Consider the following 258,142-nt stretch of genomic DNA (forward strand, 5'->3'; position numbering starts at 1 on the left):
TAAAACAGTCCCTCTTCCAGCCTACTCTCTCAGAGAAAAAGTCATGTTTTAGCAGAACACCAGTTAAATATTGCTCTTTTGATGAAAAAGCAGTGCAGCCCCTGACACACTTTTCCTGGCATTAGGTATACAGTTTCTCTGGAAGCTGAACTACCTCCACAAAAGTTCTGACTCCCACATGGACAGGATACACTAATACAGAAAGATGTGCCATCACAGAGAAGGAAATTTGTCAAACACAGTCTCCCAGAGACATTCCAGATATGTAAATCAATACCTGAAACAAGAATTTCACATCAAGTAAGTGACTCATTTAATGAGTTGGCAAAAGTCCAGGTAGCCGAGGGACATGTGCAGTATTTTATAGGAGGAGCTTCTCCAGGGCTTTATCCTCATATTCACTTGCAACACAATCACAAGGGTAACAAAGGCCACATCTTGATCAAACAGGACAGACCTGGCACCGCTATGGATGGAGAGGCAGCACTGCAGGGAATACCACACAAAGCTTAGCATTAGTTCCCTCCCTGGAAGTGTTCAAGGCTAGCTTGGATGGGGCTCTGAGAAACGTGGTTGAGTGGCGGGGGGTTTGGAATGAGCTGGTCTTTAAGGTCCCTTCCACCCCAAACCATTCTGTGAACTCTATCAAATGTGCAGTTGCGAAGTACTCACCAACAATGGACTAAAATGCTACCACTTGCAGAGCACCTTTAGCCAGGGCAGATTGCAGTCAAGATTTTCATTTTGCAGACCAATTTCTTTTAACAAACAAACAATTAAAAAAAAAAAGTTACACCAGGTTTGACCATCTCCTGCTCACATAAAGCAGTTCAAACACTCCCATTATTCCACAATGTATATACTATAACTGTGCCAGGTCTGTAGGGTAAGAGCTGCCTGGACCCCATGGGTACACTAGAGAACACTTCCCCTATGGGGGACAGAAACACTCCCTCTTGCTTCTCCTGTCTCATATTCAGAAACCAGTAACTAAATGCCATTAATTAAACACATTCTGTTACCACTAACTACCTTATGACACCCCATTATAAATATTCCCTTCAACGTTTCTAAATTTTCTGAGTATCCTCAAAAAATCTCCCATTTTTATCACTGCACAGCCACTGTTGGTGTGTCAGGAGTGTAGCCACTTGGTGGGTCAGCTCCAGGGGCCACTCAGGCCCACATCCCATCCCATGGGTGGTGGCTGTCATGGAATAGGCCTTAGGGTTAGGGCTGCTCTTATCGGGAAGGGTGCAAAGCCAGAGACCACAGTCAGCCCTCAGCCACCCTGAGGAGTAAAGATACCAGGAGTAAATACTGCAGTAAATTATTACAGTAAATGTTGCAGTAAATATTGGAGGAACAAACATAGCAGGTAAACTATGCACTAGCTTTCCTTCAATTTCCCTGCAGTGTAGGTTATTAATAGTGTATTTTGGATTAGTCAAAACCAAAGGTACTATATTTTGCAGGAGATGAGAAAAGATCCACCAAAAGACTTGTGGATTGTACAGAATGTTTTTGTTGTCCAAAAATTAAGCATTTTATTCATTACTGGGTTTTTTGGGTTTTTTTTAACCAGATAAAATATGTTTTAACCAGATAAAATACGTTTTAGAGAAATAAACGTTTTCACTAAAAAAAGAATGTGAGCATGTTGAAAAACATTAACCAAAAGTTAATTTTTTTTAACTAAAAGTAAATTTCTTTTTCCTCTGAGCGTGACACGGATTCAGGAAATACTTGGCTGGGGTCAGTGACGAATTTAGCCAAAGGAATCTTTAGCGGGGGAGGGGGTCATCCCATTGAGCCTTGTGCTCAGAGCGGGGCTGCCATCAAAGTCAGGCTGAGCTGCTCAGGGCCTCATCCTGCCCAGCACCTTTACACGGGTGGAGATCGCGCCAGCCTCACGGTATCCCGGTATTCCGCCGCCCCCGCCGCCCCCGCCGCCCGTTACCTGCCGGTCCCGCCGCCCCGCGTTCAAACCGCGGCCCCGCCCCGGCGGGCGGTCCCGGGGCGGAGCGCGGCGGGGCCGGGCTGGGCGGGCCGGGGAGGGAAGGGAAGGGAAGAAAGTGTTGGAGTGGCGTGGACGGTCGGCGGCTCCGGGAGCAGTGATGGTGTCGCTGGGGGACCAGTGCCCTCCGTCGGGCAGGGCCGGGGACCTGGCGGCGCTCTCGGAGCTGGACGAGGCGGCGCTGCTGTCCGGGCTGCGGGAGCGCTTCCTCAGCCAGCACATCTACGTGAGTGCCGCGCTGCGGGGCGGGGGGCGGCGGCGGGCTCCCGGCTGACCGGCTCTCCTCCCCTCCCACAGACCGACGTCGGGGACATCCTCGTCGCCGTGAACCCCTTCCAGCCGCTGCCGCTGTACGGCAGAGAGGTGAGTGCCGCGCCCCCCGCCGCGCCCCGCCGCCCCCCGGCCGCTCACGCCTCTCCGCCGCCGCTTCCCCGCAGGTCTCCGAGCGGTACCAGGGGCTCCAGACCGACTCGCTGCCGCCCCACATCTTCGCCGTGGCCGGCCGCGCCTACCACGCCATGCTGGGCCGGCGGGGCGGCGGGCCCCGCAACCAGTGCATCCTCGTCAGGTGAGGGGCGGCCGGGGGTCCCCGGGGGCGGGCAGCGGTGGGAGGCCGGGTGGCGACCCCCGGGCTCTCGCTGGGATCTGTCCGCCGAAGTTTCAGGTGAAGCTCATCTCCAGTGCTGTTGGTGAGTCAAAATCTGTCTGCGCTGGCAGCGCATCCCTCATCGCGACCGCTTTCCGAGTCGCGGCAGAGGTGTGTGACAAACAAAGCTGGCTTTCCTGGAGCAGCTCGGCCAGCGATGCTGGGCACGACGCTGAATATGTCAGGTTTGCTTCTGGAGGGACCTGCCTTTGGGAAGATTTACCCAGCTCCGGGTCAAGTCACAGAGTGCTCTCCTCTTGCAACGCAACTTGCTCAGTAAATGCTGTATAAAGGTTATACGTAGTGGAAGGAACCTGTTTTCACAGAGTGGAGCTTCCCATATATCATCAAAGAGCAGGAGGAATTAAATATGCTTTTTTGCTCCCTGACTGTTGGGGAGAATCCTATTGTCATGGGCAGTTCCATGTGCTAGAAGTGAGGGGGAAAAAAGTTTTAACCAAAGAGTGTTTCAGTATCATGAACATTTCACTCCATGATGTCACATGTTCTGCTGAAACTCTGCAGGGCAGCAGCTAGCAGAGAAAGTCCCAAACAGCGAACAGAAAGGCTCAAAGCACAAACTGTCTCTCCTAGGTGTTGTAGAGAACACGACATCTGAGTTAAAATGTTAATTGTGTGTTTGATTTAATATTCCCTTTTTTTTATACGGGCCTTCTGAACATTTTGTTAGTACTTTCAGTCTACATAGTGTGGAAATTAATTGCTGAATCACTACTGAGTGTTTGGATGGGACTGGGAGCTGACCTTGAGTATCACTTGAGCCTCCCTCATTTCTGTAGCCTGCAGGGCATCAGTGCCTTTGCTTGATATGAATTGCTCTCAGGAAGTGGTGGCTGTGGAGTCAGCATGTGCAAGAGGCACTGCTGGTAGGGCTCTTGGGGATGAAGAACAGTCATCATATTTGCCTTGGGATGTGCAAGATGAGAACCTGTGAGCATTTGCCAAGAGGTTGTTGCTCTGATTGTTTTATGCCAGCAGTTTGTGGTCTTAGAGATGAGTCTGATGTATTCTTGTGCATCTTGCAACCCTGTCAAATGGTGTGTGTGTTGCTGTCATAGGAAGTTCATGGTTTTGCTATCAGTGGTGAAACACTCGTTAATCAGATTACCTGACCTGAGCAAAGTTGGGGCAGAGGTGAAGGAGGAGGAGGAGGTCACTCCTCCTAGACCACAGTTCATCAAAACAGCACAAGGACACACCAGGCTCTACTGTTCTTTGTAGTCTCTTTAGGGTCTCCAGCTTAGTATGGGAGGTCTGCATGGCATGTTTCAGAGTTTGATGTTAGACAAAGCAGCTGCCCCCACATGACAAGTATTCATAGCTACCATGTTGTCCTGATCTGGAAATTCTACTGGCTCCTCTTGCCTTCCCAATCCCAATGGACATTAGTCATAGCCTCAGCATGCTGTAGTACACCGCTTGGGTCACCTGAAGATGACTTTGCTTTTCTTCACAGCCTGGAGCAGTTGCACACCTGCAGCTTAATAGTGCTTGCAGGCCCTGCTGAAGCTGCTGTGCTTGTTGGACAGTCCACGGACAAGCTTGAACCTTGGGAGTGCTGACTGATAGTTCTCTTGTGGAGGAAGTTACTGAAAACAAAAATAAATCTGGCATACTGAGCAGAGGCATTGTCTGGATGGCATGTTCTCAACTGGCAAAATGGCCTTACTTTGTGCTTATTGGATGGTACTGGTCTGATCTGTGCTTGAGATCAAACATGTACTGTAGTATTTGAGGTTTTCAGCCTACCTGTGACACGTACTTGATCCCAAGCACAGATCCACTGGGAGTTACAAAGCAGTAAAGCCATGCCACAAGCTCAAAGGTCGGCCGTGGAGATGGAGACCTGCCCTCAAGGATACCTCCAGCATTTCCTGCATTCATTTCTTTTCACCATGCATATGCTGAAGTTCTCAGCTGGTGTGTTGTTATCAGTCAGGGACACGTTGTCTCACTGATCATATATTCCCCATCTCAGGACAGGGCAAACTGCTCTTTCCAAGTGCTGATTGTTTGACTTGGAGGCGGAGGCACCGTGGATGTGTGTCAGCAGGGTGACGTTGCAGGGTGACGTGCAGTGCTGTGCTGTGGGGGTACAGGCAGCTCTGTGCCTGTCTGCCTGTGTTGTCAGCCAGCTGAGTCACGTGGATGTGTGAAGCAGCTGAGATTGGAGACTGCCACAGTATCTCAAGATCAGTATTCAGTTGTGGATGTGATACGGATAGGGCAAATAACTTTGAAGAAAGAGGAAGCTGTTGACTTCATCTCAGGTGAGGGAGTTGATGTATCAGATGACTTTTGAAGGAAGTTGTTTTCCAGAAGATAAATTCAGCTTTCTTAAGAAGCAGAGCAAATGGTCTGTTTCGTGTATCCCATCCAGAAATGACAACAAGGGGTATATCTGTACTCCCTTGCAGATGCAGGAAAATTCCCCTGGGGAGAAGGAATCAGGACCTCGTGGACACCCTGTGTAAAGCTGCGGGGTGTGGGTTGTACTCACACTTGCAGTTTTGCTGAAAAAGTTTGAAACTTTTGGAGAGTGCTCTCTGCTACAGAGACGCAGTAGCACTGAGGACACTTAGGCCATAAGGGGCAGAACAACTATACTTTCCAGCTGCTGGAATTTCTTCTACTTTCTCTTGGCAGTGGAGAGAGTGGTGCAGGGAAGACAGAGAGTGCAAAGCTATTGTTGCAGCAGATAATGAACCTGTGCAAAGGCAACTCGCAGCTGGAGCAGCAGATCCTTCAGGTAGGTCATTACAGGAATGTGCTTGAACATGGAGAAGCAGCACTGCTGCAAGACAACTTAGGAAGGCTTAGGAAGCCTGCTGATTAATCATCGCGGGAAATCAGGGAACGATACACAAGACACATAAGAAAATAGTACATAAAAATGGTGAAATAGCTGATGACAAATTGGAAAGGTCAGTAATTCTGTTTGCTGGTGATGTTTCTTAAATTATAGACAACTATTGCAATAATTTATCATGCTTTCTCTTATAAGGGATTAGTAACATTTTTCAAAATAATTTCCTGTTTGAGGTAGAACAAGGAATTTCATTGGAAAAATGGTACACAGGGATGGAGAATCCACACAGCCTTCAGTAACCTCTCCTTGGCTACTTATACTGTCAGGCCTATACCTGCTAACTGGCTAACTGCCATCTTTACTCTTTTTATATACCTTTGCTAATTCTTTTTGAAACATATTTGTCTCTTTGGTCTGACGAATTGAACTGAATTTCTCCAGCAGCGCAGGCAGACAGGGAATGGGGGTTGTGCTCTGTATCTGTGCTACTGTCTTCCTCTGCATGCTCATCCCCTGCTCCAACATGGGGTTCCTCCTACGAACAACAGTCTTTCAGGAACAGGCTGTTCTAGCACAGGTCCCCCACAGGGTCACAAGTCCTACCAGCAAAGCTGCCCCAGTGTGAGCTCCTCTCTCTACAGGCCACAGGTCCTGGCTGGAGTCTGCTCTAGCATGGGCTTCCCATGGGGTCACAGCCTCCTTCAGATATCCATCTACTCTGGTGTGGGGTCCTCCATGGGCTGTAGGTGGATCTCTGCTCCCCCCTGGACCTCCACGAGCTGCAGGGACACAGCTGCCTCACCATGCTCTGCACCATGGGCTGTGGGGGAATCTCTGCTCCAGCACCCAGAGCATCTCTTCCTTCTTCTCTTTCACTGACCTTGGTGCCTGCAGAGCTGTTCCTCTCATATATTCTCACTCCTCTCTTCCAGTTGTAGTTTTTATCTCTGAGGTGCTACCACTATTGCTGGTGGGCTCAGCCTTGGCCAGTGGCAGGTCTGTCTTGGAGCCAGCTGGTATTGGCTCTCTTGGATGTGGGCAAACTGTCTAGCATCTTCTCACAGAAGCCACCCTTTAGCCCCTCCTGCTACCAAAATATTGACATGTAAACCCAGTACCTCATGCCATGCTTTGGGCTCTGGAATGGCATATTAATTTCAGCGCAGCATCATCCATGGTGGATCCAAGGTGAATGCTTGTGCTCTTTTGTGAGAATGTGACATTGATACACCTGCTGTCTCTGATTAGAGCTGGCTTGAGCCACACTGCCAGGCTGCTCCTGACCTGAGCAGGTTCCAGAAGCAGGATAGCTGTGTTTGCTCAGCATAGGGCCTGGAGCCAGCCTGCAATTCCTCCATTGGAAATACTCCCTTCAGCCCAAATGAGCTGCCCTTGGAAAGCCTGGAGGGGATGATGAAGAAATAATATGCATCTTACTTGGTTCCTGTAGATACATCCAAGGACTAAGTTAGCCCTTTGGGATGTCATGTCTTAAGGCTGTGTTCAACAGGCTGCCCAGCATGTACCCTGAGGCATCATTCTTGCAGCTGATAGGCATTCTTTGCTCAAATACAGAAAAATTATCATTTCACCTTCTTTGCATACAGTTCAGCAAGCTGGTCTGGTTGTTCTCTTATTTTCTTTATAATTCATTGTCCTTGTATCTAAAAGTTTCATTAGCTAAGCTGTCACACTTACATTAACTGAGTGCCACATTGACCTTTTCTACTGTGCAGTGTAGCAGTCAAATTATCTAGTGCTACTATGTCAGATACTGTGTAGAAATTTGTTAGACCAACCTTATCTTTTAACAAGACCCAGTCAGTTTGATTGTGCTTATTTTTGTTAATTTCATGCTGCTTAATCTCTGTTATATTTGCCGCTTTAAATTCCTTTATCCAGGCTGTGATAAAATAGGTGCTCTTCCATATTAATGAAATAGTTCCTTTTCCAGCTAAGTGCTGAATAGCAAATGCTAAAGTTAAACTTTTCTAAGCAAGTTAGATTGGATTGCTTAATTTGATCGCTTAATTTGTTCTGCTTCCTTGCTTGTTTTAGGTGAATCCATTGCTGGAAGCTTTTGGCAATGCCCAGACTGTGATGAATGACAACAGCAGCCGCTTTGGAAAATACATACAGCTGCGTTTCCAGAAAAATACAGGTAAAATCAGGGGCAGTTACTGGTTTGGGGAGTGGTTAGGAACTGGAGGGAGTGGACTGAGTAGCGAAAGCTTGTGGAGGGTAAAATTTTGGCACCTGACTCACTCTGGGAAGGGTATGCAATTAAGTAAAATCTTACAGCAACCCCTCTTGGATAGGACCTGGGTAGGATAAGGCCTGGGTTTGGACAGAGTTGGAGTACAGGAAGGATAAAGGGGTGACAGTGCAGGCTAAGTATCAGTAATACTTTATGGTGTCAGAAGCCTTTGTTGCTGCTAAAGGAGGTAGCAGAACCTCTAAGATCACAGGAAGTGTGGAGAAGTCCCTTTCCAGTGTGCTGGGCACCAGAACCCTAACTCTTCTCACCAAAGAAGAGATGTGGGACAGCTCAAGCAGCTTCATGTCCCCCGGTTCACCACCCTGTCACCTTTTTGTGTGCAGTGCGAGGTGCAAAGCTGAGTGAGTACCTGTTAGAGAAGTCACGGGTGGTGCATCAAGATGCTGGGGAGAGGAATTTCCATATCTTCTACTACATGTTTGCTGGACTGTCTTCAGAGGAGAAGGAGATGTATGGGTTACTGGATCCTTCACTCTACAGGTACTTCAAAGGCAGACCGCAGTTTAGTCTTTATGATGTGTGGTGAAGGGGAACATAGCATAATAGAGACTGTGCCTCTGCCCTGGGGCTTTGTCTGTGAATGAATGGTAGCTGGAGTGGGATCTAAATGGAGCTACGTGAAGACATCTTATGGGTCATAATGGAAGTTGGGAGGTCTGGGGTCTCTGCTGTATTACCTTGGAAAAGTTTCTTTCCCCTTTGAGTTTCCCCTGCTGCTGATGTGCTGTATTCCCCTGGGGTAGGACTGACTCACAGTACTGACTGGGTGACAGTTTTGTGTGGGATATGCGCTTTCTCAGGTACGTAAGTGGACAGTTTGGTACTCAGGATGTAGCTCAGCGCTGGAAGGACAAATACCAAGAGGTGTGCAATGCCCTTGACATGGTGGGATTCCAAGAACAGGTCAGTTCTGGAGTTGTTCATTTTCCATCTGTGCTTCCTGCAGGCATAGGGTTTCTTTCTAGCTGTTCTTCTGAAGCTCAGTCCTGTTTCTTTCCTCTAGATTTTCCATGTTACTTCCAGACCACCCGAGTCTTCTAGTCCTTGTGTAGAGCCTTTATCCACAGGTCGTCTGTGCCTCTTCCCTTAACCTCTTCAACTTCTGGGGCCTCCATGTTGTACATGTTACCTGTTGGTAGGTTTTCAGTCACCTTTCTTTTGTGTTTTAGGAGCAAGTGGACATGCAGGCTATCCTGGCTGGTGTGTTGTCTCTGGGCAATGTGACTTTTGATCCTGAGGAGAGCAATGGGCCTGTAAAAGTCAGTGAAGCCTCCCAGGGATGGCTGAAAGCTGCAGCGGTGAGTCACAAGAAGAGTTGACAAAAACCTTATGGATGTGATTCTGCTCCCACTGGCAGTGTGACTGCAGGAGCTACTCCTGCCAGAAATGGCAGAGGGTGTTTCTGCCATTAAAGAACAAGGAATTTTTTCCCAGAAGTGCAAAGTATGACCCCATGACTGCGTTTGTGTTCACTGCTGTTCATTGCCAAAGAGTTGCTTTCCAGCTTCTGGTTCTTGTGTGCCTAGAACCAGTGTCTTACATAGTCAGCATGTGCCTTGTTGGCTTCATACAGTACAAGCTTTCTAAAACTAAATGTTATGTGTTACTAAGTGTGATGATGCCTCAGAGAAATGCAGGTGTGCAGTATCTCTACATGAGTTCTGTGTTTTCATTGGATCTTGTCCAAGGATACCACATTGACTGCTATAATTTTTTATTGGTTATCCATAATCAAACTTTCTATTACTTCACATCGTATTATCACAGATTAAGAAGTATGTATTTCCCAGGACCATCCCATTTTTATTGTATGGGATGAATACATTATCCTGCTCTGTTAACACAGAACAGTAAAATGTAACATATTTCTCCCACTTCTATGTCTTTTCATTTTGACCTATTTATATATCCCTGCACTCTTGGTCTTTGGTTTCACTCGCATCTCCTTGCCTGTTTCCCTCCTACACCATACCTGAAACAACCACCTGTGTCTTTTCAGCAGCCAACTTCTTTTTATCTTACTTCTGAAATTCTGCTCCTGGTTTTTTGCCCACAGGAGGGGAATTCCTGTTAAATCACTGAGGGGTTCAGTGTGTCTGAGTTCCCTTTGTTTCCTGCCTCTCGTGGGTTCATGTGACTCTGAGCTGAAGCTCAGATGCTTCAGCACCTGCACAGTCACCTGCATGTGGTGCTGTTCAATAGGTCATTAAACCCCTCAGCAGGCACTGACATGGCTCCCAATGAAGGTGAAAGGTGGTGGCGTTGGGAGAGCAACACAAAAGTGTTTCAGAGAGTGGGGGTGAGCTTGGTCACTGCAGGGATAACGCAGATCTCGGAGCCCACATCTGACCCTGGTGCTGTGAGATGCCAACAGTAACACTTACCTTACGGTGGGGCTGAGCCTGAATCATGATCCCATCAACACACAGACAAATACAAACCCCACAAATTCAGTAAGGGTTTACAATCGACTCTCCTCATCTATTTCCTCTTTCCCAGGGCCAGTTTGGAGTCCAGGAAGATGAACTGTTAAAATGCCTTATTTGTACGATGTCAGTGACCCGAGGGGAGCAGATCCAGCGTTTTCACACCCAGCAGCAGGCAGAAGGTAGGAAACATAACGAATTGCAGATGTGCTGGATAGAAGGACTGACCCGTACTTTTTGGAAGGGCATCCCCACACATGTGCAACTTGTTGGGAACAAAGATGTCCTTCTGTGCCCTTTCATTCCTCTCGCACAGAGGCAAGTGTATTGATGTTTGTACGTTTAGTCCCTTGCTCACACGTAAGACCATGAATGCTGCTTTTGTTTGATCTCCAGGAGGCTGCAGAGGTTAAATGAGAAACTAAGGAATTAGCTTTGCTTTCTTCCTCAGTCCAGACTAGAAGGGAACTCTAGGTATTTGTACAAGAGAGGGGAAGGTTCCTGTTGCAGAGTGCTGTCAGTGTGCAGAACTCTAAGCAGTAGATGGACAAACAACCTTGAGAATCAATGAGATATGACAGTATCAGGAACAGAGTGAGAAGACAACAGAGTATGGTGAAGTAAGCAAGCACAAGGTGTTCTTTTCCCCTTCAATAAAACAAGAAAATAATCCAAGATAATCTGGACCAAAATGTTCAGATAAAATAAAATATTTTAAAAATTAAGTAAAAAAGCAGGAAGTCCCAGAACTTCTAGATTACTGCTAAAAACACATGAAAGATAAAAATGAAAATGGGGAATTAGTTAGTTCTGTTTTCCAAATTTTCTCTAGGCAATAAAATGCACATCTCCATCATGAAATAGATCACATTGATTTGGTCTCCTTCTTAGAATGTCAGCAAGTTTTCCATCATTTGTATCCCCCTGTTTCCCACAGCATTTAAACACTTGACAACTGTGAGCTAGAAGGAAGAGGACCATTCAGTTTGCCAAGTATAATTTGGAGCTTCTTCCTTGGTTTAGGAGTGAGGGACTCCATCCTTAGTAGATCTTCAGAGGGGAAAGCAAGTATTTGCATATTCTGGAAAGTGGCATGAGTCTTTTGGAAAGGAAATTTTCCATTTTAGATGATCTCACAAATGCCTTAATATGCCACATCTGATCTTGTAAAAAGATTGTGAAGATTTTGGAATTAAAGAGCTCTTTTTGTGCTTACAGAAGGCAGGGGCAATCAGACAGATATCATTTGTTTATCTGGTTATTAAAATAGCTTCGTAAGCTACTAGACATTGTTGCTAGAGGTGGATGCACTTAGCCAGTTTGTGTGCTGTGTTCCCTGCTCTCCTGTGAGCCCTTTGGTGAGCTGCTGTTGTTCTCCCTGTGCAGATGCCCGGGACTCCATTGCTAAGATGGTGTACGGCCGAGTGTTTGGCTGGATCGTTGGCAAGATCAATGAGCTGCTGGCTGAGAACGTGGATCCTGAGGTGGAGCTGAGGGAGATAGGTGAGTTCTACCTGCCCTGCTCCTGTTCTGTTCTCAAATGTGCCTGCCTCAGCCACAGTGAAGGACGGGCACAGCATGAGGTTTCACAGAGATTGTGTACAGGGATCCATTATCAAAAGCATGATCCTGGAGAGATGTGTGTCGGCAGCACGAAGTTTTGAGCAGGCAGTTGATCTGAAGCAACTGTGAGGCTGTAGTTCTGGGGCACTCTGGCTTAGCAGAGAAGCTGAGGGCTGGAGTGGATCTCCTGCTAAGTGACTTTTCAAGGGGAGTTACGGAAGACTGTTTCTTTTGGCTGGGTCTTCCCTCTGCCACAAGAGCTGGATGATGTGAGATTTAGTCATGTGTTGGTGTACACAGCAATCTGCAAGAACAGTCTGCAGGCTCCATTATGTGTTCTTCCCCCTTTTAGGCATCTTGGATATCTTTGGGTTTGAAAACTTTGCAGTGAACCGTTTTGAACAGCTTTGCATAAACTTGGCCAATGAGCAGCTGCAGCACTTCTTCAACCACGTAAGTCTCCCCGAGGGTGATCTCACCTTGGGTAGCAGAGAAAGCAGAGCACTGCTCTCCCTAGAACACGAAGGAGAGCTTGGGGAAAAACAGACCTATTGCTTGCCAGGACAGAAATAGCCATCAGTGAAGCAGGATAGAGATCAGCAACCTTCTCTGCTGTGGCAGGGGAACCACTAGGATAGGGAAGGAAGAAGTAGAAGGATCAAGCAGTGACCAAAGTTGTTCTGAGAAGTGTTTTTGCTTTATGCAGCAGCACCAGTGAGTGATAGGCTTATTGAGGCCCACACAGAAGAGCAGTTTCACCTTGAACCTCTCATGCCATGGGTCAGAGCACCATGCCTCTGTGCTCTGTTCAGGGCAGGAAGGAAGATGTTCAGGGCTGTCTAGCCAAGTTTGATGGGTCATCCAACCTCTTTTTATTTTATTTCAGCACATTTTCCATATTGAGCAGGCTGCCTATAAGGAAGAAGGGCTGCCTTGGGAGACTATCACATTCAGCAATAATGAACCTGTTCTGGTGAGTGAGAGGACTGACAGAATACAATTGCTCTGTCCAGCCAAGAGAGAAGTCTTGCATCATGGGGAGGAGATGCACCTGGGAAGGACCTCTTCAAAGGGTGGTGAGGGTGAGAGTGGATGCCCTGTACTGCTTTAGGTATGTGTCATGTGTCTCCTTTCCTGCAGAATCTGTTCCTGGCCAAGCCACTTGGGCTTCTGTCTCTTCTGGATGAGCAGAGTGCATTCCCTCAGGTATGCGTGGATAGGAGGAAGAGAAAATATCGTGGGGGGATGTAGCAATGAATATCCAAGCTGCAGAGAGAGCTCTTAGGTTGGAGTGCACTTTAAAGAGCAAAATGAACAGACGTGTCCCTGTGTGTGACTGATGAGACAGGACGTCGAGACTGGGGACAGTCTAATGGTATTGGCATCCCTGTGAGGAATCAGAAGGTACATCAGAAGACTGTTACACAGCCAAGGACACTTCCAGCACTTTGTTTTGCTTCTCTGTGGCCTGATGAGATCTCTGTTGCAGCCTGATTCTTTGATTATGAAATCTGCTCTCTTGCAGGCAACTGATAAGACCTTTGTGGATAAACTAAACAGCAGCTTCAAAAGCAATGTACACTTCCAGGCAGCCCGAGGCCATGTTTTGGGCTTCAGCATCACTCACTATGCTGGGAAAGTATGTACTGTTTGCAAGAAGAATGCTGTTGTAGTGTATGTTGGAGGGGAAGAAAGTGTTGCCTGACAAAAAAGGTTTTGATGTTGAGGAGTGTATGGTCTGACAATGATAATAACAGAAGTGATGAGTTCCCACGACTTGCCTCCTACATTCCATGGGATTTCCGTAGGAAGAGAGGACCCCTGAGGAAAGTGGGGCGACCTCTAGGAAGTGTAGGGTGTTAGAAATCATTCTGCTAGAACTCTAGTCCTAAAACAGTACTTTATAAAGTACTTTATAGATGCACAGTCTAGTGTGCACTTCTAAAGGACAGGATAAAGGCCGTTCCTTTACTTATTGGTTTCCACAGCATAGCACTGACTATTTTATTGCAAACACTTAGGAACGCTGTGCAAACACCGAGGTAATTAATGTTTTGAAAGTGGAGGCAGTTATTTATACATTCAATGGTATCTAAGCAGCTTGGGATTTAGTACTATTGCATGTAACTTTACTGCCACCAATTTTGAAAGCTTTGGTCCAAGTAAGTTGTTTTGATTGGAGATAATTTTTGGAACAGGAGCAGATATGACAATTCAGGTAATTGCAATATGTAGTTTAGTAATCTAATCTCACCACTGTTGACTAAGCTATTGTTTGTGATGTTCATTATTACAAAAATTAACATTTAACATGGAAAGGAGAGAGTGGCACGCTAGAGATGAGAAAGGGAGGGAGCAATGTAAAGAACGGGATGCATGAAAACAGGGTGGAAGTCTATTCAAAGGGAAGAAGGGGAGAGCAAGAAGAGTGAAGCGAACCCAAAAGTAAACGAAACTTTATAATCAAGGAAAGGAGAGCAGGCAAAGGTAGATGTCTCAGTGTTATGCTGCACTCCTGTGGTTCTGACGCCTCTGCCATCTGCAGGGATTTGTTCCTCAGGATTGGCATCTGGATGGGGTGCATATGTGTTTACAGAGTTCGTGTGCAAAACAGAGTACATTCAGTTCAATGCTTGCTCCTGGCGAGCTGTAGGAGTGGCTTTCACTGCTTTCTTTAGTGATTTGGTGCCCTTTCCTCAGGTACAATATGCTGCCAGGGGCTTTCTAGAGAAGAACAGAGACACCTTGCCAGCCAACGTTCGTGGGCTCTTCATCAGCAGCGTCACCCCCTTGCTCAGTGTGCTGTTCACAGGCAAGTCCCTCTGCACACCCATCATGAACCAAGGCCCACCTTGGCAAGAGTTCAGTGTGGGGATGAGGCTCATGTGCTAAGAGTGTGTTTCACAGCTGGCAGCCCTTGGGAGACCCTGGGAATGCTGCAGCTTGGAGTGGGCTGTGGGCATATACTGAGCTATTGGAGTTGTTTATTCCCCCTGCATGGAAAGCAGGGCAGGTTGTATCCTCTTCCAGAGAATTAGTCACTGCTAAGATGCCTTCCTGTCTTCTCCAGGGCCTGTGCAGAACTGTCACCACTGGCCTTTTCCATTGGCTTTGTTCTTGTCTAGAAATGAAGCTGGTCAAGGTCATAGCTTGTGCCTGTTCACACTGAAAATGGAGTCTTGTAAAACCCCAGGCAATGAGTGTAAAGATTATTCCTTTCAAATACATTTTCTTTTTCAGGTACAAATTGTTAAAAAACTCTGAAGTAGTGTGCTATTTTTCTCCTACCACTACACTCCCTTTTTTCAGTTATCAATAAGCCCTCAGATTTCCACGGCTTCTATGAAAATTTAAAAAAAGGTCAGGTGGATGCTTCCTTGGAAGTTGGTTGACTAAACACAAATTTTGTAATTTTTTCCTCGCATTCAGTCCATGTCAATTCCTGGGATTTACAAGAAACTGATGAATTTCATTTCTATTCTCCACTGTGTTTTTAAGCTTTTCTGCTCCAGACTGTCTTTCTTCTTTTGCGCTGTTACTGAAGCTACTTAGCCTAGTCCCAGCTCTTTCAAAGTTCATAAACATCAGAAATAACCTCAGATTGATTGTCCAGTCCTGGGCAATGGCTCTAGGTGGCCCTGCTCAACAAAGGAGTCTGCTCAGGTGAGCTCCAGAGGACCCTTTCAGCCTCAACTGTTCTGTGTTTTTATGATTCATGTGAAATCATTGCATCAAGGGTGTGCAAGACTGTTATTAGATCCCTTAGTAAATTCAACTTCCCTGCATTTTTCATCTGACTTTAAATAACCTGACTGCCATAAGTAAGCTTCCCATTTGCTCTCTGTACTGTTTTTTTCTGCATTGCTAGATGTCTGCTGATGGTATTTCTTTTGAAAGTCATTCAGGTTTGTTTAATAACCTGATTTCCTTGTCTCCTCGGTGGCAGAAGATAATATTGCCTGCATTGTAGGCTTCATACATTTGCATTTTCTTCTTCCTTTTTCTCATTCTTTCCTTGCATTTCTACATGGTGAAATCTAATGCCTTGTCTGTGATTCAGTATTTGTAAGGAGGCTTGTGTTTGAAGTGGGGTTTGAATGTTTAGATATGGTTGATTGCAAGCCAAGATACAAAATTAACTATTGTCTCTCTTCTTCCAGCCACTGTTTCCAGGACAGGGACGCTGATGCCTCATGTGAAAGCCAAGGTATTGCTCTTCAGATCTATGTGGCAATTGGTGAATGGTGGCATAGTTACTGCAGTCATATTGTTTGAGAAACTGGCTGAAAAAGAGCAGACAGAAATGGGTTTAAAATAAAAGCAGAACTGCAATCAGCTTGCAGCAATTTCTCCTTTTGTTTTTTACTGTGTTTTCTGTTTGCTTCTGCTGTTCAACTTGTCTTCCCTCGCCAGAGATCCATCCTCTCTCCTTTTTGCCATCTGCCTTCCATCAGAGCTCTTTGTCCATCAGTCAAGCACTTTTTCCAAGGGGGTGATCTTTTCTTTTGGTCTGGTTTCAGGTCATACCAGGAGCAGACGACAGGTTCAACAGCACACGGAAACAATCTGTTGGAGCCCAGTTCCGGGTACGGTATTGCTGCCCTGCAGTGCCCCGTGAGATGAGTGCAGTGATGTTTTCATTGGAGCTTCCAGACTGCTATGCATAGTTGAAGCATCACTGGTGTAGACAGGGGTTTTCCTGGGTGCCAAGCACGGCTGATTGTGGTGGGACTGACCAGGTTGTTGTCAGAGCCCGGGAGGTTGCTGTGGGGGGAGAAAACAGTTCCCACTGCAGGCTATTGCATGTCAGGCTCTGGCAGTGTTTTGACTTGATGGACTGTTGATCCTGTGCCCTTGACAGCATTCCCTGATGGTGCTCATGGAGAGGTTGTATTCTGCCAACCCACACTTTGTGCGCTGCATAAAGCCCAACAGCCAGAAGGAGCCAGGTGTGGTAGACAACGAGATGGTGCTGCTACAGGTGAGGATAAGCAGTGTTTGTCCTTTACAGGTACCTCTGCCATGGCTCAGTGGGAGGGCAGACCCCAGCAGAAGGCTGTGGAAGCTGACTCATCTGAGTCTCCCCTTGCAGAGAAAGAGTGGCCACACTTTATATACATGTGGATGTTCTAAGCACTTGCTTGTTTTTATGGCACAGACTGCTAGGTCCAGATTTTGCACTCTTAGTTCTCTCCCATTTCTTTTTCATTAATCCAATTGAGATCTGCTTTTTGGGCACTAGGATTCATCTTTGCATCTCCTCCTGGATGGGGACTGGTACAGACAGTACTCCAGAAAAAAATGCTTTCCAGAGGAGACTGTTCTCACCCATCAGCCAGGCCAACTCTGAATAGGAGCCAAGATGGGATTGCTTTGATAGGAGTTGAAGTGCACTGATATGACTGTATTTGGATATTGTGTCAGGCCTGAGGTCTAGATGCTTTAAAGAAAACTGAAAATGATTAGAAGAGTTCAGAAAGCTCAGTGGCCTGTTTAATGTATATAAGAAAGGAAAGGATTAAGAGGAAGTTCATCCATGCCTCAGAGTACTTCTGTGCCTAGATTTGGAAATAAAAAGCTGTCCTCTAAGGGACAGAGGCAAAGCAGTACCCATGGCTGGAAGGTGAAGTTATTTCAGTAGTTGGTTTTTATGGTTTCCAACTTCTAACTCAGAGTGGTTAATCATCAGAGTTACAGGATGTGGTAAATTCAGTCTCTAACCAAGGAAACATTTTCAGAAAAAAACTTTTTCGTTTTGAACTGGAGAAGTTTAAGACTGAATGAAGTAACTTCTGACTGCAAAGGAACAAACTGATGTCCTAATGGCCTGCTTCTCTTTGTTTCTGGGATCCTCTTTGTGGTGCCGCTTCAGCTCCGGTACAATGGACTGCTGGAGACAATCCGTATCCGAAGAGATGGTTTCTCCTGGAGACCCTTCTTTGAGGAATTTGCTGAGAGGTTTGTTAAAACCTCTGAGTGTTCCTTCTTAGGTATTATTAGGGAATCAACCTTGCTAACCAGATATGGGCAAGGAGTAAAACACCCTCTTTAAAGTTCATGTTGTCTGAGATCATGGGATTGTTTGCTGTGGGAGGCTGAGTGAGAAAGACAGTGATGTATTGTTGTTTGCTGTCAGGGTGACATGGGTCAGCTCAGCACATCAAGGATGTGGCCTTTATGTGTCTGTATGGGTTTGTTTTCCACAGATATGCAATTCTTCTAGTTAAACCTGATGTCTCCCTCACAAAAGAAAGGTAGGAACACTTCCTTTGTTGTGTGCAGTCTGATTTGTTCTTCAGAGGCTCTTACTCTCAGAGTAGCATAGCAAACTAAGTAAAAGGGGCAAAAAGAAGATGGGGTTTTTTGGTGGTGGGGAACAAAGATCCCAGGCAAGGATATTTAATGTTTAAAAAGCATTTGGTGCAATGATGAGTGAAATCTTTCTTGAATTGTTATGTAGCAATTCAGTTGAATTACCATATAGCCTTGCTATTCTGTGGAATGAAAACTGGCCAAGATACTTTATTTAGGGGCTGACAGTAGTGGTCAAGGCTGTTCACTGAACTCAGTGTGGCAGGGCCTCTCCAGATTTTTCCTGATGGCTTCATGGGAGAAGAAAATAAAGACAATGCTGAACAAGCACCCATCACTGAATGTGTCCCGGGGTAGAGAGGATGTGTCTAGTCCAAGTATTTCGTATATGCGCAGGCGAAACATACCCTCAGCACTTTCAGAACATGACCGTTCCTTACGTGTGTAAATGTCCTTCCATCTCTGCAGAGGGACAGAGTCTTACCCTGTCAGCTTTTTCCTTTCTGCATCTAGGGCAGCAGTTCCCCACCTCCTCTTCTCCACTTTCCCAGTCCCTTCTTCCTGCCTGTGTCAATTGTGATTGATAGTGCGAATGAAACATGTAAGGCAGCCAGCTGAGGAGGGGTTTTTTTAGTCATTTAAGAAAAGGATTTGAATGATCTCCTGGAACAGCTCTCTCCTGGCAGTAGCTCCTCCAGCCTTCACAGTGCTTCCTTGAACTTCCTGATGGTTCTGAATAATAAGAATTGCAAACCCAAGTGAGGTCACAAGAGAATCTCCTAGATGGGAGAAAAGTGATTGTAAACAGGCAGCATGGTGTGTTTTCAGAGGCAAAAAACAGCGGATGCATTTGAGATAAAAATTCCTGTGGATTTGGATTGTGGCACTGTAGAAGTTGGCTGAGATAGAAGTAAAACCACTTCTGCTTTGCTGTGTGAGATATTAGCAAAAAGTGTCACTATGATTTCACAGCTTGGATTTGCAGGCAGAGGGAGGAAGCTGTCTGTGTGTTGCAACTAGAGTAGTGCTTTCAGTTCCAAGTGTTAGGGAATCTTTCCGAGTGACCCACATTTTGTCAGTGAAGTCTTCAAAACGAAACTGGAATTGGAAAACAGACTTTCTCCCGGAAGTCTTGCTGTGCCGACCTTGCAACTTTTGTCCTTCAAAGGGCTTGAAAACGAAATGAGGAAGAACAGTTCTAAGAATAAAATAGGCTCTGCAGAGTTGCCTCCCAGGGAGTTGAAGGAAATCTGCCTCTGGGAAGCCCTTTGCTGATGTTCTCAAATGTGATACTAGCTGTACCCCAAGGTAGACAGACTGACAACAGTTACTGACTGTTGAGATTGCTGAGGCATTTTTCCTCCTCCTTATGCACCTAAAAACACTGGCTACATTGTGTTCACTTCAGGGGAAAATTATTTATTTTACCATTTTCCTCTTTTTCAGCTGCTTGGAGATACTGCAAAGTACAGAGCTGAAAGGCTGGATATGTGGGTAGGTGTGGATCATTGTTGCTGGGAGTGGGGAGCCTAAACTGCAGAGACTTTATGCATGTAGTCTGTTACCTGGTTCTCTGCAGGGAGAACTTCATGACTGTAGGAAAGGCTTGTCCGAAGGATGGCGTATGCAAGTTTATGTAAACGGTGTTTCTCCCTGCGTCTTTCTCTTCCCAACTTCACAGAAAGTCACGACTTTTCTTTAAGTATTGGCATCAGGAACAGCTGGCAAAGTGTGTGGAGCGACTGGAAAGAGCAGCAGTTGTCATACAGAAAGGTGAGCACTGGAAAAGGAGAGTCCCTCAATGCTGATCTCAGACCAGAGGAAGGAGAACCTTTTCTGCAGTCCCTCCTCTTCCTTTGCACCTTTGCAGATGACAGAAGGCTAGGGCAGGCACCATCTCCATGTCAAGGCCCCGTGAAGTCAAAGTACTCATTGCAAATGCTCACAGTGCTCATCCTCAGTCAGGAAAAGCCCTCAGACAGTGTGAGCCTTGGAAAGGGAAAACGTGTGCTCTGGAGAGCTGAGCTGAGCAGGGCAGGCATGTGATTTGGCATCCTGAAATCTGGCTAACTGTCCTCTGGAGTAACGGCTTGTTTGTGAGTTGTGTTGAACTGAGCAGAGGGAAATGAGTGAAGCAGATCTCATTCCTGCTTTTAGAGAGGACGAGGTTTTGGTCTGCCTTGGTTTTTTTTCTTTCCTTTCCACGTAGCATCTGCTCTGGCAGCCTGTTTCTCCAGAGTGGCTGTGGGCAGTTTGGTACTTCACTTTGCACAGGGTCCATGGGGAATGTGCAACCAGGAGAAGGAGGAGGCTGTCACCATGCCTAGTCCCTCTCTGTTGCTGTTCTCTTCTGTATGGGTTGCTGCACTGCTGAAGCATCTGAGCAGCTTCCAGCTGTGCACCGTACAGTGTGACAAACGTCAGACTGTCACATGCTGTGCATTGTTCTGATCCACAGGGAAGATGTGTGGGTAGTAGGAAATGAGAGAGTGCAACCTTCAGTTCATGTGCCTTAATACCTGGTAGAGTAGGAGGGATCATGCAGTGTCTGTAATGCTCCTGATGAACCCTGTGATAGCTGCCTGTGGTAAAGATTATCCTGGGGACTGACACTGAGGAAATCCCATCTCCATAGGGTCTGAAGGATACCAGGGAGATACCAGAGGGTTAATGGACCCTTCTGTGAGCCTGTTTTTCAAGTGTTTGGTGCCTTGGCATTAGAGATGAGATCTGTAGTTGGATTTCTATAAATCTGTGATCTAGCAACTTAGAGAGTAGAAGACAGTTCTCACATGGTTTTGACCGCTTGCTCACAGTAGAGTTTTCATTGCTGTTTATTAACATGATTCAAGTGTCGAGGACTTTGCCCTGGATGAAAGAATATTATCTGGTGTTCTTCCCTAAGAGAGTGACAAGGGCATGAACAGCTCTTTCTTTTTTTTTTCTAACCACAGTTTTTCTCTGAACAGTTTATAGGGGATTCAGATGCAAGAAGAGTTACGTAAAATTGGTGGCTGAGCTGAGAGCTCAAGCACAGCATCTGCAGAAGTTGGCAGAGAGAGAAAGAAGACAGCAGCTGGCCCTGGAAGCAGAGGCCCAGAGTGAGTTGCTCCCACTCCCAGTGCCCCTGTGCATGGCCACTGGTGTGACGATCACCTCAAAGAGCTGTAAGCTCCAGGGGATGGTGGCCTGCCCTCAGCTCTCCATCAGTGTGGTGGGCAGGGAGGTGCTGACACTTTTGCTCTTTCAAAGTGTAGCTTCGTCTATGGGGAGCAGAAGCAGCATCATGAGGGTTGTTTGCCTGGCTCTGCTGGAAGGAGTGCCCAGGCTGTGTCTTTCCCACATACTTGGTGCAGCAGAGACTGTCCCTGTCCTGGGTACATGGAGGGTGGATATTGGATGCTAGATTTCACCTACTTATTTCCTCTTGTTGCAGAAAGGAGCCACTTTCCAGTTCCCATGCCACGGAAGAGGCACTCTCAGCCTAATCCCAATCCTTCTGATAAGTCACAACAGCCACCAGTGCCACGGCCACGCAGCAAACTAAAAGAGGTAGTTTTGGGGCCCCTTAGCCAGATGTGCTGGTTCCCTGCCCCATCTACCTTCTGCATGCACATGTTCTCCTGCATGTGATCCCAGGAGAATGTTGTCATTTTTATTATGAGAAGTGTGAGTCCTTTCCTACTGTTGTTAGTTAAAAAGCATGGTCAGGACCTTTGAGGAACTGAGAGCAGTGTTCAATAGTTTGCAACTGATCTTGTCTTAAGGGACTCAGGAATGGGATCGCCTACCAAAGTGATGCCTTCAGAGACCCCCTGCCTTTGATCTTGCTTTCATGCCAACTTTCCATCTGTCCCCACTTTCAGTCCACTCCTTTTGATAACTTCTTGGACCCTTCTGTACCTCACCCTGTTCTGCGAACAGAGGAGCACACTGGAGAAGAAGCAGAAATGAGGAAAATAAAGAGAGGAGCAACTCTCCGCTGGTTCAGAGAGACACAGGCCGAGAAGGTCGTGCAGGATGATGGGGCCTTTCCAAGCTGGCTGCATGGGATGATCAGCAGGAGGTGAGTACACTGGACACAGTGGCTGCAGCTTGGGCTATGACAGGCAGGCAGAAGCCACCGTGTCCTTAGGAGGACTGCATAGGTTGAATTTGACAGGCTTTACTTCCCTAAGGAATAGGAGTGACCCACATAACCTTTCTCCCTTTTAATCTGTGAGTGTCAAACCCCTTGGAGGAAGCTTGTCACAGGATGCAAATGCTGAAATTTTGCATAGGTCCAGAGAACAACCATGAAACTCATAGGAAATAAACACACTCTGGGTTCCTCAATACAGATCCTGTGCGGGGAAGGGAGGCTTGTAAAGTAACGGGAAAGGAAATACACACATGCATTTTACCCTGCTGAGGACCATTTGCAGAGGCAGGAAGATGGACTTTTGGGCTGACTTATTATGACTGGTTTTGTATCTCAGTCTAGGTCAGGAGGAAACCTCAGTTTACAGCAGGAGAATACAGATTTGTATTAATATTTTTTATTAAATGTTATTTATTTATTAAATTTTATTTTTTATTTTTATTTAGTGAGAACCCCATAGCAAAATTCCTCCGAAGCCCCCTGACAGAGGAAAAGGAAGGGTTTTTGTTGATATCTCTGCCTATCCAAGTAGGGTGCACCATAGGTGGAATTTACTTCTCCTTAAGCTGGCAGAGACATCCACAATGCCTATCTTTCTTACAGAGTTGATTACAAGACTGTGAACTCTAAAGCTTTTTTGCAAAAACCTTTATTTAAATGCTTGAAGTTTTGCTACTGGGTCTGCCTCACACTTCACTCTCTTGGCTGAGCCAGGCTCTACTTTTCAAGCACTGTGATAATCAGAAATGCTGGTGAACTGGATGGCAGTATAGTCTCACCTGTATGCAAATTAATCTATGGTTCTCCATGCTTGCCTAACTGCCAGTATCCCAGAATTGGTAGGATTTCTGTGTCAGTGTTGCTGTTCAAGTTGTCACTTGAACACCCTCATCATCTTGTTCCAATTTCTAACTTTTTTTTCTGTTAAAACTGCAACTCTATTTCAGTCTTATTAGATCACAGGTGCCTGGATTTTGTCAGATTATCGGTGTGAATCTTTACTCACAGACGATTACACAGCATATTAGCTTAGCAAAGAACAATACAGTAGCTGACAACTCCCTGGTAGCTGCATTTCTTTTCTCCTTTTTTAAGATAATTATTGGTGCCTTAACGTACATTAATGCTTTTGTCCACAGATGGAAGAATGCAGGAGAGGAACTGGTGTCTGGAAGACAAAACTGTCTAAATTCAAATATAGGCTAGCTATGAGCACTTCACAATGAAGGGCCAAAGACACTGATGCTTAAGTGGAGATTAAAGTCTCCATACAGCAGTGTAAGCTCAGCCTCATGAAACGGAGCAGACAGAGGAATCCCGAATTGCACTGGTGATTTGCAGTCACCTTTAGCCTGGAGCAAGGCACATGACAAGCACAAAGCAGAGCTTTGTCTTTTGGGCAGAGAGGGGGAAGACCTCCTTCCAGCAGGAAGTTAGAGAGCCAGGGTGGTGTAATCCAAGTTGGTGTTTTTCCAAGGCACTGGGCTTACCCCCTATCCCACTGCATCCTGACTTCTTCAGCCCTGGTGTGTAGGAAATGGACATGGGCACAGACCCCTCATCTCAGCAGTGCTTTGTCACATGCTCTGTGCTGGAAGGCAGCTGTTGCTATTGCACTTGTCAAACTGCTGGAGCAGGTTTGGAGCAGCCCTGCTTGGAGAGGCTATTGCTGAGAGTATCGTGCCTCCTCACCCTCCTAATGCCTCCCACACCACCAAGCCTGAGTCAGGAAACCAAGCTAGGAACACACTGGGCAGATGCTGGCTGCTTCCTTGGAGTGGGAGCACTATGCTGGTAGCACATGAGATAGGATGGGAATCCCTGCTATGTGACAAGGTATGTGCTCACTTTCCTCTGAAAAACTCTTTCCTAATTCCAGGGAAGCTGAAAACTTGCTGCGTGACAAGCCTTTGGGTTGCTTCCTTGTTCGGATTAGCCAGAGCCAACCAGGCTACATCTTGACATACAGGTAGGTAACAAGCCTTGCAGAGAGGGCTCAGGGAAGACCTTCTTGCTGTCTGCAGCTACCTGAAAGGAGGTTGTAGCAAGGTGGGGGTCAGCCTTTCCTCTCAGGCAATTGGCAAAAGGGCAAGAAGACATAGCTTCAAGCTGTGCTAGGGTAGGTTCAGCTTGGACATCAGGAGGGATTTCTTCATGTAAAGGGCTGTCAAGCACTAGAAGAGGGTGCAAAGGGCAGGGTGGAGTCATCATCTCTGGTGGTATTTAAAAGATACATACATGTGACACTTGGGGACATGGTTTAGTGGTGGACTTGGCAGTGCTGGGTTAATGGTTGGACTCAAGAATCTTAAAGGTCTTTTCCAATCTAAATGATTTTGTGGTTCTATGAAACTGAGCACTGCATGAAATTCTATGATCCTGGAATTCTACAATCATAGAATTCTAGAATTCTGTGATTCTGCCTGACTGGAGGAGATGACTTGCTCCACAGAGGAGTCCAGTGAGGAGGCTCAGCCTCTCCTGTCGTGGATGCTTCAGACAGTTTGTAGTAGCAGACAGGACACTGCAGAGTTTGTCTCTTGCCAAAAAATAGACCTGGTTTTGGGTGTGGTACTGTGCTCCAAGGGTAGAGATCCTGTACTATATGGCTGAGTGCACAAATCAGGTTGGAAGGAGCACTGAGGTTGTTGCTCCTCCAGCACCTACAGGCACAGTGTGTTAGTGCACAGCACATCTCCTGCCCCTCTTTGGTATTTTTTGCCGTGGACACTGGTCACATCTGGCCTCTTGAGACCACAGGTGGAGAAAGCAGGAACCAGGTGCTGGAGAGACGGTGCAGCCCTGTGCCATGACTGTTCCTGTCTGTGCATGTCCCCAGGGGCCAAGACCGCTGCAGACATTACATGATCCAGGTGCAGCCCAACGCACGCTACATCATCCTGAGAGAGGACCGGGCTCACGCCTCGCTCACCGCTCTAGTTCGGTACCACCAGACCGTGGGCATCCAGCCCTTCATGGAGATACTGACCGTTCCCTGTGCGCAGGTGAATGCCAAGGATCTGCAGTGGGAACAGGGGGCGGGGACTGTGCCGTGCGTGGATAGGGTCACAGCAGCAGCATCTCACTTCTGTTTTCCTGTTGGGGGGTGTCCCATTCTGGCCAAGCAGCTTGGCTGCTTCTGCATGCACCGGGAAATGCTGTTAGCTGGGAGTCCTGTGGTGGGGGAGAGGCACTATCAGGTGGATGACACCCCTCCCGACCCCTGAATGTCAGCAGTGGACACAGCTGTGTGTTCCTCTTTGTTGTGCTGTTTGTGTTTGGAGGGTCTGCAAACCACTGCTGACTCCACTCTTCCTTTCCTCAGAAAAGTAGTAATGACCTGGATTATGAAAATCTGGAGTACCCCACGCTGAGTTCACCCGAAGGCAAAGTAGCGACCCCTTCACAGAAGGAGCCCCGTCCCTCCATGCCTTCCATCAGCAAACCTGTTCTGCCATGGTTCAGAAAGAGCAAGAATTTCCAAAACCAACAGACCCTGGACAAGAGTAGGACAAATCCAAGCTCTAGAGAGAGCAGACAGCAAGCCTTCCCTCGCCTCCGCTCTTCCATACGACTGGCGATGCAGGAAATCCAGCAGGTGAGCTGGGGCATATCTTCTACCAAGCCATGGCTCCTCTGGGACAGAAGGAGCTGCCCTGCCCAGGGGCAGGAGAGAGGAGGCTTCCCCAAGTAGCACTTGGTTTCTTAGCTCCTGGGTCACAGGTTTGGTTTGGTGTCTTGGGATCAAGACTGTATTCTTTGGAAGTGCCAGACTGGGGGAAGACCCCGAGAGGGGCTCATTGAGATGCCCAAAGAAAAGTCTACGGCAGAAGGGCTGTGATGTGACCAGTGTCCCAGGAACTGCTTCCCTAATGCTGTCCCTCTGCTTCTCACTGCAGTTCAATTCCTATTCCGTGAATGTCCCTGAACAGGGGCAATCGAGCCGTCACCGCTGAGGATGTGTAGCCCAAATGACTCGGTAAGGAGGAGGCACGAGGGCAAAAAGCAATTGCAGCTCCCCGGGAAATGGAGGAGTAGAGGGGCTCTTCCCTTCATGCTCCACCTGGAGCACCTCTTGGCCGCAAGCTACATAGAAATAGAGTAGGAAAAACAGAGGGCAGCAGCCAGCTTCCGTCCCAGGACTGCAAAGAGACCGGGAGAACTGGGAAGAATCAGCTGAGGTTTGGGTTCCCAGCAGCTGTGGTGCAGAGTGCCTGCAGTACAATGGCAAGGCTGCTGGAGGGAGCTCACAGTTTGTTGGAGGCCTGGGGCTGGAAGGACTAGGACTATTAAAATGCCTGTCTGCAGTGGCTTAGTGTGGTAGAGGGAGGTGCTGTGGGTAGCAGGGGCAGTGAGCTGAAAGGAAGGCTTAAAACATTGGATAAGGCAGCAACTTTTATTGCTCTGAAGAGGACTTTAAACAAGAAGGCTTTAACAAGGTCTCAGCAGCTGGAAGCACAGCTGGTTAATGAGACTGTGGTCCATTGGGTGGGTTATAGGAGTCTATGGAGTGGGCCAGGAGGGGCCTTTTGGCAGACCTTGCATTGTCTGAAGAATCTAGTGGATGTGCAGCTCCCACTCAGTTGCTGAAGGCAGGTGGAAACTGTAGTGGTGCCGCTGTACACCTCTGGAAAAATATCAGGATATATGTGAACTGGGAGTGGAGAAGGATCAAAAGACCATGTTTTTGGCTGCTGACCCACCACAGGGCTTCCAGCCTTGCACCAGGATTGCCGAGCTTCCTGCACAGTTCCACTCCCACCTGGAATTCATGCTGTAGCAAAACTTTTTAGCTGGGGCCTGTCTTGTCTTTTTCTTGATGGCTGAGAAAATCCTCTCCCTGAAGTATTTGACTCAATTGCTTGATTTCTCTACATACCATTCATTGATGTACCCAGGGGATACTCCCTATGTCTGAGGTTAGGCAGAGGAAAGACAAACTGCATAGACAACTTCAAGCTTGTTGCACTGGGATAGCTGAATGAAAGCCTCATTTTATGTCCTCCAATGAGTTATGTTTCTTGACTTTCTTGCAGGTCCAAGTGGCTCAGCCCTATTCTCTTCCAGTGCTGCTGGGCCTTGCCTAGTAGTGAATGTATTCAGACATAGAGTTGCCTTTTTCCTTTTCTCTCTCTCTCTTTTTTTTTTTTTTTTTTTTCTCTGCACCCACCTGGCTCTGTGCCTTTAGGCAGGACTGATGCAGAAATTAACTCAGTCATTCTCAGTGGCTGCAACTGCAGTATCTGGACAAGTCTGACCCTGGCAGAGGGAGAGGATGGGAGCAGTAACACTCTGCACAGACCCACAGTACCTGACAATCTGCGTGTCAACACTTCAGTGTTCCCAGAGACTCCTCACTTAGCACTCTGAATAGCCACAAACTGCGTATCTCCCAAGAACCTGTTCTGTCACAAATACCTGTTCTGATTGCCTACCTCTTTCTCCTCAAGTCGTCTCTCTCTGTTTTGGTCCTGTGTATCTGCTGCTCTGGAAGCTAAGGGGGATATAAATAAGACTGATCTGTCGTTTTTGTTGAGTGCAGGAGCACTTGAACAGAAGCTGAGAAGGGTCAAGAAGATCCTTCTTGCAGAGGGGATTTCCTGCCCTTGCATCAGCAGCATGCTGCTCCCCAGTCCTTGACCAGAGCTCAAGTCAGGGAATCACTGGTGAAACATTCATCCTGGCTGAAATCATTACAAGTCTGGGCTGGACAACATGCTGCTTTACACTGAGTGTAGAGGGTTTGGAATATAAGGGACCAAACTACTTGTACTGTTCTTAATACCTTTTCAAGTAAATCTCTTTTTATTCTATAAGGAGGAATTTGGTGTTTTCTTTGTTGCTGTTACCTGCACTCAGCTTGGTCATGGATTGCAAATGAAAGGCTAACACCTCTGAGGGTGGACACGGGATCACATTAAGTGTCTCAGTGGAGAAGCTGAAGGCTCATGGGCCACTAACCCTGGTTACAGCTACCAACTCTCAACAGTCGCTCTGGTACTTACTTACTCCTTAAATGCTCCTGGAGTACTCCTTACTCCACCTGTAATGCTCTTGTCCTGCACCAGCCTCATCTCCCTGTGTATACCGTGGATGAGATATCCCCTCTGCAGCCTGTGCTGAGCTCCCTCTGCCTCTGGTCCCCTGGAAGATTCCTCTACTCTGAAGGACAGCCATGCCGCCCACCCCACTTCCCTCCTCCCTCAGAGGCACAAGCACAGCTGAGTCCAGGCTGGTGCTGTTACTAATGAGACACAGGGTGCAAGCGGCTGTTCCTCCTCCCGCCCTGTGCTGAGCTGCACTGGACCTCAAGGCATGCTGCTGGCACCAGACAGGGAAGTGGTGGCTGTTCCAGCCCACTGTGCTGGCTCTCTCTGGCACTGCCTTGCAGCATTAACACACCTTTTCTCTTCCTCATGTTGGATTTTGGCAGCTGCTTTGAAGGTGTTCAGGACAGAACCAGTCCAGGCAGTCAAAGGCTGCTTTAGGCAAAGTCTTGCTGGCTGAACCCAGGAGTGTTTTACTGGGCAGCTTTGGCTGCCAGTGTTCTCCTTGGCTTCCTTCACTGCTGGGCAGCTGGGAAGCCTGCCTCTTGGGTAGCACACAGAACCACTTTGCAGCCAAAACATTTCTAAGAACTCATGCACGGAGCTGAGATACGTACGAGAAATGCATATCAGTAATGAAGTCGCTCGGTAACTCTTTCCTGCTTCCAGTGCCAAAGAGCATGGTGCAAGTCCAGGGCTAAGATCCAGCTGCAGAACACTGTTGGCTCCTGTAGCCTGGCAGTGGTAATGTTGAACCCACATGAGTGGTGAAGAGCTCTTCCCCAGCAGCTGCCATGAGTAGCTCCTGAGTGCTACTGCAGGCACAGCTCACAAGTGGTACTAGAGGGAATGACATGAGGGCAGGGTCAGGTTAATTCCCTAGTGGGTCAGCTTGGCACATCTCCTGGCAATCTTCCCAAAAACAGAGCCAATCACTCACAGATGTCTTTTGCCCCTGTTGCAGTGGGTGGTAAGTAGAATCACAAGTTGGCCAGCCGGGAGCCTGGCACAGACACAGGCAGCACACCTGCACTGGCAGGTCAAGCTTCTTGCACATGTATTATTTCTGCTTTTTCTGTGACAAGGCAGGAGGAAACCAAGGGAAGAGAGGGTGAGAAGCTGCTAGTCAGAGGAGGTTATGCAACGCTGGAGGCATTGGCATGTTTTCTGCAAGGCACTGGTTTGCAGAGTCATTAGCAAACACTCAGTGCCCTGCCTACATGCAAGGTCTAGTCAAGCTTCTGGAGAGCAGTGGGGGTAGTGCTGGGCTGTCAGGGAGAAAAATGTGTGCCAGCAGCTGGGAAAAACTGAGGGAAGAGCTGGGAATACAATAGGCTGCTGAAGAATAAAATGGAGATTTGACAACTCTAGTGTGGTCTTTGCCTGAATGTTTCTAGTTCATGGCCAAAGTCAGCACTGGATCTTCAGCTCTATGTGAGAGCTAAGAATTTCTTTCATCTTCTCCATGAAGACAACTTGTCCTTTGAAGACAGACTGAGAGAGTTGGGGTTTTTCAGCCTGGAGAAGAGAAGGGTCTGGGGAGATCTTATGGCACCTTCCAATATCTAAAGGGTCTACCAGAGAGCTGAAAAGGAATTTTTCACAAGGGCCTGGAGTGCCAGGACAAGGGGAAATGGCTTTAAACTGTCAGAGCACAGGTTTAGATTAGATACGAGGAAGAAATTATTTACTGTGAGGGTGGTTGAGGCACTTGAACAGGTTTTCTGGAGAGGCTGTGGATGCCCTTGAAAGTGTTCAAGGCCAGGCTGGTGGCAACCTGGTCTAGTGGAAGGTGTCCAGCCCATGGCAGGGAGTTGGAATGAGATGACGTTTAAGGTCCCTTTCAGCCCAAGCCTTGTTAAGATTCTGTGGTGCAGTTATCCACTGAAGAAGAACAGCTAGATGAGAAGGCATACCTTTTTTCCTACAGCAGAAACTTGCCTCATGGCACTTGGAAAGTCATGTCTCAGAAAAAAGCAAAGGACAAATTGTGTGAGCCAGAGCGGGAAGGCATTTTGTGTTATATCATGTTATAGTTCAGCTGGCATACGATGAACTAGATAGGATGTACTCCCAAAAAAAACTGCAAATACCAGGCTATGTTGGGCTGTGTGAGCAGGGGCAGCAACCAGAAGATGGACAGGCAGCCTATGGAACCCCTGGGCACTGCATTTAATGCCCCAGGGGACTCGAGCTAAACTCTGAGAGAAAGGCTAGGAATAGAAACACAGGCATGGGGAACTGGGCAGAGCCAGCACACAGGAAGGTGGGAAGAGCAGCAAGAAGGATTTGCAATCCACAGGAGTGAGAACTAGAAGTGCTCCTTTGGGCCTGAAGGCTTGGGAGGAATTATATTTCATAATCTGGGCCTTCCAAGTCATGCCCCCACACTCCACCCCTACAACTAGTGATTCATAGCATCCTTTAAAGAGCTTCCTTAACTTGCCTCCTTGTTTTTGTAAAAGGATTTTGTGCCCTTTTCTTAACTGCCTCTGTGCTTTACATCTGAATGATATTGGCAACAAACATTTTAGCTAATCACCTCTGGACAAAGATCCAGATCAGTCCTGTTCTGTCCAAACTAAAGCTCTGTCTTGCCTTTGGTCCTTGAGATATCTGGTCAGCAATTCCTCATTAAGCTGGCCGAAACAGAAATTTTCTCTCTTCTTCCATTCAATCCTGCTTGTTCTCCTTTTTCACAGGGCTGCTTTTTCCTCTCCTCTCCTCAGTCTGGCCATCATCTCTGATGCACACTTGAGTTTTAGAAATGTGAACCTGTAATCCAGGGACCAGTATGGCTCTTAAACTCTTTTCACAGAACTGGCAGCCTTCAAGTTGTTTGCTTTCTTCCTGGGCGATGTTGTAGTGTATGTTGACATGTTTCCTTCCCCAAATGCATCTCTAAGACCTATTTGGCCCTCAGCCCAGACAAGGCTCTCCATGCCACTCTGTGCCTCACTCCAGCCTGTGTCAAGTGACTGTGGAGTGTTATGACAGCATTTCTGAGCTATGGCCTTTCCTATCTTCTAGTTAAAGTCCACACCAAATGCTTGCATGATGTTACACTGCTTTGCAGCAACATCTAGCACAGGCTACTTGACCAGAGCTTTGCCTATCAGCTTGCTCCTCCTGGCGCTGCACAAGAGCATAGAAACTACTGTGTGAGATGTAGGGGTCAAAGCAGCATCAGATCCTGGCTGTGAAGGTGGCCATGGGGATGCTTGGAGCAGATGGAAGAGCCATAAAGCCATGCTTCCTCTACCATGTGTTCCCAACAATGCTCAGTTTAATCTTAATTCTGACCAAAGTACCCTTCTGTCTAGCAGTTCCTTGCTGGGATTGCTCTTCCATAAGAGCACCTGATTGCTTTTGATACATTCTGGATCATTTTGTATCCTAGAAATCCTAGTTAATTAATTCCCCAGACCTAGAGAACCACAGAAACACAGAATGGGTAAGGTTGGAAAGGACCACATCTGGTTCCTGCTCAAGCAGGGTCATCCTAGAGCACCTGGCATGGGATTGCACCCAGGTGGTTCTTGAGTATCTCCAGTGAGTGAGACGCCACAAGGCATAGTGAAAAAGTACTTAAATTTGCTTGGGTTTTAACCTATGTCATTACTTCATCAATACGCTCTTGTTTCTATACTATAAAACATAACAAGTAATCATTTCTAAATTACCTCGGTCACTGCACATGATTTTAAATACATTTTGATTTTCCCTTTCCCTTTTTCTGCTTCTTCTTATTTCCATTATGCCTTCTCTGAGAGGAAAGAGAGCAAACCCGGAGCTGACTCCCAGGCCGCTTTCTGGAATGAGGACAACTGGTCTGAACTCTTTCTTTGTGCAGGAAGAGTTTCTCCTTGTAAATTACATCTACCAACGATTATTTTATCCGTCATTTTGTCACCCAGCTGCTCATTCTGAGATCTTTCTTGAACACTGCAGTGAGTACTCTACACTGCACTCTTCAGCCTCACCAGCAAACTCTGCCCCATCAGTGCCCACACCCAGACCATTTATGGATACAGCAAAAATCACAAGCCCTAGCACACACTGGTGGTACACACTGGTGTGTCCTCCATTTTAAACACTGACCATTTTTCATTCATTATCTTCTGCCTTGCTATTACCATAGGAATAAACATCTTGCGGAAGAGAGCAATTAAGGACATTTGGTGTGAGCTGAAAGTGTTTTGGGCATCCAAGTACATCCATCTGTCCAGACACATCCATGAAACTGGATTCCTCACTCTTTCAAGGAGTAAGACGTGATTCTTTTCTACTAGAATGGGGTTGTTCCTGTCCCTTTAATCCCACAGACACTATTCCTAATTCCCTGTGTGGAACTCAGATTCACTCAGGTCCCCAGATTTAGCCAAATATCTTATATAAACAGAAGCCCAACCCTGGCATCTATTTGCCTCCTGTCATTCCTCTAGCTTCAAGCTGAATTAAGCAACAGGTTGTGTGTCCCATAGCATCTGGTGTTGAAGTTCCTCCAGAGCTCTTGCATAAATGCCATTTATATAATTTACTGTTTGTGTTGTAAATTTGTTTTTAAACTTATCTTGCTGAATGCTTTCACTTGAAGCAGTTTGCCTCATCCATCCCTGCAAAAGGAGGTTGCAAGATAGGAATTTCCCTTTGTACCTTGCTGGTGTGGATCACTCACTATGTTTTCTGCTGGGTTTCTACGTTCTCTGAATTGTCTTTCACAGCTCTGATATATTATTTATGGCAAGCTTCCAGGGTGAAAATGTGGGGGTTTTTTGTTTTGGAGTTTTTCTTTGGTTGGTTGGTTTTTGTTGGTTTTGTTTTTTGGTTTTTGTTTTGGGGTGGTTTGGTGGTTTATTTGTTTGGTTTGGTTTTCTTTTTTAGTTTTTCAGCTTATTTAGTTTGTTGTGGTTATTACTCTTCAGAGAGTTACTGGAGATGTTAAAATATTCTCAGAAGGGTGTGTTGTCTCTTTTGTTTATGGCTCATTTAACCTGTTGCACATTAATTTCCTCTTTCAGAATTTAGAGTTTCCTGGAAACCCCTTAGAAAATCACATCCTACCATCCATTTTTCTACCTCCTGCAGCCAGCTTTAAACAGGATGTTACACACCAGACTTCAGCAGTTTCACCTTGAGCTCTTTTAGAGCCACTTTGGAGGAGGATGGAACATGAAGGACTTTTCAAAAGGGCACGCAGTGATAGGACAGGGGAAAATGGCCTTCAGAGGAAAGAGTATACATTTAGAAGAAATATTTGGAAGAAGTTCTTTACTGTGAGGGTGCTGAGGCACTGAAACAGGTCGCCCAGAGAAGTTGTGGGTGCCACATCCTTGGGAGTGTTCAAGGCCAGGCTGGATGGGGCTTTGAGCAACCTGGTCTAGAGGAAGGGGCAGAGGGTTGGAACAAGATCATCTCTGACATCCCTTCCAACCCAAACCATTCTGTGATTCTGTGAAGCACACAAAGAAGGTGTAGAATTAATCCCCCAGGCAGCACCATGGACCTGAGTCCAGAAGTCCTTAACCTCTCCTGTGGGGAGCCTGCATGAGGCTTTGTGTAGTTACCGGCCCTGGTCTTTTCACATTTTGGGAATGCTGCGTGTTTGCAGAAGGATCCCCGGAGGAAGCACAGTGTTTCTGAGGCTCACAGCTGCTCTGGACAGGGCAGCCCGGGCTGGAAGGTTTTCAGCTTGCGTTTTGTACTGTGCAACGAGCTTGCTTATTGTGTCTAGTGTCAGGTCTTCTCATCACAGATCCTGGCAGTTAACAGCCACGGGAACCCCCTGTGCATCACAGATTTTGTTCCCAAAGCTGTGCTTGGCCTCCAGTCAAACAAAAACATTTGGCAAATTAGGATGTTGGGAAATCAACCAAGTAAGAAAAGCCACTTTGCAGTGTCAGGAGACCTGGGAGAGAGTTTCAAAAGGTTTCTCCTGCTGCTTTTGTGCTTTGGAGGTGTCTGCCAGCAAATGAGCCCTGCTGTGGCTAGTCTACTGGGCATCAGCTTAGCTGCTCAGTCTCTGCCAGAGGCAAGGTCTCACCAAATATTGGCTGGAATGACAGCAACAGCACAAGAGCCTGCTGAGCTGAGACTATGCCAGCCTCACCACACTGCATGCACTGTGCTAGGCGGAGAGCAGTGGGACAGTGACAGGTACTTCAGGAACTCTGCACAGTCCAGGGACAGCATGATGGCTCCCCTGGAGGAAATGAGGCCATGGCAGCGTGCAGATCCTAGCTAGGAATAGGGAGCTATCACCCTGTCTTAAAGCTGCAGGAGACAACTTGCGTATTTGTACGCCTACAAATTTGCTGTTGTCCTGGATGAACGTTGAGGGGGAATGGACTGCAATTCCATTGAATTAAGTAACGGAAAGTATTTGCCAGTGTAAAACACAGAAATGTTTCTGTAGAAGCTAGCCTGGATCCAGCATCATCCTTGATATGGGACTAAATATGCCTGACACAACCCGTTTCCCACAGAACTGGTTTAATGTGTCCTCTGTGCTCTCAATGCCAAAGCTGGGGGCTTGAGGGGGTGGGGGGGAGGGAGGTGTGTGATGTTAGCACTGGTGCTGCTCCAGCTCCAAGCCAGCTCTGCACCACACTGTTCACATCAGCCAGGAGCGTGGGGCACCACACAGCCTCCAACACAGCTGCACGGTGTCATGTTGCACAAGCTGGAATCACACAGGTACTTGCTTCAGCTCGTGTGAAAAAGCAGCTGAGCTTTTTCTGCCTTGGAAAGGAAACTATAAATATGTTTACTATGTCTTGGCTACGGATGGAGCTACCTCTGTGTCTTCACAACCCCAACATGGTTAATTTACAAACTGTCTTCAAACAAGGGGGAGTTGGAGTTTTGGAGGGGACTTTGTATTTGAGATAGTGCTGGAAAACACTACCCTGTGCCACAGCCAGCAACGTTCAGCATTTGCCTTTAGCTTGCAATTGCAGTGCTGTTCTGGTTTCATCCAAATTGAGGTGCTTCTGTTCTGGTTCTCAGTAGCTGAATGCAGGACTTCCACCTCTAGTTCCACTTCTCCCTAACTAAATTTTTCATTCCTCTGTAACCTGTCTTAGAGAAAGAAGAAAGGAAGCTTATCTGGAATCATGATTTCTCTGAGGAAGCACCATAGTGCATGGGGCGTGGCATGTCTGTGCTAAGAGCTCCAGGAAGAGTTGCCATTTTTCCTCAAGGCCAGCGCAATCAGCCCATCTCCTGCACACGTGCTCTAGCTCTGCTGCAAACACAGGCCATGCCTCCAGTTCTGGGGTTAAGGAAACTTGGCCCCTTTTCAGCCAGATGGCTAACGGCTGGGGCAGGGGACAGCCGTGCTAACACTGCATCAAAGGCTTAATGAATTCCAAAATCATGTGCTCCACGTGACAGCACTAATGCTTCCCTTCAGCGGCTCATTTGGGATTTGGTTAAAAACACATTTGTCTGACAAGTTCCCAGAGCTCGTTACTGCTCTTTTGATCCTGTTATCCCCTCGTGGTTCTGCTGCAGCTGAGCGAGAGGCAGGGGCAGGGTCTCTGCAGGGCTGGGCGCTCCATGGGCCCCACAGCTGTCCCCGGGAATTAGCCTTGGGATGAGCAGCAGAGCAAGGACAGCAACACCACCGAGGCTGCCGACTACCAGCTCACAGGGGACACAGGACTCTGGGCTCTGCAGTGGGGGTTCCTTGTTGTTTAGCTGGGGTTTGCTAACTCCAGTTTTTCTCAGATTTTTGTCATCTGTAGAAGATACAGTTTGAGAAAGAGGCTGGTTTGCAGTTTAATAATAAATGGCCCAGGTTTCCCTGCAGAGCGTGCAGATGACTTTGCAGTTGTCCAGGTTTTGTACTGTAACACCTGGTGCCTTCTGCCCAGGCTGGCCAACCTCAGCATGCCGTGTTTTATAGAGCTTTTCTACTTCCTCTTCTCAAATATACACACATATGTATATATTTAAAAGTCACATAGTTCTGTGTTGTTTCAAAGTTTTGATGATTAACATCTTTGTTCATTGTTATCTTCCCATTAAGTTCACTTCATGCTGCTTGGGTATACTCTCTGCATGAGCAATTTGCACTTGAATGATCCCTCCCTGTCTCTCCCAGTCCAAAATAGCAGAGTTGGTTGCTCTTCTTTTGCCTCCTTTGTGTAAACTGTATCCTTTACTGTAGGGGCTGCTGCCGAAGGAGGTGGTTGATCCAGCTGGATTTGAGTAGGAGAGAGTTTGCAGAGGGTTTTTCTTTGGGAGCCGGGGACTGTCTTTAGGCTTGAATTTGTAGCATGAACTTTGACTTGGCAGTCCTATCTATGTCATCCTCATAGGATATGAAAGTCTGGAGCGTCTTCTTTGAAGGAGCAATGTCAGTCCAGATCAAATGCAAAGGATCTTCATTGCTCTTGGATTCTGGGTACATATAATGTCCGTCAGCAACAAGAGCGAATATAGCACTGAGAAGCTCTTCTGCAGGACCAGATAAATTGGGGAATTAAGTCACAGCTCTGTGATTGCCTGACTTAATGACACTTAATTAGTTATTTCTAAGTGTTTTGCTGACTTTTTTCCTCCTCTAAGAAAATGGGATCCAATGTGTCAGGCAAATAAAATGCTGGAAGACTGACTGTGGGATGAGGAAATTACCAGCATCTGATGGAACTAAAACTGTACTCTCTGCATTCCTGATGTAATTATACCTATTAAAGAAGAGTCTCTATGTAACAAGAAGGTCTAATTAAATTGCCACCAGGAGAGAACTTCTCAGTTCATGGTGTATTAAGCCCCTAAGAGATCATGGGATCACCTGGCTAGAAGTCTCTGATGGCTCAGGGGAAGACTTCTTTGCAGTCCTCACATCATGCAAGGCCTTCTCCCAGGAGGACTCAGGATGCTGTTGACTTTGCTGCTCACAATTGGCTTATCCCACCTCATCTTCTGCCTCGGACTGATCACTTGAGACTTGGGTGGTGCAGCATCCCATGCCAAGTGCCCTGAGCCACCTGCCCACCCAGGGGCAATCTCCTGCCCTGAAGGCTCTGTCTTGTCCTGGCATCACTTAAGCAACAGTGAGAACTGGCTGCTCCTACCTGCACTGTGCAGAGCATCTGCCCTACTCCAGCCCCAGTGGGCAGCCAGGTTCCCACCAGCAGTGGCTGCCTGCTGATACCACCCAGGCATCTCTCTCCTGGGAGCACGTTGGTACCTGGGCCTGCACAGACTTGTGGTCTGATTGTTTTGGCCTTTTCCACCTTCCTGACAGGTCAGGGCAGATGGACACTGATGTCATGCTGAGCTATGGGTTTTCTTACGCCGTCTGATTCCTTCCATCTTGCATTCCTGCCTGGGGCAGCAGCATTCGTTACACTTGCCATAGTGTGTTGCAGCGTGCTCTGAGCCCAACCCACACCTCCATAGGAGCTCACAGAATCATAGGATGGTTTAAATTGGAAAAAGACCTCTTCAAAGCCATCTAGTCAACCCTCCCTGCCATGGACAGGGCCACCTTCCACTAGACCAAGTTGCTCAAAGCCCCATCCAACCTGGCTTTGAACACCTCCAGGGATGCAGCACCTACAGCTCCTCTAGGCAACCTGTTCCAGTGGCTCACCACCCTCCTTATTAAAAACTCCTTCCACACATCCAGTCTAAATCAACTCTTCTTCAGCTTAAAACCATTGCCCTCTGTCCTGCTGCAACAGGCCCAGCTAAAAGGTTTGTCCCTATCTGATGCAGTCCCTTCAGCAGTGACAAATGAATCCCAGGGGGAGCCTGGTGCCTTCTGTTAGCTTCCAAGGCAAGGGATGCCTGGTCTGGAGCACGTCGGCAGAAAAAGTGATGCTAAAAAAAGCCACGAGAGGTTATGAAGAGTTTCAGGTGGGAAAGTACTGGGAGAATACTGTGCAGAAAGCTGTTTTGGGTCAGGTCCCCAGCTGCTACATGAATATCTTGGGAGCACTCCGGCTGCATTTTACCGTGTGCATCGCCTTCCTCAGGCATCACATGTGCCAGGACTCAACGTGACTGAAAAGGAGATTTAGGCACAATTGGGTCGGAGACCTGCAAGGGCCAACAGGGTTGGTAACACTGCTTTGGTGCGCTATAGAGGCTCTAGAGGCTCTCTTTCTGCAGGAGGCAAAAATTACAGCTGGACTCTAACACTAGGGTGGGCTATAGGTAGGTGTCCCCAAACTGACCTGCTTGGCCCTGAGACACCTCAAAGCCCTTGTGCTTCCTGCATCTCAGGGTCAGCAGTGCTAAATAACATCCCTTCTGCCTTGAGCTATTGCCAACCAAAAGGCATGGATTAGGGTAGCAAAGGAACCTGCTACACGTGACACCAAGGTCCTGCCAAGAAACCTGGGAAACGAAATGATTTTGCCAGTGCACCTTGTTCAGGCAATGTTCCCATCGTATGCCAGAACTAAATGCAGAGCTTAAGCCCAGGAATGTCAGAAGAGCACGCACGGAGAGGCAGAACCAGCTTGGGAAAAACAGCAGTTAACTAACAGATGTTGTGGTGAATTGAGACATCCTCGCCTCCTCTTCCCAGTGTTCTCCCAGGAGTCATCAGTGCCAGCACTGCCGCATGGCTGTGAGTAGGACTGACATAAGGCTCACACATGTCCCTCTTGCCTTGCACCCATGTCCTGCTCAGCTCTCCCCCAAATTCTGGGCAGCAGGTTGGCCCCTCCACCCATTTTGAGGAAGGAGCTCTTCAGAGGTTGTGCAAGGACCCAGGACCTGCCAGCAGCACAGTTCTATAGGCTTTCCCCACTTTCTTTGCTGCCTCAACTCAGACTGTGCTGCCTATCACGTCCACCCCAACACCCCGCTGGCAGAGCTATCTGTGGGTTTTATCGCCCAACAATGCGTGCAATGTTATTGTGCTAGAGAGAAAACAAAGCCTAATCCATTTTAAATTAAAACAGTGCCCCAGCGACGTGCAACTGATGCAGACATGGTCTGGCAGTGCAGTCCTGCTGGCTCCACAAGGGCTTCACCCCAGAGGTGCCGGGCTGTCCACTCTGCTCCCAGCAGACGTCAGCCACAGCCTTCAGGCTCAGGGGCTGCTTGCCCAGGCCCCTCTGGTCCAAAGCCTCTGGGCTCTCCTGTCTCCTAAAATGCTGTGTCACTCTGGGTGAGAGGTGGAGCATTGCTACGTGCCAGAAGTTAGCAGCAAACAGAAAGCAGGGAAGACAGAAACATCTGGGACCTTCCAGTGGAAGGAAGGGTTGATAGAACAAGAGGAAACAGCTTCAAGTTGCACCAAGGAAGGTTTAGATAGGCTTTTAGGAAAACTTTCTTCTTTGAAAGGGTCGTCAAGCATTGGAAAAGACTTCCTATGGTAATGGGGGAATCACTGTCCCTGGAAGCATACAAAAAACAAGTAGGTGTTGGCACTTAGGGACATGGTTTAGTGGTGGATCTGTCAGTGTTAGGTTAATTGCTGGACTTAATGATCTTAGATGTCTTTTCCAGCCTAAATTATTCTATGATTCTATGGTGGTCTAAAGCTACAACAGAGCCTTTGCCAGATCTGGCTTGGGGTTTATAAATCTCAAACAGACTGAAGAGGAGGAGAGCATGGGTATGGTCTTTGCAAAGCAGGGCACGGGTTCTTTCAGCCCTAAAGACCATTTTTTGGGCTATACTATTGTGTTCTAAGAAATCAGTTTCTATGATGACCCCTCACAGCTGCATTTGTCACACAACAGCATTAGAGAGTCCACTCAGGAGGCAAGGCTGGCCCTGGGGCTGCTGGCTAGCCAGAGCTCTTTCCCAGCCTTTTTCCAGGGTAATTTTGTTTCCAGCTGATGTGTGCATGGACACTGGCCACAAATGTGCAGAGCAGACTTGTGGTGGCCACACTGGGTTGCGTGGTAGAAAGCAATGCTTTGTGGTTGGGATAAGCAGGCTCACCTCCACCTTCACTTCATCCCTGAGTCTGGCAAGATGAACAAAGTTTCATCCCATTATGATGAGGGACATGCTGTGCCCCACTGTGCTGGGCAGAGCTGTTTGGCTTGTTTGATATATGGGTCTTTTATGTTTGCACTATTGTGCAGCAGTCACGGGTGTGAGCCTCGCTCAGCTGCCATCACGTGGCAGCGAGTCTTGCCAGTGGGAGCTGTGGCTGCACGTTCCTTCTGAGATCCCTGCCTGTCTCTCCTCTGCTGCTTTGCCACTGCATGCAGGAGGGCCTGGTGCCTGGGAATGGGCTGTGGAAGATCAAGTCTAGCACGTGCTGATGAGACTTAAGACCTGTTAGTTTTTTGGAAGCCTGATTCGGGCAATCGAGCCAAGTGGCCACAAGTAAAACCTCTTTTGTTTGTGTGATGCATCTCTATGCATCTGACCAGTGTCCTTCTGTGAAAGATGCAGCCCCTGTCCTGTGGCTGTGCGTGTGCTGCTGGCACTGAGGCACGGAGAGGATGGGTGCTGGCAGGCTGGATCCGAGCACTCCAGGGTACGAGCTGTGCTGTGCTGGGGTGTGCTGCCTCGGGGGGAGAGTGTGCAGCATATGTTAGAGCCTCATGATTTCTGTGTGGCTTTCTGGCTCTCCTCTCCTCTGTCACAACCCTGCAAGCGTCATTTCTGAATCTGACTTCCTTTTCTTCAGCCTGTTCGCCAGCTCATCTCTGAAAGAAGATGATGCTTAAGAACAGAGGTGAAAGAGTTCACTGGCCTGCTACGTGTCAAAGAGATCTCCTGTTTTCTGGGGGCTTCCATACAAGAGGCACCAGAGATGCTCAGGCCATCTGAGCTCCACGGCTCGGCTTCTGGGGATGTTTGACAGCCGAGCAGTTCCTTCCCCTTGAGAAAAACCCTGCTGGGATGACTGTAAGGAGCTCTGCAGAAATTTGCTCTGATTTGGAGGTTAATACAAGGGCCCTCTGGCAAAATCCCAGCAGTGCTCAAAGGCTGGTAAAGGGAGGATTTTCTATGAGGCCTGGGTCACCTGCATCCCTTTGAAAATGTGGCACACAAAAGCAAAGCACATGGCCAGAGAGCAGGATAGGATTAGGAAATAACTTTTTTTCCCTTGGAAATCCAGATGTTAGAAAACAGTATTGAGTGTTGAAGCAGAATGGTATGAATTCCTACTGGGATACTGTGCCAGAAGGAGCTAATGCTTTTCCAGACAAGGATGAATCAGAACGAGTTACAGAAGGATTTGGGTTGGAAGGGATCTTAAAGATCATCTCGTTCCAATATCCCTGCCAAGGGCAGGGACACCTACTAGACCAGGTGTCTCAAAGCCCCATCCAACCTGAATCTTGGACCAATAAGTGGGAACAGGGAAGAGATGCCTCCTCCATAAGCAGTTTTGATGAGTCTGCAAATTATGTAAAGGGCCCTTTTCTGGTGTCTGCAGCCTTGAAACAACTTTTTGATGGAAAATTGGAGAAGCCACGGGAAAAAACTACAGTCTGCTTAAAGGCTGGAAAAGTGTCCTCTAGAGATAAATTAAAAGGGCTTAGTTTCATTAATTTATCAAGATAGCTACTAAGAGGGTCTTTGATAAGGATATGGGGGATACACAGGGACTGTTCAGAACCCTGGACTCGCAGCAGCACAGTGTTACGGTCAGACTACTGAAAAACAAACACAAAGCCTGTTGTTTCAACATCCACTGGAGGAGAATTCTAAGGGAAATCCTAAGTGCCTGTAAGGTTTTTGAGCTCTGTTGTTTGAAGGTTTCTGATCAAACCATGTGTTTCCCAGAGCCGAATGTGGAATCATGTGCAAGCTGCCAGGCTCAGTGCTAGGGCAATTGGGTATGGTGATGATGGGTAGAATGGTTTAATGAGTCTTTTTTTTTGCAGCTATAAGTCTCTAAGCTGCCACAGGGCTATCCTGCCTTCCATCCCAGATACCTTCTATTTTGTTTTAGCTGCTTTAGATCAATAAGACACCATTACAAGTATTCAGAGTGGTTATTTTTAACTTGCTGTTCCACAAATTCCCCTTTCTTTAGGTATTTGGCTTGTAGTCTTATGGCCCCAACAGAGGCTTTGCTGCTCCATTCCCCTCTTTGAAGAAGCTCTTAAAGAAGAAAAAGTCACCACAGAGTATTTGACACAGTCACTCCTGATGTCATTTGTCTGAGTAGGTCTGACCACCACCAGTATCTTCTAAGCAGTGAAACGTGTTTGGTCTCCAGGGATATAAAGTTTGCAGTGCTGGGGAAATTTCACCAGAATGCATTTCACAACTTACTGTGAATTACAGGCAAGATCCTCAACTCTGGTCATTTCTTATTCATTGAAACATTGTTTCTCCTTCCCTAATGCCAGTCCACAATAGGGGTGTAGCTTGGTAGTTTCCTGTGACTATAACACAACTCAGAGTTTGCTCTAAACCCACTTGCACCAGTCAGTGCTTGCTTAATTTAAACACCCAGGGAACTAGCCTAAGCTGATGGTCATTAATATTGTTTCTTAGATGTGGGGAAATGATTGTATACAGGCTGGTTATGGAAAATAACCTTATGTTGAGTGGTAAAAGTTTAATTGTACAAAGTGGAAGGTTAAAAATATTTGCAGTCATGATCCTTAATTTCAAGGACCTGAAGTTAGAGAAATAAACTGCAGGAACTAGTTAATGAAGTCACCTGGACTAAGAAGCACGAGGACTTGGCATAGAACAAAGAGTGCCATGGAATTTTTAGTTCACTCAGTGCAAAACCATCTGGAACTTGTGTCCTGAATAATGTGTAAATATTTTAGAAGGTAACTCCAGACCTCAGTAGTTATATACCTGTGTCGAATGATATTGAGAATGCAAGAAAAGTCTGCTCTCAAGAGTAAAAATGGTCGATCAACAAGGACTTGGAGGTCAAGGTGCTCATGGAAAACATAGGAATTGTGCCCCACTGTGATCCTGCAAAGGAAACTCTTAACAAAAGGTTCTTTAGTAGTACTTGAAGGAGACTGGGACAACTGCAGAGAGGAGATGGCTCTGTGTAAATATTAAAAATGAAGTGTTAAATGTGACTCCACAACTGGACAAGTATCTACCTCCACCTTTCCAGACACCGCAACAGAAGCAGAGGACAAAACGAAAAGCAAGTGTAAGGACAGACCACCCCATCCACAATAAAGTCTGGAGATTAATGTATTCCAGTGGCCTGGAAATTGCAACCTGAGAGCTGAGAGAAGGAATAGATGGCCTGAAGGTCTGCTGTCCAATTGGAGATGGTGCCACAGGGGAGACTAGTAAAGGTACCTCACTTTCAGTGGGGAAAAAAGGGATTTTGGTGTCTTTGGAAGAAGTTACGTAATAAGCAGGAAAAAGGATAAAAAGGGATAAGTATTTGCTACTATGATTTTGTAGCATGCTAGTCTAGATTCTCTCTAGACAAAGGAAATGTTCTGGGTTCCTTTACGAGAATTTCAAGAAGTTTTTTGAGTAATTTCAAATGTCAGTATCAATTTAAGCCAAGTTGATAAGGACTGTAAAGATACAATAAAAAGGGGGAAAATAATGGGTCATCTTAAGAAAAGAGGCCCTGCACAGTAAAGAAGGTATTACTGCAACACACTGAAGTGTGGTTTAGGACCCCCGCTCATAAATTCTGTCATTAAGGGGCCTTCACAAGGGGGAAGAACGTGCCAATGCCGTGAAGCTGGGAAATACTGCTGTGCAGCTGAAAATCAAGGTAATTGCAGCAGGGATGTGAAGGCTGCTTTTAGAATCATGGGAACTCATATTCCTGAGTGCTGACGAGCTGCAAACGAGAATTCCTGGTATAAACTACTGTAGCAAAACAAACAAACAAAACACACACAAAAACCCAACAAAAAATAGAAGGGCAGGCAAGCCACCTGATTGTGTGCTTACTGTGAGCACATTCACATGTGTCAAGAGGAGTATTTTCAGTATGGGTTAAATGTGTAGCTTAGGATGTGTACATTCACTAAAGATGAATTAAAACTTGAAGAGGCGCAGAGGGTTAATGAGAACCGGAATATAAAGGTCGTTTATTTTCTGACAAGCTAAACTCTTTTAGGCTTCTGTCTAAACTTTCAAAACACAGTTTGAGAAGGGATAGAGTTGCTCCCTATAAATATATCAGGGAATAAATGCTACCAAAAGGACAGCCTTCATATAGGAACAAATAAATACATTTTAAAGGAAAATTCAAAGAAGATTAAAAAGCTAAGGTTTTACACTAAGCCCAAGAAAACACATGGCAGGAGAAGGACCACTGCTCTCCACACGTAACTTGATCAGGTCATGAGGGAGGCCACGTAGCTCCTTTTTAACAAAGGGGGATCAGACTCAGTGCCCAGGCAAGTGCTGTCAGTCCTGATTTGCACATAGCTATAGGTAAACTCTTGTTCTGTTTACTGCAATTAAAAAGATTGACGTATTCACTGCTTAAGAGAGATCTTGGTGCAGCTCAGTCCTCTTGGAAGTGCTTGCCAGCTCCGAATTTCCACATTTTTGTCCTGCTGAGACAACGCTATAGCTGGTACGTTCCAGCAGCTGATGGGGAGGTTGCTTTGCTGCCTGGAACGGGCTGACTCAGGGATCCACAGGCTCCTATGCAGACCTTGCCTGAAGTCAGACTTCCTAGTTCACAGAAGTTTTGATATTTTGAAACTCAGGTTTGGAAGCAATTCTCCTAAAGTGCAAACAAAATTGAGTATCCCATCGTTCAGGTTGTTTTTACCAATCGGCAACAATGGATGTGTAAATATTATACGTCATAATTGCACATAGAAACACAAAAATGTGTGTTTTAAACCCACCTCTATTAGAGCTGCTAGAATTCATAGCTCCAAAGCAGCTGCCACACCTCAGGGGTGGCCCTGGTCCAGGAGCTCCCAGGCCTACTGGCTCCTTTGGCTACTTCTTCCTACAGTGTGGTTTCAGAGCAGAGCAGGATCTGGCCAGACTGGGCCTGGAGCCTCATAGCACAAGTGCTGGGTTACTCTGAAATTAGGAACTATTATCCTAGAAAATCAAGGGACAGCAGCGAGCTAATTAACACTCTTGCCTCAAAATATTCCTTGCCATCCTACCCTCAGGCACTGAAAGTTGGTTATTTGTTGGACACAAGCTGTGCACTGTGGTGGTGGAGGGATTGGGTGGCCAATGGTACCAGCACAATGAATGTATGGATGTGGAGATGAAAATAAAAATAACTGTGAGGAGACATTTTATGCAAACTACTGCAATTGCAAAGCAATCTAATATCACCTCAAAGGGAAGATTATTGTTTAGGGAATTCTAACCAAATCTCAGTAGTGAAATACAAACTGCAGGTGCCAGTATCTGGGATTCACCACACTGAATGGCACGGATCAGCCTGGTTTTATTTGGAAGTCATCCAGGGAACTTAACTCTAAATTGTGAATAGGCACAACAGCAGCACTGATAAACTAGTGCCTACTGTTGTTACATTAAAAGTAACAGACAATAAGCCCTCAATAAGCTCAGGAATTCATTAGTATATCCCGTGGGAAAGGATTACTGGTAGAAATTTGAATCAGTCCCAGAGTGCCAAGATTCTTCTAGACATCCAAGCCTTTCCTTAGCATGAGTTAATTTTCCTGGGAATGACAACTTTTTCCTGAGAATAAACCCTTTTACAAGTATTCAGAGGTCGTCCCTCCCCACAGCACTGGAGCTAAAACAAGACCAGCCAGTGTTTCCAGAAGTACACCCACACTATCTCAGCCCGGTGCATCTTGTGCTGCGCAGGATTGGAGACGTTCCCTGGTGTGCCAGTGTTTTGTGCCTCGGGCTGGATCTGTGCTGAGCTGAGCAGAGGTTTGGTGCTGTGCATTTCAAGATACGTCACAGCAAAGAAGAGCACAGGGCTGGGCTGAACCCATCTGATCAGATCTCCTCTGACATAAGTCCACCAGAGAATCCCAGGGGGAGAGCTTTTGGTGAGGATGTAGCAGTGGTATGAAACTTGTAGAAGAGAACAAACTCTGCATGCTCTTCTACCTGGCCTGCAAGGGTCATGGGATGGAGCTGTCGTCCACAGTCCAGAAGGCACATCCAGACAAAATGCCCTGATCATGGAGTCACTTTTTATTCTAACAGTACATTATAGTTTAGCTAAATGAAAAGGATTTCGTTTAGCCAAGTTGAAGGAGATTTCATTTAGCTGAACTATAACACAGTGTCCTCATCTGCCAGGTATCATCTCTACAAAAAAGCTGATGAAGTTATACTTTGTATCGATGGAAAGAAGACACGTGTGATTACAGCTGCTGTGATATGATACGCTCATCCTCGCAGAGCAATGGAGAGGGAGGACAATGAAACCTAAGAAAGTCAGGGCAGTAAAGGTGACAGCTCCACGAGTACTCCATTTGTGCAGAGTCAACACAGGGCAGCGTCTCTGGAGAAACAAGCGGAATGGATAGACAGGTGTGAGGTGGGAGCTGCATGCGGCTTGTTCGGAAAAAGGAACAGATGGAGCCTGTCATTCCTCTGCCGTATACACCTGCCTTGTTCATTTCCCTTCAAGATAAAGACCATTAATAAGATAAACAACAGGAACACGAGCAGGAGAGAGCATTGGAATTGTGGTTTATCGTATGTTTTCCCTCCACAGTCCTGTTTCCTTGAGCCCTGATGAATGAATATCTTCTTATCTTCTTATCTGATGTTTCAGTTTATCTGTTGTTGGAAGGAACACGATAAAGTCTGAGTTTGGGAGTGCACTGAGACCACCTGCAGATCACCACTGAAGGCAGGGTTCTCCAGAGAGGCCAGGAGCAAGGTAGCATCTCTGGCACAGCTCATGGCAGAAGCCCATGGTGCCAGGCTGCCAATGGTTGTGTTCCCAGCTGTCAGCTTTTTGAGAGAGGTTCCTTCTATTCAACACAACATCCGGCCCCAGCCGGATCTTCTGTACTGCTTGAGGGATGTTGAACCCTCTTGCAGCAGATGTGGATGTATTCACATGGCTACACTGGGTGCACTCACAAAGGAAGGTGCTGGGATGACCAGTGGGCTGGGAAACAGCTGGGCAAAATGGGTTTAGCAGAGGCTTGGAGCCCATGGGGCACGGCACAGAGCTGGCACTTTGGCAGTGCAAGGCACAATATCCCATTAACTTGTCCGACACCTTTTTGTGCATGCACAAAGTGCATGTTGAGGAATAAGATTTCCCCCCATTCCTTTCTGCACCACGTGGAAAGATATTTTTCTGGTGGGACTCAAACTTCCTGCCTGATGATTTTGGTTGACTGTGCTGTAAATCAAGCTATCCTGAGAAATAAGTGCTCATGCCCTGCTCTCCAATACTAGGAGCATGGAGCTCATTCCACCAGGCTGGGCAGTTATACTGCCTTGCTCCTTCCTTATGTGGGAACCACCCTTGCCCCCAAAGAGGCCTGGGGCCCTCGAGCTTGCTGTTTCTGTTCCTGACCCTTTTGTGATGGGAGAAACAGAACTGTGGGCAATAACTGAGAAGAGGTTTCACGCAAGATTTATACAACAGCAGGATGGGGTGGTTTTTGTTTTGTTTTGGTTTGGTTTTTTGTTTCTTTCTTGATAATCTGACACTTACTTCACTTTTTTCTTGGCAAGCGGTGAGCTGACATCACCATGACTCTCTGGTCTCTTCTAGGAGTTCCATTAGCTGATTAAAGTCCACCCTCGTGCCATGCATCCTTGATTACATCAAATGTGCATCCCTTTGCATCTACCAACCCAGACTGCAATCTGTTGTAGACGTGACCCGTCACTTTTGGTGCAGGATGTTGTTCCCAGCTTTTTGGTACCCAGGTACACTGTATACATACACTGACAGCACCCACATGCTTCCCCTTACCTCTAAGGAGCAGCAGAAAGACTTCTGCCCAAAGCAGAGCTGTGTCATCCTCTAGCCTCCATAGAAATAAATGCTTTTCTTAACTGTTCTTCAGTAAGAAGAGGGGACATCCGCTGCTGAGGAGTCCCTCAGCCACCCACTGAGGAGAAGAGACAGCCATGGCTGAGAGATCTCACTGAGAAGATGGGACAGTCATGGTTGAGGGGTGCCAGCCCAGATGCTAAGAAGAGGAGACACCCACTGCCAAGGAGATTGGACATCCATGGCTGAATGATCCCAACCCCATCACTGAGCAGAGGGGACACCCACCCCTAAGAGACCCTTCACTCACCACTGTGAAGACGGGACACCCGTGGCTGAGGCGTCCTTCACCCACTGCTGGGGAAGAGGGACACCCACCACTGAGTGAGGCCAACCGCACCTCTGAGGAGAGGGGACACCCTGGTTGAGGGCTCCTGAACTTCCTCACCCCAGGGTTCACCGCGTGTCCCGGCGGCGGCCTGGGGTGAGGTAGGGGCACCTCCGGGCGAAATCGTGGGTTCGAGTCCCGCACTGGACGGCTCACCTGGCCGGACCGTGCGGCTGCAGACTTTGCCTCCAGCCCCTATAAAAGGTAACGGAGGCGTGAGTCAGAGCCGCCGCCTCCTCCCCGCCCGCTCTCACTTACGTGCGGCCGGGCGGGCGGGCAGGCACGGAGCCGCCGTCCCGCACCCGCGCACTTGCCGGAGATGAGCCGCGCCGCGCTGCGGGTCTCGCTGCTGCTCCCTCTCCTGCTCCTGCCCGCCCTGGGCCGCGCCAGCTCCGAGAGCAACAACGACCAGGAGCACGGTGGCGAGGAGTCCCCGCACTCCCCGGGGAAAGGTGAGCGGGGGTCCCCCCGCGCGAGGGGCACCGCGAGGCGTGGGGCACCCCGCGGCTGCGTTTGGGGTCCCCGTGCACGGTACGGGGACCAAGCCTCGGAGCTTGGTTTGGGCTCCCCGGTCCCTGGGCATCCTGATGCGTGGAGCACCCCAACACTGAGTTTGGGGTCCCTGACCCATGGGGTGCCCTGATGCAAGGGGTTCCCCCACCCTCCTTGCTGGGTTGGGGATCCTTGATGGCGTGGGGCGTCCCAGTGCAAGGGGTGCTGGATTTGGGATGTCTGATGCTTTGGGGGGTGCGAGGGTGCTGTCCCCAATGCTGGGGAGCTCTCCCCTTGCTTGGTTTGGGGGAGGGAGGGGGTAGATGTTGTACCCCTGCTGCACCTTTGTTAGGGCTCCAGGTGCTCCCCAGTGTGAGGTGCCCCTGTGGAGCTGTGTCCCTCCAGCATCTCCCAGCTGCGGGCGCTGCCCCCCCTCCCAGCACGTCCCTGCCTTTGTCCCTGCTCCCGCCAACTCCTGGACGGCCCGACCAGCCCGACCCCTGCCCAGGGGCTGGGCCCTCGCTTTGTGGGCAGCCTTTTTCCCTCCCTAAGTCCCTTTTGCATCAGCCTAGGGGGCTCACGACTTTCTGGGACGGGGGTCCCAGAGCTGTGCACCAAGCAGTCCCTGCTTGCTCCGGGGGATCACCGGGAGGTTCCAACCCCGCACCACGGCGTGGTGAACGCCGGCCGGTCCCCTTTATCCCGCAGCATGTCTGCTGGGCTGCCTTGCATCCACCTTGTCCCCCTGCAGCCCAACGAGGACGGGGTCTGGCGCTGCTGGAGGGGGCTGCCCGATGGCTGGCGATGGGAAACTGGGACGTGCCTAAACTCAGGGCTGCGGGGTGGTGCCCCTCCTCCTCCCTGGCTGGCGATATGGGGGCTTTCAGGGTCAGGGGAAACGTCCTGGGTGTTTGGTCTTGGTGCCTTTTCTGACTGGAGACCGTGGCCCTTTGCAGGGATTTTGGGCGAGTGCTGTGGATTTGCTCGCGTGGGGCTGAGCGCTGTAATGGGACATTGCTGTCCATGCCTATGCTTCTTGACCCTCTGTTGCCCGCAGGTTTGTTTCCCGGGCTCAGCCTCATAGCTGAGTCTTTGGTTTTGCCTCTGGTAAGGAGTTGTCCTGACCTGTGCCGGGACAGCAGCCCTGTGGTAAGGACCGGGAATTGTCTGGTGCCAGGAGCTGCTTTTGTTATTGCAGTGAATCACTTTTCTTACCCGAGCTGCTCTTGCAGGGCTGAGCGCAGGACAGAGATGGGGATGCAGATGGTCCCTGCCACAGACATGAAGTAACCCCGGCCACAGGGTGGGAGGGTGTTTGCGTTCAGCATACTGGTGTGCTGCGCTGGCAGCAAGCTGCTGGACACTGCATGGGGTTTGGGATCCGTGGTTGGGATCACTTTGCTTGGGATAGAGATGGGGAAAGGCAGCGGCATGGAGGTAGGTACAGAACAGACAACTTGGCCTGTGCAGTGTTAGAGGCTGAAGGTCTGGATGGAGCCCAGAAGGTTGTGGCTGGAACCCTCCAAGGCTCCTGCCAGGTGCCAGGAGACGCGTGTTTCGGCACCTCTGTCGGGCAATGAGCTGGTTCCCACTTTCTTGAGGCTTGTGCATGAGGTAGGGCTGATGTCCCCCCAGCCCTGGGCACTCAGCACATATCTGGGGGTTGGCACTGAAGCTTTGCCATGAGGTTGCTTCCTGAGGAGCCTCTGGCTTGCCCAGAGACCTGAGTCCCATGTTACGTGTGTCTTTCGGAAACTGTAACTCCCTTTCTGACTGCAGCCTGTTTCCTCTCCCTCCTATTCAGATGTGTCTTGCTCTGTGTCCTCTTCTTGCTCATTCTCTGATATGATACTTTTTGTTCGTTCCTTTTCCTCCAGCTGAGCCCATTTTTCTTGCTTAACACTCCTTATTCATCTCTTTCCCCAGTTCCAAGCACTGATCTGTCCTCTGGGATTTCCCCATTTTTATCCCTTTTGTTGGAATGGCCCTTTCTCTGCAGTACTCTGTAATTTTTTCCTCTTTCCCCCAGCACTTGCTGGGGCAGCTGGGTTCAGAGTGAGCAGGAACATGCCCTGGAGTAAAGCCTGCCTTATGCCTTCCTCCACACAAACCCATGCCCCTCTCAGGGCAAGCTGGCGTAGTCCTGGGCCCCACAGCCCCAGCAGTCCTCCCCCAGGAGAACAAAGAACAATCCCTGTGGCGACCTGTGCTACCAGTGGCAGATTAAAGGCTGATCCCAAAGGCTTGCAGTGGGTCAGAGTTTATAAACACAAAGGGGCTTTAATGCAGGCAGGCTTGGGAGGGATCAGTGTCCCCATGGGCAGCACATGGGGTGGTGTACTGGAAGGATATGGGTGCTGCATGGGGTGTGTGTCTGGACGGAGAAACCAGGGCAGATGTAGGGCTGGGATGGCACAGCCCTCCCACAAAGAGACTTCTCGTGGGGCTTGGCAGAAGGGTGTTCAAGTTATGCACCCACCCTGCCGAGACCCTGCCCAGACCAGACCATGCCTGTGCCATGCTTGCCCCAGGCTGATCTGAGAGCTGGTCGTGGGCAGCGAGAACACAGTGGCACAGCCCAGGTACCTGGTCAGGTTATTGCTCTCAAGGGAGGTGGTGCTTGGATGTCTTTGGTAGGCTGGGACCTGGATGCTGTGGCTGGACCCTACTTTGGGACCTGCGCTCAGTGCATCTCTTTGTGTCCTCATACCTCTCACCTTATTTATTGAACATCAGGAATAACCTTACCCTCTTTTCTGGAGCATGAGCTACACTAGTCCCTTCACAGCCTGGGACTGATCTGTAGACAGGGCACAGTGAGGTGGTCCTGACCTGGCATCTGCAAACTGAACTCATCCCATAGGGCTTTGCCCCAGGTATGGCTGAGGGTTGGGTCAAAGGGGACAGGAAGCTCTGGCAGGATCCCCGTGTGCCCTGTGGCTGAGCACAGCTGATAAGAGAGGTAGAAGTGAGCCCGCTGCCCTGCCTGCCACACACAAGCCATTGGAATTCTAGAGTTCAAGGTGAGCAGGCAGCACCAATGGCTGTGTTGCTGTCATGCAGCATCCACGCTGTGAACAGCACACGTGTTCGTTTCAGTGTTATCAGGTGCCCTGCAGCAGCCTCAAGCTGTGTATCTGCTAAAATGTGAAAGACTGAGGATAGGGAGTGCAGAAGGATAGGGCAAACCCTCTGGTCTCCTTCCTTATTGTTTGGCTCTGCCGACAGTTCCCTCTGGGTCTGTGCAAACGATCCCGAGTCCTTCAGGTGCACAGTCCTTCCCTGTGTGCCTCTGGTGAGATCTGCTTGCTGCACTGGTGCCTTTCCCATGTGGGATTTGTTGCAGTCAGTGGTTGTGCTGGCTCCTCACCCTGCCAAAAGCTGCTCCTACCCCTCCTCCCGGGCTGCAGGACATGCGGAGCAGCACGCTGGTAATGGCAGCGTCTGCCTGAACTCGGCAGGAAAGTGTTGTTGGACGGTGTTGGATGTCAAGGAGGGAAGGGAGCTGGCACTTGCAGCACTGCCTGTATCCTAGAATGGGAGGGCTCGAGTGGGAGCGAGCAACAGCAGGAGAAAGCACAAAGGGAGGGAGTGAAGGGGGGAAATTCGTGGGAAGCTTGGCTGGATCAAGGGCTGCTGGGGAAAGGGGGTGGTGGTTAATAGGTGAACTGGAGAGGCTGAGCATGGAGATGTTCTTGCCTGCAAGGGAAGGCAGCTCCTGTGTTTTCCTGCTGGGACCTCTGCAAGCAGTCCTCCTCTTGCATGTTATCTCCCAGTGTGCATATCACATCACCAAAGTTGTTTCCCCCCTTTTTTTTGGGAGTGCTTTGCAGTCCCTGCCGGGGCTGTGAGTGCTCAGAGTTAGGGCTGGGCATGCAAAGACCCACTGCCGAGGTGCAGCCACGTCTGTTGTGGTGAGTGGCAGCAGTTCAGTAGAAAGGAGACCTGGCACCATGCAGTTTTTCGAGGGAGAAGACGTGCTCTGGCGGGGAGTGTGGGAGGCAGATGAAATCATGCAAATCAGCACTTGGGTAGGGCAGTGGGTTAATGTTCATGGCAAAAGGCTGCGAGATTGCAAATGCCCCCACGTGGAAGGGATTGGAGTAGTGCAGGGCTCCTCTGAGCTGTGCCAGGGCCGGGGCAGATGCTGAAAGCCTGACCTGGCTCCAGAGCTGGGCTCGTCTTGGTGCTCTCCTGCAGCACTCTGTGAGCGTGCCAAGGGGACCAAACGCTGCACAGCTGGGCTTGAGAGATGCCTCCCTGAGGGAGTGGCCTGGCTTCACCATCACTGCACCCAGATCCCATGGAATGGGGAAACACACTCAGGTAGTTTCAGGATAAGGACTCGTAGGTCCTTTTGTTTTTGATGCCAAGACACCCCTGGGAAAGTCTGTTGCATTGGGATGGATCGAGCTGACTCCTGGGTGCAGCTGCAGCCTTTGGGGTGTTTAAAACTGCGGAACGGAGCTGGTGGGAGGCTGTGAGGAGGGTCTGGATCCCCCATGGCTGTGGGAACAGGCGGGTGCTGGGGAATGTGGGAACCTGGGGTGGGTGGCACAGTGCTGACACAGCAGGGCAGGTGTCAGCACGGTGGTGTTGCTCAATCTATGATAGGATGTTCGAGTTGCTTTCTGTCAAGGCAGAGTCCCCGGAGGCAAGCAGAAAGTGGGGTGTAGGGGCGGGCTGTGCCAGTTGAGGCACGTGCAGTGAGCCATGTGCCAGCCCTGGAGTTCTGGGCCTTACCTGTGCCAGGACTGTCCCAATGTGAGTGCTTCTTGGGGTGACTCCCCGTGCTGACAGGGACCCTTGTGCTGCAGGAGGGGAATCCTGCCTAGGAATCAGCAAGTGTGGCTCTTGTGTGCAAACCATGTCCACTTTGTGCAGGTAGTGCCAGAAGGGGCATAAGAGTAGGCGCAGGGTGGGAGAAGGTATAGGGTGTTTCCAGAGGAGGGTCCCTTTTCTCTGGATTTTGGTGCATAATCGGTGTCTGTGGAGCAGGATAGCTTTGTGTGAGGAAGGAGGGCAGGATGAATGGATCTCAGCTTGCTATAGCATAGCTGGGTCCCAGGGCAGTGGCATGACAGGGAGGCATGGAGAAGGCACTGTAGCCTGTCCTGGGTTTCTGCCTGGTGCAGGCAGCTGTGGCTTGCCCAATCCTCTTCTTGCTGCTCCTTCTTCCTATGCCTTTGGGAATACCAGTGCCTGGGCAAGTGATTCCTAAGAGTCAGAAATGCTGCAGAGGTGAGTCACCAGTGAAGCTGGAGGAAGCCTCAAGATCTGTTCCCATCCCTGCCCCTAAACAACCTCCAGAACTTTCCAGCCCAGTTTGGCTGTGGCCACCACTTTCCAGCAGATGCACCAAACACCCCCAGGAGTACCCATGCCTGGATCCTTGCTGTGAGGAGGGCAGGGTCCTGCTGGGCTTGGGGCCTTGCATGGACATCTGGGCCTGGGAAAACTTATCTCTTCCTTTCTCACCCCTGAGCTGGAATCCACTCCTATTAATAGCAAGTGGCTGTCGATAGCTGTTGTCAGCGGCAGGGATGGGGACCAAACCGATGCCTGCTGAGCCCCTTCTGTGTCCCAGCCAGCCTGGCAGGCAGCTGGCCCCACCAAGGGACAGAGGTGGTATTGGTGCTGGACTGTACCTGTTAAATGCTCCTCCAGGCCTTGCTGCTGTATGAATGCCCCCCTTTGCCCCAGACCTGTCCCAGCCTGGCACCCTCTGCTCCTGCCCTTGTGGGCTGGGATGTGCCAACAGCCTGTCTGCAGTGAGGAGCGTGCTGGTAAGGACAAGTCAGAGGAGGAGCCCATGAATTACCTGTTGTGCCAGTCAGAGCAGGTGCATAATCTTTTTGGGCCATGTTTCCCTGTTAGTGGCAAATCTGAGCCCCACATCCCTTTGCCTGGAGGTGTTTGCCTAAAAGGGCTGGTGATAGCCGAGATGTTTGGTCAGGGCATCTGAGAAAAGGCTGTTGTGCACTTCTAAGGCCAGCTCCAGTGACATGCTGGAAATTCAGCTTTGCTGGTAGCTCTGGAGGAAAGTGATGGTGCAAGGGCCAGCCTGTTGGGTATTGTTGTACCCTCAGGACCTGCCCAGGAGGGCTTTGCCACCTCTAGATCTGTGCACAGCAGGCACATCACCAGGTGGGAAGCTCAGGGCACATCCTGCCCTGCTGTGCCCCATGGGTGACACAGGACATGCGGAGGTCTTGGCACAGACTCCTCCCGTCCTCCCTCCTCCTTTTCCGAGGGAAATGTTTTGCACGGTAGGACCCTTATGCAGCTCTGTGTGGGCATTTGGGTGGTTGAGTGAGTTACAGGAGGGTGTTGCTGTGGCAGGAGCTGAGCATTTGTCCTGGCACATTTTTTGGTGGCACTTTGTACCCATAGTAGAAGCACTCACTGGTGTAAGGACAAGGTTTTGGTGCTCATTTTTAACTCTGCTGTGAGTCCCAGGGCTTCTTTCCCCAGTGGGAGGAGAGTGTCTGCATGGTGCAGTGCATCTTGCTGCCCAAACTCCTCGTGATGTGGGACCTGCACTTGTGAAACGCTTTGTCTGGGGACAATGGGAGGTTTTGGCTGCTCCAGAGTAGCTGCCAGGGCATTGGTACAGCTGCCTGGTGACGGAAGCCAGTATTGCTGATTTTTCCTTTATAAGAATGATGACAAAATGTCAAGCCCTGGAGTTTCCCCTCTGACTGACAACTGGGGGGGACCTGACCCTGCCCTGATGAGGCAGTACCCTTTAGGAGCATCCCCTTTGCCAGGGCAGAGGAAGGAGTGGGAAAGCGAAGGCAGGGAGAAGTATTGAAGGTAGTGGGATCCCAGCGACCTTCTGCTGTGGCTGGGAGCGCTGCCTGGCAGAGCTGTGTTTGCTGACAACCTTTCCCTTCCATTTATGTGGTTTTTTCTTTTCTTTTTTTTCAAGGCCACAGTCACTGGAGCTATGAAGGTAAATACCCTACAGTTACTCCTGCTTTCTCGTACCACCCGGCAGATCCTGGGCCTGAGCCAGCCGTGGTTAATGATTAGAGGACTCCACGACTCACCCTTCACTCCTGCTTGACCCTGACACAGTGCCCGAACCCAGGCACCGATGGGCTGAAGAGCCAGGGGTTGCTGGGATTCCAACAGGAAGCAGCAGCTCCAAGGAGGGTTTCCCCAGCCCCTTGGGTGTGGAGGGATGCCCCTCGGGGCAGGGCTCCTCCCTGCATGGGAGCTCCCCTGATCCTGTGCCAAGCAGGGAAACAGGTTGTGCTCTCCAGGCTGGACTTGCAGTCCCTGCTGGGACTTTGACCTGCCCAGGGATTAGTTTGCCTTCACTTCTGTCCTTTGTCACCCTGCCTTCCCATCCTGCCTGCCCCTTCCTTCCCATCATGGCTTGGGAGGCTTCTCCACAGCACCCATGATGGGCATCACCGCAGTGCTATCACAAATGCACCCCTTATTTCTGCAACACCACACTGGGGTTTGTCTTGGACCTGCTAATGCCCAGCTCCATCTTTACAGGGAGTCCTGCAAGTACCTGGCCTGGGGACAAGCCTGGGTTTGCTTTGGCCCATGATACACTAGCAGCAGCCCTCTGCAGTGCAAAGGGGGTTTTCTGGGCATCAGCCGTGCTTATCCCAGGTGTGACACTGGGGAGAGGTGGCTGTTTGTCAGCCACCCCAGCCACGTGAGCTAGCCCTTTGCCACGGAGCCCAGCAGCACAGTGGTACCTTGCTCAAGTGGCAGGGTGGGCGATTCCTGCCAGAGGCCAGGCTGTGCAAGACAGCAAGTGTATGATGAGCTGCAGGGCACTGGCTCCACGGCTTGCCAAGTCCACTTGTAAATGATCTTCGTGCGTTCTTCCTAAACACCCCTAAAATAGACTTTCCTGGCAGCTCACCATGCTCCAAGACCTTTCCTGATACAGCTGCATGCAGTCACATGGTAGCGCGGATCTGCTCCCAGGCTAACTTCATGGAAGCTAAACTTTCATGCATGGATAATCCCCTGGCCAGTGACTGTCCCCTTCCCCACCACCCCCCAAACCTTCTTTCTGGTGGTCTCCTTACACAGGCGATCTCACTGACACTCCCTCCCTTCCCTCTTGCACCAGACCGGGAGCACTGGGATTCAGATTACCCAGACTGTGGGGGCACCAAGCAGTCACCCATCAATGTTGACACAGCTCGGACCATCTTCAGCCCTGACCTGCGGCCCATCCAGCTCTCTGGATACAGCCTGCCCGCCAACGAGAAGCTCGTGCTGAAGAACAACGGGCACACAGGTGGGTGAAAAGGCAGGGGCACAAGCAGAAACACAAGCAGAGGCTGCCCAGGCTCTCCCAGCAGGACCAGGCTTCTCTGCTGCCCTTCCCCTGGGCTCTGGGAAGAAGATAGTCTTGCAGGCTGCAGTCATGTTGCCTTCAAAGCCAGAAGGGAAGCACTGAGCCTTTCCTGGATGAGGGGAGAAACCTGGAGATGTCCAGGAGCTAGCCTTTGGGAACTAGCTCTAGAAATTTGTTAAACTCCACATTTCCTTTAAAAATGTGTCCCTGGTATTTCTGACACAGGTTTGCAGCCACTGGTTCCTCCCCTGCATTTCAATTTCAAACGACTCATCAGTCTCTGGATGTGACTTGGCTTTTGAGTTACCTTCACCTGTCTCTTAGGACTCAACTTTGAGAAACTTCTTCAAGTCTGTGCTTAAGGATGCTATCTCAAGATCTTTAGAAGTTTTTATCCGTCTTTTGTTTCCTTTCTCTAGTTTTAGAACAGTTTTTAGAAAGCCTGGACACAACTTATGTTACTTTAGTATCAGCTATGTTATACCAGAGGGGTGGTCAGAGGAGGTTTCCCAGAAGGGGAACCACATCTTTCCATTGATCTCCCCACAGCTGGGGATGGTTAGACCTGGTTGCTACCAGCTTTTTCTGGGAGCAGGCAGAGTGTTCTGTGCATGCTGGTGTCTGCCAGTCCCTAAAGCTAAGAAAAGGTTGTGGAGAAAGGGACTTAGGAACCTGCTGATGGTGAGATAAGTCACCTCCTTGTCCTGGTAGCAAGGGAGATGGAGCTGACCTGAACTTGTCAAGCTGAACTTGACAGGTCAGACTCGCTGTGCATGGTCCGATCAGCTGCGTGGTGCATGCACAGAGCTCTTATTGTGGCCTCCTGCCCTAACGTGCCTGTGGAGTTAAACTAGTTGAGCTCAGTAGTTGCTATTTTAGACACTCTGGCATTTGGTGTTGCTTGGTGTTTAGAAAAGCAGTCAGAGCATTTTCACTGGGGAGGGGGGCAGTACTTTCTCCCGTGCTTATAAAATGCCTTTATTTATTGTGGCAATGACTGGCCTGCTTTATGAAAAGCCATAAATACATAAAAAGTTGCAAGTCCAGTAAGATATTTGAACAATTACTCATTTTGTTAACATAAAGTGTATATGCTGCATAAGCTTTTTAAAGGGCCTGAAAATGACTCAGGTAGCTAGAAGAAGGAATGCAATGATGCAGCCATACAAAAGAAATGTAAAAGCAGATAAATTCACAGGGAGGGAGCAGTCTCCCACTTCCCGTGTTTGAGTTTTCTATCTCTGAACCCGATGGCAAGGAACTCGAGATGGCAAATGAGTCATCACAGCCCTGTTACATGGTTAATCCTGAATCTGTGCCCTAGCTTGGTGATGTGACTAAGGGGCATTTCACCTATAAAGGAGAAAGGAAAAGAACTGACATTGAAAATGAGGAAAATGTGCTTAGAAGGATAAGACAGCCTTTCACAGGGTCCAGGGATGCTCCTGATATTTTGGCCTCACATCCAGGTAACTCAGCTTTAGATTTGGCATGCTGAAACATGAGTCCAAAATAGCTGGATAAACCACACTGAAGTAAAGGCAAAACAAAACATGAATTTACAGTATCCAAAGAAGCAAAAATTTTAGCTCCAAGTGTTTCCAAAATATTTAGTGCTTCCATGCCACCAGTTCCAGCGCTGTCAGACACTTGCAGGCTACCTTATTTGAAAGGTCCCAGCTTGCCAAGCACCACAGCTCTCTGTCCAGCTGCCCTGCTCTCATAGGTATTCACCACTCTGCCAATATCTTTCTCCACGAATTTTGTCCATGGTCTCTTCATATTATTCTCACTTACTGAATAAATTGTTGGATAACATTTGGCTTGGAGCTGGCCCCAGGAGTCTTTGCAGAGGAGCTCTTCACTTTCCAGCATTTTCACAGCAGCTGTTTTTGAAGCTGACGTATTTACTGCAGTGTCCTACAATCTGAAGTCAAAAGCTGAACCCTGCCACATTGGCAGGCTTGCCCGTAGCTCCGCAAAAGATGGAAAGCAAGTTTTCTTGTTATGATCAATTTCCACAAGCTCAGGGTGACTGTTTCCCTTGAGGCATTTCCTCTGTGTTCCTGTGGGTGGACCGGGCTTTATGTTTTACTGACTGACGTCTTCCTTCTGCCTGTGCAGTTGTCCTGGAGCTGCCTGAGTCGCTGGCCATCAGTGGTGGCTATGCCCAGCAGTACCGAGCTGTGCAGCTGCACCTGCACTGGGGATCCCCGTTGTCACTTGGCTCCGAGCACACCGTCGATGGGCGACGCTTTGGTGCGGAGGTGAGGAGCCCTCGCGGTGGTGCGTGAGTCCCTTCCCTCACAGTGCTGGGCTGTCATGCTCCATGCCCGTGGCTGTGGTTGTCACGGGACGGAGGCTGTAACCCCTGGGTAGGATCCCAGGCAGCCCAGCAGCAATGGAGTTCAGTGTAGGAGGCCACGCTCTGGTGCTGGGCCAGACTCCCGCTGAAGCCTGGTCCTGGGCTGATGGAGCAGGAGCTGTGGCTGTCCCCAGCTGGGGAAGCCAGCTCCCCTGGAGGCTGTGAGTGGCCTGCTTTGGGAGCTGCAGGGACTGTTTACTCTGTACACACTGTCCTCTTGCTCTGCCAGCTCCCATCTGGTTTTATCCCTCCTTCTCTAGCTGCTGTCCTCGAACTGAGCCCGGCTCTGCAGTATGAGCCCCTGGTATGCAGGACATTGCTGTACCTGGCTGGGGAAGTTCCTGCAGGCAGACCTTTGTGCTGGCTGCTTTGCAGCATCACATTTTCTTGGTCTCACCAGCATTTTCCCTTCCCAGGAGGGGTGCTTCTCACATGTGCATGTCTCTCCCAGCCCTTGCTTCAGAAGGCTGGAGCCCTGTGACGGTGAGCATCTCCCATCAGTGCCCATGCTGCATTGGGATTGCATGTTTTCCCTTCCAGATCCATGTGGTCCACTACAACACCAAGTATGACAGCTTTAACGAGGCAATGGTTCGCCCAGACGGCCTGGCTGTACTGGGAGCCTTTCTGGAGGTGAGTCTCTTAGGGGTAGGGCTGGGGTGGGCAGAGCTGGGCACAGTTTTGGGGACTGTCAAAAATGCATCTTGGAAGAAGGGGAGAGAGAGGGCAAGCAGTGCTGATAGAAAGAAGGGGTTGTGGGGATAGAGTGCATTTCCCAGGGAGTGATACCTCATTGCTGGCACTGCCATCACTGGGTGGTCTCCCTTCAGCCCCTGTCCTTGCCATAACTGTGGGGTCTCTGTGTTGCAGGTTGGGCCAAGTGAGAACCCGTACTATCAGGAGATACTTGAGCATCTGTACGAAATCGAAGGAGTAGGTAAGGCCCTGCCCCATGTAGTGCTTGTCTCAGGGGCTGCCACTCTGCAGAGAAACCCACTGCCTGGCAGAGGGAGGCTGCAGCAGGTGTTTTCCATGTGTACGTGAGAAGGGGAGCATTGCACCACTCCTATGGAAGCAGCGCTCCAAGGTGCCCTCTGTTCCCACATGCCTGCAGGGCAAACTCACTGCTCTTTCTCCAGTGGCTGTGGTGGCACACACAGTGCCAGGCTGCCCATGATCTCCATGCTGTTGTCCACCAAGGGATTGCAGGACACTCCCATGGTGTTTCTTCTCCCAGGGCAGCAAGTCTTGGTGCCCGGATTCAACATTGCAGGTCTGCTGCCTGACAACCTGAAACTCTACTTCCACTACAACGGCTCTCTGACCACCCCTCCCTGCTACCAGACGGTGAAGTGGACAATCTTCAACCAGACCATGAAGCTCTCTCGTGACCAGGTCTGTCAGGCAATGGGTGGTCTTGCAAATGTCAGGCACACTAGGTCTTGCCCAGCCTCTCCCTGCAAGCGTGCACCATCTGTGCCTGTGCCCTGCACCCCATCTGGCTCCCAAAGTGGGGATGGATGCTGCTCTGCTCACACTGTTCTCCTTCCAGATGTTAGTGCTGGTGAGGAGCCTGAGGACCGATGACAGCGATCTCCTGCAGAACAATTACCGGCCAGTGCAGGACCTGCATGGGCGACGGGTGCTGGCGAGTTTCCAGACCACCCTGCCATCAGAGAAGCACACTCCTGGTAAGGAGTGTGTGAGCGTGCTCAGGCTATGCCCAGCTGCAGGGGTGCAGAGATGGGGCCAGGAGCAGGAGTCAGTGCTTTGTGTCTCTCACCAGTTCCTGCACTTCTTTCACCCTACCTGGGAAAGATTGTTTCTAGGAACTTATTTTATCCTTAGTCTTGCAGACATAACAATAGGAGGACCAGGGGATATATGTTCAAGAGCAAACAGCCAGGTCCCAGCATCCCAGCTAGCTCCTTCAGTCTCAAATGCAATAGATAAATTCAGTAGGAGCTGCCAGTGGTACAAACTTGCAGCAAGGACCCCTCATCCAAACCGTGCAGGAAGGGCAGTGCTGGGCACCCCTCCTGAAGGTCACAATCTGCCAGTGGGGCCACACAGACATCCTGACCAGGAACACAGTCCCCTGCCTGAGGCAGCCCTGTCTGCCTGTCCTCAGTTTGTCCTTGAGGGCTTTTCTGGCATTGGTGGTTTCCAGGAATGAGTAGGAATGGCTGTTAATGCTCAGGTGTGACTATCGCACTGCATCAATGAATTTTTGCCTGTTGTTACTCCCTGAGGTCACAGGGGTTTTTCTGTTTGACATCCTGTTCTTTTCTGTTTTGATGGCATTTCCTGCACCTTGTGTCAAGCTGACTAATAAGAACAGCACACAGGCTTTGTCCCAGGCCTCAGTAACCACAAGTGCAAGGCACTTCCCTCACCATTCCACCTGCAGCCAGCTTGCTAATGGCTGTAGGCTTTTAATCACTGTGGTCTTCAGCCTGGCTAGCAGTTTCCCATGTGGCACTGCATCAAATGCTTCACTGAAGCCAGGAGAGATAAAATCTACCGCATTTTCTTTGTCTAGAATATCGCTTATCAAAGAAGGATATCGGGTTAGGCTGGCATGCTCTATCTTTGGTAAACCTGTTAGATACTTTATCATATTTTCCATTTACCTCCAAGCCTTTCTTTTACCACTTTCTTGCAGAATCTGTTCCAAAGCCTCCATCTGCCCACGCTGGGGCAAGGGGGGAGTTGCCCAGCTCTACCTTTTAATTTTTTCTTTTCCTTATTTGCTATTCCTGTCCAAAAATCCCCATTACAACAAAGTCACAAAGCCCTTGTTCCTGAACTACCAGGACAATGTCCCAGTACTCCTGGATGAGGTCACTGATCCCCTGCCTTGAGTGCACAGGATGGCTGGGGATTTCTCCCCACATCCGTGCTAACTGCCTGCTTTACCCCTGGGGCCAGTGAGCGCTGAGGTGGCGTGCTGGGGGGTCAAGTCTCATTTTGCTTGCAGCTGCACCTTCTGTACCCACGCTTGTTGTCATTCCCAGTTCAGGATAACCACTCCTGGCCCTGGGAACTGGGTGAAGGTGGCGGCTCTCCCGCAGCTAGATACAGCCTGCAGATAGTGCCACTCTGCACGCTATACCCAAGTCGTGTACAGATGATAGTGCAGCTCTTTAAAAGCTGTGCTCTTAAGCTGGGTAAATATTTGCCCAGTACAGCTCCCTCCCAGCATGTAGGGCCACTATACCATCCCCATGCCGGGTGCCCTGCCTGGAATGGGTGGCTGCCTCTTCCCAGGAGCCACTGACCATCCAGACACAGGCAACTGTCCCCATGGTCACCACCTGGTGGGCTCACCCCATGTCTCTCTCCAGGGTCTTCTGTGGGGTTTGGTACAGTCACAGGGTGCTCTAGTGCTCAGCACCCTGCCTGTGTTTCCTGGGTGGTGGCAACAGCGATGGGGGGGCGAGGTTTCTGGCTGTGCTCATCGAGGCTTCTGTGTGGGCTGTGGTTCAGGGATCCTTTTTTCTACCCTTCCCTTGATGCTTCTGTGCCAGGGTGTCAGGGCTGGGATTCCTGCAGCAAGATGCTGCAAGCTGCTGGGGATGCTGCAGGCAGCTCTCCCCAGCCTGCTCATGGGTGATGGGGAGTCTTGCGGGCAGCCCTGCTTTGGCAGGGGGGCCCAAAGGCCTGCAGGCTTGACACTTCCCTCCCTGAACACCTGGGGAACACCTCCTGACTTCGCTGTCTCTTTTACAGGTAGTGACGGTTCAGCAGCAACAGCAGGTAGGTGAGGGGCTGGTACAAGGGAGAAGGTGGACGGGAGCGTACCTGCTTGGGAATTGGGATCCTGGAAGCCATGTTCTGTGCTGGGGGGGCAAACAGCCACAGTGGGTTTGCAAGACATCTGTGCCGCTGGTTCTCACCCTCTGGTCTTGTCTCCTTTGCAGAAGGACATTCCAGCTCATTTCATGCAGGTAAGCGTGCTGAGTCGAGACTGCTCCTTTGTGCCCTCTCTGCCTTTGGGCCCCCAGCCTGCTCCCTGCCTTGTCTCACTCAGCCAGTAGCTGCAGGGGACCACCCCCAGTGTAACACAGCTCTGCTTGGCTTGTAGGGGACGTGCTGGCCGTGCTCTTCGGGGTGCTCTTTGCTGTCACAGCACTGGCCTTCCTGCTGTACATCTACAAGCACCGCAGCCAGAATGCACGGTGAGCCATGGGGACATGCAGGAGGGGGCCTGGGTCCAGGGCATGAGAAGAGGACTGGTGGTCTCAGGCAGCAAGACCTTCTGCCTGGTCTAACATTCTCCCCTTTTTTCTTCCCCCACCAGGCTGGACTCGCCAACCAAATCCAAAGTCATCTACACAGCAGCCAGCACCGAGAACACTGCATAAAGTCCACTCCTCTGTGGTAGTCCCAGCCCCACCGGTTCAGCTGCCACCCCACCTCCCCTCACTCCCACCCCGGGCCAAGGATGAGCCAGTGCTCCAGCATCCCTTGGCTGCACAGGCTGCCCACACAGACTGTTTGCCTGGGGCAGCATTTGACCCCAACAGATATTTTTGTTATAAAAAAGGTAAAAACTATTAAAAAAAATAAAAAAAAAACCACAAAGTAAAAGCCACCCATGGTACCACACCTCTCTGCTGTTCTTGTGAGAAGCTGTGGGGCAGAAAAGAGCACCCTGGTGCAGCTGGATCCCTATTGGAGAAGGGTATGCAGGGACCCCTTCCCAACCAGCAGAGACAGCATCAGCCCCTGTACACTGGGCAGAGCTCCAGAGTAAGCAGCACAAGGCTTCTTGTACAGCCCAGCCCTGCCCTCCATCACTCTGGGACTTCTTCCTCCTCTTATTTGTGCAAAGCATTGGAAAAACATAGCTACAGCTTGGTAGGACTGGAGAAAGGCAGAGCTGCAGGTGGCAGAGCCACCGCTTGCTTGTTGGCCAGCCCCCACCCAGATCACTTACAGCTCTATCAGAGCTAGATTAGCCCTAGATGCAGGGCTACCTCCCACCTTCCATGGTGGCTCCAGTGGAACTGGAGCCAAACCCCTGGGAGCTTTACAGCCAGGGCAAAACGAAGAGAAGTTATCCAGACTCAGGAGAGGAGAGGAACCTGTAGACTCCAGCCCTCAGCAGCTTCCACCTCAAAGTTGTAAAACTAGAGCCTAACCCCTGCTAGGATGAACAGAGCAGGAGCAAGCCCTCCAGGCAAATGGGGCCAGCAACTGCCAGACCATGCTCCCCAAGTCACACCAGCACAAGACACTGCCACCACTGCCTGTACCCTCCCCACAGGGGCAGTGCCGATGGCCACACACAGCACCCACTTCTCTGTGGTACTTAATTTTATTGGTATAAAAGCCCACTATGGATAAAACTGCCTTCTCAGCCCGATGGCAGTTTCTCCCTCCCAGCCCTGTGGCACAGAATCAGGGCTGGTACCCGCCTGAAAATCCCCAAGAACAGGAGAGGGCAATGATCCATTGGAATGGTCCCTTGAACCCTCTCCCAAATCTGTGCCGGCAACAGCTGTGGCATTGCATCTCCTCCCAATCCCTCCGCCACCCTCCGTGTCCACTGCGCCCTTTGGATACTGCCTTCTCCCTCTTTCTCCTCCCACCCTGCAAGCTCTCAGTACCCCTGGGTCTCCCAGCACCATCCTGCTGTACCAAGGTGACAGCTCACGGCGCTACCGCAGGTGAGCGCCTGGGCCGTGGCTCCTGTGGCAGCAAGACTGGGCAAAGAGGTGGAGAAAGGAGCCTCACAAGGGTCTGCTGTGAGCCAGAGCACAGCAGCACTTTGCAAAGCCCCTTCCTCCACCCTGCAGCGAGGAGGCAATGCGGGCACCCCACCCTTGCACGGTGGGGGCAACGCCTGTGACGGCGGGGGGAGAAGCGATGGGTTTCTTTGGGCTCAAGACTCCAGCAGTCCAAGGTAGCATCCTTCACAGGCAAGCTATCTGGGGCTGAGCTCACGGCAGGGCCAGTGGAGTCAGGCCCCTCAACACTGAGCTGTTCTATGGGGGCTCCCAAAGGGGCATTGGAGTCCCAGCCACACTGGTTGGTTGGTAGGTTGGCTGCCACAGCCGGACCCCAGCACCTGCCCCGCCGGGGCTGGCCAGGGTCCCCGAGTCCAGGAGAAAAGATATTGCAGAGAAGGTGATGGCCAATCCTGCCACCAGGATAGGAGAGGGGAGGGCAGGGGTGGCTGGGGACAGGAACATCCTGCAGGGCCTCAGGATCCTGGCTGGGGGCTGGATCCACTCCGTAAACCTGCAGGAACCGAGAGGAGAAGGGGTCAGTTTTCACCAAACTCTTTTACCCCACCTCCCCCAGGAGAGGCAACAACCTGACCGCTGGCACCAAAAACCATTTGCTCCTCTTTGTCTGGAAGACAAGGAGATTGATGTCCTTGTTCCAGCCACAGGGACAGCCTCTTGCCATCCCAGCATGAGTCCTGGTACCCAGCAGGACCCACGGTGTCCCCTTTACGGAGCAGGACTTACAGAGCAGGAAGCGCCGCAGGTTCTGCGCAGATCCCCCCGACAGTAGGTAAGCCCAGGCAGCGGCAGCAGCCATCAGAATGTAGGAGGGCACCAGGCTGCCCACGTACAGGGGGTTGCAAAACGACTGGGGAGAGAGGCAGGAGAAGCGAAGGGTGAGCAGGCAGGAGAGGAACAGGGACAGGATGTGTGGCAGTGTCGCCACCTCAACGAGTGGAGTGGGACAGGGGACACCAACTCCAGGATTTGGTTTGTGAAGGGCCAGCTGCTTTGCTAGTGCCAAAGACTGTTTCCCCCCAGGACAGGGACCAGTACCCCAAATACAGGTCCTGGTGCAGAGCTCTGCTCCCAGTTACTCACCGACCCCGAAACAGCGAGGTGCATGACAACGACCGCCGCGATCTCCCACCAGCGCCGATGCTCACAGCCATGGAAGAAGAGGATCCCCCAAAAGGTGTGAAGGAAAATCAGCACCATGGTCATAAAAGCTGCAGGGAGAAGCAGAGAGGTGTCATAAGGGAATCACCCACCCTGACCTGGCCTGCAGGCTTGGGGAAGGGATGGGGAAGTAGAGACACTGATGGGCGGGACTGGGAGGAGCTGGAGAATCTCTCCCACGCTTGGGGAGAGATGGGAGAGAAGAGCAGGGAGGGTCACAGGGGACAGAAAGAAGGGTTTGGCACAGAGAGATGTGACAGGGGCTCAGGTGGGTGAGGGTGTAGCATGGAGAGGACAGCATGGAGGGAAAATTCCATCCCCCCTGGCTCTGCTGCCTCTGTAGTGGGGCAGAAGCATGAGCAAAGGGTGCTAGTCACTCACCTGAGGTCAGGAAGTACAGCTGCGAATCCCCATGGATGCCCACAGTGCCAGGCCCTAACGCATCAGCCAGCAGGTTGATCATGGAGAAGGCGCCGCTCATGAGACCAAAGCCCACGCCAGCCACTGCCAGGACAGGGACACTGTCAAGCCCTGAGCCTCTCAGGGGCCACCCCAGGCACCTCCCAGCCAGCTCTGGCATGAGAAATCTCCCTTTGCTCCCAGCACCACGCCCAGCCCTGCGGTCAGGGTGCCCTGCTCTGCACGGCACTCACCATATGCCATTTGCTGGATGGAAATGGGGGAGCAGCCGTCCTCACTGAGAGCCACCAGCCCCTCGATGGCCTTCCTGTGGGGTGAGAGCACAGTGGAGCCCAGCACAGCTCAGCCATCTCCTGAGGCATGGTGCAGCACTCAGTCTGCACTGTGTCATCCTCCTGGTAACCTCCCCACTCCGAGCTGCAACACCCACCACGGAGAACACCCGTGTGACTTGTACCACCAGGCAAACCAGACATGTGAAAACCACGTGAAGCCACACAGAAAGATTTTCCGCGGAGGAATGCGGGTGCCAGCCAGCCGAGCAGAGCAGGGCTGGGGTGAGCAGGACATGGGGTGTAAGGCAAGCAGCAGCACCCCCGCATGGAAAGCAGCTCCAGTGCAGGAGAGGGAGGCTGTACCTGATCTCTGCGTTTATACTCTAAGAAAGATGTTGACAAACAAGGAAGGAGCTGGAAAAATTCTCTGGAGAGAGAAACTGGGAGAGGAAAGGCTTCATAATTTTTATCAGCTAGAGGTGTGGCAGGTGAGCACACCAGACAGCTCCTCGGCCCGGAGAGGGCAGCAGAGCTTGGATCCGGGGATCGGCGAGCGAAATGCAGTGGTTTGTGTCAGAGGCTGGTTTGTGTCAGAGGCTGCTCCGTGGAGCTCTGCCACCCTCTGCCTGCCCGCCTCCGACAGTGCCCTGCCACAGGGAGCACTGCAAGTCTGCAGCCCTGGCTCCCCTGGCCTGCTCCAGCTTCCACAGAGGAAAGCTGGGGGCTATGAGGGAATGCCAACTGTAGCACTACACCTGCCTGTGCCTGCCTGCACAGCCCCAGAACAGCGTCTGTCTGTCTGTCCACACATAGGACAGGGTGCAGTGTGCGCTCACCCGGCAGCACAAACCCCGCGCTCCAAGCAAGTGGCACCATGGAGGCAGGAGCTGCTAACGCTGCACCGAGACCGTGTGCTGGGCTGGGCTGGGCAGCAGGCCCTCCAGACCTTAGAGTTGCTCTGCTCCACCACCCGAGACCCACTGAGGCCAACACGCCAGAACAGGTGCCACCCATGCGCTCCCAGTGAGCACCGAGGCGGCTTCGTGCCACACGTGACATCCCCCCCAGCCCAAGTGCCACACGTGACATCCCCCCCAGCCCAGGAGCTCCCAGACGAAACGTGACAGCCCCCACAACTGGGACCACTATCTGCAGCAGCACTGGCACAGCAGGGGGGACGCCATTACCTGAGGAGCTTGTAGTAAAGGAAGCGGAAGGCCTCCTGCAGCAGCACAGAGAACATCACCCCAAATATCAGGAGCCCCTTCTGCAGCCGCTCGTCCCGCGGGTCGCTGGCTTTCACCGCAATAAACCAGATGAGGGACGAGAGCAGCAGCGACACCAGCCAGAAGAAAGCCCTGCAAGAGACAGAGCCTGCTGGCACTGGGGCTGGTCCATCAGGACCACCCTGCACCCCTGTGGCAGCTGTGCCCTGGCCTGGCCCGCTCTCCCACCAGCACCAGCACTGCTCTGGTCCCAGTGCAGGGCAGGTGGTGCCTGTACTGGTCCCGATGCTGTGCTGTGCCTGCACTCCTTTTTCACCACTTGCCAGAACTGGCACCAGTGCCCCTGTTGTGCTCAAAGCAGTACCAGCACCTGTGCCAGGATCATATCCACGTCAGCACCAGTACCATGCCCTATTGGTCCCAGAGATATTGGTGCCAGTGCCCCAGCTGCACACACACAACAGCACCACTCCCAACCCTCCCCTGGCACTGGTAAGGTAGGTACTGGTGTCCATGATGTGCTAATGGCTGTGACAGTAAGAGAAACAATGATGGTTTGCCATGCAAGGAACAGCACCACTATGAGTACTGGTGACCCCACTGAAGCCACACCAGCACAGGTACTGGTCCCATGAGGGTGCCTGGGTGCCTCAGCCAGTACCAGTCACATGCCTGTCACACCTCTGATGCTATCAGCACCCATCACATCCATACTGGTACCAGCACCAGCACTGGTCCCAGCACCCCATCACACCCACACTGGTACCACTACCAGCAGTGGTACCAGTGCCCCTCTCACACTCATATTGTTACCAGCATTGTGACAGTGCCCCATCATGACCATACTGGTCATGCACAGGCACTGGGACCATCACCGTGTCACACCCATACTGGTACCAGTACCCCTGTCACACCCATACTGGTACCAGTGCCCCTGTCACACCCATACTGGTACCAGTACCTCTGTCACACCCACACTGGTACCAGTACCCCTGTCACACCCACACTGGTACCAGCGCCCCTGTCACACCCGTACTGGTACCAGTATCCCTGTCACACCCGTACTGGTACCAGTATCCCTGTCACACCCGTACTGGTATCAGCGCCCCTGTCACACCCATACTGGTACCAGCGCCCCTGTCACACCCATACTGGTACCAGTACCTCTGTCACACCCACACTGGTACCAGCACTGGTCCTTGCGCCCCGTCACCCCCACACCGCTCCCGGCACCGATCGTGGCCCCACACCAGCCCTCCACAGTAGCGCCAGCGCCCCCGCCACGGGACTGACCCGGCGATGAGGATGATGATGCGGAGCGGATCGCGGGCGATGGTGAAGAGGAACAGGCCGAAGGCGGGCCCGAAGGCGATGAAGGTGCAGCCGAAGAAGACGGCGAGCGTCATGTCGGCGGGACAGGCGGGACGCGGGGCCGGGACAGGCGGGACGGGCGCTCGCTCCGGACGGGCCCCGCGGCCCTTCCCCCTCCGCCGCCCTTCCGGGGCCACTGACGTCACGGCTGCGCGCGCCGCCGCCGGCGGAAGCGGCCACCGGGGCCGCGCCGGGAGGGGCGTGGCCCGACCGCGGTGGGCGGGGCGGGGCCGGTCGGTGACGTCACCGGAGCAGGGGCGGGAAAGTGGGATATGGGAAAAAGGGGCGGGAATGTGGGATAGGGGAAAAGGGGGCGGGAATGTGGGATAGGGGAAAAGGGGGCGGGAATGTGGGATAGGGGAAAAGGGGGCGGGAATGTGGGATATGTGAAAAGGTGACTCGCGGGAGCGGGGCCCGGCACTGGAACGGGCTCCGCAGGGAAGAGTCCGTGTTCCCTCCACTTTTACGTCCAACCCAAACCAGACCTGTCAAAGAAAGGGACCCCGGGGCTGCTCCCACGTACGGACACCCACACCGCACCCTCTCTGCGCCCAGAAGGCGCCGTACAATTGCACTGGATGCCGAGTTCTGCAGGAGCGCGGTCCCCGTGCCTGTCTCGGCACACCTGCAGCCAGGCTCGAAGCTGCTGAGGGGTCTGGGTCTCCAGGCATCCGCTCATGGAATAGGGCCCTGCTCCTGGGAGACACAATCCGCAGCAGAGCCCTCCAGTGTGGCACACAGAGGGCTCTTCTTAAGCAGGGAAACCCCAGGGCCCTGGCATTGCCCTTCCAGCCCATTCCCTGACCCTTGCAGCCAGCAAGCTGCAGGCTGGAACTTTGCTCCGGGGACACTGCTGGCTTTTGGCGTGATCACTGGGGTTTGCAGGGCCAAGTCAGGCCCTGGCAAAAGGCATCCCACAGGAGGAAATGGGGCACAAGTTTGCCTAAGGTTTAATAGTTTCGTTGCAAAACAGGTCAGATTCAGACCAGTTGGCCCAGAGGGAATCACCTGTGAAGTTCACCAAGATGGTGATCTAGCCCAGTCCGCAAGGACAATAAGCATCAATATAGGGAAGACATCCTGCAAGAAAGGCATCACATTACAGAACCCTGAGAACAAGCGCTTCTTATTTATTTTCTATTGCTCTGAAAGCCAATTAATCAACATTGAGGCCAGCAACTACTAAACCAATATAACGAATGCTCCCCATGGATCCCTTGCTGCCTGTCACCCTGCCATAGGCTTGTCTTGCTGCAGAGGTGCTCCAGTGCTGGTCCCAACCCCCCTGAGCATGTGGAGCAAGGGCCACACATCCCCCTTCATTGCACACTCCCTCACAGGCAGCACAGCCCCGCTGTGTAGTGCAGTACCGAGCACTGCACATGGGGCATTCATAACTCATATGGAAATGAGACAGCACCACATGGTTTTGGTTTCCCTTGTCCTCTGCTGGTGTTGACAAGTCTGTCATATCGATTTGGAGACAGGGCGATTTGTGTGACACTTGGCTTCAGGCTGCTTGACCTGTTTTGAAAACCCCCAGAGCCCTGCAACAAACCCCACACAGCTTGACAACGTGGCTCTTCTGGCCCTCACCCCCATCTCTCAAACTTTAAATGCAGGGAGGGACTGAGGGGTGACAGTGGTCTGTGCCTGGCTCAGCACAGCTCAACATGTCTCATCAAGATCTCTCTTTGTGTGGTCCTCCCCCTCCAGTGTGTAGTTCAAGAGTATCGAACAGGAAGGATTTGGAGATGAAGTAAGGCACCAGAGAGGCCCAGAAAACTCAGGGCAGAGGGCAGAGGTGAAAGGCTGCCAGAGGTTAATGGGGTGGTTTATCAGTGGGGTGGCAGCCCATGGCAGGGCTGAAAGCTCTTTGGGGAGATCTTCAGTCTGTCAGGCCAAGAGAAACAAATCCAAAGGTTGCAATTCAATGGGAGAAGGGCAGGGAGAGGAAGGGAGGAGGGGACAGGCACTTAGGCCCTCAGCGTGGGCTTGTGACGCGTGGGGGACATGCCTCTAGGTCAAGCTCCCATGCCAGTTGCTCCACAGTGCCCCTCCCAGGGCTTTCCCTGGCCGCCTCACCTCTCTGCAGGGCCACGTGGGGAAGAAGATGGGTGGGGGAATGGAGGAAATGCAAAGCTTTGCTGAACCATGAAATGCCTCATGTCTTTCCCAGGCAGAGCATCACTTGGGAACAGGTATCAGGATATTATTGCCAAACCACAGACAGTTCAAAGGAATGAAAAAACCCTTGCAGAGGGGTGTAAACGGTTAAGTCAGATGGACTGGTACAAACCAGGAGGCAGCAACAGCTAATGGGGAAAAAACAGTGGGTGTGAAAAGGCTCTTTGTCCCAGCAGGAAGGCGACAGAGGCTGGGCACCAGGACGCACCCTGACTGGAGTGCAGGGCAGGCATGTTTGCAGTGCAGGGTGCAGGCTTCCAGTGAAAAGGTGCTTTTACACTCTGGTTCTTTTCGGAGCCAGACAATCCCCTGTCTGGAAGGTGCTTTGACCAAACAACAGAATGGCTCAGCTGATGCACTGCAAGAAAACAAGGCAGACCCAAGGAGGAGCTCCAGCCCTTGCAGAGGGACAGCTCAGCAGTCCAAGATGGCATGTACTGTCCTCCCTCTACTCCTGCTCGTCCAGGTCCAGGGTGGGGGGCTGCAGCTCACGACAGGCCTTGCACCCTGTAACAGGTGAGCTCGAAAGGATGCCGAGATTGAAAACCAAGACACTGCTGAGAGGTCAGCAATAAGCCCAGTATTTATTACAAAAAGTGGCCAAGTAAACGGGAACCTGAGAGGCAGGAAAGGAGAGGAGTAAAGTAAGCCCTCAGTGAAACCCCCACTCACGCAGGTGTGTTTTACGAGGTTGCCTTACTGACCCCAGGATAACTAGAATTCCCCATAGCTGAGGCTGCATCCTTGGAGGCTCACAGAGATAACCGGATGTCCCCACAGAAGGCAAGGTTGTCCTTCATATGAAACTTGATGTCGTGTTTTTGCCCACCAGCCAGCCCCTGGGGCTGAGGATGGTTTTGTCCAGATAAATTTCCAGAGAAAAAGCCAGTCAAATCTTTCAGTAATACCTTTGCTAATGACATATTTAACAAAAACGGAAGAGAAGGTGGTTGTGCAGTTGAAATTAGTAGCAGTTGAAATTAGGTAGCCATGTAGGAGCAGCGGCAGGCCCCAAGTGGGGGCCAGGCCCCCTCCTCCCCAGCCCTGGGCCGGGGGTAGGTGTGGCACTGAAGCCCCCCTTTTCTCCTATAACAGAGCAGAGAAAAAAAAAACTTTAGAGAAGAGCCTGGACAAGAATGCTGCAGCAAGAATTCTGGCAGAGAGATAACAAAGTGTTCTAGACCAAAGCTGCAGCAGGAGAGAGAAGTTCGAAGTGGGGCCTGCTTCTCCCCCCTCTCTTGCTCTCTCTCTCTCTCTCTCTCCCTTTAGCAGGGAAAAGACTGAAAAAATAAAGTCATGCCACCTATGAAAGTTTGTTGGGGTGAGGAGACCCCCATGCTGCTTGTGGAAGAGCCTACACTGGAATAAGTTGATGCATGAGGAGGCCGAGACTTTATGAGAGACCTGAGGTGAGGCAGGGACCTGTTGAAGATTTTGTGACCCTGAGGGAAACTTACGCTGAGCGAGCGTAAGTATGAAACTTAAGCGAGACAGCCCAGGTGGGATACTGGGATCTGTTTGTGGGATCCATGCTGCTGCTGATGATTTGTGACCCTGAGAAAGAGACTTACACCAGAGCGAGAACGGCTCGGGTAAGCTTGGGATCCAAGTGAGGGATCCATGATAGACCTATATCAGAGAGGCCTATCAAGGACTGTTCTCCCATGGGGAGGGACCTCACAGGAAACAGAGGTGGACTCAAAAGCCATTATTCCCTGTGACCCTGTGGTGAAGATCCATGGTAGGCAAGTGTCCCCTTGTAGTCCATGGAAGACCCTACAGGGCCTGCGTAACCCCCAGCCTCCGGTCTTAGCCCAGGAGCGGGGTAGGCCCAACCCTGGAGTCCGACACAGAAAAGAGAGAGAAAGAAAAAGAGTTCCAGCTGCGACAAAAAGGAGTTGTCGTCCTGAGATAACAGAAGAAGAGCTTTAGAGTGCTGCAGAGTTATTGAAAAGACCTGGAACTCCGAGAATGGAGAAAGAGACTGCTTCTCCTCCTTGGACTAATAAAAAAGGGGGGAGAGGTATTTCTGTAAATACATAATACTTTTTACCTAAATAGAATTATTTTAGATGTAGTTCTTTAGTTTTATTTTGCTAGTAATAAATGTTAATATTATTTTTCCCCAATCAGGTTTCTTTTGTCTGCATAAACCTTCTCTCAACTTACAGTAATTGTGGGGGGGGGTGTTTAAGAGCAAATTGACCCAGAGCAAAACCACAACACTTGAGAGCCCTGAGCATGAGCCACCTGCATTTTTATCCAATTAGCCAGTGATGTCTACCTGGGCCAATGTGGCAGCACAGCCCAGCCAGAGGCCTTCGGTCCCTCCCCCGTTATGTGAGTGTACCCCCTCAGCACATGCGTGAGAACTTTGGGTTTCCCCTCACACTTGTGCTGTTTCACTCAAGGGGTCTTATCTATTTGGGTTTGGGGGCTTTACTTCATCCTCTCCAGGCAATCACAGAACACCAATTAAAAGAAACTGTCCCTCCAAGGACGAAGCTCCAGTTTATCAGTGAACTTGGCAGACAAAGAACAAAACTTTTGCAGGTGGCTGGACTAAACACAGACCAAAAAATATCAACAGTCCCTGATACACACACTTGGGAGGACAAACAGAAAATGAGTACCCAGTAAGTATCTGTGGGAGAAGGATTTGGAACCACAAAACAAAACTGCTGGGCCAGGGAGAGGGCAGGAGGCCAGCAGCACCTGGGCAGGAAAGAGATGCAATCTCACCACCCTCCTTTCCTGAGCTGAGAGACTCAGCAAATAAAGGAAAGCAGATAACAAAAGCTATCCCTGCCGGTCGCTCGCTGGGGCGATGGCCTGGCTCGACAAGGGGTCAGCATGAATTGTGTTTCCTGTCAGTATGTGGCTGTGCTTTTAGAGGGATATCCGCTGGGTGCCGTGGGACAACAGGGCTCAGTGCACATTATGGAGGGGCCCAAAATGAAGGGCAGGACTAGATCATGACTTTATGCATCCCCAGGAAATCCAGCCTGTTTCGGTGACAGTGATGAGGCACATCTGGCTTCTCTTCAATTTGTGTTGGAGAAAATACAGCAAGCCAGGAGGAAACTTCCTGAACACTTTGAGAAATGGTTGTCTGCTGCATTGATGTTTGCTAGCTTATACAGCTATTCCTCAGTCAATGGTAATAGAAAATGCAACTACTACACAGGGTGATCAGTTAATCCCAGACATGGAGAAGACCCTAATAACTAATAACGTGCATGCATGGTCATGTGTGTGTGTTTCCTCAGTGTCATACACATGAACCCTGAAGCAGACTCCATGGAGAGGTCAAAGACCTTCCCCAGGTGCCAAGCAGTAGCATGCAGACTGTGGAAGGGGATATGCCAGTGACATAATCTATCACTCCGTACTTGAAGAGGATGGTGAGCTTAGACTGAGCTTGAGACGTAGAGGTTTCCTCTGCATCCCAAGGAAGTGATGGAAATGAGGAAACACAGCCATGTTATCATTCTTAGCCCCCTAAAGCCACAGAGAACACCCATAATGCTGGCCACGGACTTGGGTCCCTGCAGAGCCTCCTTGCACAAAATGGGCAGGGAGACTCCCACCTCACCTGTCCGTGCCTGTGCCCGCCCACAAGGACCAAACACAGCCATCCATCTTGTCAAACTGCTTTAATATTTGGACACGAAGACAGGACAGAGCCGGTCAGGCTGTGCACAGACAAGATGCCGCTGAAGCCCTGTTGTAAGGCTGCAGGGCTTCCCTTCTCAATAGATGTGTGGATTTGGCCAAGATGCAGTTCAGCTGATGATGTCCTGAGCATGCCAGTGAGGTGCACGTGTTGGGTAGGGAAGAGGGATGGGGGATCTCCAGGGCAGCTCAGAGGTTGTTCAGCTCCAACAAGGTCTGGTCCAGGACCTGGTGGATGCCCACGTTCTCCTCTTTGGCACTGGCCAGGCTCTCTGTGAATGCAAGGGACACCCAGCCACACACACACACAGACACAACCCAAGGGTACCCAGGTGCAGCCGAACCCACACACACCACGCCAAGCACAGACACACGCACACAGACACACATTTCAGTACAGCAATGGCCTCCAGCTGAATGGGGCATTCCCGGTGGAGCAGAGTCCACACAAACCGCCCCATCTCCAGCAGGGAGTAGTCCAGCCACTCTGGGACCTGCCAGGGCAGCCAGGCCAGTCAGGGCTGGTCACTGGGGCAGGCAGTTACTGCTCTTCAGCATTTCCATCTTCCCATGGTGCCCCGTTGCCCAGGCTGGGCCCTCCGCAGTGCAGCTGCTGCCAGTGAGGACCGTTACTTGGCCAGCCCTCGAGGCATCAGCACTGGCTGGCTGTGGGCACATGCACAAACCCTTTGCCAGCGAAAGCAGAGAGCCAGTGCCTGCTGCGTGACCCAGCAGTGCTCCGTGAAGAAAAGGAGACAACAACCCCGGAACAGCCTGGGAGGGCAGGCAGAGAGGATAACAGAGAGATAAGGAGCAGAGCTGACAAGGCTACAGGGATGAGCTCTGCCAGGCAGCCTGCTGCCAAAGCAGCCTCCTCCAGTGTTCACTTCCAAATGGCATCATCCTTTCCCCGAGATAGGGATGGAACAAGAGCCCTGCCTACTCAGCCCCATCTCCCAGTGCGCCCTGCTGGGCTCTTCCCTGTCCTCTGCCCCAAGTTTGGGTCAGTGGGTGCTGCTGGGTCCCCATCTCCTATCCCAGTGATCCCGGCACCCTGCAGGGACCCTTTTCTGAGAGGATCCTCCCTGCACAGTTTAGGGTGACCAGAGTGAGGAGGAAGAGGCTGCCCACCGACTCCTGGGACAAGGGGAGGAAAGCAGTGACACAAACCACCACCTCCCTCCCTGGCAGAGCCAGGCTGATGCCAGAGGACAGCCATCACCACGTGGTCACCCCAGGACATCACAAAACCCCTTATTCCTCTCTCACAAAAAACCGATCAGGCTCCGGAGGGGTTCCCTGTCCGTCCCCACGCAGGGTAGTTACCCCTGTGAGGATAAGCCAAGGTTTCACACCTCGCCTCGTACCAGTGGGGAGCAGGTAGGGGCTCCCAGCCCTGAGCCAGCCTGGCCAAAACAGGGCAGGGAGGCTGGGCCGGGGCCAGGAGCTCTGGGCAGCTCAGTTGTTAAGTTCAGTAAGGATGACCCGCAGCTCGTTAGTGAGAACACGGTTTTTCTCGGCCTCCTGCTGAGAGCGCTCTAGAGAAAATGGAGACGTCAACGCAGCACAGGAAAGAGAGAGAAAAAAGTGAGTTAGTGAAAAGAGACAGCATTTCCCAAAGCCCTCAGTGGAAACACCACAGCTGCCCAGTCAGCAGCAGGGACCAGCTGGACTGGCAGGAGGAGGCAAACCAGTCCTGGCACAGGGACAGGTCTGTAGGTCCATCAGTTTGAGAACTGGATTCTGGGGCACGGTAGGGTGGTGAGGAAAGAGGAGGGGTACCAAGGATAAATTTAGGGATCATGAGGTCACTGCTGAAGGGTAGCACGAGCTCTTTCACCAAGGGAAAGTGATGCAGGACACATGACAGGGCTGAGATTGCTGCTTGCAGGAAATGTCTGGAAGTGGAGACAGCGAATGGACAGGACCAGGTCTAACCCTTGTATCTCAGGTCAAAAGAGTCATAGAGAAGATGGTATGAGATGAGGAAAGCTGTGTATGAGAGCCAGAGGGTGACTGGGGTCAGCACAAAGGGCCCTGTCCTGCTCAACCTGGCAATGCAGGAGCCTCTCAGGTCTCAGCCATGGTTACCCCAGGGGGCCCACGAGCTGCCTGCAACCACCTCCTACCACGCCACTGACAGGACCCATGTGAGACAGGCAGGAGATGAGGGATAGAGTGGCATGAAGAAAACAAAGGAGAAACCAATGTTGAAACTTTATTGAAACCAACTCATTAAACCAAAGGGACAGAACATTAAAGAAAAGTCATGAGATGCAAACTGAAGAGCAATGTGCAAAGGACAGAAGGCAGGGTGAGGGAGGAGCGGGGGGTTGCCTGTCTGCCAAGGAAGGAGGTGTCTGCACAGTCGGGCCCAACCCTCTATCCCCCAGGCCTGAGCTTTGGCAGTGGAGGTGCCGCTTCCCCAATGCAGGTCATCCCCATCCTGGGGCCAGCAAGCAGCACCGGGGGGCTTTGCTGGGAGTATGTGGGGGGGCGGGGGAGAGGGCCCCCCATCCCCGGAGCTGCAGGGTCCCCAGTGCTTCTGCTGCTGGGGAGCCAAAGAGGGAGGTGCTGGAGTAAAAGGCTTCCAGGCACAGCCCTGATCCCTGTCGGGCAATACCATGACATAACCTACTGCACAGGCACTATTCAGCCAGCACGTGGATGCCATGGAGCTGCTGTCCTGCCCTGACCCAATGGCTCTAAGCACCTACATCTTGTCTCCCCAAAGAGGGGTAAAGCGAGAACACCCCAGGCCGGCTCCTGTCCCAAAGGAGCCGACGGACAGGCACAGGCTAGGAAGGACAGAGGAGGACAGAGAGGGTAGGGAGGAGGTGGGATGGCCAGGCAGGCAAGCAGCCGAGCTGGGGAGGGGAGAGGCGGGTGGGGAGGGCGCGCAGTGCTGGTGCCCAGCAGGGGGCTCAGAGGGAGGTGATGTCGTTAAGTGCATTGTCCAGCTCCTCGCTGATGGCTTTGTACTTCATCTTCTGCGCATACACTTCATCTGCAGGTGGGAGCAGGCAGGGGGCAGATGGTGGAGCACAGTGAGGGGCACAAGGTGGAGAGAGAGAGTGGCTGTGAGCGGCGGGCTGAGGGCAGCAGGAGCATGCAGGCACAGGCGGCATGGATGTGACCCCATTCCCCACCCAAGGGCAGAGCCCACACCCCAGCTCTGCACTCCTGCACCAGACACCACAGCATCCAGCCTCCCACCTCCCTGAACCCCTACCCACCCCCTCACCTCGGCCAAACCCTGTCCAGCCCCACCAAGGGCACAGTGTGGCCAAGCACCGCCCTGGGAAAGAGGAACACAGGGCAGGCGGGGACATTTTACCTTCTAGGTCATCAATGGTTTTCTCCAGCTTCGCCACAGACCTCTCTGCAAATTCTGCCCGGGTCTCAGCCTGTGGGAAGCACAGTGGGGAGAGGGTGAGCTGCAGGGCACAACAGGGGCGGTGCAGGCTGCACTGCACTCCAGATCTGCCCCCTTTGCATCTCTGGTACCCTTCTCCCCAGGCACTCCCCTGGTAAAAGCAATGAACAAGAAAGGTCAAGGGCCCCATGGACCCTCACACTCCAAACCAGAACAGACTTAGAGAGGGGCATCCCAGACCCAGGCACCTCCTATGCTGCAGGGCTGCAGTTTGGGAAACCGTGAGAGGACATTGGCATAACAGTCAAAATCCACTCAGGATGGCAAAATCATACCTGCACTGATGCAGTGGCAGCCCTACACTCCTTACCTCCTTCAGTTTTTCTCCTAGAAGCTTGATTTCCTCCTCATACTTGTCCTCCTTGGTAGAGTACTGCAGAGACAGAGACAGGCACCTGTGAGCCCCAGGGGGAACCTTCAGCTGTCCTTCACCCCAACCGGAGACCACAGGACCCCCAGACCCCATGCAGTCTGCCCAGCCCCAACAGCCTCACTGGGTCCTACCTTGTCAGCCTGGGCCTCCAGGGACTTCAAGTTGTTGGTGACAATTTTCAGCTCCTCCTCTAGGTCACCACATTTACTACATCCCAAGCAGGGCCGGCAGGAGGGGGGGAGCAGGGCCAGAGGGCAGGAGAGAGGCGGGAGCAGAAAGAACGGGCACAGGGTAGCAGGAAAGAAAGAGAGAAAACAAGTTGAGAGAGGAGAAGACTCAGTGCAAGTGGACAAGGAGCAGAGCCGCTGCGAGCGGGAGCTGCCGGGACGCATCTGTTCATCCGTTCCTTGTGCTTCCTTGCACGGACACTTCGTGCATTGCCACCAGCCGGGCTCTCACCGGCCCTGCCAAGGGAAGCAGGGATGGAGGGATGGAGGAGCGTGCCCAGCCTGCACCTGCTGGAGAGGGAGGTGAGGAGAGGCCAGTGGTGGAGGCAGTGGTGCAGAAGAGAGAGGTGGCTCGCATGGTTCGAGAGACAGCGACAGAGAGAAGGGGGCTGCTGCACATTGCCCCGCACCCCTGCCCCAGTACCTCTTCCTCTGAGGCAATGAGGGATTTGAGAGACTGGTCCATGGTCCGCAGCTCTTCTTCCAACTGTCTCATTCGGCTGGGGTGAAAGAGGGGCACCCCGGGGTGGGGGGACAGCAGAGAACAGGGTCAAGGATGTGATGTCGATGGGTTGGCAGCCCCCTGCCCCCAGCCTGCGACCCCAAGGACCACCCCAATGACAGGCCCCACCTCTCCCAAGGAGGGTCTTCCCTATCCCCATGCTGCCAGGGATTTGGGGCAAAGGCTGTGTGGGACCCCTGCACACTGCCTGCTGGGAGCCCTGCTCACCTCTCAGCCACCTCTGCCCTCTCCTCTGAGCGCTCCAGCTCTCCCTCAAGGACCACCAGCTTGCGGGCGACCTGTTGATGGGAGAAAGAGGCATATATTGGCCCTGTGCTTGCCCCAGCTGGGGGCACAGGGCTGTGAGGAGGTCGCTCTGGGTGTTGCCAGGGAGTCAAGACTGGGGAAGGGGGTATGCACCTCCTCATATTTGCGGTCAGCCTCCTCCGCTATGTGCTTTGCCTCCTTCAGCTGCATTTCCTGGAGCTCCATCTTCTCCTCATCCTTCATGGCCCTGTTTTCGATGACCTTCATGCCTCTGAGGGGAGACCAAGCCAAAAGATGTTACTGCCATGGCATCTGCACATCTTGCCAGTCCACTGTACCCTAACCCCACCATCCTCCAAAGACACGGGACATTGCTTGGGGATGATGGCACTTGCTGGCCACCCCACACAGTAGGGTCACACTAGCAGTACCCTAAAAATGCTCCTGTACACAATTACAGTGGAGCTGACCCCAGGGCTATGCTCCAGAGTGAGGAGATGTGGCTGTGGTGGCCTTCAGTCAGGCAGGTCCTGAACCCATCTTTAGGGGGGACAAAGTGTGCAGCTGAAGATGAGCCAGCCACAACCCCCACAAAAACAGCCTGACAGGTCAGCAGCCTTTAGGAAATGCTAGAGAACATCCTGTGGCAAAGACTTTCTCATTCTGGGTGATGCTCACAAACCCCTGTGAACCCCCACAGAAGGGACTCCTGCAGACTCTTCTCCTCTCACTCAGATGCTGTGGTCTTTGCCAATGGAGGGAAGAGCTCACGTCACTGTCTGGAAGGCTGTGACATGTCCAGGCACTCCCATACAACCTGAGTGCCCTTGCCTGCAGAGCTTCTGTCCCGGAAACCTGCTTGCCATGAGGATGGGGCAACACATGCTTTGTAGCACTGCTTTTGAATTAGGCTGTTTTGTTGTCAAATCTGAACTTAGTTCCCAGGCACAGATGTTGCCTCCTGGACTGTTGTTGAGACCCTGAGCATAGGAGGCTGCTCTGGGGAAGAAAATCTGCTCCTAGCTTTCTCTGGGTTCAGGTACAGCCTGGTGTTTTCATAAATACCAGATAAATTTTCTCAGGGTTTTATGCTCTAGAAATTTCATTCTTTTTAGGAATGCCTGTGCCTGGAGGACTTCTTTGCATTGTGGCTTTGCTCTCTCCCTTTGGAGTCTGCAGGAAAACCAATGCAAATCCCATAAGATCACTTCAGGGGGATCCCCAAACCCCACTGCAAAACCAAGGGAGCTGCCTGCAATCAAGGGTGACTCGAGACCACCCTCACTGTCCCTCTCTGTCACACCTCTCGCTCTCATCAGCTGCCTTCTCAGCCTCCTCCAGCTTCTGCAGGGCGGTGGCCAGGCGCTCCTGGGCTCGATCCAGCTCCTCTTCTACCAGCTGGATGCGGCGGTTGAGGGAAGCCACTTCAGCCTCAGCCTGGGGGAGCAGAAACCCCTCAGTCATTCCATGTCACACACACACACACATATATATGTATTTTAAAAAGCATTTTCAGTGGTTACTTCTGCATTTACAGTCCAGAACACCCCTTTGGCATTGTGCAACAAGCCAGTGCTCACTGGAAGGGGATGCCTGAGCATGCATCCCCTTGCCTTTCCATAGGGACAACAGGGTTATCCCCGTCTTGTAGTGCATATTCGATGCTGACTTCTCCCAGCCTTGCAACCCCAGCCTAGCACATGCAGCCCCTCCACCAGGTCCTCGCACCTCTGGCTCCCGCCCTGGGGAGAGACAGGCCACGTTCCCCGGGGTAGGGTGGCTGTGGCAGCATTGCCGTCACAGGGATGGTATTTGGGGTTTGCAGAAAAGTGAGTAAAGGGGGAGGAATGCCCTGTGCTGCTTCTCTCCCGAAAAGGAGATCGGGAGCCACTTGTGGATTTCCTGTTTACAGAGGCGGCAGAGCGAGCTGGGAGCTTCTCCTGCAGGAACCCCCATGGGCCTGTGCAACAGGACAGCCTGAATCCAGCACGGAGCCCCCTCAGCTGATGCACGGCAGAGCGCCGGGGGCAGTGGAGCGAGTCGCCCTCGGCAGGCTGGCACCCCGCCAAGATGCGGCTGGCAGGACCCACTGGACCAGAGCCCTCCCTTTCCCAGGCTCCCCACGCACAGGGCTGGGAGCTGGGGCTGGCCAGGAGCAGTGGCCCTGGCCCTCCGCCAGCCCCTTGACGCCTGGCCTCGCACTCTTTCCAGTTGGTAAAGGCCTCCAGCTCCATTGCCACAGTCGGGAAACGCTGCCTCAGCAGCTCTCAGCTCCGCTTCCCACCGAGTGGGGGGGTAGTGCAAGGAAGACCTCACCCGGATACAAAGGGATGGGTGGAGATGAGACCTCACCATGGGGAGCAGTCCCATGCACCAACACAGGAGATAATGTCTCCTGCTCATATACAGGCTGGAGCAGGACTGGCCGGCTGCAGTGCCCAACTCCATCCAGCCTCATGCTCCAGCGCTGGGGATGCCCTGGGGGACATTAACCAAGCAGACCATGAGAGCAGCGAGGGGTTGTCATCCTGCACGGCCCCACTGGGCACCCTTGATCCCCTGAGAGGAAGCAGCAGGGTGGGGACAGGCGCAGCCAGCACCTCTCTGAGCGGGCGACCAGCTCCACAGCTGGCACGACAGTCACCTCCACCCCACGAACTCTCTTTTTTCTGGACTCTCTGAGAGCTTGTCCCTTGCCAGACTGCCCAGTAGGGAACTGGGGCTGGCCTCTGCACGGCGATGCTCTGCCTGCAGCATCACCCTCCCCTCGTCGGGAGCCTTTATTTCCCAGGGAATCACCCCCAAAGTGGGTCAAGAGCTGCCCGGATGGACACTGGGGAACATGAGCTCTCCGGCAGCTCCCAGACCGGGGAACCCGATCTGTGGCTGCAGGAAGGGGCCATTTCCTCCGCACACAGCCCGAGTGACAACAACCTGGGTACCGCACCCAGCTCTGCCGTTCCTGATATGGTGAGAATGTAGAATGAGTGGGCATAGGAAACAAAATGAAAGGAAGAAAACAGAAAGCCCCAACAACTAAAAAGCCAAAGCAGGAACAAGCTGCCGCTTGGAAATGCCATCCCGTTGCCAGAGTGGCCGTGTGAAGGGGTGGCTTGTCCCCACGAAGGGACAGGCTAGAGAGATAAAGGCTGTCCGACTACCGCGGCCCGGACCGCAAAGCTCGCTGGAAGCCAGACAAGATCCTGGGCATGGGATTCTGAGCTGTGCACGAGAGCCTGCGAGGGAGAGGATCCTTTCCCAGGATGCGCCCGACCCCAGGAAGAGCCAAGGCAGGGCTTGCCGCTGCCGCTCCCAGCGCCCAGCCAGCCGGGAAGCCCCGGGGAGCCCCGCACGCAGCATCTCTCTGGCGCAAGACCCACGGAGGAGGGAGGCGGCTGGAGGAGGCTGCCCCAAGTCCCCTGCCCCGGGGGCTCTCGCCAGCTGGGTGGCAGCTCCCCCCGGCTCCCCTGAAAGCTCCTGGCGCCGCGCTCCGCTCCGCCCCGGGGGCAGCCAGCCCGGCTACCGGGGCGAGGGGCGCGGGGGGCCGGGGTCGGCCCGCCGGGAGGGATGCTGGCAGCGGGGCCGGAGCCAGTGGGGCATCCCGGGGAGCCGCCGGAGCGCCCCCCGCTCCGCCGCGCCCCCTTTTCATCCCGGCGGCCCTTACCCGCTCCCGGGCCTGCCGCTCGATATGGTAGTCCCGCTGCAGGTGCTCGGCGCGTTCTTCCGCCTCGTCAGCCACCTGCTGCAGGCTCTGGATCTTCTTTTTGACGGCGTCGATGGAGCTGGCGCTGGCCATGGCGGGGGCTGCCGGCGGGGAGGCCACACCGCCGAGCCCTTTGTGGGATCCGCCCTTCTCGGGCAGGAAGCGCTCAGGCAGCGGCCGCTCCCGCCGCCCGCCCTGCCTCCATCCCTTCCTGCTCCTCCTCCTCCTCCTCCTCCTCGTCCTCCTGCTGCTGTCTCCGACAGACCTGCGGTGCCGCTCCCCTGGGCAGGGCACCGGTGCCCACCCCCGGCAGGGAACAGTTCCCACAACGGGATGGGTGCGCAGTGCCCCTCATCCCAAACAGGACATAGGGAGGACCCCCTGGCAGGACGCGTGGTCCTCCCCAGGCAGGAGTCACTGTCTTTACACCCCTCGCCGAGGCAAGATGCACAGCGGCTTCTAGACAGGGCACAGTGTCCCCTCAGCCGGGGGCAGCACACATCCTCCCGGGCAGATGCACAGTTCCCACTGGCAGGACACACGGTACACCCAGCCAGGACACGCAGTCCTGGCTGTATGGTGTCCAGGTTGTATGGTGCCCAGGGTGTATGGTGCCCCCCTGCCAGGGATGTACAGTCCCGCTGAAATCCTCCAGAGCGATGAAGAGGACCCCAGGAAAATGGACTCAAATGTTTCCAGAAGTCCTGAGAGTCTGTGAGTGCTGGAGTCTGACCCCTGAGCCCCCACAGCCACAGGAGCAGTGTATCCATGGGTGCTCCCTCTGCACTCCTTGCTGCAGAGCTGAGGAGGGTCATGGACTTTTCCATACAGGAAGTCAGTAAGAGCAGCACCTGCTCCAGGTTGTCCTCCAGCAGTACCTGGGGCTGCAGCCAGGTCCCCAACATCCATCCTGTTCAGTCCCTTGGCATCTGCTTCGTCAAGTGAGGACCTGGCTGGCAGCCCTACAGAGTTCCATGGGTCACATGGAGGCCCCTGCACATCCCAGCTGCCCTGGGGGCTATGTCCTCCAGGGCAGGCCAGTCCCCCAGCTCCTGGCATTCCATCCCAGCTGGGGCACACACATGTCTTGATCCATCAGGAGAAGCCTAGCTGGCACTCAATCCTCCCTTAAGAAGCTCTGACAGCTCCCAGGCAGCCCTGACTGCACTTCACACCTGCCTCCAGGGATGTCCAGGGATGCCAGTTCCCAGGATGACCCCACCATCTGCCATCAGCTCCAGGGCCAGGGGTCCTGGGGGTGACCCAGCCACACTGCTATCTGTGCCCCGCAGCTCTGTGTCCCCTTGCCAAGCAGCACTGGAAGAGGCAATACTGTCCCCTAGGAGCACATGGCCTTGGGCTTGGCCATGGGTTTGGCCTTGGTCCCAGCTGATCCTGCCCTGTTCCCAGTCTGATGCCTGGGTGCCAAGAGTGCTCCCAAGCTGGGGCACAGGGCCCAGAGCAGAAACAAGGATTCCTGGCAACAGTGGGGTAGAGATGAGCTGGCTGCAGGCATGTGGGGGACAGACTGGGGGGCAGCCACCCTGGTCCCGCAGTGGCCAGGCTAGGTGCCTCCCGCTGTGGCCCCACCCCGAGATGCAGAGTCACTTCCCAGCAGAGTCCCGTTCCCTCCCACCAGCTCGGGGAATCACCAAATAAGAGCAAAGTCTTGGCCAGGGAGAGCAGCTGGGGCGGGAACATGGGTGAAGCTTTCGGGATCATGGCCTGGGAATGGTGGAGTTTCCCTAGGCTCCTCTGGGGTGGCTGGGGACAGGCCACTGCTGAGAATGAGGGGGGATGGAGGGAGCTGTTCTGGCTAAACCCACTGTCTCAGCTGCACTGTGTCCAGCAGCCCTTGCCTGCATCTTGACCTGGGCACCACAGGCTGTCCCTCTGGGGGACAAGAGGCGATGGGACCACAGTGGCCTCGCAGAGCTGCTGGACGGGGGCTGTCAGCACTGTGGAGCTGCTGATCAGGAGTCAGGAACTCCCTGCTCTGTGCCACCATCTGACCCCTCTTGAAGTGCCTGGGGCATCATATTTGCACTCCTTAGTGCAATCCCCATGGCCTTCATACACTGCCATCCAGTGCCAGTGTCAGGACAGTGCTGGAGCGGGGCAGGTGTTTATTCTTTTAAGGTATTGACCTTTTAGCAAAGGTCAGGAGGCTGCCTGGATCACTGGTGTGGGCCCTGACCTAGGTGCACTGATAGGTACACAGGCAAATACTGCCCTAGCAGCCAGGGGGAGACTGATGGGTGAGCTCCAGGGATCTGCCTGGTGCTTCCTCTGCTGGAGCCAGGAGCCATTCTGCGCCTCACACCAGGGAGATGACACCAGCCCTGGCACTTAGAGCTGTCAGCACATTCAGGTCCCTGGCTCAGGGACCTGGTGACTCTCAGAGCCCCACACATGGTGCAACCTATCTAGGCTTTGGCATGGACCTGGGGTGGCTGTGCTGGTGATAGAGCCCCAGTCCTGCTGCAGCCAGCCTGCAGCCTGACACTCCTTCTTCACCATGTCTCCTGCTCTGGCCCTTCCCTGGAGTGGTTGGTGGCTTCTGTCCACTGTATCTGCTGGTATGGGATTCTCCATGTCGAAGCCCACAGACTTGCCCAGCCACTGTGGACCAAGAGTAGGGAAACACACCTTCCCCACCCAGGATGGCATTGTCAGCAGGAAATCACTCTGCACCCCACAGCTGACACTGTTTGACCCTTCCTCGGAGCCGCATACTGAAAACATCCCATCCACTCTCAGCCACACTGAGTTTTCCCTGTCCCACATCAGCACAGATCCAATCAGTCCAGTGTGAACCCTACTGCACACAGCAGCCACCCTGCCCAGCTTGACATGCCTGCCCCATTCCAGGATAAATGTGCCCTTTCAGAAGATTTTTGATGTTTTGACTACGTTGTTTAGTATCTAACCAGGGCAGCTCTGCTGGATCAGTAAACAAGTCTGGGGAGCACCCAGGGCCTCTGGGCTGCCACAGGGATTTGTGTTGCCACTGCTTGTCCTTATCTGGCCACCCCTGTCCTTGGTGACCACCTCAGAGATTTGACACATCTCCCCCACTTAGCTCCATAAACCAGCTGGGAATGAATTTTTTTGTTCTCAATCCTAAAAAGCCTGGCCATGTCCTGCTGGCTGTGCTCCAGATGGCTCTCCTTTAGCTTCTCCTTCAGTTTCCAGGGTTGGTTTTCATCAAAGAAGGGCTGGCTATCAAAAGGAGGATTTATTTATAGGGTGTCAAATACCCTGTGTGGCACCACAGGTCGTTATACCCCATTCCTGAGCGGCCCCGTGGCTGCACACAGCTGTTCCACCCTTCATCCTGGCCAGGCACAAGCCAATTTCAACACCTTCCTAACATCTCCCCAAAGGGATCTATTTCCCAGGAGAAACATCAGTCATGGCACTAAATAAAACTCTTCCTGGCCTTGCCCTTCTCAGGGTACAAGGTGGCACGCTGGACCCCAAATCCACGCACCCACATCCCACCCAAAGTCCCCTTCCCTGCACCCCAAGCATTCTTCCTTGCAGCCAGCACTCAGCAGCTAAGCATAGCAAGAGATTTTTCCATTTCCCTGCTCTGCCACTGTTTGTTAAGCCCCCCCAGTTTTCCTAAGAGCATTGTGGAGGTGCGTGCCTGGCGACCTGTGACAGGTCCGGACACTTGTCCCTGTTAGCTTTAGGGGGCCAGGCTGTCGGCTGCCCATAAAGCTCCAGACAAAATCAACCACTCCAGCACTGCCCACCACAGCTGGCCTGGCCCCTACACCCCCCACAGGACCCATCAGTCCGGTTCAGTGTCAGCATCGCAGGAATGGGATCCTGACAGTCTTCCCTCGGACGCTTTCCATATAAGGGCCCCCTCTTCCTTTAACCGCCGCCCCCCCCCTCCCGCCGAGGTCCAGCGCCCAGGGGGAGGAGTTGCTGGCGTGCCTACTTACATCTGTAGCTTTCTTCTCTGCCTGCTCTAACTTCTCCTGGGCCTCCTTGACAGACTCAGAATACTTCTCCACCTCATCCTCAGTGCCCTTCAGTTTCTTCTGCAGGCCCTGCTGTTCCTCCTCCAGCTGGGGAAAGGATAAAGGATAAGGGTCAGGGTGGACAGCGGTGTCTGCAAGGCTGGAAGGGGATGGCCACCCTCCTCCTGGGGACACCCATCCTCCTCCTGGGGACACCCAGGGTGGGGGGGCACAGCAGGAGCACATGAACATGCTCCCTCTGCCCGCTTTAGATCTACAAGTCCTCCGAATGCTCTTGGAGTAGAGCGGCCCCCACCACGCCTGAGCCTGACGGGTGTAAGGGGGTGGTGGTCTCCCTCCCTGTATAGGGGGCTGGAGAGCTCCTGACTTGGGGACAGAGCTCTGAGGGACACCAATCTGTGCCCCCATGTCTGTGTCATTCGAGTGGGAGTCTGCAGTCCCCAGGTTTCTCCCTGGCACAGGGATAGAGAGGTGGCACTGGGATGTCCTACTGAGATAAGGTGTGTATGGGGGGACCAGTGTGAGGGCTCAGGGAAAATGGATTGAAGTGCTCCTCCCTGGGGACAGGCTGACAGGGGGTGAGGCCCCTGGGGATGGGGTCCCCGTGAAGTGAGGTCTTTAGGCTGGCAATCCCAAGAGCTGGGATCCACAAGCAGGACACCCAGTGGGGCAAGGTGCTTGGGGCAGGACTTCCTTAGGACAGGGGACTCCAGGCTGGACAACCATTGTGGGGAAGTCTCTGGGGCTGGTTGGAGGATCTGTAGGCTGGACAGTCAGAGGGATGGGGTCCCCAGGGCTGGGCATCCAGCAGGACAGGGTCTCCAGGGCTGGACACCCTTAGGGCAGAGGGGCTCTGGGCTTGACACCCAGCAGAATGGGGTCCCCTGGGCTGGCCACCCCTAGAGCGAAGGGTCCCGAGGCAATGCCAGAGAAGCTCGTGGGACACCCACCTGCTTGCAGCGGTCCTCCGCCTGCTTCTTGTCAGCCTCCGCTTGCTCGGCGCGGTCGATGGCGTTCTCCTTGTCCAGTTTCAGCATCTGCATCTTCTTCTTGATGGCCTCCATGGTGGCGGTGGGTCGGCGGCGGGGCGCGGGACGGCAGCGGGACGCGGAGCACCGAGAGCGGCGGGAGCACCGGGAGCGACGGGACCACCGGCACTGCTCTCCCCGCCCCGTCGCGCCCTCTAAAAGCTGGGGAGGGGCCGAGCTGGGCAGGGTCGGCCCCGGCGCCTCCCCCGCCGCCCGCCAGCACCTTTTAGGGACAGGCTCGCCACTGGCCCTTGCACCGAGCGGAACGGGGGGGCAACACCCCCGGAGGGCATCGCCGCGGCCCCGGCCCCGGGCACCCCCGGTCACCGTGCTGTGGGTACCCCGGTGGCACTGGGCGGTCACACACCGGGGCGATGCCCTAGGGATACCCCAGTGATACTGGCTGAGGGACACTCCGTAGCGCTGTGCCACGGGAACCCCAGTGGCACCGAGCAAGGGACACCCTCGGGCACCGAGCTAGGGGTACCCCCGTGGCACTGACTCCAGTCAAAGCTGTCCCCACGCTAGGGGACATCACAAGGCTGACACTGTCACAGGTACACCACATGCCCAGTCACTGCCATATGGGGCCTGAGGGACCTTGCTTGCTGGCACTGGTTTGGGGGCACCTCAAGGGCTGGCAAGGCACTTGGGAATATCAGGCACTGAAGTCCTGGGGACACACTTAGGTTGTTACTGCACTCAGGGGCAATCACGGGCTATGATTGCACTGAGGGACACAGTGGACAGGCATTACCCACATGGGGAAAATCCCCCAGGAGAGAACTGAGTGGAACCCCTGACATCCCCATCCAGCTGCTGGTGGGGCAAGAGGGCCCCAGCTCTGTGTAGACTTCTCAGCACCCACCTCCCTGCTGCCTTGCACTTTGGTGCCACCGTCCCTGGCACTCTCAGGGACACCTGGCACACACACAGCCTATAGGGTAACATTTCAGGGTGGCACAGGGCATGTGGGCAGCTCGCTGCCCCTCTTCATCTTTCTGCTCTAAATAAACTGTATTCCACAGGCAAAAAAATGCAAACCGTTCAAATCCCAGCTCCTCCAAAAATAACCTGTGCTTTAATAACGATCATAAATGCTTCTGGCACATTCCCAGCTGCAGGATAGGCTCTGGGTCGGGGGGGTTGGAAGGAGCTGGCGGAGGGGCCACGAGAGCTGTGTGGCACGTGGGCAGGCTCGGATGGGATGGGGACATGAGGGGTGCACAGGCTCCCCCAGCCCATTGCCCCTGGGCCACAGCCAACCCTTGGCTGATGCAACTTTTCGGCACCAGTGCTCCAAGCAGAGAGGAGCAGAAATTTTTGGAGCTGGAGAAAGTGGCTTTCTAGGAGCCCTCAGGCCCAGATGGTGGGGGTAGGTTGGAGGGATGGGAGCAGCCAAGGACCAAGGGGCTGCTGGTTCCATGGGGAAAGGAGAAGAGCCACTGCTGGACTCTGGAGAACAGCTATCAGTACTGATGAATTAGGCACATATTTGGACAAGGAGAATCTGTAACTGCCAGCATGCAGCTTCTAAGGGGAGGGGAAAGATCCGTCTCCCATCATTCCCGGGAGAGAATAGTTGCTTTTCTGTGAGATGTTTCAGTCTGGAGGAACTTCGTGGGCTCAGCCCATGGGGGAAAGACAATGATAGACATGGTGCAAGCAGCTAGGAAATTGCCCTGGAACCAGGCCAGCCCTCAGGTGTGCCCCTAAAGGATGCTGTTTTCCCTTGCTGCCCCCTTCCCTTGGCTCCAGGTGTCATAGTCATGTCTGACGATGCAGCTGGAACCACCCAGGTGCAGAGGCCCACAGGTCTGGCTTTAAGCCCATCCTCGGGGGTAACCTCTGGGTCAAGGGGGTGCAGAGGGTGTGTGTGCACATCCCTCACATTGCTGCCCCATGCCCAGGCTTGTCCTGGGCTAAGGTCTCCAAGGATGGTGATTACCTCTATGCTTCACTCTAGAGTCTGACCTTACTCCCAGGGAAAGGCTTATCCTGACAACTCATGGGACCTTCCCAGGTGCAATCCATGCTGCAGCCTCTCACCCCATCCCTGGACTCCCCAAGAAGTTGGGAGATGGCTTCCCCATTCACCTTCAACTTAGCTGGATTTGGGTTCCTGCAGAGGCTCTGGCACTTCCTGACTGTGTCATCCCAGCTCCAAATCTCTGCACGTCCTTGCCTTAACCTGCCTACCAAAATAACCCCTTGATTGATGCGTGGGATTTAGAGGATGGGGGGTTAATCACACCCCATGTCCCTCCCCTGGTGTTTGTGTCACCACCCCTTGCTTGCACCCAAACTGGAGAACATGGCAGGGGATGTCCTTGCAGTGCTGTGCCAGTGGTGCTGGAGCTCCCTTGACCCCAGGATGCCAGGATGAGGCTGGGGCTGCTGTCGCGCTCTGCCCCCTCAGTGTCCTTGCTGGCTGCTCAGAAGGGCCCCATGCTCAGCCAGTACCTGGGTGAGAGCCTGGTGCCGGGTCAGGCCAGCACAGATTGTCAGGGGACAGCTGGGAGGACTGGGATGCCTGAGAGAGCCACAAATCCACCCTGGAGCCTGGCCAGGGGTGAGTGTCTCAGCGGGAACAGCCCCTCCACACCCCCAAGGACATGCCCACAAGGAGACAGGGGTCACTGGCTGGGACACTGTGGGATGCTGCCCTTGCCACTGATGATGCCTGTGGCTCACACTGCTAGGAGCAGGTCCCAGAGGCAGGGGACATGTGCCACCCTGCCCACGTCCCCGCTGCACCCCACAGCATCCCTGCCTGCCCTGCCACTGCGCGGGCCCCCCGAATCTCTGCTGAGTGATGGGGTGGGAACAGGTGGGGACACGCTGGGGCAGCTGCTGCCCGCACAGGTTGGCCCCAGGGGGCTATTTTGGGGCGTGAGCTCACTGCCGGCAGCCGGGAGGGCTCCAGCCACATTCCCAGACCCACACCATGCCAAAGACTGCTGCCTCCCCAGTGGAGGTCCATGGGCCACCAGTGACTGGGGATTGGGGGTCCCCCACCTGCACCCCTATAACCCTACTCAAGGGTATATTCAGCTGGCAGCAGGAATGGGGCCAGAAGCCCAGCTCTACTCACACACACCTCCTCCACCCCCCTGCCTTCCCTGAAGCCCAAATCCCCCAGAAACAAAATCCCCAGGGCCCCCTCCTGTGGTGGTGGCCCCCCGGCAGCACCTGCGAGGCCGGCACATGGCTGGCAGCGGGGGTCCAGCCTGCCGGGTGCCTGGGGCTGGACGTGCCTCAAATATTTTCCATGCTGTATAAGCACCCGTGGTACACTCCCCCCTGCCTTTGCTGTGAGGGCAGGCGTCTATGGCCCCCCTGCTCTCCCCGTCTTCTGGGGGGTCTCGTTCGTACCCAACTGGCAGTAATGCAGGAAAACCAGATTTTATTGATGAATGCATCTTTCCGAGGAGACACTGGCAACCCCCACCCCACCCCGGAGGCTTGGGGGGGTGCTGGTTTCCTTCAGTGTTTAATATGGGATGCTTAAAGTATCAAAATAGTGAGAGAAGACTCAGCAAGTGCAAAGGGGAAGGGACGGGGGTCCCGGAGCCGAGGAGGGGTGGGATACTGGGCTACGGGACCCCGGCGAGAGCTGGGTGTTAGTGGGCAGGGCACAAGCTGGCAGGGAAATATATGAACTTTGAAAGCTGCAGGCTCAATACTAAAGAAATGGAAAAGTTACAAAAATACTGTAGATCTTGGAAAACAATGCAGGCACTTGGGAAGAAGAAGGAAGGCAGAGCTGGCTGGGGCCATGGGCGGGGAGAAGCTCCACGGGAAGGCAGAGAACAGCTCTAGGGGTGAACTCATCTCATCACCCCCCATCCTGAGCAGAGGCACTGTGGCTTCCAGCCCTGCTGCTCCCCAGAGGGGCTCGGGCTGAAGAGGATGCTCGTGGGGGAGCCTCCGTGCCTCCCAGGGAAACTGAAGAGGAAGGTTCAGCCAGCAATAAGGCATTGGAGGTGAAAGGCAGCTCTGCGCCGGAGCTCAGCGACAGACCATGCTGCTCCCTGCACACCATCGCACAGGAGAGGGCTGGCCGCCCGCTGCTCCCCATCCCGCACGGAAGAGAGAGAGAGGAAAGGGGCACAAATGGGAATGAGGAAGGCACAAGTAAATATCCCCTTGCAGTGGAGAGCTCTGTGGGCCCAAACCCCGGGGCTGGCAGGTGAGCCCTGAGCCAGTGCAGCCCCGGCTCCCACCCCGAGTCCCTCCGAGCGCTCTGATTGTGCCTTGGGTGTGCGTGGGAAGGTGGGCTGGGCAGCAAAGCGGAGTTGCTGGTGCGGCACCGGCTTGGAGGGGCAGCTGGGTTAGTCCCGTTGCCGTGGGTGCGGGCAGAGCTCTGGTCTAGCCCAGGCAGCCCTTCGCTTGAGGCGGTTCGTCTTAAATAGGAGCGGGCAGGCGGGCGGGCAGCAGTCTGTGCGGTGGGCGGGAGGGTGTGCGGCTCAGTTCTGCTCCTCGTCCCGCAGCTCCGAGGGCAGGAACTTGTACTGCTGCTGCCGGATCATCGCCAGCTTCTTCCGTGCCTCCTCCAGCTCCCGCTCCTTGCGCAGCATCTCCTCCTGGGCGGCAATGATCTGACGGGAGAGAGCCCGGGGGTCACAGCTGCCCTTCCACAGGGATGGCCGGAGCTTCTGCCCCAGCCATGCCAATCCCCGAGCCAGGTTCTTTGGCTGCTGCTTCCCTCCCATCACAGCCACAGCCTCCTTGGGCACGAGGGCTGTTGTCCCTTGGGTGGAAGCATGGTACTCCAGAGGGCACTCCAGAACAGCACAGCTTTCAGGGCTCAGCCCCCTGTGCCCTGTAGAGGATCTCAGCTGCACAGAGGCAGCACTGGGACCTCTGGCACCCAATAGCAGGCAGGTCTCATCCCTTACTCAATGCTCTGCCTTTCACATGTGTCACAGACACTGGGGTAGTGTGAGTGCTGCACCAGGGAGAAGCCATAGCATTACACTCCAGGGAGTGTGCACCATCACCCTCTGCTACTCGTGTCAGGACAAGGTGAAGCCACATTGTTTGACTGGTGCTGGGTGGGAGGCGTGCATCCACAGCATTTTTGTGAGGCTCTCTGGAGACATGACCCACGGTGATGGGTGGTAGGACATGCTCCTGAGACAGGCACACACAGCTTGTGATGACACCCAGAGCTGCTCCTGTCCTACTGGAGCAGCCCTGCTCCTCACCTGTGCAATTCCACCGACCATCTTCTCCTTCACCACCACCGTTTCATCGTGGTCCTGGAAGGCAGCTGCCTTCTGCGCTGCCTTCACCAGATTGTCCGACGCTCTCTTGACAGCATTGCCGGCAGCCTGCACAGCAAAGTGGGGAGTGCCAGCATCAGTCACAGCCCCAGGGTATGACTGCTGCCAGGGGGTGTGAAAGAACTCCTGCCCCGGGCTGGGCCAGCAGGCAGGACGGGAAGCCAGGAGTGCTGGGAGCTGCAGGCAAGGATTCCTTTACATGGCTCGCTGCCTTGTCACCCGCTCATGACCATTTCAGGCTCTGCTGCTCCCAGCCAGGCTCTGGCTCTTGTCTGAGCAATGGGGCAGGGATTTGGAGGCAGCCCTGCTGACTCTCCCCAGCCTTTGGCTCCAGAGGTGCTGAGACCCCACGTTAACCCCTAAATGCACAGGCATTAACCTCTTGTGAGCCAGGGCCTCTGACAGTTAAGAGTGCTACAAAACATTACCCCCAAACATTAACCTCTCAAATGCCAGTGATGCAGGGCACCCACTTCAGGCATTCCTGTGCCAGTTGATCATCCCTGAATGCTGCCAGGCTGAGCAGCCCAGCATCACTCACACATCTGGCATGCAGCCAGCAGTCAAGTCCAAGCAACCTGGAGCCTATGAACCCACTGTTGATGGCACACAGGGAGGGAACATGAGCCCTGGAGAGCACCCACACTCCACTCCCATCCTCAAGCAACTGGGAGGAGGCAGGTGGGGCTGGAGGGGCAGCCTGGGACTCACCTGGAGCCGCTTCATGGCCTCTGAGTCATGGTCAGCCTTCACCTTGCAGGCCACCAGGAGCTGGGCTGTGGAGGCAGCCACCTGCTTGGCGGATGAGATGAGCTTCTCCTCGCTGGCATGGCCCTGCACCGCCGCATTGGCAGCCTCGCACAGGTTGTTGGTGGCAGCAGCCACCATGCGTGCCTGTGGGGAGAGAGGCTGTCAGAGGGGGTGCAGGAGCCCTGAGCGGCCTCAAGGAGGTTGTGCCTCATGGGATGGCAAGAAGCAGCCTCCACGCCATGTCTCAGCAGGTGGGAGAGGGAGCAAGAAGCACAGCTGCCTCTCCCACAGAGGAAAAGCACAAGGGCAGAGCATCCTCATCTTTGCAGCAGGAGCCAAGAGGAAGGTCCCCCTCAACTCCTGAGCATGACCTTGATACTCACAGCTGAAATGAGACCCTGGGACCACTGTCCATCATCCACTGCGTTGGCTGGGATGGCACCCACCTGTAAGGAAGGAGAGGATTGAAGCTCAGCACTCTGTGCACCTCTTGTCATGGGGCATGAGGGTTACAGGCAGCCCCAGGAGGAGGGAGAACCCACCACAGCCATACATTTTGTCATTTCTTCCCCTCTTATGGCCTTACTTTTCCTTGGGCCACTAATTCCCGCTGGGCTGCTGAGGCTGCCTTCACCAGGGCGCTTGTGGCTGCAGCAATGGACTTGGCAGCTTCCAGGATCTGCTCCTCGAAGTTCAGGCTCTCGTCCGCTTGCTGTAGGCAAAAGCAGAGTGTGAGTCCTAGGCAGGGGTGCTGGGACAGACGGAGCAGAGCAGGATGACGGCTGCAGGGGGCTGAGTGGGCACATACAAAGCTGGATTAAGGCCTGTGGGGTGCAGCAGGGCGTGGGCTGCCTGAGGACGGTCCAGCTGGGGATGTGGGAGGCAGTGGGAGTACAGGAAGAGAGACCAGCCGTCAGATGGGGCTTCAAACCTGGCTGAAGCACAGGCAGGAGAGCCCCAGCCCACCCCAAGCTGAGCAGGGTCAGACAAGGCTCAGCACTGTTACCTTGGGCTTGGCTCTTGGCTTCAGCTGCTCCAGCTTCTTGGCTGCAGCCTCAATGGCAGCTGCTGCCCCCAGCAACTCATTCTCAGCGATGACAGTGGGGTCTTCTGGGTCAACCCACTCTGTCCCTAGGAACACCGGGAAGCAAGGCAGGTTACACCTGTGTGCAGCCCCATTTCTGACTCACCTACCTCCTTTGTCAGCTGCTGAGCCTTCCACCCTAATCCCAGCCCTCGGTCCTGCCCCTTTGAGCAGGATCTTTCCTTACCTTTCATGGCCTCGGCTGCCTGGATGAGCTCGGTGACGGAGCTAGCCACACGCTTGGAGTAGCCTGCCAGCTGCTGCTTCAGCTCGTGAGTCGGCTTCTGCAGGATCTGTGGGGAAGGAGCAGATGTAAGCACCTGGAAAAAGGGGACTTCATAGGGCTGTTTGGGGTGCACTCCCCAGGGAAGGAGGGTGGGATCCCCCAGCCCCCTCCCACATCTGTACACATCAGGCACTGTCTGAGATGCTTGGTTGAGTGACCCTGGCTATTGTCTTGCTGCTCCAGGATGGAATGAGCTTCGCCATGGCCTTTCTGCATCCTCAGTTTTTGGGACATCTCGCAGACACAAGACCCTCAGCACGAGCCTTCCTGCATTCAGCAGTTACCCACTCCAAGACTTCTCTCCTGCAAATCACTTCAAGCTCCAGAAGCACTTCCCCCCACCCCTCCATTTTTGAGATTTGTCTGCAAACACAAGCTGGGTAAAGGGGGATACCCTGGAGCCACGTCCCAGCCCCAGAGGGATGGCCCCATTGGGACAAGGTGGCAGACAGTGCCGTAAGGGTCCTTCACTCGGCTCATGGGGACACATGCACACACCACAGCACATGTGTGCATACACATGGGGTCTGTACAAACAAGCAGAGCTCACTGCTGGCCCGACTAGCACCCCACAGGCATCAGCTGCCCATCAGCTAGAGCAGGTGTGAGTACACACACACAAACACATGGACACGGGGTCCCTGTGGACACACGCCAAGTGCCACCCCAGCACTGGGCTGGGCACACAGACAAGCCGTGAGCAAGGCTCATGCTGAGGTTAGAGACCAGCAGGCACCCCAACGCTGCCTTACTCACCGGCTGATAAAGGAGGGAGGGAGAAGAGAGAAAAGAAAGCAGTGAATGCCCCAGCCAGGACACGCGGGCGCTTGGGGCTGTGGCATGGGGAGGGCAGGGGAAAGTGGGTGCTCTTCAGTGAGGGGTGAAGGGCAGCCAAAAGGAGAGGTAGGAACGAAGGATCAGAGATCCTGGGTGGGGAGCTGTGCTGCCATCATCAGCTCATACTTCAGCCTTACAGGGATAGGCAAGGTGGGGCACCTGGATGAGGCTCCCATGGCTGGAGGAGCCACCTACACTCAGAGGTCTCCTCCTCACCCCCTTTACATCTCATTTCTCCCCACTCTGAGTTGCTTCACTGCAGTTTTCAGCCACTGGATCTCTGCTTTCGGGGGGAGAGACCTATTGTTACCAAATACCAAGTCCCCATGGAGGTTCAAATTCCTTCCCCTCCCCAGTGAAATATGCAGGCTTTCCCACTCCTCTGCCGGGAGCCATGTTTCCCAGTCCGAGCCAAATAACCCTCATTCTTGAACCCTGACCATGCTTATTCATGCTCCATGGAAGACACTGGGTGCCTTGGGGACACAGCAATGAACTTGCTGCTGCTGGGGAATGAGGCAGCACCACATCTGCCATTTCCCCTCCCACTCCCCTAGATCCTTCCTGCTTGTGGCTTTCCAGGAGCCTGCTGTCCTCTGATAAACAGGACCCATGAGCTCCATTCCTGCCTTCGCAGACCAGGGTGCTCTGGAGGCTGGGGGAGTCATGGCTTTATCCTGGACTTGCATGGGGCCATTCCAGTAAAGTCTTCACAGCTGCATGTGGCTCGGAGTACCCAAGCAGATGACACAGTTTGCCCTCATAAGCATATCCAGACTAAATGACAGATTATTAAGTCTGCTGTCTGCTCTGACAACATGTTTAAAACTGCTAAATGGTCTCTGTCTGGAGCTGAAGGCACCCCAGAGGCTACGAGCTGACTAAGATGCACGTCCAGTGAACTTTTTGAGGGATGTACGAATGTATGATACTCAAAACATTGCATGGCAGCAGGACGGTAACACCCAAAATACAGGGAAAATGGCATGTTCCTGCAAGCAGACTGACCTTGGGCACTGCCACACTAAGTCATTAGCCTAATCATCTGTTAACAACAGGTCAGCCAGAGAATTTCTGCTCAGCACTCCAGCCTTGGCTGCCATGATTCACATGTGCCTGAAGCATCTTCCAGAAAGACATCTGATCTAGATGCAGGGGACGGAAAACTCACTGCTCCCCTTGAAACTGTACCCCAGTGGTTACCTCCCTTGAATAAAACCACCCTTTGACTTCTCTGCTCAGCTTCCATTTCTAGCCATCGATTCCTGCCCAGCTCCTCCTTCTGCTGCCAGAGCTGGTTATCCTCATCCGAAAGGGGCTTTCCCTGCAGGAAACCACAGTTTGGGCTCCATCACCTTGCATCTGGTGAACCTGGACTCTCACTAACCAGCTTAGTGAAACCTTGACATGGAGCTGACTCGCCCTCCCTCTTTGTCCTGACCCCGGACAAAGGGAGGGATGTGACAGCTCCATGGGCTGGGTATGCGCAACCCCACAGTGCCCAACTCCACTTCTGTGATCTTGCCAAGAATGCAAACTGCTGGAAGGATCTCACTGGATCTTCTCTACCTTTCTTTTCTGCTAGAGTCTTAATTTGCTTCTTGTAAACTAATGTTGCAGCTGAAGTCCTTGGGAGGAATCAGTCAGAGGACGACTGGATCAACAGTGTGCTTGTAGTCGTAATAGCTGCCACTGCAGGCACTGCCTGTGTCCCACACATGCCCATCTCCCACACATGCCCGTCTCCTACACTGCTGTGAACTAACAAGCTTTATTTTCCCACTGCCTGAAATCTTTTACTCCCACCACTTTTACTGGAAGCTGCACTTTTACAGGATTTTGCTACCATGTTGGTGAATTTTCAGCCTCCATCTGTTTACAGCCAGTTAATCTCCATCTGTTGTTAGACAAATACCTTTCTTCAGAGCCTGTTGAGCTCTCTGACATCTGCTTCCATGGCAGGGGCTCAGCCACATGCTGTGCCAGCACAGGCAGTAAAGAAGGAGGCTGTGCAAAGATGTCAGGGGGAGGAGGTGAAGAGCCCAGAGGACCTTGGGGATTTGGGGAACACACAGTCAGCCTCTGCCCACCGTGGGAACTGGGACGGGGACACTTACCACCAGCACGTGCTCCAGCAGCTCCAGGTAGCCGTCAGCACACTCCTTGCCAAAGCGCAGCGCCCGCTGCCGCACGTCCCCGCTCACCTCCGGGTGGTAGGCTGCTTCCTGAAACCCAGAGACAGGGACACATCCAGCACCATGCCTGCTGGCACCCACAAACCCACACTAGACCCACACCCCCTGCCCGCCCCACCTTGCAGGCGCGCAGCATGTCCGCGATGGCGCGGCGGCTCAGGTTGGCCGTGGCGATGACATCCTCCTGCCGACAGGAGTTGCCAGCGGCCACTGCTTTGGCCGTGGCCATCGTGATGCCTTTTGTCATGCGGATGAAGTCCTCTGGGGTGGAGACCTTGGCAGGAGGCACCGGGGAGGAGAACACCTTGGAGGGGAGAGGTGGCAGTGAGACACAGGGCAGCGGCACAGCAGGGTGGCAGCCACAGCGCGTGCCTGTTACTCGTGGCCAGCTCTGGCTATTAGTCACTGCCAGTTCTGGCTGTCACTTATGGCCAGTTCTGGCTGTTACTCACTGCCAGCTCCTGGCGTATGTGCTCTATCGTGGCCTCCAGCGCCCGTGTCCCCTTTGTGGCCTCGTCCTCCACAGCCTTTACTGTCTTCAGCAAGGAAGTGACATTTGTCACCATAACCTGTGGAAGAAAAAAAGAGAACTGGGTGAATCCCCACTCTGGCCTGCTGCTGGCACCTGTCCCTTTCTTGTGATTTGGTCCAAAATGGCCCTGTCCCCACACTCCACTCACACTGCCTCATCTTGTTTTCCCACCAATGTCTGCTCCACATGCTGTATCCCACCTTTTATGTGCCCCTTCCTCCTCTTTTGTCCTGACTGCACCCAAGTTGTGCTCCTGCCACCAGACAGGCAGAAAATTCTCCTGCTCTTTCTCCAGCCCCACTCCCTCATCCCCTTCCTCCCGTCAAGCCCAGCACAGACCTTGGCAGAGTTCTTCAGCTGGTAGACAGCAGGGTCATCCCCAGCTTTGCCAGCAGCTGCCTTGGTGGCACCGATCAGGTCCCCAAGTGCCTTGGCCACATCCTTCACAGCATTGATCAGGACCACCTGGGGAGAGCAAGACCAGGGGAATGGCTTAGCTACAGTCACACTCAGGTGGCTCAGCAGGGAGAGATTTGGGCACCACAGCGCACAGAGGGAGTCCAGCTCAGCCAGCACCAGCCAAAGTCCAGCCCACCCTCTCCACAACACAACGGGATCCAGCCCAGAGCACCACATGACACCTGCAACCCTCAACAACTCCAAGCAAGCTAACAGCTCAGCCCACACACTCCATCCCACCTGAGTTTCTGGGTCTTCAGATCCCAGGCTAGCAGCACCCAGCTTCACCACCTCTGCCAGGCGGGTGATGGTGGTCACAGAGGACTGGGCAGCCTGGGCTAGCTTCTCCTGGCTGGCTGTGGCATTCTGCACCAACACCTTGGTGTCCTCCACAAGCGCCTTGGCTGTCTTCAAGATGCCCTCCCTGGGGAGAAGCAGCGAGTCAGGGAGGACAACTGCACAAATGGTCCTTGGGGTACAGAGAGACTGTGGACCCTATTTTTGTAGGTCCAAACTGGAGGGGAAACAGAGCTAGTGTGACCTGAGCTTGGAGCTCTCCTTGGGGCTGGTCCATAACTCAGAAAGACAGGAGACTGTATGACAGAGCCTGACGGGGGGGGTCTCTGGCTGAGCAGAGGCTGAACAAGGTGCCCAGGTACCTGTGGTCAGCAAAGGTCTCCGAGTTCTCCCGGTTGAGGGTTCCTGCTGTAGCAAACATGATGGTGGTGTCGAGGTCAGCAATGATGCCAGAGACAGCACTGGCCGCTGTGATGCAGGCTTGTGTGCCACGGTTCCCAGCCTGAAGAGCTGCCAGCACATGAGAAACCTGTGGGGTACAAGTACGAGTGACTAGGGGAGCAGAGCAGGTTCAGGGAACCCTCATCTCCAACACCTCCCAGGACGGAACCACTCCAAACCAAGGAGAGGAACTGGGAATGTTTCATCTGGATACCCCTTCTTAGCTTCCAGTTATTTATTTTTACCTTGCACCTATCATGTTTGCTGGTCTAGGAGACACTGAACTCTCACAGTTTTCAAATGAGTAAGATTTGCATAATGGGCATCAGAACATCACAACTTGTTCTTTCTTTAGCTGTTAAACTCATTTTCTGTTCTTGGGCAATCACTCACAGGAGAACAAGCTTCCTAATAGAAAGCAATCATGGAAATGAAGGACCTGTAGGAGGTCCTGAGCACGCAGGCATATGCCAGGCACGACAGACAAGTGTTTGTTTTGCATTCATGATTTTGCTTATAAGCGCTGCTGCTCTACTTTATCAACTAGAGCAACAGTTTTCATCTGTTATTCAGAAGAGTGCTCTTTAGATTGACTGATGGACATAATGCACGAGCTGCAAGCTTGGCTGGAGACACAGCAAACGCTTTGTCCAACACTGATTTGGAGAGCCCTGGGCTGTCACCAGTGTGTAGATCAGACCCTCCTGGCAGGCCGCCATCAGCATGTCAGCAGCACCTGGACACCTCACCCATCACAAGCACCAGCTGCTGTTACGGTGCCCGGAGAGGGGGATCCATCCTGCACCCCTTCAGCTGGGCAGGATGAGCACGGCTGAGAGCCAGCAGAACCCAACAGGACCATGGGAGAACATAGCACAGTGGCTCCAAGGCCACAGGGCGCAATCCAGAACCTCTTGCAACTCACCACGCTGTCGCCTCTCCCTCTGGACCACCTACCTTCTCGGAAACCTTGCGCGCACTCTCTATCAGCTCCTTCTTGGTGTAGGCGTCACTGGGGCTGCACTGCAGGGCTCCAGCCTTGGTGACCAGGGCGGCACAGCCGTGACCCAGCTCCTGCACCCGGCGCTTGATGTGGGAGCCGATCTGGAGAGGAACGTGTGCATGACAGAGTCAGCAGGGAACTTATCCCTGCATCTGCTGGGAAACACCCGCTGGGAAACACCAGCCACCCAGCTCCTCTTTCCCAGTCCTCCCACTCAGGAGTGGGAAAACGGAAACACAGCTTTGCTCCATGTTTCCACATCATGTTTCAGGGGAGGTGTGAATGCTGCCTGCCACCAGCGCCGATGGGAGGTTCAAGTGTCCCTGTCCTCTGTTCTCACACCCCAGCAGCCCCTGCTCTGCCTCAACCCACTCCAGCACTCCTCCCACGCTCGCACCTCCTCATTCTCAGCAGTGAGGGCAGCTGGCTTGGCCTCTTGTGCCAGCTGCCCATAGTCATTGGTGAGTTGATTGGCCAGTATGCCCAGCTCGTCTGGGTTGGTGGTAGATTTGGTGACCTGTTGATGGAAGAAGAGCAAGAGTTGGACAAGGCAAGGAATGTGGTTGCCTGTCTGGGTGGCAGGCAGTGCATTCTGCAGTGATAGGCTTGGTTGTACCCACCATCTCCTGCACAGTCACAGCGATGGCCTTGGCTGTCTTCACCATTGTGGTCTGGTAGTCCACAAAGGTGCCCTCCGGCTCACCCACGGGCCCCTCGTCCAGCTGCAAGAGACCATCAGGAGACTGACTCTAGTTCTGGTTCATAAGGTCTTTACCTTGTAAGGTTTGACCCTTACTCTTCCTCTCTCCCCCACCCAGCCTTGGCCAGGTCCTCTCCATGCTCCCCTCACCTGGTTGATGGCTTGGGTAATGGAGTCCACCATGCCCCCGACAACACCTGCAGCACTGGCTGCCTCATTCAGGGTGGTGGTCAGGTCCTCCACCGCTTCCTTCATCATCTGCACAGCCTCTTCCAGAGCCTCCTGGGTGTGGGCAGCTTGCTACAAGGACAAGCCAGAGTCAGGTAAGGCAGGCAGGGGCTCTTCTCCCGACAGGGAGGCTGCAAACTCACCCTGGGGCTTCCATGTCTGTTATATGCACGTGCACCATGCACCCCAAAAGGATCCCACGCCAATGACACATTCCCTCACAGGCCCCTGCTCACCTTGGGGTTCCCACCAGCCTCCTTGGCTGTGTACAGCATCTGCAAGGCGGATTCAGCCAGTGTTTTGGTCTGGTCCAGGAGGTTCATCTGCTGCTGGTGGTTGGGCGTTTTGGAGGCAGCACCAATGGCCGCCATAATGAGAGGCTCAAAGTACTGAGCCATCTGGGACACCTACAGGGAAGAGCAGCTTTAGCAACAGCAGCTTCCAGCCCCAGCTGCCTTGTACCTCTCCTCGCCACGCACCAAGTGCCTCGTCAGCCTCCACACCCCGGTTACCTTGTGCCCCAGCTGCGACGCCTCGGCCCGCGCCGCACCGGCCACAGGCTCGATCAGGTTGCTGATCTCCTGGACAGCTGTGATCATCTGGTTATGCAAAGCCTGTGCAAAGAGAGGGTGTCCGCATGCTGCTGAGAGGTGGGGAAAGGACGCCCACCCCATTAGGCTTGCCACAGCATGTCCCTGACCCACCTCCTGGGAGATATCTTCTCGGGGAGCCAGCTGCTGGCTGATGGCAGCGAGGGAGGCCTGGTCCACCTCCCGCATGCACCTGTTCAGCACCTCAATGGCCTCGTCACACTCCCGCTGTCCTGGAGCTTTGTCCCTGGGAGACAAATGGATCAGGCAAGTGCTGAGAGATGCTACGCCATTCCTGTGCCCCAAGCCTTGGCTGGTGCTGCTGAGGGCAGGACCCCTCTCCCGGGCTTTGGGGTAACCCAATGTGTTAAGACCCTGGGCACACCAGCATGTGTTCCCATCAGCCCCTGTGAGAAATGGAAAAGCAGCTTCCAGGCAGGACAGAAGGGATAGCATCTTCCATCCCATCCCTTGCCTCCCCCCACCAGCAGTGGCCAAAGAGATGATGAGCCAAAACATTCCCAGGAATGCTCACTCAGGACTCTGCTCACCTCATGTTGGTGATCAGCTTCTTGATGGAGTCTGAGACGGTGCGTGAGTGTCCAGCCAGCACTGACCACTGCGGTGGGTCCTTGGGGTTGACAGCCAGAGAACGGGCAGTCTGGATGAGGCCAGCGGAGCTCTCCAGCATGGTCTTGGCTGAAGAGACAATGGGCTCCATGGCTCTGCGACCCTGCACAGGGAGACAACAGGATGGTGAGGGAGGGGACTGTGCATGGGAAGTCTCCCATGACTCTTACCCTTGACCAGCCCCTCGAAGGCCAAGGCTTGCTGAAACCTTCCCATCACACCCCCTCAGTGCACTAGCCCCACTGGGACTCCATCCCAGGCTCAGGGAAGGCACAACTCCTCTCCACCCTACAGCAGCCCCTGTCACAGGCAGTGACAGGGCCCTCTCCCTGCAGTATCCCACCTCTGGGCTGATCTGGGCAGGAACGGTGGCAAACTCTGGGTTGGAGGCGAAGGCTGTCAGGTTATCCACGGCCTCTATGAGAGGGGCAGTGGCAGCACGGCACCGCTCCCGGTTCTCCTCATTGAACTCGCCATCCAGGGCCTGGTGTGGATAGACCAGAGCAGTTATCCAACCCCCACCGTGCCCTAACTCCCATCCCACCACAGTGCCTCAGAAGGGAAGTCGCACCTTGATGGTCTTCACCAGGTTAGCCGTGCTGTTGGCCACCTCTTTGGCCGACTGGACGAACTGGCGCTTGGCCACAGGGTTGGCGGTGCGGGAGGAGGCCAGGCGGCACGTGTTGCACAGGGCTGAGGTGTGTTTTGCTACGATGGTGGCTGCTGACAGCACCTGCAGGGGAAAGAAGAGTAAAGCAGGATCCATCATGACCCCCTACCCTCACAGATCTCTCTTCCCGCCCACCCTGTATGGGGCACTAGTGATGACAGGGGTCCCTCTTGAGACTCAGGATCACCAACATCCTGCACGCCCACAGAGCCCTCCATCTGGACTGTCACCATTGCACCAAAGCTACCAGCTGGTTCCTAGTGCAGCTGGTGGGGTCTGATGAGACATCAGCCACCATCTTGGCTAACTCTTGGGAAGCAGCTCTCCCAACTGGACATGCAACTCCTTTTTGTGCAAGAAAATGCCTGTAACTGTGCCCCACCCCACACTCACCTGGGACTGGGTGCAGGCAGGGTCCACCAGGTTCTGGCAGGCCATCTGGATGGCTTGGTTTGCTCTGGCAAACTGAGTGGGGTCTACCAAGCCCTGCTGTCCGGCCTGGCTGTTGGGGTCTGAGACTCCCACAAGATAGGCAGCCTAAGAGCACGACAGAGGCAGTGAGAGAGAGCCTGCACAGAGCAGGGGAGCTCAGAGCAGGCACAGCCTGCAGAGGAGCCTGGCAGCACTGTCCCATGGGAACAGGCTTGGAAAGGCAGGGGTGAGGTGCATGTGGCAACTGTGCACCTGGAGTAATGCTCAGGGCTGACTGTGTCTCACCTGGGCAGCTGCCTCTGTCAGCCCGCAAAGAGCTTTGGAGGCGGCACGGATGGAATCCCCGAACTCGGGCAGTTTGCTGTTCTTGGCATTCTGGGAGATGCCAGCTATGGACTCACCCAACACCTGCAGGATACACCACATACTGGTTATGAACATCATCTCCTGCTACCACAGTGCTCCCAGGATCAGAGCTCACTGTGCTTTGTCAGTGAAGGAGGAACCACCTTTCCCTTTGTGCCCACATCCTTCCCAAATCCTCTGTTTTCTTTCTCAAACTTCCATTCCTACATCAGGGCTCACCTTGGAGTTCTCCATGACGCTGTCAAGGCAGTTGAAGTAGGACATGTCATTGACAGTCTGGGTGGGGTTCTCCAACAGTTCCTTCACCGTCTGCAGGGATAAGGGTGTCACATTCAGAGAAAGGTTCTGCATCCTTCACTTGCACTTCCTCCCTCCCCACCATCTCAGCCTCTCTACTGTCTCATCAAGATGTGGCTTCTCACCTCCAGCTCCCGCAGGGCATTGTCACACTCCTTCTGGCCAGGGGCCTGCTGGGTGCACATGGTGATCAGCTGGTTAATGCTGTCGGTCACAGCCCTGCCAGGGACATGGGAAAAAGACCCATGGATCAAGGCCTGCCTCAACACCTAGGCCCACTGCTGTGGCCAGCAGCTCTCAGGGAGCAGTTCCTCCTACCGTGCCGCTGCTGCCAGCTGATTCTTGAGGTTGGGGGCAGCAGGGTCGGCAGAGAGAGCCTTTGCAGCCAAGAGCAGCTTGCTGGAGGACATGGAGATGCTCTTCAAGTTCGACACCACCTGTGCCTGGTCTTCCTTATTCTGCAAGGAGCCAAGAAGTGTTATCTGCAGCAGCACGTTCCCCAACTCCACATCCACCCTGGGTCTTCTCTGGTGATTTTCAAGCTGAGCCATTTTCTTTCATCCAATTTGTTTACCGACAGCAATTCTCACTGAACTAACTCAAGCCACCTTCTCCCTACTGCTGTGGTTTTGCACAGCTCCAGACACCATCCAACCGTGTTGGCCACAGCCACCCTAACCACTACTGCCTGGCCACCCTGCCTGTGGTCAGCCACCTCCTCAGGCATTCCAAACCTCTTACTATACCCAGGACACCCCAACAGGCATTTACTCTCACCGGGGACTGGCCGGCCATCTCCACTCCTGCCTGCAGGAACTCATTGAAGTCCTGCCCAAATTTGCCAGAGGACTTGGCCAGGTCTTGAGGGGTGCCACGTGATGCCTGCACCAGCTCGTTGGCAGACTGGTTGAGCCCCGCAGCTGCCTGGTTCAGCTGGCTCTGCGCCTCCTGGAAGCTCTTGGTGCTGGGAGGGAACTGGAAGGAGGTAAAGGGTTAGGAGGGGCAGCAAGGTGAATGGAGGTGGAGGATGAAAATAAGGCACGTGCTTGGGGATATGCTTAGAGGAATCTGATGCAGTTGGACTGCCTCGCATCATAAGACTTCCCCCCTTTGGCTCACCGAATCCGCGAGCAGCCTCTTGCTGGCCTCTCCCACCATGCGGATGGCAGCATCCACGTCTCGCTGCCCTGGCAGGCAGTTAACGCAGCGATTCAGAGCCTGTGACACTGCCTTGGCCACCTGCAGAGAAGCAAAGAGGGGTCACCACCTCCCAGCCAACCTCATGCCCTTCCCATGGCCTGACAGGGCACACTGGGGTACCCTCCTGGGTACACTCTGCCTACCTGGGCCAGGCGCTGCTGGCTCTCTGGGTCACCAGGCTTGGCCACTGCTTTCCGCGCCTCCTCGATGAGGTTGTTGGCTTTATCCATGACGTCGCTGGCACACTCCAGCATGGCATTCTGTGCCTGCGGGTCGGAGGTGTTGGCGGCCACACCACGGGCAGCCTGGCTGAGCGAGCGCAGGGCCTGGGCCACTTCCCGAGCAGCAATTCCTGTAGGGATCGAGAGGTCAGTGCCCATCAGCTCAGTGCCCCCTCTTCCAGCCCTACTGCAGAGGTGAGTACCTGTGTAGTTCTCATTGCCCTGGGCCACCTCTCCCAGGAGGTGAGCGATGGCGGAGCTGACGGCTTTGGTGCTGTTCCCCAGGTCCTGGGCACATTTCTCCATCTGCAGGGGGATGAGTTGGGACATGTTGGTGAGCTGCACCTTTTGGTAACTCCCCTGCCCCAGAGTCCACCCTGCATCACCCTGAGCCACCCTTTCCTGTGCCCTCACCGTCTCTCCTGGCAGAGGCTTGAGCTTGCCATCGCGGGCAGCTGCCTTGGCTTCCTGTAAGTCCCTCTCCAGGCTCTGCACCAGACCCAGCGCAGAGTCTATCTCCAGGGGTCCGCACGCCTCCTGAGCCTGTGATGGGGCAGAAGGGAAGGTGAGCAGGTGATCACTGAGCCCACCTGGCTTCAGCAGGTATCATGACCTGCCACCAGGCTGTCCCCACTGTCCTCTCCTGCTCTGCACAGCCAGCTGCACTCTCCCGCTGTGGGATGGGACCCAGCCTCTCACCTTCTGGGCGGCTGTGCGGAGCTCAGCCAGAGCTGCAGCCAAGTTCTTGGCACACTGGCTGAGTTGCATCGCAGAGGCTTGGTCCGTGATGGTGGGGACGGTGGCCTTGGCTGCAGCTACCATCTTCCCACCAGGCTGTCAGGCCAAAACAAAAAGCATTGAGAAGGGAATGAACATACAGCATGTCAGTTGAACATGTACAGAAGGTCTTCCAGTATCTTAGGAGAGCCAAGCACAGTAGGAAAGCTGTAATGCCACAGCTAGCATGGGAGGCTCTGGGCAGTGCGGGTACCTGCAGGAAGTTCTGGCTTGCAGCAATGAGAGCCAGCTGGGCGCTGGGGCTGTCCGGCTGGGACTGGCTTCCTCGCACACCCTGCACCAGCATTGGGATCTGCTCTGCCACCACCTGCCAGGGAAAAACAGTCACTTGAGAACCATGGTCAGGAGGAGATGGATCCAACCCCGGACCAGCAGTCAAAAGACTGGTTCCTGGGGGACCTGAGTGAGGACCCCAAGGTCCTCTGCCCACTGTGGCTGAACGTGAAGCCCAGCATGGCTGATGGGAGATGGGATGGGGGAGAGGGAGCATAGGAGATGCCAGGCCCAGATCCAGGCCCTTACCTTGCAGCTCTGCACCAGCTGCTGCTGTGCAGCAGGGTTCTTGTTGGAGGAGGAGGCGTGCTGCGCGGCGGCGATGGTCTGGGTGGCGGAGGCAGCAGCCTGCTTGGCTGCGTGCTGGCACAGGGAGGTACGAGTTAACACTGGTGGCAGGACAGTCTGTCTCAAGTCACCCCCCATGCACCAGGACCCAGCCGCCCTAAACAATGTCTCCTGTGCCTGTATCTGTGACACCAGAGAACCCTCGATGCCCAGACCCCCAAAGCAACACAGTGCACACAAGGGAAAGGAAGGGAGGTCTCTGCATGATGCAGCACAGACACTGTGTCTGAAAAGGACTTTATCTGCTGGAAAATGCAGGGATGTGGGGGCTCCTGGTCAAGCCTTGCTCACTGACCATGCCTGTTTGCCCTCTGCAGAGCCTTGCCCAGCACCTCACCTCCAGTTTGTGTACGAGCTTCTTCTTGATGGCGTTCTGGGCTGCGGCGTTGGTGGCCATGCGCAGCCCCTCTGCTGCCTCGCGCAGCCGCTGCTGCTGCTCCTCACTGTCAGGGTGGGCTGCAGCTCCCTGGAGAGAGCAGAAAACCCATCACACCTCACAGGGACCACTGAGTCCCTTGTCCTCCTGAAGCAGCACCTGCTCTGGCCTGATGCCATGGAGTTCCCCACAAGGTAGCCCAGCTGCTTACAGTGCCGGGGAGATGCCCAATGCCTCTCCGGTACAGCCCAGCAGCAGAACTGGGAATAGCTCATCTGCTACCACTCACAGCTCTGGGATGAGCCCATCCCACCACATAGGTCCTTTACTCTGGGAACTGCTGCCCCACCCAGGGGCTGCTCGTCCCCTCTCCAGCAGTGAGCCAACAGTGTTGGACAGGGCTGAGGGTCCAAGCCAGCATCCACCCTCTCCCATGCACTGACCTTTGCAGCCTCCACCATCTTGGCAGTGGCATCAGCCAGGATCTTGGCTGCACTCAGAAGCTTGCGTGAATTCTCCAGGTCAGTCTCTCCCTCAGCATCGGCTTTGATGGCATTGACAAGGTCGGAGGTGGCCTGGGCCAGAATACGAGCCTGACGCACCATCTCCCCTGGAACAGAATGGAAGTGTGGCCCGTTAGCAAGCCCCAGAGGCTCCCTGGTACTTCATTATTCACCGTGGTCGATTTTGGCCGCCATCAGCTGCTCTCACCTGCATCGCCCATAGAGCTGAATATGTTCTCGGTGACGTTGAGGATGGTGTCAGTGGCCTGGTCGTAGCGCCCAATGGGCTGCCCGCCCAAGGCGTGCTGCTTGATGTGCTGCAGCAGGTCATTGAGGGCCTGGGTGACAGCTGTGGCTGCCACCCCCACCTGCTTCAGGAGCTGGTCATCACTGGTGGCCGCCTTGGAGGCCTCCACGCAGCCCTCAGCCGACTTGGCCACCAACTTGCCAGCCTCAATCAGCTGCTCCTGGCAGACTGGGGAACTGATTGTGGGAGCCACAACCTAGAAGGGAGGAGAAAGGTTGGGAAGCAAGCGTGGTAGGCTCCTTGTAGGGTCTGTGCAGAGACAGCTATCCCAAACTTCTGCTCCTCCAAAGAGGATACTCCTTGCTTGGGCACAGTGGCAGGGACCCAGTGAGAGGCAGCCCACACTCCCTGTGCCAGACTCCCAATGTCCTGCCTTAGGACATGTGGTTCTGGCACACCTAGGAGCCCACCATGAAGCTGCTCCACCCTGTCAGGTGAAGCTTGCAGCCACACTGAGCCAAGGGTTAACCTTACTGCTTACCTTGGTGCAGGCCACGAGCTGGGAGGTGGAGAGGGCACACTGGGTGGCCGCAGCGATCACCTGTGTCTGCAGTGCTGCGTCTTCTGTCTTCTGAGCCACGTTCTTGGCTTTGAGCACCAGCGTAGCAGCAGCACTGGCCACTGCCTTCGCCAGCTGCATAAGCATGTCCTGGGAGGGGACAGAAAGGGTCAGCGAGGCAGCCATGGCAGTGGGAATGGCCACAGACGTCTGCAGGGCTCTCATGAAATATTCAGAGGGGAAATGTGAGCTCTCGGGGGCCTTTCATCCACTCTGTCCCAGCACCAGCAGCACCGAATACCTGGCAACACCTTGACCCCTTCTCTTCTGTGTCCTACAGCTGGCAGCGAGGGTGTAGCCCACCTCTAGGATGCAGCCTGCACTGCCATGAAGGCCACTCACAGCAGCTCAGGCAATGCTCAGCATCATCCCGACACCCACTCCCCAGGCAGCGATGACTGTACCGCTGGACTGCCTGGATTCGCAAACACCTGAACACAGCAAAAAAATGGCAAACCCTTCCAGCCAAACGGCAGGTGCAAGCCAACCATGGCACAGCCACACTGGGGCAGCTGCCAGCCTACAGGCTCATCCTCTTGGCTCATCACACCAGCAAGAGGTGAGCAGGAGATGCTCCCACACTGATCACCTGTACTGCAGACATGCCAGGTATTTTCTATTCTACCTTGTTGGTTCATGGGCTACACCTCTGCTGTTATTCCTGAGGCTAAAAAGAGGTATATGACAAGGCAACCGGCATCCTCTCCCCAGGGTGGCAGGAAAGCCACAGGGCCACCCTGCCAACACACAACATGCAGCGACCAACACAGCAAACTGCTTCCCTGCGGGGCACCAGATGTGACAGGATGCTTCAGCCCTCAGGATTAGCCCCTGCAGAATGTTGCCAGTGAAAACTGGCAGCATTAGTGCTAAACATCAAAGGCTTGGGGCAAAGACCTTGGTAGGGCAGAGCTCTCTGCCTGCTGCCAACCTCCTGGTGTGTGTGTGCTCACAGCGAGTGGCCCCACACCCCATGACAGGGAAACCTCTGGCCACCAAACCAGTGTCACAGCATCCCCTTGCCTCCTGCAAGCCAAGATCACTCCCACTACAATCCACCACCTTTTGAGACAGGAGGAAAGACCAGAGAGCGCATGCAATCATTTTCAGAGTCCCCAGACCACTGCATCGGAGCCCAAGGAGGGAAGTAGATACACTCGGGTCTGGCAGCTGTGAAGCACAACATACTTCTGTATGACTGCAAATTGTCTTCCAGGTCCTAAATCTGCCCCTTGGGAATGCTTTGTCCTGGCACTGTTGCCTGGTCAAGCACGGCTTCCTGCTCTGGTGCTAGCTTTTCTGCTCCCCTTGGATATTTGTCAAGGCCTTTCTGCTCATGTCGAGGCTGCGTGGCTGCCACGAACAGAAACCCCTTCTTTCTGGAGTCTGTTTTGAACTATACTATGGCTGGATCCTCCTGCCCAGCACAGTGTGCTAACCTCCCTTGCGCTGGAAGAAGCAGTCGTGGGAAAGCCAGCCAGCTGGAAGTCAGCTCATCTAAAACCTCCCCACAAGGCTCCAGCCATCCTGGGCCTCTGACGGGGGCAGCAGGCAGGCAGCTCCCACAGGCAGGCAGGGAGCAGCGGGCAGGAGCTGCAAGGGAGGACTCCCACAGCAGCACTTGTCCAAGCAGCGACCCGAATGTATGGACTTCTGAGAGCCAATCACCAGGAAAGCAGAATTTTTCAAGAGCCCTTCTCCAAAGAGTTCAGATGACAGTTCCCAGAGGAGCACCCCTCGTGTTGGAGACGGCAGGGACGACCAAGCCATGCCTACAGCCCTGTTTTACCGTCTTTGGTTCAGAGGCAGGCAGGATCCAAGTACACCGGCTTTCTGGGATCTACATGGGAATCCACAAGATAAGAGGTGTTATATCACAGTAGCACTAGGGACAGAGATGGGCAACGGCCTGTCCCCTCCCCCACAAAGTCACTGCTGGTACTGGACACGCTTTGACCTAGAGCCCTCCTGCCAGGTCCTGTGCAAAGGCTGATGGTTTTAGGGAACGAGTGTCCCTGGTTTCTGCTGGGTGCACTCACCTGAAACCGGGGGTCGGTGTCGCTCTCCCCGATCTGCTGCAGCAGCTCCCCGCTGGTCTGGCCCACGAGGCCGGCAGCCTGCAGGAGATTCTGGCGAGGCTGCAAGGAACAAGGCATAATCAACACTGGGTCCGTGAGCAAAACCTAAAACCCCACTCAATGGTTCCCCTCAGCTTCTCCCTTCCTCTTGACCCACAGCCCCTCCTGCCCCCCACCTCAGCGCTGGCAGGCTGCGCTGTTTTCAGCAGGTCTGAGACGGCGCTGGCCAGGTTTTTGGCTGCCTGCAGAAGCTGCCGCCCATTCCCTCCCTCGTCTTCCATCAGCGCAGCCAGCAGCTTCACGCCCTTGGACATCTCAGTCAGGTTGGAAGAGATGGTGGTGACGGCGCAGCCCACAGCAGTATAGTCTGTGTCTGCGGGATCCCCTGCACAGGAAAGAGACAAGACAAGATGGGATGTGCTTCGAGTGATGCTCCAAAAGCATCCACACACCTACCACTGATGTGGTTTTCCTTTCTGGGAGCAGGGGGACAGATCCTCTGGCTCCTGAGCCTGAAAGGTTGTCACATCGGCTGAGATTTGGCAGGAGAGCCCAGGGAAAGGGAGCTACACTGTGCCATGGCTGTGCCTCAAGCTATGGCACGGACTGGACAACATGCTCCTGGTCCAGATCATGGCTGGTCAGCTAAGGGCTGGGAGGAAGGACTGGGCTGAGCACAGGTAGGGGTCTAAAAGCTGGGTGAGCTGTGGGGGAAGGCCAGCTCTACAGGGACATTAGCAGCGTTTGGGGCTGATTTATTTCTAGTGGGTCAGGCTGGCACCTCCAGTCTGTGACAGAGTGCAGGAACCTGGTCCTTCAACCAGACAATAGAGCTTTCTCCAGAACTGGGGCATCCCTCTTCAACCCTCCATATACCTGCAGTGAGGTTGACCACTGAGGCTGTGCCAGCGGTGATAGCATCCACTTGGGAATGGATCTCGTGCTTAGACTCATCCATTTTGTTTTTACGCCAAGCTTTGGATGCCTGAAATGGAGAAACAAGATCAGGAGATGGTAGCAGAGGCGGTGGGTAGTAGCACACATGCTCACACAGAGAAACAGAGAAGAGGATATAAAGAAAAGGAAGACCCATGACCACCCAAAACTCTCCAGTCCATTCTGACCAAGCAACATGGTCGAATGTCCCTTCCATATCTGCCCACAGGGTGGGATACTGTGGGGACAAGCTCAGTCACTCTGCAGCTGCATTTAGTTAATCAGAATCAAAAAGGAAGACTGGCCTTGGCTAAGTGCTTTGAGAGAGAATGCTATGTCTCAAAGTGGAAAACCACTTTAACCAGGCTGCGTGAGACGTGTGTGATTTTCTCTCATGGCTGAACACAGCCACAACTTGACGCTAGTGTGAACGCGTGGGATCAAGGCACTGGTTTGGGCTGATCCTGTGAATTCTGGTTAACTGAGATTCCAGGTGCTGTTTACAAGAGAATATGAATAAAAGGGAAATGCCAAAAAGTGTCTGGGGACAAGTCCCGAAATCAAACTCTGTGTGTGCAGTCTCATTTTCTCCTTCAGTGCCCATATCTGGTGACGCCACCTCTGTTCAGTCAGCAGATCTTCCAGGAGCTGCTGACACTCCTCCTGGGAATGTGACTAGCCTCACACAGCCCACCTAACAGCCTCCAGCAAGGTCCACCCCCAGCACACTGCGTCCACCCAGCACTCACAGCATCCTGCCCGAGGGGCGGCAAGGTCTCGAAGTCGTCCAGCGTGGCCTGGGCTGCATGCACAGCCTGCATGCTTGAGTTGATGGTGCCAGTCAGGGCTTGCTGGGCTGAGGTCTGCAAACACAGAGACAGACCGAGGTATGCTGAAGGCTGGAAATCTAGGCCTAAGTAATTTGCTCGCTCCCCTGCAACACACATTCCCTCCCCTACTCTATGTAGGTCTCCATACACTTAGCAAGAAGGCGGACTCGCTCTGCAACTCCCACTGGGAAATGCCACATCCCACCAAAGGTACAAGCAAGTCTCACAGTTAACCACCTGGACTCTGCTGCAAACCACGGCACTAGTGGGGTTCTCCAGGCACAACCTGAAGGAGAGGCTGCAACTACCAGTCAGGGGAAAATGCTGAGGTTTAGCTCAAGTTTGCAGAGAGGATGCATGAGTACACCAACTCAGCCAGGCCAGCAAGCCCATGATACCAGCAGCACAGAGCCCCTGCCCTTCCCAGAAAGACAATGCCTGGCCATGGACCCAAATGAATGGGTCTACATGAGCCCAAGAGGCACCTCTGAGAGTTTGTGTCCTGTGTGAGCACTGGGAGAGCTTACCAGCGGAGGCATGTGCCCTCGGTGCATCTGGCCACTGGTGATTTGCAGTTGAGGCTGTGGCATCGTGCCCACCTGGAAGTTTTCTGGCCCTCCAGCTCCTGTCCGCATGATGGCTGGCAGGGCCACTGAGCCCAGCTCTGCCTTGCCTACACGGTTAAACTGCTGCTGCACGACTGTTGACCTGAAATGGAAGGAAATACCTGGTGAAGCAATGCCCACGGGCACAGAACCAGGCTCCGTGGGAGAGCTGGCACCAAAGGACTAGTAGCTCCTCCTCTAGATATGCTGTGTTGCAAGTTTGGCTGGAGCCTGCTCTCCATTCAATTTCTTCTTGGCAACTATCTTGCTCCTGGAAGGAAGACTTACTTCTTTGGAGACACAGAGTCTTCCAGCATGGTGGACTCCTCATCCCCCTCCAGTCCAAAGTGGTCTTTGCTCTTTTTCTGTGGAGGGAAAGAGAAGGTGTGTCAGACAGCACGTACCTCCGAACCTTCCCCTTCTCCTGCAGCCCAGACACTGTACCAGAGCTGCAGGGCTCCCCTGCCCTATCTCCAGCTCTTCCAGCAGTACCATGTGCCAATGGCTGTCTGGAAGCAGCTGGAAGGGGCACCTCTTGCCAGTTATCAGTGCCCTCCTCAGCACAGCCTCACCTTTTTCAGGATGATATCTATGTAGCCAGCAATCAGCTGGGCGATCTGTTCCCCCTCCGTCGTCTGCACCGAGTAGTAACCATCCTGGTAATCTCCAAAATCCTGCAACAGCAGGGCACAGGGTAGCACCGGAGCAGAGCACTGGCGGCCACCCTGAGCCCCTTTGGTATGCGCTAAGCACCCGAGCGCCAGCCTCCGGAACAGGAGCTGGGAGAGGTCCCAGAGGACGGCAGGGCTGTGCCACTGTGGGACAACACCCGAGAGAGGGGTTAAGCGAGAGCAGCCCCCCACGGGGGCACCAACAGGGAGGGAATGTGGAGGACCAAGCTGGTCCTTACCAGGGTAAAGCTCTTGGGTGAGGCTGCCCAACGCTTGATGTTGGTCAGGCTCCACTCCTGAATCACTTCCTTGGTTTTCTCGTCCACGCGCATCACACACTCCTTGGTGATCCCCAGCAGCCGTGGCACCAGCTTGTTCTTCCCCTTCATCTTCTCCTGTGGGTCACAACACAAGGGCTGTGGCTACCCCCAGGATGGATCCATCCAGGCAGAGACCTTTGAGACCTGCTGTGGCTACCAAACACCCCCAAGGCCATGCTTTCTGACAGTGACAACTACCATATGGAGCTTGGAAAGGAGAAAAAGCATGAACCAAGGAGTAGGAAGGCATTGCACAGTGAAAAGCATGAAGGAGAGGCAGATAGTGGACACGTAAGGAAAACTGGAGCAATGTGTGTTGAGGGGTAGTAGTTGGAGGCACAACAGAGGGAGGAATGCTGAAGACGAGGAATTTTGGTGGATGAGAAGAGGGACCGGGAGGCTGCTGCCCTACCTTGACCAAGAAGAAGGAGACCCCGTAGGTCTTGAGGGAACGGGCAAGTTTCACATAGCGAACTTTGGCCTCGATCTCGCTCATGTTCCCGCAGTTCTTGTGGGCCTGTTCCAGCAAAGACAGAACATTGCACCAGGATCCATAGTCCTGTTTGTGCCATCGTTCCCCAGCCTTTCCAGGCTCTCCCTGCCCCATGCACATCCCCTACCCTGCTACAGTATCCCTCTGATCTTTGGTATATCTCAGGAGTTGCCTTGTCTGCCCACCTACAGCTCCTGCTCCTGTTTCCCTCCCATCAGACTGCTACGTGCTGCCTTCCGTGACAGGAGCAGGCTCAGCCTTTAGTAAGGAGGAACAAAAAGTCCAGCTTCCAACCTCCCTGCTGCACCTACCATGAAGATCTTGCGCTCCCCTTTCTGCTTGATGTACTCCTTAGGCAGGAAATCCTTGAGCCTGCCAAGAGACAGCCAAGACAGTTGCTATTAGCAGAGCCCAAAGCCAGAGTCTGTCTTCAACTGTGAGGAGATCCAACCCAAAGCCTCAGACAAACCCCTGCCAGGGCACGAGTTGGAAGATTTTGGAAGCAGGACGGATTTGGGAGAGACTGTTAAAGCTATGAAAGCTGTCCTTGGAGTTGCCCTAGCTGAGAGTGGGGTGGAGGTGCTGAGGATGCAGCCCTTTGTGTGGCATCAGGGCAGGCCATATGGTAGGCTGGGGACCCCCACTGGAGCTGGCTGCATGTTCCTGTAGGGGTGCCAGAGGGAGCAGGATGGCAGGATGGGGGGCTGGCACCCCTTATAGCTGGTGTGGATCTCCACACTTGGGCACTGTGCTGTAAGGAAGAGAAGGGCTGCACCAGAGGCAACCAAACCCCTGAAGCCCCACAGGGCGGTGTGGTGCTGGGGACTGCCAAGCTACTCCAGACTCTTCAAGACAAAGCCCAGGGGCTCCTCAGGACACTCACTCCAGAAAGCCTGGCTTGTGCTTCTGCTCGTTGTATGGCCCAAACTGGATTTGGCACTGATGGCCAGCAAACTCGCAGGCTTTGTCAAAGGAGACAGGGTGTGAACCGTTCAGGATGTCATCACGAGCCTGTGTAGGAAAAGAAGACACTGCTGTCAGTTGGCCAGCCACGCAGCCCTGCCATTGCTCCCCTCCACACCAAGCACTAACTCTTTTCCAGACTTAAAAGAAGTTGCCCTCAAAAACAGGAAGATCTAGAACCAGGCTGTCCCTACAGGGAACAGCATCAAGCCTGGGAGAGAAACAGCAGCAGGACTTCAGGATGGTTCCTGAAGCTGACCAGACAGATGAACCAGGCAGCTGACATGGGATTCCCTAGGGAGCTCTGGAGTACACAGAGGGCAGGGCTGGGATTGCCAGCATTAGCTCTTACCCAGGAAATAACTGGGTATCCTGAAGTACCCCCCATGGCGGCTCCTCAAAAAACCTTCAGCCACCAGCCAGGGGCTGGCACTTGGCAGTGGAGCCAGATGCCCTGGGAAGTTGTACCTGCACGTAGAGCAGGTTGAGCTGCACAGGATCTCGCGAGTCCACATTCTGGTCAGAGTAGAAGAACTTGCGCCGCAGCAGCAGCGTTTCATTGTCGTCGATGCCTTGCTCGCGCAGGGTCCGGCCGTGGTCCAGCCAATTCACTGCAGACAAAGCCAAGGCATGAGCTGGGACAGGCCCTGAGGCAGGGCTGATCCCAGCCCTGGGGCTGCTCATGAGGACTGAGTGCATGCCGGCTCTCACTCCTCTGTCCTGGGCCCCAGGCAGGAGGCACTCCAGGAGGTGTGCACACACACATTCCCTCATTATAGTCCTCTCTGCTCTGCTGATTGGCTCTTCCCCTTGCAGGGGGTTCCCTGCTCCCCTCCCCACTGCCTCAGCACAGGCTGACCCCATCCCCAGCATATCCAGGCACCTACACTCGTCATCTGTGTGCAACTTCTGCTTGAGCTTCTCCATCTTCTTCTCATCTCGCAGTAGGGTCTTGTCCTTCTTGAGGGTGCCAGTAACCTCCTCCTTCTTCTCTTCCATAATCTCCCGAACAAGCGAGTACTCATCGTAGTTTGTGATGCCTGCAGGAGAGCAGAGAACCAAACACAGCATGATTTTGCTGCCAAATACAAAGCACAGAGCAACGCAGGGGTGCTGAGCAGTGCGGCCTCCCCAGCGTCACGCACCCCTTGGACACCCACGTTGCCAGGCCATCTGATGCAGAGCTGCTACCACTCCCCCAGTAGCCTGTCAGATGCTGCCATCTCTCCCCACCTCCCTTCTTCCCCCCCGTTGCTGCCCTCTCTTCTCACCAATCCGGGCACAGATTGTCATGAGCATGTCCGTGACAGTTTTGGAGTCATCCACCATCACTGTTTTCACTGTCCCATCCAGCATGCGGATCTTCAGGGGCCGCTGCTTCTTCTTGTATTCCATGGTATCCTGCAGGCACAGCAGAGCACAGCTCCCAGTGGTGGAACCAGTGCAGGGAACCCACAATCCACCATCATGTCAACAGCTCCCAAATGCCCAGCGCAATTGTGGGGGGTACAGAGTGTGCTGCAGGACACAATGCAAGGCAGCAGGGCAGGCACCCACACCATCTCCACACTGTGGGCACATCCAACTGTGCAGCCAAGGCAGGTACCAGCTGGAAGGACGTGGGATGGACACTTACCCCATTGCGAAGCATGTAGTAGTCCAGAGCCTTCCCAGCCTCCAGCCAGATCCCTTTCTTTGGGTCTTCATCCGAGAGGAACAGCCCAAAATCGTTAGCTGAAAAACAGGTAAAGTCTCTGCCAGGGGAGTCCTGAGCAGGACAGGGCCACCAAGATGCCAGTCTGTGCCCAGGGATGTGCATCAGTGCAGCCCAGTGCATGAAGCACAGCAGCACTGTGAAAGCTGGAGCCTAAACCCAAGGAGTGGGCAACAAAGCTGGCAATCAAGCTCCGAGGTGCACGTTTTACCATAGATATCTATGGAAAAAAATCATCTGAAGTGTGCCTACACAATGCCCAACTTGGAAGTAACAGACACCACAGAAGCGAGAGTGGTTGACAGCTCTCGAAAATCTTCAGTGCAATGTGTAGTAGTGGTGAAAGCAAGGTAATAAAGTCTTGGATCACCAGGAAGGGTGCTGGAAACTGGTATATAATAATAATAATGGCCAGTCTTCGCGAGCGAAGATCCGGGGAAGGTTTTTTACACCTTCCAGCCTGCGCATTGGATTTTTTAGGTGAGACACAGTGTGCGCGGAACTGAGCCCACCCTTTAATCCTAAGGCTCATCTGCCGGGGCCAAGTGAGCTTGGACGGTGGCAGCGAGGTCCTTAGGACGTAGGTGGGTTGCCTTTAAGGGCTAACGAGCCCCACCTGCCCGGGAGTGGCCCTGACCGGGAATCGAACCCGGGTCTCCGCGGTGATAGCGCAGCGCCTTTACCACTAGACCACCAGGGGCTCAAACTGGTATATAAAATCTAGGCAATTGACACCTTGAGTACTTCGTGGTGGTGGGCTCTGCACCTCCACAGGACACAGAAGAATTTGAAGGATGCAGAGAGAGGCAATTTAAATGACGGAACTTTGGTGTGAGGGACTAGAATTGCTGGGACTCCTCTGTAGAGGAGAAGGTTGAAGGAGGATGGGGTGTCAGAGGTGGTGAATGATTGCTGTTCACCAAATTCTGCTCCCTTGGGGCTCGTGAAAATGCTGCTGCTGGAGCGTGGGCAGCGGCACCTCAGCTCAAACTGCATTTTTATGCTGCTCGAGGCCAGGGCCACGCCTGGCTGTGCCCTGGAAAGGTCCTTCTCCACCTCTGCAACAACTCTGCGCCGCAGGCTGTCTTGGTTGGCTATGTTTATAACTCGTCATCTTGTTGGCAGCTCTCTTTGGGGAGGGACAAATTCCTGAGCTGCCCTGCGCCTGCCTGGCTAACACTGCCGTTAGGATCCTACTAAACAGGGAGCAGAAAAACCACGGAGGCTTGCCATTTTATTTTTAAAGTAAAAAAAACCCCAGCAAAACCCCAAACTGTTTTCAAAGCAAATTCCAAGAGGATAACTCTAAAGCACTGAAAACTGAGCAGCTTGCCCCAGATCCATAGGCTGGGCGGGGAGAGGCACTTCCTGAGACAGAGCAACAGCAGAGCTGGAAACTTACACTGAAGCTCCTCCAGCCCAAAGGTGACAAAAAACCAGGGCAGCTCAAAAAGGGAGCCAGAGTGCCAGTGTTTAAGGAGAACAAAGAGAAACAAAAGCTGCAAAGAAGATAGGAGAAGAAAAGCTGTGAGAAACTGAAAAGGAACTCAGGAATAAGAAGTTCCCTTTAAGGCTTTAGTCTTGCTGGTTTTTTATAAACAGGCTGGCTCACGCCCAGGAGCAGGAAATGCAATGCTCCTTCCAACACCAGTATAGCCCTGCATCCACAGACATCCAGTCCCTCTCTGAAACTGAAAGCCATGGTCTGCTGGACTGATGACCAGCCGGGTACGGTGCGAGAAGGCATTTCCTTTCATCCTCAAGGAATTTGCAGCTCCCAGATGTCACTGCGCTTCCCCTCCTCTTCCCACGACTCCTGACCTCCTCTCTGCTGTCTCTCCCTGGTGGCACAGCTGCTTTCGGGGGTTGCAGGGACCCAGGAGAGTCTCCGTGACAGTGTCCCAGAGCTCCAACCCCCCATCCCTGATGGGGACAGGTCACATCCGCGTGGGTGTGAGTCACGTCATGAGCCATAGGCTTAATCGTGAGCCCAGCAGCAACAGGAAAGTGCTAGAGCTGAGAAGGCTTAGAAAGCTACTGGAGCACCAGCACCAGGTCTCACAGAGAGCTGCTAGCAGGGGACAGACCCAATGGACACTATACATCTCCCAAGAAAGGAAAAATTAACATAAATGCTTATTAATGTTTGTAATGACCCTTGCAACTGTTTAAACACACCTAGTCCTGGCTAGTGGTGATGAATGCAAGTAGGACAGAGGAGCAGAGACAGAAAGAGTAGCAGGCTCATGTTGCTTCAGGAATATTTTGCTTCCAAATGTCGTTTCCTACCTTCCAAAGCCCCAGATTTCTTCTGGGATGTTGAGGAGGGAACCTGAGAAGCTCAGACCCTCACCTCAACCAGGCAGGAGGACTCGGCCTTTGCTCCCCCACCCCACCACTTCTCTGGGAAAGCACCAGACAGGCACAGACAGAAGGGAGAAGGGAGACCAGTGGAATGCCAAAGGCACGGCAGCCAGTCCCCCCACGGACTTACGCTGTCCCAACTGGGCCTCGGGCACCCGCTCCCGGATCATGCGGCAGGCGTCGTACACCATGGTGGAGGGCTCGAACTGCATCGTCTTCACCACATTGCCGATGCTGATCTTCAGCGAGAGGGCAACCATGGTGGCGGCTGGGCTGTCCCCACTCCTGCGTCACCTGCTGGAGGACACAGATGGGTGAGCTCTGGCTTCTGAGCCCTCCGGTGCACTGGGTCCTTCCTCCTCCTCCTCCTGGGACACCCCTGCTGCCTGAAAACCAGGACCCAGATTCTACTGGCAAGCAAGGGCTGTAGACTGTGCTGGTGAGCCTGTGAGGGGGTCCCACTTTCCAGATGTTGGGATCTCCAGCCAGCACGGGGACCCTCACCTCCTCGTGCCAAGGTCCCAAAGCCAATTTTACTCGCTTGCGGGAGTGACAGCAGCTGGTACCCAGTGGAGATGCTGCCAGAGAGGAGGAAGCGAGCATGTGGGAGAACACAAGATAAGAGACTGTGGGACAGCACGATGGAAGGAGTTATAATTAAACCTGCGATGACACAGAAGCCACAAGAGGAAAACCAAGCTTTGACCCAGAGCTGGCAGGCCCCTGCCCCAGCTATCAGGGCCCTCCATGTCACCAGGAGAGCGTGCTGAGCTGGCACCCTGAGCACAGAGGGACGGAAAAGCCTGAAGCTGCTCGAGGAGGCAAGATAAGGGCACCAGGCACAGAACCCACACGTTAAATACAATTACCTGTGGAAAGCACCACTCACACCCAGGGAGTGCTCAGAGATCAGGGACTGTGGCAGCAGCTACTGGCACAAACCCAGGGTTGGGGAGCCTGTGCACAGGATGATGCACAGCAGGGCAAGGGACCAGCCATGGCAAGGGCACGCCAGAGCTGCACCATGCCATCTGAAACAGGAACCAAGCTGGATCCAGCCTGAAGCATCAGCTTCATAGAACAGAAGAGAATTAAAGAATCATCAGGGTTGGAAGAGACCTTTAAGATCATCAAGTCCAGCTGTCCACCCACTACTGTCACTGTAACCCCTAAACCACATCACTCAGTGCCAGATCCAGATGCCTCTTTAACACCCCTCCAGGAATGGTGACTCCACCATCTCCCTGGGCAAGCTATTCCAATGCCTGACCACCCTAACAGTGAGAAAATTTTTTCTGGTATCTAATCTGAATCTCCCCTATCTCAGTTTAAGGCCCTTTCCTCTGGTCCTCTCACTGTTGGCACAGTAGAAGAGACTGGCCCCACTACAATCTCCTTTCAGGGAGTTGTAGAGTTGAGGATTGAAGAATTGCCCAGAGCAGACTCAGAGCAAGTGCCCCTCAACAGGGTTCCAAAACACCAGATTTCATGACAACAAATCAGTACTGTGATATTCTTACAGCAGTGAAATATGAAAGAAATAACTGAAGAAGGTTGTAAATAAGACCCCTGCTTGCCTGACGCAGCTTTTAAGAGCCCTTCCCTTCGGGTTTACCCACTGTGCAGCAGCTTTCAGTGCTTTCCCACATGCCTCAGGCTCCCTACATTGGGTCCTCTGCCCCTGTCCCACTGCTCCCTGTCCTGCTCAGCATTCCCAATCCTCCTCTGGCCCCAGCTTGATTCTCTCCAGCAACGACATGCCTTTTCCTCTCTCTCAGAGACTGCTCATGGGGAGGGAGTCCCTCTGTTCTGCCAACCCAAGCTGCCTTGTCCTTAAACCCCAGTGGTGGGAGGATACAGTGTGGGATGCACCACATCTGCATGTTCTCTTCTAGATTGATTTGCTCCTACCAGGCTTCCTATTAAGGCTGTCAGGGAAAGCTTATCGTGCATCCTCAGCCTGGCCTGGGAAGGTTCTTGGGTAAAATGTGCTGGCAGCCTTCCTTGCGCTGCAGCAGCCCACAGTGAGTCTCTGCGTCCCTGCACAGTGCTGCCAACTCCGGTTCCCCTGGAAAGGGGTACACAAGTGGGGGCTGATCCCAAACATCGATCTGAGCTGACTAAGGCAGGATCTGCATCCAGTTTTGGCCAGGAGTGAGTCAGAGGGCAGGGGCCCTGCTCCTGCAGAGCCACGGAGCCATGGTGGTGGTGCAGGGTGGGAGGCAGGGACTGAGGAGCGTGCCGCCTCCGCCAGCACATGGAGCGGCTCCAGCTCTGCATTCCTGAGCCGTTCTGCAATGTTTCTGCGGAGGCCCGTGGCCCCCACTGTCTCCGCTGCTGAGGAATGAAATGCATTTTAGGTCCAGAGCGAGGGAGCCCATCGGCACAGGGAATGAGGTGGCAGAGGCACCCGCCCGTGCCATTGCCATCTATCCAGAAGCACCAGCAAAGCTGTGAGCTGAGCAAACGAGGAACACCCTGTCATGGAAAAGGTTTTCCAAGTATTTTATATTCAGGGTAGGCTGCTGCGGTCACCAGGCTAACTTCTCTATATCTAAAAATATTCTCAAGTTGAGCACAAAGCTGCCTTCCATCTCTCTGCAGGAAAAGGAGAACATGCCACCGCCACGACAAGGTCAGAGACCACAGAGGAAGAGGAGGGGAGGACGCCGGACAGCAGAGAGGAAGTGAGAGGAGCCAGGCCATGCACTGCCATTTCTGCATCCTCTTCTTGCCCTCCCAAAGCCACCCAAAATCCAGCACTGCACCCCAGGTACCCCTTAGCACACCCTTCACAAGGGCCATCATGCTTTCCAAGACCCCCCAGGAAGATGGGGAAGGTGACTGCTCGAGCCTTCCCACTCCCAAACTCTTAAAAAAACAGCAGACGTGGGCAGGGAAGATGCTGACATCAGGGAAGACCTCAGAGGAAAGGTAAATGGTTCACTTTAATTCCCATATTCTGCGGGAAAAGTTCACGCTCCAGCAGCTGAACTTTGCTGACAGCAGCGTCTAAAGCCAAAATGCTCCCTGCTGCATTAAGGACACCTCCTCAAACCCTGGGGAGATTTGCAAGCAAACGTGACAATTAATCACATGAGGTTTGCAAATCCTCTGCCTTCTCCGAGGGCACCAATGCAGGGCCCAACGCCTGCAGACCTCTCCCTGACTGGAACCGTGTGGGGAAGGAAAAGCTGGACTAGACATAACAGATGAGACAGCGTGGGAGCCTGGCAGCGCAAACCAGAAAAGTAAAGGAAAAGGACAGTGAAATTCAAGCTGTCCCACTGGAAAGTAAAAAACCAAAAAACCCCAAATAGACCAAGTCTCAATGAATACACACCAGATTTCCGTGCTGTCTCACCTCCAGAGCAAGCACACCCGTTCGCAATCAGCTGTCACTACACAAAGGGCACCAGAGCAGCCAGAGTAACACACTTCTGCATTTTACACCAAGCTGAGTGCAACCCTTTGAACCACGGGCACGTTCCTGAACTGATCCCAAAACGATGAGGGGGTGGGAGGGAGGCCTTGGTGGGGTCCCACCACTTCCCCGAGGAGCTGCTGCAGCTTCCTCCGATCTCACCCCACACTAGGTGAGCAAAACCAGGGTAGTGGTGAAGGTGCAAAGACAGGGTCAGCACAGGCAGGGTCAGCACAAACAGCGCCGTGCTGGCCCGAGGAGCCACCGCGTCTCTGCTGGGACCACTGACAGCGAGTTTTCCGTCACGTGACGAAACTGCTATATTTGTGTCGGCCCAGTTCAGTGCTGCAGTAACGGCTACAGAGGAGGGTTTGTGTCTTAAAATGACCAAAAAAAAAAAATCGACCAAAATTCAGCTGCAGCCTGCTGGAACGCTCATGGTGAGTTTCTAGAACAAGCTCAAGAAGCTTCAAATGCAACCATTTTGCTATTTTTAATATGCCCTTTCTAAGGGATACTTCAGATGAGGTTTTAGGTTTTTCCTTTGGTTTTTTGTGGGGGTTTTTTTTGTTTGTTTTGTTTTTGTTGTTGGTTTTTTGTTTGTTTGTTTTTGGGTTTTTTGGTTTTTTTTTGGGTTTTACAGCAATACCTAATTTCACCTGGGAAAGCCCCCACTCCTGACCACCCCTGGACTGGGAAATGGCTGCAGGAAGCTTTATCAGCTGCAAACCACTACAGTGCCAGGGTTTTCCGCAGACACAGGGCCCCATCACTGTGGCCACTGGCACAGCCAGGCGGGTAGCAAGCCACCAAACTGCAACGCCTCTCAGCAGTGGGTTGGCTGGTATGCTGACATCTGCACAATCAACAGGGTCAAAATTAACCTGGTAAGAAGCTGGACCAGGTTCTGGCTGGGTTGTCCAGTATGGGACACAGAAGGCACTGGGGGCAGACGTGGGAACCTGCCAGCAGCCCCAGCTGGTGATGGTGCCACATGCTCTGCCTGGTTCCTCTTTCCCAGCTGCGCGTACATGTCAGATGGGAAAGCAGTTTCTTCTCTTTTGCTGAGGCCAAGCTTGCTCCTGGGGAGCATGAGTGACTGGCAAGGCCAGACACAGCACCCCTGCGACCACTCAGCTGTCACCCATGGCTGGGATAGGAGCATCCTCTCACCCTCACAGGGAAGCAGCCCTGCTCTGCGTGGGAAATGGGCAGGGGACAGGCAGCCAGGCTGGGGGATCACAGGCGCAGCCTCCTGCCTGCTCAAGTGCAATGAGCTGAACCAGCTCTGGCCTTTAACTGCCCACATTTCACACGTACCCCACGCCTGTCTGCTTCTGCTGGGCATCCCCTGCCCTGCAGAGCAATGGAGCACAAACTGTGGCACCTCCAGACTGCCCACTTCCAAGCAGGCATGGGAACAAGGCCACAGCCTCTGCTGAGTTCTTAGTGAGCTGGGCCTCTGGCACAGGACCCCAGAACCAGGCTCTGGGGTGTACTGGGTGCTCTCGCAATCCGTGGAAACCACTAGGTACCCTGATTCAGGCATATATGCTTCCCAGGGCAACTGACTTGCCCAGCACTACACTGCTGGACAGGCAGAAAGGGGAAAGCAAGAGAACATAGCTGAGTTTTGGGGTCTTTTCCACCCAGTAGCCAGCAAAGCTCACTTCTGGAAATGAGGGCGCCCCACAGGTCCCTGTTGTCTCTTCCTCAGCTTTTTCACTCCCTTCCCTAAATCTGCTGGGACATGTCACTTCGGGAAGCACCAAATTCCTGCTGCTGCTCTTCAACAAGTTGAATGCTTGGCTGGTGCTGCTCATGCACCATGACTGGTTCATTTAGCACTTGCGGGGGTTTCACCCCACGTTTTGTGGGGGGAGATGTAGCATTCAAACCCTTTACTGAGCAACTCACAGGTTCTGGCAAAGATAAAAATCCCCAAAATATGTCCCCTCCCCTTCTCAGCAGCGAGGCTCCGGGAGAGAGGAGAAGGGAGTAAACAATTATTGCTACCAAATATGGATCTAACAGCCAGCGATGAAGGCACGGCAGAAGCATGTAGACATCCTGCCGGCAGATTCAAAGGGACGGGGAGCTTGCAGGGGCGCGGGCAGGATCCGGCGGGGAACAGACAGAGGATGGGGCAGGGTTTCCCTCGCCTGGTTAGCCGCTCCAGCCGGGACACGGTGGGGACGCAGGCCCTTCCCCGATGGGGACCAGTCCCTCCTGCCCTGCAGGACTCCCACCCCAGCGCCCCATCCGGAGATCCCCGTCCAGCTGTCCGTCCCGGTGGGAGCTGCTGCAGCGACCTCCCTGGCTTCGGTGCGGCCACGGGGAGCGTGTCCCCTCGCGTCCCCACCCAAAACCACGCAGCGGGACGCAGTCACCCTTCCCACCCCCCTTCCCTCCCTCGCGGCCCGGCAGGGTGGGCAGGGCGGCTCGGCACAGCCGTGCCCGGCCCGCCCCAGAGCTCGCCCCACGGTCCTCGGGCCGGTGTCCGCGGCCACGCTGGTGCCGCTCGGCCCTCGAGAACCCCCGAGGCTGGGACGCTGGCCCGGAGCTGGCCAGCGTGGACTGCGGGCCTTGCCCCGGCGGGGCAGGGCAAGGGCAAGGCCAGGAATGCCGCGGCCGCGCCCGCCCGTGCCGCCCCACGGCCTCCGGCGCCGCCGGTGCGCGGAGCCGCCCGCCCCGGGGGCGATGGGGGCACGCCCCAAAGCCCGAATGAGTCCCGGAAGTCCCCGAGTCACGGCAGCGCCGGGGACGAGCCCACGCTGAAGCAGCGAGGTCCCGGCAACCGGGAAGGCGCTCCCTCCCTGCAATCCCCCGCCCCGCCCCGCCGCTCACCGGGCGGGGTGCGGGGAGAGGGTCCCCGGGCCATCCATTTCCGGCAGCCCCCGTGAGCCGGGGCACTGCCGGCGCGCGGGGCCCCGCTCGGCGGCCACCCCCTCCCGGTGAGCGGGACGCCGCGTGTCCCCGTCCCCGGTACCTGTGAGCGGGCAGGAGCAGCGCGGCAGCCCCGCCGAGCCTGAGGGAGCGGAGCGGGGCGGCCCCACCCGCTTCCCGCCGCGCCGCCCCCCTGCCGCGCATGCGCGGGGCGCGGCGCGCCCCCGGGGCCGGCCGGCGCGGCCCCGAGCCGAGCCCCGGGGGCCGCGCTCCCGCACCCCGCTCCCGCATCCCGCTCCCGTGGCCGGCGCCGCTCGGGAACCGCGCGGATCGCCCCGGGGCTCCGGCACGGCTCCGCGCCCGCGCCCCCCAGGGCTGTGCTCCACCCACTAGCTCGCACCGCTGCTCACACCGCACCCGGAGGGTGCGGGGACACCCCCAGGGCGCACCCGCCCGCCCCGGGCCCTGACCGCCGCCCCCGGCCACACCCGCCCCGCGCTCCCGCCGCACGCGCGCCGCCCACGCGCTCCCCTTCCCATCCCCATCCCTATCCCCACGCGGCCAATGGGCGCGCGCGACGTTGGAGCGGCTGGACGGCGCCGGCGCACGCGCGCTTCCCGCCGGGATGGGGGTGACGTCACCACCGGTGCGTTGGAAGCGGCGGCGGCGGGGTGAGGGGCGGGGGGGTTGAGATCGCCATCGGGATCGCAATCGGGATCGGCACCGGCAGACGGCGAGGCCGGGAGCTCTGCGGGAAAGGGACCGGGGGCGCGGCGGTCTGGGGGTCACGGCTCCGGGGGATGGTCAGGAAGTCCGGGATCTGGAGGTCAGGGGCCCGTGGTCCCAGATCGGGGGATGTGGTATGCGGGGATCTGGGGTCTAGTCTGATGGTCAGGGGTTCCAGGGTCCGGGGCTCAGGGGTTTGGGCTCCGGGGGTCAGGGATTCTGGGGCTGAAGGGAGCTGTGGGATAGCGGATCGGGGCTCCCGGGGTCGGGGGTCTCGCCCCACCACCGGGGCTGTGAGAAGCTGTCTTGGCTTCCCTGGGATGGGTCTCCTGGAAAGGGGATAGGCATCTACGCTCCGCTCAGCCTCCCTTCTGATGCAACCTGCTTCTGTCTCCCCTTGTTGTCCTGCCCGTGCTGCCTGCCTGGTGCACGCCTTCTGCGGAGAAACTCCGAGCCTTTGGAAGCCGTGGGCCCTGGCATTGTCATCCCTGGCTCTGCCCAGCTCCCCTTCCTTTTGCTACTCCACTTTTCTGCTGGCAGCCCTGCTCCCAGGCAGCTATCGCAGCAGCCCTGTGGCTGGGGACTGCCCTGGCTTTCTGGTTTTGGGTGGGGTTCCAGGTGTTTTTGGCGGTATTATATTTTTTTTCTGGTTTTGCTCTTTGCTTTTCAGACTGTGACGCCTGACAGCTGGATGTGAAGGCTCAGCAATGCTAATGGAGTCACGCAATGGATGCCCACGCTCCGATGGCATGAGTGGAGCTTTGGCTCAGGCGAGCCGGCCGGGCTGATCCCAGCCCAGCTGATCCTGGCCCAGCCATGCCCTCTGTGACAGCCATGCCGGGCCGCATCTTCTCAGGGACCGAGGTACCTGGGCCATGTCTGATCCAGAGATAACAGCAGCAGCCTGAGCTGGGACCAGACAGAGCTAAAGCTGCTGCAGCCCCACACATGCACAGACACCGAGGCAGGGTTTGACTTCAAGTCCATCGCTCTGTCCTGTCAGCTCCTGTGGCTCCCTGAGCCCCCTGAGCTCTGCTGGTGATCTCCCTGTGAGCAGGGACACCTCTCCAGATTACTCCTCAGGGCTGAGAGACCCTTTACCGGTGTCTGATCTCTTCAGCAAGGTAAGGAGCATTTTACTTTCAGCCTAAAAGTGCATTGTGTGTTAGTGATGTTTTATATATATCCAACTGTAGCTTGATTATTACAAGCGCGTTAAGTAGTGGAGTGTTTGACAGCTGTCTGAATTACTAAATCATCATTCAGGTTATTGTTACATCACTCACTAATTGCCCTTCAATGATCGCTTCATTACCATCTGATTACTGTTTAATTTCTCTTCAGTCACTGATTATTTAGAATTTGATTATCATCTAATTATTAGCAAAATCCTTTTAGTTAACCCCTCAACAGTTAACCCCTCTTAATAATTTTCCTGTGACAGGAGGCTGTCCCTGTTGGCAGCACAGTGGGGGTTTGGCACTTTTGGGGTCCTGTGGATTAGCAGAATCTTGCATGCTTTCCATGCCAGAAAGTTTGGGGCTGTTTTGCTTTTCATCTCCTTCCTGCAGCTTTTTGTGTGCTGGCTTTTGTGTTCTGGCTCCTGTGGCTTGGTCCCAGCAGCCCAGTGGGGAAACTGGCATGTAGGGACCACCAGTACTGCCATAAGAGCCTTGCTGAGGAAGTACTTGGGGACTGGTCATCACTGCAGGGCCCTGACAGCTGCTGACAGCATGGGGAGACTTTTTCTGTAGGGTCTGAGGGACATATCGAAGCAGTGCTGGTGTCTCCCCTTGTACCTCTGCTCACATCGAGTGTCCTGCTCAGATGTCATGCCCAGAGGGACTGGATGCCTTGGCAGACGTGGATCTGCTTGACTTTCTTCTGAAGGATGATGCTCCCTGCCCTGAAATCCCAGAGGAGCAGAATGGTTTGATGGAAGACTGGGTCCTGCCAACACCTGAGGTGAGTTGTCTGGGAGAAATTGCTGCTGGGTTGAGATTCAGGAGGTTTGTATCCCTGCTGAGTAAAAGCTGTTCCTCTGCAGCTCCTGGACAAGGAGGTGGATGACTTCATCAGCTCACTGCTGAGCCCCTTAGAAGATGAACCAGGCATGCTCGATTATTTGCCTGCCAGCAGTGACAGCAGCATTTCTGAGGATCAGCATCTGTCCCCTTGCCCTGGCAGCAGTTTTGCCAGCAGAGACATTGTGCTGGTTGATCACAACTATTCCCTCCACTGGCCTGTGCTGGAAAGCGTGAGGTCTGACATGGCAGAAGGAGATGTTACTATTGAGCTGGGTGAGTGATGTGTGTAGTCTCTTTTTGTCTTGAATACAGATAAAAACCAGTCCCACACAGAGGGATTTTTGGGTGGGTACCAGGCAGTGATGGAGAGAGCCAAGTTCAGGGGCTTTCTACTGCTGTAAAATTGTGGTTTTGTGCTACTCAAAGTGGTTAATCAGGTACTGCCTCACTAAGTCCAAGTGCCTGACTCTCCTTTCCTTCCCCAGGGACATGGGTGGGTTTGGAAGGCCCAAGCAAGGCACTGGAACAGAGCTCCAGTTTCCCCATTGCTGTTGATGTGGATTCTGAATCCCAGCTTGTGCCTGGAACCATTGTGCAGGTACTGACTGCCGTGCCTGTGGACCCCTGCTGCTGCTTTTGCTCACATCCCTCCTCTTGTGGCTTGGCTCCTGTGAGGGATATCTCTGAGGGAAAGCACGATGCTGCTTTGGGAGAGATGATCCCGATTCTGTGTGGTTACTGCATCCCCTCCCTGCCCTGAACTTTGCATTCTCAGCATGTGTATTTTTTCTGTTTTCTAGTCTGATTTCCCAGAGCTGGTCCTGACGGAGGAGGAAAAGCAGCTTCTGGAGAAAGAAGGTGTTACGTTACCAACGTGTCTGCCACTGACCAAAGTGAGTCCTTGCTAGAGCCAAACAGACTTGGACCACTTGAGTATGTCAGCTAGTGCAGGGATTTGAGAACACAGGGCAGTGCCTTGATGAGAATAGTGGTGTCCAAGTGCTGTGTTCATGGTAATGTGCCATCAGGGTTTGGTGTCCTTGTCATCCTTTCGAGTCAGGGTGTGTCCATGTGCACAGCAACTTCTGCTTTCCTAGTCAGGTGGATAAAAGACCAATGAGACCTGGCTGATGTGAGTCTCCACACTCATGACTGCTTGCAGGAGGCAGATATGCCACAGATAGCTCCAACCCTGTTTTTTTGCTGACTAGTGGCTTGTGAGACACATGTTTTTCATTTCCCTTTGGTCTGCCTCGCTTTTGCTACACCTTGGAAGCTGCTGGCCACATCAGCAGGCCAGAGTTTGCCTTGCAGTTCATTCCACAGTGTGGGAGGGACAGAAGACACAAAGCACTCGGGCTGGGCCCTGAGTTGTGTGTGGGGTTTGGGTGAGTGGGATTGCCTGTACCCTGGGGTTGCTCTTAACAAGAAATTACCCTTTTGCAGGCTGAGGAGCGAATTCTGAGGAAAGTGCGCCGTAAGATCCGGAACAAGCAGTCAGCTCAGGATAGTCGTCGCCGGAGGAAGATCTATGTGGATGGCCTGGAAAACAAGTATGGGCACACAACAGTGTCATTCAATACTGAGGGGATACATAGGTTCTTTTAGGGATCCTTGGCAGAATGATGATGGCACTAAATCATGGTTTCAATTACATTCTTTTTGAAATCTGTTTTCTTACCATGTTTTGTTTAGGATAGCACAGAGTTTGTGATTTAGAATGGCACAGGTTTTCTTCAAGCAGAATCAACGTAGTCAATCTATAGGCAGTGTAACACAGGACTTATCATATAACTTATCTTACAGTTTCTAGTCACCTACATCCTGATGCAGCTTTTCTGATCACCTGCACCTTCTGCAGATCGGGTCAGATCTTAGTACGTGGTTTTCTGTGTCTGTATAATGATCATAACATAGACTCAAAAATTATACAAAAGAGTATGAGTAACTCCCTCAGTCCTGGGAGGAAACAGGCTGTGGTGGACGTGTCCCTGCCCAGAGGGGTCCTGGGTCTCACTGTCCAGCAGCAGCTCCAGTCCAAGTTCCCCCTTAGAACTTGAAATTGCTTGATTTTGTGGACAGTGCACTCTGTGCTGTTGTGCTTTTCTGCTCTGTGACAGGGCTGGCTGGGTGCCTTGAGATCTTCAAGGCTAGTAAGGGAAAGGGAGTAACAGGCCTAGTGCCCAAGAACCTTGAGGCTGGCAGAGAGGAAAAGAAGAAATCTATTTGGTTTGGTACTTGGTGCACAGGACCTTCAAGGCCTGATAACAATGGGATGGGAACGAATACATGACCTGCTAGGTCAGAGAAAGGCTGCTCCCCTTGTACATGGCCTTAGTTGTGCTGACCACATTGCCAGGGCCAGGAGCAGGCAGTGCCTATCACAAGCTACTGTGCTGTTCTGCTGCTGGGCTATTGCCACCCTGGGCAGAAAGTGAGGCTGACCCTGTGGGGCAGCAGCTCTCTGCAGAGTGTTCAGAACTTCAGGACATAGCCTGCCTGGCTCTCTTAGGTTTGGATATGGCCCAGAGCTTGCTTTGTTCAAACCAGGTGGCTGACCTGCCAGATCCCCTGTGTTTTCCGGGTCAGGCTAGTTTGCAGTACAGCCTGATGTTGCAGATCTACAGGGCTGGTGTGTTGCTAGGGGACAGCATCCTTAGGGTTTAGTCTGGTGCTTTTCTGCACAAATGGCCAGGGCTTCACCTCCCCTCAAATCTGATATGAGATGTCTCTCTCTGGGCTTTGCTGCAGGTGGTATGAGGACCAGTGTTGTCTGCCCCAGCCACCCAGAGGTGGTAGCTGATTACCTGAGGAGAAGTCCCTCTGGTGAAGTCCCTGCTGTTAACTAACAAAACCTCTCTGTTTTACCCCCATGCTGTTCGTCCTTCCTGGAAAGGGTGGCCGCCTGTACAGCTCAAAACCATGAACTGGAGAAGAAGGTGCAGCAGCTGCAGGAGCAGAACATGTGAGTTCTTCTTGCTGGATGTGGCAGGAGATGTGGTGGGGAAGGCCGTTTGTCTGCTCAGGGCTGTGACCTGTCCCTGGCTGCAAAGGGAAGAGGGAACCCTGCAGCTCTTGGTTCAGCTGCTGTGCTAACCTGCATTGCCTGCTCTCCTGCAGGTCACTGCTCAGGCAGTTGCGGAAGCTGCAGGCCATGGTGAGACGATCCGCCCCAAAAACCACCAGAAGAAAAACCTGCACAATGGTAAGTGGTTTCAGCCCCAGTGTCTGTGGAGGGGGGATTCTGATGTCCTTACAAGTTTGGGAGAGAAGTGTTTATTGCAACCAGTGATGCCTATACCTCTTTGCTGAGATCTGTGCTGATCTTCCTGTTTCCAGATCGTCTTCCTGTCCTTCTGCCTCGTTCTCTCCCCCAGTATCCGCTCACCTGGGAGCGTAGAGCCACAGCTAGAACCCAAAGGTGAGTGCCCAGATGGGGGCTGAGGTGTGGGTTCAGGTGTGGCACTGCCCTGCAGATCACAGCACCTTCCTCAGAGACGGCCTGAACTCTGAGGCACCTCCAACTCAGCAGCCCCTTGCCTGGGGCGGCCACTAGGTTTGGCTTTGCTGTCTCGCCCAAGCTGTGGACTCTTATCTCAGCCTTGTTGCAGAGGGCTGCCTGGGAGTAGGGCCCTGGGCCAGGGGCGGTGCAAGGACTGGAGAGATCTGGTCCCTCTTGGAGCACAAGCTGTGCTTGTGCCTGGCAGCTGTGCAGCATCCTCTCCCTGCCTCCCCTGGGAGGAGGAAGCCCTAGTTGAACAGTTTGTCCTCGCTCCTGTGGTGCCTCTGTGCTTGGAGCTGGAGGCTTGGAGGCTGGAAATGACAGAGCTGGCTCTACCTCTCTTACAGTGCTGTCACGGCAAATCCGCGAGTTCCCGAACCAGGGAGCACCCGATGTGCAGCAGGATGCTGAACTGGAGGGCTTCAGCCTAGAGCCTGGGGACTCCTCACTGTTGGGCAATCTCAATCAGTCATGGGAAGAGGGGCAGAGTCCACTTGACCCCGATCCCATACCTTTCAACAGCAACTCATCCTCTGACCCCCCGGCACCAACAGGCTCCGAGCTGGGAACGCCCCGGAGCGACTCCTTGCCGGCAGCGGTGCTGATGCCATGGAAAGCCAAGGGTCAGGAGTGGGTGGAACACCCTGACAGAGTTCTCATCCAGCAGCACCATGCCAACGAGATGTGACCACTGCTGCTTCCTTGGGGTGATGCTGGGCACCCCACGGGGCAGGGACAGAGCTGCATTAACATCATCTGTCCAAGCAGTTTCTTCTGAATACTCTCCAAATTGGCAGTACCTCGGAGGGTTTACCAGGGAGAAATCGTTCTGACACCATAGCAGGAGTCCATCTGAGACAGGACAGGAAATTCTGGAAATTTTACTATGGCTGCTGATGTGACTTGCAGCCTGGAGTGCATCTGGTGGCTTGTGGGGATGGGCTGTGGTGTGAGGGTGAAGGTGGTCAGGCCTGAGGCACCTGTGCTTGGTCTGACTGGATGCAGTTCATGGTGGAGGCCACTGCCCTGCTTCTTCCTGCCCAGGTGGAGATGAACAGGTGCTTCTTTACTCTGTGTGGTGGCTGCATGCATCTGTCCCATGTCCCTTCCCCTTAATCCTGCAGTGTTGCCTAATTTCTAAGTAGTGAGGTCGTGAGTTGACCTTCAGTGCCCTCACAGGGAGTGGTCCTGCCTGCCTCTGCGACAGACCCAGTGTGTCGCCTGTTCCTGCTAGCTTTTGAGCCATGGTCACAGCTCCCAGCCTGGCTAGAGAAGGTAATGTGGAGTCCTTCCTGAGCCATGTGTGCTGTTTGCCGACCGTAAGGGCTGAGCCTTTCATCTGCTGCAGGCTTCTGGGCCTCAGGGGGCCAGCATACCTTGAGCCAGACTGCTGAGGCAGCATGGATGGAGAGCAGCAGAGATGCTTGCTCTTCTGCAGGCTTTCCTGGCCACAATATGGTTTCAAAGCCATGTCCTCGTGTGCCTAAGCCTTGCTGTGCTGGCTGGTGATGCAGTGAACTGGTTCCTGTTGCTCCCCACGGCTGAGCAGAAACACTTTGAGCTGGTGAACAGCGTCTTTCCTGAAGTGAAGCTTAGTGGTATCTGTAGATCAGTCTCCTCATCCAACTTCAGGACATTTCATAGAGTCATGTAGAATGGTTTGGGCTGGAGGGGACCGGTAAAGGTCGTCTAGTCAGGTTCCCCTTGCAATAAGTAGGTACATCTTCAACTGGGTCATAATAATAATAATACCTTCCTTGTTAATAAAGTCTAAATAAATACTAATGGTGTATGACTGTGTCCTCTGTGCTTGTTTTGGTGAGGTGCTGGACTGCTGGGTGAAGGCTGAGGACTGCAGCTGGGGCTGGGGGCCTTGTGGGAGGAACCCAAGGGAGGCAGGAGTGATCACTGTCACAGCCTGCATTCCCTTCGCGTGGCTGTGCAGAGGCGCTTGTTGAGGCACGGCACAGGTTTGCAGGGCTGTTGCTCTGCTCTCACCCCCTTCAAGGGTGCAAAAACACTCTTTTGGAGAGAAGTGGTGAACACCCCGTGCCCACAGTGCACAGCAGAGCCCGCAGCGCCGCGGAAGCAGCAGCGTCCCCGGTAAGGAAGCGCGGGGAGCCGGTGCTGGTGTCAGCCCCCACCGCTGCTTTCGTAACGGGGAGCTGCACAATCGCAGGAAGTGGAGCAGAGCCAGGGTGCTGCAACAGCCCTGTCCCCTCAGCCGCCTGGGGCCACTGGGAAGGCCCTGCCTGCTGTGGGGTTGCTAAATCCGGGCTGGGTCCTGGGTCTGGTTGGGATCGCTGGGTCCATGGAAGGCACTAGGAGACCCCGAGGTCAGGCTGTGGAGCCCAGTGTGGGAGTTGGGGGCATAGGAGCCCCCAAGGCTATGGGTGAATGAAACTCCATGTTTGCACACCCCTGGGAAGCAGAGAACGTTCATGTTGGCAAACGAGATATTAAACGGAACATTTTGTATCTGCCTGGGGAAGAGATACTCTCCCAGGGGTCTGTCTCAGGACAGGCAGCGCAGGGTTTCAACAGTGTCGTGTCACAGTTCAGTACCCTGCCTAGGTATCTCAAGCATCTTCAGGAAACCACTGACCCTTTTATTCCCAGCAGCTGTGCATGGCATCAGGAAGGTTTAGGACCCCATATTCACTTTAGTTTCACTCTTTGCAGTTCAAGGCCAGGGTGAGTAATGCCACTGGCGTCACATGGTCTCTGGCCCAGCACTAATTGATATCGAATGAGTCATCGGAAGTAATACGTGGTGCTGTTGCCAGCAAGGTAGGGAGCAGCCTCTGGAGCTGGTGTTTGCTTGGGAGTGATGGGATCAGTACAGCTCTGCATCAGTCTGGCTTGCTTGACCAAGTATCAGGAAGAGAGAGAGCTCTGGGAGAGGGGCCAGGGAGCCAGGAGCTGGGAGTTTTAGGCATGGCTGCTCCATGGTCTCAGCCCACAGTGACTGAGGTCTGCTATGTTTCTTTGCTTTCTGTGTTCTTGTGCTGGTCCCACAGTGAGCAGCCCTGAGCTGGTGAGAGGAAGGAAGCCCAGCCCAGTCCTCATGCCTTGGGTTAAATGGCAGCAATGATAAAAGTGCCCATAATGAGCTCTTCATCCAAGGACCTTTGTACATCAGGTAGAGGAGCAGGAGGCACCTGGTATTCCTACCACGTCCTTCTTCACCTTGCTGCAGATCCTCCATCTTTTTTCCTTGCAGGCTGCGGGGATTAGAGCATAGGACACACACTAACTCTGCCTTAGATCAGTGTCATGGTCCCTGCTTACCTACCCTGCTGTGTTCCCTCTGTTATGCCCAAGGTCAGCCTATATCTCACTCATGTCCTGGCAGGTGTCTGTGCCTGCATTGTGAGAGCACACTGACATGTGCTGGAAACATGAGCCCTTCAGAGCAAAATATTCTGCTCGGCCCTTGGCAAGTCCCATATGGGTGTTGCCAAATGACTCTTTTTTGCTTGGTGACTCCTCAAGTGTTGGTCATGCCACCTCATTTCCATGGTAGTGATGTACTGAAAACTGTGAAAATATTAAATGAAATTTGCCTTCTATTGCCAGGGAAGGCCTGGGCTGTATAGGCAATACAAAACACTTCCTGATCGTGGCTTTAAAGGAGGCAGGTTTCTCCCCTATTTTAAATGAATCAGGGTTTCTCACAGAGGTGGGAATTTCAGTCAGTAGCAGAAATAAGACATACCCTTCTTTTCACGGGAAATCTAAACCCTGTGTCAGCATCAATCCTATTTTTATCCACTAGCACCAGCTGCTGGATATTGGTGGAAACAGAAAAACTAGCAGAAATATGAAAACTGGCTTGAAAAGCAGATGGAAATACATCAAGGGAGCCATCACCCCCCTCCAGCTCCCACAGCTGGGCACCTCAGCCCTGAGCCTGCTGGACCCCCAGGCCCCAGCATCACCAGGGAGTTCTGCTGGGAACATTTTTCAAGGTGTCTGAGGCAGAAAGTAGAGGGCTGTGAAACCCAAAAGACTCCAGCCAGCGCCAGATGCACGCTTCCCCTCTCTTTCCCTGGTTGTGCTTGGACATCAGGGGCTTGGCTGGAGACCCCCACCTGTGCATTGCTCAGAGGACACAGCCGTGCTGAGGGGTCTCGTGGGACAGGGCGTTTGGGAGCTTTCCCCAGCCCCGGAATGGGAGGGCAGCTGGCAGCCGCCCAGCGCTGCGCATCCGCCGGCGCTGGGGACGGGAGGCTGCCGGCTCTGCAAAAATCCTTTGCAACCGACCCGTGCGTTCGGGCACCCGAGAAACTTCCTCTGCTCTGCTCTGCTCTGCTCTGCTCTGCTCTGCTCTGCTCTGCTCTGCTCTGCTCACACGGGGAAGGCTCTGCCTGGAGCCTGCCCTGCAGCCCTGGGACGTGCGGGCCAAGGCAGCACACCGAGGCTGCGCCTTATCCTGCTGCCTGGTCACAGCCCGGTTTGTTCCCCATCGCTGGGGACACCGGGGAGCGACCCCGAGGAGCGTGTTACCCACAGCACAGCAGCAGGTTTGCAGGCACGGTACTGGTGCACAGCGGCAGGGAGGGGACATGGGACAGCCCCCATCCCCAGGGACCCTGCTGCCCTCAGATGTGCGGCACGAAGGGGAGGGGGAGTGGCTGTGGGGCGAGACAAACCCCAGAGGTTTGAGGCAAGGCAGAAAACAGAGCCAAGCCCTGCATTCCCACGGAAACCCATTATTTTGCATCTTTATTTTGAAGTTGCCTGAGAAAGCGTGAACCTGTGGGCTGAGAGCTGCTCAAGTGCAGCACGTCAGTGCGAGCAGAACCTGCCTGTGAGAACAACTGACTCCTTGCAGTACTGATCCTCCTGGATTTCCCCGCTTGCAGTTATTTTATCCTTGTGAAGATGCTGGCGCCAACCCTGCAGAAAACACCAAATCACTGTTCTCACCCAGATGGGGTTACCTCTGCTGAGGATGGTATAGAGGGAAAACCCAAGGGGAGGGTTGTGTTGACCACAGGGTGCTTGTTGAGTGAGGTACTCCGGGCTCCAACAGCCTGTAGCCAAGGCTGCACCAGGTGCTGGCACCTTTTCCTCCTCTCCTGCTGTTGAGAATTGAAGGAGACCTTTTCGATGAGGGAGACCTGCTGTGGCCAGACCCTATCCTGGGGTCACCCACCCTGAGGCAGATCTGACATGAGGGGCTGACCATGCTACAGGGACACTCCTTAACCCCTGCTCAGCATCAGGGGTTAAATGACAAACCCATTTAACCCTCCCAGTCCTGTCATGCTTCATGACAGGGTATTTCTCCCTTCTCCAGCCTGGGGTGCAGGAGAGCTTAGCACAGCAGTGGCTGGGATCCAGCACTCACCGGGTGGCTTTCCAGTCCTCAGTGGGGCTGTCGGTTGCCTCTCGCCAAAGCCACAGGACATGCAGGATCTCCTCCCCGTTGGTGCCTACATAACACTGGCCCAGGAAGACGGTTGTCTGGGCTGCCTCTGAATCTGGAAGGTTTTGAAGTTGCATGAGTCAGGCAGTGAGACACAAGGCCACTGCTCTGTCCTGCTGGCATCCCTGCTGCAGCACGATGGCCCCCTTCCCGCCTACCTTGGAGCTGCCAGTGCACAGTGAAGGAGAAGGTGGGCTGTGGGACTAGCCCTGCATCTTGCTGGGACCCCTGCAGTGGCACGGGGAGGATTTCAGAGTCACCAGTGGCAGGTCCTGGCAGGTAGGAACCGGAGAATCTGCCGTCCTCGCCGAGGGTGGACACGACCATCCGACAGCCGGTGTCGCTCCGCCATGACCCGGAGAGGAGGCACTGCAAGCACAGCGTGAGGCTTGGGGTGCCTGGGCAGGCAGGGGGCATCCTGCTCTCAGCCCACCACCCTGGATCTTCCCAGGGATGCCTGCAGCACTGGGTGATGTGCCACAGACCCAATGTGCCACTGGCATGGCCATCTCAGTGAGAGTGCCACGCCTTAGCACTGACTGCCTTCAGCCAGGTGCTGCAGGTCCCCCTCATGCTAAATCAGCAGGTGCACTGCTTTCCATGCATGCCTGATGGGAAAACAGGAATTCTCTAGGGCACGGTTCTGTTTGCCTGTTTCTGGATGATTCCCACAGTGAGGGGCATCATTTTGGAGCAATCCTTCTCTCCCAACCTCACCGCAGCTTCCCTCAGGGTTGGATAGTGCTGGTTCCACCAGCTCCAGCAGCCCAACCCTGGCTCTCTCTTGAGCTCTGCAGCCCCAGCAGCATCTGGGGGGTCTAGCAGTGTGCCAGCACTCTGTCCCACCATCATCCATCCCCATACCTTCCTCTCCGCAGGGGCAAGAGGTGCTGCCAGGGCCAGGGTGAGGATCAGGGCAAAGGCACTGCTCTCCATGGCCACACGGCTGCTGAGAGCCTGGCACAGCTCCCCCCAGCCCTGCAGCCTGGCCCCCTTTATAGGGTTGTAACCGGAGCCCCACCAGCACCAGGCTGGCAGCCGCAGGGTGAGTGGCCTGATGTCAGGGTGCCCGGGACAGGCAGGGAGGTGAGGAGGTCTGCATGACCTGGTCAGTGCTGGAGGAATGCAGGGATGAGCACGGTTTGCAGAGGGGAGGGTGCACAGGCGTTTTATGAGGCACTTACAGCAGCTTGGAAAACACCAATACCTTCCACGGGAATCCGCCTCCTGTGCATGCAGGATGCAGATTATAACCTGTTCAAACATTCACCCCCTTCCTGCTTCGCTGGTGCCACTTCCTGAGCAGGGTGTCACCCAGGTGGTGCCTGGTAGGGGCCAGCTGCAGCAGCTGCAGTGCTGACAGGAGGGAAGACTCACCTTGACTTCTGCTCTAGCAGCAATAACCCTTCCCTAGTATACTGTGTATGTCAGCTGCTGAGTAGGATGCTTTTGCTTTTACTTTTACTTTACTGGGAGTAGAGGAAGAAGTAACCACAGTGAGATACTGAGGTATCTCACATCAAGTGTGTTTGCTAAATGCACACAGTATGATAAGCAGCATTGTATTCACACCTCTTCCCTGTATTTGCTGCTCTAAAGGGCCTTGGACAAAAAACTGCAGCTTGCACCGTCCCTGTATTCCTGAGCTGTGTCTTTCCTCTCTGTGATGCTTGGAGCAGTCATGGGGCTGTGGGCAATGGAAAATTCAGGTGGGATTCAGCTGCATCAACATGTGCTGTTTCCAGGAGAGCCGTATTTTGAGCACTGGATAGCAGCAGGGCTGCAGTGTGCACACTGGGGACGGGGATGGCATCTGTCAGTGCCCACCACGAGCCCTGGCACACCCTGGCACCCTGCTGCTGCTGCTCAGCACATCTCCCTCTCGTCCAGAGGGATGGGAAAACATCTCTCTCCTAACACATCCCTCCTCCTTGTTGCCTTTTTCTGTCCCATGCTCATGGGCTTATCACAGGGGCTGGAGAAATCCTCCCACCTCAGGTGTTCTTTTGCTCTTGCCCCGGATGCCACACTCTACTCCTTTGGCCTGACACCAGCCCCTCCCTTTCTGCACTGTTTGGCAGGGACAAGCTGCCCTGTTAGGGGTGCCAGGGAAGTGGCAGGCACCCCTCCACGTCATGGCATGTGCTCTGGCCTCTCTGGGGCTGAGCCAGGCTCAAAGGAATACTGCTGTCAACCCCAGGGCTGGAATATTTTTGTAACACTTCTGTAAGAGGTTTCATCTTCACCCATGGATCTGCCAAAAACTTTGTGTGGAAAGGAGCTGACTAAGTTTGACAAGTGTCCACAGAGGCAAATAGAGCAGACTTGCTGAAATGCAGTGGCAGAGAAGGGTAAAATCCCTGGGTGTAACGCAGGGGGATGGTAAGGAATGAAATGGGATGGGGACTTTATTTGTGCACATTTTACATGGGGTGCCCTACAGCACAAAGGAAGCACTGAACCACTATCTCACCTCCACTGATAATGATGTCTGTATCACCCAACCCTACAGAGCACAGAAGTACTGGAAAGGGTCTGGTGGAGATGGATATGAGGCAGTGCATGGAAATGAGCTGGATTCAGGATGCTGCTGCCAGCTCTGCCACCATCAAGCAGGCAAGGAGTGATGACTTAGGGTGGAAGTATGGGTTAAGATAAGGTGGGAAATGAGCCCAGGGAGGTGGATGAGTGGGATTAGGGAGAGATGCAAGTGTCCCTGGGGAAGGGCAATGGTAAGCCCTCACCTCATCAGGGGTATCCATGGGGACAGGAGGGGTAGCAAGGGCAGATTTATAAAAGAGGCAACAACACCAGATGGTTTTTAAGTTTTATTTTCATCTGAGAGGCAGGTTTTGCTTGCCTTGTTGGGGGGCCAGGCTGCAGCCAGATCATCCCATCATGAGGCTGGTAAAGACACATCCTCACAGGATGGGGACAAGCTCGGCAGGATCTTTCCTTTTGTGGTGCGTTTTCGTGTGAAGACATTTCTGCCCACCCTGTGAGAAGTTGAGAGTTCCCTGTGGGATGACCCAATGACTCTGCCCACTCAGAGCTGCCAGTGCTGACAGGTGATGGGGTGTCCCTAAATGCCCCCCAGCTTTCCTCAAGCAGCTGCCAGGTGTCCCCGGGCAGGGCAAGCCCTTTGGCAGGACACAATGGCATCCCTGCTGCCAGCCCACACTGGAGCCCCCAGGGGTTCTCCCCTCGCTAAGAGGGCTGCTCATCCTCAAGGGTCCTGGAGAGGGCCCCTCTGTGGGACTGCTGCCCCCCATGTCCCCACACTACCTCGTGGCTTTCCAGTCCTCCTTAAGGGACCCGACAGCTTCACGCAGCAGCCACATGGTGGTCAGTGTTTCCTTTCCACCTGAATCCACAAAGCACTGCCCCGCGAAGGCGGTGGTGGCATCTGGGAGGAAGCACTTGTTGGGAGATCTGTGGGGAAACCAGCTGCTTCCCCTTCCCCACTATCCTCCCAGAGGCAGCTGTGTTCCCCCTCCAATGCCACATCTCCACCCAACCCACGCTGGGCGGGGGGGGGAGTCCTGCCCTTCCCCAGTGACTCCCTCAGACAAGGCAAGATCTGTGTCACCTAATGGGATCTGAACCCACTGTGGGCACCCCGAGGCGCCTGGCTGGGGACAAAAATGATGGGAGAGGAGGGGCTGCCCCGTACGAACTCAGCATTGCCCCTTAGCCCCACACTGCTTACCTACACCAAAACATCACCCAGCAGAATTCCTGCAAAAGGGAATTCCTGCTGGCTGCCCACGTGGCTCTGAGTGATACCGCCGTACCATCCCCAAGTGTCCCAGCACTTACTGGAGAACTTGTCCCAGCGCACTGTGAAGGCGAAGGTGGGCCAGCCCCCCTCGCCAGGCTGCTGCTGGATGCCCTTCAGGGGGGAGATGTGGGCGCAGCCACCAGAGAGGGTGACCCGTGTGAGGTATTTTCCCTGGAAGTCCCCGTTCTCCCTCAATGCTGAAATCTCCATGAGTGAGTCCTGCTCGTTCCTCCACAGCCCGCTGAGCCGGCACTGAAGTGATAGAGCCACACCCTCTCAGTCCCCACACACGGCACACAGGGGGACCCCATCCCTTCTGCTGCCCCAAAGCTGCAGCCACAAGCCCTGCTGCGGTTGCAGCTGCAGGGCATGGCTCTCCCTGACCCCAGTTTGGGGAAATGCTCCCCCAGGGGGCTTCTGAATGTTGAGTGAGTGGTGGAGCAAGGCCAGTATGTCCCAGCCTGCTGGCAAGCACTGTATACTCACACAGACCCCGTGAGAGGGACTGCCCTGTGTGCTGTACCCCTGGGCACAGACCCCGAGGCAGGGGTGCCCGGGGCACAGTACACCCAGACACAGACCCTGTGGGAAGCAATTCCCTGTGCACTGTACCCCTGGGCACAGACCCTGTGGAAGGGGTGCCCCATGCATGCTTCCCAAGGCACATATCCTATGGGAGGGGATATCCCACACGTGGTATCCTAGACACATATTCCATGAGAGGATGCTCCATGCATAGTGCCCTGGACACACAGCCCATGGGACAGGGTGCCCCATGCATGGTGCCCCAGGACAAATATCCTATGGGAGGGGTTGTCCTGTGCATGGTACCCTAGATATGTATCCCATGACAGAGGGTGCTCCCTGTATGGTACCCCAGACCCAGATCCCATGGGAAGGGGAGGGAATGCCCTCTGGGAGTAAAGCTTCCTGAAGGTGATACCAGGTGGGGAGGTGACCCAGAGATACCCTGCTCACTTCCTGGACTAGGTGCTTGCAAAGCTGTCCTGCCTGTCCAAGCCTAACCTGGCACTCAAGAGAGAACCTCTGGCTGCCCAGGCTGCATCCCACAGCCACGTCTGCCACGCTCCCGTTGTCACCCCCGTCCGTACCTTCCTCTCCGCGGGGGCAACATGCGCTGCCACGACCAGGGTGAGGACCAGGATGAAAGTACCCCTCTCCATCCTTGCAGGGCTGCGAAGTGCCTGGCACGGCTTCCTCCGGCGCCCTGCATCCCAATCCCTTTATAGGGCTGTAACCGGATCCCTGGCGGCAGCGGGCTGGCAGCCGCGGGTCGAGTGGCCTGATGTCAGCGTGCCCAGGCCAGGCGAGGAGAGAGGGGAGGAGGTCTGCGTGACCTGGGGATGAGCACGGCTGCTCAGAGAGGCGAGGACAGAGGGATGATTTACATATCCACTCCCCAGGAGGGTCTGCCAACCCGTTCCTTGCTTGGTGTTGGGAGTCCTGGGAGAAGGCACAGCCTGACTCTGTCCCACTGCCACTGACCCCGTGCTGCCACCCCAACACGGGGCTGCAGCAAGCACAGTCTGACCAGCTCCGTGCGGCTGCACTGAAGGATGTGTGTCTGCCCACAGGGACACATCCCTGTGACCATACCCTCCTGCATTATAAATGTCTGCTGCTCTTTCTAAGCTGTTTTTCCTCCTGGCCGTGCTGGGCTTTCCCTGAGTCTGGGAACTGTGACTATGACTGCAGGAGGAACTGTTGAATTAATCCCTCTTCTAAGTGCAGAAAGACTTTTCTGAAAGACACGTAGATGTTAAAATTTGCTTGTCCCTGTGGGAGGGGATGCCCTGTGCATGGTGGCTCTGTAGACACCGTGGAAGGTGATGCCACATCCATGGTGGTCTGAGGCTGGGCAGGGCCCTGTCTGAGCCCTCCCAAGGGGTCCCTAATGGTATGAGACTGTGCTGGGGATGTGCAGGTGGCCAGGGGTGCTCAAACTGCCTGGCCTTTGCACGGGGACACAGCACAGACACATCCTCTAAGATGTCGCTCCAACCAGGTGAATGTGTCGCAGGGGAAGACAGAATTGGCGTTGGGCTGCATCCAGGTCAGGATAGACCTCTGTGGCCCCTGTTCAGTACAGGCAGAGGAAGGCTGCTCTCTTCCTCCGCAGGGAGCAGGATCTGGCAATACCTATATTCAAATTGCGCTTTGATTTTAATTAAAAAATTACAGAGCTGCCTTCAGGTCCCATCCCAGGAACTTTTTCCAAAATTCCATGGGGTCCTGGCACCACTCTCCCTTTCTTGCTGCCCAGCTGGCTCCCAGTATCCACCTTCAGGGCTTGTGCTCTCCTGTGGGCTCCATGCAGCACCCATGGGTGCAGCCCCAGCACAGAGCAGTGACAGGGAAGTGCTCTGTCACCCACCCACTGGCTTTCCAGTCATCCTCTGCCTGTCAGCCTCATCCTGCATGATTCACATGCTCCTCAGTATTTCCTTTCTGACCTCATCCACGAAGCACTGGCCCATGGAGGCGATGATGGAGTCGGCAGTTTGTGAAAGGGTGGGATGAGAGGGTGCTGGGATGGGGCTGCCCCTCTTAGGCAAAGGCTGCTTGTAGGTGGGTGATGTTTCCCTCCTCAGCCTCCTGTCCTGCTGACACTGCGGGCATGGCACTGAACAGGCGTGGGATATGCTGGGCTGGTGGTATGAGCCCAGCTGGGACTGCATCCAGCTCTGCTCCCCCCTCATCCTGGGCAGGACCTGACAGGTGGGAACCAGGAGGTGCCACGAGTCATGCCGCTCTGGTGTTGGGCATGGGTGAGCCCCGGGGACACCACAGTAAGGCAGGAGACCATCAAGGACACCATAGGGAAGGGCAGGAAGTTCTAGGGACACTGTAGAGGGAGGGGAGGGCTTGTGACACCAAAGGGGAAGGCAGAGGATCAAATAGGATACTGCAGGGAAGTGCAGAAGAGGATCAGGGACCTCACAGGAAGGGAAGGGAAACTTTGGGAATATCACAGTGGAGAGCAAGGGAGCTCTGGAGACACAAGAGGGAGGCTGAGAAAGGAGAAACACCTGAAAAGCTCCAGTTGACAGTAAAGCAGAAGGTGGGTTGGCTCTCGTGTTTCATCACGTATGATCTGCAGTGGTGACACCCAGATCTCATTTGCGGTGGCTGTCACAGCTGTATGGTAGGAGCTGGTGAAGTTGCCTTTCCCAGTCATGGCTGAGATGGCTTGTTGGAGCCCAGGTCACTGACCCAGTGCCCCGTCAGGGTGCACTGGAGCAGAGGGAACCCAGCACTGGGGCTGCAGCATAGCCTGGGTGTGGGCAGCGTGGCAGGAGTGAGTAACCCTATAAGGCATAGAGGGGAACTTGGACAAACTGCAGATCCCTCATCCACCCAAAGGGTTATACTGCCAAGTGGGATGAGCTCAGCTGTGGGTTGGGTACATAGAACGCATCTGGAAGGGTGCCCTGGTTCCAAATGAGCCCAAATGAACATGGTCAAGGAACTCCTCCATCTTCTCAGGATGGCTGTCTGTGCTTGGCCAGGCTGCAGCTGGAATGGAGCCATGAAGAGAGGTGGAGAGAGCAGAGCATGATGTGCAGTCCTGAGCAGAGGACAACATGGAAATGGTGGAGGGGATGGGACCTATGTGTCCTTGAGTGACCTGGGAACTCTCTGCCTCCATATGCTTAGGTGGCACAAGAGCTGCATTGAGACAGATGTTGGGCAGCAAGACGTGCAGTGTTGAGACATTTGTAAACGGTCGACAGGAACAGTCCCTGCAGAAATGGTTGCGTAGGGCAGTTTTCCACATCGTGGTTAAGACACGTAAGTGCCGGAGGACTCCTGCAGTGTAGACTCCTGCATTCTAACAGTGACTGCCTATTTGAGGGATTTGTGCTGGGTTTGCAGACCAGCACCATGAGCAGGTCTTCCAGCTGGGTAAAACCCAGTGCTGATGGATGCCTAATGCCCATGGGGAAGCATCCTCAAACTTAGCCACCCTCAGAAGGCTGAAAGTAACACCTGACACTCCCTGTCCTATCACCTGCCACTGAGATTCTGGATGTGTTGTAGCCTTGCTGGTTGCACTCATATAGGGACTGGTCTTGCAAACAGCTTCGCCAGCTCATGCCCACCGCATTTCCCACCAGCACCGTGGCTGCCTGCAGGGGTTTGCTGGTTGCTCAAACCGTGGTCAGCACTGCTGCCTTGCTGGAGCACCCCAGAAATGATGCACAACCTCTGGGCAGTGGTGCCCTGGGGAAATATTGGCGTGAAGGCTGTAACAAAGTCAGGTGGATGCAGGCTTAGTGGGGTGCCCCACTGCTAAGCTGACCTTGCTTTGGAGGGAGAGCAGAGTCCTGTGGTCCCTCTGCCTCCCACTTTCCTAGCTCTCATTTTCCTGTAAAGCGTGTAAAAAGCAGTGCACATGCATACATGCATAGCAGAGGGCTGGTGTGAAGTCATTCTGGCCAGAAAGGCAGCAAGGGAACTGAAAAAGCTGGAGAAGTGCCAGCGAAGCACTGAGAAGGAAACAGCAACATCGCTCTAGAAGAAGAGGTGAACCCCAAGCAGAAAGGTGTGAGAAGCAAACGGCATGCAAGTCTGCAACAAGGCAGGCTAAAACACAGAGAAGGCGGCACACTTGCTAAAGCCACAGATGCTGTTAGCAAAGCTTTCCCACAGCATTTGTGGTAGGAAAGCCAGGGGAGCAGCAGGCGGTGGCAGCCCCAGCAGCTCAGTCCTATCCCCCGGCTCCTCAAATCCCAGGCAGTGTGCCAGCTCAGGGCATGCAACACTGTTCCAGGTTATTTTGAGAATCAATGATACGAGGACTAAGTTTCAGTTTCAGATCCAGTGCTGTTTCCTGGAAATCATTTGTTTTGGCTGAAGGGCGTGCCTAAGGCAGCAGTGGCATGCTCTGCCCCGTTTGGTAAGTCACATAGTCCATCAGGCAGAGATTTGGGGCTGGATTTGTAAGTCATCTGATTCCCAGTAAATCACTCGTTTCCCTAGGAAGAGTTTTAGGACAGGATGTACTGAAGCTACTGGCACTGTGCTGCTGATATAGAGCAGTTCTTGCCACTTTCCAGGAGTATAGACACTGTCAAGACCCCTCACCTGCCTGCTCAAGGGCTGTCTCAGATTGCAGGGGTCTCCCAGACAGATTTTTGGGGTGCAAAAGGGCTCCCCAGCCTACTGTCCCATTACACTCATGAGGCTTTGAGTAGAAAAAAATGAGTGCTGGTTACACTTAGTGTCAGAGGGTCACTTTGGGGATGCACCATCCTGCTTGGGCTGGAAAAGGTGATTTCTTGGGGCCAGTCTCTTCCCGGAATAGGACAATAAGAGTTTTATCCTGCACCCACCACAGCAGGATGCAGGACCAGTTTTAGCACAGCTTTCCTGGGACATATGCACAAACTGCACAAGGTTTGGTTTAAATGAAAAATCTTTAATTTCATATGGTACTTTTTGAGACATTTTTCTCTGGAGCAGATAACATCAGGGGATGCTGGGACCTACTGATCCTTCTGAGGAGGCTCCTGGTCTGCCAAGCCTGGTGAGAGTGAGATAGTTCTCCCTCCTTTCAGCCCACTCGAGTGAAGGTGTTGCGGCCGGTCCTGTGAGGAACCAATAGCTCATTGGTGTCCAGCCATCAGAGGGGTAGGGACCCCACATGGACTGGGTGCCCTTTGGCTCACCTGGTGGCTTTCCAGTCGCTGTGCAAGGAGTCGACCTTCTCCCGCAGCAGCCAAGAGGTCTGCAGGACCTCGTCCCCCTTGTCCCCAGCGAAGCACTGGCCCACGAAGACAGCTGTGGAGTCTGGAGCAGTGGCGGCTCTTAGCACCCCAGCAGGACCCCAGCTGATTTTGGGGCTTCACAAGCATTAGTGGACTAAATGCTCACAGAGCCCAAGTGTATCCTGATGTTTACAGGGAAATGCTGCGTGGCAGAGATGCTGCCAAAGCAGCTTTTGGTGCCATCGCACCCAAACAGTGTTTCAGGAGGTGTCCTGCTGTCTGCAGACACCATCCCCAGTGGGGAGGGATCGGGAAAGCACAGATGAGGGACAGGAGAGAGAGAACAGGGATTGGGATGGGCACTTGGGGCCTGCATGAGGTCCCTTCCCCATCCTAATACCCCATCCACAAGCAGCCATGGATGCAGCTACAGACCTGAAAACTTCTTCCAGTTGACAGTGAAGCCGAAGGTGCACTGCCCATCCTTGTCCAGGTGCTGGGAACCCACAAAGGGGGATGGCTGGATGGGTTTGTCAGCGCTTGACACAGCGGTGTAGTACTCGCCAGAGAAGTTGCCCTCATCATCGACCTCGAGCACATGCATCCTGGAGCCCAGATCGTTCTTCCACCAGCCGGTCAGGTCGCATGGCTGGGGACAGGCAGATGTGTCCAGGGGGCTGCCTGCACACAGCCCCTGCCCCGCAGGCTGTGCCCCCTGCCCGCACTCCCCAAAGCCCACGGGATGTTGTCACTCACCTTGCCACTCCCTGCGGGGCTTTTCTGCTGGTGGCCCAGCCACCACTTGCTGTTGGGCACCTCCTTCTCGCTGGCCTTTTTCCCCCTTGGTATCTCGGCTTCCTGGCAGAGGAGCTTGGAAAAGAAAAGTGCACAGGTTGAACTGTGGACAGTGGCACTGCAGGGTGTCTCTGAAGCCCCACGAGTGACCAACCAGGCATTTGTTTTTAAAAGACATGACTTATAAAGCCGCTGCCATCTCAGCTGTGCCAGGAGGGCCAAAAGCTGGAGTAAGCCAAGTAAAGGGAAGAGGTGAAGAGGAAAAGCTAAAGGTGGGAGCCCTGGACTGGCAGGAACACAGGCAACACCCCGTGCTGTAGCCCTGCCAAGTGAGTTGTGCGAGCCCAGGGCACATCTGCCCATGTCTGAGGAGACATGTGCAGTTCTCGGGTCTCATGTGTGGCATGAGTGGGGAGCCCTCAGGTCCATGGTGCACACCCCACTTGCAAGGCTCCACTTCCACTTCTAAGCACTGCCTGTCCTCTCCCACACTGCACCTTCCCAGGCAGGGGCAAGTCACACCCCTGGGGCAGGGACCCCATCCTCCCCCTGCCCAAATTCACCTCCATGTCCCCCGGGGAGAAATGGGGAGTCCCCACATGCATACCCCCTGCACCAGGGAAGGAATCCCCATGAACATCCCTCTCGGGGACTCAGACTGCCCCGGAACATCCCTTCCCTCCTCGGAGGGCAGGGGCACTGTCGGCAGGGTCACCGTCTGTGCACCCCGAGGAGCAGGGGGTCCTCCAGCTGACGGGGATTCCCCCATCAGATGGGTCTTCCACACATGACCCTCTCCCACAAGCGCTGCAGCTCCCCCATCATATCCCACCACTCCGGTGAGTCTCCCACGCGCGTCCCCTCCCCGAGCTCCGGGACTCCCAGGCGTGCGCCCATTGAGCCTCTCCCGGGAGTTTCCCGCTTGCGTGTCCCAGCAGGAGCTCCCACCTGGCATCCTGCCGCGGCCGCGGCCACAGCCGCCCCGGCGGGCAGGGCGAGGAGCGAGAGGAAGCGGCGGCTCATCGGGATGCAGTGGCGAGATCGAAACTCGCCGTGGCAGTGCCGCCGCCGTGTTTTATATCCCGGCTCCTGCGCTGCTTTCCCGGAAAGCCCTGGCGCGGCACTTGCAGGAAGAGCGGGGATGGGAATGGGGACGGGGACAGGGCAAGGATGAGGATTGAAGGTCAGGATGAAGTCGGGATAGGGACTGGAGTGGGGATGGGGATGGGCATGGGGACTGGAACAAGGGTGGAAATGGACGCGAGGTCTGGAATAGGGATGGGAACGGGGATGGGTTGGACCCAGCATGTAGGAAGGAATGCATGGGGCTTCCCACTGGCATCACCCAGTCTGGGGGACCTTAGCCCCATGTCTACTGGTTGAGGGCTGTGTCTGGGCTTCCACCCTGTCCTGCAGGAACTGCTGCACCCCAAACCACTCCCTGGTCACTGCAGAGGATGGACAGAGGACAGGGAGTCAAGAGGTGTGGGCAAGGGTATGTGGGTGTGGACAGCTGGTGACCTGCAGTGGGTGCAGGGGTTTGGTAGATGAAGGAAACGAATCTGCTCCAATAGCAATAGGAAAACCCCAGGCATTGTGGGCTGGAGGTGGGCAGCCCTGTTTTCACATACCAGACGAAAGCAAAAGTGACAAGGGCAGGATCAGGTCAGGTTCAGGGCCAGGGTATGGGATGTTTGAGACAGCTGATAACCATAGCTTTTGATTGCATTGGGATGGCACTGCCAGTGCTGGTTTCTTGTAAATGCTACAGTTTTGCTTTCTGTTTCCTTGCTTAGCAACTAGAATGCTTACTTCCTCTGCTACCCCATGGGCTACCTTCTTATGAGACCCTAAGAGACAAGGAATTTGCAGTCATGTGGGTAATGAAAGAAATGAAATCTCATGCCCTGAGCCAGCAAGGTTCTCCATGCTCCCTCTCTCCCCATGGGCTCACCCATAGGGGCTCCCAACCTCTTCTTCCATTCCCACTGGAGTCCCAAGGCTTTAACCTCACAGACCATTCAGAGAAATCTTTGGGGGCCCAAAGAACCTGCTCACAGTGCTAGTGACAGCCACAGTGGGCATTTGGGGGGAGGGAGCATGGGAAGGAGACCATTATGGCCAGGGCAGTGCCAAGGATTCCCGTGTGCAATGGGGATGAACTGGGGGCTGTGTGGGGAAGACAGGATGCATGAGGATGAAGATGCAGGGGTGGCTTTTGACCAAAAGCTGGACCACCAGCCACATCAACCAGTTGTACTCAGTATAAGTATACGTTAGATAGTCCGTGCACTCTTTGGGACCTGGTGTGGTGCTGACAGCAGTCCGAGAGCCCAGCAGGGAATGAGGGAGAGGAGCAGAGGCTGAGGAAGGTTGGGGAAGGGCAGGCACACTGTGAGAGGAAGAGAATGACCAACAGGCCCTAGCACTTTCTTGGAGCACTGTGTGCTTTCTGCCCCAAAAATCCCTGCCCCATTTGGTAGTCACTTCCACCAGCCATCCTGCAGCCAGTTTAAGGCACAGGTGACATCCTGTAAATTTGAACATCAGAAAATATCCGTATCCTGCTCCACCCTCTAGCTAATCAGAAAACAGGCAATTAGTGGGAAATACATGCATAGCTGGGTACATAGAGCATGGACTCCTTCAGTATCTGGCTTTAGCCACCCAGTCTACCCAGTAGATTCCCCTGGAGCTCCAGGTCCCTCTCATACTCCCTCCAGTATCCAGCATGGGCTTTGTACCACCCCAACAACCCAGACACCATTCTGTGGAGCCAGCTCTCCCCTACATGTGCACACAGCACCAAGCCCACCATCCACAGCAATAGCTGGTAACGGAGGCAGAGACACAGGATGAGGCCAGGTGACAGTACTGGCCTGCCAGCACATGGCCTTCTCCCTGATCCCTGACTGTGGGATATCCCACTGCTCCACTCTGGGAAGCTGCCTGGGACCATCCACCACAGGGCCCCCATGGATGTCCCAAGTACGCATGGGCAAGAAGGCACCTACTGAGGCCTGAAGCCATGATCAGGTTGCAGAATTACCCAGTTACTGTGCTCCCCTGTCCCCCCGCCCCATCCATCCCAACCCCTCCAAAAAAACTTCCCTGTGCTCCCCCCAGCCACCACCCATCCCCCACCTTGCTCTGCCCATGGCCACAGAGTGGCTGCTTGCATCCCAGGGACACAGGGGGCATGGCTCTCTGCCAGCTGGAGAAGGGTTTATTTGGCTCCACGTGTGGGAGCAGCAAGGTTTGGAAAGGGATAGCCCCACCAGCAAGTTGCTGGGAGGCACTGGGAAGAAGCATGGGCAAGGTGAGGGTGTGTTTCCCGACCAGGATGCTGGGAGCAGGCAGGAGCCCAGCCCGGGACTGGAGCAGTGGAGAGCCTTGGGGATGCAGAAGGACAGCGGGCTGCAGGCAGCTCTGGGCCCTTTTCCCATCACTTGATGCGGGTGAAGATGGAGGTGCCAACCCTGCAGGGAACACATGTCAGGAGGAGGGGAGTGAGGGCTGCAGGGTGGAAGGGCCAGGGCAGGGCTCACCTGGTGGCTTTCCAGGTGTCCCTGTGGGATGTGACCTCTTCCCACAGGAGCCGTGTGGTTTCCAGTGTCTCCTTCCCACAGCAATCCACAAAGCACTGGCCTACAAGGGCGGTAGTGGAGTCTGGAGTCTGGCAGGGTTTGAGAGAGGATGAGGGGGCTGAGAACCTGCACCTCAAGACAGAGACACCTGGGCCACCTGATGCTGACAGACAGACAGACAGACAGACAGACTGACAAACACCACACACCACATTCCCTGGACAGAGAGATGTTCCTCCACAGGCCCTGCAGGTCACACTGGGGACCGGGAGTTGTGTGGGTGCCTCAGGCACTGCTGAGCCACGGTCCCCACTCCAGCCTCACTGAGCAGTGGGATGTGTGTCCCATGGCAGGGCCCCTCCATGTGGCAGCTGGGAATGATGGCATGGGCACCAGCTGGGACAGCACTTCACTCTCCCTGGTAAGGGCAGGGGAGAGCTGGGTGTGCTGGGTACTGCCCTATGCGGGGGACAGGTGACCAACAGTGCCTATAGAGACAGCACCACCAGAGCTGGCAGCCCACTTGGTCACACATGCTGCATGGTGGGATGGCATGGCATGGCATGGCATGGCATGGCATGGCATTGCATGGCATGGTGTGAGAGGTGACATAGGATGGCACATCAGGGCACATCAAGGCTGCACCAGAGCACTCAGCCCCTCAGGCTGAAGTAACTTAAATAGTGTGAGCTGGGGTGGCACTGGACAGCACTGCATGGCAAAGTGAAAACATGCAATGTCCCCCCGGGCCCTGCACACTGTGCCTCAGGGCTGGCACAGCACAGGACAGCAGGGCAGAGCAGAATGTGGCACAGCACAGCACAGAGGCACTGATTATTTATTTCAGAGTTGCACAACTTCAGGGTGTTCAGTGGTATTCCACAAATCAAGCATATCAGCTATCGAAACTTTTTATTGTTTACACATTTTAGCAAACAGAGGCATTAATGTTCTTTGCTACAAGGTACATGGTTCATCCAGTAATTAGTATTCTGTGTGCTATTGATTAGTGACTCCCTGATTTCTCATGCTAACTAGTCTGCAGGCTCAGTCTTTCTCCTCTTTTGAGTCAGTGGGTTTCTAGACTCAGTGGGTAACAAGTCAGTGGTCGCCTGATGTCCCCCTGCCAGAATTACTTTCTACCCAGTTGGAGTTGATTCAGCACAGTTGCTGCATTATCCATATTAGTTTCTTCCTTATCTCGAGGGTTCTGTCAAACGTCCTTGTAAATTCTGTACTTTTTTCACTATCAATAGTACATCCTTCTTCCAAAGATTTTTAACTCCCCCTAGGTCTGAGATCGCTGAAGCATGGCCAGCCTTAAACCGTAAGGAGACAATTCTACCAAGAAGTAATTTGTATCTCTAACACCTGGATATCACTTAGAGCTTGTTAGCTGCTTATGTGTTTCATGGATTAAATTTCCTTTCTTGTTGATTAGGCTTGAAAGCATACAAAGATCAAACAAAGAACATACTTTCTTAGGAATATTTTTTATATTTTCCACGTTTTTCAACATCATTACAGGAGACAGTGGATATTTGCAACAAGGGTTTACTGGGAGAAAGAAGTGGTGGGGCAGGGGTGAGGGCTGCCCCCCCGGGTGCTGCTGCCAGCCTGGGAGCCCCCCTGCTGCCCTCCTCACTCCCTCTGCGACCGCACACGGGTGAAGATGTTGATGCCGACCCTGCAGGGACACAGAAGAAGATACAAGGATGGGATGTGACAAGGTCTAAATGTCCACCCAGCCCTATATTCTCCCATAGCATTTGCACCTTAGTGGGACTCCAGAGGATGTTATTTTTGCATGTTTTTACCCTTGCAGTAAGCAGTAGAGTGAACCTTGCCATCAAACTTTGCTAAGTCGCACTTTTGCAAACTGATATTAAAGCTGCTTTTGCCAACACCTTTGACAGTGACACTGTAAGCAACCCAAACCACTCACTTGTAACAGCTCCAACCCCCACCCTGCCCCAGGCTGCACATGGGACCTGTGCAGGGCAGGGACAGGGAGCTCACCTGGTGGCTTTCCAGTCATCTTCAATGTCATCCACGCGTGACCGCAGAAGCCACATGGTCTTCAAAACCTCCTTTCCATCCTTGTCCAAGAAGCATTGTCCCGTGAAAACGGTGATGGAGTCTGCAGGGACAGGACAGGAGGTGGAGTGGAGCATGGCCAGGGTGGCAGGTCATGCCTGTCCCAAGACACAGGACAGTAGACCCCCGCTGTCCCTGGCCCCTGGGAACACTGGGGATGGGGAAAGCAGGCAGGAAGGCTCAGGGGGCTGGGGGTCTTGCATGGAGATGGGCAGACAGCTGTGGGCTTCAGCCCCTGTTGCATCTCCTGCACACTGGGACTGGGAGGTGATAGCAGCCAAGGAGCTCCAGGGACAAGGATAGGGGAGTATCAAGGATAGCACAGGGGATGGGAGATGGGTTAGTGCAGGGGAACGCAGGGACTCAGGGTAGGCACTGCAGGGAGGGTCAGAAGAGCTTCCAGGGCATCACAGCAGGGAGGGCAGGACAGGTCTGGGGACACACCAGAGTGATTGGGAAAGTACCTGAAAAGGTCCAGTTGACAGTGAAGCCAAAGGTGGGCTGGCCTTTCTGGTTTTTGCGTTGCAGAGACCCTTGCAGTGGTGACTCCTTGATCTCGTTCATGGAGGCTGTCACAGCCGTGAGGTAGGAGCCGGAGAAGCCACCATCTCCATCCACAGCGAAGATTTCCATTTTGGAGCCCAGGTCATTGACCCAGTTCCCAATCAGGTTGCACTGGAGCAGAGGGGACTCAGTACCAGTGCCGCAGCACAGCCTGCAGCCCTTGCCCACCCTGCCCACCCTGCCCTGTGCATCCCAGACCTGCTCTTACCTTTCTTGGAGAGAGGCTGTGAGCCCCCAGGGCCAGGCTGAGCACCAGGAGAAAGGCAGTTGCTTGCACCATCTCTGCAGCAGGCAGACAGCTGATGTACCTGTGGATGTGCTCCTTGCAGGACTCTGCCAATGCTCCTTCTCCTTCTCCTTTTTATTGCTGCCAGGGCTGTGGGTGGCAGCTCTGGCCAGGGCATTATGCAATCTGGGTGTTTCCAAAGTCGACGTTCCTAGCCATATGAGGGGGTAATTGCAGCAGACATTCCCAGAAAGAACTGATGAAAACGCCCCTCCTTGCTCCCCCTGCACCTTGCACATTGAGTCTGGCTTCTGCCAGGACTGCCAGGAATGGTGAGATGGGAAAACCCCTCTCTGGAGCTGTTGTCCATTCTGCTGCCTTCTTGCCATGTCAGTGCTGTGCACAGTAGTGCCAAGGAGCCTTAAACCCACTGCACCTCAGGACTGGCCACAGCACACAGCTCACTCTGCTCTTCCTCACCAGGCATGCTCATGCAAACCCACCCACCATCTGGATTCTCTTGGGACTTGCCTTTTAGCCCCCCACACTCAAAATGCCCAGTCCCCTCTCTCCTGGAGCTGACATGAACGTTTGCTGCTGTTTTTACAGACTACCTCGTGTTTGTTGGAAGGAAATTTTTTAGTTAATGAAAAACCAATATTTCCTGAATATCTTGGACATGTAATGCTGACAAGAGTTGCATTTACGCAGGGATTCTTGTATAACTATAAGTACATATTTATATAATTCCCCTTACGTTATAGTTGTTGCTGGCCCAGAAGGCTGAAGTGGCTGGGTTCACGCCAGAGTTTCTCACCCTTTTCTCAATCGTTTTCAAGGCTGTCTCCTAAAATACATGTTTCAGTTCCCCCAGTCCTCACAGCAAGAGGTGATGGAGCCCTATTCACCAGAAAATAGTAATTTTTTTTAAATGGAGACAGTGCAGCTCTTTGCAACATCTCAGAAATACTTCTCAAATTTTGCTTTCTCTTCAGTCTCACATTTGAGCTGCAGTTTCTCTCTGACAGTAAAATTCGATGCTATCCAGGCTGGAGAGCCCTGCATTTCTGCTGCTGGCTTCTCCACAACCCCTCTCCTCTCTGCAGGAGCCCCAGAGTCCTCTGGCAAGAGATCCCTGCTCAGAGAGCTGGCTGCCTGCAGGACATTCCTGTCCCAGTGTTTGCTGTCTCGGAAATTAACTGCACAACAAGGTATGTTTTCCCACATAGCTGCTGTTTGCTCTGACTGTTTTTTGGCAAGCAGGTGCTGCCTGGAGTGTGGCCAATGTTTGTGATAAAGGTCAGGGTAGGTCTGGAAAGGTTTTAGGGGGCAAGAGGGGCAGACATCACCCCCTCTCCATCACATCCTTGCCATCTGCCCTGCGTTATCACCCCCTCTCTATCACCCCATCCCTATCATTGTGGTTCAGGGAGCTCCTGCTCCAGCAGGAACCCTGGGGATGGGCAATGCAAGGTCTCCATGCCTGGCAACCTAGAGCTCATTCACAGCTGTAGGTTCAGTTTAACATCACACAAACAATATTGGTTATTTCTGCCCAAAATCTTTATTTTTCTTGTCTGTAGCGCTCCCTGTCCCACCAGCATACATTCCAGGTGCAGGGATCAGCTCAGTGTTCAAGGAAGCAGGTTTCTTGACCAGTCTCAGCTGAGTCAAAAATAAAACAATCCAAGAGCTGGGGGTATCTCCATGGGTTTGCACCCTCCAAAGGGCAGAGAGCAAAGCAGACTGGAGCTGGTAATCATTGCTATGGCTAAATTCTGCAATGCCATTCCTGAACCCTGGTGCAGCAGGAAGTGGGCAAGGGCCAGTGGGCAGACAGGGAAGAAACGCAATGCAGAAAGCACTGAAGAAGTTAAAAATTGGCAGGGCTGTGGTTTAAACCTCATGTGTATCAGGAGGGTATGAAAAATAAGGAGGAATAATAAGAAGAAAGGGTTAATAAATAATTCAACTTCCTTCCTCTAACTGGGATTGAATCAGCCTTGAAAAACAGTAGTACAGGCTGTACTGTAATAAAAATCTGTGACCAAGGACTGTCCTCCCTGCCTGCAGCTGTGTCCAAGCAGAAGCTGCTGAAAGCTGAGCCTATCACATAAGAGATTCATTGAGGTGATAGGGCCAAAAGAGGAGGAAAAAGCAGAAATATCCATTCATACAGACTGAACACACCAACCTTTGAAAAAAAAGCCTGCAGGCAGCCTGTTGCCTGGGGTTAAAGAATAATACTGATGGGTTGCAGCAACACCAGCCATGTCAGAAGCTGTGCTGGCTTCAGTGCCTGCTTTTGTCCCTTTCTAGCTGGATCAGGATATTGCTGCTGCTGTTGGTAGCTTCCAACACAAGACAAGTGGAGGGGGAAACTTCAGGTGAGCCACACTGATGTCTCAGCACCCCTGTCCCCACCAGCCCCACCCTGGTGACCCCAAAGGAGGGTATCTCTGTCCCTCTCCATCATCAGTGGGCTCTGCCATGCCAGGTTGACACCAATTGGTCTGGGGGAGCCATATCTGGGACAATCTGTCCTTCCTGGATATTGTTATTCTTCTATCCACATGAATGCAGGAACACTCCCCTGGGGAGTGAAGAAAGGCCCATTTGTCACCCACTAGACAGCACTGGCTGCTGCAGTGTTCCCCTGCCTGCACCAGCTCCCAGGACAAGCAAGTAGGGGAAGAATGGTCACAACAGGTAGTACAGGCTGCTGCCTACCCCAGCCCTGAAGGCAATTAAGGATTAACAGAGCACTAAGCTCTAAAGTGGACAGAAACAGCTTATAGTCTTTCCCTTATATCCTCAGAGCTGTCCTGCCCTTCACTGTAATGTTCTCAGAAATCCCCTGCCCTACCTGTGGTGTCTCCAGACCTTCCCTGCCCTCCCTGTGATGTCCTCGATGCTCTTTTGTTTGCCCAGCTTCATCTGAGATTAGGTGAGCACCCTGTCCCTGCCTTGCACAGGTCCCCTGTGCAACCCCATAGGGGATGGAAAAGGGGCCGAGCAGGTGCAGGGCAGCAGCACAGGCAGAGCCCGGGCAGCGCTCACGGCCACCACACCAACGCCATGGGGACCCTCGGCTGCTGCTGCTGCTGCTGCTCACCCTGGCCCTGCTCAGCCCCCACCAGGCTGCGGCCAGGAGTGTAAGGGTAGCCCTGGGGCAGCCTGGCCATGCTGAGCTGTGATGTGCTGACAGCTGTGTTGTCCCAGGGTTCAGGGTGGCTGCATGAGGGGCTGTGTGCCCTGGCTGTGCCACACCAGGTTGTCTGATGAGCTGCATGCTCTGCTGTGGCATCTGATGCCACCCCACTCCATGCCACGCCATCCCACAAGCAGCGTGCATGACCAAGGAGGCTGCCAGCTCTGGCTGTGCTGTCCTTGGGGGTGCTGTTGGTCACCTTGGTATAGGAGGGTATCCATCACTCCCAGCTCTCCCCTGCCCTCCCTGGGAGGAGGAGCTGCTGTACCAGATGGTGCCCATGCCACCGGTCCCTGGTGCCACACAGAGGGGCCTTGCCAGCCCCATACAGGCAGGACAAATGTCCCTCTGCTTAGGGAGGCTGGAGGGGTGGATGTGACTCATCACTGCCCGAGGCACCCACACAGTCCTCTGGGGGCACAACAGGAAGGGCAGTGGATCTCCGTAAACCCCACCCCTCCTTAACGAGGCTGGCGTAGTGTTCAAGTGCTGTGTTGGCAGAGAAAGGAGAAAAATGAAACAAGGTGTCCAGGCCTGGGGAGAAGGGCACATGGTTTGTTTAGTGCCAGCGACTTGCACAACTGCTCTCTACAGAGCCCTTTTCTGCCTCCTGGCCTCGTCCTGCTCTGCAGGCAACAGAGGAGCGAGCAAGGGGCAGGTCTTGTCTGCCATCGCATCTGGGGAGGCGGGTTGGTGCCTTTAGCAAAGCTCCACAAGAGCCAGCAGCGATTAGGGCTTGCCCTGGCCCTCCAGCCCAGCCCCAGAAGAAAAAGGAGGGCAGCAAGGGCTCCCTCTTCTGGCTTGGCCCCTGGCAAAGAAGACAGTAAGGAAGAACGGAGACAGCCAGACAAATTTATTAAGAACTTAAAGTGATTTATCCCCTTAAATGTGCTCCACTGCCTGCCCCCGGTGCCAGCAGGGAGGGGGGCCATGGTACCAGACCAGGACCTGCTGCTTGGGCTCAGATTGTCACCGTCCAGGGAGCCAGGTCTCCCCTGGGGATTGTATCTGCCACAGGCCCTCCGGGGGCAGAGCCAGTCAGCATGTGCAGTGTCACCCAGCCACAACTACCGACCCCACGTGCACCAGCCCAACATCTCACACACACACACACACACACACACACAGTGTCCCCTCCTTACCCAGCCTGCTGACTGCAGGGGAGCTTTACCTGTACCTAACCATGACCCTTCCTCCTGAGCAGGCTGAGAGCTCATCCGGCTAGTGCATCTCCAAAAACAGCTTCTCACCCTCAGTCACTGGCTGACCCCCCCCACCGTCTCTTGGGAGTTTGCTTTGGGGACCTGGCCAACCACACCACCCCCACCTGTTTCATGGCCTCCACTGCTCATTTCTGAGGCTGAGGACTATCTGAGGCACAGACTTTCTCCTGACAAGGCCACTGTCCTGTTCTCTCAGCCTCGGCACCAGCTATAGGACGCATTACAATGCTTTCAAGAGGTGGGACGCTGGCCAGAGTTGGCCAACAGACAGTCCAGGATCAGCAAGGCTTGAGGTAATTTCCTGCCAGAGGCAAAAGTTATGGCCAAACTGGTCTGGTGACAATAGAATGTATCTTGCAGCTGCAAAGTGAATGTTGTGGATACAAGCAGCTTTGTTTGAGTAAATGCTGGGAATTTTGGGGAAAGAAAGTACAAGTAAAATTCAGTTTCAGTTCAAGGGAAGAATAAAAAAAAGCCTAGTTCGAGGGATTTCAAAAGTACTTTAATCCTTTCAGTTTTGTAATTGGGTGATGAAGCAAAGGGTCATGCCCTGTGGTGGGGGAGTTTGAGAGAGAGAAGGGGCAGACTGGGGATGAAGAGGTCAGATTCAGAAGCACACGACCCCTGGCGGTTTTCTGGCAGGAAATACCCGAAGCTTTTTTCCAAAGTGAAAGTTGAAGACTTGTGAAAGGTCAACAGTGCTCACTGGATAAACAACTATTGCAGGTGATTACCAGGACAAAAACCTCCCTCCTGCAATAAGGGGAAAAAAAGGTTCCAAACACTGGGGCTAGATCTCACGACAGTTACCAGAATAGACTGAATTATCACGCTGAGCAAGCTCTTGCAAAAACAGAAAAAAAGAACAAAGAAAGCCAAAATGAAACCACACAAAAAAAAGAAATAAAAGCAAACAGCCAACTGCACCAGAGCATGAAAACAACCTGCCAGCCAAGCAAAAAGTAGAGCAGCAGCACAGGGAGGACTGCACAGAGATGAAAACACTCTTCACACAGTCGAAAATAAACAAAATTTTGTGCCACTTTTGTTAAATTTATTGACAATAAAAATAGGAAGCGTCTGTGCAGCAGAAATCATCGAGCAGCCACAGCATCTACTTGCAAGAAAGGGAAGATTTGGGAGGCTCATCAACACAGACCAAGGACTTACCAGACCCTGCTTGCCAGTCTGGTGACACCAAAGCCTGGGGAAGCAGATGATGTGATGACACCAGGCAGGAGCTTGCCAGGGGAGGCTGGACAGTTCAACCAGACACCTTTGCAGACTCAAAGGAAAATCAGCAAACCCCTTTCATCTGTGCTAAAGCCAAGCATCCACACAGCCATTCTTCCTCAGTGTGGCTCTGGATATAAGCCCAGGTGCTTGTGGGGAGCAGCAAAGGGCTGCTCTGAAGCAGCCATCTCTGGCAGGAGTTTTTGGGGCACAGTTTCCTCAGGACTGGGTCCCAGGCTTCTCCTACATTTCATTCCCGACTTGTGCACACAGCAAGGGCACAGGAATGAGGTTACAAACAGGAGTGCTGCCAGCCAGGCAAGGGATCAAAATACATGGAAAAACACCTTGATGCTCATAGGAACAGAGGAGACAAGTTCACCAGTCCCACCTCCAGTGAGCTCAAAACTCACCAGAGGGCAGGGAAGAGTGTCACCTTCAGCAACCCAAGTCCAAGGCTAGGACAGGCAAGTGAGATTCTGGAGTGCACCACCTTTACTTTACTGTTTCCTCCCCAAATGGGTATTACTGCAGTCTGGGGCAGATCCTGCCTGGAGCCCCAGGCACAGCCCCAATCCCACACCGGGATAAACACAGGAGGGCTGACCACAGGCTAATTTCTCATTAAATCCTACTGTGTTCAGCACAAGCTGCTCCCAGTTAAAGTCACCTGAAACTGCCCTCTTATTTAACAAGAGATGATGAAATGGTTCATCACCCTCCCACACACAAAGTCACTCCTTCCGTCAGTCAGCACAGTTGTTTGCCTGTCCATCACCACCAGAAAGCCTTGGTCTGACAACTGCCCACGGGGCATAAATAATCCATACAACGGCTCTCCAGTGCTCAGCTCTGTTCCAGATATGGCACCACCAGCAGCTGCTCTTCCCATCCCCAGCCCTGAGGAGTCTGCAACCAATTATTCTCTTGCAAATGAAGATCAAAAGACTTTAGGGACCCAAACAAGCCTTAGTTCTCTCAGATACTGACTTTGGAATTTTTTTAGGGCAGGAAATAACTTGTGCAAATTTTCACACACTTTTTTCTCCTTCTTTTAGGCAAATAGTGTTTTGGGGGCAAGTTCTGCCGCTGGCAGCCGAATCCTGGCGTTTACCACCACGAAATGGTCATCGCCAACCAGGTAGGTGCAGCAGGGTATGTGGGGGGAGTCAGTGGCACTGCAGCAGCCTGGGCTGTTGGGACATCTGCCACTGGGCTCATCTCATTCCCTACAAATGTTCCTCTCCTCCCCAGTTCACCGTGTGCCTGCGTTGCAAGGGGCAGACCGTTTACCAGCAGGTCTTGTCCGTGGAGAGACCCAGCACTCTGCAGGGCTGGAACTGGGGCTATTGTGGCCACTATGCCTTTTACCACGCCCTGTACCCCCAGGCCTGGATGGTCTACGAGCTCCCGGGGCAGAACGTGGTGCTCACTTGCCGACAGGTCTCTCCCGTCATCCCCCATGACTATAAGGTAAGGAGGTGATGACATCCCAAAGGGAAGAGCTGCTTGTTAGCTGGGCTTTCCCAACATTTCCCCGTGTCTCTGCTCAGCAATTGTCCCAAGCAGGGGGAACCCCCTCATCAATGCGGGAGCTCGGCATGGCAGCAAGGGATGTCTCAGCACTCCCTCGCACTGCTCGTGCTGGCTCCCAGCCCCAGGCGAGGGTGGCAGGCTGTGCAGCTGACACGTCTGACCTTCCTCTTACCCCAGCGAAGCACGTGAGCCTGTATCAACCTGCCAGGCAGCTGAGGGATGAGACACCCGGCTGAGCCTTAAACGCTGCTTTCCGTTTCTCTCTTGCTGGCTGTGGTGTTTGCTAGCCCAGGGCTCCTTTTCTGAATTTTGTATTGCCTGCCACAAAAATGGCTGAGGTTCTGCTGGAACGAGCCCTTCACCTTTGAGAAGGAAGGCGAGCGAGTTGCTGGAGTCCTGCTGCACCCCTGCACGAGTGTGAACCCCTTCACTCTTGCCGTCTCTGCCCAGGAGAAGGTAAAGAGCTGGCCCTGGTGGTGTGGCTCCTGCTGGGACTTGTGCATCTCTGCTGACTGGGGTGGGACTGCTTCCAGCAGCTGGGAAAGGATGGGTGGGCAATGGGCTTGGGCAGGCACTGGTTCTCAGTGCTTGCTCTGAGGTGGGGACATGACTTCCCTGAGGGCAACATCTTTGTGGGTAAGTGACAAGAAAGAAGCTGTGGGGGAAGCTTGTAGGGCAGTGGGTGAGTAGGTTTAGAGTTGGAGGGCAGCAAGTGGGGAGCCAGTGTGACATCTCTGTGTTGTTGCTGGGGCTGGAGAGCCTGTGTCTGCCCCTCCAAAGTATCAGCCCCTGATGATTCTCTTCCCTTCTCCAGGCTGGCATGGGAGTCACCCACCTCACGGCATTCAATCCCACGGGATTGGGCAGAGAGGTGTGGCAGGACCTCCTGCAGGATGGCAGGCTGGATTCACCCACCGGTGAGTCCCTCCATCCTCCATGGGACAGGTGGAAGGGGAGCAGGGGAATGGGTGCCCTCTGGTTGTGGGGCACAGGGTTTACCTGAGCCAAGGCAGAATTCCCTTCCTCCAGCCACCTTGGTGTCATTGCTAAAAGCTCTCTGGGGTGCTGTGGCTTGTTCCCAACTTTAGACTGTTTGCAGCCTCTCCATTGCTTGTGCTTGCTGTGGTTCTCTAAAAGAGTGGTGTTCACACCACTTTGGGGTTGTTGTTGGCTCTGTGAGCTACATGTGCCAGGATCTTATTAGTCTGTGTGGGGTTGCCTGCTGAGTTGAGGTTTGTGTTGAGTAGCCAGGGTGCTGCCCAGCCGCCTTCCCTCAGTCCCCGTTGCCAGAGGAGTGAGCTGTGTCCCTTCAGACTGGTTCCAGCAGGCGTTCAGCAGCCCTTGGCATTTGGTGCTGCCATCACTTGGTGTTCCTTTGCTACTGTTGTGGTTCTCGAAATCTCTGGGCTTTTATGTTGCATGGGGTGCTTTGTGCCACCCACTCCCTCTGGTGACAGCTGTCAGCTCAGGGAGGGGACCCTCTGCCCAGCCCCTGCTCCTCAATGGCCCTGCATGAGCAGTTGAGTTACGCTGGTGTTCCCCGTAGTCCAGCCCCTCTCGTGTCCAGGTGGGTTTCCCAGCTGGAGCCCATGGTGTGCTCACCAAAAATTTGCTTGGCAGGCGGTACACCCGTTTTTTTGGCAGTGGAGGTGATGCTGCTCCCGCCCTGTCACATCACGCCCTGACGCACTATGAGGAGTGGGAGAGGAAGATTGAAGCGTGGCAGAATCCCATCCTGGAGAACAGGTAGGGTGGAGGAGAGCCCCTTCCCAGTGGCCTCCTGGGACTGGATGGAGTGGGAGCATCCCCAGCTTGTCCACTGTGGTTGAGTTTCCCTCATTCCCACAGGCAGCTGCCTTCCTGGTACAAGTCAGCCCTCTTCAATGAGCTGTACTTCATGACGGATGGGGGGACCATCTGGATGGAGGTGCCCCCAGATTGCTGTGCTGAGGACCTGCAGGGGCCTGCAGGGGCTGGCCTGTCCCACCTCTTCCCTTTCCTGCGGGAATACGGAAGGTTTGCTTATTTGGAAGGTAACTTGCAGGGATGTGATGGATGGTCTCAACTGTTACTGGATGCTCTCCCTGCTCCTGTTATCAGGTGTTTTTAACCAGCCATGGGAATGCTTTTCACATCACAATGGGTAGGGAGCAGCTCTGTTCCCAGGAAAACCCCTTGCAGCCCTGTAGGATACGATGTGAGGTCTTTCCCAGATTCCTGGTGCTCTGTGGGGAGAATAAACCCCCCTTCTAACAGGAGTCCCTGCCTGTGTCGGGAAAGAGCTCACCCTGGTGGGCCGTGTGGGAGGGAGGACCTGCCCTTCTTTTCCCCTCCCTGAGGCAGGTCTCCTGTCCCTCACCACATCCCCTGTGTTTCCAGGCCAGGAGTACCGGATGTACAACACCTACGACGTTCACTTCTACGCCTCCTTCGCTCTCATCATGCTGTGGCCCAAGCTGCAGATCAGCCTGCAGTATGACATTGGTGAGTGACCCAGGAGACCCTGCCTTGGGGCCTGCTGGGCTCTTCACCCAGGGAAGAGATGGAGGATTTGGGACAGCTCCTGCCATAGAGATCTGTGCCATGGAGGCAGCATCCCTCTGCAGCTCTTCTGCTGTGCCCAGCACTTGCAGACTCGCAGTGCTGCTGCCTCAGCCTCTCTGTGCCCAGCACTGGATGTCTTATCGCCTTGCTGAGAGTGCACAGCTGGCTCTGTCTGTCGTGGGAGAGCCCCTGGTCTTACCAGCTCTGTGTGTGCCCCTTGCAGAGGAGACACATTTGGGTGTTTGCAGACCCTGGTGCTTTGGCTGGGCTCAGAGGTGTCTTGAGCAGTGTAGGAACGTTTGGTGGGCTGTGGGAGGGCTGAGCTGACTGGGATTCCTTCCCAGCCCTTTCTTAAGGGGGTGGTGACAGTTGCATGTCCCCTAGTGAGGGGGGATGGGAGCAGCCTGGTGTGCCCTCAGCCCTTTGCAGAGGGCTGTGATCTTGCAGCCAGAGGCAATGGAGAACACTGGGGCGGTTGGGCTGGGACAGAGGAGCCTGAGCCATGGAGGGTCATGACAGTGGAAACACACTAGCCTTGGGGGATGATGACAGGCGAGGTAGGGGAGTGCTGTAGTGGGGACAGGGGAACATGGGTGCTGGTCCATGACAAGACAGGAGACAGTGTGTATTTGCAGCAAAGCTTTATTGGGAGAAGCAGGTGGTGGGACAGAAGGATGGACTGCATCCCTGGCACTGCTACTGGACTGGGAATTCCAATGCTGTCACCCTCACTCCACCTGCTAATTGTCTTCGTCCCTGCGGGTGAAGACATCGGTGCCAACCCTGCAGGGACAGAGAGGGAGGAGATGTAAGGATGGGACATGGGAGTCGCCAAATGACCACCCAGCCCTGTATCCCCCTGAAACATTTGCACCTTGGCAGGACTCCTAGTGAAGCTGTGCACAAGCACCCAGCCCTCTGTCACCTCCACACTTGCAGCAGGTGCTCATCACCACTGGGTGGGAACACCAACCCCCATTCCCATTCTGGGGCCATTCAGGAGTCCTTGTTGGGCCTTAGGCTTTAGTAATGCCTCTCAGGTGGTGATGCTCCCCTTGAGCTTATCAGAAACACTGTCTGTACTACAAACTAATCTTGCTTACCAAGGAAACAATACTTTGATAGCCTTGGATGTTATTTGCTTGAATCATATCCTGATTGCTGGATTTGTGAAAAATTCCCATAATTACTGTCTTGGACTATGTTCAGGATGGAGACTGACTAATGACTAAAGTTAATCATCTTATGACTCTACAAGAGCATTCCTAAGTGAGGCCCCTCAAACTCTCCTGGAGCACTGTAGGTGGCTGTGCCAACATCTCCCTCTGAGCACACGTGTGAATGGTTGTAAACTCCCTATAGCAAGTGTAGCGTGACTGCTGCCAGCTCGGATCTGTAGTCAAGTCTCTGTTGTAATTGTGGCAAACCATACTAAAGCACTTTATGATAAATTAAACAGTGATTAAGCGCTGCCAAATCCTTTAGACAGAAGGCACTGAGCAAGTACTGGACTAGGATTGGAACCAGCCACACCTAGGATGTCTCAGCAGTTCAGAAAGCAAGGGGTGCCTCTCTGAACTCCAGGAGGATCCAGTGGGAGTGTCTCCCTTACCCTTTTCCATCTCCAGTCTCCACATAAATCATTCTAAACTGACTCTCACTCATTTATCCTTTGCATGTTTTTACCCATGCAGCAAGCAATAGAATGAACCTTGCCATCAAACTTTGTTAAGTCGCACTTTTGCAAACTGATATTAAACCTGCTTTTGCCAACACCTTTGGCAGTGACACTGTAAGCAACCCAAACCCCCTGGGGATGCACATGGGACCTGTGCAGGGCAGGGACAGGGAGCTCACCTGGTGGCTTTCCAGTCATCTTCAATGTCATCCACGCGCGACCGCAGAAGCCACATGGTCTTCAAAACCTCTTTTCCTTTCTTGTTCAAGAAGCATTGTCCCGCGAAAACGGTGATGGAGTCTGCAGGGACAGGACAGGAGGTGGAGTGGAGCATGGCCAGGGTGGCAGGTCATGCCTGTCCCAAGACACAGGACAGTAGACCCCCGCTGTCCCTGGCCCCTGGGAACACTGGGGATGGGGAAAGCAGGCAGGAAGGCTCAGGGGGCTGGGGGTCTTGCATGGAGATGGGCAGACAGCTGTGGGCTTCAGCCCCTGTTGCATCTCCTGCACACTGGGACTGGGAGGTGACAGCAGCCAAGGAGTCCTCCACCTTGACATCCCCTGACAACCCCTGCCCTTCCTGTGGTGTCCCCAGAGATCTCATACACTTCCTGTGGTGTCCCCAAAGATCTCATACACTTCCTGTGGTGTCCCCAGAGATCCCATACACTTCCTGAGGTGTCTCCAGAGATCTCATACACTTCCTGTGGTGCCCCCAGACCTCCCCAGTCCTCCACTGTGAGATGCTCCTGCCCTCCTTGAGACATCTTTGGTGCTCTTCTGACCTGCTGCTCTGGCCATGCTCCCTGCCCCATCCCGCACTGTCCCCACCGGCTCCATCACCGTCCAGAGGGGATGGGGCTCTCCCATCCAGCAGGTGTCCTTTGGCAGGAGGCCCAGCAGGGGTGGCCACTGCCCACCCACAGACCCCTCTGCTGCGAAAAGGGCCGGGCAGGCGCAGGGCAGCAGCACAGGCAGAGCCCGGGCAGCGCTCACGGCCACCACCCCCAAAGCCATGGGGACCCTCAGCTGCTGCTGCTGCTCACCCTGGCCCTGCTCAGCCCCCACCAGGCTGCGGCCAGGAAGGTGAGGGCAGCCCTGGGGCAGAGTCTGGCCATGCTGTGCTGTGCTGGATGAGGGTGGCACATCCTGGCTGTGCCATGCTGTGCACCACCATCCCTGTGGAGCACTGGGAGCAGGCACAGGGCTGCCTGCTGTTGCTGTTCCAGGCTGTGCTTTCTGGTGCCATGCTGTGCCACGCTGTCCTCTCCTGTCCTGTGCCGTGCTGTGCCCGCCCTGGGCCACAGCGTGCAGGGCCTGGGGGGGTCGCATGTTTTCACTGTGCCATGCCTTGCTGTCCTGTGCCACCCCAGCTCACAGTGTTTGTGGCCAAGGGGCTGCATGCTCTGGTAGTGCCCTGCTGTGCCCTACTGTGCCATGCCATGTTATGCCATCCTCCACCATGCCACGCCATGCCATCCCACAGTGCAGCATGTGTGACCAAGGGGGCTGCCAGCTCTGACGGTGTTGGCCCTGGGGGTACTGTTGGTCACCTGCCCCTGGTATAGGGCAGCACCTAACACCCCCAGCTCTTCCCTGCCCTGCCCAGGAAGGGAGAGCTGCTGTCCCACTGGTGCCACTGGTCCCAGCTACAAGGCAGAGGGGCTTTGCCATGGGACATGCATCCCACTGCTTGGTGGAGCTGAAGGTGGAACTGTGTCTTGGCACTGACTGAGCCACCCATGAGCCCCAGTGTGACTTGCAGGGCCTGCGGAGAACAAGCTGGGCTCCAACATGACCCTCTTGGCCCTTAACACAGCCAGGACCTTCTTGGGCTTCTACCACACTATAACACCTACCAACAAGCAGATCCTGCTGTCACCCCTGCAAGGCGCCCACCAGCACCTCGGTGCCACCTGCGTTTGCTCCTGCCCTGGGACGTGGTGGGGGCAGAGCTGTCTGTTTGGGGTGGGTGGCGAGACCGTCTGTCTGGGAGAGCATCACAGGCAGAATGGGAGCTTCAGGCAAAGCTTATTGAAGACACCCTCCCTTTGAGTCACAAGGTGCAGAAAGGACTCCCTTGCACACTAAACTCCTCCTCAGAGAGGAGTCTGGGTACAGATCAAGTCTTAGCCCCAGACTCTGTCAACAGTTTATGTCTAAAGGATTATAGAGGTGGAATTGAAACCTTGTACAGCTTAGTCCCACAGGATTAAGGATGGCAAACCAGATATATTTTTATAAAAATAAATTATTTATTATGATTAGATAAAAATATCTTCATTTAGCTACACAGTATAGAAGCTATACCTACTAGTATAGTATAATGCCACTATTTTAAAGCTATATTAAAGCCAGCAAAACCAATTGTGACGTAGAGTCTGATGCTACCCACCCATACCAGTGATTGTCGGCCAAATCTCTTTTGCTCAGACTCCAGGAGTAGCCTTGAGGGGCGTCCCCATTCCAGGGAGGAAACTCCACACACACACACTCCAAAAGGGGTATGTTCAAGGACCCTGCTGTTAAAAAGTGGGACTGGGTTTTTACAGCATAAAGTGACTGACTGGCAGCCAGATGTCTCCAGGCCAGCTGTGTCAGCTCAGCAGCTTTAGCTATGTTATCAGTAGTATCACTTGTGGGTTCCCTTATTTGGCGCTTTACCAGTTCTACCACATCTCCACCTCACCATCGGGGTGTTTAACTTCAGAATTGATGAGTCAGGCTCATTTCAGCATTATTCAACACCAAAAGCAGCGTGACTCCCCATTCTCCATTCACCACTGGCAGCATTGCAAATAGGGCGTTGTTCAAGTTGGTTTACACCCAGTCTGGCCTGAGTATTCAGCTACAGAAAGGTGGCAGGGCTGTCCCTCCCTCTGTCCAAGGCATAGAGCAGGGGTTGTGCCCATCTGTCTGTCTATCCAGGGAGATCTGTGTGTCTGGGGACACAAGAGGAAAGGCAAACCAGGCTCTTGCAGCCTTCAAATGCTGCACTGGCAGAGACAGAAGGCAAAGGAAGCATGGTGCCCAGCCCTGGGCAGAAAGGGAGAGTTTAGCCAAGGGCCCCAGCCCTGTGGCTCCACTGCTCCCCACGGAGGCCTCTTCAGGAGGAATGCTCTCTCCTCTGCTTCCTGCCAGGCAGCGTAAGGCCAGGAGACAATGAAGGAGCAGGTTTCACCTGCTGCCACATCTCAGTGGGCAGGCAGGGAGGCACATCTCGCTCCCTTTGGCAAAACTCTGCAAGAGCCAGCAGCGATTAGGGCTTGCTCCCTCTGTGCACCCCTGGCCCTCCAGCCCAGCCCCAGAAGAAAAAGGAGGGCAGCAAGGGCTCCCTCTTCTGGCTTGGCCCCTGGCAAAGAAGACAATAAAGAAGAATGGAGACAGCCAGACAAATTTATTAAGAACTTAAAGTGATTTATCCCCTTAAATGTGCTCCACTGCCTGCCCCCGGTGCCAGCAGGGAGGGGGGCCATGGTACCAGACCAGGACCTGCTGCTTGGGCTCAGATTGTCACCGTCCAGGGAGCCAGGTCTCCCCTGGGGATTGTATCTGCCACAGGCCCTCCGGGGGCAGAGCCAGTCAGCATGTGCAGTGTCACCCAGCCACAACTACTGACCCCACGTGCCTGCGTGCACCAGCCCAACATCCTCACACACACACACACACACACGCACTCACTTTTTTCTCCTACAGGCCAGGTCCCCACCTTACCCAGCCTTCTGACTGCAGAAGAGATCTCCTGTGCCACTGGGCAAGGTACCAAACCCAGTTTGGAAGGGCTGGGGAGCTTGCAGGCTTATCAGAGCCCTGAGCAATGGGGAAGGCGAGGCACAGACTCCAGCAGCAACTCCTTATCCCACACATCCCCCCCACACCTCTGGTCCCCCTCTTCGTGCTCAGCATCAGTGACTGAAAGCCCCTGAGGTCAAGGGCATGTAGTGGAGGTAGGGAAGGAAAACAGCAATGTGAGTACTAGCACAGAGGGGGAGGGAAGGGTCCCTGCCTGCCATCTGAGGACCACCCCAAGCCCCTGGGTGCAGCCGGTGCCCTGCCCAGTGCCACCAGGCTCAGGGGTGGACGGGGACGCGCGAGGGCTGTGCAGGTGCCTGCCCAGCCCGGCGCTCCAGGGCCAGCTGCATGCTCCAGATGCTGAGGGGCCGCATGTAGGCCAGTGAGCGGTACACCTTCTTCTCCCGATAGGCCTCCGGCGTCTGGAAAGCCATGCCCAGCCGCTCCCACACCGTCCGGTAGCAGCCCTCGGCCGTTCGGAAGCCCTCCTCCACCAGCCCCTGCGGCAGAGGGAAGACGACCATCAGCAGGTTCACGGGGCGCAAGGAGACAGCACACGTGCCAAGGGGTGGGGTGTCAGCGTCCCCACTCACCTCCTGGATCATGGTGGCAGCCAGGGCGTAGACCACGCCGATCCACACCTCGTTGGACTGGACGCTGGAGGTGTCGGGCACCCCGTCGGGTCTCATGCCATTCACCGCCCCCATGGTGCCCCCCGCGAAGCCCAGCACGTTCTTCTCAAAGATGGTCCTGAGTGCGCTGAGGACGTGACTCTTGGGGAAGACCTGAGTGGACACAGATGGGGAGGGAGCAGCTTTGGGCTCAGTGCTTAAGCAGACCCTTCCTTCAGGCTGGGTCTACAGAGAGCTGGATTAAGTTTTCTTTGAGGAAAAGGTCCACACTGCTCGCTGGCTAAACTGACACAAATTCTCATCTCACCTCACAACAATAACAGGAGGACGTGAAATCTCCTCTTTCCCTGAAAAGACCAAAACAAACCCCAAAACTGCTCAAAAGAGAGATGCTGAATTTTATTCTGCCTTCCTCCGGAGCAGGCTAACAGCTCATCCAACTAATGCATCTCCAAAAACAGCTTCTCACCCTCAGTGACCGGCCAAATACCCTACCATCTCTTGGGAGTTTGCTCTGGGGACCTGGCCAAACACACCACCCTCATTTCATTTATGGTAACCACTTGGAAGGGAGGAAAGATCCAGGCAGCAAATCAACACAGCCCAAGGACTTACCAGACCCTGCTTGCCAGTCTGGTGACACCAAAGCCTGGGGAAGCAGATGATGTGATGACACCAGGCAGGAGCTTGCCAGGGGAGGCTGGACAGTTCAACCAGACACCTTTGCAGACTCAAAGGAAAATCAGCAAACCCCTTTCATCTGTGCCAAAGCCAAGCATCCACACAGCCATTCTTCCTCAGTGTGGTTCTGCATATAAGCCCAGGTGCTGCTGTGGGCAGCAGCAAAGGGCTGCTCTAAGCAGCCATCTCTGGCAGGAGTTTTTGGGGCACAGTTTCCTCAGGACTGGGTCCCAGGCTTCTCCTACATTTCATTACCAACTTGTGCACACAGCAAGGGCACAGGAATGAGGTTACAAACAGGAGTGCTGCCAGCCAGGCAAGGGATCAAAATACATGGAAAAACACCTTGATGCTCATAGGAACAGAGGAGACAAGTTCACCAGTCCCACCTCCAGTGAGCTCAAAACTCACCAGAGGGCAGGGAAGAGTGTCACCTTCAGCAACCCAAGTCCAAGGCTAGGACAGGCAAGTGAATTCTGGAGTGCACCACCTTTACTTTACTGTTTCCTCCCCAAATGGGTATTACTGCAGTCTGGGCCAGATCCTGCCTGGAGCCCCAGGCACAGCCCCAATCCCACACCGGGATAAACACAGGAGGGCTGATCACAGGCTAATTTCTCATTAAATCCTACTGTGTTCAGCACAAACTGCCAGGTAAAGTCATCTGAAATCTCCCCTCTGATTTACCAACATGTGGAAGCTCAGGGAACAAGCTCAGTCACTCTGCACCTGCATTTAGTTAATCAGAATCAAAAGGGAAGACCGACCTTGCCTAAGTGCTTTGAAAGAGAGAATGTTGCATTTCTCAAAGTGGAAAATGACTTTGAATGGTCTGCATGGTAGAGTGTGTTTTTCTCTCGGGGCTGAACACAGCCATGATGCGAGTGTGAATGTGTAGGGTCAGGGCACTGGTTTAGGGTTAGGGTTAGGGATCCTGGGAATTCTGGTTAACTAAAGAAAAGCTCCAGGTGTTGTTTTCAAGAGAAGATGAACAAAAGGGGAATACCGAAAAGGATTGGTGGACAAATCCCGAAATCAAACTCTGTGTGTGTGCAGCTCCATTTTTCTTCCAGAGCCCATACAACAGATGATGAAGTGGTTCATCACCCTCCCACACACAAAGACACTCCTTCCTTCAGTCAGCACAGTTGTTTGCCTGTCCATCACCACCAGAAAGCCTTGGTCTGACAACTGCCCACGGGGCATAAATAATCCATACAACGGCTCTCCAGTGCTCAGCTCTGTTCCAGATATGGCACCACCAGCAGCTGCTCTTCCCATCCCACCAGCCCTGAGGAGTCTGCAACCAATTATTCTCTTGCAAATGAAGATCAACAGACTTTAGGGACCCAAATAAGTCCTAGTTCTCTCAGATACTAATTTGGGATTTTTTAAGGAGGAAATAGCATGTGCAAAGTTTCATACACTTCTTTCTCCTGTTTTTAAGCAAAGAGCACCTCCCAAATCCCAGTGAGACCTTCCTCTAAGTGTGCCATAGCTGACTATGGTTGCATACCCCTGCTGCAGAGCCTCTCCACGGGCAGATTTTGGTTTAAGGTGGATTGCACCATGTCCATCCAACAGCCTCAACCACTGCTGTGGGAGAACAAGCTGGTGGCCCCTGCTCCAGCCCCTAATGCATAATCTGTAATCTCCAACAGTCCTGCTGCTGTTCCCCTCCTGCCACTGGTTGCATCTCACCCCAGCCACACCAGGCTGCCCCTTCTCATACCTCAAACTCCCCTTGGTCCAGGCCACAAGCCCCAAGAAACCACTGCCCAGCACATTGGTCTGACATGATGCTGCTGGAGGTTTGACTTCCACTGCTGTCATAGTTGTAGTATTTTCCTGGAAAAGGTGGGAAACATTAAAATCAGTAGTTTAGGATGCTGGCTGTCCCTACATTCCTCATGGTGTGGCAGAAGCACAGCAGCTTTTTCCACAAGGCTCTTCTCCTTCCCTTCCCATATCACTGTTCCCTTCCCAGTACCTACTCCTTCCCCTCCACTTGGATGGGCAGCATGTCTCTTCCTTCCACCATTCCCTACAAAGGCTCCATATCCAAAGAGTAGCCATTGCCCTCCCAAGGGATGCATGGCCAGCTGAGTGTGCTTCTCCACTAGTGAGCACCCACCATTCCAGAGCATCCTCTCAAATGCCTCCTTGCCCTTGCTCAGGATGTCCGTGTATTTCTGCTGGACCTCAGCATCCCCGAGCACCTCTGCCATCTTGCACATCATGCAGACAGCAGCCAGCCACAGCCCGCCACAGTAGGCACTGCCAGAGCCAAGAGAGAGAAGTATCAGCAATGTGGGACACCCCACGGGCTGCACAGAGACCCCACAACAAATGGGGACCAAGGGCCCAGCTCTGAGCTCCCTCCCGCCCCTCCCCACATCCCCAACCCCTCCCCACCTCTCTTGCTCACCTGGCTCCGTGTACCACCCACGCATCGTACGTCTGGTCAGCGAAGCCTCCGTTTTCAATGAGCCCATCATTGTCCGTGTCAAACTTCAGCTCCGACTCCATCACGGCCTGTGGGAGAGGCAGGAGATGGTCGTGGCTCAGGAACATCCATCCTCTCGGGAAGTCGCCTGGCTCCCAAGGGAAGCATGAAAGGACTGACGCTCCACGGTCTGATCTCCTCCCAGTACCTTGCAGACAGGCCACATGTCCCGCAGGTACAGGGAGTCGTGTGTCAGGTAGTAGTCGCGGTACACCTGCAGCACAAACTTCAGGTTGAGGTCCTTCCAGTCGGCCGTGTCGTGCATCAGGTAGGCATTGACACGCTGCCATGGCTCGTCACCTGGGCAAGGACAGAATGGATGCAGCAGGGCAGCACACAACAGACATCCCCTCTCCCACCCAGGAGGCAAGGTCCCAAGGGTGCTCTGATCAAACAGCACTGAAAAATTAGGTTTTACCCTGTGCCGTTCCCAGTAAGAAGGGCCTTCCTACTACTGCTCTCCCACTTGTACAAGCTCCATGCAGCAAGGTTCTCATCACCACCCCAAACCATCCAGCTTTTCATTCCCAGTAAACAGAGAATCATTTAATTGGAAAAGACTTCTAAGATTGAGTCCCACCATAAGCCCAGCACTGCAAAGTCCACCACTGACCAGTGTCCTTAAGTGCCACATCTACACATCTTTAAAACAGCTCCAGGGATGATAAACTTCCCTGGGCAGCCGGTTCCAATGCTTGACAACAACAAACAGTGTTTTCCATGAACCATACCCAATTCCCATGGCTTGAGACCTAACTACCCTAAGGAAACTGTACGAGCAGCCTTGCACGCTCTTCTGCTTCCCAGCAGGCCCAGACAGACCCCTCACCTGGGTCCCCAATGTCATGTGGCACCACGTTCTTCAGCTTCACCTGGGCTGTCTGACCACACATCAGGTACTGACGGGGCTGGACATCCTCATTCACCACTGTGACAGCTGCACAGGACACAGAGCAAGATGTGTCAGAAGGGCAGCAGGAACTACAGCAGAAAGGTCCAAGCACAGGTATGGGCAGGGCCACCAGCACAGCAGGCTGCCCTTTGGGGCTCTGGCTGCAGATCACAGCCCTCTGCAAAGGGCTGAGGGCACACCAGGCTGCTCCCAGGCCCCCTCACTAGGGGACATGCAACTGTCACCATCCCCTTAAGAAAGGGCTGGGAAGGAATCCCAGTCAGCTCAGCCCTCCCACAGCCCACCAAACGTTCCTACACTGCTCAAGACACCTCTGAGCCCAGCCAAAGCACCAGGGTCTGCAAACACCCAAATGTGTCTCCTCTGCAAGGGGCACACACAGAGCTGGTAAGACCAGGGGCTCTCCCACGACAGACAGAGCCAGCTGTGCACTCTCAGCAAGGCGATAAGACATCCAGTGCTGGGCACAGAGAGGCTGAGGCAGCAGCACTGCGAGTCTGCAAGTGCTGGGCACAGCAGAAGAGCTGCAGAGGGATGCTGCCTCCATGGCACAGATCTCTATGGCAGGAGCTGTCCCAAATCCTCCATCTCTTCCCTGGGTGAAGAGCCCAGCAGGCCCCAAGGCAGGGTCTCCTGGGTCACTCACCAATGTCATACTGCAGGCTGATCTGCAGCTTGGGCCACAGCATGATGAGAGCGAAGGAGGCGTAGAAGTGAACGTCGTAGGTGTTGTACATCCGGTACTCCTGGCCTGGAAACACAGGGGATGTGGTGAGGGACAGGAGACCTGCCTCAGGGAGGGGAAAAGAAGGGCAGGTCCTCCCTCCCACACGGCCCACCAGGGTGAGCTCTTTCCCGACACAGGCAGGGACTCCTGTTAGAAGGGGGGTTTATTCTCCCCACAGAGCACCAGGAATCTGGGAAAGACCTCACATCGTATCCTACAGGGCTGCAAGGGGTTTTCCTGGGAACAGAGCTGCTCCCTACCCATTGTGATGTGAAAAGCATTCCCATGGCTGGTTAAAAACACCTGATAACAGGAGCAGGGAGAGCATCCAGTAACAGTTGAGACCATCCATCACATCCCTGCAAGTTACCTTCCAAATAAGCAAACCTTCCGTATTCCCGCAGGAAAGGGAAGAGGTGGGACAGGCCAGCCCCTGCAGGCCCCTGCAGGTCCTCAGCACAGCAATCTGGGGGCACCTCCATCCAGATGGTCCCCCCATCCGTCATGAAGTACAGCTCATTGAAGAGGGCTGACTTGTACCAGGAAGGCAGCTGCCTGTGGGAATGAGGGAAACTCAACCACAGTGGACAAGCTGGGGATGCTCCCACTCCATCCAGTCCCAGGAGGCCACTGGGAAGGGGCTCTCCTCCACCCTACCTGTTCTCCAGGATGGGATTCTGCCACGCTTCAATCTTCCTCTCCCACTCCTCATAGTGCGTCAGGGCGTGATGTGACAGGGCGGGAGCAGCATCACCTCCACTGCCAAAAAAACGGGTGTACCGCCTGCCAAGCAAATTTTTGGTGAGCACACCATGGGCTCCAGCTGGGAAACCCACCCAGACACGAGAGAGGGGCTGGACTACGGGGAACACCAGCGTAACTCAACTGCTCATGCAGGGTCATTGAGGAGTAGGGGCTGGGCAGGGGGTCCCCTCCCTGAGCTGGCAGGGCCCCAGCTGCAGGGAATGATGGCACAAGGCTCCCCACATGGAACACAGGCCCGGAGGCAGCAATCAGGGGACTCCAGGGACACAAGCCAAACCCACTGGAGACAACCCACCCACCTGAAGTGCAGCTTCTCCTTGGAGCCAAAGTGAACACATGGCATGTCCCAAGCCAGGGCCAATTCCAGGGTCCTGTGTCCCCGGGCAGGCACTCTGCAGCTGGCACACACTGCTGCTGCCGTCACCTCCCCCTTCTCCGTCAGGCTGCTTTTACCTGCCGGGAAAAATGATGGTATTCATAAGAGACCAAGGAAGTCCTATGCAGGAGTAAGTGAAGCTCACACACACCCCAGAGCAGATTGAGACTCTGTGGACATAGCACAGCCCAGGTGCAACCTGGAAGGTACAGCCCCAGGGTTTTAAGGGATGACTGCTGCCACAGGAAAAGATACCTTCCATGGGTGGAGTCCTCAGTCAAAGCAGAGGAACAAATCAGGCAGGAAAAGCCACCAGGCATGAGTGGAAGGCACACCAGTCCCATGACTTTGTATCTGTGCTGAACTCAGAGACACTGACTTTTTAGTGACAGTCATTGTTTGCAGCTTTTTCCATGGTGTTTGAGCCATTACGGTATTTAAGAAAAGCCCTGAGGCAGCTGCATAATTATATGCTGGTTGTGACATGTGTACAAGGTAAACTCATTAGAGAACAATTTTAACATAAGCACTGATCCTGACTATGATAATATCTGGCATGCATGAAGGAAAACCACATCCCAATAGCCTGAAGAGACCTGAATGCATCCAGGCAGGAAGCTTATTTTTCCGGAAATATTTACACAAACACTTGATTTACACAATTTAAAGTTCGAGAAATATTGTAAAGACCCACTGTCAGCATAATTAGTTTGTCAGCATCAACCTTGCTTAAAAGCTGACAGAGACATTAGGCAATGGTCACTTTTTATGGCAATAGGAGGTGAGCAGCAAGGGCTGCGACCGTGCCTGAAGCACCCTGCTTCCAGGCTCCTCCCAAGGGAGTGAGCAGACAGCTGAAGGATGATGCAGAGTTATCAAGGGAATACTGGAGACCTTCGGGGAACTGGTACAGTAACAAGCAGTCAGCAAGTGATGGCAGCACCAAATGCCAAGGGCTGCTGAACGCCTGCTGGAACCAGTCTGAAGGGACACAGCTCACTCCTCTGGCAACGGGGACTGAGGGAAGGCGGCTGGGCAGCACCCTGGCTACTCAACACAAACCTCAGCTCAGCAGGTAACCCCACACAGACTAATAAGATCCTGGCACATGTAGCTCACAGAGCCAACAACAGCCCCAAAGTGGTGTGAACACCACTCTTTAAAAGAGAACCACGGCAAGCACAAGCAATGGAGAGGCTGCAAACAGTCTAAAGTTGGGAACAAGGACAGCACTCCAGAGAGCTTTTAGCAATGACACCAAGGTGGCTGGAAGAAGGGAATTCTGCCTTGGCTCAGGTACACCCTGTGCCCCACAACCAGAGGGCACCCATTCCCCTGCTCCCCCTCCACCTGTCCCATGGAGGATGGAGGGACTCACCGGTGGGTGAATCCAGCCTGCCATCCTGCAGGAGGTCCTGCCACACCTCTCTGCCCAATCCCGTGGGATTGAATGCCGTGAGGTGGGTGACTCCCGTGCCAGCCTGGAGAAGGGAAGAGAATCATCAGGGGCTGGTACTTTGGAGGGGCAGATGCAGGCTCTCCACCCCCAGCAATAACACAGGGATGTCACACTGGCTCCCCACTTGCTGCCCTCCAACTCTAAACCTACTCACCCACTGCCCTACAAGCTTCCCCCACAGCTTCTCTCCTGCCCACAGGGAGGTCATCTCCCCACCCCTGAGGTCAGGCAAGCACTGAGTACAGCTGCTGGCCCCAATCCATTGGCACACCCATCAACTATCAGATGCCTGGAAGCAGCCCCACCCCCCAGCAGGAGCCACACCGCCAAGGTAGCTCTTTACCTTTTCCCGGGCAGAGATGGCAAGAGTGAAGGGGTTCACACTCGTGCAGTGGTGCAGCAGGACTCCAGCAACTCGCTCGCCATCCTTCTCAAAGGTGAAGGGCTCGTTCCAGTGCCCTCCGCTCCTGTCCTCCTTCGTTCCCATGCCGTTCTGCATGCTGAACATGATGGACACTTCCACGTCCTCATCCCTCCCGTTCTCCACCTCCCAAATGAACACTCCCACTGGCAGGCTGGAGTCCTAGCAGAGACAGAGAACACTGTGTACACGGCTGGTGCTCCACTGCTGGCTGCCGGAGCATCCTTTCTCTCACTGCGGGGGAGACCATGCAGGACACAGCAGGATCAAGAGCACCAGGAACAACTCGGTCTTGGAGTCTGTTGCCAAGCTGAGGAGGAGCAGCAGGAGCAGAGTCAGGCAATACAAAATTCAGAAAAGGAGCCCTGGGCTAGCAAACACCACAGCCAGCAAGAGAGAAACGGAAAGCAGCGTTTAAGGCTCAGCCGGGTGTCTCATCCCTCAGCTGCCTGGCAGGTTGACACAGGCTCACGTGCTTCGCTGGGGTAAGAGGAAGGTCAGACGTGTCAGCTGCACCGCCTGCCACCCTCGCCTGGGGCTGGGAGCCAGCACGAGCAGTGCGAGGGAGTGCTGAGACATCCCTTGCTGCCATGCCGAGCTCCCGCATTGATGAGGGGGTTCCCCCTGCTTGGGACAATTGCTGAGCAGAGACACGGGGAAATGTTGGGAAAGCCCAGCTAACAAGCAGCTCTTCCCTTTGGGATGTCATCACCTCCTTACCTTATAGTCATGGGGGATGACGGGAGAGACCTGTCGGCAAGTGAGTACCACGTTCTGCCCCGGGAGCTCGTAGACCATCCAGGCCCGGGGGTACAGGGCGTGGTAAAAGGCATAGTGGCCACAATAGCCCCAGTTCCAGCCCTGCAGAGTGCTGGGTCTCTCCACGGACAAGACCTGCTGGTAAACGGTCTGCCCCTTGCAACGCAGGCACACGGTGAACTGGGGAGGAGAGGAACATTTGTAGGGAATGAGATGAGCCCAACGGCAGATGTCCCAACAGCCCAGGCTGCTGCAGTGGCACTGACTCCCCCCACATACCCTGCTGCACCTACCTGGTTGGCGATGACTGTTTCATAGTTATATATGCCAGGGTTCAGCTGCCAGCGGCAGAACTCGCCCCGCCAGCCACGGGTGATGGTGCCTCCCCCGATCCCGCCCAGCGGACACCCTGGCAAAGACACCAGAAATTAGCACCCCCATTCCTCCCCGTGGTGGGATCTGGCTCAAGGACCCTCCCCAAGCAGCTCTGCGGAGGGGGGTGAGGGGGAGCCGCTCAGCACTGCCCACATCACACAGGTTCCTTAACTAACTCATTCCCTCGAGCACCTTGATGGCCCCACGTGAATCTCTGCCCACCCAGCACACTGGGTATTGTACCAGCCCAAACTATGCCCAGACTGGAGGCTGACCATAGATCTGCTGCAGAGGGACAGCACACAAGAGGTCAATGAAGGCAGATTTCTTCTCTATGCGGGTCTTCTTGAACCACCACCTGAAGTATCTGCAAGGGAAAGAGAGGTATGAAGGAAGAAAGCAGGCACCACCATCCCTTCAGTGTCACTGGGTGGGATGTGACCAGCACAGCTGAGCTTTCCCTCTTTGTAGAGATGTACAACAGGAACCTGTGTGCCAGGGCACAAGGGGTGACAGCCTCTGCCACCCATCTGGAGCACACATCAGTCAGCAGGCATGAGCAGGCAGAGCTCGTGCTGCTCAGGGCTGACTGCAGGGGCACAGTGTCAAAACAGAGCACTCTGATACCCAAGTGCAGGGCTCCTTGCTCATGCAGGACCAGAAACTTTGCCAGACATCCATGGAGAAGTGGGAATGCACATAAGGACCACCACCACCTCCACGTCTAGTACAGAATGTTCTCCTAAGGAAGGTCTGGGAGTGGAGGCACATGCCCAGAGAAGCCATACACTGCCCCAGGGACACAAGCCTTGCTCTTCCACCTCCACATCCCCATTGCCACACGCAGTCCTGCCACATCCGAGTGCAACACCCTCAGGGGCAGATGGCATGGGGCAGCCTGGACCTGGAGGGGGTGATGGTTGCTGTCTGCAGCTGGCAGGATCTCCTGCCAGGTGAGCGGGGACTCACCTCCGCCCGCACACCTGCCGCATAGCCCCGCACTGCCCATCAGATAATTTCTCACCCAAAGGTCTGGGAATCGAGACACTCAAACAGGGGCACACCTGCAGCTGGGTGTGCCAGCACCACTCCAGGCAAGAGCAGCAGGGCTGGGCTCCGAGTCGGCGCTCGTAAAGGACTGGCTTTACTAATAAACCGCCCCGAGTTAAACCTTCCATATGGAGACAATTAGCATACGGAAACCAGCTACCAGACCAGAAGCTGCTCAGCTTTGCCTAGCAAAGTCAGGCAAGACCCAACCAGTAGCTCCATGCCCTCAGGTGCCAGGTGGGCAGTGGTGGCAATCTCCCTGAGCTATCTGCAGACACCCATGCCATTCATACTGCCAAGGAGAAAACCACCTGAGCCAGAGAACACAGCCTGTCCTGCTCCAATGGCTTGTGGGATGCAGAGCCCAGGCGATTTTGTGGACTGCAGTCTCCCAGGACCTGACTGCAGCGTGTTCTACATTCCTGCAGACTCACCCTCACCTTTGATTGTCTATGGACACTTTGCTCACACAGGTCCAGGGCATCAGGAGAACCAGCCTGTCCTGCACAGCCGCCCTGAACCAGGGCCTGCCGATATCTTCCAGCTACATCTGCTGCAACTGCTCTTCTCCAGCTGAGACAGACGCGGCCTTACTCTGCCAGGCGAGGTTTTGGCAGTGCTCTCTCTGTCTCTCAAGGAAATGATTATTATTCTTTTTCAACCCAGCGTCAGGGGACCAACCCAGCTGCTTCCCCAGCAGATTTCTGGAGACAGGAAATAAGGTGCCCAGGCAGAGTGGCTGCAGCACAGCCTAGCGGGGCATTACGACTCCTTGGAAAGGAGGTGGCAGACGGGTTTCAAAAAGCAGCTTTTCCAGGAGCACACAGCAGGAAAGGTTTGGGATTTACAGCCACTGTCAAGAGTCATTTTGCCACCTCAATAGCAAACTCTTCTCCTGACAGCTTCTCCCAGAATCACACAAGACAAGAGGAGAAGGTGATCAATGCCCAATTGCAGGCTATTGACAGCTCTGCCAGGGCTGCAGAATAATCGGGAGGAAGTCTTTGTGCTTTGCAGCCCCAAAAGCCCTGTCAGGGCTGGAGGGCATTTCTTTCCCTTCAAATTGGTAGTGGAATTAAAACCTGTCTGAACGTTACTCAGCTGATCTAGATTTATGTCATGACCCCCTCTCAGGACACACCAGCCACCTCTGCGGAAACCTGCCTGCACCTCTTCTCCTGCCTCGCCAGCCCCAGCCTGCACAACCCTTTCTTTCCATACATGTACATCCCCCTCAGAGACACACCAATGAGCCCTGATTAACAAAAAGTCCTGCCCCAGGGCTGTCAAAGCCCCCAGCCAGGCCACCTGCATCAGGGGCTGGGGCTGCAGAAGAGGACACCCATCATCAGGTTTAATTTGACATGACATGCGTCAGCCCAGGATGTGGTGGCTCCTCTAAGAGATACTGGACTTCCTGAGCCAAAGATGTGCCGCAACCCCAAGGCACTCCCAGCCACCTAGGCAGCTACGAGCACGTGCACGAGGTGACTTTGCACTTGATGCACCAAGGCATGGCAGGTTTTGAGAGAATTCCTGGTACCAGTGCCACTCATCATGGATCATTCAGGAGAGCACACACCAACTCACAGGACTACACAGGTTCAGATCCACACACCATTCCACAGGACTGAGCCCCAGGCTCCTCTGGCAGCACCAGCACCCAGGTTTCTATGAGCTGGCTGCTTCTTCCAGGCAGAGAGTGAAGTGCCCACCAGTGCCTGGAGCATGCAGCCTCCCACATATCTCCATATCCCTGAAGTCTCTGCCCTTTGCCAGACAACACCGCTGCCCTCGGGTTTTAATTCAAACCCACACAGGTATTTTTTGTCACCCTGGCACTGACCTCTCCTCCACTCTCGAGGCTGCAATCTCCTTGCAAGGAAACTTTGCCCTTGCAAAAGTACTTTAGGATGACAACCAAACTACCTCCTAAATTTGTATAGGGGAAGAGGCAGTATTTTGAGTTTCAGCTCCTCGTTTTTAAACCCTTTCCTAGGACCGATAGAAGCCACTTCCACTCTCAGACCCCATGCAGGAACATGCCAGGAGTGGCCTCCCCAGGATCACTTCTCCTTCCTGCTCACCCCACCAGAACTTCACGCTTTCCCACACGCTCAGCTCATCCCAACCTGCCGTGGCAGTTTTCCCAGTAGCCTTTATTTATCTCCAGTGCCTGACCCACGCTCTCCGTTCCCTGATGCCCAGGCTCGCCCCGTGGTGTCTCGGGTCAGACAGGCGTGCTGTGCACCCCGAAGCAATCCAGTATCTGCCCTCTCATTAGGCTTTGCAGGAACCAGCTTGGCAAGCAGCAGCCTCCAAGGACATCGGCAGAAAATGGAGGCAGGAGATATAAATCCAGCACAAGGAAATAAACCGACGATGCCGTCACTTGTGTGCCGGCGTTCAGCTTGATGGGAGCACAAAGTCCCGGACACCGGCTTCAAAGGTTAAAACAACACCCTCGCCTTCCACGGGGGTTCTCCCTCGTTACTTCCAGCTCTCCCCGACGAAAAGCCGGGAGAAGTGCCCCGTTCCCGAACCTGCCACAGCTCACAGCATTCCAAACCCCTCCCAGTCAGCCCCGGTTTGACCTCCAGCCGCCGAGCACCGGCGACGATGCCGGGGAAGATGCGGCAGCGATGCCCGGGGGTGGGGGATCCCCATCCCCAAGCGATGCCCCCAGTCCTCCCTGCTCCCCGAGTTTTGGGAACATGGGATGCTGCCCCTCCAGCACCAGCGTTCCCAGTGCCAGCGGCTCCAGGCGGGAACAGGGCGGCTCCCGCCAGCCTGGGGCCTTCCGTGATCCGCCGGACTCTGCCTTCGAGCACCGGGACACCGCCGGTGCCTCCCCGGGGTGAGCCGGCCGTGGCACCGACGGGCTCCAGCACGGCGCGATGCCGTGTCCCCCCCGGGACCACCCCCCTTCCCTCCCTCCACGACGTGCTCCCGGTGCCCTCCATCCCCCGCCGTACCGCAAGCCGAGGCCGATGTGCCGCAGGACGTCTCGGAGCGACACGTCCCCGGCGCCGTAGGGCTGCCGCGGCTCCTCGAAGCGGTGCGCCAGGCAGACGCGCCAGCCGGCCGCCGCCACGCCGCGGCCCCGCGCCGCCCCCTCGTACTGCCGCATGAGCGGCCCCTCCGCCGCCTCCGCCGCCTCCGCCGCCATCGCCGCCCCCCACCCCGCGCGCGCCCTCTTCTTCACCGCCCTGCCCCGCCCCGCCCCGCCCGCGCCCCCGGGGCACGGCGGAAACACCGGCCCGCCCCGCCGCCGGCCCCCGGGGGCGCCCGGCCGAGCGCACCCGAGCGCTGCCCGAGCGTCCCCGAGCAGGGTCCGAGCGCTGCCCGAGCGTCCCCGAGCAGGGTCCGAGTGCTGCCCGAGCGTCCCCGAGCAGAGTCCGAGCGCTGCCCGAGCGTCCCCGAGCAGGGTCCGAGAGCTGCCCGAGCGTCCCCGAGCGTCCCCGAGCGGCACCCGAGCGCTGCACGAACGTCCCCGAGCGGCGACCGAGCCTTACCGAGCGGCACCCGAGCGCTGCCCGAGGATTCCCGAGCGCTGCCCGAGGATTCCCGAGCGTCACCCGAACGTTCCCGAGCGTCTCCCGAGCGTTCTCGTGCGCCGCCCGAGTCCTGTGCGCCACCCGAGCGTTGCCGAGCGCTTCACGAGCGTTGCCGAGCGTCTCACGAGTGTTCACAAGCAGTAACCGAGGGTTCCCGAGTGGGTCCCGAGGACGCCCGAGTGCCACCCGAGGATTCCCGAGCGTTAACCGAGGGTTCCCGAGCGCTGCCGATCCTTGCCGAGCGGCTGAGGGAAGCCGGGGCCGGAGCGGCGCCGGGTGGCGAGCGGGGCCTGTACGGGCGGTGAGTGGCCCCCGGGGCGGGAGCTGCGCGGAGTTCTCGGCCCTGTGTCCCTGATCGCTCGGGTGGACCTTCCCGTGTGCGTGTTTGCCGTCGGGGCCGGCTCCGAGCCCCGCGGGTTGGGGATAGCAGCGCTGTCCCTCCTCACCGTGTGTCCAGGCCACCCTCAGCTGTGAGGGCCGGCGGGATGGGGCGTATGTGTGTGTAAGGCCAGGGCTGGGCGCGTTTCCCCCACACACTTCCAGTGTATGTGTCTGTGTGTTAGTGTTTGTGTCACTATTCCCCCTTTGTTACAGCTCCCAGCCCTCCCTCTGTGTCACTGCAACAGGTCGGGTGGGAATGGCTTTAAACTAAAAAAGGGGAGGTTTAGATTGGATATTAGGAGAAAATTCTTTACTGTAATTTTGTGAGGCACTGGCACAGGTTGCCCAGGGAAGCTGTGGATGCCCCATCCCTGGCAGTGTTCAAGGCCAGGCTGGATGGGGCCCTGAACAGCCTGGTCTAGTGGAAGGTGTCCCTGCCCATGGCAGGAGGGTTGAAACGAGATGAAACTTTTAAAGTGCCTTTCAACCCAGACCATTCTGTGATTCTGTGATTCCATGCCCACGGTTGTTTTTTTTTTTGGTAGGTGTGCACCAGGGCTGTCCAAGCCATGATCGAGGTGTTGGCCAAGCTGGGCCGTGGGCCTGTGTTCCTGGCAGGGGAGGTGCTGGAGTGTGTGATCACTTTCACCAACCCGTTGTCGGCCTCGTCGACCTCCGCCAGCAGGTACCTGTGCCAGTCTGTGCATGGAACCTCCAAATGCTGGAGCTGCCTGGGTCCCTAACCCTAACCCTCCCTCTCCCTCCGGGGCAGCACTCATGGCTGGGTTGTGGGGCAGTGGTGCCAGCTCAGCACACTGTGATTTCCCTGCCCAGTGCACTCCCTTAAGGGGGTTTTGCACCATCGCTATTTCAGGGATGAGGCTGAGGTAATTCTTCTGGTTTTCTGCCCCCAAGAAGGAGGCAAGGAAAGAAGTATGCAGTTAGAGATTCTCTGCCCCTCAGGTGAGCCCTTAGTGACAGGGTTACTGGCAGAAAATGAAGCCAAACTGGCTGTCAAAGCAGGATATCTGGTTACACCAGGATGACAGTCCCTCAAAGCAACATCCAGGCAGTGTCATTATTTCCTGCACTTGTGGAAAGAGCTCTCTCTGCCAGCAGTGCTGGATGGATCAGTGTGATCCCTGCCTCCAGAGATGGCAGGCAAAGGGGCGAGTACTGCCGAGGGTCAGAAAGAGGCACCTTCTCTGATAGCATTTTCCATGGCCCAGCCTTTGGTTGAGTGCTGCATCTCCCCTTATCATCACTGTCCCCAAAATCAGTGATTTGAGGAAATGTGAGAAGATGGGAGCTTCCCATATTGGCTCACAGGGGGTGACTCTGTGTCACAAGTAATCACCCAAAGCCTCCATGTCCGCTGAGTGTGTGGCCTTGTCTGATTCTTCAGGGGGTGGAGAGTGCTTTCTCATCCCTAGACCTTCCTAGGAAATGTCTGTTTCCAGCCCTGTCACGTTCAGCACCTTTTCATCACCAGGATGAGATTCACACGTGATTGCTTTGGTGGGCCCAGTCCCAGTGGTTGCAGCTTCAGCAGCAGAGCAATCTCTTGTATTACCACTGTGGGGCTTCTATGTTTATTGCCTTCCTTAACTTTTCATCTTTTCCTCCTGCTTCCTCTTGCCTGCTGAATTCAGCTTTCAAATTCAGCAGTGGCATAATCATCCAGCTTCTGATCTTCCATCAGTGTTCCGTCCTGGGCAGTGACAGAGCCATTTTTCCTGGTTCTAAAATGTGTTCCCACACCCTGCAAGGCCACCAGCTGGAATGGGTTTGGAGGTTTGCAGTTTAACAGAGCTTCATTTGGGAGCTTCGAGTGTTTGTGGTCCGTGGGAGACTGCCTCTTGGAAAAAGTTCTTAAAATAAAAAAACAAACAAACAAACTGGTGATCAATCTGATGAGACCTGGCCAAGTCATACGAGTGGTAACAGCAAATAGGTTGGTGGTTTGGAAATTGAAGCTGTGGGTTGCATAAAGGCAGGAGGCAGATTAAACCACAGTGACTGCACAGCAGGTAGATGGACCTGTCAGGGACTGGAAGGTTTTGGTGTTGACAGGTAGAGGGGTGGAGAGGCACACATGTGAAGCACAGGGACACAACTGAAGGAATGGCAGGAAGTAAATTGATTGTGGAGTTCGAGGCATACAAGAAACAAAGCTCTTCTGCCCAGAGGCTGTGTGGGCTACAGGAGCTGTGGGGAAGGTGAGGCAGGAGGGAAGTGACCTCAGCACCAGTGCAGGATCCTTCTGTGCCCCACCAGCTGGACAAACCAGGTCTGCTGGGAGGAAGGGACATGCAAATTTTGGTTGGATGTCTGGTTAGAAAAAACGAAAACAATCCAATGGCATATTGTTGGGCAACACTGAAAAAGAAAGAAAAACTATTCAAAATATGGTGTTTGAAGGCACTGTAAGCTTATATAAAATTAGTAACATTGCCTCGAGCAAGAGCAGTTCTCTGTTTCCATACAGCAGATACTTTACAACAACTGGAAAAAAAAAAAAAAAAAAAAAGGCAGCACTGAAAATTTAAAGTTACAACTGTAGGATTAGAAGCAACTAAGTAGAGTAACTGAGGTGTGTTTGGGTAAAGGCAGCCAGCACATACAAAAGATCAAATAGTGCATCCTTAGTCAGCTGACACGCCTTTTCCCCTGGTTTGTCTAGACCTTTAACTGCTCTGATGTGTCACACCAAGAGACACCCATGTGCCACAAAAAATCCCTCTGCCACCTAAGGCGCTGGTGTCGGTGCTTACTAATCAGATCATAATGTTAGAAAACACCACAGGAACCATACTGGGGCTAAACTGTAGAAATAAAAACTATTGAAATAAAACTGGATGAGTGATTTGGAAACTGAAAGGTCTCAGTAATGCCATGGGAAATACCTTGTGGAGTGGCTTAGGTCTTAGCAGCGTCCAAAACATGAGACTCTTTTTTTAGTCCTGGATTCGTGGCCCTACATTCATTCCTGTGGCTGTTCAGAGAGGGGACAAAATGACACCTTTACCTCCCCCATAGCCGTCAGCAAACCCCCTTGCATCAGGAGGGGAAAAGAGGTCCTTGTGAAAGACCCAGAAGCATCCTGCTCTGGTCTGACACAACCAGCTGATGCTGTTGACGGGGATGGTGCTATGGGGAGGGAGGGAGGGAGGAGCATGTCTGCCCTGCCTGCCCTGAGGATTGTCAGGCTTGGGGCAGCTGGGGGTTTGGGGCAGGGGCAGCTGAACCCAGGTTGCAGGTATTTGTTGCTTTTGAATTTGCCCACCTCCTTGATGTTGTTACTGGAGTGCTGCACTGTGTGTCTCCTCTGGCTTGGGATTTAGGTTGTCGTGGCTAAAAGTCCTCTGCCAGTCCAGACCTGTGCGCAGCAGCTCGAGGTGTCATCTCCAGAGTGCAGTGAGTGGCCAATCCTGAGCTCTGGGTGATGAGAAACATGAACAAATGAGTAAGGCTTTAGACCAGATCTTGGAGCACTTGACCTCAGCATGTTTGCTGGAAGATCTCTGTGAGGTTCTACACCTTGTCTCTTGGCCCCACAGAAGGGAACAGGAGCTGCTGATCCATGCTGCTTGCTATCTTTTTCCTTGTGTGCACAGCAGGTTCTTGGGGCAGGGTTGTTTCATTGTGCTGTGTCAGTGCTGTTCCCATGGTGTAGTGGCTAAGACTGGCCACAGAGCCAGGCCTTGTGAGAAACTGCTGTCAGCAGCTGGAGTGGAAGTGGCTTTGGGTCAGCACCACACCTTGAGCTTTGCTCCTAAAGCCTGTTTGCAGGGAAGCTGTGAGAGTGGCTTCAGTGACAGTGAAGCAAGGTCTTCTTTTTTCCAGACAACCAGTCCTGTGTAGAGCTGAGCAGAAAGAGCTGCTCTCCTCCCAGTTCCTGCTTACTGTAATCCAGGTTTAAAGTGTAGACACGAGTGTTGCTCTTTGCTTTCAGTGAGATGCTGGCATGGGCCAGTGCCCAGATCCACTGCCAGTTCCATGCCAGCGAGAACCGGGTGGCGCTCCCTCCCTCGGATGGCAGCAAGCACGACGTGCAGGCAGAGAACGAGACTGTCTTCGTCCCCAACAGAGGTGAGTGCTGCTCCTGTCACCCCAGATAGGGACAGAGAGAGCACAGCAAGCAGGAGTCTAGCAGACCCTAATGTGTGTTATGAGGGCAGCGTGCACAGAAGTGCGTGGGAAGTCCGTGTTGCTTTCCTTGTATCATTCCCTGGTGGTGGCTGTTGTGGGACCTCGTTATACTGAGATGAAAGTGGAGTGAAACATCACAGTTGTCTGTCCAGCTGTTCTGGTAATGTCTCATGATAGGACCAGGGCGTGAGATGTTCCCTCAGCCCTCTTCTCCGTGTTCCTCCCCACTGGGATAAAGCTTGACTGACCTGGACACAGCCCGAGTCTGGGCAGCATTCACATGTTCCTTCTCTTCCAGGAGAGCGGGGTCAGTGTATCCTGTCCACCCCACCAAAGATTCTCTTCTGTGACTTGCGACTGGATCCTGGGGAGTCAAAGTCCTGTGAGTCTTGTCTTCTCTTCCCCTGCTCACAGAGCTCATCTCCAAGAAGCTCTGCTTTCAAAACTGGCTTTACAATCCCGAGTGTTGCAAGTGTGAGACTCTGGTGCTTGTGGAAGGTGAGATGCTTTGATGGGAGCATGAGTGCTCAGGAGCTACATTATCCAGAGTGTGTTATCCACTGCCTTATGGCTGCGCCTACAGCGTGTCCGTCAGTCCTGCCCCTGGCCTGCAGCCTTTGCTGCAGATCCCTTGGGTAACTGCAAGGAATAAAACGTTTGAAATACGTGGTTGCAGCTGAAGGAACGGTGACACACACCTGTGTTTCCTTGCCTTTTTATCTTCAGCCATATGGGAGTATTCTTGGAATTTAGGCTGGTATCCTCCAAAGGTTTGTGCTTCCTTCTCACATTATGGCGGTCCTGGAGATCGCAGTCTTCTGTGTGTTCTAGTTTTCCTGCTGTAAAAATGAGGACTCCTAATCTCTTCTCAGAGCCCTCCATGTCCGAGTAGACAGCTGTGGAAATATGAGTGCATGCTGTTGTCTGTCAGTCGGTGGCTGTGTGACACAGCCTGTCAAGTTGTGTCGGATCTCCTTTGCGTTCCAGTGGCCCGTGATGTAGCAGAAGTGATGCTGGGCCTTGCAGGCTGTGCGTGGAGAGCTCCATCAGGTTGTCCCAGGGATCTGCTGGGAACAGTTGATGGAGGCCTCTCAAATTTCAGAGCACAGGGAGTGGGCAGGCAGTGCCTGTGGTGGAGGGGGTTCTGCTGAGCTCTGCAGAGGTGAGAGTGGAGCTGCAAGTGAGACCGAGGAGCCACAGGGTTGTGACACGCTAGTTTTAGAGCTGGTGCCTCCTGCCTCACTCGCCTTGGAGGGGCCTGACTGGAGGGAAAGGTGCACAGGGTGAAACCAGGCTGTCTTGGCTAGCTGGTTAGTAGGGCGGCACAGTGCTGTCTGAGGCTGTGCCAGTAAGCTGCAGAGCCTGTCATCTGAGGACGTTTGGTTATTCCCTTACTATCCGACAGCCTCACACTGGGGAGAGGAGCTGGCCATGCCAGCAAGGAGGAGGAGGAGTCAGAAACCTCAGCTGGCCTGAGGCTTACCTGGATTCTCCTGTGCTCCTCGCTGCTTGCAGGTGTGAGGCTGGAGCATCCATTCACTGAGGGCAGGAGGATGTTCCTTTTCCTGGAACATCTCATGCAGGCTGGGCAGTCTTTGGAACAGCAGATCAGTGACGACAGCCCAAGCTCCAGGTGGCTGAGATGGATTGAGGGGATTTCCTTGTGCACTGGCTTTGCAGGCAGAAGCTGTTCAGCCCCCAGCTAAGCAAGGGATTGTCTGTCCTTGCCGCTGATGTTGTGCTGTGCATCCTCTCTGCCTCTGGGTGACACTGGCACAAACAGCCTATATCTTCCTGGCACTAAGATGCAAGTCCTCAGGAAGGACACAAACTCTTCTGTGCTTCGAGATTCCTTGTCACAGCCTTTCCCCTTGGTTGTGTGAGGCACCTGTCTGTGTGGCGTCACTGTGTGTGGCATTGGCTTTTTAGCCCTGAAATCCCTGTATCACTGCCCTGGTCTCATTCTCTGCCAGGCTGCTCACACCGATCCCATCAGCCAGTGGTGCTGCTGCTCTCACGCGAGACTGCAGCTGGCATGGCTGCACATCATTTCTGGGGGCTCCTGCCAGCTCCGTGGAGGGAGAGTTAAGGCCGTGTGGGTGTGTATCTTAATTCTTCATTTCCTGTTTTTCAGAAGTTTTGAGTTTTGCTACGCAGTTTGGAAAGGGAAAGAAAAACCAACAGAAAACCCAAGAAATCTTAATTCTGCTTCAGCAATGTACTGTGTTATTAAACTGCAACCAGAGCTGGCACGTACAGCTGAGGTTGTATCAGGGTGTCTCTTGATAAAAGGCCTTGTTTTCAGTTGCTGACCAACTTACTCACCAATATCTCAGTCTTGTTATGGTTCCTATATGTTGAAGTTGACTCATTTCCCAGCCCTTTGACACTGCCCAGGCTGAGCTCTTTAAATTTGTCACCATGAAACATTTTCTCAAGTCCTCAAGTCATTTCTGTGGCTGTTTCTGCCTCCTCTCTGGTTTTGTAATACCTTTAAATATTTGGTAGATCACAGAGAGGGGAGGAAATGGAAGCAGCCTGGACATGGGCCTAGAGCTCAGCCAGAGGGCACAGCGGGTGGGTAAGGAAGGTGTCCATAATGCCAGGAATGTGCTTCCTTCTGGGATATGCAAGAAAGCTGGGACTTCCTGAGTCTTGGTGTTCCTGTGCCAGGTAGCAAACTGCCCATCCTTCTTTGGCAGTGGTGGTCTCTGCCCAGATTATCCTCACTGGGCAAGAAGGGCTTTGTGAGCTCTCCTGTTAAGTCTGGTACGGCAGTTTCCTTCTGTGGAAATACCTGATCTTCCTCCCTGTCAGGACAGTTCTCTGCTTTATCTGCACCCTGGTCAAGCAAGACAGGCTTGTGCTTTAAGGTGTGACATCCTGTGGACACTGTGCACTAGCGCAGGCTTTTTGCTTCCTTCCAGTCCTGTTATTTTAAATCTAGGAGTTATATTTAAAGTGTAACCCTAACTTTTAATCTAAGCCCCAGTATTCAGGATGTGCCAGACTTGGGGAAGGAGCTGTGGTTTCAGAGCAGGATGCTGCCCTTCCTCTGGCAGGGTGTATCTGCGTTACGGTGGGCAAGCCAGAGAGGTGGAGACTTTCCACAGTTCACTGTTTGTGCCTTTCTTGTTAATAGAGCATGTGGTTTGGGAAAGCTGCAGAAGTGTTCTCACTGCGTCAAGAGACACTGGGGTTTGTGTGGTGGCCAAGGGGCTCTGAGAGGGCTGAGTGTGGTGTAAGCCAGGCCCCAGCACCTCAGAGGCCTCAGAGTCAGAGGCTTTGTGGTCTAAGTCATCAGTCTGTCAAGAGGGACATGCCACAGGTTGTTGCGAAGGTCTCAGAGTTGTTTCTTGATCATTTAGACCTGGCACTTCAAGGAAAAATGCAGGAAGAGACTAGCTTTTGTTGCTGAGTTTGGGGTTTGTGTAAAGCAAATACCAGAATAGGCGTGAGGTATTGATCAGCACCCGCATGGAACAGAGCCTGGAGGAGACTGCAGCGTGTGACTGCGCTGCGAGAGCAGCGGGCAAAGGAGTGCACAGAGGCAAATTTAGGTTGAACTCGTGACGAGTGAGTTTAGCTCTCATGTGTTTGTGTTCCTGGATTTTACATCTCTCGCATTCTTTTGAGGCAGAGTTTGTGTGTGTGGCTGTATGTGCTGGAAGCAATGTCTGGATGACGGTGCGTGTGATGTGAGGAGCAGTGTGCCTGGTGCAGGGGAGCCGGGGATTTGCTTGGGCTGCTGTGCAGCAGAAAGCACCGGGCACTGTCCCTAGCTCAGCACTGCTACTGGTCCCAGCCCTCAGTGCAGGGAGCTCCAGGATCTTCCTTTTGGCCTTGGAAAGGAACTTCTCTGCACCCCTTTGCAGATTCGTACTGTGAGACGCTGCCCGTGGACGGCCCTCCCTCTTTCCGGGGACAGTCGGTGAAGTACGTGTACAAGCTGACCATCGGCTGCCAGCGTGTCAACTCCCCCATCAAGCTCCTGCGTGTGCCCTTCCGTGTCCTCGTGATGCACGGTGAGGCCACGCACTGCCCTCCCTGCACAGCAGGCCAGACCGCACCCTGCCCCGCTGACACTCTCACCTTCTCCCCAGGGCTCAAGGATTACCAGTTCCCACAGGATGAGGCTGTTGCGCCCTCAAACCCCTTCCTGGAGGAGGAGGAGGGCTTGAAGAAAGACTCTCGCCTGGCGGACCTGGCTACAGAGCTGCTCATGGTGGCCACCTCCCGACGGAGCCTGCGTAGGTCACATTCCCTGCTCGAGCCTGCTGTCCTTCCTAGCCTGGGCATGGAGCACATCTCAGGGCCAGCTGCAAAAATCTCTTGCTGACAAAGTGAAGCTCCAGCTGGGGCTATGAGCAGCTCCATCAGGGTCTTCTTGGGTCAGGGCCCCCCAGCCAGTCTCAGGCTCTTCCTGCTTCAGCCAGAGAGACCCTCTGGCCAGCATATTGCAGGCAGTGTGTGTTTTTTCTTGTGCTAACTGCAGGCATTTCCCAAAAGGAATACTACCTCCAGTGACTGCCCTTCGCAGCCAAGCAGCAGGCATGGGGTCATGTCATTAACCCAGAGCACTGCACGGAGCAGAGCCTTATCCTGCCATAACTCTTACCCTCCTCTTTTTGCTCCACAGACCTGTATAACATCAGCAACACTCGTGGGAAGGTGGGAACGTTCTGCATCTTTAAGACCGTGTATAAGATCGGAGAGGATGTCATTGGGACCTTCAACTTTTCTGAAGGGGACATCCCATGTCTGCAGGTCAGTGCTGGCTCTTGGGTCACTGGGGAGAGTCAGGAGTTTATGGTGGGAGAGAGTCAGAAGAGACTGGAGTGGCACTGAGCTGCTGGGGGATTTCTACTGAGCGTTTCTAGTGGGACCCAGTTGGGATCTCCTTGGAGTGTGAGGTGGGGAATGATCCAGTCCTGAGCTTGTGTGGAAAGTGGAGGCCCTGGGCTTTGCACAAGGGCTGTGAGAGGTTGTGAGAACAAGTGCCCTGCTGACTGTCCTGCAGTTCTCGGTGAGCCTGCAGACAGAGGAGAGCATCCAGGAGGAGTTCCAGCGCCGTCGGGGGCAGCCCGTCTCCTTCACCACGCACGCCCGCCATCAGGAGTCCTGCCTGCACACAGCCCAGAGCAGCTTCAGCCTGCCCATCCCACTCAGCTCGACTCCAGGCTTCACCACCAACATCGGTAGGTACCCCCCAGGGAAGGGACCCTGCAGCAGGACTGCAGTGTCCTCAGCCCTGCCTTGCTCTGCAGAGCTGTGTCCCATGGGAGGGAGCTGGTCTGTGTGAGTGGGATCACTTGCATTTCCCCTTGCCAGGACAGTCAGCGATGAGACAGCTGCTGTCCATGTTCCTTATGATGTTGTCTCCTGACCCCCCTCTTGCCCACAGTGTCCCTGAAGTGGAGGCTGCACTTCGAGTTTGTGACCTCTGGGGAGTCGGCAGGGACTTGCTTGGTTCGTGGGAGCCAGTCGGAGGCTGTCACCTGGACTGGGGTAGAGCAGATGGAAGTGGACACTTTCAGCTGGGACTTGCCCATCAAAGTTCTTCCCACCAATCCCATCCTGGCTTCCTACGTATCTCAGTTCTCCAGCACTAACTCCATCACCATCTGAAGTAGGGAGAGCTGGTGGGCCTGCAGTGCTGCAGGCGTGTGCTACCGGTGGGAATGGCAGGCAGGACTGTCACCAGCATGCCGTGAGGCATGCATCCCTGTGTCCCCTTGACTTCAGCTGTGATGCCCAGGTGGGCACCGGTCAAGTCTGTCCCATCCGTGGGTGGAGGGTCACGTGCTTGTTGCAGTGTCCTGTGCTGCAGCCCTTGGCTGAGAGCTGGACCCTTCCTGCCTGGGGGAAGGTGCGAGTCCCAGCACTCACCAAAACAAAATCTGGCCCCCAGGGAACCACTGACGTGCCTTTACCCCATGTGGGGCTTCCAAGAGGGAAAGGCCCAGCCCTGAGAAGGGAGAGGGAAGGTCTTTCCGTGAAGCTTCGTACCACCCTTGGGTTAAAGCCGTGCCCCTATAGAGAGACCTTACAGGCAGAGGTCTGGCATCCAGGTAAGGCACACTGGCCACCTGGGCTGGATGGGAGCCCACTCCCCTGTCCTGGCACAGATCCTGCCTTTCAGAGAGGTGTCCCACATGCACAGCCCAGTGCCATCCTCGCCTGGAGGAGACAGGTCCTGGCACGCCAGCCCTGCGCTGTCAACAGGTACTGGTGACCTGGATGCAGCCCCTGCTGTGGCTGCACAATAGTGGTGATCCAAAACTGAGCAGCACTGAGCCCCTGGGCTGTTTGCCTGCATTCCTGGGTGTGTGAAGGCATCCTGCTGGTCTCGGGATCCTTGGGGAGCTGTAGGGAATGCAGGCTGTGCATCCAGGAGTGGGATAGAGATCCCCCTGCTCAACAGCAAGCTCCCCATTTTTACCAAACCTTCCAATGAACTTTTATCTTTGCATGGAAATCTAATAAACGTCTGAATGTGCAAAACTTGGCCTTTCCCAAGAGTCTTATTCCTACATTGCTCCCTGTGGTGGACACATCCCACCTTGTGTGGCAATCACAGGCTGGAGACCTCCTCTTTGTTCAGTATCTTTATTGCAAGAACAGAAACATCTACACAAGGCTCTGCACAGCACAGCACGGCACCGGCTGGGACGGGCTGCCAGGGTGGCTGGCTCCACGCTGGCACAGGCGGATTGCTTCTGCTTCCTGAACCCTCCCTGCCCTGCTCCCCTGCATGTCTGGGGGTGGGGACATCCAGTGGTTCCCCCTGCACTGCTGCCCACCCAGGGCTGGCTCTGTTGCGGTGTTGCCCAGGGCTGGCCTGCGGTGCCAGGGACCCCAGAACCTGCAGGAGCAGGGACATTAGTGGTTCCAGAGGTGGGTTGTACCCCTTACACTCCGGGAGCAGGGAAGGGACTGGCCAGGGTGTGAGGGTCCTACACGAGGGGCCCTGGTGCTGCCCAGTGAGCTCCCAGCAGCTTCTGTGCGCAGGGATAGGGATCTGGGAAGGAGCAGGGAGCTGTTTCACTTGAGGTTGGATGTGGGAGTACAGGACTGCAGTGAGCGAGGTTGATTTAGTGCCAGAACCCTTTCTTTAATAATGAGGTTTTCTGCCCACCTGGGAGGAGATCCCGTGGGATCTGCATTCCTACCGGGTGTAGGGTCTCTCACAGGAAGGATGCCCTGGTTTGGCTCAGGAGGCTGAAGGCAGAAGCAAAGCCATACCGTGGCAGCCAGAGGGTATAAATGTCAGCTCGGTACCGTGGTGTCTGGATAGTGGTTTCCCTTGGAGGTGGCGGCGGTGACGTCTCTACAGGACGAGGCAGGTCTGGAGCATGCGGGAGGTGTGCTCTGGAGGAGGGAGGACGCCGCCGAGGGGGCGCCGGGCGCAGCCGAGCCTCTTACCGGCTCAGCCCCGCGCCCAGCACCTTGTTGATCAGCGGTTCGGGGGTGCCGGCCGAGCCCCACTCGTGCTCCACGCTCTTCACGCAGGGCAGGCTGGGGTTCGCCTTCTGCACCACCGAGATCTGGCAGGTCTGCGAATCGTAGTGGGCCTCGCACCAGTCGGGGAAGTCGATGGGGTGCTGGGTGCTGCGGGAGAGGGCACAGCGCCATCAGCTCTCCCTGGTTTGTGCCGGAGGGCTGCTCGTGGGGTCAGGTGGCTTCCTCTGCTGCCAGCCCCCCAGACAGGGTGTCTTCCAGACCAGGTCAGGCTGGGACACAGCTCCTGGCACATCTGAGCATCTCACTATGCTGAGACATCCTTGCCCACCACTTTGCCTCCCCAGCTCACCCCACCACCCTCTACCCCTCAGTGAGGTTTTGTTCACCTCTGTCCCTTGTCCCCGAGAGCCTGCTACCCCACAGCCCTCGGTGGGCTCTGACATCTGCTGCATTTGCAACAGACCCTCTGCTGTGGGCACAGGGGTGCCGTGGTGTGCAGCACTGCCAGGGACAGCCCACCCCAGTGCCCCTGAGACCCTCACTCACGTCTCACAGCAGCCCACGCCGATGGGGTGCAGGCAGGTGCAGAGCAGGCAGTTGGTACTCAGCCACGATTCCCCGAGGGAGAACTTCTTCCCCTCGTATTCACAGGGGGCTGCAAAGGAAGCAGTGGTGATGAGGACATATGGGCCTGTGTTGGGGGTGAGTGGGAGCGTCCTTGGCATCCCTGTGCCCTGACGGGGGTTGTCGTGACCTCCCACCCACCTGATGGCGCAGAAAATATTTGGTGGTCTGTCTACCACCCTGCAGGTATGGGATGCCCAGATATCTGCCAAAAGCAATGTACCCATACTCTGCTGTAGGCCATGCCCTACAGCTCTCCCCACTAACCTGTGGGCCTAGAGCAGAAGCAGGTGGCTCTTGCTTCCATGCAGAGGGCAAATCCAGGACCCCTTGGAGTCTGAGCATCTCTGCAGCCCCAGGAGGAGTCAACAGAGGGAAAACAGGGAGACCTCCTGTCTTTGCTACTAGTCCTTCACACTTGGCCCCAGGCAGGCTCCTGCCAGGAGTCTTCATGGCCCAGCTGGCTGTTTCTCAGCCAGAGCCCTGGGGAGCTGTTAAGTGGTTTACAGACTGCTCCTTCCACTCACCACTGGCCCACGATCCCACTCCTGAGCTCAGCAAAGTCCCTTCCACACTTTGCAGACACAGAGAAGAGCCCTGACATGCTGGAAAAACTGAGGCCTCCTCTTCCCGTCAGCCTCTTCCCATCTCACTTACCTTTAGCCTGGAAGTAGCATTTGGCCTGGGAGCCTGGCAGCTGAAGGAGGAGGGACAGAAGCAGGCAAAGCCTGCCCCAAGCATATCCCATCTTCTGAGCTTGCATGGCCATGGCTGGTGTTAAGCTGGGCTTGTTCACCTTGCTTCTCTATTGCCTTTGTGTCTTCCCTTCTCTCTCTCTCTCTCTCTCTCACTCTCTGCCTTTTTAATGCTCTTCCCCAATCCCAACAGAGATATTTATAAAGTTGAGCTTTACGACCCTGGCCACCAGCTGTGCCCCACTGGAAAAGTTGTAAAACTCATTTCCTGATTTGAAAGGCATGAAAACAAGAGGTAGGATCAAGATTTTTAACAAGCTGTGAAAAGCTGATTCATGCCCTCCAGAAATGTCTCCAGTTGGAAGCCCCTGTGGGTGCAAAGCTCCACAGGGAGTGGAGATCCAAGGGTCCCCAGCGGGATTGCCCTCAACCGCGTGGTGAGCACATAAGCAGCAAGCACAGGAGACCCTGGCTCCTGACCAGGAGAGCTCCAGGCTCTCCTCTGTTCACGCTGAACCATCACTGATCCTTCACAGTGGCCAAGGTTTTGGGAGCATCCCAACTTGCAGGGACTGGAGCAGCACAGGCGTCCCGTTAACAGCACAGCGTGGGATGCAATGGCCCCGTCCCCACTGGGGATGGAGGTGCTTGCACCCAACCCCTGGGTACCACAGCATGGCACTCTCACCCCAGCCTGTGCTGCAGGCTATGCCAGGCTTGTGGCCACCCGTGGGCTGAGGGTGACAGCGGGTTTTTTGACCAAGAGCAGGCAAAATGGTGACTGCCATTTGCTGATGGCAACTGCCACCTGTTAATGCAGAGCAGGGGAGAAAGAACCTGGGCTCGTCCGAGCACTGCTCATGAAAGGGGGCTGGACCTGTGTAGCACTCATGAGATACTGGAGCTGAGCAGTCCCTTTCAGAGCCTGGAGACCAGCTACAGCAGAAACGGGGAACAAGAGGGATGACATCAGGAGACAAATGTGCTTTTGGGCAACAAGTGACTTGAGAGAGAAATGAGAAACTTGACAGGAATCAAGGAGCCATGGGAAGATGCCACACCACCAAGGGATGTGCCCATGGACTGCACAGGCCCTTTTCCAGAGGGGCTACCTCTGGATAGAAGTGATGAGGCTGTTATCAGCTGGCAAAGTGAAGGGATGGGGCAGATGGAGGAGGTCAGAGCCCTGGGAGCCACATGGCCTAGGAGAACTACAAACAAAAGGCTGAATTGCCAAAAGAAATTCACAGCCCTTGTCAGAGGTGCTGCCGGCAGCAGGAAACGGGGCTCTGGGGACAGTCCAGGCTGTGGCTCGGCCAGGGTGGGGCAGTGCCAGCAGCAAGGCTGCATCACTAATAGTGGCATATGTGGGTCATCTGCCCCTGCATTAAGCTCCCTGCTTTTCGAGAGTTTGGGATAAGTTTACACCTTGACGCGTGAGGCTTAATATCCCTTCCAGAATTTGTATTGGCATCCACTATTATAGCTGGATATTTTTGTTATCCCCGTAAGTGCCCAATCTCTCATTGAATCCTGCTAAATTTTGGCCCGAGCGCTTTCCTGTGGCAGTCTAATTAAACACAGGGTGAGAAAAAAAAATGCTTCCTTTTATCCGCTCTGGATTCACCACCTTCGGATTTGAAGGCACAGTCCCTTCTCTCTGGTGCTCTGGGCCCCCTCACCATCCCCTTGCACCCCTGTCCTGCAACCTGTCCTCTTGGTGCCCGGGGAGCAGCCCTGGCTTTGCATTCCCTCTTCTCCTTGGAGAGGGCCCTTGGGCCCTCTCGTAGTGCCCTGGATGATGCTGTGCCCCTCGGTGGGGTGGCTGGATGCCAGCGAGCATGAGATCTGTTGGGAAAGGATAATAATAAACCAGAGAAGCTCTGAGCATCCAGGAATAACCCACTGACCACGGGGCCGTGAGCTGGGATGGTGGAGTGTATCAGTGACAAATAGAACTTGCCCTTTGGTGCAGAGTTATTACTATATAAGGAGCATAAAAGTGTTCGTTGTCAGGGCAGTAAATTAATATTCCTATTGTGTGTTTGGAAAAAGAGGTCTGGCACGCTAATAACTGCAGTGAAATAATCCATCATTGTTTCATCACCAAGAACAGCAAATGCTAAACAGAAGCGGTGGGTTTCACTCGGAGGCCTGCAGGATTTGGACAGGCTTCCAGAAGGGTGCTGAAAACCTGGGGCAACAGCATCTCTTGGCTGCGTGGAAGGGCATTGCCCCTGCTGCATCAGGGTCATGGGCAGGCATTCCCAGGATTTCTGTAGCCATTCTGCTTTACCAAAGAGAAGGTTAAGACTACCAGCTCACTCATGGCCTTTGGGTTTTTCATCAAAGTGCTTTGCTGGGAAAGCGTGGGAAAGAGGATCAGGACACCCCTTGGAACGTTGCAGAGGGGCCTGAGCAGTGGAGCACTCTCCACACTGTGGCGGTGCATTGGGTATAGGGCTGGTGGTCCACCACAGCCTGTGGGTCCTGCTGTTTCCCCACCTGACCACTTTCCTTCACCCACTTTTGGATCCCTGTACACCCATCTGGCCCCAGCACACCCCCCCTCTCGGGCAATCCAGACCATTTTGATCCAGTTTGTACAGGAGGGGGCTTGTAGCTTGGAAAGCATCAGCTGGAGTTGGAATTTAGTTTGGGGGATTTCTTGAGGGGTGCTGTGGCTGGATGACCTGACACCCTCTCCCACTGTGCCGGACTGTGCATCCTGGAGGAAGTTTTGCCACAGAGACTGAAAGGAGACAGCTGGTTTTGGTCTTACATCTCAGGGGACAATTGAGACCAGGGGAAAAGCCGCAAAAGGGATGCAGAGGCTGGAAGAGTACCTCTCTGGAAGCGCAGTCTCTTTATCAGGTAGAGACCAACAGCAGGGACCAACTGCCTGTCCAGGCATGCCAGTGAGGAGCAGTAACCATCTCTGAGCATCCTGGGATCCTGTAGATGCTCACATCCATGTCTCAGCATCTTCCCAGCAGGACCCAGCTCTCCTGCCTAGCCTGGCTCTTGGGTTGTAGCTGTGTCTGAAAGCACCCCACCAAGGGTACAGCACTGCTGGCCTCCTCTCCCAGAAAAGGCTGGGTACTCCCTCTGCAGAGTGGATGTCCGAGTGCCCAGTGCCAGGGATGAGACCCTGTGGATGGGTAGGGACACGTCACCAAGCCAGGGGGTGCTGGGATGAGGTGACAGCAGCCCAGCCCCACAGAAGGCTTGGAGAGTAATAAAAGATACTGGACAAGTTACCATCAGAAGGATCCAGGAGGGTTATAAAACCTGAATCTCCTGAGCCTTCAGCTGGGACTGCAGCTGCAGAGCAGGAAGCAAACAGGATCCCGGCTGGCATTGTGAAAGCAAACACCATAAATCCGAGGAAGTGTTGTGATTGCTGTTTTAGGCACTGGGGAGCTTGGCTCCTGTTCCCCAAAAGTATTTTATTTTCTCTCTAAACAGAAAAAAGTAAAATCAAACAAAACCCCACAACCCCAATTTTATCCCTGGACAAAACTGTCTTGGTGCTGCCATGGACTACCCAAGGCACCAGGGCGGGTGCAGGTAGATGCCAGCTCTGAGCGATGTCACTCACTTGACCGCTCACTCTCGTGGGCAGATCCTGGAGAGAGGTGAGCAGAGGGGTCAGAGAGACCTGGGCAGCCAGAGGCTGGGAAGGGGGGCACAGGAGGGGACAAAAGGCTACCCAGGGAATGACAGCCTGCTCGTGGCATCCTTCATCCCACAGCTGGTAAACCAGATGGGATAGCTTGTGGAGGCTGGAGTACTGGCAGGGTACAGATCCAGCTCTACCAGCAGTGAGGCTGTTGCTCCAAAAAGGAGACAAAGCAGAGGGGACATGAGGAAAAGCTTGATGTCACCTTACTCTGCAGGCTGGCTGCCTGCTGGATGGAGCTCAGTGCCAGTGGAGGAGCATGAGCTGGGAGGTGTGCTGACATGACCTGCATCTCCCAGGGGTGTCTGCGGCCTCAGCACCCACACCCTGACCCTCCTCACAGGGGAGAGACGTTCCCATCCCAGGGGCTAGGCACAGTATTTGCAGGGTCTCTACAAGCCTTGATTGGATGGTGTCTGTGGGCCCCCTGCTGTGGGACAGGACCTGTTGTGGGATAGTGTGTGTGGATCCTCTGCCGCAGGACATGATTTGCTATGGGATGGTGTCTGTCCTGTCCCTGCCATGGGACAGGGCCTGTGGGACAGGATCTGCTGTGGGATGGTGTCTGTGGGTCCCAGCTGTGGGATGGGCTTTGTGTTCTGGGCAGTCAGTCCCATGCTGTGGCTCACTCAAGCTCTCTTGCCCTCTCACCTTCTCACATAGTCTCATCCTCCCTTGCTCGCCCCCATACTCCACTCCTTTCCATTATCCCTTGGCACCCTCCCAGGCAATTTAGCCTAACTGTGGTTGCTCTGTGCCAGGCCAGGTTTTGGCATCACTGGGTTAGCCAGGCATCCCCGCTACCCTCAGCCCTGGCTCTCCAGCACCCTGGATACCCCAGCACCCTGGGTATGCTGCTGCCCATGGCTCTGCCCAGGCTCCCCTCAAGGAAACGTGCCGTGAGGTCATGGGGTGTTTAGAAAAACAGGCCTTGGCACTTGTTCACCATCCCAGGGAAAAAAAAAACATCCGGGCAGGCAGCCACGCAGTGAGCGCGAGAGGCTGGCACTCCATAAATCCCCTGGAGCAGGTGCTTTGTAGTCGGCACAAGGAAATGAGCACATTATTCAGCTCGGCTTAAACCTCGAAATGTTTCCTGTCCTGTGAGTCAGAAATAACCCTGGGAGATCATTCCTAGGCCACGCAGGAGCTGCACCAGCCAAAAAAGTGCCAGGTGCTTGTTGGGCCCAGGGTCCTGCCAGGGAGGTCAGGGGTCCAGGCCACTGGCACTGACCCCAGACTGTAACTGCTCTGGGACGTGCTGGGGACCCCCAGGGGACTCCCAGACCAGTCCTGGGCACCTTGCTTCATTGATTTGCAGGGACAGAGAGAACCCCAGAAGACCCTGAGAATTTCTGGATCCTGAGTGCATCCCACAGATCTCTGGCCTCTCTGTGGTATCAGAAAAGCAGATCCCCCTGAACACTGCACTGGCCCAGCACATCACTGTGGCTGTTGGCTGGCACTCACAGGGGCACCCTGGGCTGCTACCCTGCTTTAGGGACATCCTACAGGAAAGGCTGTGGATGGCTGGTGGATTCATGGTGGAGGAGATGACCTGGGCATAGGGCCGGGACTCCACATACTCGGCCTCAGGGTCCTAGAGCAGATGGAGAAGAACACACTGTACCAGGTGCCCCTGGCTTGGCACAGTCAGCACCTGCCTGAGGGGTGTTTTGGGTGACATGTCCTGTCCTGGTGCCCTGCAAGGATAGGGTCTTACCCTGGGTCTGGAGCACAGAGAGGTTTGGGTGCTTATGGGCACTGAAAAGATGAGGCTGCACTACACACAGAATTTGGTTTTGGGATTTCTCCACCGACCATTTTCAGTGTTCCCCTCTTATTCATATTCTCTCGTAACCATCACCTGCTGTTGTCTTTTAGTTAACCGGAATTCCCAGGATTGTCCTAAACCAGTGTTTTGACCCCAAACACTCACAGCGTACAGTGGTTGTGTTCAGCCATGAGAGAAAAAACACACTCTATTATGCAGAGTGGTTTTCCACTTTGAGAAACACATCATTCTCTCCATCAAAACACTTACCCAAGCTTGGTCCTCCCTTTTGATTCCAATTAACTAAATGCAGGTGCAGAGTGACTCACCTTATTCCCACAGGTACTGGGGATTGTCCTCATGGACGAACTGGGACAGCCCCTGCCCTGAACCAAGGAGGTGACAAAGCTGCCACATAAATCCACATTTTTCCCTTTAAAGTGTTTACCTCTGCTCTATTTTTTCCTCTACTGGCACATAAACTCCAAAGCCAAACAAGGAGTTCTTCAGATTCCCAGGACAGCAGGACCACGGGAGGCCCACATGTGCACCCATCCCTGTGTGCTTCATGCCCATCTGGCCAAAGCCTCTCTGACCTCCTGATGTTCCTCTTCCATTTGGGATGGGGTAGGTCTTCAACAGGGAATGGTGAGCTCAGCAGGACCCTGATTCCCACTTGGATGGAAATGGGGGTCTTCAGTGGTGCCACTTGTGATGCCTGCCATGCTCTTCACAGCCCCCTCCCAAGGCTGGCAAGCTTCTGGCTTCTCTCGTGGTGCAGAGGTGAAGGAGCCTGGAGGTCAATAAACAGTTGTCAGCTCTGGGAACTTGGGGTTTGGTTTCACTTGCTGGGAACATGGAAAAGAAGATTGGAACCTCAAGCCCCCCGGAATGAGCTCCCTGGGGCAGGTGAGTGTGGTTGTGCCCTTAGTGTCCTGGTGCGGTCCTAGGATGAGTATGGGTCACCATGGATTGCCATGGACCACCACAGTCCACTGTAGACCACCATGGAAAACTCTGGTCAGATGTGGCCCTATGGACTACAACAGATCACCACAGACCACCAGGGATCACTGCAGTCTACTGTAGACCACCATGGAAATCTGTGGACTGCTGTAGACCACCATGAATCACGACGGATCATCACGGACCACCACGAACCACCATGGTTGGTCACAGACTGCCATGGACCACCACATAACACCATGCATCACCACTGACCACCCCAGTTCTCCTCAGATCGTCGTGGACCTCCGTGAATTGCCACGGACCCCCATAGACCACCATGAATCACCACGGACTACCGTGGACTGTCATGGACCACCAAAATCCTCCACAGCTCATCATGAGCCTCTGTGGACTGTTCCAGACCACCAGAGACTACCATGGACTTCCATGGGCCACCAAAGACTTCCATGGACTGCTATGGATCACCAGGACCAGGGTGCTGGGTGCAGCCCTGTGCAAGGAAGTCTTGTCAGTTCCAAAGTGTAGGATACCCTTAAAACTCAGTGTGAGACTGTGGGACAGGGAAGGTGTGATGGAGTTAGAGAAACCCTAAAGCATGGTGAGCCCCACCCCTACATCCCCCGGGGAGCAGGCTGAGGGGCAGTGAGTGTAGTGGGCCTGGTGAGATTCCATCCCCAGCTGGACTCCTTTCCCTCTGTGGGTGCTTGTGAGGGGATGCCCTGCTCTGACGAGAACAGGGACAGCCACCCCCTGAGCCCTCTGTCTGTCTGGATGTACAAGTGGGAGTGGGCACAGCTGGGCGGGTTATAGCTGGTGCTGCCGGGTGCATGGGTGTACAGTGTATGCTGTGTACACAGCATGTGCACAGTGTGTGTAGGGCGCGTTTATGGTTGTATGTGCAGTGCACAGCATGTTTGCAGCACACAGGGTGTGTACGGTGTGTGGAAGGTGTGTGTATGGTGCATGGGGTGTGCACTGTGTGTGTGGTTTGTGTTTGGTGTGTGTACAGTGCACAGCGTGTGTGCGGTGTCTGCAGCGTGTGCCAGGTGTGTGTCTGGTGTGTGCCAGGCGTGTGCCAGGTGTGTGCCAGGTGTGTGCCTGGTGTGTGCCTGGTGTGTGTGCACAGTGGGTGTCTGGTGTGCGTACAGGGTGTGTAAGGTGCACAGTGTATGCACTGTATGTGTGTGAGGTGTGCAGTGTGTGCACAGTGTGTGAACAGTGGGTGCACCGTGTGTGTACAGCCTGTGTACGGGGTGTGTGTGTCATGCACGGTGTGTGCAGTGTGTACACGGCGTGTGCGTGGGGGTGTGGGTGTGTGGGGTGTGCAGGGTGCACGAACGGTGTGTATACGGTGTGTGGACGGTGTACGGTGTGTGTGCAGGGTGCGTGTGGGCTGTGTGCGGTGCGCGGGTGGTGCGGGGTGTGTGCAGGGAGTACGGGGTGTGCTGTACCCGCTGTGTGCGGTACCGGGGCGGTGCCCGGGCCCCCTCTGCTGGCTCACACGCGTACACACGGAGTACCCCCGCACCCACACCCCCCCCGCCAAGGGCACCCCCACGCACCCCATCCCTCCCGCAGTGAGTCCCACTCCCCCGCCTTCTCCCTCTCTCCCTCCACCCCCTCTGCTTTTCTTCCACATATCTCTATTTTTGTTTCCGATTTCCCAGAGTCGCTCCTGTGTCCCGCCCGCGGCAGCTCCTGCGGGAGCGCCACCACCTCCCGGAGGAGCGGGTCGTGCCTGCTTCCTGACCGCTGCCCCCAGCGAGAGGACGTGTGGAAGGCTTTTCCCACTCAGGCTGCTGCCAGCCCCTCTGTCCCCTCTTTGCTCCCGAGCCTGTGCCACCGGAGGCTCGGAGATGCCACTGTGGCTCAGGAGCGAGCCACAGGGCTGGGGGCACCTGGAGGGCACAGGATCTGCTGCCGTCAGAGCCTCATGAGCAGGGCTGATTTCGCAGAGGCTCCGTGCTGCACTGGCCCGGGGTATTTATAGCCGGCAACCCAATCCTCCCGACTTGGGATGTGCAGGGCTGGGTGAGCCGAGCTCCGTGACTCCACGGACGGGAGAGACGTGTCACTCACTGTGGGGACACCCGCAGCGGCACGGGCGGGGACAGTGAGAGGGGCTGTGATTCCCGGCAAGCCTAGTGGCCCAGGGACCCGTGTCGGGACACCACGGGGTGCCGTGGCTTGGCGCTGCTTTGCTCCGGTGGCTCCTAAAATCCCAGGAGAGGAGAGCGACCCCCTGCCCGCCGCTCAGCGCAGCATCCCTCACGCGTCTGAGCCCCGCGGGACCTTGCAGGGCCAGTGACACCCGCAAACGCCTGCGGGGTCCCCGTGAAGACACTGCGCTCCCCCACACAAGCATGCCGCCCCACATAGCTCTGAGCCATGGGGCAGGGGCTGACAATACACACCGACAACCCCCTCCAGCCTCTATCGCCCCCCACCCCCGCCCGATGGGAGCAGGCAGCAGGCTGGGAATGCGAGGAATGCACCGCAGGCATGCTGCCCCCGCCGAGCCCTCCTTGCCCTACCGAGGCGCCCCTGAGAACAAACGCACGGCACCTCTGTGTCCCCTCGGGCGGGGCGGCGCCCCATGGCAGCCCACGGCACCTCCGTAGGTCCTTCCCAAATCTCCAGAAAGATAGGCAACTCCGCTCTGCCCGAGTTACCCCAGCCCCACGGCGCCCTAGGGGCTCGCACGGGGTTCCCTGCCCCATAGCCAGCCCTAGACCCCAGAGTGCTCCCCTGTGCTCCCCTCGCAGACGCCCACCCTCCTACCCCACCCCACAGGTGTGATGTCCCATAGCGCACGAGTTGGAGCTTTAAAACCGGGAGTGGTGACGTGCCCACTGTCCCAGTTCCCTGCCATGCCCTGGCCTCAGCTGCCCCTGCCCCACCAGAACACGTGTCGGTGGGCAGCAGAACACCAGGTCGCTGTGGCAGAGGTCCTCACTTGCACCCTCCACTACTGTGGGGACGTCCTGGGTGCCAAGGATGTTTGGATCCCCGGGGCACCCCGGTCCTCAGGATCCAACTCCCCAGTTGCCTCCCCGCATTCCAAATCGCCGGGGAGTTCTCCAACCTCCTTCCCTGCCCCCAGAGGGGACATCCACACCCAGGGATGTCTCCACAAGGGAAGTGACCAGGTTCCGGGCAACCCCTCCCCAGAGCCTGATTCCCTTTGTACCCCATAGCCCAGTATGTCCCAAAAATCCATTGTGGGGATACCCACACCCGGGATATTCCCTCCCTTTTCAGTTGTCTGTACCCACTCATGCCCCGCAGTGGGGACACCCCTTTGCCAATATCCCATCACTCACATCCCCTGCACCCCACTGCCTTCCATAACCCTTGGGGATCCACAGTATGGGACATCCCCTCCCCAGTCTCCAGGCTATGGGGCCCCCTAGAACCAATCTGGATCACACCTGATCCCTGAACGCCAGTACCTCACTCACATTGGGGACATTCCAAATCCTATTGGTCCCCTACCAAGCTCCTTCCTGGACCCCCTAGATCGCACGCACCCCCTCTTCAATCCCTGCCCACTGGGAGCCGGTGGATCTGTGGATTCCCCTTCCTAGTCCTCCAGTGGGGACCCTTGAACTCCTCCCCAACCCGTCCTCGCAGAAGCCGAGCACCCCAGCCCCCTGCTCCAAACCCGGCTGTGATTCCCCCTCACTGCACCCCGCCAGAACAAAATAAAACACCTCCCTCATTTCCCACCGACACCTCGAACCCCGATCCCTCCTCCCCACGCCCCCTCCAGGGCCTCCTAGAACCCACGCACCCCCTCCTCAATCCTTGCCCACTTGGGGACCGCCGGACCTGGGGACCCCGCTCCCTAACCCCGCTCTGGGGACCCCATAGCTCTTCCCTGGAACCTGGAAGCCAGACGGCGGCCACCCCTCCACCCCGCCCCCGCCCCAGCCAGTGCTCCCTCCACTCGCCCCTCCCGCGGCCCCCTCTCCGGGGACACCGCCCCCGCCCGCCGCGGTGCCGCCCATCCCGTGCCGTCCGGGGCCGGGCGGGGACCGGCGGCGCCGCCCCCGGGAGGAGGGCGGTCGGTGTCGGTCGGCGGGGCGGGGGCGCGGCGGAGGCGCCTGAGCGGCGGGCGGCGGCCCGGGGCGGAGGAGCCAGCGCGGCCCATGGCTCCGCCGCTGCCGCTGCCGCTGCTGGCGCTGCTGCTGCTGCTGCTGCCGCTGCCGGGACCGGCGAGCGGGGGGCGGCGACCGGCGACCCCCGACGGGGCGTCCGCCAACTTGACGGTGGCGGTGGTGCTGCCGGAGCGCAACGTGAGCTACGCGTGGGCTTGGCCGCGCGTGGGTCCCGCGCTGAGCCTGGCACTGGAAGCGCTGGAGCGGGGCGAGCCGCCGCTGCTGCCGCGGCCCTTCTCCGTGCGCGTCGAGTTCATGAGCTCGGAGCTGGAGGGCGCCTGCTCCGAGTACGTGGCACCGCTCAACGCCGTGGACCTGAAGCTCTACCACGACCCCGACGTGCTGTTCGGGCCGGGCTGCGTGTACCCCGCCGCGTCCGTGGGGCGGTTCGCCTCGCACTGGCGGCTGCCGCTCATCACCGGCGGGGCGGTGGCCGCGGGCTTCAGCCGCAAGCGGGAGCATTACAGCACGACGGTGCGCACCGGGCCCTCGGCCCCCAAACTGGGCGCCTTCGTGTCCCACCTACACGCGCATTTCAACTGGAGCGCCCGCGCCGTGCTCCTCTACGTGGACCGCAAGACCGACGACCGACCCTACTACTTCACCGTCGAGGGGGTCTACCAGGAGCTGCAGGATGGCAACAACCTCACCGTCACCGTTCACATCTACTCCCCCGACGAGGGCGGCCCCGACACCGCCGTCCACTTCATCAAAGCCAACGGGCGCGGTGCGTGGGGCGGCGCGGCGTGGGTGGGGGTGGGGGGGACACGGCGACCCCGCGCGGGACAGGGCTGAGCGCCCGGGGACGGGGGGTGGGACGGGAACGGGGACGGGAAAGCGGAGAGGGCTCCCTATGGGGAGGGCTCAGGAAGGGGGGGAAGATCCTCCGTGGGGCACAGCCAGGGGCTGAGGTTGCACTGGGATCCGTGTGGGGCACGGGGGGGTGCAGTCATACCCGTCTGGGCACTTTACGGAGAAGGATGGGCTGTGCGGCAAACAGAGGGTACAGCAAAGGGGTGGCAGTGCCATGGGGCCCATCTGAGGTACAGCAAGGGGACTAGGGTGCTGTGGACAACATGTAGGGTACAGCAAGGGGTTAAAGGAGCAGCAGGACCCATTTGGGGCACATGCAGTGGAACTGCTGTAGGGCATCAAGGGACTGGGAACACAGCAGGACCCATAGGGGGCACAACAAGGGGTCAGGGCAGTGGTGGGACCCATCTGGAGCACACCAAAGGGATTAGGGGGCTATTTAGATCCGTGTGGGGCACAGCAAAGGGATGGGGACACAGTGGGATTATGTGGGCTGCAGCAACAGTGCAAGGAGACAGTGGCACCTTTGTGGGACACCATGAGGCTCTGAGGAGACAGTGGGACCTGTGAGGCATGCAGTGAGGGGCCAGCGACAAAATGGAACTTGTGTGGGGCACAGCAAGGAGCCAAGGACATGGTGGGACCCATGTAGGGTGCAGGAGGGGATGGGCAGAGTGAGACCTATGGTGGGACTTGGCAAGGGGCCAAATGGGCAGTGGGACCCCTGTGGAACACAGAGAGGGGCTGGGAGAGCAATGGAACCCATGTAGGGCATGAGGGTGGGCTGAGGGCACAGCTGGACTTGTGTGGGGCATGAGAATGGGCTGAGGGCACAGCGGGACCGGTGTAGGGCACAGGGAGGGGTGAGCAAAGTGGATTGTATGTAGGACGCAGTGAAGAGTGAGCACATTTTGTCGTGGTGGGTTTGGAGGAGCAGCAGGACCTATACAGGAGAGTGACTTCACAGAGGACAAGGCACGACTTGAGCCCTGCCAGGGCCAAACTGTGTGCCAGTGAAGAGGCCAGGATGTGGCACAGGGAAGGGGCACAGTGTCTCCCTTCCTGCCCCCCCAGCTTGGTCAGTCTTTGCCAGGGAGAGCCACCCTCGCCTTAGTGGGTCACGTGCTGTGAGAGGCAACCCTGTGGGGCCACCTACCCTCTGTGTTAGCAGGACTGGGTGTCCCTAGGGGCAGGCAGGACCCAGGCACCTCCTTGGAGGCTGAAGGTGACAGAGTGGACGTGGCCATCTGAAGGGCAGCATCAGCTGAGGTTACGTACCCAGAGAATCCTGGTGCCAGCATGCTGAGGCGGTGGTGCCGTGCTCAGGCAGAGCCCTCCAGGCTGGCACCTGGGCTGTGCCTGTCCCTGCTGTGCCCCCGGCATGGGGCTGGGATGGCCCCACCCTGCTGATGGAGGGATAAATCAATTTGGTGCCTTTTCAGTGCCCCGGGAGAGCAGCTATATTGGGAGCGGGAGGAAATGGAGGGGCTGACGGAGGCAGCTGGAGAGCAAGGGCGGCCTGATGGTCTTTCATTATTGATGAGCGGGGTGTATCGATCCCGAGGAGTCAGCCACTCCGCAGTGCTCCTTAATGGATTCTGAGATGCTGTGTCATTAAGAAGGACATCCAGCCAGGATAAGTGGAGCCAGATGGGCCAGTGGGAGACGTGTCTGAGGATGAGGACCAGGCTAGGGGAGTGTGTGTGGCGCTTTGGGGTGGTGGATTGGGTTCCCCTCGGGACTGAGGTTGTTGAGGCCGAGTCCATGGAGTGAGCACCCCGTGGTGGGCTGCAGGAGCTGCGTGGCCTGTGGCTGCTCCTCTGGGATGGAAGCTCCCTGCGTGCACCAGCACAAGCCAAGGGATGTGGAGCTTCTTATGGGATGGGGGCAAAGCACCACACAGGGAAAAAGGCTGAAATCAGCAATTCCTGTCAATGTTTCCAGCTTGGTCCCACAATGGGAACTGATCCCTCCTAGTGCAGGCAGGGGGTTGTGGCTGTTGGAGGAGAACACCAGGCATGGCCAGAGACCTGAGGGCCCTCTGAGCTGGCATCATATTATCACAGAATCATAGAAAGGCTTGGGTTGGAAGGGACTTTAAATTTAGACCATTTAGTTCCAACAACCCTGTTATGGGCAGAGATGTGGAGAAGGTCTGGCCCCCTCTGGCCACAGCCCAGAGATGGGGCCAGAGTGTGGGCCTGAGTGCTTGGCCCCACATAGGTGGGTGCTCAGGGCTGCAAAGCTGATGTAGGTGTATGGGGCAGAGAGTGGGAACCTGCACGGCTGTCCCAGGGGTTCTGACCCCAGCATGGTGTGGCACAGAGTGGGAAAGCAGGGTCTTCAGTTGCAGCCATATCCTTATCCGTGCCCTGCAATGACACCATATCATCCCTCTTGGCATCACCTTCCTTCTCTCAGGTGGTGGGCAGGAGTTTGGTAAACCTCTCCTGAGGAAAGCCACCTCCTTGCCCCACCGTGTGGGGCATTAGCAGGTCTAATGAAGGAGCAGGAGGGGTTGTGGGTGCGTCGCACTTGCCATTGCCCGTCTCAGCGGGGCCTGGGCGACGTGCAGGGTGCCACGTCTCTCGTGCCATTTGCAAAAGCGCTGATATAATTAGGGCTGTGGTTGAGGGAATTAGCAGAGCATCTGCCTGCGAAAAGCCCAGGTCCCCTGCCTGGGGAGACTGCTGGGCTCTGGAGGGGAGTGCATTTGGTCCTCACCCCTGCAGTCCCCCTGGGCGAGTGACGGCCGCCTGGCCAGGACGGGGGTCTCTGTGCTGCAGTGCTCTGTGCTGGTGGGGCTGCTTCAAACTGGGATTTGCTGCCTGAAACTGGGATTCACCCTCAATTTAGGGTTATCTTCTATCATGCAGGAATCAAGCAGCATCCTGACGCCTCATCTGCAAGCTCATGGTCCTGGCCCTCTTCTGAGGCCCATCACTCTGCCTTTCACACCACAGACACAATTGTCAGGGGGCTGGATGCACCCCAGCCTAGCAGGACCCTGTTCCTCTTGTCCTCTGTAAAACTAAGGCTGGCTTTGGCCATTTGCCCTTGGGGGGCTGTGTGTGCTCACTGGGGTGCTGCTGGCTGTGCAGGAGGCTGCCAGCTGGAGGCAGCTGCCCAGGTCAGGGAGAGCCTCGGACATTGACCCTTTCCTTCTGCATGGCTCCTGCAACCTGTCCCTGGGGAGCCGTTCAGGCGTCATCCATCCCCTTGCTTGGTGGCCTTTGACCAGGCAGGCTTTCGCTGCCGCCGCAGGGGCTGGCTGCCTGCAGTGTCCCACCATCTGCCACCAGCTGTTGTGGCTCCCCAGCCCGTGTGGCTGCCTTTTCCTGGCGCCTGCAATGGGATGGGGAGGCTCCCATTCTGTGTCCTTAAGGGGGGACCCTCAGGGTCTGCATGCCAGGGAGGTGCTGAGCTGCCCATCCTGGATGAGAAATCTTGGGACAGCACATTTCTGGGTGCAGGACTAGCGAACTGGGGAAGCCAAGACTGTTTATTTGAAGTATTGCAGCATTCAGAGGGAACCATTTCAGACTCTGGAACAGGCTCTTGCTCACATAGAGTTCACGCTGCTGCAATTTTCCTCTCCCCTAGCTGCCCAGGAGCAGCTCCCCACGTTGCTGTGGATTCTCTGTGCCCAGGGTGGCTGTGCTGGGTTTCCTCTCCCACCCATGGGCTGCCTCACTGCTGCCGTGGGTGACCCTGTCAGCCCCTGTCAGCCCTGCTGCCTGCATGGCTGGGTGCCCACATGGCTGGGTGTCATCCAGCAGCAGAGACCCCATCCCAGAGGAGCGGGGCTTCTTTGCTGTCCCCAGCCCCCCGTTCCCCGGGTCCAGCCGGGGCGCTGGGCCCCTTGCAGAAAGGCTGTGCGCCGGGGCCAGCGCCCAAGCGTGACATTCCTCCGGCACCCGCCGCCGCCGCCTCCTCTGTTGCTCAATCCCGGGTTCCCAGCCAGCCTGGCTGGAGCGGGGCCCCGGTTTTCCGGGGGGAGGGAGGAGGCAGTGTCAGGATCCTCAGCAAGGGCATAGAGGGCCCCTGCTTGGGGGGGTTTTGGACACTCTCAGGCGTCCGTCCTCTCTGCCCGTGGTGCCCTGTGCCAGCCCCGTGCCGCCCCCGCACACCACCTGGGTGGGCATCCCATGGGGGCTGGCTGAGCCCCCAGCAGAGGGTGGGGGCTCGCAGGGCGGCCCGACGGGGCCCGGGCACCCCCTTGCCGTGTGGGTCACAGCAGCGAGATGCGATGCTCTGTTTCCAATTAGCGCCAGTGGCCGCAAGAAGGTGCTGGAATCTGGGAACCTGCGCATTCCTGCCACACTGCCGGCCAGCCGCGAACCCAAACATGGGTTTGTCCCATTCCACAGCCCGGGCTCCCCAGGGGCCTCTGGGCGCACGGCCCCACCGCCTCTCCCGGCCCCCCTGGTCCCCTGCCTGGGGCTGGCGTGGAGCAGCCAGGACGCTGATGCCGGAGGGAGGCATCTCCTGTCTGGTTTTTGCTGGAGCAGGGTGTGTGACGCCTGTGCCTGAGGCAGCCCCCTCATGTTTTGGAGCAAGTTTTCCTCTGTTTTCCTTTTTCCCCCTCAGCCAAAGGTGACTGATGGGGCAAGAGTGGGGCAGTGCTAGCAAGGGCGGTGGGGCTGTCTGTGGGGCACAGGAAGGTGGTGAGCCAAGCACTGCCCCATCTGCCTGATCCATCCCCCCAACTCCCCCACCCTGCAGCCACCAAGTGCCCCCTGGGCTGCCCTGCTCCGTCACCCCAAGGGAAAGCATCCCACCGTGTTGCTGGCTGTGTTCCCCAGGGTGCAGTAGGGTGTTACTGTGTCCCTGATCCCCCCTCCTCTCTCTGGCAGTGGTGTATCTCTGCGGGCCGCTGGAGATGCTGCGGCAGATCATGCAGCTGGCACAGCAGGAAAACCTCACCAACGGCGACTATGTCTTCTTCTACTTGGATGTCTTTGGGGAGAGCCTGCGGGGCGACTCTGCCCGTGACCCCTTCAAGCCCTGGCAACAGAGTCCGGGCCAGGATTCGGGGCTGCGCGAGGCTTTCCAGGTGAGATGTGCACACTGCCTGGGGACAGGGATCTCCCCAGCCTGGCCCCGGTGTGTGAACCAGGGTGTTGTGCTTGCTTGCAGATGGTGCTGGTGATTACCTACTATGAGCCCCAAAACCCTGAGTACCAGCATTTCCAAACCCAGCTCATCCTGCGAGCTAAGCAAAAATTTGGGGTGCAGCTCAACTACTCTCTGGTGAGTGATCCACTTGCATGATGGGGTGGTGGGGACCTTCCATATGGGTCTGAGGTACCTCTCCAGGATGCAGAGGGTGGATCATGACCACGGGCAATGCCAGGGGGTGCCACCCCTGGTGGGAACAGCCACGGGCACTGCCATCCCTGCAAGGTGGATGTTGGGGTTATGGGGCCATGGGTGGGTGCATGGTCCCAGTGTGGAGGTCCCAGGGACAGGGTGCTCCTATGTGTGTGGCTGTGGGTGTGCTCAGGTTCCCCCCACAGATGAACCTGGTGGCGGGGTGTTTCTATGACGGGATGCTGCTGTACGCCATGGTGCTGAACGAGACCCTACGTGAGGGAGGCTCCAAGAAAAACGCCACTCACATCATCGAGAAGATGCGGGACCGCAAGTTCCAGGGTAACACTGGGACAGGGGCAGCTGGGTTGCGAGTGCTGTGGGGGTGGTGGAACCCAGTCCCTGTCCCATCTGGGTTTTGCTTCTCCCACAGGGGTGACGGGGCTTGTGAGCATGGACAGCAACAATGATCGGGACACTGACTTCAACCTGTGGGCCATGAGCGACCCCAAGACCGGGAAGTACGAGGTGGGGGCCAGCAACAGTTTCCCCCTGGCTGGGGCAGGGATGGAATGCTGGGGTCTGGGGTGGCCTCATCTCTCTCTGCCTTAGGTGGTGGGACACTACTCAGGTGTGGAGAAGCAAATTCATTGGCTGGGACGACCTATCCCCTGGGTGAAGGGGGCTCCCCCCTTGGACAACCCTCCCTGTGTGTTTGATGTGGATGACCCCTCCTGCGATAAAAGTGGGTGTCCTGGGTCCCCACGTCCCTTGGGCCCCAGCGCCCTTCCATGCCCAGCTGGGCCACCCTGACATCCCCTCCTGTTTGCAGCCCCCCTCTCGATGCTGGCCATCGTGGCTTTGGGCACTGGCCTCACCTTCGTCATGTTTGGCGTCTCCAGCTTCCTCATCTTCAGGTCAGCTGGGGCTGGGGGAGCCTCTGCCTGGGCACCAGGCACCTCTCAGTCTGCTGGAGGGGGGCAGGCAGGGCAGGGGGATCTGACACCCATGTGTCCCCCAGGAAGCTGATGCTGGAGAAGGAGCTTGCCAGCATGCTCTGGAGGATCCGCTGGGATGAGCTGCAGTTTGGAAGTCCCGAGCGGTACCACAAGGCAGCAGGCAGCCGGCTTACCTTGTCCCTGGTGAGAAGTGCTGCCCTGTGCTGTCATCCCTCCCTGCATGACACCCCTACATGTTGATTCCCTACATGGCCCTCTGTTCCCTACAGAGCCAGAGCCCCACTTCACTTGTCCTCTGAACCGCCCTTCATCCTTACATAGCCCTTCGTCCCCTACTAGAGATGCACTCCATCCATCCCTGGCATGACCCTCCATCCCTTACAGAGCCAGTGTAGCTCCATCCCCTACACAGCCCTGAATCCCCTACAGAGCACCATACCTCATCAAGCCCCTATGGTGCCCTCCATGCCCTACACAGACACACCTTATCCATTCCCTACACCCACTTCAGTGTACCATACCTCCTCCTGGAGTCTTCACCCTCCCTACAGAGCATGCAGAGCTTGCCCTGACCTTCTAGAGCCCATCCTGCACCATCTGCTGCACACCCTTGGGTATTCCTGCCTTGCTCCATTGGTGTCTGCCACCCTGCCACCCCAGGGTTCCTCTCCCTAATCCCCTCCTTCCCACAGCGTGGCTCCAGCTACGGCTCCCTGATGACCACCCACGGCAAGTACCAGATCTTCGCCAACACCGGCCACTTCAAGGTGAGTGCAGCCGGTGGGGAGCCCTCCCCCCGAAATGCCCCAGCTCTGTTGGTGTACTCGCCCTTGGCTGCACCCCCGCCCTGCAGGATGCTGGCACCTTCCTTGCCTCCTCAAATCCCCTCAGCAAGCACTGACCTCTCTCCCTTCCCAAACACCCCAGGGCAACGTGGTGGCCATTAAACACATCAATAAGAAGCGCATTGAGTTGACGCGGCAGGTGCTCTTCGAGCTAAAACATGTAGGTTTGGGGCCTCAGCTGGGGTGGGCAACCTGCTCGGGGGTGCAGGGACTATTCCTGGGACTGGGGGAAGCTGCTGGGAGCAGCAGCCCATCCCCTCTAACCTCAAGACCCACTTGGCTCCACTTCCACCTGCAGATGCGCGACATCCAGTTCAACCACCTGACTCGCTTCATTGGGGCGTGCATCGACCCCCCCAACATCTGCATCATCACCGAGTACTGCCCACGGGGCAGCCTGCAGGTAGAGGGGCTTAGGGACACCAGGGGTGACACTCAGACACTCCTCACGACCTGGCTGGGCTGGGCATTGAGGACAGGGCTGTGGATACTGGTGGCCCTTAGCCCCACAAGGTTCGCAGCTGAGCTGCCCAAGCAGGTGTCAGAGGCCAGTGGAGGGAAGGGGGTGGATGCTGCAGACTCCCCCTGCAGCTGGGTGCTTGGTGAGGCTGCTGCCACCATGCCCGGGGTGCTTGATGGGGTCCACTCATTGTGCTACCTCAGGATGTCCTGGAGAATGAGAGCATCAACCTGGACTGGATGTTTCGCTACTCCCTCATCAATGACATTGTCAAGGTACCCAAGGGAGGGGCATGAAGGGCTGGGGGAGGTGCATGAGGAATACCAGCTTCACTGTGTCCATCTGCCCCAGGGAATGGCCTTCCTGCACAACAGCATCATCGGCCACCACGGCAGCCTCAAGTCATCCAACTGTGTGGTGGACAGTCGCTTCGTGCTGAAGATCACTGACTATGGACTGGCCAGCTTCCGCTCACCCAGCGACAGTGAGGACACCCACGCGCTCTATGCCAGTGAGTGCCTGCTCTGGGGGGACCACAGGGATGGGGTGGCCCTGCCTCACTGCTCCATGGCTTTGTCCCACCAGAGAAGCTGTGGACAGCCCCAGAGCTGCTGCAGAAGGGGCACCTGCCCACCCCAGGCATGCAGAAGGCTGATGTCTACAGCTTCGGCATCATCGTGCAGGAGGTTGCTCTGCGGAACGGCCCCTTCTACATTGAGGGCATGGACCTGAGCCCCAAAGGTGAGGGCAGGGGGTGGGTGTAGGGCAGTTCTGTCCCCTCTTTGGAGGGTCCGGTGCTCACTACCATCCACGTCCTGGCAGAGATCGTGCAGAAGGTGCGTAACAGCCAGAAGCCGTTCTTCCGCCCCTCCATCGACATCGGGGTGCACAGTGAGGAGCTGGCCGTGCTGATGGAGCGCTGCTGGGCGCAGGAGCCGGCCGAGCGTCCCGACTTCAGCCAAATCAAGATCTTCATCCGTAGATTCAACAAGTGGGTGGTTGGCGAGTGGAGAAGGTGGCCCAGGGCGGGAGCAGGGACAGCCATGGGGGTGGGAGTGGTTGGGGGGGCACCTCTTCTGGCAGTGCCAGCTGCCTGCACCCCCACAGGGAGGGAAGCACCAGCATCCTGGACAACCTTCTGTCACGCATGGAGCAGTATGCCAACAACCTGGAGAAGCTGGTGGAAGAGCGGACACAGGCCTACCTGGAGGAGAAGCGCAAGGCAGAGAACCTGCTCTACCAGATTCTGCCCCAGTGAGAGGGGGAGAGAAGGGAGCGTGTGGGTCTGGGGTTTGGCATGGGGTCAGTGTGCAATGGGGTCCAAACCCCCCAATGCAAGCATGGGGTCCCTTGCCAGCTCCATGCTGGTGTAGGGCAAGGGATGCCGGGGGAATGGGGTTTGGAAGTGAGAGCTCACCACCATCCCCTCTTGTCCCACCAGCTCCGTGGCAGAGCAGCTGAAGCGTGGAGAGACAGTGCGGGCTGAGGCTTTCGACAGCGTCACCATCTACTTCAGTGACATTGTGGGCTTCACTGCCCTCTCAGCAGAGAGTACTCCCATGCAGGTGAAAGCAGGGCTTTGGGAGAAGCCCCTCTGTGGGGCTGGTGGGGGTCTCACACCCTAGCAGTGCCCTCACGGGTTGGGGGGCCATGCCTGCTCCCAGCCTCACACACACCCTTGCTCCATTCAGGTTGTGATGCTGCTGAATGATCTCTACACTTGCTTCGATGCCATCATTGATAACTTTGATGTCTACAAGGTGAGGGTGTGGGTCAGCCAGCACAGTCCCCCAGAGTGAGGCAGGCAGCAAGGAGCCCAGGTTCTACCTGCTCCCCCCTGACCCTGCAGGTGGAGACCATTGGGGATGCCTACATGGTGGTCTCGGGGCTGCCGGTGCGCAATGGGAAGCTGCACGCCCGTGAGATCGTCCGCATGGCCCTGGCCCTGCTCGAGGCTGTCAAAACCTTCAAGATCCGTCACCGTCCTAACGACCAGCTCCACCTGCGCATTGGCATCCACACCGGTGAGTCCCTGCTCCCACTGGCACCGCAGCAGGGGGGTGCTGGCCCACCCGCAGTGTCCCTAAGTGTCCCTGTGCCGGCAGGTCCTGTGTGCGCTGGAGTGGTGGGTCTGAAGATGCCGCGGTACTGCCTCTTTGGGGACACAGTGAACACTGCATCCCGCATGGAATCCAATGGCCAGGGTGAGCCATGGGGCTGGCAGCTGGGGTCCAGCACCTCCTCGGGTTGTGTCCAGCTCCCTCACCCAGCCAAGTCTCTTTTTCCCCTCTGTGCTACCCAGCCCTAAAGATCCACGTCTCATCCACCACCAAGGAAGTTCTGGATGAGTTTGGCTGCTTTGATCTGGAGCTGCGTGGGGATGTGGAGATGAAGGTAAGGGCACAGAGATGCTAGTGGGGTGCCAGCCCTTCCTGCTGCATGGGGCATGTGATGAGGGTGTGGGTTTGGGCTGGGACCCCTTGTTCCCCTCAGTGCTGGGGATGACCCAAGGAGCCAGAAGCAGGGAGGTTCTCACTGCCCTCCTCTCCCTCCCAGGGCAAGGGTAAGATGCGGACATACTGGCTGCTGGGCGAGAGGAAAGACCCCAAAGTCGTCTGAGCCCAGTGGCAGTGGCGGAGCTCCCAGCCTCAGTGGAGCTGCCAATGCCTCCCGGTGCCTTGACCCCCAGGATGCACCGGCACTCCCCCCTCACTGCATCCACCACCACCTCTGCAGCCCCCCTGCTTCAGCAGGGCCTGGGCAAGGTGGGGCAGCAGCCATGTCACTGTCTGCCCCCCTCCCTCAGCACCAGCAAAGCCCACCTTCCCCCACAGCCCCTGCTGGAGGGGGGGAACTGGCCCAGATCCAACCCTCATATCCCACCCACCCTTTGGGTTCCTTCTACCCCTGCCCTTTCCCCTGTGGCTCAGCTGGCTCTGAGCTGGTCCGGGGCCTGGCTGCCCCGTAGGGCACTTTGCCGTCTCTTTTCAGTACCTGGCCCCTAGCAGAAGTTGTGCCCATGTCACCCCTTCCCTGGGGTGGGGGGAAATGGGGATTCCTGCCAAGACTGACTCCTTGGCCAGGTCAGGCTTCAATGCCGCAGCTCCCCCCCTCCCCAGTCTCCTCTTCTCCTGTATATAACCCCAGTGGGTCATGTAAATACCACATCCCCCCCTTCCCCAGGTGTAAATATAGGACTCACTGCAACTATTTTGTTGAAATACAAACTTGCCCAAATCCGTCTGTTACCTGACCTCTGCTTCTCTCTGTCCTGGAGTGCCAGTCAGGGAGAGGGGCTGGGGGCACCCCAGTACTGAACTCAGCCTTGGCTGGGGTCAGCTGCCTGGAGCATCCCAGAGCATCGTATCGCAGGGCTCTGTCTGCGGTGCAGGGTGGGGGTCCGGGCACGGGGAGCTGGGGCTCAACGCAGGGGTGGCTGTTGAGGGCTCGGGCAGTGCTGGGAAGGCAGGGCTGCCGCGGCGGGGTTTGCTTTGGCGTGAAGGCTGCAGTGCGTTCCTCTGAGCTCATGCTCTGGCCACCCCGCTGCTGCCTCTTACTGGAACACACCTGTGCCTGGGGACCGGGACGGCGGCTGCGTGTCGCCCGCTGCGTGTGCCGGGAGGGGACATGTCCCAGCGGACGAGGCTGTGCCAAGGGCTCTCCCTTCATGCTCAAGGAGGGAGGTTTGGGGCCACAGCATGTTTTGGGTCAACAGTGACTTGCACCAGGGCTGGAGGGTTTCCCACTTTGCTGCATGGCCCTGAGGGATTTGAGATCCCAGGGATGCTGTGCTCCCCTTCCAAACACCCAGCCTGAGGACAGCCTGAGGGTGGCAAGGATGCAGGGACCACCTGTGTCCCCTTGCTTTTTAATCCTTGAAGGTCTGAGGCTCGCTGCTCAGGGGGTCGCAGGGGTGAGGTGGCCCTAGGTACACAGTGATGGGAGTGGAGAAGGTTGCGTTCCTCTTGAAGGGAATGTTTCTGCTGAAGAGGGCAGTGACACCCTGGAGGGGAGAGAAGAGAGAGATCTCTGTCAGCAGCCAAGACCCTTGAGGTGCTGGCAGGGAGTGGGTGCTGGGGGTCTTACTGGTAGTCCACGGGCTTGCTCCAGCCAAAAGCTCGTTGGCTGCTCCGTCAAGTAGTTGTGGGGCTGCAGGTGGAAGCAAAGTGACAGTGAGTGGGGGGACACCACACTCGGGGGGGACAGAGGAGCCTTGCAGCCTCCCTGGGAGCTGCCACAAGCTGGGAGGTAGGGGGGGCCTGTCTCCTGCCTGTACCTGGGTGACGGCTGGAGGTGTGGGCTGGAAGCCCCTGGCAGCGTAGTCCCGGTGCGTGGTGGAGACAGACTCCATGGGCTGTGGGCGGGGACGGATCTCCTCCTCCGTCTCATTACTGCAGTCAGAGCAAACGCCACACCCCTCAGCCCTGGGGTACCCCCCACCCCGGGTCCCCTCTGCCGGGGCACAGCCCCAGGGATGGGTGTCACGCAGGGGTGCAGGCTTGCCTGTATTTCTCGTAGAGCATGGACGCCAGCGTGGCCTTCCGCAGCCCTGCAGAGGGGAAGGTGCCATCAGATCCCCCTAGCTGAGATTCCCCCACTGCCTTTCCGGGGAGCACACGGCTCAAGGGGGCTCAGCCTCACCTTGCGCCAGCAGCAGGGCCCTGCGGGGTGGGCGGTGGGTGTCCGTGGTGGGGCTGTCGGTGAGCGAGGACAGGAACTGATGGAGTGGCAGTCCGTGGAAGCCACGCTGGTGGGCGGAGTCCTCGCCGCTTAGCTCCTGCCCCAGCCCAGAATTCAGGGGGTCCACGACTTTCTGAAGATGGACAGTAGGGGCTGTGGAAGGGGGTGGGAGCCCAACCTCCAGTGCTCCTGGCTTTTAGGCTTTTGATAGCCCCAGAGGCACGAGCTGCAAAAAGGGGGGGTCACAGTCCTTCCAGCCAGCTCCCTGGGAATGCTGGAGCAGGGACACCTGCAGCTTGGGCAGGGCTGACCTCTCCTGCCTGGTGGACATCTGCTGACCGTGTATGGCTGCCCCAAGCCAAGGGGTGCCTGGACTGCCCCTATCCTGGGCAAGCTCTCTTAGGACACTTGAACAAACCATGGGGTCCCCAGGCTGTTTGACCCATTAGGTGCCCCCCAAGCCTTGCTTGTCCCACATCCCTATGATGGGCTGTTGCATGGAGATCCTGCCTGCCAGCAGCAAGATTCCAGCTTTCCTCCCAAAGCCTCACTGTCACTCCCCACGTGCCTGCCCGTGCATTTTGTGCTATTGAATTTCATCCCCTTTCTACCCACCGGGCTCAAGGTCGTCTGGGAAGTCCTGGCTCAGCCAAGCGTGGCTATTTAAAGAGAGGGGTCTACCCAGGAGCGGGGAGCTTCACAGAATCAGCATGTGGGATACAGTGGGGCCGGTTTTGAGGCCCATTTTCCCTGATGGAGTTACCTCCCCCAGCCAGGTGCGGATCGGGCGGCCCCGTCGGGGCTGGCTGGGCTGCTCTGCCGGCTTCGGTGGAGAGGGGGGCTCCACTGGCACCTTCTCGCGGGAAGGCCCCCAGTTTCCAAGCCAGGGAGGCAGCTTGATCTCAGCGGGTTCGTTCACAATCTCTCGGGCTGGCTTGGGGCTGGGCACAGGTGGCAGAGCCTCGGCGGGCAGCTCAGGGGGCATCTCCAGCACGTCGGCTATGTCTGACATCTCCTGGAGCCTCTTGGCCGTGGCTGTCAGTGGCTCCTCGTGGCATGGGAGCTTCTCCATGGGCACATGGCAGATATCACCCTGGACGCTGCCCAGGCACGGTGACCTCTCCCCAGGGCATGTGGGACCCACATGGCCCGTCAGAGCTACCCTGGAGATGGGAACAGACCCTGAGGAAAGGCAACGGGGCACATCCTTCAGCCCCCCATTGCCCACCACATCCCCAGCCCCCACCAGCACGGGCAGGGCCCTGAGGCGAGAGACCCGGGGTCCCCTGCAGCGTCACCCCCACACTGGGGCAAGGGACAAGGAGGGACTTCCCTCCGTTTGGGGACGGAAGCAGAGCCTGCTCTTGAGTCTGCGCTCCGGGGGGATCTCCCCCTCCACAGCTCCCTTCTGCCCGCTTGACCTCCTGCAGCAACATCCTTCCCCCTGCCTCCAGCCCGGGGCTCTGCCCCCCATATCCACCACCCTCCTCCCGGGGCGCTGCACCCCCTGCCTGGGCCGTACCCCCCATCTCCTTATCCCCCCCTGCTCCCCCCTAACGCCCCGCAGGCCGCGCCCCCGGCTCTCCCCCCGGGGGTCACCCTGAGGGGTCTCAGTGCCCCCCGCTCCCGGCCGCACCCCCGGGGGGTGCCGGCTCCCGGCTCCATGGCGCGTGCGCGGCCGGATGGAATGCGCGCTTCTCCATGGAGACGGCGCGCGGCGGCCGCGTGCGCCGCTCTCATTGGCGGAGAGCACGGAGGGGGGCGTGGCCAGAGCCCGCTGTGGGTGGGGCCAAGAGGCGGGGTCGGGCGAGGGGGCGTGGTCATCTGGAAATGGGCGTGGTCGGGGTGGGGTGCGGGGGATGGGGAGCGGGGAGAGCAGGGGATGGGATGGGGGCGAGAAGGGATGGGATGGGGGTCAGGAGGGATGGGATGGGGGCGAGGAGGGATGGGATGGGGGCGAGGAGGGATGGATGGGGACGAGGAGGGGTGGGGCGCACTGGTGCTGAGAGCCGGCGGTGTGGCGTCCCGGGGCGCAGGGAGTTAGGGTGAGGGAGATGCCGTGCGGCGGTGGAGGTGGACGGGGCTGCAGGGGGCATCGGGGTGCCAGGATGCAGGGATAAGGGGGTGCTGGGGGCGTGGAGTGTGTGTGGGGCACAGGGGTGCAGGGGAGTGGGGGCGCAGGAACACGGCCGTGCAGCTGCGCTGCGGGGCTGAGTCTCTCCCCATCCCTGGGGTCCATGCCTCCCGTGCTAGCCTGTCCCGCTGCCCTGGACAGGGGAGCGCTGTGCCTGGGCAGGACCAGCTCAGCCCCGCTGTGGCGGCAGGAGAGTCGTGCCCAGGGTTCTTGGGGACATGCTGCTCCCCATGGCGCGACCCCCACCCTACCCCACACGCCCGCCCGCCCCAGGGACCCCCGGCCGGCCCAGGGTGACGGGGCCGGACATGCCCGGCGCCTGGCTGGGTGCAACCGGCGTGGAGCAGCTGCCTCCCCTCGCCGCCGGCCCTCGCTGGGCCCCCGGCCCCATCCCTGCGGGGACGGAGCAGAAGAAGGGCCCTTTGATAGCGGGCGGCGAGGGCTGTTATTGCAGCGCTCTGCGGTGTGCGCCGGCGGGGCACCGCGGGCTCGGCGCTCGGGCCTCTGTTTTTCCTGGCTGGGAATGTGCCTGGCCCCTCTGGCCTCGGCCGGCCCTGGGGGGGGGCCCCCCACTGGGGAGCGGCTCCTCCCTGCGGGCGCTCGGCCCCGCGCCAGGCAGGGGCTCCTCCGAGCCCATCTGTCGTGCAGCTGCAGCGAGCAAGGAGAGGCAGGAGCCGTGGCCCGAGCACATCTTGTGGCTCCCCCTTCCTGGGGCCACATCGGCCCTGCTGCCGCTGGAAGGGAGTGCCAGGGTGCCCTCGAGGGCTGGGGCCTCGCTCTGAGGGTGCTGGGGTGAATACTGCTGGTGCTGCTCCCACACTCAGCTGCGGGCCCAGCAGTGGCCCCTGCAGTCACTCCTACCCCAGCTCGTGCTGAAGGGATGGCAGCTTGGGCACCCTGCCCCAGCTTGCACCCTGGGTGCACCCAGGAGCGTCCCCGGATTCCCCACCAGACACACGTGGGCTTGCCAAAAGCAAGATTGCCAGGCAGCGTTGGTGCCTGGGGGACACGGACAAGACACTAACAGCACCACAGTACTGTGTAGGACAGGAACCCTAGCTATGCCAGCCCAGGGGGTGCACTCACTGTAGGCCAAAACAAACCCCGGGGTGGCCGATGGGGCATCTCTGTGGGGCTGTGCCCTGATAGCATCACTGTGGGGCAGCAGCCCTGGAGCTGCTGGAGCACATCTGGCTGGCTCTTGCCGGCTGACACATCCCCCACAGCCCCCCTGCCCAGCTCTTTTGGGAACTTGCGTCATTTGTGATCCTCCTCAGCTGAAGAACCAAAACAGCCGTTGGCCCTCGTCCTCCCCCCCTCAGCCCCTTGGGGCTGTGACCACTGTCCTGCCCCGCGGCTGCTCGGGGACTGACAAAATAAACCTGGCACAGGAAGAAACGCAATGGCAGGCATCCAGCCCCTGACCTCGCGTGCCAGCACACACCCTCAGCCCAGCACAGCATTCCCGGGGGGGCTGCTCCAGGTGAGCCCTGAGGGATGATGTTCGGGGGATCCCTGGCCCCTCTTTGGAGTCCCCACCTCCCCAGCGATACCCAGCCCCGATTTGGGGTACCCATCCCTGAGGCAGGATTGTCCTGTGTCCAAGAGTGTGACCCCATCCTCTGCTGAGCCTCGGAGGCAGGAAGCATTAGCCATAAACATTTTTAAGGCTCATTTACACCCCAAAAACATTCCCTATGCTATTCTGGGCGTGTATGTGTGGGAAGCGAACTAGGGTCTGCCACTGCCCCACGCAGCTCCCGGGGGGCCCCCGCCGCCAGCGCCACCGAGCCGGGGGATGAACAGAGCTGCCATTCTCCCTGGCGGGCTGCGGTCCCCTGCGCAGCGGCTGGCAGGGGCCCAGCCAGCCCCGGCGGCGGTGCCAGGTGGGCCATGCACCGCGCCAGCACCGGCCCCCGCCACTAAATATAGCCCCGGCGCCCGGCCACGGAGCAGCGGGAGCGGGAGGCACGCGGCAGGGAGCAGGCGGCCGCATGTGCGGAGCCCCCGCGTGCGCTCCCCTCGCCAGGGGGATGCAGACACGTGCAGGCACAAGCCTGTGGCCAAGGGGTGTAAACATGAGTGCGTGTACCGTGCTGGTGGTGTTTTGCATGTAGGGCAGCCTGGGGTGTTCAGTGCAGTGAGTTTTGCACTGCAGTGCACACACGGGTGGTGCAGCAGGGGTACAAGGGCATGTATATATGGAGGAGGCAGCAGGCCCACCCGCCACTCAGCCTGTTCCACACTGCTCAGGGTTATGACCCCCCCGGGAGCTCACAGTCAGCTCCCTCTGGCGTAGGGAGGAGTACATGTGCAGTCATTGCTTTTAGATCAATTAAGTGCAATTAGCTGCTTTTGCAGAGCAGAGGAGCATCAGTGCCCAGTGTGGTGCTCTGGTGGGAACAGAGTGGTGCTTGGGGAGCACACTGAGGCAAGGTAAGGGCACTCAGGGGTGCTGGGGCTGTGTGGTGGCAGTGGGCTGGGCGGGCAGCCCTGGGCATGGTGTGATGCTGACACTCCCGGGATGTTGCCCAGGTTGGAGAAACCCTTGTGGCACACAGCCTGCTCCCCCCAGCCCAGCAACAGGATGGGCCTTTTCTCACTGCCATGTGGGCACTCCCCCAAATACCTTTTGCTTCAACCATGGGGCTCCAGAGCATCTCCAGCATGGGCAGGTTGGCTACCTCTACTTCAAAGCAGGGTAGCAATTCCCCACTGCTGTGACACTGGAGGCCAGTCCTGCCTAGGCCAGCCACCCCCACCCCTAAGAAAGCCACCCGGACATGGAACCACTGAAGCCACCACCAAGGAGATGCTTTATTGGGGGGTGGTGGGCAGTGGGGGGTCAGCCAGGGGGCCAGCCCATCTGACGCCCACCCAGGACATGGAGGTGCAGGTGGTAGACAGACTGGGCACCGTGCTTCCCATCGTTGATCACTGTCAGGAGAGGGACAGGGGTCAGGCCACCCCTTGCACACCCAGGCCCCTAAGCCCACCAGTGAGGGTCCTGCCCCATGGCACAGCAGGGAACACCAACTCACCGAGGCGGTAGCCGTCAGCCAGCCCCTCTGCCTGCGCCGTGCGTGCCGCCACCACCAGCAAGTGCCCCAGGAGCTGCAGGAGAGCGGAGCAGGAGGGTCAGCACTCTGTGGCCCCTACTGCCAATGTCCCAGGGACCCCCCTGGACTCACCTCAGTGTCCTGGGGACCCACACGGCTGATCCGGGGGATGGGGCGCTTGGGGATCACCAGGAAGTGGATGGGGGCTTGGGGGGCCACATCACGGAAGACCAGGCACTGCCAGGGGGAGCAGGGTGAGCCCCACACCCGTGGGTGCTGCCGTGCTGCCCCCCCTCCCCCAGTGGGGATACACGCCCTGCTGTCCCCACTACCTTGTCATCTTCATAGAGGATGGTGGCAGGGATGGTGCGGTCGATGATCTTGCTGAAGATGGTGGGCTGCCCACCCGCCTCCTCGCCGGCTGCCGCTGCCCGCTGTGCCTTGCTCACCTCCCCATCCCTCCCGCTGGGCGCTGACATGCACCGCTGGGCCGGGAGTCCACACAGGGCTTAGGGCCTGTCCCCTCGGGGACGGGGACACCGCGGCCAGGGCGGGCAGGAGCACGGGGAGGGGAAATGCGTGCAAGAGTGATGGAGGGAGGGACGCACATGGGCTGATGGGGTACACGGCTGGGAGTGAAAGGGGAACACGTGGGGGGATGTGCATGGGGGTGACAGGGAGTGCGCACCGGGATATGGGGAGGACGCATGTGGGGGTGGTGGGGTGCGTGATGGGGGAATGCACTTGGGGGTGATTGGACTAAAGCATGGGGGGTGTGGTGGGGGGTGCACGTGGGGATCGATGGGATACATATAGGGGTCCTCGGGGCTGCGCACGGGGGTAACGCCTATGGGGGTGCTGGGGGAGGCTGCTCATGGGGACGACGGGGAGCTGTACACACGGGGTGTCGGGGGTTGTGCCCACAGGGATGCAGGCCGGGGTGAGTGCCAACGGGTGATCCGAGGCTCCGTTCCCTGCCGTGGGGGTGCGTGGGTCGGCGCTCACGCCCGCCGCGGACCTTGCCCGAGGGCGGGAGCAGCGGCGAGCGCGGCCCTGTGCGGGGGCCCGCCCAGTGCCCCTGTCCCCCCAGCCCACCCCGGTATGTCTCTCCCACCCCGGTGTGTCCCTCCACCCCCGAGCCCACCTGCCCCACTCGCAGCGTGCCCCGCACCAAGCCCCGCGCCAGCAGCGCCGCCATGGCCGCCGCTCCCGCCCCCCGTCACTCACATCTCGGTCCCGCCCCACGCCCCTTAAAGCGCCCGCACCCGCCCGCGCCCACGCGTGACGCGAAGACGGCCCCCACGCCGCAGTGTCCTGGCGGGGACCCTCCGACGGGGGACAGGATCACTCCCTCCCCGGAGGTAGCCACGACCCCGGGGATGCCACCCGACCTCCCTTCCCTCTACGGGTGGGTGTTGTGACCACGCAATTGAGGAGCCCGTGTGCGAGGCTGTCCCAGGCGGGTTTATTGGCGCTCAGAAGCCCATGCGTGGCCGCTTGCGGCGGGTCTGCGAGGCAGAAGAGAGCTGGCTCTGGGAGGAGGGGATGCAGAGCTGGCTGGCCTGGCTGCCAGGGAGCTCTGGGGGCTCAGGAGGTGCCTCGGCCCACACCGACAGGTAGTCCCGCAGCGTCTTCCGCCGCTCCTTGGGGATGCCGCGGCAGTGCAGGGTCTGCGAGGACAGCAGGGCTTCATCGGGTGCTGGCGAGGCCGGCGGGCTGCTGGGTAGGGGGCTGCTGGCTGGGGGGGAGCCCTCCTGGGAGAGAATGTGTGGGCGGCCAGGGGAGAGCAGCGGGGGTCCTGCATCGCTGAGCTCGGACAGCTCCGACTGGTAGGTGAGGGAGGACGTAAAACTGGCCGAGAGGCTGCGCCGGCCCCGTGCTCGTTTCTGCCGCCGCCGCCGCTCCCGCAGCGCCCGCTGTCTCTGTGCCACGCTGAAGCTCGTCCTGTCCTCCCACCACTGCTCCCAGTCCCCAGACCAGGCTGCTGTCAGACGGGTGCTCAGGTGGTCCGGACCCCCCTCTGGCTCCGGGGGCTGTGGCAGGGGAGGGGTCTGGAGGGCCACGGGCTCCCAGTGCTGGATGAGGCCCCCTTCCCGCATGACCTGGCGCAGCCACTGCCGCACCTGCCTCTGCAGGGCAGTGGGACCTGTCGGCCCCTCCAGCTCTTTGTGGGTGAAGAGGCGCCTCTGGCTGAGGCTGGGGGGAAAGGATTTCTGGGGGGGCTCCCTGCAGTCTCTGAAAAGAGCCCTCAGCCAGCGGTGGTACCGCAGGGCTGCAGCTGGGCTGGGCACGGCTGGGATGGGCTGGGGGCTTGCACAGGGCTCCTGGGGTAGTTCAGCTTCCTCTGGGGGTGCTGGTGTGCCTGTATTCTCCTCCTCCTCATTGATAATCACCTCCAGGTTGGACAAGTAGAATGTTTGCTCTTCCTCCTCTTCTTCCTCACTGCCCAAGCCCTGTGGGCTGCTGGCAGGAGCCTCGAAGAGAGGGGAAGAGCCAGGGGCTGTTGTGGCCTCATCCCTCGAGGTGGGTGCAGGGGGATGTGCTGCCTCATGGGTCAGCCTCTGGCAGAAGACATCCCCAGCCTCGGAGAGCTGGAAAACCAGCATGGTTTCGCACGTCCCGTCCCCCTGAACCGTGGCGGCCAGCCCTGCAGGAACAGGAGAGACATTTTCACCAGGGTTCCAGTCCTGGGGATCCTGCATGGGCCCGGCCAGCAGTTGGGGTTGCCTCCACTCCTCAGTGGGCACTCACTGCTGGATTCTGCCCTGCACATCATTTTCTAGGTCATTAAGCTCTTGCACAGGGTCATCTGGGGCTTTGCTTTCACTTTTTCAGCCACTCTCCAACCAGGCCATGACAAGGGCTACACTACCCCTCCATTCCACCTTCTCCCCTGCCAAGACCTGCACCCCAGAGCAATGTGGGACACTCACCTGCAGCCGGGGCTCCGAGGCGCTGCTGGAGCAGGTGGTGGTGGTGTGGGAGCTGGGTGGGCAGGTGCTGCAGGCACCCGGCGATGCTGTGCAGCTTCTGTGGAGCCCCTGCCAGCTGGCAGGCTGACTGGCTGCCCCCTGAGGAAACACACCCCAAAAAGCAGGCAGTGAGCACCGATGCCTGGGCAGCAGCTGGTCCCAGCATGAGGAGGCTAGGACATGGGCACAGAGGAGTCCCAGCCATGCAGCACCCCTGGAGCTCCATCTCTCACCCCGGTATTGCAGCAGCAACAGTTCCTGGGTGCGGGATGCACCGAGCAGCACCTTATGGGTCCTCCCAGGATCCCCTGGCATCAGGTGGGCAAAGAGCGGAGGGGCCTTCATCATGTGTGCCCACTTCAGCACAGGCACCAGCGGCAACCGCTCGTCCAGCACATACACGGAGAACTGGGGCAGGGGGCACGGCTGAGCGGGTGCACACCCCAACAGCGACCCCCCCTGCCCCAAAGGCACTGGGAGAGTCAGCTGTGCTCTGTGTCTCTCCCAGCTGCCTGCTGTGGTGGGACTCACCTGGGTGGTGACAAGGTACTGTGAGGGGTGAGCCCTGCCCAGGTACATGGGCAGCACCACGCGCTCGCCCTGCTGGCAGCCGGCTTCCTCGCCCACCTTGAACAAGTCGAAGTGGCATTTCTTGGGGGCCTGCAGCAGCACAGCGGGGTGCAGTCAGCACTCTGGGCTGGGGAACCCTCTCCCCTGCCTGCCCCCAGCCCCATGCCCACCCTCCCAGGCTCACCCGGGCATCCAGGCACTGCAGGCCGGTGCGGTCGGCACAGCTCAGCACCCGTGGGTGGGCAGTGAAGTCGCTCCACCGCCAGGGGGAATGGTCCCGAAAAAACATGGTCTGGGGGTCATGGCGGAGCTGCTGCAGCCTGTGGGGGGATGGCAGTGTCAGCAAAGGGAAGGGCTGCCCCTCTCACTTGGGCCCCCTGCCCCCTGAGACTCTGCTGTCTGCATGAGCTCCCAGCCAGCCCTGAGTGCCTCATCTCACCCTGTCTCGACGCTCCAGAGGTAGACGGTCCCACTCTGAGTGCAGACTGCTAGCTCCCCAGGGAGGTGAGGGCTGCAGGATCATAGAATCACAGAATATGCTGAGTTGGAAGGGGCCGAAAAAGATCATCAAAGTCCAGCTCCTGGCCCTGCACAGGACCATCCCCAAGAGTCACACCATGTGCCCAAGAGTATCATCAAAACGCTTCTTGAACTCTGTCAGCCTTGGTGCTGTGACCACTTCCCTGGGGAGCCTGTTCCCAGTGCCCAGCCACCCTCTGGGAGAAAAACCTTTCTCTAATACGAAACCTAAACCTACCCTGACATGAGGTCAGGCCATTCCCTTGGGTTCTGTCACTGGGCACCACAGAGATCAGTGCCTGCCACTCCTCTTCTCCTCATGAGGAAGTTGGAACTGCAATGAGGTCTCTCCTCAGTCTCCTCCAGGCTGAACAGAACCAAGTGCCCTCAGCTGCTCCTCATGTGGCTTCCCCTCAAGGCCCTTCACCATCTTCACTGCCCTCTTTTGGATGCTCTCTAAAAGCCTGGCATGGCATCACCCCCACAGGGAGAAGGGCTGCATGAGCAGAGCCCTGTCCTGCAGCACATACCTGACAGTGAGGCAGGAGGCAGGCACATCAGTACGGATGACCTGCAGCGGGGCGGGAGCTGTCCCTGTCCTGCCTGGCACCCTCCAAACTCCGCAGTGATAGTCTGAGCGGACCCCAACAAAATCTGTCAGGGGAAAGGAGGTGGCACATGAGCTGCCAGTGTCCTGGGGGGTCCCTGCCACCCCACCACTCCAAGTCCTGCCTGTCCCAGGGCTGGCTCACCTTCGCCATCCACCCGGGCTGCAGCCACCTGCCGGATGCGCCCACTGAGTTCAAACTGCACTGGAGAGCCCCGGGCGCGGGGCAGCTCCTCCAGCACCATGTCCTGGAAAACTGGGATGCCAGCTAAGGGCAGTACAACATGACACCCCTCCCCTCCCCTCCCCAGGGAAACCCCATGGGAAGGATACAGAGGTGGTTCATGGCCTGCCCTCCAGGGTACACCAGGTGGCCCGTGCGTGACCCTGTGTCGCTGGGGGGCAGCCAGGCCAGCGCACCCCCTGTGAGGCTGTCGTCGAAGAGCAGGTCAGACCACTGCAGCAGCAGCTCCTCGTGCAGGCAGTCTGCCAGCAGCCCCAGCGGCACCTCAAAGAGCCAGTCACGGCACAGGTGGGAGAACCAGCGCAGGCGGGAGGCCAAGTGCTGCCGGTGGCAGCCGCTGCAGGGCACGGACAGCGTCAGGTGAGGGGGCAGAGGAGCCCCACCAGAGCTCTGCAGGGCTGGGGACATGGGGACACACTCACCGCCGGGCCTCCAGGCGGTCAATGTCCTTCATCAGGGTTGTCATCCGGATGGTGCTGCTCCGGGCTGGCCTCTGCGGGGAGGAGCGGGCAGAGGTCGGGGCTGCAGGGGGCATGGTGGGGGACAGCACTGTTCCTCCCAGGACTGACACCGACCTTCAGCTTGGAGTTGCCCAGGTAGAAGTTCTTGTGCAGCAGCCGCCCCATGGAGCCGAACGCATCCTCTGGATGATCCTCAAAGAAATGGCCCAGCTGTGTGGGAAGGACAGGGATAAGTTAGGATGTGCAGAGATCCCACGCTGCCCTCAAAGGTCCGCGGCAGGACACGGTGCCCCCGGTCCCACCTGCTTGGCGAAGTCCAGGGTGGCTCCAGACCTGCCTGCCCGGAGCTTCCGGCACACACCGCTGCGGTACAGGATGTCCTGAGGAGCGGGCGACGGGATCCATCGGCCTGTGGGGAGAGGGCAGGGGCTGCCTGGCACTGGGACACGAGCACCGGGACAGCGCTCAGCATCCCCGGGCAGGGGCAGAGGCGGGACGGGATGTGCCCCGAAGGGCCGCAGCATTCCCCGCTGCATTCCATCCCCGGGCTGCTCTCACCGGCGCTGGGCGGCAGCACCGGCACGGCCGCGGCTTCGGCGGGCTCCCAGGTCTCGCCCGTCCCGCCTCGGCGGGGCACGAACGCCGGCTGCGCCTGCTGAGGGGGGAAACGGGAGAGTCCGAACGGGGCCCGCGTGTCCCGCCGGGCTCCCTCGGCCGCGCCGGACCGGGCAGGGCCTCACCTGGTGGCGGCCGGGGCTGCCCTCCAGCACCTCTCCATGCTCGCCCCAGCCAGCGGCCAGCGCCGGGCCGCGCTCCTCCCGCGGCGGGCCCGCTCCGAAGTGCGAGGGGAAGAGAGCGGCGGGGAACTCCATGGACGGCGGGCACACCGGCACGGCGGCACCGCCCCCACCAACAGCGCCGGCTACAGAGCGCGGCCAGAGCGGCTCTGCGGAGCGGGGGGGGAGGGACCCCTGGCGGCCGGGGGGAAGAAACGCGCCACGGGCGGGGGCAAAGGGACGGGAATGGGATGGGCATGGGATGGGAATGGGACGGGAGCGGGATGGGAACGGGATGGGAATGGGATGGACTGGGACGGGAACGGGACAGAAGGAGGGTGGGACGCTGACGGGAACGGGACGGGACAGGGATGGGAACGGGACGGGACCGGGACTGGAACAGGACGGAGGGAGCGGTGGGACCATGACGGGAACGGGATGGGACCGGGATGGGAACGGGTCGGGACCGAGATGGGAACAAGACGGGATCGGGATGGGAACTGGACAGGACTGGGATGGGAACGGGACGAGGGGAGAGGGACGGGAATGGGACAGTACCGGGATGGGAATGGGACAGGACTGGCTTGGGATCCCCCCATACGGGGGAGCAGTGGGAGAGGGACGGGGAAGGGAACGGGACAGGACTGGGACTGGAACAGGATGGAGGGAGTGGTGGGACTGCGACAGAAACGGGACGAGACCGAGCTGGGAGCAGGACGGGATCAGGATGGGAACAGGACGGGACCGGGATGGGAATGGGATAGGACCAGGATGGGAACAGGACAGGACCAGCATGCGAACAGGATAGGGGAAGAGGGACAGGAATGGGATTGGACCGGGATGGGAACTGGAGAAGACTGGGATGGGAATGGGACAGGGGAAGTGGTGGGACAGGGGCAGGAACGGGACGGGACTGGGACTGGAACAGGATGGAGGAAGCAGTGGGACCGTGACAGGAATGGGATGGGATCAGGATGGGAATGGGATGGGATCGGGATGGGAACAGGACGGGACCATGTCTAGGATGAGATGGAGGTAGTGGTGGGATGGGGACAGGGTGGGGGAAACAGTGGGACCAGTATGGAAACAGGATGGGATCAGGTGGGGGGAACTGTGGGACAGGGCTGGACCAGGCCCAGCACTGGGCAGCCACTGGAAGTGGAACTCACCAGGACACAGGCAGGGCACAGGCATTGTCCCTGCTGCTCGCCCCCAGGAGAGCAGTGGGACCCCCATGGGTCCTCCTGGGGGCACTCCTGGCTCTCTGTGACTGCTCTGGCCCTGGTGCTGTTTGCCCGTGGTGTGTGGGCTGTGGGGACACGGGACAGCCCTGAACACCTGGGGTATGTGGGATGAAAAGGCAGCTCCTGGAGGGTGTTCTGTGGAGAGTATGGGATGGGAGAGGAGTGCTCCCATGGGTAATCTGCTGCCTCCATCCTGGCCAAGGAGGGTGGTGATGTCAGGGCAGTCTGGGAATGATGTCAGGGGAGCTTGGGAAAGTGTGATGAGATTGTTTCCAGTCAGGATGCCCTCATCCCAGCATGTGGTGCCCTGACTCCCCCTCTGGAACACCTCCTCTGTAAGATAAATGTTATAAATTTGCTATAAGAAGATGGCAGCCACTGTTAGAAAAACACTGGACCCCCTTAAACAGCTGCCACAGGTAGCCCTGTCCCTCTCAGCCCCAGTGCATGCCTTCAGCCCCATGTGCCTCTCTACCACCCCTCTGTCCCCAGGACATATTCCTTACCCCAGATCCAGGCTCCTGTCCCCAGCCTTTGTCCTTGCAGCCCAGACCCATATCACTGTCCCTGTTCCTAGCCCAGTGTCCCTCTCCACCAGCCTATATCCCTGTCTGCAGCACCATGACCCTCTCCCTCAGCCCCATATCTGTTCCCAGGCTGTATCCTTGTCCCCAGCCCCATGTCCCCGTCTACAGCCTGTGTCCCTTTCTCCAGCCTTGTATCCCCGTTCCCAGCCCATGTTTCAGTTCCAGCCCCATGTTCCTGTCCTGGGCCTCCCTGGCCCACGTCCCTGTGCCCCGCAACCCCATTCCCAGCCCATTTCTCAGTTCCAACCCCATGTCTCTCTCTGCCAGTCTATATTCCTGCCTGCAGATCCATGTCCTGATCCCAGTCATTGTCCCTGTCATCAACCTGTATCCCTGTTCGCAGTCCTCAGGCTATATCCCTCTCCACAGCCCCAAGTCCTTCTGCCTCACTCCGTATCTCTGTTCCCACCCTATATCCTTGTCCTCAGCCCTATGTCCCTGTCCCCAGCCTATAGCCTTATCCACAGTCCCAAAACCCTCTCCCTCAGCCCCACACTTCTGTTCCCAGCCTATACCCTTGTCCCCAGACTCATGTCCCTGTCCCCAGCCCGTGTCCCGCGCCCCCGTTCCAGAGGCATATCTCGCTCCCAGCTCCGCGTCCGTGTTCCCAGCCCCGCACCACCCACCCACCCTGCCATCTCCGTTCCCAGTCCCCGCGGTGTCCAGGTCAGCGCCGGGTCCATCCCGGGATGGGGGGGACCGGCGGCGGAGGGGGCGTGGCTCGGGGGTGGGGGTGGGCGGTGCGGTGATTGACGTGCTCGGGGGCCAATGGCGACGCGGGGGCGGTGCCGCGGGGGCGGTGCGGGTGACGTCACGGCCGCCGGTGCGCGGCGGGGCGGCCGGTGGCGCGCGCGCCCTCGGCAGCCGCGGCGGCGGCGGCGGCGGCGGCGGCGGCGATGGCCCCGCGGGGCGGCGGGGGCGGCGGGCGGCGACTGCCCCCGCTGCTGCTGCTCCTGCTCCTGCCGCTCCTGCTCCTGCCGCCGCCCGCCGCCGGTGAGCGCCGCGGGCATTCCCGGGGCGGCGGTTTGGCCGCGGGGTGGGGTGGGGGCGAACGCGGGGCACGGGGCGCGGGATCGACGGGGGTGCGGGTGCGGCGGCGGCGGCAGGTGCGTGTGCGCGGTGGGCTCGGGGGCACAGGGGATGAGGATGTGGTGGGTACGGAGTGCGCGAACAACGGGACGCGGGTGCCCGCCCGGTGGGGCGTGCGGGAAGGGAGCAGGGGGTGTGTGCGGGGATAGCGGGTCTGTGGGCGTGGGGCGCGGAGAGCACAGTGCAGGGCGCCGTGGGACAGAGGGGTGTGTGCGCGGGGGCGGGAGGTGAGCGAGCGGCGGGATGTGTGGGTGTGCGCGCAGTGGGGCGGGCGGGATCGGAGCGCGGGGGGTGTGCGGTGCGCAGGAGGTGTGGGGAGCGAGGGTCCGTGCGGTGCCGTGGGGCGGGGGGGTACGAGCTTGGCGTGGGTGCGCGGTACACGAGCCATGGGATGTGGGGTGTGCGTGCAGTGGGGTTGGGGGTTGAGTGAGATGCGGGGGGCGGAAGGGCTGAAAGTGCGGGGAGCGGGGTTCCATGCGGCGGGGCACGGGGTATGAGCTTGGGATGGATGGGAGCTACACGAGCAATGGCATGTGGGATGTGCGTGCAGTGGGGCAGGGGGTGGGTGAGAATGGAGCACGAGGGTGCAGCTATGGGGAGATGGCATCCCGGGTGCGGGGTGCGCGTTCGGTGGGATACAGTGAATGGGGCAAGCACGCAGCGGGGTTTGGGGCACGTCTGCAACAGGGGACAAAGGTGCACGCAGGAGGGTGGGTGTGTGGGGGTTGTGTGCCATGGGGCGGGGGGTGCCCGCGCCACGGGGCACGAGGTGTGGGTGATGGGCGCGGAGATGTGTGTGCGGGAGGGGGGTGTTTGCATAACGGGGTATGGAGATGCTTGTGCAGAGGGTTCGGGCTGCCGATGGAATGGGGTGTGTGGGTGTGCGTGCCGGGGAGCAGTACGGCGGTAAGCATACCCCGTGAGGCGCGGGGCACACAGACAGACGTGCAGTGGGGCACAGAGGTGTGAGTGTCAGGAGAACGCGTGCAGTGACCAGTGGAACACCCTGGGAGGGAGGCGTGTGCGTGGGCAGTGAGCGGGCCCGGGGGGCTGCAGATGCAGGGCAGAGGGCTGTGTGCGTGCAGGGGGCAGTGGATAGCCTACAAAGAGGGGCGAGTGCGCCCAGTCGAGTGCCGGGATTTGCGGGGAGGGACATCGGCGGGAGTATGTGAGGCGAGGAGCAGGTTATGGGGCATGGGGAGCTGGCTCGGTAACTGGGGTGCAGGAGGGTTAGGGGGCATCCCCTGGGGAGGAGGGGCAGCTGGCCGGGGACTGCCGGTGCCGGGGGCAGCGGCGGGGCGGCCGCGGGAGCTGTGCGCGGTGCTGACCGTCGCCCGCGGAGCTGTCCGCGGTTCTGACCGACAGACGCGACCTGAGGCTGCCGTCCCGGAGTGGGGGTCCCGCGGCTCCGGCCACTGGCCTAATGCAGAGGGCCTTTTGCTTTTCTCCTTCGCCTTACTCCGCTTCCATGGATAGAAATCCCTCTCCATCCCACAGCAACCCTCCCGTGCTCTGGCCGTGCTGCCACAGCGCTTCAGACTGACCCTCTGCCTGCAGGCAGCTCCCCCAGCTTGTCCTTGCCGAGTGAGCGTGGGGGGACCACGCTGGGACTGGACAGCTCCGAGTGCCTCCCCCATTCCCCCTCCTGGGGTTGTATTCAACATCTTCTCTGGGGTCCCCTGCCAGGTCACTGTCCCCACGTGGGGCTGTGGAGTGACTTGGTCATTCACTGTGGGGAAATGGGGATCCGGTGCTCTTGCATTGAGGAGACAGGTTGTTCCATGCCTGCCTTGTGTCGGCTGGGAGTGAAGGGGAGGGGGAGCTGCCTTTGTTCCAGGCAAGGGAGCAGATGCATGTCAGTGTACAGCCGGCTGGGGCTGCACACACGCAGCACAAACACACGTGCACACGAGCACATGCGCACACTCCCAGCCAGGAACATGCGGTGCAAAGCAGACCCTTGTCTCAGCTCTTCCACTTCCCACTGGACGAGCCCTCCTGGGCATAGCCCTGCTCCCAGCCTGTCCTCTGCTGGTCTCCCCCTTTCCAGCAGCTTGTGAGGAGGTGCATCTCATTCTTGTTGCATCTCTGGGGAGTAATAGATGGGTCTCCCAGGCTGGCAGTGGGGGTAGTGGGGTAATGGTAGAGTGAAATTACAGCTGCTGTCCAGAGACCTGCTCTCCCCTGTCTCTACTGTGCCAACAAAGTAGCTGCCCCTCCGCTGCTGGGGTTCCCAGACATCTCTGGAAATCAAACAGCCAGGCAGTTGGGCAGGCGGAGGTGGCCCTAGTGTGTGCCGTGGGCTTGCAGGAAGTGTCTGTCAGACATGGGGCTGTGCACAGCCACGCACCCCCGTGGATGTGGGTGTGCACACCTCCCCTTCGCTGTGCATGCAGACTGCACCCACGTGTGCATATGTGCACACATATGTGCACCATTCCTCCCCCGCAAACCACGGGAGAACTGGCAGGCTGTGCAGGAGGTGCTCCGCTCGCTCCTTCTCGCGGGTCTAGTGTGGGACTCTGCACTTTATCGTGGGCTCTGTGCTGAGCCACACCGGCAGGTAGAGAAGGGGGAATCTGTGTTTCTGTGGGAGCCGACCTGTTAGGGCATGGCTGAAGCCATGAAGAATGTTCCTTTATTACAGGTAAAATGCAGGGAGCAGAACATGAGCAGCCAGGGCCAAGGGCTCCTCAGGCTCCAGAGGATCAGTGCCCACAGCTCAGTAAACTGGGCTCTAGGCAGTGCTGAACTAGGCATGATGCAGACTGTGCCAGGGCTGGGAGACACAGCTAGGCACAGCTAGGCACAGCTGACACCAGCCCTGGGGACTCACTGAAGTGGCATAGTCCCAGCCCCTCCTGCCTTTAGGCTGCTGGATTTGGGACATATTGAGGGCCTGGGTGGGTGGGCCTTGCCTGGGAGGGGTGCTGCACAACCCCATCCCCAATCCTTCACCCTACTGAAAGCCCCTTGGGTCTCCTTTGCAGATGGGCTCTTTGTGACCGACTACTTCACCCGCACACCACGCAAGCTCAGCCCCTTCCGCTCCTTCGCCAGCATCGAGCTCTTCCACTTCCACATTCCCGAGGACACCGTCATCGCTGTCTGGAACCTCATCACCTTCAAGGAGCAAGGTGGAACCTTTGGGGATCAATGCCCAGACCGTAGCATCACCGTGTGAGTAAGCAGCCTGCTGTGTCTGTTTCCTGCCTGCCTCTGCCTGCCCCTGCTGCACCTGCCTGGACTTGCCCCAGAGCCTGCCTGCTCATGCCTGCTTTTAACTTGTGCAAGCACATGTACAGATAGAGTCAAAGAATCAGAGGATCATAGAATGGTTTTGGGTTGGAAGGGACAGTAAAAATACTCTTATTCCAACCTGCTGCTATGGGCAGGGACGCCTCCCCCTGGGCCAGGTTGCTCAGAGCCCTATCCAGCCTAGCCTTCATGCACACACACATGCAGGTATACATGTGTGCACAGCTACATGCACTCACATGTATGCACACACGTACACGTGTTGTGGTTTACTCACTGCCAACCGAGTACCATGAAGACACTCTCTCACTCCCCAGTTCCTCCACTGGAGAGGAGAATTGTGGAAAAAAACAAACAAACAAAAACAAAAAGCCCCAACTCATGGTTGAGATAAAAACAGTTTAATAATAATAAAAAAAATGCCAATAGAACTAATGCTAAAATAACAACAGCAATGATAATAATAATAATAGCAACAAAAAGGAGAGAGAGAAATAAAACCCAATAAAGACAAGTGATTCATAACAGAATTGCTCACCATACACTGACTGATGCCCAGCCTGTCCCCCCAGCAGTGACTGGTGGCTCCCTGCCAACTCTCTGCAGTTTATACACTGGGCATGATGTTCTATGGTATGGAATATCCCTTTGGCCAGTTTGGGTAAGGTCTCCTGGCCATGTTCCCTATTTCTTTTACACCTGCTGATTGGCAGAGCACTGGACACTGAAAAGTCCTTGACCTAGGGTGAGCCCTGCTGAGCAGCAACCAAAATGTTAGTATGTTACCAACATTATTCTCATACTAAATCCAAAACACAGCACTGTACCAGCTATGCAGAGAAAACGAACCCTATCCCAGCTAAACCCCAGACACGCTCACTTCCCATGAATCATCTTCCTAGGACCATTTCAGGCTCCACTCTTTTGCGCATCTCATACATGAACTGTTTTGCCTGAACACCCACTCAGGGAAGCTCACAGTCTCCAACGAGGTCCCAGCTTACAGATGGCTTCCATGATGTCTTTAAGTTTCCTAATACCAGAGAGGAAAGACACCCACGTATAGGACATGCTGGCGTTGCTTAGCCTGCACCCTGCTGACTGCTGTCTCTCCCGCAGGTATTTCCGCTCAGGGGCTCCCTCTGTCATTAACCCGCTGCACACACACTTCCCCAGGGACACGGCTGTCCCTGGCTCCTTCGCACTGACCCTCACCTGGACCCTGCCCAACCGCACCACGGGGGTGTTCAATGTCACCAGCCCGCTGCCTGGGGACTGGTTCCTGGCTGCCCACCTGCCCAAGGATGAGGGCAAGATCTCTGTCAAGGTGAAGGGCCTGGAGGGACTGTGGGATGGCAGGCCTTGCTGCAGAGCTCCTCTGGGGCCTGACTGCTCGGGGCTGGCAGTGCCTGGTGCAGGTGTCCCAAGAGGGGACAATGCCCTGCGCCTTTTGTCTCGTACTGACTGACCTGCTGGTGCAGGGGCTCTACGAGGAGTGCCAGTATCTCTTCCAGCCACAGCTCATCGTGCAGCGCCTCGTGAACATCGCTGTGCTGTACCCCGGTCACGTCACTGAGCAAAGCATGGCCCCGCACAACCGCTCCTGCCTCTACAAGTGAGTGCGAGAGGGTCTCCTAAGGAGGGGATATCCTCAGGGTGGGGAGCTGAGCCTCCTACTCCTCTGGCTTGCCTCCCCAACCCTCTTGGTCTGTAGTGGTGGGCACAGCCTGACACTGCTGTCCCACAGGGTGTTTGTGCCCAGCTACACGTCCCGAGTGCTGGTGGAGGTGCTGCGGTGCCGGGGGGCCGAGGGCTGCCCGCTCTGGCTGCGCGTGCGGGCCAAGGCTCCCCCCCTGCACAACTCCACGGCGCTGGACTGCCGGGAACACACTCCCTGCCAGCTGGCACAGGACCTGCCCTTCTGGCAGCACTGGTACTATGTGCTGGTGGAGAAACACCCTGGCGTGCCAGGCACCGTCTCCTTCCAGGTCACCGTGCAGCTCACAGGTGAGCGGGCACGTGGAGGTGTGGGTGGCGACACGGTCTTGACTTTGCGTTGGTGACTGGTGGCGGGGGAGAAGGATGCCCACAGGATTTGGCCCTCTTCTGCTGGGACGGGGACACTGAGAGGTGTTGGGGCTGGGTTGCAAATGGAGGTGAGTGGTGGGCAAGAAGGGGAAGTGGGAGCTATGAGGGGGCTGGAGCTGTGTGATGCCCAGGCTGACGGCTCTGCCCCTCCAGACTGTTCCCGACCCAGCCTGGCCCGGCCACCCTTCCTGCCCTCCAGCGCTTCCATGAACATGCCCCACTCCTTTGGCTCTGCGGGAGGGCTGGGGCTGGGGGACAGCCCTCCACCCACCAGCCCCAACAGCACGAAGCACCCAGTCCCCATCCCTGTTGCCCCTCCCGCCGGAGACCGGTGCTGGCCTGTCCGACCCACGTTGCGCAACGAGCTGGACACCTTCTCCGTCCACTTCTACATCTTCTTTGGGCCCAATGTGTCAGTGCCACCCGACCGCCCTGCTGTCTTCGTCATCAACCTCCTGCCAGTGCTGGACAGTGGAGGGGTGCTCAACCTGGAGCTGCGGCTCAACGTGGTGAGGTGGCCACATGCGCCCTGGATGGGGCAGGGCAGCCCAGACTGGAGGGTGGGCTGGGAGATGAGTGATGTCAAGATTGCAGCAGGGCAAAGAACAGGATTTGGGCTGCTTTTGGGTCATGGGCCATGGCTGGGGAACTCTTGGGTGATGGAGGACATATTAGGGTGCTCCAAGGGCAGGATGATGGCATGGGTTTGGGATATTCTTGAGTGAAGGACAGTGGGTTAGGGCACTGCTAGGTGGTGTGCCATTATCTGAGTGCTGTCAGAGCAGGAGACATCCCTGGCACTGATTTAAGGCCATCTCTTCTGCCGTCAGAGCTCCCTGCGTGGTGAGAATGTGACAGTGTTTGGGTGTCTGAACCACGAAGTCCCACTGACGTCTGGTGACAACGCCTCAGTCACCTGTGAGACAGGTAGGCTGGGCTGTGCATGTCCATCCTGCCATGGCTGGGGGGGTTGCACCCTACTTGTGTCTGGCGAGAGGCTGGGTGGGAAGCTGCAAAGACCGTGGGGTCATGTGAGGGCATGTGTCTCTGGAGCCTGGCACAGGGTACTCTGTCCCTGTCCCAGCTCTGCCCAAGGCAGGGAACTTCATCCAGCCCTGCTCACCCAGAGTTCTCCTGGCCCACAGAATCACTGGCAGGCTTCCTGCTCTCCGTCAACGCCACCGCCAGCCTCAGCCGCCTGCGGATCCCCTACCCACAGACGGGCAGCTGGTACCTGAGCCTGCGCTCACTCTGTGCCACAGAGCATGGGTAAGAGCCCTGGCATGTCCCCTCCCTGTGCCCCCAGAGGGGCTGTCCCGACCATAGCCTGTGTCTGTGTGCCCTGTGGGTCCGTGGGTGTGCCAGTCCCCTCCGCTGCATGTCTCGCTCATGTGTGTGCACGTGGCTTTGCGGGCTGTGTGTCACTGTGTGAGTGCTGCGTGGGCACGGATGGCTCTATCTCACGTCTGCCTGACCATCTGTGGGTCCCTGCGGCTCTTCCCTCTGTCTCGCGGTTAGGAAGTGCCTGTCAGCTCGCGAACGCCGGGCATCTGTCAGTGCCTGCCCGTCTCCGCGGCAGCGCCCATCTGTACCCGTGCCCGGGAGGGGACCGGGCTGTCGCTGTGAGGACAGGGCTGTGCGTGTGAGGGGGCAGCTCTGGTCAGGCTAGGGCTCTGTTTGGCATCTCCAGGGACTTGTCGTGTGCCTGCAGCTCTGCTCCTGCCCCTGTGTCTGCCTGGAGCCGTGAGAAGAAGAGAGGCTGGTGTGTGTGTGTGTGTCTGTACGAGTGAGGGTGTGTGAGAGCGGATGGTGCTGTGTTCATGTTTAGTGCACACAGGTGTACAGCACTGCACGCATGTTTGAGTGCACACATGCAGGCAGCTCTGTGTGCATGTTTGGGTTTGTTCAGTCGGTCAAGGCCATGTGTGTTCTGCGTGCACGCGTGTGCAGATTTGACTGTGCGAGGACACACAAGGATAGCAGACGTGTGTAGCCAGCACTGTGTGTGTGTTTGTGCATGTTGGGCTGCCTGCATGTGCACAGGCAGCAGTTGGTGTGTGCTGTCATCGTGTGGGGCTGTCTGTGCTCCTGGTGTGCTGGAGCTAAGGAGGTGCTGGCTGTGCCCAGAGCCCTGTGCGTGGGCGGCCCAGGACAGTGGGGAGGCTGTGCCTGCTCTCAATCCTCCACTGCGTTTCTAGTTCATGCTGAGTTGCCAGTTGCAGTCAGTTCTTCCTGACAGGGTCACACGCAGGCATTGCAGGGCACTGTGTTTGCACAGCCAAATCCAAATGAAATGAGAGCCGGCTGAGTGTGTTGCTAAAGACAAAGGGGGTCTAGGTGTGGCCATATTCCTCCTGCTCACCCAGGCTGGCACAGACAATTGCTGCACACAGGATCCTTGGGGACCAGCTTTCAGCTGCATATTTAGCACCAAAGCAGCTGATTTCTGCATTTGCCCAGTCCCTGGGTCTCCCATCACCTGGCAAGTCCGGGTGCGGTGGGTGGCTGTAGTAGAGGCAGGAGCTGCTCAAGGGAGCAAGGCAAGGGCTGACCCCCCCCTTCTCCTGCACCACAGGTTTGAGCCCTGCACCAATGTGACAGCTGAGGTGTACTTGCGTGCCTACCTCTCTCCCTGCATCAACGACTGCGGCATCTACGGTCAGTGCAAGCTGTTGCGCACCAACAACTACCTGTACGCTGCCTGCGAGTGCAAAGCTGGTGAGAGCTGCCACTGCACCCAAGGATACCCCCAGCATCCTCCCCTTCTCCCTGTGGGTTGTGCAATCCCATTAGTCTCTGCACAGTGCTGGAAAGGGGGTTCCCTGCTCCCTCTCCAGCCCCTGTAAGTGCTGCAGGGGTGACAGCGGCTCTCTCTGGTCACAGGCTGGAATGGCTGGGGCTGCACAGACAACGCTGAGGCTTTCTCCTATGGCTTCCAGCTCCTCTCCACACTGCTGTTGTGTCTCAGCAATGTCATGTTTGTGCCTCCTGTGGCCATTGCTGTCCGCAGCCACTACCTCATGGAAGCTGCTGTCTACATCTTCACCATGTTCTTCTCCACTGTGAGTGTCAGGTGGGGGCAGCTGAGGGCCAGACGAGGGGCTGGGTCTCTGCAGGGCAGCTCTCACGCTCCTTCCCTGCTACCCCAGTTCTACCACGCCTGTGACCAGCCAGGCATTGTGGTGTTTTGCATCATGGACTACGATGTGCTGCAGTTCTGTGACTTCCTGGGCTCTCTCATGTCCGTCTGGGTCACTGTCATTGCCATGGCTCGGCTCCAGCCTGTGGTCAAGCAGGCAAGTGTGGGGAGGGGGGCGTGCGGGGCAGGATGAAAAGGATTTGTCTTGACAGGTGCCCCACTGCCCCACAGGTGCTGTACCTGCTGGGGGCCATGCTGCTCGCCATGGCTCTGCAAATGGATCGCCACGGGCTCTGGAACCTTCTGGGGCCCAGCCTTTTTGCTTTGGGGATAATGGCCGTCGCCTGGGTAAGATGTTGTCCCTTACATGCCCACCCTGGCTTCACTCAGCATTCTGCCCAGCCATCTAGCCCTCCTGCCCTGCCAGCATCTCCCCTCTGCTGCCTTCACCCTTTCCCATGAACCCCCCTCTCTGGCTCCTGGGTGTTGTGGTGCTGTGGCACAGGGGCTGTGCCCGCCCCTCCTGCGGCTCCCTCTCCCAGCCTGCCCTTTCCCCGCCACAGACGGCTCGCACCATCCGGCGCCGACACTGCTACCCGCCGACCTGGAAGCGCTGGGTGTTTTACCTGTGCCCGGGAGCGCTGATTGCGGCGGCCGCCGTGCTGCTCTACGCCTTTGTGGAGACGGAGGAGAACTACTTCTACATCCACAGCATCTGGCACCTGCTCATCGCCGGCAGCGTCGGCTTCCTGCTGCCGCCCCGTGCCAAGACCAGCCGGCGCCTGGGGCCGCTGCCCCGGCGCAAGGGATGTGGGTACCAGCTCTGTGTCAACGAGCAGGAGGAGCTGGGGCTCGTCGACCCCGCCGTGGCCTCCATCAACAGCATTTGTACCAGCTGATGCTGACGGCAGCTGAGACTCCTCCGGCATGGACAGCACCCGCTCTCATTGCTGGCCACCCACCCCCGGGAGTGCCAGGACTCCTCTGGGTGGGCACACAGCCACCTGTGCCACCCTGTTCTTCCAATTACAGCCTGATTGAACTTGTTTCCAGGGGTTAATGTGGCTCAGTCTGGGGCAGAGCTGGGAGGAGTTAAGGCTGAGCTGTGCCACACTTCTCTCTTTACCAGCCATGGAGGTGCTGAGGGGATGTGGCTGGGTGTGGAAAGGGGGAATGGCAAATGTCTCTGGCTCTTGCTTAGTGGTCTGTAGCAAGAGCTGCTGCTCTGCAGCAGCTCCTCTGGGGCTGACATAGCTCAGACACAGAGCAAGATGGCTGGCCAGAGGTGAGGACCAGGGGCTGCAATCTTCTGGCTCCTGGCAGGACAGGCTGCAGAGCTGGGATGACTTTGTTAGGTCACTGTGCTCTCACAGGATGCCTGTGATGCCTGACCTATGGGTAGCTGTGCTGTGCCAGGGCAGCCAGAGTCCAGCAAACCAGCCAGGTCCTGCAAGCCAGCAGGACCGTGGGGAGCTCACAGCCCTGGGGGCAGCTGCCACTTGAGAATGATGCTGGTGCTGCCTGCTGTGGCAATGCACGGGTCTGAGAACACTCTACCTGCAAGGGCCTCATACCCCAGGAGTCCACAGTCTGCTGGTGACACCCCACTGCATGGGCCAGCCTGCCTCAGTGTCACACACGTGGCTACAGCTACCCAGAAGCAGTGGACAAGTGACCCTGAGTCCCTGTTGTCACCACCAGCCTTGCCTTCTGCAGGGCAGGGAGCACCAGTGGGAGGAGGCACTGCACTGTGTGGACTGTACCCTCTCACCTGGCTGGGATGTCACTGTCTCAGTTTCTGCTCCTTGTCTTGCCCCGTGGTCAGGCCTGTGGGCTCAGCACCCACTGCAGCCATGGTGGCCATGGTGTGGTGACAGACACACAGGTTGTGTGTGTCCCTCAAGGACAGAGTGTTTCCACCCTGCTTCTCAGAGGTGTCAGGGTGGACTGAGGAAGAGAGGGGAGACCCCACTGACCCTTCTTGCCACTCTGGGGTCTGCCCCAACCCCCTGAGCTCTTCTCAACCCTGCAGGGGTCTTCAGGGGTGAATCCCAAGGCAAAGCTCTGCATCCTAGCAGTCACATCCTGGCTCAGCAGAGCCCACCCGCCAGCAGCCCCCCTCCCTGTACCCCTGGGGACAGGCACAGGGAGATTTACTGGATGCTTAACAGGATTAGCAACTGCAGGCGGGAAGGCAGCTCTGTAATAGGATTGCAATCTAATTAAAACTGCTGCTTGGGAGCCGGGCCCCAGCTGGCCAGAGTGAGGTGGGCCTGGGGGGTGGGGCTGTGGGGTGGCTGGAGAGAATGGTGGGGTCAGGTTGGGCAGACCAGAAGGAGGGATGAGCTGGCAAGGGTCATGGTGCTGCTGGTGGGTTAAGGGCTTTCTGCCCTTTATCTCTGGGCTTTGATGGGGGATGAAGCTGTGGGGAGCCAGCCTGCCGTAGAGGTGTCCTGGGCAGACAGTCACAGAGCCCCAGTCACTGTTCAAGGACCGGGAGATCTGCATCTGCCACTCTCCTTCCCCTGAGAGCTCACCCTCCAAACCTATCTCTGCCACAAAAAATGCCCTGTCTGGTCTGGCCAGGCAGCTGATTAAGGATTAATTTTTTTAATTAAAATCATTAGTCACTTCACCAAGTCCGGTTGCAACCCTGCATCAATAGCAGACCGTAGAGAATGAGGAGCTCATCTTTAGCTTTCACATCAGTAACATGCTGGAGTGCAGGGCACACTGAGCACAGGGTGGTCCTACATCAATACACCCCAGCTTCATGGAGATGTTGGTGATCCATGCAGCATCTTACCTGTCCCTCAGCCCTTGGCTCACTGCAGAAGTGCTAACCCTCTGCTTGTCAAGTCTGTGTAGATCCCTACAATAACAGAGCCTGCAGGGGGATGAGCTTTCCCCTTGCAGGCAGCTGTGCAGCCCCTGGCCTGCCTCATGGTAGACACTGTGGGGTGACACATGTAGGCCTGGACCCCTGAGGGGTCCTGTCAAAATTTTTAGCAGGGTTTTTTAGAACTGGTTTTGGCAGGGTTTTTAGCTGTCAGAGATGCCCCGGGAAGCCCATGGGAGCCACGCACAAGCTCTGCTGGACTCTGCTTTTCCAGGCTGGCGGTGCAGCTCAGAGCTCCCTCTCATTTTAATTAAACCTGCAACTGCATTTTTCATCTCAAGGACAGGCCAAGCATCCGACTGTGCTGCCTGGGAGGGAGCTCAGCCAAGCAGCCCTGGAGTGGATCCAGGCACTCTCTGCCAACCCAGCTCATCCCCAGGGGCCCATAGGCTGCCCACTGAGAGCTGGGAATCCCCATCCCCACTTCAACTCCCTGTCCCAGTGAGGCAGAAACCCATCCTACTGCTCAGGAGGCTGGGACAGCTCAGGGAGCACTGAGGTGTGCCGCAAGTACAGAAGTCCTGCAGGATGGAAAGGTTTTTGCACCGTGCTTCTGGCACCAAGCATGGAGAAGCTGCTCTCCCCTGTGGGACACCCAGCACAAGGTGTAAGTGTGCCTCTCCCACCAAGCATGACTGGGAGCATACTGGGACACACCATGGGAAACTCCACATCCCCACAGTCACCTCCCCTTCACTGCAGGGTCAGGAGCACCAGCCTGTTTATTCCCACTGGTCTGGGTGAGCCTTGCTCTGTCTGCCCCAAATGGCCTCCAGCCTCTGCCCCATAGGGATGCACTTCACACTGGGGTGAAGGCTGGACTCTGTCTTACCCTCTTGGAGAGAGCTGGGGTGCCTGTGGCTCCAACCCTCTCAGTGTAAACAGCTTTCCTGAGGCTCCATCCCTGCCTCTACCAGGCACAGCAACCGCATAACCATGGCAACAGTATCCCTATAACAGCCAGGTACATCTGACATCCCCATGGCAACCGACTCCCAGAACAGCCGGCAAAGAGCTTCGCTTCCTCAGTGATGGGGAGGGATGTGGGGGTCCAAGCCACACCACAGCAGGTGGTGTCAGAGACCTGCGGACAGACACAGATGGGAAGAGCTTCTGAGCTGAGGCTGAGGCAGCACAAGACTTTGTGGCCTCTGTCCTGACAGAGAGGCTGAGGGGGACACAGGGAATGCATGAGAAGGGGGCAGCCCTGGGGACAGTATTATCCTGACTCAGCCTCCTGCATCCCAGCCCCATTGCTACCTGCTGGGCTGTTAGTGCCATCCGGCCAGCATTCCCTGCTTGAACATGGGTTCCTTGGAAATGTGTATCCCAAAAGCTGGGACTGTGCGTCCTTCTATAACCTCCTCCTACCCCAGATCCCACATGCAGGGATGCTCTGCCTGTTGCCCATACCCTGTCCTCCCGGAGGAGCTGCTGGGCCCTCTCATTACCGCCTGCCTGTGTCTGCCGGGCCGGACTCACCATCCAGCATTCCTGACGCAGTCTGTCGTTGCAGACGGCAAATGCATGCCATGCAACTTTAATGTGTCAGGCCTGAATTATTGAGACCTGCAGCGGGCTGCGTGCACGCAGGCACGACCCATCATCCCTCCTCCTCTCCCTCACCACGCTCGCTCGAGCAGGCAGCAGAGAGTCGGGGCTGGCAAGAGGTCCCAGCTTTTGGGGTCTCCCAGGGTGCACAAAGGGTGCCCCTTGCTGACAATGGGGGCTGGGACATGTGGGTGGCAAATTAGCCGTTAGTGTCACCAGCTTGGTCACCTGGGGGTTGGTGGGTCCCCAAACATGGTGTCATCTCAGTGGGGTACAGGGATAGGTGTGTAGGGAGGGATGTGCAACGCTTTCCTGCCCCCACCTCAGCATTTTCTCCCTGTATCCTCATGAAACCTCCTGACCAGAGGCAACAGACCTCCTAGGGCTGCCCTGGAGGTCCTCACCCCTCCTGCTCACTGTGCTGCCAGACTCCACAGTGATGAAGCCTTTCCACCTCAGCCAATATAAGTCCCTGGTGGGTGCAGCCAGAGCTTGCTCCTTGACCAGGCACTACTGTCACTGTGCCTCTCTGGGGATGATGAAGGGCTGGGAGGATGCCCCAGCTGCTCTCTTATTTTGCAATTTGCCCGGCGCACCCTGCAGCCACTCGATGATTTTCTCATCAGAGTAGCAAGGCTTGACCGCCCTCCCCATGCAGACCCATCCATCACCCACAGCTGGCACCACCACACAGCTCACAGGCGCTGGAGTTGCCTGCCCTGCTCTGTTCCTGGCTGTCCCTCAGCCTTGCAGGCTGCACCATGGCCAGCCTGGGGGACCAGCTCCGGGCTTGCAAAGGGACCCTGTTTCCCCTGGAGCAACACAGACAGAGACTGCTTGCTGACCCCTCCTTCTCTTCCATCCTTTAGCCTATGTCTCATCCTCTCTGCTGCCATCCTCAGCCTTCCTCCCATGTCAGGGACCCCTCAGAGATTCAGTTCCAGTTTACAGGGTGCTGGAAGAGTGCCAGGTGGGAGCCAGGCACCTGCAAATGGGAGACACAACTACAGGCAGAGCAAGCCCAGCTCCAGTGCATGCTCCTGCTTTGCTCCTGCTGTGGGCGTCTCTCAAGGTCCCTGTTCCCAGGCACATCCTGCTGTGGGTACCTACCCCAAGGAACTCAGAGAGAGCTGAGCATGACCAAGCTAGCCCAGAGAAGGGACAAGGAGGTTCTGAGATGAACGTGGTGCATCAGGAGCCAGCACCATCCCAGCAGCACCCCGTGCCACAACACCTGGATGTATGAAGAAACAGCAGGGTGCCAGGGCATGCCTGGTTTGGCGTGAGGGTATGGGTTCAGAGGCCGTGGAGATGAGGGACAAATGGTTTAGCTGTACCCACAGGGCCCAGAGTGTTGCAGGGGGACTGTGTCTAGGGACAAACAGCAGCTGCCACGGTTGTGTGGCTGGAGGGGAGCAGCAGACAGGGAAGGGGGACACTGAGACATGGGAAATCAGGAAAATGTGATGGTGATGCAAAGCACCATGATTTTCAGCTGCTGTTAATTGAGTTTCTTGGAGAGGTTTGTGGGGGAACCCACGGGGGGGCTGGACTCAGGACTTTATCCCTGGCAATTTATAAGAGGGCTGTTGAAGAGCTGCTCTGTCGAGCGGAAAAACCACTTGAGTCGTGCTTAACTTCATCAAGGGAACTGCATAGAAATCAGAGAGCTTGCTAAGAGACATTAATAGAGCAGCCAGGGGGGCAGGCTGCCTGCAGACAGCATGAGGACTGCTCAGAGGCGCATGCCAGAGACTTCCAGTGAATGAACATGTCCTTTAACAAGATTTGCAGGGCCAGCACAGCGAAAGAGCAGAGTGGGAGAATGAGTGGGAAAGGTCATTCCTCAAGGAGGAGAGCTGCGCCAAAAAGAGGAGCATGTGGAAGGGGATGAAGGTTACATGGAAAACCAGAGCAAAACAACGCCCAGAAAGACTTTGAAGAAGAGCTTGGCAACAGGCTAAAATTGCAGCTAATTCTGTGGTGCTAGATTTGAGGCACTGCCATAGCAATGAGGCTTTGGGGATATTCAGGGGTGCATCAGAGTGCTGTGACACAGACCTACCCCTTTGGATGAATCTTGGGGTAGGACCTGTGAGTCCTGCAAGCCTTTTGTGTTAGGACAACGAAAGTTAAGTGTTTCTATCCCTGGAGCAGACATCCAGGGTCCAGGAATCAATGCAGAGGTGTGCTGCTGAAGGAACAGCCTTGACTCATCGCAGAGGGTGAGCAGGGGAAGGATCTCCCATGGGCTGAGATTGCAAGAACGAAGTCTACAAGTACAAAATGCAGCTCCACTTGCTGTCAAGTGATAGAAAATTAAGGCAGTTACTCTCGTGAGAAATCAGCCTTGCACCAACAGAAATCAAGCTGTTACACCAAATGCAATCCTGGATAAATTTATCTGAAGAAGTAAGCCTGCAGAGGAAGATAAAACCATGTTAGCAGAGGCTGAGAACATTGTCCATAGGATGCAAAGCTACTGTTCCCTTTATGGTTTGCAGATTAAAGTTTTCTCTTAAAAAACATTTCCCCCCACTCAAATCCTACCACTAAAATTTCCCTTGGGTGCCCAAGTGCTAAGCAATATGTTGTTATGTATGAACAGTGGTCTCAAGGGAAGCTGCACTAAAGAAATCACATTGAGTCTTCCTGTTGTAGTGTGAGTGGTGCCTACAATGAGAATATTGCAGTTTATTCTTACTTTATATAAGGATGCTTCACCACCTCCAGAACTAAAACACAAGACTACATTTTGAAGAGGAATATTTTTGGCTAAAATTAAATGGGCTTGGAACAAGTGCAATCCAGAGGTTCCCGGCTCAGCAGGAAGGGAGGTAAGTCCCCGAGGGCTCTGTGTGCCAAGTCCTCCAGAGAAGCTTTGCCCCAGGGCTTGCCTGCAGTCAGCAAATCTCCTGCCAGCACAGCTACAAATCCCAGATGAGCCCATGAGGATTGTTGTTCTAATTAACTAATGAAGTCGTCTCCTGTTGGGAAGATGGATAATCTGAGCTGGAGGCTTCCTCCCTGTTGGGAGGGAGGACCTGGAGCAACACTCAGCCGCACTCTCAGGGGATCTCATAAGTGTTTGCACACCTGAGGACCGGGGTGCAGTCCCTGCTGCAGGTGCCAAGTGCTCCCAGACACTGAGCATCTCCCTGCATCCAGCCTTCAACCTGCCTTCAACAGCCCCTGCCTGACCCCGTCCTGTTTTCAGTAGGTCCAAAGGTAACCTGGCTGCTCTTATTCCTGAGTTTTCCCTTTGGTCTCATCATTTTCAGGCAAATCACAAGAGAAAAATTAACGTTTGAGGAGGGTGAAATCTGTGCAGGATCTTTCTGAGCCACAGCCATGAGCAGCACAGGAGGATCCACTTCAAAGGGAGGAGCCAGTTCATTAAAAAAGTGAACTAGGGCTTTTGATATCAAGATAAACATCCTGATACACTTCAAAGCAGCTTCCACTCCTTGTCCTTAAACACCCTCTCTTGCTTCACTTAAGTTCTGGATTTTGGAATTATACTTCTGCCTAATCCATCCTGTGCTGCATCCCATCTGGATGGTTGTTTGTCAGGGGAGATTCTGAATGCTGCTTTGTGGCATGTGAGACCTTCAGGTCATGACCATGAGCCTGAATACTCTGTTATTACCTTCTGTTCCACCTATAAGGAATTAAGAGTTGCTGGTGAAAGCTCTTACATTTCCATTGAAAAACATCATGCTTTTAAAAGAAACAGCAATAGGGAAGTGCCCAAGGGCCTACTGGGGTGCCTGATTGCCCAGAGGTCTCCATTCTTCCAGGCACCCTGCCACCAGAGGCTGCAGACCCATCCCTGGCAGCAGGTTGGGCATTCAGCAACCTGGGAAAAAGCACTGGGGTGCAAACACTGACCACCTGCACAGGGAGAGGAGCGAGGAGGCAGGAACAGTGTGTGGGAGTCCCCCTGCATCCTGTTTTACCTCATGGTAAACCCCTCCTTTAGGATTTGGAGACCATGAGGAGGATTTTGCAAGGCTCAAGAGGCAGGGGGACTGTTCCTAATGCCAACACCTCGTGCTTTTGCTGTGGCTTTAGCAGGGTGGCCACTGGAGCTGGGCTGCAGGGTGAGCCATGGTCAGGGGGTCTGTGTACTCCTCACCAGGTCATCTCAGGTCTCGGGGCACTCTTTGGGGCAGGAAAGAGGAGGGGCTGATGCAGTGGGAAAGCCTCAGGACTGGGCATTCAGCTACTAGCAGGCAACTACAGACGCACTACAGACACAGTCTGAAGCTGCTCTCTGGGCAGTCATTTGGGTCACAGTCCCTGTACCCCAGGTTTGGGATGGGGCTCCAGTAAGCACAAAGCTTCACCTCCGGGTCACGGCGTGGTTGTGTTGGCTGGGAGCAGGGTACAGGGACAAAGGGGTTGCTGCCACTGTTAAGCAACAACTTTATTATTTCAGTTCTTCCAAATATTATACATAGGCTCTGGGCTGGGGCAGGCCATGCAGGAAGGAGGGGATCAGGAGAGCAGTGAAAATTTGGGTTGTTGCAGAGTGGCGTAGAACTAGGGAAAAATCCTCTCCCAGGCCTCCGCTACCCTCCGGGGCTTGCTCTGGCTGACCTGGGGGTCTCATAGCTGTTGAACTGCAGCTGTCCTGTTGCAAGCTGCTGTGGGGGATGGAGAAGAAAGGAGTTCTATACCTAGGCTGCCCAAAGCAGGACCCTTACAGTTCCTAGGCCACCAGACAGCAGCAGTGAAATCCTGCTGAGACCTGCTGCTGCTTCCACCTCTGTTTCCAGCCTGGAGAAGACCTTGGCATGCCCCAGAAGGAGCCCACCTTCCTTTCTTCAGGCTTTTCTTCTTCTTCTGGCTGTCACCCCAGCCTTGCAAGTGGCAAGACACATTGCATGTGTCTGGAGCAGGAGCGTCTCACCAGGCACAGGGCTTGTTTCAGATGGACAGCCCCAGGAAAGGCTGTGCTATCTCAGACCCTTCCACACCTGCTTCACCTTGTGCCAGCCCCAGTTAACCTTGACGAAATCTCCATCTTCACTGCATCCCAGGACTGGAGGGGAGTCGCTGAAAAGAGAGTGGGATTCAGCCTTGCCCCACTGCCTCTCTGGTACTCCCCTGAGCCCAAGCTGAGGTGGGGAGCGGGGCGGACACCCCAAACCGTAGGGCATGGTATGTTTTGTGGGCAGACAATCAAGCGGAGGGCGCAGTGCAGTCCTGCCCAGCAGCCCGCTGCACCAGGGAGGAGAGGTGAGACCTGAGAGGGTCGCGGAGGAGAGTCACACGCTGGGCACTAAGGGGCGACCCCCCCTCCGTTGCGGGGCACAGCCCGGGCCGTGGCGATGCCGCAGCCCTGGGCGGGACGGGTCGGGACCCTTGAGCCGGAGCCGCCGAGCAGGGGAATCCCCGCCCGTGACGTCACGGGGGAACCCCCCCCCCCACCGCGCCCCCTCCCGGCGCCCGATTGGTCGCGCCCGCCTCTGACCCACCGCGGGCCCTGCGATTGGCTGACGTGCCTCGGTCTGGTCCTGCCCCCTCTCCTTCCTGGCCTTCTATTGGCTGCCGAGCTGTCACTCCACCCAGGCCCCGCCCCTCATGGGCGTGCTGTAACCCTGCTGCTCCCCGGCGTGCTCACAGCGCACCTCCCACTGCAATCCACTGCACACCCTACACCTCCCACTGCACCCCCTGCACCTCCCACTGCAACCCCTGCACCCCCACTGAACCCCACTGCACCTCCCACTGCACCCCACTGCACCCCCTGCATCTCCCACTGCAACTCCTGCACCCCCACTGAACCCCACTGCACCCCCCTGCACCTCCCACTGCACCCCTGCACCTCCCACTGCACCCCACTGCACCCTGCACCTCCCACTGCACCCTGCACCTCCCACTGCACCCCACTGCACCCCCTGCATCTCCCACTGCACCCCCTGCACCCCCACTGACCCCCACTGCACCCCCTGAACACTCACTGCACCTCCCACTGCACCCCCTGCACCCCCACTGACTCCCACTGCACCCCCTGAACCCCACTGCATCCCCTGCACCCCCACTGAGCCCCCCTGCAGCTGCCACTGCACCTCCACTGCACGCCCTTTACACTCCTTCCACCCCTCACTGCATCTCTCACTGAACCCTCACAGCACGCCCCTCAGCAGTCCCTCTGCACCCCTCCCTGCACCCCTCCCTGCACCCCTCCCTGCACCCCTCCCTGCACCCGGCTCCACACTCATCTAATCCTCTGGGATCCGGGTGCCACACCCCACTGTCTCCCACCTGCACCTCTGGTGCCATCCTATGCACTCCTGACCTGCAGCCCCCAGAACACCCCCCACAGGCCCTACTGCAAAACCACCCTCCCCTGCAGCCAGCCCCCCACTGCACCCCATCCCAGAGCACCCCTCACTGCCCTTCACCTCCTGGCAGGGACAGCCTGCCCCACTGCCCCAGCACCCTGGGGCTGAGGGAATGGGGCTTGGTGTCCCAGGGCTAGAGGGAGCAGGCTGTAACCTCAAGTGGGGAGCATGGTAGAAAGGCAGGGAGCAAGCCAGGGTGACAGGGATTTCATTGGGGTGCTAGGGATGGCAGCAGGGTGATGGGGAGCTCAGTGGGACGGTGGGAAGCACAGCAGGGTAATCAGTGGAACGATGGGGAACACAGCAAGGTAAGAGGGGAGCATGGGCAACCACAAAGGTGCCCTCCCATTGCAACCTCACCAATGCAAGTGGCAGAGCTCAGGAAAGGAGATGCCATCTGTCTCCTATCTTTGTCCATCCTGACAGGTTCCAAAAGAGAGAAATCCTGGTCAGAGCTATTTGCAGGCAGCCGTGAGGCGTGGGGCAGGAGCTGCTGGCCAGCAGCCAGCCGCTTCCCGCTCCTGCTTGGGAGCACAGACGATGTTTTGTGTGCAGCGGTGGGAGCACCCTCCCACCACGGCTGGTCCCACTCCCGGCAGCCCCCACAGGCCCCGGCTCCCTGCCCGCTGCATCACGAGGCCAGGGTGCCCCCACAGCACACCGCTGTCTCTGACCCAGGGTGCACAGCTGGTGGGGGAGGAGGGACAATGAGTTTTCCCAGCACTGCTCACCCACGCTTCTCCCCTGCCACATGACGTCTGGACTGTGATATTGTTGCTGTGGCACCCACTGGCCCCCAGCCACCTCGCTGGTAGACCATGCTCCTGACCCCTCTCCATGCCTTGGCCACAGGTGGGGTGCTCCATCTGGCTGGTGTGTGCAGCTGGACGATGTGAGGTGCCCTGGCAAGCTGCTTGCCCAGCTTCCTGGCACTGGCCAGCCACTGCATGGTGTCCCTCCTCTTCTAGCAGAAGAGGTAGGCCACCTATCAGCCCTCCAGCAAGTTGCACAGCAGGAACTACTGTCCTGACATCTACCTGCCCTATATCAGCAGAGTCAACCACTTTCTCTCCCTGGATGGGGCAAGGAGATTCTGGAGTCAGCACATCACCCCACCCCCTTGGAGCATGTGCACAAACCGGTGAAGATGATGGGGGGTTGGGGCAGGAGACAGTGGCCCTCTTGCCAAGCACAACAAGCCACGGCATGTCTGCATTTACTGTCACCTGATGGTGACCCACGTACTTAAGCAGGAGGATCCCTCCTGGAGAAGGAGGGCCTCACTGCAGCACGTGGGAAGCCCGCAGCATTGGCTGGAAGTGGCGTTCGAAGGACCCAGAGAACAGGGGACTATGATTGCTGCACACACTGCCCCTGCAGCACCAGTGCCACCCAGCATCGCCCACCCCAGCCTCTTCCCTTGCAGAGGGATGCACCCTGGCAATGTGGCCTTCCTGCCCTCCAGTCCTGGAGGCCCCACTCTGCTCCACAGCC

General features: G+C 55.6%; 20 protein-coding genes across 39 annotated transcripts; 8 read left to right on the forward strand and 12 right to left on the reverse strand.

The window, feature by feature from the left end:
* The first annotated feature begins 2,117 nt into the window (after window positions 1–2,117).
* On the forward strand, window positions 2,118–14,656 carry LOC126647544 (myosin-IIIb-like). Its single transcript, XM_050329844.1, has 15 exons — window positions 2,118–2,243; window positions 2,315–2,380; window positions 2,455–2,585; window positions 5,331–5,433; window positions 7,552–7,654; window positions 8,095–8,251; window positions 8,572–8,674; window positions 8,941–9,069; window positions 10,271–10,379; window positions 11,584–11,700; window positions 12,113–12,213; window positions 12,647–12,733; window positions 12,901–12,966; window positions 13,286–13,399; window positions 14,461–14,656. Exons 1-15 carry the CDS (start codon window positions 2,118–2,120, stop codon window positions 14,650–14,652), a joined length of 1,704 nt encoding a protein of 567 aa, XP_050185801.1. The 3' UTR covers window positions 14,653–14,656.
* A 687-nt stretch (window positions 14,657–15,343) lies between these two features.
* Window positions 15,344–28,029, forward strand: LOC126647560 (SH2 domain-containing protein 4B-like). 4 transcript variants are annotated; one of them, XM_050329869.1, is made up of 16 exons: window positions 15,344–15,423; window positions 15,921–15,967; window positions 16,281–16,346; window positions 16,622–16,741; window positions 17,633–17,718; window positions 17,967–18,014; window positions 19,519–19,566; window positions 19,754–19,845; window positions 21,042–21,173; window positions 21,509–21,624; window positions 21,939–22,138; window positions 24,093–24,182; window positions 25,053–25,218; window positions 25,539–25,811; window positions 26,113–26,192; window positions 27,250–28,029. In XM_050329869.1, exons 2-15 carry the CDS (start codon window positions 15,947–15,949, stop codon window positions 26,167–26,169), a joined length of 1,515 nt encoding a protein of 504 aa, XP_050185826.1. In that variant the 5' UTR covers window positions 15,344–15,423; window positions 15,921–15,946; the 3' UTR covers window positions 26,170–26,192; window positions 27,250–28,029. The 4 variants fall into 4 exon arrangements, with proteins under 4 accessions (XP_050185826.1, XP_050185827.1, XP_050185824.1 ...); XM_050329870.1 differs by having other exon boundaries at window positions 27,402–28,029; XM_050329867.1 differs by having other exon boundaries at window positions 26,113–28,029.
* Window positions 28,030–48,741: 20,712 nt separating this feature from the next.
* On the forward strand, window positions 48,742–64,264 carry CA9 (carbonic anhydrase 9). Its single transcript, XM_050329873.1, has 12 exons — window positions 48,742–48,922; window positions 55,894–55,917; window positions 57,067–57,237; window positions 59,422–59,564; window positions 60,203–60,295; window positions 60,533–60,599; window positions 60,900–61,057; window positions 61,215–61,353; window positions 63,395–63,421; window positions 63,586–63,612; window positions 63,750–63,843; window positions 63,966–64,264. Exons 1-12 carry the CDS (start codon window positions 48,790–48,792, stop codon window positions 64,027–64,029), a joined length of 1,140 nt encoding a protein of 379 aa, XP_050185830.1. The 5' UTR covers window positions 48,742–48,789; the 3' UTR covers window positions 64,030–64,264.
* A 702-nt stretch (window positions 64,265–64,966) lies between these two features.
* APH1A (aph-1 homolog A, gamma-secretase subunit) lies at window positions 64,967–69,995 on the reverse strand. The gene is made up of 7 exons (XM_050329889.1): window positions 69,794–69,995; window positions 68,462–68,632; window positions 67,233–67,306; window positions 66,961–67,083; window positions 66,502–66,629; window positions 66,145–66,268; window positions 64,967–65,911 (listed from the first exon to the last, which is right to left on the reverse strand). The coding sequence occupies exons 1-7, from the start codon at window positions 69,904–69,906 to the stop codon at window positions 65,874–65,876; spliced, it is 771 nt and encodes a 256-aa protein (XP_050185846.1). The 5' UTR covers window positions 69,907–69,995; the 3' UTR covers window positions 64,967–65,873.
* A 5,704-nt stretch (window positions 69,996–75,699) lies between these two features.
* Window positions 75,700–89,366, reverse strand: TPM2 (tropomyosin 2). Of its 12 annotated transcripts, none has more exons than XM_050329876.1 (9): window positions 89,187–89,366; window positions 88,198–88,323; window positions 81,842–81,975; window positions 80,692–80,809; window positions 80,500–80,570; window positions 79,674–79,749; window positions 79,480–79,542; window positions 79,071–79,140; window positions 75,700–76,005 (listed from the first exon to the last, which is right to left on the reverse strand). In XM_050329876.1, exons 1-9 carry the CDS (start codon window positions 89,298–89,300, stop codon window positions 75,923–75,925), a joined length of 855 nt encoding a protein of 284 aa, XP_050185833.1. In that variant the 5' UTR covers window positions 89,301–89,366; the 3' UTR covers window positions 75,700–75,922. The 12 variants fall into 12 exon arrangements, with proteins under 12 accessions (XP_050185833.1, XP_050185836.1, XP_050185832.1 ...); XM_050329879.1 differs by having other exon boundaries at window positions 75,700–77,271; XM_050329875.1 differs by having other exon boundaries at window positions 75,700–78,740.
* Window positions 89,367–92,653: 3,287 nt separating this feature from the next.
* On the reverse strand, window positions 92,654–128,412 carry TLN1 (talin 1). 3 transcript variants are annotated; one of them, XM_050329864.1, is made up of 58 exons: window positions 128,322–128,412; window positions 122,039–122,205; window positions 119,467–119,564; window positions 119,102–119,231; window positions 118,718–118,870; window positions 118,299–118,441; window positions 117,751–117,878; window positions 117,179–117,239; window positions 116,787–116,891; window positions 116,294–116,449; window positions 115,956–116,057; window positions 115,672–115,748; window positions 115,306–115,486; window positions 114,698–114,811; window positions 113,889–113,997; window positions 113,189–113,397; window positions 112,974–113,072; window positions 112,724–112,774; window positions 110,857–111,024; window positions 110,277–110,571; window positions 110,009–110,175; window positions 109,527–109,655; window positions 109,091–109,204; window positions 108,762–108,875; window positions 108,470–108,604; window positions 108,185–108,313; window positions 107,974–108,076; window positions 107,693–107,901; window positions 107,469–107,588; window positions 107,127–107,324; window positions 106,668–106,807; window positions 106,475–106,568; window positions 106,272–106,361; window positions 105,972–106,094; window positions 105,648–105,791; window positions 105,156–105,317; window positions 104,928–105,068; window positions 104,506–104,687; window positions 104,069–104,201; window positions 103,877–103,978; window positions 103,601–103,771; window positions 103,287–103,436; window positions 103,057–103,158; window positions 102,834–102,953; window positions 102,391–102,537; window positions 101,355–101,521; window positions 100,936–101,119; window positions 100,576–100,701; window positions 100,157–100,273; window positions 99,823–100,008; window positions 99,627–99,734; window positions 96,574–96,679; window positions 96,309–96,433; window positions 95,889–96,014; window positions 95,686–95,748; window positions 95,264–95,446; window positions 94,475–94,600; window positions 92,654–93,865 (listed from the first exon to the last, which is right to left on the reverse strand). In XM_050329864.1, the coding sequence occupies exons 2-58, from the start codon at window positions 122,166–122,168 to the stop codon at window positions 93,734–93,736; spliced, it is 7,677 nt and encodes a 2,558-aa protein (XP_050185821.1). In that variant the 5' UTR covers window positions 122,169–122,205; window positions 128,322–128,412; the 3' UTR covers window positions 92,654–93,733. The 3 variants fall into 3 exon arrangements, with proteins under 3 accessions (XP_050185821.1, XP_050185820.1, XP_050185822.1); XM_050329863.1 differs by having other exon boundaries at window positions 122,039–122,202; window positions 128,322–128,395; XM_050329865.1 differs by lacking the exons at window positions 112,724–112,774; window positions 128,322–128,412 and having other exon boundaries at window positions 122,039–127,580.
* Window positions 128,413–128,732: 320 nt separating this feature from the next.
* CREB3 (cAMP responsive element binding protein 3) lies at window positions 128,733–136,265 on the forward strand. Of its 2 annotated transcripts, none has more exons than XM_050329872.1 (11): window positions 128,733–128,864; window positions 129,615–130,068; window positions 130,772–130,909; window positions 130,992–131,244; window positions 131,457–131,569; window positions 131,772–131,864; window positions 132,418–132,524; window positions 133,868–133,936; window positions 134,092–134,176; window positions 134,311–134,392; window positions 134,821–136,265. In XM_050329872.1, the coding sequence occupies exons 3-11, from the start codon at window positions 130,772–130,774 to the stop codon at window positions 135,159–135,161; spliced, it is 1,281 nt and encodes a 426-aa protein (XP_050185829.1). In that variant the 5' UTR covers window positions 128,733–128,864; window positions 129,615–130,068; the 3' UTR covers window positions 135,162–136,265. The 2 variants fall into 2 exon arrangements, with proteins under 2 accessions (XP_050185829.1, XP_050185828.1); XM_050329871.1 differs by lacking the exon at window positions 128,733–128,864 and adding an exon at window positions 128,930–129,044.
* Window positions 136,266–139,341: 3,076 nt separating this feature from the next.
* LOC126647385 (avidin-like) lies at window positions 139,342–140,843 on the reverse strand. The gene is made up of 4 exons (XM_050329586.1): window positions 140,772–140,843; window positions 140,066–140,276; window positions 139,830–139,962; window positions 139,342–139,375 (listed from the first exon to the last, which is right to left on the reverse strand). Exons 1-4 carry the CDS (start codon window positions 140,841–140,843, stop codon window positions 139,342–139,344), a joined length of 450 nt encoding a protein of 149 aa, XP_050185543.1.
* A 1,960-nt stretch (window positions 140,844–142,803) lies between these two features.
* LOC126647545 (avidin-like) lies at window positions 142,804–144,872 on the reverse strand. The gene is made up of 4 exons (XM_050329845.1): window positions 144,801–144,872; window positions 143,727–143,940; window positions 143,193–143,313; window positions 142,804–142,903 (listed from the first exon to the last, which is right to left on the reverse strand). Exons 1-4 carry the CDS (start codon window positions 144,870–144,872, stop codon window positions 142,804–142,806), a joined length of 507 nt encoding a protein of 168 aa, XP_050185802.1.
* A 4,278-nt stretch (window positions 144,873–149,150) lies between these two features.
* Window positions 149,151–151,250, reverse strand: LOC126647149 (avidin-like). The gene is made up of 5 exons (XM_050329093.1): window positions 151,164–151,250; window positions 150,177–150,290; window positions 149,856–150,069; window positions 149,382–149,502; window positions 149,151–149,300 (listed from the first exon to the last, which is right to left on the reverse strand). Exons 1-5 carry the CDS (start codon window positions 151,236–151,238, stop codon window positions 149,267–149,269), a joined length of 558 nt encoding a protein of 185 aa, XP_050185050.1. The 5' UTR covers window positions 151,239–151,250; the 3' UTR covers window positions 149,151–149,266.
* Window positions 151,251–154,757: 3,507 nt separating this feature from the next.
* Window positions 154,758–156,795, reverse strand: LOC126647007 (avidin-like). Its single transcript, XM_050328841.1, has 4 exons — window positions 156,672–156,795; window positions 156,364–156,574; window positions 155,822–155,942; window positions 154,758–155,489 (listed from the first exon to the last, which is right to left on the reverse strand). Exons 1-4 carry the CDS (start codon window positions 156,741–156,743, stop codon window positions 155,444–155,446), a joined length of 450 nt encoding a protein of 149 aa, XP_050184798.1. The 5' UTR covers window positions 156,744–156,795; the 3' UTR covers window positions 154,758–155,443.
* Window positions 156,796–163,479: 6,684 nt separating this feature from the next.
* Window positions 163,480–166,384, forward strand: LOC126647546 (non-lysosomal glucosylceramidase-like). Its single transcript, XM_050329846.1, has 6 exons — window positions 163,480–163,497; window positions 163,611–163,829; window positions 164,343–164,348; window positions 165,439–165,638; window positions 165,741–165,925; window positions 166,272–166,384. Exons 1-6 carry the CDS (start codon window positions 163,480–163,482, stop codon window positions 166,382–166,384), a joined length of 741 nt encoding a protein of 246 aa, XP_050185803.1.
* Window positions 166,385–171,496: 5,112 nt separating this feature from the next.
* LOC126647210 (non-lysosomal glucosylceramidase-like) lies at window positions 171,497–185,713 on the reverse strand. The gene is made up of 17 exons (XM_050329202.1): window positions 185,546–185,713; window positions 181,796–181,887; window positions 181,439–181,554; window positions 181,107–181,325; window positions 180,309–180,548; window positions 179,885–179,987; window positions 178,430–178,583; window positions 178,023–178,148; window positions 177,736–177,920; window positions 177,285–177,389; window positions 176,555–176,662; window positions 175,874–176,025; window positions 175,648–175,754; window positions 175,354–175,496; window positions 174,952–175,067; window positions 172,500–172,691; window positions 171,497–172,406 (listed from the first exon to the last, which is right to left on the reverse strand). The coding sequence occupies exons 1-17, from the start codon at window positions 185,698–185,700 to the stop codon at window positions 172,185–172,187; spliced, it is 2,535 nt and encodes an 844-aa protein (XP_050185159.1). The 5' UTR covers window positions 185,701–185,713; the 3' UTR covers window positions 171,497–172,184.
* Window positions 185,714–186,300: 587 nt separating this feature from the next.
* RGP1 (RGP1 homolog, RAB6A GEF complex partner 1) lies at window positions 186,301–197,158 on the forward strand. Its single transcript, XM_050329479.1, has 9 exons — window positions 186,301–186,428; window positions 187,054–187,193; window positions 190,464–190,600; window positions 190,959–191,042; window positions 194,536–194,685; window positions 194,764–194,910; window positions 195,300–195,427; window positions 195,681–195,858; window positions 196,065–197,158. The coding sequence occupies exons 2-9, from the start codon at window positions 187,078–187,080 to the stop codon at window positions 196,286–196,288; spliced, it is 1,164 nt and encodes a 387-aa protein (XP_050185436.1). The 5' UTR covers window positions 186,301–186,428; window positions 187,054–187,077; the 3' UTR covers window positions 196,289–197,158.
* Window positions 197,159–198,081: 923 nt separating this feature from the next.
* On the reverse strand, window positions 198,082–199,517 carry MSMP (microseminoprotein, prostate associated). Its single transcript, XM_050329847.1, has 3 exons — window positions 199,406–199,517; window positions 198,671–198,779; window positions 198,082–198,271 (listed from the first exon to the last, which is right to left on the reverse strand). Exons 1-3 carry the CDS (start codon window positions 199,515–199,517, stop codon window positions 198,082–198,084), a joined length of 411 nt encoding a protein of 136 aa, XP_050185804.1.
* A 10,502-nt stretch (window positions 199,518–210,019) lies between these two features.
* NPR2 (natriuretic peptide receptor 2) lies at window positions 210,020–221,658 on the forward strand. Its single transcript, XM_050329551.1, has 22 exons — window positions 210,020–210,755; window positions 215,698–215,897; window positions 215,981–216,094; window positions 216,361–216,496; window positions 216,588–216,682; window positions 216,767–216,899; window positions 216,987–217,071; window positions 217,176–217,296; window positions 217,806–217,880; window positions 218,041–218,118; window positions 218,257–218,361; window positions 218,622–218,693; window positions 218,770–218,929; window positions 219,004–219,159; window positions 219,241–219,409; window positions 219,526–219,672; window positions 219,860–219,983; window positions 220,110–220,178; window positions 220,268–220,442; window positions 220,524–220,622; window positions 220,721–220,812; window positions 220,975–221,658. The coding sequence occupies exons 1-22, from the start codon at window positions 210,020–210,022 to the stop codon at window positions 221,035–221,037; spliced, it is 3,204 nt and encodes a 1,067-aa protein (XP_050185508.1). The 3' UTR covers window positions 221,038–221,658.
* On the reverse strand, window positions 221,654–224,504 carry SPAG8 (sperm associated antigen 8). The gene is made up of 6 exons (XM_050329552.1): window positions 223,862–224,504; window positions 223,060–223,231; window positions 222,922–222,967; window positions 222,695–222,809; window positions 222,505–222,567; window positions 221,654–222,421 (listed from the first exon to the last, which is right to left on the reverse strand). Exons 1-6 carry the CDS (start codon window positions 224,168–224,170, stop codon window positions 222,287–222,289), a joined length of 840 nt encoding a protein of 279 aa, XP_050185509.1. The 5' UTR covers window positions 224,171–224,504; the 3' UTR covers window positions 221,654–222,286.
* A 3,521-nt stretch (window positions 224,505–228,025) lies between these two features.
* HINT2 (histidine triad nucleotide binding protein 2) lies at window positions 228,026–229,495 on the reverse strand. Its single transcript, XM_050329054.1, has 5 exons — window positions 229,436–229,495; window positions 228,624–228,776; window positions 228,424–228,528; window positions 228,274–228,346; window positions 228,026–228,169 (listed from the first exon to the last, which is right to left on the reverse strand). Exons 1-5 carry the CDS (start codon window positions 229,487–229,489, stop codon window positions 228,078–228,080), a joined length of 477 nt encoding a protein of 158 aa, XP_050185011.1. The 5' UTR covers window positions 229,490–229,495; the 3' UTR covers window positions 228,026–228,077.
* A 239-nt stretch (window positions 229,496–229,734) lies between these two features.
* Window positions 229,735–234,536, reverse strand: TAF1C (TATA-box binding protein associated factor, RNA polymerase I subunit C). Of its 2 annotated transcripts, XM_050329596.1 has the most exons (14): window positions 234,405–234,536; window positions 234,223–234,319; window positions 233,967–234,073; window positions 233,779–233,874; window positions 233,626–233,696; window positions 233,293–233,540; window positions 233,105–233,215; window positions 232,883–233,006; window positions 232,273–232,344; window positions 232,018–232,153; window positions 231,795–231,923; window positions 231,497–231,671; window positions 231,225–231,362; window positions 229,735–230,938 (listed from the first exon to the last, which is right to left on the reverse strand). In XM_050329596.1, exons 1-14 carry the CDS (start codon window positions 234,534–234,536, stop codon window positions 229,767–229,769), a joined length of 2,808 nt encoding a protein of 935 aa, XP_050185553.1. In that variant the 3' UTR covers window positions 229,735–229,766. The 2 variants fall into 2 exon arrangements, with proteins under 2 accessions (XP_050185553.1, XP_050185554.1); XM_050329597.1 differs by lacking the exon at window positions 232,273–232,344.
* Window positions 234,537–238,149: 3,613 nt separating this feature from the next.
* On the forward strand, window positions 238,150–246,892 carry TMEM8B (transmembrane protein 8B). Of its 2 annotated transcripts, XM_050329476.1 has the most exons (13): window positions 238,150–238,266; window positions 240,351–240,540; window positions 241,738–241,945; window positions 242,100–242,233; window positions 242,366–242,625; window positions 242,860–243,215; window positions 243,537–243,633; window positions 243,852–243,975; window positions 245,282–245,424; window positions 245,590–245,768; window positions 245,856–246,002; window positions 246,077–246,193; window positions 246,409–246,892. In XM_050329476.1, exons 1-13 carry the CDS (start codon window positions 238,188–238,190, stop codon window positions 246,742–246,744), a joined length of 2,370 nt encoding a protein of 789 aa, XP_050185433.1. In that variant the 5' UTR covers window positions 238,150–238,187; the 3' UTR covers window positions 246,745–246,892. The 2 variants fall into 2 exon arrangements, with proteins under 2 accessions (XP_050185433.1, XP_050185434.1); XM_050329477.1 differs by lacking the exon at window positions 238,150–238,266 and having other exon boundaries at window positions 240,371–240,544.
* The last annotated feature ends 11,250 nt before the right edge of the window (window positions 246,893–258,142 follow it).

This window comes from Myiozetetes cayanensis, unplaced genomic scaffold, assembly GCF_022539395.1.
Source record: "Myiozetetes cayanensis isolate MyiCay16 unplaced genomic scaffold, myiCay2020 scf4, whole genome shotgun sequence".
Classification (NCBI taxonomy): Eukaryota; Metazoa; Chordata; class Aves; order Passeriformes; family Tyrannidae; genus Myiozetetes; species Myiozetetes cayanensis.

Coding starts and splice junctions, on each gene's coding strand:
- LOC126647544 (XM_050329844.1), top strand. CDS start 2,118: ATGGTGTCGCTGGGGGACCAGTGCCCTCCGTCGGGCAGGGCCGGGGAC. Junction 5,434..7,551: donor TGGAGCAGCAGATCCTTCAG/GTAGGTCATTAC, acceptor TGCTTGTTTTAG/GTGAATCCATTGCTGGAAGC. Junction 8,252..8,571: donor CTGGATCCTTCACTCTACAG/GTACTTCAAAGG, acceptor GCGCTTTCTCAG/GTACGTAAGTGGACAGTTTG.
- LOC126647560 (XM_050329866.1), top strand. CDS start 15,947: ATGCCTCATGTGAAAGCCAAG. Junction 17,719..17,966: donor TTTGAGGAATTTGCTGAGAG/GTTTGTTAAAAC, acceptor TGTTTTCCACAG/ATATGCAATTCTTCTAGTTA. Junction 21,625..21,938: donor CACGCAGCAAACTAAAAGAG/GTAGTTTTGGGG, acceptor CCCCACTTTCAG/TCCACTCCTTTTGATAACTT.
- CA9 (XM_050329873.1), top strand. CDS start 48,790: ATGAGCCGCGCCGCGCTGCGGGTCTCGCTGCTGCTCCCTCTCCTGCTC. Junction 61,058..61,214: donor TGAAGCTCTCTCGTGACCAG/GTCTGTCAGGCA, acceptor TTCTCCTTCCAG/ATGTTAGTGCTGGTGAGGAG. Junction 63,613..63,749: donor TTCCAGCTCATTTCATGCAG/GTAAGCGTGCTG, acceptor CTTGGCTTGTAG/GGGACGTGCTGGCCGTGCTC.
- APH1A (XM_050329889.1), bottom strand. CDS start 69,906: ATGACGCTCGCCGTCTTCTTCGGCTGCACCTTCATCGCCTTCGGGCCC. Junction 68,633..69,793: donor ATCATCATCCTCATCGCCGG/GTCAGTCCCGTG, acceptor TGTCTCTTGCAG/GGCTTTCTTCTGGCTGGTGT. Junction 66,269..66,501: donor ACCTCGCTGTTTCGGGGTCG/GTGAGTAACTGG, acceptor CTCTCTCCCCAG/TCGTTTTGCAACCCCCTGTA.
- TPM2 (XM_050329876.1), bottom strand. CDS start 89,300: ATGGAGGCCATCAAGAAGAAGATGCAGATGCTGAAACTGGACAAGGAG. Junction 79,750..80,499: donor AGGGCAGAGGTGGCTGAGAG/GTGAGCAGGGCT, acceptor CTTGGGATGTAG/TAAATGTGGTGACCTAGAGG. Junction 79,141..79,479: donor TAGGAGAAAAACTGAAGGAG/GTAAGGAGTGTA, acceptor TGCTTCCCACAG/GCTGAGACCCGGGCAGAATT.
- TLN1 (XM_050329864.1), bottom strand. CDS start 122,168: ATGGTTGCCCTCTCGCTGAAGATCAGCATCGGCAATGTGGTGAAGACG. Junction 106,569..106,667: donor CAGCTGGCAGCAGCGGCACG/GTAGGAGGAACT, acceptor TGTCCCTGGCAG/GGCTGTGACCGACAGCATTA. Junction 103,772..103,876: donor CGTCGCAGCTGGGGCACAAG/GTAACCGGGGTG, acceptor TCTTCCCTGTAG/GTGTCCCAGATGGCTCAGTA.
- CREB3 (XM_050329872.1), top strand. CDS start 130,772: ATGTCATGCCCAGAGGGACTGGATGCCTTGGCAGACGTGGATCTGCTT. Junction 131,570..131,771: donor TGCCTGGAACCATTGTGCAG/GTACTGACTGCC, acceptor TCTGTTTTCTAG/TCTGATTTCCCAGAGCTGGT. Junction 134,177..134,310: donor GAAGAAAAACCTGCACAATG/GTAAGTGGTTTC, acceptor TCCTGTTTCCAG/ATCGTCTTCCTGTCCTTCTG.
- LOC126647385 (XM_050329586.1), bottom strand. CDS start 140,843: ATGGAGAGCAGTGCCTTTGCCCTGATCCTCACCCTGGCCCTGGCAGCA. Junction 140,277..140,771: donor TTGCCCCTGCGGAGAGGAAG/GTATGGGGATGG, acceptor CTGTGCTTGCAG/TGCCTCCTCTCCGGGTCATG. Junction 139,963..140,065: donor TGTGCACTGGCAGCTCCAAG/GTAGGCGGGAAG, acceptor AAAACCTTCCAG/ATTCAGAGGCAGCCCAGACA.
- LOC126647545 (XM_050329845.1), bottom strand. CDS start 144,872: ATGGAGAGGGGTACTTTCATCCTGGTCCTCACCCTGGTCGTGGCAGCG. Junction 143,941..144,800: donor TTGCCCCCGCGGAGAGGAAG/GTACGGACGGGG, acceptor CTATCACTTCAG/TGCCGGCTCAGCGGGCTGTG. Junction 143,314..143,726: donor GCGCTGGGACAAGTTCTCCA/GTAAGTGCTGGG, acceptor GCTTCCTCCCAG/ATGCCACCACCGCCTTCGCG.
- LOC126647149 (XM_050329093.1), bottom strand. CDS start 151,238: ATGAGCCGCCGCTTCCTCTCGCTCCTCGCCCTGCCCGCCGGGGCGGCT. Junction 150,070..150,176: donor GCCCCGCAGGGAGTGGCAAG/GTGAGTGACAAC, acceptor GCCTGTCCCCAG/CCATGCGACCTGACCGGCTG. Junction 149,301..149,381: donor AGCGACTGGAAAGCCACCAG/GTGAGCCAAAGG, acceptor GGTTCCTCACAG/GACCGGCCGCAACACCTTCA.
- LOC126647007 (XM_050328841.1), bottom strand. CDS start 156,743: ATGGTGCAAGCAACTGCCTTTCTCCTGGTGCTCAGCCTGGCCCTGGGG. Junction 156,575..156,671: donor ACAGCCTCTCTCCAAGAAAG/GTAAGAGCAGGT, acceptor CCTCTGCTCCAG/TGCAACCTGATTGGGAACTG. Junction 155,943..156,363: donor TGTCAACTGGACCTTTTCAG/GTACTTTCCCAA, acceptor CTGTCCCTGCAG/ACTCCATCACCGTTTTCACG.
- LOC126647546 (XM_050329846.1), top strand. Junction 165,639..165,740: donor AATCCCATCCTGGAGAACAG/GTAGGGTGGAGG, acceptor TCATTCCCACAG/GCAGCTGCCTTCCTGGTACA. Junction 165,926..166,271: donor AAGGTTTGCTTATTTGGAAG/GTAACTTGCAGG, acceptor CTGTGTTTCCAG/GCCAGGAGTACCGGATGTAC.
- LOC126647210 (XM_050329202.1), bottom strand. CDS start 185,700: ATGCGGCAGTACGAGGGGGCGGCGCGGGGCCGCGGCGTGGCGGCGGCC. Junction 181,555..181,795: donor CCCTCTGCAGCAGATCTATG/GTCAGCCTCCAG, acceptor TGTCTTTGCCAG/GGTGTCCGCTGGGCGGGATC. Junction 181,326..181,438: donor AAACAGTCATCGCCAACCAG/GTAGGTGCAGCA, acceptor TCTCCTCCCCAG/TTCACCGTGTGCCTGCGTTG.
- RGP1 (XM_050329479.1), top strand. CDS start 187,078: ATGATCGAGGTGTTGGCCAAGCTGGGCCGTGGGCCTGTGTTCCTGGCA. Junction 187,194..190,463: donor TCGTCGACCTCCGCCAGCAG/GTACCTGTGCCA, acceptor CTTTGCTTTCAG/TGAGATGCTGGCATGGGCCA. Junction 194,911..195,299: donor CACCTCCCGACGGAGCCTGC/GTAGGTCACATT, acceptor TTTGCTCCACAG/ACCTGTATAACATCAGCAAC.
- MSMP (XM_050329847.1), bottom strand. CDS start 199,517: ATGGCCATGCAAGCTCAGAAGATGGGATATGCTTGGGGCAGGCTTTGC. Junction 198,780..199,405: donor ATGCTACTTCCAGGCTAAAG/GTAAGTGAGATG, acceptor CTTCCTTTGCAG/CCCCCTGTGAATACGAGGGG. Junction 198,272..198,670: donor GGCGTGGGCTGCTGTGAGAC/GTGAGTGAGGGT, acceptor CCTCTCCCGCAG/CACCCAGCACCCCATCGACT.
- NPR2 (XM_050329551.1), top strand. CDS start 210,020: ATGGCTCCGCCGCTGCCGCTGCCGCTGCTGGCGCTGCTGCTGCTGCTG. Junction 216,900..216,986: donor TGACCCCTCCTGCGATAAAA/GTGGGTGTCCTG, acceptor TCCTGTTTGCAG/CCCCCCTCTCGATGCTGGCC. Junction 218,119..218,256: donor TGCTCTTCGAGCTAAAACAT/GTAGGTTTGGGG, acceptor TTCCACCTGCAG/ATGCGCGACATCCAGTTCAA.
- SPAG8 (XM_050329552.1), bottom strand. CDS start 224,170: ATGGAGAAGCTCCCATGCCACGAGGAGCCACTGACAGCCACGGCCAAG. Junction 222,968..223,059: donor GGCCCTGCTGCTGGCGCAAG/GTGAGGCTGAGC, acceptor TCCCCTCTGCAG/GGCTGCGGAAGGCCACGCTG. Junction 222,568..222,694: donor CACCTCCAGCCGTCACCCAG/GTACAGGCAGGA, acceptor TTCCACCTGCAG/CCCCACAACTACTTGACGGA.
- HINT2 (XM_050329054.1), bottom strand. CDS start 229,489: ATGGCGGCGCTGCTGGCGCGGGGCTTGGTGCGGGGCACGCTGCGAGTG. Junction 228,529..228,623: donor TCCTCTATGAAGATGACAAG/GTAGTGGGGACA, acceptor TCCCCCTGGCAG/TGCCTGGTCTTCCGTGATGT. Junction 228,170..228,273: donor GGCTGACGGCTACCGCCTCG/GTGAGTTGGTGT, acceptor CTCTCCTGACAG/TGATCAACGATGGGAAGCAC.
- TAF1C (XM_050329596.1), bottom strand. CDS start 234,536: ATGGAGTTCCCCGCCGCTCTCTTCCCCTCGCACTTCGGAGCGGGCCCG. Junction 233,697..233,778: donor TGGGCAACTCCAAGCTGAAG/GTCGGTGTCAGT, acceptor TCCTCCCCGCAG/AGGCCAGCCCGGAGCAGCAC. Junction 231,924..232,017: donor TGCAGTGCCTGGATGCCCGG/GTGAGCCTGGGA, acceptor GTGCTGCTGCAG/GCCCCCAAGAAATGCCACTT.
- TMEM8B (XM_050329476.1), top strand. CDS start 238,188: ATGGAGATGCTTGTGCAGAGGGTTCGGGCTGCCGATGGAATGGGGTGT. Junction 240,541..241,737: donor CCAGACCGTAGCATCACCGT/GTGAGTAAGCAG, acceptor TCTCTCCCGCAG/GTATTTCCGCTCAGGGGCTC. Junction 242,234..242,365: donor AACCGCTCCTGCCTCTACAA/GTGAGTGCGAGA, acceptor GCTGTCCCACAG/GGTGTTTGTGCCCAGCTACA.